The 288,358-nt window shown below is 42.6% G+C and overlaps 2 protein-coding genes and 1 long non-coding RNA gene across 3 annotated transcripts; 1 reads left to right on the forward strand and 2 right to left on the reverse strand.

Moving 5' to 3' along the window:
* Nucleotides 1-12,192: 12,192 nt before the first annotated feature.
* Nucleotides 12,193-41,329, reverse strand: LOC132871187 (HERV-H LTR-associating protein 1). Its single transcript, XM_060905294.1, has 13 exons — nt 41,248-41,329; nt 38,716-38,760; nt 32,347-32,427; nt 30,036-30,119; nt 29,816-29,899; nt 29,616-29,699; nt 28,459-28,515; nt 28,234-28,311; nt 26,953-27,315; nt 26,228-26,236; nt 19,994-20,186; nt 19,752-19,834; nt 12,193-12,257 (listed from the first exon to the last, which is right to left on the reverse strand). The coding sequence occupies exons 1-13, from the start codon at nt 41,327-41,329 to the stop codon at nt 12,214-12,216; spliced, it is 1,287 nt and encodes a 428-aa protein (XP_060761277.1). The 3' UTR covers nt 12,193-12,213.
* A 7,320-nt stretch (nt 41,330-48,649) lies between these two features.
* Nucleotides 48,650-194,692, reverse strand: kcnq3 (potassium voltage-gated channel, KQT-like subfamily, member 3). The gene is made up of 15 exons (XM_060905948.1): nt 194,385-194,692; nt 93,277-93,367; nt 91,989-92,115; nt 90,595-90,767; nt 89,243-89,413; nt 78,230-78,340; nt 75,244-75,339; nt 73,666-73,760; nt 71,226-71,252; nt 62,964-63,199; nt 53,999-54,104; nt 52,722-52,853; nt 52,534-52,629; nt 49,366-49,450; nt 48,650-49,210 (listed from the first exon to the last, which is right to left on the reverse strand). Exons 1-15 carry the CDS (start codon nt 194,690-194,692, stop codon nt 48,650-48,652), a joined length of 2,415 nt encoding a protein of 804 aa, XP_060761931.1.
* Nucleotides 146,299-242,787, forward strand: LOC132871628 (uncharacterized). Its single transcript, XR_009651307.1, has 3 exons — nt 146,299-146,337; nt 234,402-234,525; nt 242,376-242,787. It is a non-coding gene; the product is annotated as an uncharacterized LOC132871628 (long non-coding RNA).
* Nucleotides 242,788-288,358: the final 45,571 nt, after the last annotated feature.

The following is a 288,358-nucleotide window of genomic DNA, read 5'->3' on the forward strand; positions in this document are numbered from 1 at the left end:
TTCTTACAAAGACATAGTGTGTTTTACTTATCACATGGATATTTTTAACTTTAACATGCAACCAGGAGCCAGTTTTCTTGCTTATTTGAGAGAGGAGCTGCTGGCCCTGAAAACAATGGGATGAGCCGGAATATGACACCCCATCACAGCGGAGCTGAGGAGGAAATCCAGGGGCTGCAAAGCCGGAGCTAAGCTAAAGGCTAGTCAAGCGGACAACCGGCGGCACTACAAACCATCCATTCCCTCCATTATCATGGGGAATGTGAACTCGCTGCCGAATAAGGTCAACGAGCTATCTGCACTGAACAACCAGTGGATTTATCGGGAGAGCAGCTTATTTATCTTTACGGAGACATGGCTAACACACCTTGTACCGGATGCTAGCGTGGACCTGCTGTGAGAGCCGACAGAGACACTAAAGCATGTGGGAAAGGCAAAGGTGGGGGACTCATCATTTACATGAACAACTGCTGGTGTAACCCGGGACATATCTCCATAAAGACAGTTTTATGTTGCCCGGACTTGGAGCTGCTAGCTGTTAGCCTGCGGCCATATTATCTGCTGAGGGAGTTCAGTCACGTGATCACCATCTGTGTTTATATCCCTCCGAGGGCAGACACAGCCACTGCATGTGAGAGGATTCACTCTGTCACAGCAAGGCTGCAGACACAGCACCCTGAGGCATTTATCATCATTTCTGGGGACTTTAATCACGCTACTTTGGACTCTACTTTGGCTGCTTTTTTACCAGGTTGTGGACTGTCCAATAAGGAACAACAGGACAATTGACTTGCTGTATGCTAATGTGAGAGATGCATACAGAGTCACACCCCTCCCCCCACTAGGGAAGTCTAACCATAACCTGGTTCGTTTACAGCTGAAGTACACCCCCTTGGTTCAAAGGCAGCCTGCAAAAACTAGCTCCATCAGGAGGTGGTCCCCTGAAATGGAAGATGCCCTCAGAGACTGCTATGACATCACGGACTGGGATGTGCTGCTTAGCCCACACTGTGAGGACATAGAGGGGCTGACACGCTGTCTGACGGATTATCTCAACTTCTGTGCAGACATGGTTTCCCCCGCTAAGACTGTACGGTGTTACCCTAATAACAAGCCATGGGTAACACAGGAAGTGAAAGCTGTCCTCAACAGGAAGAAGGCCGCCTTCAGGAGCAGGGACAGGGAGGCGATGAAAGCAGCACAGCAGGAGGTGAAACGCTGCGTGAGGGAAGCTGAGGACAGCTACAGGAGAAAGGTGGAGCAGAAGCTGAAGGAGAACAGCATGAGGGAGGTCTGGGAAGGTGTGAAAACCATCACAGGCCACTGTAACACTTCCTGATGTGGGTGGAGCACAGAAGCATATGGCAGGCGAGAGTTGATGTTTATATAAATACTTTTTATTTGGGCTTTTCAGCTTGCTTGCTTGCTTGCTTGCTTACTTTCATCGCTCACTCACTCACACATGCATTGGGGTTGGGGAGAGAGCCCCCTTTCTCTGCTCTCACTCTCCTTTTATGCTCCATCCCTGTAACACACACACACACACACACACACACACACACACACACACACACACACACACACAGATTAATTGACAGCAGGTGGAATGACTTAGCCACTTACCTTTCCCAACCCCACCCTCCATTCACAGACTGCTGCTTGGCCATGCCCCCGCTGCCACATACCCCCACCACCTGACTCAGGCCTGGGAGCCATCCGGCCTGAAGCTGACTCCCCCCCCCCGATGGGACTGGAAGTCCGCCACCACCATCTGTGCCCCCGGCCTGTGGATCACCTTGAACTTAAATGGCTGGAGGGCGAGATACCAACGGGTGATCCGTGCATTGGCATCCTTCATGTGGTGGAGCCAATGGAGGGGCGCGTGGTCCAAACAGAGAGTGAAAGGGCACCCTAGCAGGTAGTATCAGAGAGCAAGGACCACCCACTTGATGGCAAGACACTCCTTCTCGATTGTGCTGTACCTGCTTTCATGCATCGAGAGTTTTCAGCTGATGTACAGCACAGGGCGCTCCTTGCCCTCCACCTCCTGGGACAAAACGGCCCCCAGCCCTCTGTCCAATGCATCAGTCTGCAAAATAAAGGGGAGAGAGAAGTCAGGGGAGTGCAAAAGTGGTCCCCCACACAGTGCAGCTTTTACCACAAGAGAAGGCCTGTTGGCATTGCTCTGTCCACTGGATCTGGAGCCCCTTTTTTAGTGAGATCAGTTAGTGGGCTGGTGACATCCGAATAATTAGGTAGAAACATACGATAATAGCCAGCCAGCCCCAAGAACCATCTCACCTCCTTTTTGGTCTTGGACCTCGGGCAGGCCGCAATTGCTGCAGTCTTGTTAAGTTGGGGACGCACCTGCCCATGGCCCAAGTGGAACCCCAGATACCGTACTTCCACCCACCCAATCTCATACTTTTTTGGGTTAGCTGTGAGGTCCGCTCGCCTCAGTGACTTTAGAACAGCCCTCAGGTGTTCCAAGTGCCGCGGCCAATCATTACTGTAGATTACAATGTCGTCTAGATAGGTGGCCGCATAGGCAGCGTGAGGGCGGAGGACCCTGTCCATAAGCCGCTGGAATGTAATGGGCACCCCAAACAACCCAAAAGGGAGTGTGACAAATTGGCATAATCCAAATGGTGTGGAAAAGGCCGTTTTCTCTCAGGATAGAGGAGTCAAGGGGATCTGCCAATATCCCTTTGTTAGATCCAGTGTCAAATAAAAGCGAACAGCGCCTAACCGATCAAGCAACTCATCAATGTGAGGCATTGGGTATGCATCAAATTTAGACACCGCGTTGACCTTTCTGTAGTCCACACAGAACCGGACCAACCCGTCGGTCTTGGGAACCAGGACCACTGGGCTGCTCCAGTCACTGTGGGACTCCTCGACTATGTCCATTTCGAGCATGGCCTTGAGTTCGTCCTGAATCACCTTTTTCTTGTGTTCGGGCAATCGGTAAGGGCAGCTACGCACTACCACCCCTGGGGTCGTTTTGATGTGGTGTTCTCTGAGGTGGGTACAACCAGGAAGGGGCAAGAACACATCGGAAAATTCCTTCTGCAACTTGGCTACCTCCATGAGTTGGGCCGGTGAGAGGTGGTCTCCACAAGGGACCGGAGTGGTCCAAGATGTTATCTTTTTTACCTCAGGCCCCAGCTCTGTCTTCTCTGGGACTACCAATGCCAATGCCATGGGGACCCCCTCATTCCAGCATTTTAAAAGGTTGAGGTGGTAGATTTGCAGTGCCCCACCCCTATCCGTTCGCTTCACTTCATAGTCGACGTCTCCGACTCGCCGTGTGACCTCAAAGGGCCCTTGCCACTTGGCGACTAATTTAGAACTCGACGTGGGTAATAATACAAGCACTTTGTCTCCTGGCGTGAACTCTCTAAGGTGCGTGCCCCTGTCATACAGCCGGCTTTGACGTTCTTGTGCCTGCCGTAAATTCTCCTGGGTTAGGTGCGTGAGGGTGTGGAGTACTGTGCGCAGGTCAAGAACATACGGGATTTCATTTTTACTTGGTGAAGGTCCCTCCTCTCAATTTTCCCGTAGCACGTCCAGAATGCCACACAGCTTACGCCCATGTAATAATTCGAAGGGAGAAAACCCCGTGGAGGCTTGCGGGACCTTCAATCCCCATGCACACACAACACTTTCACCGCTTGTGCTCCTCCCAATGCCTCACCTTGCACCAGGTGTTGGTGAATTGAGGTCTGATTACAACCGGAATCCACCAAAGTGTGATATGTAGCCCCCTGAATACTCACCGGTATGCAATACATTCCAGCTCGATCGGGGGCGGTTTCTGGCACGTCGGGGATCCAGATTACAGCACCCACCTCCCTTGTGGAGCTCTGACCTTGGAGATGCTCCAATTCCCCACTGCACCAGCACACCGGCCCAGGCTTTCCCTCTGCACTGGTGTTATGGGTGTCACTCACCTGAGGGGGAGACAACACAGACACGGGAGAGGGGAGGACACCACAGGTGTGACGGGCTGGCTGGGGAGGAGCCAGCCACCGTCTCCGTGGCATAGGAGGGGGTGAGAGACAGGGGGAGAAAAGAGAGAGAAGAGAAGTGAGGGGAGACGCCTCCAGATGGTCCTCCGCCAGCTCAGTGGCTCGCTCCAGCACTGCCGGGTGATGAGACTGGACCCATTCTGCCATTCCTTCTGGAAGTCGAAAGACAAAATGCTCCAGTGCCACCAGATCGATGATCTTATTGGCATTGTGGTTTTCCGCCCTCAGCCACCGCCGGCAGGCGTCCCGGAGCTGCTGGCCGAATGCAAATGGCCGGCTGACCTCCTCCAATGCCAGCGTCTGGAAGCGCTGGCGATGCTGCTCTGGGGAGCAGCCGAGCTGCTGCATGATGTCTTTCGTTAGGTCCGTGTAGACCAGCCAGCTGTCAGCAGGGAGCTGCTGTGCTGCGAGCTGCGCCTCACCAGTCAGGAGCAGGAGAAGGCGTACCCTGTGCTGCTCCAGCGGCCACCCCCACACCTCGGCTGCTTGCTTGAAAAGATGAAGGAATGCTTCTGGATCATCCTGCGGCCCCATCTTCATGAGGGTGGCGGCAGTGGTGATCGACACCCTTGCTGATGCGAGCAGGTGCCAGAACGCCTGGCGATCTTCCTACTGGGCCAGTATTAAGGCTTCGAAGTGTTGCTCCTGCTCCTTTCAGAGGGTGATCAGCGCTTGATGCTGGTTCTGCTGGGTGGTAGCGAGGGCAAGGATGAGCTCTTCGAATGGCGGGGACTCCATGGGGTGGTTCTCTTCTGTGCTCCCGGGTTTCAGCACCACTGTAACACTTCCTGATGTGGGTGGAGCACAGAAGCATGGCAGGTGAGAGTTGATGTTTATATAAATACTTTTTATTTGGGCTTTTCAGCTTGCTTGCTTGCTTGCTTGCTTTCTTTCATCGCTCGCTCACTCACTCGCTTGCTCACTCGCTTACACATGCATTGTGGTTGGGGAGAGAGCCCCCTTTCTCTACTCTTTCTGTCTCCTTTTATGCTCCATCCCTGTAACAGACAGACAGATATACACACATGCGTGCGCGTGCGCGCACACACACACACACACACACACACACACACACACACATTAATTGACAGCAGGTGGAATGACTTAGCCACTTACCTTCCCCGACCCTGCCCTCCATTCACAGACTGCTGCTTGGCCACGCCCCCACTGCCACAGCCATGATACAAAGACCAGAGTTGTTGAGGGGACAGTGGAGAGGGCGAACGAGTTGAATGACTTTTTCAACCAGTTCAACCAGCCCACATCCCCCCACCCTCCCCCTCACTGCAGCCATCTTTCCTTCCCTCAACACACCTCCCCCAGTCATCATAGCAGCCCCCTCCTCCCCCACCTCAACACACCTCCCCCCAGTCATCATAGCAGCCCCCTCCTCCCCCACCTCAACACAGACTCCTCCATGCATTACTGCAGACCAGGTCAGAGGTCAATTGAGGGAGCTTCACCACAGGGAAGCAGCAGGCCTGGACAAGGTGTGTCCCTGACTACTGAAGACCTGTGCTGCTGAACTGGGTGAACCACTGCAATGCATCTTCAACCTCAGCCTGCAGCTGGGGAGAGTGCCCACCCTCTGGAAGACATCATGCATCGTTCCAGTTCCCAAAAAGAATCGGCCCAGTGAGCTGAACGACTTCCAACTGGTGGCACTCATTTCAGATCTGATGAAGACGTTGCAGTGGCTCTTTCTCAGCCTCCTCAGACCCCAGGTACAACATGCCCAGGACTGTCTGCAGTTTGCGTACTGGGCAGGTGTTGGTGTGGAAGACGCCATCCTCTACCTGCTACACCGAGCCCACTCGCATCTGGATAAGGGAAACGGCACAATGAGGATCCTCTTCTTGGACTTCTCGAGTGCCTTCAACACCATCCAGCCCCTATTGCTTCAGGACAAACTGAACAGGATGCGAGTGGACCCCTGCCTGATCACCTGGATCTCCAGCTACCTCACCGACAGGCCGCAGTATGTCAGGCTGAAGGACATCACATCTGACACTGTGATTAACAGCACCGGAGCACTCCAAGGCATGGTGCTGGCTCCTCTTCTCTTCACCCTGTACCCCGTGGACTTCTGCTACAACTCGGAGCTGTGTCATGTTCAGAAGTTTGCCGATGACACAGCCATCATTGGGTGTATCAGTGATGACAGAGAGGAGGAGTATAGGAGCCTGGTGAGGGACTTTGCTGTGTGGTGCAACAGGAACCATCTGCAGCTCAACACCTTGAAAACCAAGGAGCTGGTCATTGACTTTGGGAGGTCCAGACCAGTTCTGATCGAGGGAGTCAAGGTGGAGGCTGTGGATTCCTACAAATACCTCGGGCTGTGGCTGGACAGCAAGCTGGACTGGACTTGCAACACCAATCACTTATATAGGAAGGGACAGAGCAGGCTATACTTCCTTAGGAGGCTGCGGTCCTTTAACATCTGCAGGAAACTCCTGTGGATGTTCTATCAGTCTGTGGTCACCAGTGTCTTGTTTTACACCGTGGTGTGCTGGGGGGGCAGCACATCCAAGAAGGACACATCCAGGCTGGACAAACTGATCAGGAGGGCCGGCTCTGTGGTCGGCATGAAGCTGGACTCTCTAGTGACGGTGGCAGAGAAGAGGACTATGGACAAACTATTGAACATCATGAACTATGCCAGTCACCCTCTGCACACCATCATCAGCAACCAGAGGAGCCTGTTCAGTGACAGAATGCTCCTTCCCAAGTGCAGGACGAACAGACTGAAAAACTCCTTTGTCCCTCATGCCATCAGACTGTACAACTCCTCTCTGGGGGGGGGGGGGGGTAACAGGAGGACAGAGGATGGGAAGGAGCAGTAGCCTAGCCTAACAATAATAAGCAATATTGGACAATGTGCAATATAAAGTGCAATATCTCTCCTGTTGGCCCTTCCTCTCTTCCCCATATCTTATTCTTTTTATATTTGTATATGTAAATACTTAATTTAATTTAATTTATCTAGAAGTTTTTTCTCTATTTTCTATTCTCTGTTTATCCTGTAATGATGCTGCTGGAATCTTAATTTCCCTGAGGGAACCCGCCCAAAGGAATCAATAAAGTTCTATCTAATCTAATCTAATTGACAGACATAGTTGCAATTTGGAAGCTCATGTTCTTTCACACAGCCTTCCTTATAGCCCAGTAATGGTCATTCTCCCTACTGCTTATCGAAAGAATGTGAGCATGCTACTGTACACTATATAGCCAAAAGTATGGAGACATGTGACCATCACACCTATATGTGGTTCTTCTTCAAACTGTTGCCACAAAATTGGAAGCACACAATTGTAGCATCACAGTTTACTTTCACTGGAACTAAGGGGTCCAAAACTGTTCCAGCATGACACTGCCCCTGTGCACAAAATGAGCCCCATGAAGTCATAGTTTGCCAAGTTTGGTGTGAAAGAACTTACTGTAAGTGGTCTGCACATAGCCCTGACCTCAACCCCACTGAACACTTTTGGGATTAACTCAAATGCTAAATTTGAAATGGGATGTACAACAAGCACATAGGTGTCCATATACTTTTGGCAATATAATGTGTTTTTCCATGCTGATAATGACCTAGAACTTGAACAACCATATTCTACTATAGTCTCAGCAACTTCCAAAAACTTGTACAAAAACTACATACCCTCCCTTTGCCAGTAAAACAGCACTAAGTCTTCTCTTATAACATTTTATAAGGTTGGAGAATACAAAGCATTTGAGACCATTCCTCTTTACAGAATCTCTCCAGATCATCCAGGGTTTGAGGCCCTCTCTTGTGCACTCCCCTCTTCAGCTCACCACACAGGTTTTCAATAGGGTTTAACTCAGGGTACTGAGATGGCCATGGCAAAAGCTTGATTCTGTGGTCATTGAACCATTTTCATGTTGATTTGGGTATATGCTTCAGATCATTGTCCTGCTGGAAGATCCAGTGACAACCCAGTTTTAGTTTCCTGGAAGAGGCAGCCAGATTTTGAGTTAAAATGTCCTGGTATTTCATGGAGTCCATGATGCCATGTACCCTAACAAGGTTTACAGGGACTTTGAAAAACAGCCCAAAACTTCACAGAACTCCCACCTGTCAGGAATGCAGGCAAGAGATGGATGTAAAATCAGCAGAAAGTTTAATGAGGCAAAGCTGGCAGACAAATCCAAAACACTAGGCAAAGAAAGAGTCAACAAACAGGTGAGGCACAAACAGAATATCAGAGGCAGACACAAAGAGCAAAAAAACCAAACTAAATTGGTAACCAGAATATCAGCACAAAAGAACAAGGCATTATAAAGTCAGGCAAGAGAACACTGAGCATTTACTTTGCAAAGTAGCTGAGAACTGAGAGTCCTCAAATACCATGGCTGTAACTGAGGCTGTGATCAAGAACAGGTGTGTGATTAGAACTCAGAAGACTTAGAGCAGTGAGGTTCAGGATGGTTGTTGTTGTCCTTTATCACCAAGATCTTAGAAAAAGCTGTGGCAGAAAAAGCATGAGCAGTTATGCTCATATCTACATAGGAATAATATCCATGAAACGTATCAGTCAGGATATTGCTAAGATAAGGAAATATAATGTACATGATACAAAAAAACTAGTTCATACTTTTGTTACCTCTAGGTTGGATTATTGTAATGCCTTACTGTCTGGGTGTTCCAATAAGTGCATAAACAAGCTCCAGTTAGTTCAAAATACAGCAGTAAGAAGAAGCCGCCTTTATTTGTCACATGCACACTCAAGCAGAGTGAAATTTGTCCTCTGTATTTAACCTATCTGAAGCAGTGAACACACACATGCACAAACACAAGTGAGCACACACACACACCCAGAGCAGTGGGCAGCCCTACTACAGTGCCCAGGGAGCAGTTAGGGGTTAGGTGCCTTGCTCAAGGGTACTTCAGCCCAAGGCTGCCCCATGTTAACCTAACCTGCATGTCTTTGGGGGAAACCAGAGCACCTGGAGGAAACCCACGCAGACATGGGGAGAACATGCAAACTTCACACAGAAAGGCCCCCGTCAGACATGAGATTTGAATCCGGAACCTTCTTGCTGTGAGGTGACGGTGCTAACCACTGCACCACCATGCCACCCGTGCCAAGAATCCTTACTAGAACTAGAAGATATGACCACATCACCCTTGTCTTATCCACACTGCATTAGTTCCCAATCAAATTTCGTAATGATTATGAAATACTACTATTGACCTTTAAAGCACTGAATGGACTCACGCCACAGTACCCGAGCAAACTTCTGGTTCTTTATAACCCACCACACCTACTTAAATTAAAAGGTGCAGGCTATCTGCTGGTATCTCCTATAGTGAAGGCTGCATCAGGGGGCAGAGCCTTTTCTTACAAAGCCCCACAGTTATGGAACAGCCTTCCAAGTAGTGTTTGGGACTCAGACACAATCTCAGTGTCGAGGCTGAAAACACATCTGTTTAGTCAAGCCTGTTAGGACTGGGACTGTTTTGGCCTCTAGAGGCCGCTGTTATTTCCTTTTCTTGTCATGTTTGTTTTGGCCTCTAGAGGCCGCCACTGTTCCTGTGTTTTGTGTTTGTGTTGATTGCCTGTTTGTCTTCATTATCGTCACCTGTGTTCAATTTATTTTGTGTATAAATACTCCTCTGTTTGTTCCCTAGTCACGGAGTCTTTATGCTATGCTGTTAGTGCTAGTTCCCTCTGTCCCATGTACCTTGCCTGTGTCTTAGTATTCTTGGTTTTTGTTGCTTTCTTTTGGACTTTGTGGATTTTGTTTTGACCTTTGGATCTTCTGAGTGTTTGAGTTTTTGCCTCTTCTTTTCTGAGTTGGATTTTGGACATTGAACCTTGGGATATTTTTATTTTTGTATATCTTCTGAGCTTTTGGATTATTCTTTTTGTTTTTCCCTTGGATTGTATATATTGTAAATAAACTGTTTTTGATACTCTACTTTCGCCTCACGCCTCTGCACTTGAGTCATCCCCCTGGTGGCTTAGTGGGGGTTTGCTGGATTATCACACCAGTGACCTGGGTTCGAATCCCAGCAAAACCCTAACAAAGCCTTTTTGTTAATAGTTGTATTTGGTAAAGGAATAGATCTGGAGGGTCCTCAGGCATAGAATGTTTTGGTAAACTGGGATGTATGGATGCTGTCAGCCCCCCACTCACTTGCTCACTCAGGTTTGCTGACAGTGTAGTGGCTGGCTGCTTTATATACCGGGGCGACCTCGTGTCTTTGTTACCTTCTGGCTCTCCCCTTTTAGTTATACTCTCAGTTTTGTCAGAGTCCCTGCTTGCACTCAGCATAAAACATATACTGTTCTTACTCATTAGGTGACACTGGGCATACCTAACAACCTGGGTTTTCTCTCTTTTTCTCCCCTCCCCCTTTCACTCTGTCTGTCCCTTTGAGTTACATGTCGATCCTGAGACTGAGATGCTGACTACTTCTGCTCTTCTGACCTGCCTGATCCATCCTGATGCCCTACGTCTAGCTGGAGCCTCATCACATTGCTCCTGTGGAGGACGGCCCCATATGGACAGTCAAAAGTCATACTTGGAAGATGGCTCTGGACACTTACAGTAATACTTTTATGTCTGAGAGCTTCAGTTTTGAAGAACAGTTTTGCACTCAAGTTTCCATCAATAAACAGTTTATAACTTCAACAAAGCAGACTTCATGTTAAAACTATAATGAATTTCCTGGTTTCACAGTTATACTTTGTAACTATATAGGACACTGTTATAGAAGCAAGTTATTTATAATCACATTATCTGTTATGACCCAAATGAGGACGGGTTCCCTTCTGAGTCTGGTTCCTCTCAAGGTTTCTTCCTCATGTCATCTGAGGGAGTTTTTCCTTGCCACTGTTGCCACAGGCTTGCTCATTGGGGATAAATTAGGATAAAATTAGCTCATCTTTAAAGTCTTTAATTTTCTGTAAAGCTGTTTTGCGGCAATGTCTATTGTTAAAAGCACTATAAAATTAAACTTGACTTGATGTGACATGGCATCCACATTAAAAGCTGCTGCAAATTCTGGGAAGTGGAGTCTAGAGGGCAAGCAGGTGCAGATGTAACACCACCATATTTTACAGTTGGTTCTTTTCATTATAGCCATCTTCCATTTTATGCCAAACCCACCTTGAGTGTTTATTGCCAAAAAAGCTCCATTTTTGTTAAATTAGACCATAGAACACGGTTCCAGTCAAAGTTGTAGTAGCATTTTGCAAACTTCGGGCCCTTATGTTTGTGGTTAACTGACAGAAAAGGCTTTTTTCTGGCATACCTTCCAAATAATCTGTTGGCATAGAGGTGGCATCTGATGGTGCTTCTGGAGACCTGGAAACCCCAAGATTTAACTGTTTCTCGTAATTCACTAACAGTGATCCTTGGGGATACTTTTTTTTTTTGACTCTCTTACAATCCTCCTCACTGTACATGGGGCAAAAATAAAACTGGGTCCCCTTCCAGGCAAGTTTGTAACAGTTCCAGTTGGTGTCCACTTTTTTGTTATTGCCCTAACAGTAGAAATGGACATTTTCAGGTGAGTAGCTATTTTTATAACCATTCCCTGACTTATGGTCAGCACACTTCTCCCTCATTTGGTTTGTGTGTTTTCTTATCTTTCCCATGTTGAAGGGTTAGTAAGGGAATTTGGCCTCTGTGTCATCTTATATTTGTCCCCCAGTTAATCAGGAAGTCATGGATTACAGCTTAAAAGTTCCTACACACTCCAGTCAACTAAAAAATGTACAATTTAAATGGGAAACATGCTTCAGTTACATTGTGTTCACTATATTTTCACAGAGGTGCCCATGTGCTTTTGTTGAAAATAATTACAGTAGTTCTTGTTTTTGTTTGAAGGATTTGTTTTTCTCTGAATAAATGTATTTCAATTAAAGGTTGGATTTTTCTCATGTTTTTCAGTGTGAAATGAAGCTACTTTACCAAAAGTTAGATATTTTTCTAATCAAATTACAATTTATTTAAGTATATTGGGCAAGAAGTGACATATAAAAGCAGTATAACTAAAATTGCAGTGGTGATTTTAATGGTAATATTCTGCTACAGTATCAATACAATTTTGCACCTCTCTCTCTCTCTCTCTCTCTCTCATTCTCAGAGGTGAAAGGGTTCAGGGATTTGGTCTGTTGCTCAGAAACAGTCTTGCAAGGACATCATGTTCTTCTCACATTTTAACACACATCTTCGCCAGGCACTTCTGCTTCAGACCTGTGCAAGCGCATGTGTTTGAGAAAGAGAGACATTAATTAAATTAAATCCACCAATTAAAATGGTTTTGAAGCTGTGGCTTCCTGTATTACACACTGTAATATGTCATCCTCAAAGCACACATTCACATAATCATGTTCTATCTTATTGAGTTCCAGTTATACGTACGTACACACACACAGAGTGTGAGTGAGTGTGTACCTAAACTGACCTTAGACATCATTAGTCATGCCTGGTGTTGTTTAATGAAGAACTCCCTGTGGCTCTCTCAGACATACACTTGTATGTGCTCAGTTTCCTACACATCTTAAAAAACTCAAATACACACACACACCTCTAATTTTCTTTTACAAGGTATGTGACTTTTGTGCATGTGTGTCTGGCTGATGAAGTGAATTTTGAGTTGTATTCTTAGTAGTCAAGGGAATTAATTCAAGCAGAGGGCAAAAAAGAAGAGAGGCTTAATTACCTTTGTCTCATAATCTGTCGCAATGCAACTATGCTGCAATGCCCAAACTATTGCTGATTTCTCTCCAAACTATTGATGATTACCTATTGTTTGTGACACTCTGCCTGTGTTTTTAGTATCAAGACAAATATATCTTATTCAGACAATAAATATTTTCATTGTAATGAATGTTTTTAAAAACAGTGTATGTGTCACTTCATTTTGCAGAAGCTGTGTGTTTCTAAATATGGCTTAAAATTCTCATAGAGCACTATAGTAAGTTGCATTTTTGAACCTGCAGGAATCTGCAAAATTTGTGTTTTGTTTTATGTTGAGATGAATGGGCAAAATGTATTATGTCATAAGTGATCTAAATTTAATAACTGGCTTATCTAAAAGCTGTTCAAAGCATATGAAAGTGATTGGAGGCAGTTATCAGTGTTGGGCACGTTACTTTCAAAAAGTAATTAGTTATAGTTACTAGTTACTTTTCCCAAAAAGTAACTGAGTTAGTAACGGAGTTACTTTGTCATAAAAGTAACTAATTACCAGGGAAAGTAATTATTCCGTTACATTTTGTTCCCCCTCAAAAAAAATCAAATTCAATTAGTGTAATCATAATAAAAGTGAATGTTAAATGTGTTTAATGACTGAAATGGACACTTAACAGAACCAATTAGTAATGTTATCTACACTATATTAATATGTTTGTGGGACAATGTGAGATAAGACATATATCAAATGTAATATATTTTTGTAGTTATTAAAATTATGTTACTAATTACTGGCCACTGACGAGGACAAACGCTTTGTTCCTCGACATAATGTGCATTGCACGTAAACACTCTTGCCTTTTATTTCAAGTAATGAAAAGTAATGGCTGTATTTCCAATGCGAAAGCGCAGTGCTGGGCTGACCGCTCGCCATCGCTGGGTCTTCCGATTGAAAGAGCGCGCAGTAGTGCAGTAGGCGTGGCCTACCTACGTCTGTTGTCCAAATCTACTCTGATTGGCTTACTGTGCCGTTGTCTCGTGTCTCCCCGCCCCACACTAAAGCAGAGTAAAGAAAGGCTGAACGAGCAGCGTGCCAGATGAGAACAGCTTTAATAAAGTAACGCATAGTATTTTATTGTAAGTAACGTGAACGGCGTTATAACGATATAAAAAGTAATTAGTTAGATTACTCGTTACTAAAAAAAGTAACGCCGTTAGTAACGCCGTTATTTCTAACGCCGTTATTCCCATCACTGGCAGTTATACAGCCAAACACTGGGCTTTAAAATTATTAGAGAACATTAATATTACACTGTAACAACAGCGAGCCAGCAACCCTAGTGCACAACCACTCAAGCACTCCTAACCATGCTGCCACAATGGTGCTGAATGGACAGCCCCAAACCTGGATTCTGTGGTATGGCACCTCCTCAAGATCACTCTTCAGTAGTCCCAGCTTTCCCACAAGATGGCACCATTCCATTCCAGCACACCCACTGTCACTATTCTGGCTGACTGGAGCTCTTGTGCTAGCCCTGCCAGACTCAGGAAGCAACATCACCCTGGCTCATTTGTTGGCCTTACTTGTAGCTCTCCAACCTTGTGGAAACCTGGAAGTGACCTGCATATATGGGGATGTGAGGGAGGTCCCTGCCATGGAGGTCCAGGCAGGAAGTCAAAGCTACTAACCACTGGGCTCATCCCAGATCTGTCTGTGGCCCTGCTCTGAGGGAGAGACTGGCTAGGGTTTTCCAAACCTGCACTGGATAAGAGATTATGAACCCCAAGGTGGAGAAGACAGCCACAATGTGCTCTAGCCCCAGAAGGTGAGTCCAACCATCCTGTTAACCCTCTCTCTGTTGTGTCTAATCTAATGGCCAGAGAAGGGAAATTTGTGAGGGAGCAAAAGGTGGATGGCAGGCTGAAGCATTGTTGGGCTCTGGTACTACAAAACAAAAGGGAGAGCTAAAACTCCAGCCAGGCACTTCCCATGGCCTACTTCCTTGTAAATAATGGGTTCTACTACCACTGCAGCTGCCATGGCAAATCCTGTGATCTCTTTTTTTTTGTGCCCTGAACAAAAATTGACACCATCATGCACTCCACACTCACCTGTTAGGAGGCCCCTGCAACCCCATTACACCCAGGACTGATTTCACTAGCCAGGCATGGAACCCAAAAGGCATGACTTCTGCCAGCAGTGTCCCCAATGCCAAAGAACATCTCCATATAAGCTAGCCATGGCTCCACACATGCCCCTACCCATCATCAGGAGCCCTTTCAAGTGGGTGAGCTGGTAGGAACTGGTAAGGCCACTCCTAAAGTCCACCTGTGGCCATGAGTATCTTCTGGTAATAGAGGACTACATCACCAGGTATCCTGAGGCCATCCTCCTCTGTAATGCCACATATAGGAACATTGCCCATGAGCTGGTAGTCCTCTTCAGCTGAGGAGAAATCCTGAATGACTTACTCACTGACCAAGGCACTCCTTTTATGTCCCAACTAATGGTGGACCTGTGTCTGCTGCTGCAGGTCAAACATCTCTGGAACTCTGTCTACACTCCAGACTGATGGACTCATTGGAAGATATAACCACACCCTGAAAAGCATGCTGTGGCAAGTGGTGGATGAAGAGAGCTGCAGCTATGACCTGCTCTTACCCTACATGCTCTTTGCCATTTGGGAGACTCTATAAGCCTCCACTGGTCCACATGGTTCAAGTTCCTGTTCAGACAAAGACCCAAGGGCCTTCTAGGCAAGGCCAATGAAGCCTGAGAAGAATAATCCTCTCCCTTCCACATCATTATTGAATTTGTGCAGGGCATGCAGGAGTGGACAGAGTGAGTGGCCCCCATCATGAAGGAGCACATGCAGGCAGCCCAGAAGGAACAACAGTGGGCCTATAAACCATCCTTCCCATCCCTGAGAGATCCAGCCAGGGGATTGTGTGATGCTGCTCCTCTCCAGTAGCAACTGCAAGTTCCTCACCCACTGGCAAGGCCCCTACAGTATATCATCATTGAGAAAGTGGGTCCCTTAAACTACCACCTGCAGCAGCCAGATAAGAGAGCAACAGAAAAACTTTATCATGTAAAGCTCTTAAGAATTAATTGAACCAGCACCAGCACTCTCAGCCTCCTTTGTCCCACTCATAGGTGCTTTGGAAGGAGAGCAAGTTCACAAGCCTACTGTTGGCTTCTGATCAGGGCTGTGTCTCGCTGCTTGTGTTGCTTGACCTTAGTGCAGCATTTGAGACCACTGATCATTCCATTCTTCTGGATAGGCTAGGAAATGTTGTGGGAGTTAAGGAAACGGCCCTCTTCTGGCTCAGGTCTTATTTAACTGATTGCTATTAGTATGTTGATGTAAATGGTAATTTTTCTAGACATACTGAGGTTAAGTTTGGTGTTCCACAAGGTTCTGTCTTGGGTCCACTGCTTTTTTCTTTATATATGTTACCTCTGGGTGATATTATTCATAAACATTGTATTGGTTTCCACTGTTATGCTGATGAGACACAGTTGTATGTTTCTGCAAAACCAGATGAGAGACACCAGCTTAATAGAATTGAGGAATGTGTAAAGGACATTAGACACTGGATGCTTATTAACTTCCTTCTGCTTAACTCTGACAAGACTGAAGTACTTGTACTCAGACCACATGCAGCTAGAAGTAAGTTTTCTGATTACATAGCAACTCTGGATGGTCTTTCTGTTTCTTCACTTGCATCAGTAAAAGACCGGGGTGATTATTGACCCCAGTCTTTCATTTGAAACTCACATTGATAACATTACCTGGATAGCTTTCTTTCATCTCAGAAATATTGCTAAGATAAGAAATTTAATGTCACTACACGACGCAAAAAAACTAGTTCATGCTTTTGTTACCTCCAGGTTGGATTATTGTAATGCCTTACTGTCTGGATGTTCCAATAAGTGCATAAACAAGCTCCAGTTAGTTCAAAATGCAGCAGCAAGAGTCCTTACTAGAACTAGAAAATATGACCACATCACCCGTCTTATCCACACTGCATTGGCTCCCAATCAAATTTTGTATTGATTATAAAATACTACTATTGGCCTTTAAAGCACTGAATGGTCTCGCACCACAGTACTTGAGTGAACTTCTGGTCCTTCATGACCCACCAAGCCAACTTAGATCAAAAGGTGCAGGCTATCTGCCGGTACCTCATATAGTGAAGACTACATCAGGGGGCAGAGCCTTTTCTTACAAAGCCCCACAGTTATGGAACAGCCTTCCAAGTAGTGTTCGGGAATCAGACACAGTCTCAGCGTTTAAGTCTAGGCTGAAAACATATCTGTTTAGTCAAGCCTTTTGTTAATAGTGTTTATGAGGTAAAGGAGTAGATCTGGGGGTTCCTCAGACATAGAATGTTGTGGTAAACTGGGATGTATGGATGCTGTCAGTCCCCCACTTGCTTGCTCACTCGAGTTTGTTGACAGTGTAGTGGCTGGCTGCTTTATGTCCCAGGGCTCACTCATGCCTGTGTTACCTTCTGGCTCTCCCCTTTTAGTTATGCTGTCATAATTAGTTTTGCCAGAGTCCCTGCTTGTACTCAGCGCAAAATGTATACTGTTGCTACTTATTCAGGTGACATTGGGCATACCTAACAACCTGTGTTTTCTCTCCCCCCCCCAATCTGTCCCTTTGAGTTACATTTCAATCCTGAGATCGAGATGCTGACCTCTTCTGCTCCTCGGACCTGCCTGATCCATCCTGATGCCCTGTGTCTGGTTGGTGTCTCATCACATCGCTCCTGTGGAGGACAGCCCCATATGGACAGTTGAAAGTCACACTTGGAAGACGCTCTGGACACTTACAGTAATGCTTTTATGGCTGTGGACTCCAGTTGACTTGCTAACTTTAGGACTGCAGTTGTCATGAACAGTTTTGCCCTCAAGTTTCCATCAATGAAGAGTTATAACATCAATGGAACTGACTTTATGTTAAAACTGTTAATGTTATAGTCATGTTGTCTGTTGTTGCCCAAATGAGGATGGGTTCCCTTTTGAGTCTGGTTCCTCTCGAGGTTTCTTCCTCATGTCATCTGAGGGAGTTTTTCCTTGCCACCATTGCCACAGGCTTGCTCATTGGGGATAGATTAAGGATAAAATTAGCTCATGTTTTAAGTCATTCAAATTCTGTAAAGCTGCTTTGCAACAATGTCTATTGTTAAAAGTGCTATACAAATAAACTTGACTTGACAAGGGAGAGGAACTCATGCCAGCTCAGAAACAAGAGCTCAAGGAGCTAGAGGACCAGTCTGGGGATATGTTCTCAGTGGAGCCCAGTTGGATGCACATCCTCCAACATGACATCAAAACACCTCTAGGACTGGTAATCTGGCAGTGGCCCTACTGGGACCTGGAAACCAAACATCAAGCAATAGAGGCAGAAGTAGCCCACATTGCTCCACGGTGGCATAATTGAGGAGTCCACCAGCCCCTTTGTCCAACCCCTTTGTCATTGTCCCCAAGCCCAGCAGAAGCCTATGTCTTTGTAACAAGTTTAGGAAGCTGAACCAGGTGTTGGAGTTAGACAGCTATCCCATGCCCCAAGTGGATGACCTCATCAATAGCATAGAGTGAGCTCAATTCATACCCACACTGGACCTCACCAAAGGCTACTGGCAGGTCTTCCTCACTCCCACCTTCAGACCACTGGTAGTACATGATTCTCCCCTTCAGCCTCCATGGGGCCCCGGCAACCTTCTAGCATCTAATGGATGTCATCCTGTGGCCCCACTGACACTACACTGCTACATACCTCGATAATGTGGTCATCCACTCTTACACCTGGCAGGACCACATGCACCATCTCAGAGAGGTACAGAATGAACTCTGCAGGGCTGGGCTAACAGCAGACCCCCATAAATACCATCTGCGGCTAACAGAGGCACAGTACCTGGTCTACCATAATGGCCAGGGACTTCTAAAACTGCAAAAGAAGATTGAGGCAATCAAAAACTATCCCCAACCCAAATATAAAACAGGTATGTGCCTTTTTGGGATTGGCTGTATATAACAGGTGATTCGTGCATAACTTCTCCTCTATAGCCTCTCCCTTTAAGCCTTGACCAGGAAGGGAGAAGCAGACAAGCTCCGTTAGACACCTGAAACTGGGGAAGCATTCCAGGCTCTCAAGACAGTCCTCACCAGCTACACATTGCTAAGGGACCCAGACATCACCCAACTCTTCTTGGTACACACTGATGCCTCTGGGACAGGCCTGGGTGCAATGGTCTCTCAACAGTTTATTGGAGAAGAATATCCCATAATCTTTTTGAAAAGAAAACTGACCCCCATCAAATGGCGCTATGCCACTGCAGAATGAGAAGCCCTCACCCTTAAGTGGACCATCAACGAACTGCAATATTATCTAACCAGACATAATTTTATTCTTGTAACTGCTCACGCTCCTCGACAGTGGATGGCCAAGGCTAAGGACTCTAATAGCGAATAAGCCAATGGTTTCTCTATTGGCAGGACTTCTTGCTCTGGGCCCAGTCTCCAAGGACAGCAGTCAAAGGACAGCTGGCTCAGAGCTGACATTCAGAATGCGAAGATTTCAAACAGACACCCTTTTTATGTTCTCACAATATTTTAACATATATTATTTGATAATGTGTTACTTATGGTAAAGGAATATATATGTAAAACCTAATACTAAATGTCCCATGAGTATAAATTTACTTTTTTTGTCCCCTTCATTTAGTCATGAGTATGTAAACTTTTGCATTTTTTAAAATTATTATTGATGAATTTTCTTTGAAATAAAAGCACTCTAAATTAAACCTATAAGTCACTGAAGTATCTTGTTCTTTTGTGGGACAGCAGTGAGATTTTAGTTTTCTTAAATCTTAGCCTTCTGTAATCTTCAGGTGTTTTGCCTGATTGAGTCTGCTGTTTGTCTCTTCGTTGGCATTTTCTTTTCAGTCTGCTGTTAATTCATTTTATGCTGTTGTTAGTTTGAAAATTTTTTAGAACTTTTAGCTTTTTTTTTTTTACTTTACTTTTTTTTTAGCACTTACTCTTGGAGTAGGTGACTCTTTTCACACGACTACAGATCTCCACTGTATGCCTTTCATACCAAAAATGACTGTCTGTGCAATACCTAGAGAGAAAAAGAGAGAAATTATCAACATTCTCAGGTGTACGGTAAAAATTGTTTGTGTTTGTGGCTGTACCCTTGAGGCTGTATGAGTGTATGATGGAGAAGTTTTGCAGTGTGCTTTGTGTATACATGTGTGAGAGGTATGTATATGAATGTTACCTCTGCAGACTAGTTTTCTGGCTGAAACCTCTGCAAACGCACTGGGAGAAAAACTTGCACAGCTCAAACACACATGGCTGCAGCTTTTTTGTGCTGATTGTCGGACTGTTCGCACTCGGTTCTTCATCCAGAGTTTCTTTCTGGTCCTCTCTCTGAACTCGTCTGTACATAAGCTCAGATCGCCATGGGCAACCTGCCAGAACAGCACAGAATCTCCCATAGCAACAGAAATGTCAATCATGTGCATATATTTAATCTCTTGCTCTTGGCATGGACAAAGACATAAACAGTATAAAACAGAATTTCATTTCCTGCTTCAGGGGCTAATCTCACCTATATATTGTAAAGACCTGCAGTTCCAAGAGCTGCAGCTGCAAACACAAAGACTGTTCTGTGCTCATCACAGGGCCCCTATTTACAATAAAAATCATTCCAAACATTTAATTCCTTTAAAAGTCTTGACTTATTCTATTTGGTGTCACCATGAGGAGGATGGGTTCTGGCTCAAGGTTTCACTCTCAGAAGTTTTCCCTTGCTACTGTCACCTCTGACTTGCTCATTAAGGAGCTACAAGTCCCATTTCCAGAAAAGTTGGGATATTTTCCAAAATGCAATAAAAACATAAATGTAGGATCTGTTAATTCATATAAACCTTAATTTAAATGACAAAAGTTTTATTGACCAACTTAATTGTATTTTGTAAATATAAATGAAGTTAGAACCTGATGCTTGCAACACACTCAAAACAAGAGTTAAGCCAGTATCTCACTGGGCTGTGACAGCCTGCGACTAGTTGAAGACACAACAATTGCAATAAAATATGCAAATTAGCATCAATTTTCACTTGGAATCACACTGACTTGATATTTGCATATTTTATCGCAATTGTTGTGTCTCCAACTAGTCGCAGGCTGTTGCAGCCCAATGAGATACTGGCTGAACTCACACTTCCTGTCTCACAGAAACTGACTTGAGAAGGGTTTGTGACAGCTTTGCGACACCAGCGACGCATTTGTGGCTATTTTGAGAGAAATTTTGTCACACAAATTTTTTGAACATGTTCAAAATTTCAGCGACGAAGGAGCGACATTTTGCGATTCATGTGAGAAAATTGAGAAGCCCCGCGAACGTTTCAAGACACTTTTGAAACTCTCTCACAAATGACGTTCGCAATTTGTTGCAAGCTGTTGCAGCCCAGTGAGATACTGGCTTTATCAGGAGATGACATACCCACCCCCCACCCCCCTGAAACCCCACTCCAAATTTTCCTAAGTTGAATTGATTGCCATGGAATCAAAAAAAAATTAAAATCACAGAAATCCCAAAATGTCAAAAGGCACAGCTGCTCTAGTTACTTGACATAACTGTCAGCCTTCATAAAAAAAATTCCTAATAATTTCTGAGTTATGCTCTGGAAACTAAAAATGTTTACAGACAGACAGAGCGATAGCTACATCCCCCGCATTATATGCTGGGAGGATAAAAAGTTGGGACGGGGTAAAACAAGACTGAAAAGTTTATAGGATATTCAAGTAACACCATTTTTGAAGATTCCACAATAAACAGATTAATTGGTAATAGGTGAAGTTATCATTATTGAGTTTAAAAGGATCCACCAAAGGCTCAGTCTTTGCAAGCAAGGATGGGTTGTGGCTCACTCCTTTGTGCTAAAATTCGTGAGAGAATTGTTAGTCAATTCAAAAAGAACAGTTCTCAACGCAAGATTGTAGAGAATTTAGGTCTTTCAAAATCTACAATATATAATATTGTGAAAAGATTCATAACGATGACCATGGACTGTTGAGCAGCTGAAGTCTTGTTTCAAGCATGAATGGACAAAAATTCCAATTTACAAACGGCAACATTTAGTATCCTCATTTCCCATACGATTAAAAAGTGTTATTAAAAGGAAATGTGATGTAACACAATGGTAATAATGCCTCTGTCCCAACTTTTTTTGAGTGTGTTGCAGGCATCAAATTCTAACTTCATTTATATTTGCAAAATACAATTAAGTTGGTCAGTAAAACTGTTGAAAATCTTTTCTTTGTGCAATTTTCAGTTAAATAAATCTTCACATGAATTAACAAATCACAGATTTTTGTTTTTATTGCATTTTGGAAAATATCCCCACTTTTCTGGAAATGGGGTCAGTATAGACTGCATGTTGTAACTAAAATGTCCATGGAAAGACAACACTGTGATGGCCCCTGCTTTTATCTCACTAGTGTAACTAGAAGAGTCTATGCTTTTAACTAGCAGACGTGTCTAATTCCCGCACTGTAAAAAAAGAGGCTATCAATGAGCAGCACTCTTATGAATTGGGATTAAACTCATTATTTCACCAGAAACGAGGTAAGTGACTGCATGTGTATAATATACACTATAACCTGCTGAATTTAAGCCATGCCAGTGGAAATGTACTCTTTGTGCTTCAGAAGTTATTTTCAGTGTTATTTTTTTTTTTTTAGTGCATGACTGGAAAAGCTATGAAGTACTTGTGCCCCCTTGTGGGCTCCCGAAAAAATATTAGTCTATTTCTCATTGCTGACCATCACACAGATATACACATACAAACAAGCAACTGGGTTGTGAAAGAAAGAGAAAGAGATAGACTGATGTATGTATGTGTGCATTTTTAATGTGCTTTTACACTTTTCTGACCCTGCCACTTAAACTTCTCTCCAGGGGTGTCTGACAGCACTGCCATGGGCACTATCACTACCAACATCCTGTTTCCACTCAAATCAGACTAGCACTATAGAAGCAACCACATTCACCCCACCTGGGCACCACCAAACTGTCACAGCTGTTGCTTTGAATTGGAGACCAAAGATAAGTTCCAGACATATAATTCAGCTGAGCTGATCTTACTGAGATTAGCTAACATTTGTTTTTGTCTCAACCAATAATAAACTAAGTTTGGTTTAGTTGCAAATTACACTCAGAGTTCAGGTTAGGTCCAGGTCTATAAGTCTCATCTCATTATCTCTAGCCACTTTATCCTGTTCTACAGGGTCGCAGGCAAGCTGGAGCCTATCCCAGCTGACTACGGGCGAAAGGCAGGGTACACCCTGGACAAGTCGCCAGGTCATCACAGGGCTCACACATAGACAACCATTCACACTCACATTCACACCTATGGTCAATTTAGAGTCACCAGTTAACTTAACCTGCATGTCTTTGGACTGTGGGGGAAACCGGAGCACCCGGAGGAAACCCACGTGGACACGGGGAGAACATGCAAACTCCGCACAGAAAGGCCCTCGCCGGCCACGGGGCTCGAACCCAGACCTTCTTGCTGTGAGGCGACAGCGCTAACCACTACACCACCGTGCCGCCCCAGGTCTATAAGTGATACAGAAATTTAGTTATACTAATACTTTGGCCAAAATTCAAAATATATTTTTGCACTGTTGACCTGTCTCAGATGGTACTCTTCTGGTCCTCATTTGGACAAGACCATAGGGCATCCCATTTCTCCATTTGGGGAACAAAAACAGATTATCTCTGATGCTCATGGGTGCTCTCTGTACCCTCTTAAAGTCTTCTTTAAGAATGGTCTCTGACCACACACCTCCTGCAATTATTAGGAAGGACCATTAACAGGATGGATTTATTAAAATCCCCATGAAATGGCCTGAGAGCCATAATTTGAATCCACATTTTGACATATTTCCTGAAACAGAGAGTCAGAGTGATGGTGTGGTGAAATGATTGACTAATCTACAAAATGGCCAATCGCCATCAAGATATTACACCTCTGTTGAATAATAAACTTGGCAATAGCTTATCAAACAAGCTAAATATGAAGAACAGTGAAAGGTTTAAAAAAGGCCTTTTTCCAACTATGGAGGATTTCAAAACACCCATTCTTGTTGACTTTAATGAAGGCAATGTTCTAATCTAGATAATAAGACACCATGTGTTTTTGGAGTTACAGGTTTGATCTGAGGTCTACTGACAGCCATGGTGACAGTCATCACCAGGGTGCATCTGATGTCTGAATGGTACAACATCAAATCAGAAAAAGTTGGGATGGTATGTTGAACTTGAAATTAAAACTAAAAGCAATGATTTGCAAATAATCTTTGACCTATATTATATTCAAAACAACACAGCAGCACATTATTTGATGTTTTACCTCATGCATTTTATTGTTCTTTTTTTTCAAAATAAACACATACATTTTGATTCTTGCAACACATTAAAAAAATTGGGACAGTAAAGCATTCACCACTTTGTAATGTTGCCATTCCTTCTCATAACACTTACAAGATGTTTAGGGACTGAAGACACCAAGTGATAAACTGTTTGAGGTGTTATTTTGTCCCATTCTTTCTGCAAATAGTTCTTAAGATCTGCAACAGTATCGGGTTGCCATCATATTTTTCGTTTCAAAATTCACCACACATTCCCTATTGGAGACAGAGGAGACAGACACCCTCTCCTTCTACAGCTATGCCTTTGTAATGTGTGCAGAATGTGGTTTTGCATTATCTTGTGGAAATATCCCGGGAAAAGATGTCATCTTTAAGGCAACATATGTTGCTCCAAAATCTCAATGTACTTTTCTGCATTAATGCTGCTGTCATTGCTGCCATGACGGACCCTGGCTTTTGGGCTTGTTGCTTGTAACAGTTTGGATGGTCCTTTTTGTCTTTGGGCCAGTATACACATCACCCATTTCTTCCAAAAAAGCCTGGAATACTGATTCATCTGACCGCAATACGTGTTTCCACTGTGTGATGGTGAGATGCCTGTGAGATGGCTCCAAGCACAGGGAAGTCAACAGTGCTTCTGGACACAATTAACATAAGGCTTCTGTTCTGCACATTAAAGTTTTAACTGGCATTTGTGGCCATATTGTAAGGCCATATTGTAGTACTTGACGAAGGTTTGCCAAAGTAATCCTGAGCCCATGTGGTTATATCAGCTATAGATGAATGATGGTTCTTGATGCAGTGCTGTCTGAGGGATTGGAGATCATGGGTGTTCAGCTTAGGTTTGTGCCTTTGCTCTTTATGCACTAAAATTCCTCCAGATTCCTTGAAGCATTTAATAGTATTATGCACCAAAGAAGATATCTTCAAATTCCTTCCTCTTCGTTGAGGAACATTTTTTAAACATTTCAATAATTTTCTCATTCATTTGTTAACAAACTGGAGATCCTCAGTCCATCTTTGCTCCTCAAAGACTTAGCTTTTCCTGAATACTGATTTTGTACCAAATCATGATTAAACTCATCTGTTGACATGACCTGTTTCATATCACATCATTATTTAATTGTTTTACCTCATTACTAGCCCTAAATTGCCCCTGTCCCAACTTTTTTTGGAATGTGTTGAATACCTGAAATGCAGGAAAGTATGAGGGTAAGTCAAAAAGTTCTAAAACAGATGTTATAATTTCAAAAGGAATTCAAAAGAATTCAAAAAAGGAATACAAAGAAGGAATTCTCTGATGGAAACATCGCTTGCAGAAGCGTTTAGACTTACATGGAAGATATGTAGAGAAATAGCTTTGTTATTTTCATAAATAAAGATTTTTTTCATTTGTCTTAGAACTTTTTGACTTACCCTTATATGTATATTAACAAATTAAATGAAGTTGACCAGACAAATACATGAAATATCTTGGGTTTATACTGTCTGCGATGAAATACAATTCAAAGTAAATTTAGAAATCAGTTTTCTTTTTTTATTAATTTGCATTTTCCACTTTTTTTAATTTGCTTTTTCCATACCATCCCACCATTTTTCTGGTTTGAATAATGACACATTGTCTTTAGATGTGAGAGGGTGTCAGACCTTGGTCTTTTAAAAGTCTTGTCAGAATCTTTTCGAAGTCGACTAGTGTATGGTTAGCTTTACTTTTACGCTGCCCTAGCAGTATATGAAGACAGAATCATGTTCTTGATCAGTCTGAGCAAGATGTTACAATATTGAATGGCCCCAAGTTGGTAAAACACATCTTTGAAAATGTGCCAGTCGCATTACTCAAAATTAACTTGCTCGAAATGAATAAACACCAACCATATTGACTCAACCAAGGGATAGTTGAAAAAGGTAATAGTGGGCAGGAAGAAGCACAACCAAAAATGCACCATGTTTGACAGCAACTGGTTGCTACTGTAGAACAAGACTTCAGTCCTGGGGGCAGGGCAGAAAGCTCTAAACACAAGACTAGTACAGCATGACTCATAAGAAAATCTAACAAACTATAAAATGAAACCATGAATATCTACAAAACTATTTTTAGGAATACTATTGTACTTGTGTCCATAACACTAAAGAACAGGTATAAAAAGCTTTACAACACCCATTTTGATTTGAGCAACACTTTCAGAGCAGACAGAAACAAGGCGGGTGCAGCACCATCAAAGCCAAAAACTGGGGGGACAAATAAATAAAATAAAGTGTCTTTCATTATGTTTTGTCATTAAAAAAATTGTCTTTGGGCAGCATTAAGGTTATGAGTTATGCAGAAAAAAAATTATGATTAACTTGCTGCTTCCATCATTTGATATATTTACTATTACATACAAGTACCTTATTTTAACATGCATCCTTTGTCTGCATAAGCTTTCTGTTTTGTTGAACTGATAAAGTAACTATAAACTGCATTAATTTCCAAGTGCAAAACAACAAAAGCTTAAATTTCATTGATCAATGGAAGAAACTGACTGCCACTGACTTCATTAATTCTCCACTCATATTGCTGAAATGTAAGACACTCTGAAAGCAATGATCTGAAAACAACAGTAGACACCATTCTGAATGGTTCTAAGGACTATCCCAAATGCTCACTATTACACCATCAAGCCAGTGAGTACTTGAAAACCTTAATAAATTCATCCAAGTTGTGTACTTTGAGGAGGAACACATGCCAGGACCTTAGGACATCATTTGGAACAGGGCCTATAATAGATCAAATATGCTTGCCTGGTTTGTCTATGCGAGGGGGTTTGCTAGTAGCTGGACTGGTTTTTGTTGCAGCAGGTTTGACAGGAATTGTTGTTGATATTTCTGTTGCTGTATCAGCTGTTGTTGGAAGCACTGAAGATGTGGTTGTCATGGAAACAGTGGAGTGTGAAGGTTGGGTGGTAGTTGTGGCTGGTGGTTCAGGTGGAACTGAAGTGCTTCTGACTGGCGATGTTTGAGTTGCTGTTGGAACAGTGTCTGATGTTGGGAGGAGAACACTAACAGGCACTGTTATTGTCAGAACAGTTGTAAGAGCAATACTAGTAGTATTCAACCCAGCTATCGTGTGAACAGTGGTTGGCACAGTTAAAGTGGTATAAGGTGTAGCTTCAGTGGTGGGGGTCATGGTTGAAGAAGTCACAGAACCAGCAGGGTGTATGGTAGAGGATGATGGGAAATCTGCTGATATAGCTGTAGAATTTAGAGAACACTGAAATTTTAGCATTAGTCCCTTTTGTCTTAAAAGGCCTTGCACTGCTACACTAAGACCTAGAAACCTAATCTCACATAAATTATAGAAATTGCCAAATGACAAAAAGCAATTTAATTATATTTCAAATAAATTAAAAGAAAGGTTACAAATTAATTCCTTTTATTAACTATGAATATTCATGCAGATTCGTGATGAGGGCAATACTGACAGACAAACATGTTTAAGAGAGGTTTAAATTGTTAAATATGAATCAGAGCTGTATGTATTTAAGACAGTTATGGAATACAGAAGCAGTTCTGGATATAATATATGGCCTTAAAGTGCAGGGGACAGAAACCACTAAGACTTATACTTCAAATTAAATATCAGATTTTTTTTTCATTTTTATATAAATTATCAGCTTTCTTTCATTTATTGCAGCAATGTTTGTGAAACACATTTTGCAAAATACACACAGATATGAAGGGATTATTACTTATGATGTGCACTTGTATATAATGAGGTGTCATACTCAAAATAAATATGTACCTTAAGTGGCCATTTTATTAAGTATACCTTCTTTGTACTGACATTCATTAGCTAATTTGTTAATAAACCTAACAAATTGGTGCATTTAAATGTATAAAATAACTGACTGTAGCCCATTTGTTGCTAGTTTGTCAGGCCCCCCTCTACCCCATCCATCAGTGGAAAGGGAACATAAATAGGGCCACTAGATATTATTTGACTGGTGGGGCATTCTAAGTAGAGTAGTAATACTTACGTTTTTGTTTGTTTGTTTGTTTGTGTGTGTGTGTGTGTGTGTGTGTCCGTGTCCACTTCTGTACCTGTGTGTGTATGCTCTATGATGGTCTGGTTGAAAAGTGGAGGAACAGAATCCCACAGCTCAGGCTGATCTCTGTCTAAACGCACACCCAGAGAGAGAGAGAGAGAGAGATGATGATGATACTAAAATATCCCACACTGAACTGGACACTGATCTGTAGAGCTATACACAGAAATGGATGTGTGTTGAATGTGTCGGTATTTAAGTGGGTGGTATAGCTGACCTGTTTTTCCAGCCATTACACACATGTAGATACAGTCTGAGCTCCCCATCTGGCTAACTGCATCAACAACAGGAAGGACTCAATGCAAGTACAGTAAATAAAACAAAACCACAAGCGGCAAACTGCTGGCTCCAAGCAAATATTGCCTCCAGTGACCAGTTCTTGAAAAATTACATAGAAAAATAAAGAGACCATTGATGAAAATACTTCTCAAGCTCTGTCATGATAGCTCAATTCTAATTATGTGAAATGTCTGCTTAAAGCTCATTGGTTGGTGGCAGGCATGTTTTTTTGAAGTAACCCAGTAATAATTAAAAATCCTCTTATGCTCTACATTAGCACACCAATGTAGTACACCAAACTTCAGCTTGATCTGACTTTTGGTTCCTTAGAAACAGCTATTTGAACTAGCACATATTATTTCAAAATCTAAGTGGGCAGAGCTTAATAGTAATAGTCAAATTTCAGATTGGTTTCGAATTATCCAAGGAATTAGATGCAAGAAAATTTTTGTCTCTAGGGCTCAGGGTTCCTGAGATATGACCGAAACACACACAATGTTGTGCCATAGCACCACCATTAGGGCAATTGGGTCCAGCTTGCCTGACTGAGTAGTTTGAGGGAATACTGCATATTGACCACATAACATGTTTCTATGAATTATTGCATGATTTTAGGAGAGAAAAATAAGAATAAAAAGAGGGTAAGAATAAGAATGACTTGAGCAAAAACAACAGGTTTTGAAAGCTTTTGGTGCTTGGGTACCTGTACAGGGCTACATGTTTACACACACGCACGCACAGAGAGAGAGAGAGAGAGAGAGAGAGAGAAAGAAAAAAAGAACACAAACTGACATACTTTAAACTTCTAGAGATTAAAACACATTCACTGTTCACAGACAAACTGGATTCCTAAACATTTAAAGTACAATAAAAAGAAAGGGGTTTCTTTTCAAAGTGAAAATTTGCAAACACAAAAACCAGACATCAATATATTGTCAGGATTGTGAAGTAAGCATAAAGTAAGAAGTTTTGCTAATGCACAGTTGTGCTGATTCATTCATTACAAAGCTTTCTTACATCTTTTACAGGTGCTGGAAACTGATTACTGGTGTGTGTGTGTGTGTGTGTGTGTGTGTGTGTGTGTTTCTACCTAACCTGAGAGAATAGAGCTAGATTTAAACAGCTCCTGCAGGTAGCTAGTTGAGTTCCCCAACACGTCCAGCAGTATGGCTGTAAAACCTAACACACACACACACACACAGAAAGAGAGAGAGACGTAAAACCAACCCAGTCATATCAAGCAAATTGTATAATGGATCTTAATGTGATACAGTATGTTTCATAACAATATTAACCTGTGAGGTCATTGGTTTTGTTTGTCACACAGTAGCAGTATCTCAGAGGAAACACACTGGTCTCAATGTCCTGATAACCGGAGACTACACACAGAGAGAGAGAGAGAGAGAGAGAGAGAGAGAGAGAGAGAAATCAAGCATGTCATGCAATAACTACACAGAAGCCTATTCCTTTTTCACCTCAGGATGAATACAAGCAGCCAGAGATGATTGCATTTACTGTTGTAGACCAGCAGGGTGATTTTGTGCAGTTCAAGAGAGCTGTGTGATGTCACACTCACAACAGAGAACAAATGCTCAGAACCTGAAAGAAAGCACGCGCGCGCGCGCACAAACACACACACACACACACACACACACACAGAGGTAGAATTTACTAAATCGTGAATTTCTGTCCAAGTTCAAAGTGTTTATTGTCATATGCACAGTAAGGACATGTCCTCTTGCACAATGAAATTGTTAGTTTGCTGTCCACCATGAATGCCAATTACAAATAAATAAATAGGCGGAAGAAGTAATACAAAGTAAAGGCAATATAGTGCAAAAATAAAAGAAAAGAAAAGCAAAAGCAACAAAAACAAAGAAACACCCAGTATAGTACAAAATAGGTAGCGTAATACAAAAATAAGGCAATGATCAGACATAGCAGCAGAAGGGCAGTAATGTGAGAATGTGCAAACAATGTAACCAGGTGTAAACAGTCAAGGAAACAGCAGCAAAATGGCAGTAATATGCAAATATGTGCAAACAATGTAACCAGATATAAACAGTCAAGGAACAGCAGCAAGAGGGGCAGTAATGTGCAAATGTGCAAACAATGTAACCAGATGTAAACAGTCAAGGAACAGCACCAAAAAGGGCAGTAATGTGCAAACAAATGTATACAGATATAAACAATTAAAGGACAGTTTACAGGGAGGTAGTCCATGCTTATAGACTCCTGTCAGCTGTTTAGGAGTCTGATGGCGGTGGGAAAGAAAGAGTTCTTTAGTCTGACAGTTTTACATTTCACACTTCTGTACCGCCGGCCTGAGGGTAGAAGTGTGAACAGTCCGTGCTGGTGGTGGGTGGGGTCTTTGAGGGCCCCACTAGCAGGTTACCCAGGCATTGCCTGGGTTTTGCAAAATACTGGGTTGCCCCCAGACTTCCATGTCAAATTTGGAGAAGATCCATCGAGAAATGGTGATGTTAACCCAAGACAAACAAAAATCCAAACATCCATCACCCAGAGGCCCACTGGGGATCCCCTGGGGCCCAAATATGGAATTTCTGAGTTCTGTCAAATTGTGGCTAGTGAAGATCTGTTGAGAGTTTGTGTTGATAAATGAAACATGAAAGGCATGGAGGGAGGGGGTGGGTGGATGTTGTGCCCCCCTGAGACCTCCCTGGGGCCCGTACATGAATTTTGTTTATATCTGCAAAATTCCGGGTCATCCCCGGACCTACTTGCCAAATTTCGTGAAAATCCGTCGAGAAATGGTGATGTTAGCTCAAGGCAAACAAATAAACAAACTTTGCCGCTTATAGATAGATAGATAGATAGATAGATAGATAGATAGATAGATAGATAGATAGATAGATAGATAGATAGATAGATAGCCATATAACTGGCTGAAATTGGGTTACTTATTTTTCCAGCAGCAACTAGTAGTATAAAGTGCTCTTTCATTTTCACTGTATGTGAAGATGAAAATATCAATCTTACTGATGTTCCCAAAATATCATTAATGCTTGTTGTTGGACTGCCTTGGAATGTTAGCATTTTTGCTCATTTTCTTTCTTCTTGGCTATGAGAACAACATTACAACAATGTAGGCTGACTAAAATACCCAACCCTATTGGTATGAGCCTGGAGGTATAGTGATGTGTGTGTGTGTGTGTGTGTGTGTGTGTGTGTGTGTGTGTGTGTGTGTGTGTGTTTCCATGAGTTTACAATAATGTTGTGCTATTTTGGAATGTCTTTGTCTGCTTTAGCATTACAATTTCCCTTGCAACTAAGGGGCCCAAATCTGTTCCTCCATGACAATGCTCCTGTGCACAAAGTGAGGTCCAAAAAGACATGGTGTACCCAGGTTGGTGAAGAAGAATTTGAGTGGCCTGCAGAGAGCCCTGACCTCAACTCCACTGAACACCTTTGGGTTGAACTGGAATGCTGACTGACCCCAGGCCTCCTCACCTGACCTCAGTGCCTGAACTCACTAATGTCTGTGTGGCTGAATGTCAAATTCCCACAGCCATGCTCCAAAATCTAATGGAAAGCTTTCCCTGAAGAGTGGATGCTGTTATAACAGAAAAGGGGAACTAAATCTGAAATGGAATGTGTAACAAGCACATATGTGATGTGTGATGGTGAGGATGTTGTCCACATATTTTGGCCATATAGTATAATTCATTGATCATATGAATTATTTATTTTGGGCTGTAAGCTGACAACAAATCTCTCTCTGTCTCTCTCTCTCTCTCTCTGTGTGTGTGTGTGTGTGTGTGTGTGTGTGTGTGGGTGGGTGGGTAGAGGGTGGTGGTGTTATTACCTGCATGTGAAGCATTAAGGATTGTGTTTATTAATGGAGTCAGGTCAATGGAACCAGGGTTGATGTGTTCTACAGGAATTTCTGTCAGAAACAATACAGCAATGATTATTATAATGCAGGCATTCAGTTTTATAATATCAGCAATTTGCTGTTTATTTATCCAATTATTGTAAATGTATTGTAATTTTAATGAATTATGTATTTCATAAAGGTATTACATACATATAACCCCGATTCCAAAAAAGTTGGGATAAAGTACAAATTGTAAATAAAAACGGAATGCAAAGATGTGGAAGTTTCAAAATTCTATATTTTATTCAGAATAGAACATAGATGACATATCAAATGTTTAAACTGAGAAAATGATTTATTTAAAGAGAAAAATTAGGTGATTTTAAATTTCATTACAACACCACATCTCAAAAAAGTTGGGACAAGGCCATGTTTACCACTGTGAGACATCCCCGTTTCTCTTTACAACAGTCTGTAAACGTCTGGGGACTGAGGAGACAAGTTGCTCAAGTTTAGGGATAGGAACATTAACCCATTCTTGTCTAATGTAGGATTCTAGTTGTTCAGTTGTCTTAGGTCTTTTTTGTCGTATCTTCCGTTTTATGATGCGCCAAATGTTTTCTATGGGTGAAAGATCTGGACTGCAGGCTGGCCAGTTCAGTACCCAGACCCTTCTTCTATGCAGCCACGATGCTGTAATTGATGCAGTATGTGGTTTGGCATTGTCATGTTGGAAAATGCAAGGTCTTCCCTGAAAGAGACATCGTTTGGATGGAAGAATATGTTGCTCTAGAACCTGGATATACCTTTCAGCATTGATGGTGTCTTTCCAGATGTGTAAGCTGCCCATGCCACACACACTAATGCAACCCCATACCATCAAAGATGCAGGCTTCTGAACTGAGCGCTGATAACAACTTGGGTCGTCCTTCTCCTCTTTAGTCCGAATGACACGGCGTCCCTGATTTCCATAAAGAACTTCAAATTTTGATTCGTCTGACCACAGAACAGTTTTCCACTTTGCCACAGTCCATTTTAAATGAGCCTTGGCCCAGAGAAGACGTCTGCGCTTCTGGATCATGTTTAGATACAGCTTCTTCTGTGAACTATAGGCAAGGCAAGTTTATTTGTATAGCGCATTTCATACACACAGGCAATTCAGTGTGCTTCACAAAAAATAAAAGCATAAGAACAGTAACAAAGAATTAAAGTAAAAGTGAAATCATTAAAATCCAAAATTAAAAAGAAATTAAAATAAAGAATTAAAGTAAAATAATTATAATCAAAATTAAAAGAAATTATGTTAAAGGAAATTAATTACACTTTAGGTAAAAATTAATCAAGTGAAAGCATCTGAAAACAGCTTTGTCTTGAGCCTGGATTTAAAACTAACAACAGTAGGAGCATTTTTGATATCATCTGGAAGTTGGTTCCAAAGCTTAGCAGCATAGCAACTAAAGGCTGCTTCACCACACTTCGTTTTGACAGCTGGTATTACTAGCAAGTTTTTCTCCTGTGATCTTAGAGACCTAGTTGGTGCATATAATTGAAACATATCCAGTAGGTAGCTGGGTCCCATCCCATTTAATGTTTTAAATAGAAGAAGTAATGCCTTAAAGTAAATTCTATAGCTCACTGGGAGCCAGTGCAGAGACCTTAGGATTGGAGTGATATGGACTACCCTTTTTGTTCTTGTAAGAACCCTTGCTGCTGCATTTTGGATTAGTTGAAGCTCTTTTATGGTCTTTTTTGGAAGACCTGTGAAAAGGCTATTGCAGTAATCAACCCTACTGGAGATGAAAGCATGAATAAGTTTTTCTAGATCATGCTTTGACATGAGACCCCTGAGTTTAGAAATGTTTTTTAGGTGATAGAATGCAGACTTTTTTTTACCACTTTCATATGACTGTTGAAGTTAAGTTCACTGTCAATAAGGACACCAAGGTTTTTGACAGTATCCTTTGCTTTAAGCCCCTTAGTTTCAAGAACAGTGGCAATCCTAAGCCTTTCCTCCTTTTTGCCAAATATAATTACTTCAGTTTTATCTGCGTTCAGCTGAAGAAAATTATGAGACATCCATTTGTTAATTTGGTCAATGCATCTATGAAGAGACTCAAGAGGCGCATAGTCATTAGGTGACATAGCTTAGTAAAGCTGAGTGTCATCTGCATAGCTATGGAAGTTTATTGAGTTATTCTTAATAATTTGTCCAAGTGGGAGCATATAAAGGTTGAATAGTAATGGTCCCAGGATTGAGCCCTGGGGAACCCCACAGTTCAAGGACACGGGTGATGAACTGTGGCCTCCAATGGCCACATAAAAAAATCTTTGTTGTAGGTAAGAGTTTAACCAGTTGATCACTATACCAGTAAATCCAACCCAATGCTCCAGTCGATGTAACAGTATGAAATGATCTACCGTGTCAAATGCAGCACTTAAGTCTAAAAGCACCAAGACTGATGTTTTACCAGCATCAGAATTAAGACGTAGGTCATTCATGACTTTAGTAAGAGCTGTTTCAGTGCTATGATTGGCACGAAAACCTGACTGAAACTTATCAAAACATCAGTTTGATGTCAGGAAGGCAGTTAATTGATTAAAAACAATTTTTTCAATTATTTTACCAACGACTGGCAAATTGGATATGGGCCTGTAGTTGTTGAGTACTGAGACATCCAGGTTATTCTTTTTCAGTAGGGGTTTTACAACCGCTTTTTTCAGAGATGAAGGAAACATGCCAGTTCGTAAGGAGGTGTTGATAATCTGAAGTACCTTGTCTGATATTAGATGAAGAACAGATTTGAAAAAGACTGTAGGTAAAATGTCCAGTTCAGATGTGGAGGAGCTGAGACTTTGTACTGTTTTTCTCAGAGTCTCAACATCAATTAAACTAAATGTTGACATTGTATTACGACCCCCTCTCTCTTTATCCAATGGTTCCAGATTTTGAAGTGTTTGCACCTGTGTGGCTATATTCATACATATTTTATCAATCTTTCCTTTGAAAAAAGATGCAAAGTCGTTGCATGTATTAACTGAGAGAAATTCAGAAGGCATTTGTCTTGATGGGTTTGTTAGCTTTTCAACTGTAGAAAATAGCACACGGGCATTGTTGATATTCCTATTAATAATGTCAGCAAAAAAAGACTGTCTTGCTTTAGAAATTTCTAAGTTGTATTTACATAACATCCCTTTGTAGATTTGATAATGAATCTGGAGTTTAGATTTACGCCATTTTCTTTCAGACTTTCTACATTCCCTCTTTAACATTTTAACTGCTGGATTTAATTTCCAGGGTGCTTTTCCTTTGTCTATGACTCTTTTGGTTTTTAAAGGAGCAATAGCATCCATAATATGATTCATTCTTGAATTAAAAATTTCCATTAGATCATCTGCACAATCTAAAGATTGACATGGGAGTTCTGAGAGTGCCTGCTCAAAAAGAGCTGCTGTGCCATTGGTAATTACCCTCTTTTTTACAGTCACAGACTTGTTTTGAAAGAGAGGGGAAATGGAAACATCAAAGAAAACACAGAAATAATAATAATAATAATAATAATAATAATAATACTTTCGTTTTATATAGCGCCTTTCAAAACACCCAAGGTCGCTTAACAAGGTATCTGTGTAAGTGTGTGTAAGTGCGTATGTAGGTGTATGTGCTTGTGGAAACTAGCAGCCAAAGGCCTCCAAGAAAAGATGTGTTTTGAGATGTTGCTTAAACACTGCCAGTGAAGGGGCATGCTGAATGGTGTTGGGTAGTTTGTTCCACAGAAATGGAGCAGCTACATGAAATGCTCTGTCACTGGTGGCCTTAAGTCTGGAACGAGGAATGACCAGCTGGCCCTTGGATGAGGACCGCAGGGATCTTGAGGTAATATAGAGGTGGAGGAGCTCAGAGAGGTAATGGGGGGCCAGGCCATGAAGGGACTTGAAAGTGAGGAGGAGGACTTTGTAGATGATGCGAGATTTGATGGGGAGCCAGTGAAGCTGTTTGAGAATGGGGGTGATGTGCTGCCAGGGCCTAGTGCCTGTAAGGATCCTGGCAGCAGCGTTCTGGACATATTGCAGTCTGTCTATGGCCTTGTTGGGTAGACCAAGCAGAATAGCATTGCAATAGTCTAGACGGGAGGAGATAAAGGCATGAGTGAGAGTCTCAGTAACTGTGTTTGAAAGTAAGGGCCTGAGTCTGGAGATGTTTCGGAGATGGAAGAAAGCAGATTTACTGACTTTTTTGATATGAGACTGGAATGATAGTGATGAATCCAAGATGACACCCAGGTTACGGACTTCATGGGATGGGGTGATGGAGCAGCCATCAATGTCCAGGTGGAAATCTCCAACCTTCCTGAGCAGTGGTGCTGGTGCCACCACCATGAGCTCAGTTTTATTGCTGTTCAGCTTGAGAAGATTGTTGGTCATCCATGTTTTGATGTCTTGCAGACATAGAATGAGAGGTGTGGGGGGGAGCTGAGCAGAGGGTTTGGTACTGATGTATAGTTGTATGTCGTCGGCGTAGCAATGGAAGCTGAGACCATGGGAGCGAATAATGCGTCCAAGAGGGAGCATGTATATGGTGAAGAGAAGAGGGCCAAGCACCGAACCTTGCGGAACGCCGTGGGTGATGGTTGCTGTGGTGGAACGGGAGTCTTTGAGTGTGATGAATTGTTGCCAGTTGGATAGGTATGAGTGAAACCAGAGAAGTGCTGTGCCTGATAGTCCAGTGAACTCAGAGAGCCGCTGCAAGAGGATGGAGTGAGAGACTGTGTCAAAAGCTGCTGAGAGGTCCAGGAGGATGAGGATGGTGATATAGCCATTATCTACAGCAGTGAGAAGGTCGTTGGTGATTTTGACAAGAGCAGTCTCTGTACTGTGGTGCACTCTGAAGCCAGATTGTAAAGGTTCAAAGAGCTCATGGTGGGACATGTGCTGCTGGAGTTGGGCCACCACTGCTCTTTCCAGGATTTTACTAAGGAAAGGAAGGTTGGAGATAGGACGGTAGAAATGATCAGATATACCCAGGTCCATGACGCTAGTAGATACATTAAGACCCTTAGTAATGACAAGGTCGAGGGTGTGGCCATGGGAGTGTGTTGGCCCTTGTACATGTTGTGTTAGGTTGAAGGCATCAATCAGTGTAAGAAATTAATTTGCATACGTGTTATCTAGATTATCAACATGGAAGTTAAAATCCCCAGAAATAATGATTGTCAAACTCTAAACAAATATTTGACAACAGTTCCCCAAACTCCTCTAGGAACAGTGGTGCAGAAAGTCTTGATGGTCTGTAAATAGTCAACACTAATATGTGAGAAGAACATTTTAGGATTGCACTTAGGTATTCAAAAGATGTAAAGTCACCAAGAGTTGTCTGTTTGTACTGAAAACATGCCTTGTATATATTTGCTATTCCTCCTCCCCGTTTACTGGCTCTTCCAACACTCATAAAATAAAAGAGTGGGAGAGTTGCTTCAATAAGAGTAATAGAGCTGCTTGATTGTTCAAGCCAAGTTTCAGTAAGAAACATAAAATCCAGTTTGTGTGTACCAATGAAACTATAAAACTATAAAACTATAGAGTTTTAGCTGGCAACGGCGGATGGCACGGTGAATTGTGTTCACAGATTATGTTCTCTGGAAACATTCCTGAGCCCATTTTGTGATTTCCAATACAGAAGCATGCCTGTATGTGATGCAGTGCCATCTAAGGGCCCGAAGATCACGGGCACCCAGTATGGTTTTCCGGCCTTGACCCTTACGCACAGAGATTCTTCCAGATTCTCTGAATCTTTTGATGATATTATGCACTGTAGATGATGATCTGTTCATACTCTTTGCAATTTTACACTGTCGAACTCCTTTCTGATATTGCTCCACTATTTGTCGGCGCAGAATTAGGGGGATTGGTGATCCTCTTCCCATCTTTACTTCTGAGAGCCGCTGCCACTCCAAGATGCTCTTTTTATACCCAGTCATGTTTATGCCCAGACCTATTGCCAATTGACCTAATGAATTGCAATTTGGTCCTCCAGCTGTTCCTTTTTTGTACCTTTAACTTTTCCAGCCTCTTATTGCCCCTGTCCCAACTTTTTTGAGATGTGTTGCTGTCATGAAATTTCAAATGAGCCAATATTTGGCATGAAATTTCAAAATGTCTCACTTTCGACATTTGATATGTTGTCTATGTTCTATTGTGAATACAATATCAGTTTTTGAGATTTGTAAATTATTGCATTTCGTTTTTATTTACAATTTGTACTTTGTCCCAACTTTTTTGGAATCGGGGTTGTACTGTACATACATACATACATACATACATACATACATATAACTGTAATTTATTTCTGTAATCACATACCTGTTGAAGCTAGAATTTCTTGTTCCCACTGACTGTACTTTGGTACTGGAAAAATATTTCAATTAAAAATTAGGTAAATCAGTGTGAATCTTTTATCTTGTTTCTCGGATTTTGGCTAATGTATGAGTATAATAATAATAAAACAGTGATAACATACAAACAACACTTGACCAGTTGAGATGAAATAGAAATTCTTTTCAAGTCAAGTCAGTTTACAACCCCGATTCCAAAAAAGTTGGGACAAAGTACAAATTGTAAATAAAAACAGAATGCAATGATGTGGAAGTTTCAAAATTCCATATTTTATTCAGAATAGAACATAGATGACATATCAAATGTTTAAACTGAGAAAATGTATCATTTAAAGAGAAAGATTAGGTTATTTTAAATTTTATTAAATTTTAAATTAGGTGATTTTTTAAATTTTAAATGTGTTGTGATAACAACACATCTCAAAAAAGTTGGGACAAGGCCATGTTTACCACTGTGAGACATCCCCTTTTCTCTTTACAACAGTCTGTAAACGTCTGGGGACTGAGGAGACATGTTGCTCAAGTTTGGGGATAGGAATGCTAACCCATTCTTGTCTAATGTAGGATTCTAGTTGCTCAACTGTCTTAGGTCTTTTTTGTCGTATCTTCTGTTTTATGATGCGCCAAATGTTTTCTATGGGTAAAAGATCTGGACTGCAGGCTGGCCAGTTCAGTACCCAGACCCTTCTTCTACGCAGCCATGATGCTGTAATTGATGCAGTATGTGGTTTGGCATTGTAATGTTGGAAAATGCAAGGTCTTCCCTGAAAGAGACGTCGTCTGGATGGGAGCGTATGTTGCTCTAGAACCTGGATATACCTTTCAGCATTGATGGTGTCTTTCCAGATGTGTAAGCTGCCCATGCCACACGCACTAATGCAACCCCATACCATCAGAGATGCAGACTTCTGAACTGAGCGCTGATAACAACTTGGGTCATCCTTCTCCTCTTTAGTCCGAATGACACGGCGTCCCTGATTTCCATGAAGAACTTCAAATTTTGATTCGTCTGACCACAGAACAGTTTTCCACTTTGCCACAGTCCATTTTAAATGAGCCTTGGCCCAGAGAAGACGTCTGCGCTTCTGGATCATGTTCAGATACGGCTTCTTCTTTGAACTATAGAGTTTTAGCTGGCAACGGCGGATGGCACGGTGAATTGTGTTCACAGATAATGTTCTCTGGAAATATTCCTGAGCCCATTTTGTGATTTCCAATACAGAAGCATGCCTGTATGTGATGCAGTGCCGTCTAAGGGCCCGAAGATCATGGGCACCCAGTATGGTTTTCCGGCCTTGACCCTTACGCACAGAGATTCTTCCAGATTCTCTGAATCTTTTGATGATATTATGCACTGTAGATGATGATCTGTTCAAACTCTTTGCAATTTTATACTGTCGAACTCCTTTCTGATATTGCTCCACTATTTGTCGGCACAGAATTAGGGGGATTGGTGATCCTCTTCCCATCTTTACTTCTGAGAGCCGCTGCCACTCCAAGATGCTCTTTTTATACCCAGTCATGTTAATGACCTATTGCCAGTTGACCTAATGAGTTGCAATTTGGTCCTCCAGCTGTTCCTTTTTTGTACCTTTAACTTTTCCAGCCTCTTATTGCCCCTGTCCCAACTTTTTTGAGATGTGTTGCTGTCATGAAATTTCAAATGAGCCAATATTTGGCATGAAATTTCAAAATGTCTCACTTTCGACATTTGATATGTTGTCTATGTTCTATTGTGAATACAATATCAGTTTTTGAGATTTGTAAATTATTGCATTCTGTTTTTATTTACAATTTGTACTTTGTCCCAAGTTTTTTGGAATCGGGGTTGTATTTATAGAGCGCTTTTAACAACATACATTCTCGCAAAGCAGCTTTACAGAAAAATAAAGACTTTAAACATATGACCTACTTTTATCCCTAGTAAATTTATACATCCCTGATGAGCAAGCTTGTGGTGACAATGGTGAGGAAAAATGATAGCTTTCCACAATATTGAGATCCCATAATAGACCATAATTCTCTGCATACCACTTATCCATTAGGGTTGTGGGGAAGCTGGAACCAATCCTAGCTGACTTTGAGCAAGAGGTAGGGTACACTCTGGGCAGGTCACCAGTCTATCACAGGACTAACACAGACACGAACAACCATTCACATTCACACCTATGGGCACTCTAGAGTCACCAGTTGACCTCATCTACATGTCTTTGGACTGTGGGAGGAAACCTACACAGGCACAGGGAGAACATGCAAACTCCACACAGAAAGGCCCCAGTCAGCCACAAGGTTCAAACCTAGAACCTTCTTGCTGTGAAGCGACACTGCACCACCACACTGCACCACCTCACTGCCCCAAAAAATAATTTAATATGAAACTCTACAGTTCAGCACAATAATTGCAATACATTATGATAGTATGTTAGTTGATCAAATAGTTATATAATAATGTAGATAATAACTAGTCATTATTAACTGGTCACTGCCTTTAGTTCCTTACCTGTTGTGCAAATAGGCAGCAGAGTTACTATGGCAAAGCTGATTCTCATGGTGACCCAATGATTTAGTTTAAATTTAGTCATCACTGCAAAATAAACATTAAGCACATTATATTTAAATAAAAAAAAAGGGGGGTTCATGTGACACCTCAAAGTGCTCTTTTATTCGTCTCTCTGGGAAGAATTTTAAAGGTTGTTGTGTAGTGTTTAGAACTCTACAACAGAGGCATTTTTCTTGTTTTGGAAAAAGTTCCAAGTGAAAGCCCTTCAGAATGCTAGAATTATAACTATATTTAGAAAGGAAAAAAAACCCTTGAGAAATTATTTTCCCATAAATGCAAAGCACAGGTCCTACTACATGTTAATCAAAAATGTGACATTAAAATGCAATCTAGTCATAGTCAAACCACATAGACAGAAATCTATTTACTTTAAGACCTTTAATGTGAGGGGAAAGTTGACTAATTAAAAGTCAATACCACCTGCATGTCTTGCAAGCAAATTTTCGAGCAAGCAAATTTTCTCTTGATGAGCTCTAGTCTGTTTTCACAGTTGACACTGTGAAAAGGCCATCCTGATAAACCTGTATTATTTATTCCAGAGATGCTAATGTATATGTATAATTAAGCCCTGTAATTAATCTTACAAAAGAAAAATGACAGAGTGATTCAAAATGACAACCCAATTATTTGATATGAAGAAATCTTATTAAAAAATTACAAAGGATTGTGTTAGATAATGCAATTAGAATTTGACTAATAAAGACTGTTAATGTTAATATATTACTAAAACTAAGTTAAATTAACTTTATATAATTAGTGAGGAAAAAGCATGTTTCTTGCACTCAGTTGCTATATATTCTGTCATACATTATTAACAATATTTCTTTAATAGTCAATGTCCTGCTCCTTATATGTACCACTGCTTTAGTCTGCTGCAGTGAAACTCATATTAAACAAATATAATGTACTTCTGTTACGAACAAGCTATCATTTTTAATTTGCATTCGTGAGAAAAATTTGTACGAAAATATTTCATTAAAATACTTTTCATGTCATTTCTTTCAGCTCCTTTTTTTTTTACTTGTTTCCAGTGTGTGTGCATTTAATACTTTTTTTTTAATGTTTTAAAATAAGACACTGTGTTATTAAGATAGTGAAAGCTAACAGTGTGTGGGAATAAGAATTTAGTCTTGGCTTTTGCTTTCTTTGTACATTTTTCTGCTCACAAACATACCATCCTGTGTTAATGCTGACCTCTAAGCTGAACTGCTTAGTTGTTGATACTATTATTGATATTGATAATATTAATCTTTAATTACTTATTTTTCATTATTCTTGTTATTTATTCATTGTTAGGCTTCTTCTTTTTACACAAATGTGTTGTTTAAATTCACCAACAAATCATAAGTAAAACAATTAATTGAACATGACAGATTAAACAATCTTAAACAATAAATGAATCATTTGAAAGCATGAAGGTTAGATGGACATCTATTAAGCAATAATAAAGTAAATATTAAATAAGGATTAAAACAACTCACCTACAGGAAAAAGATGCAGAAACTCAGAAAGACAGACTCTCTCTCTCTCTCTCTCTCTCTCTCTCTCTCTCTCGCACACACACACACACACACAGTCGCTAGAGAGTGTAACAAGCCATAATAATCCTCTAGTGTGTCACCTGAGATCAAGTGGCACAGAAAGTAAACCAGCTCTCACACTGCACACACCTGCCAACAGTCACAGATTTGATCAAATCATGCACTCATACATTCAAACATACACCACCAAGTACTGTGTATATTAAATAATTGTCAAATTAGTCAAAAAATAATGATATATGATTTGTGGTAACTTTTATATCTTACAACTTTTGAAGATATTTGTGAGAATCATACGCATGCACGCACACACCTACATGTGCTCATATATTTAGAAAACCAATTTCAATGAAACTTGACCTGCACATGCACATTGTATCTTCTTTCTCTCATTTCCACTTATCTATCTGTAAGTAAGCTGCCAGCATTAATGTTAGCCAGGGCCTGAAACAGTTCCAAGGGCCTGGGAAAACTCATTACCATGGAGACTAGAGAAACTGACCATTCTCACAGCAACCTTGGTCCAAATCTGTACTTACAATACCAGTACTCTTTCCTATTTTCTTTCATATTCAAAATTATTTATTTTGCATGTATTTTTATTCAAAAGGAGCTATGAAATAAGACAGATTATAAACCAAGCATAAATATGTTAAGGTATTTGACAATAATACAAGTGAATTGAACAGAAACAAGGGTGAGATAATTGTAGGAAAAACGAAAACAGCCACAAGCATTGGAACAAGTGCTAGTCAGAAGCTACATGGAAGAGAAAGCAGTCAGTCAAACTACAAATGATATAGTCTTGTTAGTTCAAGAATACAAGTTGAATAAAGCTAACTTGCAATAATAATATTCATTCATTCATTCACCTCAAAAGTAACCTCATAGAAGAAAAAAGTGCTGTCTTTATTCTGTATATATACAGTTGCTAAATATTTGGACAGTGACACAATTTCACAATTTTCATAATTTTGCCTCTGTACTTCACCACAATGGATTTGAAATTAAGCAATGATTGTAGACTTTCAGCTTTAATTCAAGGGGTTTAACAAAAATATTTCATGAACTAATTAGGAATTACAGCCATTTTTGATTGTAATTAGCAGTAAAACCCACAATACCATACCATACCATACCATACCATACCATACCATACCTCTACTCTCTGGATCTGCCTGCTCCATCTATCCCGATGCCCTACTTCTGGTTGGAGTTCTCATCATTTTGCTCCTGCTGAGAATGGACAGTCTAAAGATGGACTTAGAAACCATAAAGATGGCCTTGGACCACAATTGTCACAAACAGTTTTGCTAAGATGGCTTAGGTTTACAACTGCCATGATTACTTTAGGACTTCAATTGCCACAAGCAGTCTTTGCACTCAATCTCCATCAGTGAACAGTTGATAACGTCATCAAAATAGACTTTATTTTAAAACTATAATGAATTTCCTGATTGCACGATTGCACCTTTTGACTAAACAGCACACAGTTATAGAAATGAGTTATTTATAATGACACAATCCATTGTCATCCAGATGAGGATGGGTTCCCTTTTGAGTCTGGTTCTTCTCAGTTTTCTTCCTCATGTCATCTCAGGGAGTTTTTCCTTGCCACCTTTGCCTTCTGGCTTGCTCATTAAGGATCAATTTTATGAATTCATATGCTGTATGTAAAATTTATATCTGGAAGTTATATTTTTCTGTAAAGCTACTTTACAACGTCCATTGTCCATCCATGTATAATGTTATGGATAGCCATTTTACAGGAGTCATTAGCTCTGATTATTTCTTTGTATCTTTGTATAATAGAAAAGATGGGCTTTAGAAGTACATCAACATTTTGGAACAGCCCAATCAAAGTCCAGATCTAAATCTTATTGAAAACCTGAAGACAGCTATGCCCAGGAGATTGCCTCATGATATGATTGATCTAGAGTGTTTTTGTAAGGAAGCATTGAATAAAATTGTGAAAGCAAGATATGTACAGTTTTCTTACCCAAAAAAGAATGAGTGCTGTATATTAAAAAAGGTGCTTTAAGAAAGTATTAGTTAAGGATGTATGCACTTATGCAACAGATTATTGTACCTTTTGTCTTCCCCCCCCAAATCATTTCTATTTATTTTTCATTTTAATTTTGTTGGTTGATTTACATTAAATGTGGACAAATATCTGACATTTTTTTTATTGGTTTTATATACAACAGAAGATATTAATTTTTTTCCTGTTATTCATATAAATGATCATATTTTAAATTGGTCCCAAATCATCTCTGTTATGTAAAGATCCAAAGAAATCACCAGACCTAATGACTCCTGCAAAATGGCTATCCATAACATTATGGATATTGTTAAACTTGACCATACATGTATGGTCAAGTTTAACAATATGACTATAGACACTGGGATTTTATTCAGACATTTATAACTGTGAGCACATGTAACTGTTTCCTACATATGACCATTTTGTTGAGATACATTGTGTACAAAGTGGATATCAAAAGTCTACCCAGCCCTGTTAGATACAATGTATCTAAACAAAATGGTCATATGTAGACCCTGCAATTTTAACAGGGCTGGGTAGACTTTTGATATCCACTTTGTATACAATGTATCTAAACAAAATGGTCATATGTAGGAAACAGTTACATGTGCTCACAGTTATAAATGTCTGAATAAAATCCCAGTGTCTATAGTCATATTGTTAAACTTGACCATACATGTATAATGTTATGGGTAGCCATTTTGCAGGAGTCATTAGGTCTGGTGATTTCTTTGGATCTTTATATAACAGAGAAGATTTGGGACCAATTTAAAATATTATCATTCATATGAATAACAGGAAAAAAATTAATATCTTCTGTTGTCCACCTTCCCAAATCTAAACACCCAGCTCCAGCTTAACTGGTTTTTGCACTCAGAATATGAGTTATATGTATTCTCTTCATTATCCAATATCCAATATCCCACTACTCTTGTTATGCTCCTTCATTTCACATACACTCTTTTAAACAAATTGAAACCTGGTTAACACCAAAGATAGAAGCCTCAGCTTCCACAAATGAAATTACATTGAACTTTTATGGGATACTGATGGTGGTATGCAGGATACATCTGCAGCTTATATATGACAATTCCTTCACAAGTCTTTCCTAATTTCCCCATTCCCAGGATTTTGTGAAGGTTGTTAGACTTTGAATGACTGTGCATTTTTGGAAAATAACTTCAACCAAAGACCTAATTGGATACATTTTTTTTTATTAATAACTGGTGCAAGGTAACATAAAAAAAGTAAGACATCTGCACATTATTTTTGTAAGTCAGTCTATTAAACTGGTTAAGACCAGGATATAAATAAAAAAGTTTATTATTTAAAAACCTGGAATGAATAGTATAGAAGGCCACTAGTGTGAACTCATCTAATTGGCAAATTTAAAAAAAAAAAAGGAACAAAATGTGATTGACAGGGGCTAAGTAAAACAATTGTAATTTGTAGAACAAATGGACGACTGGCTAGTTTATTCACAAACTATATGTGGCTATAAAGAACCTGTACTCCAAAAATGCCAAGGCACAAATAATGAATAGCAGTCATTAGTCAGTGACAGCAGGCTGTTTGTGAGTTTACAGTACATACATGAGTGTGGTCAAAGTGTGAGTTAACAAAATCCATTGACGCACATGCAAACACACAAGCATACATACATAAATAAATAAATAAATAAATAAATATTTTTTAAAATATGCACACTTAAAACAATTGAGTTACTACTGCAAAAATAAATTTTTGAGTAAAGTGAAATTTGTGGAAATTAGTGACTCCAATTTTTTAAGGATTAAATTATATCAACTTTTACTAAAATGTGCTGTTAGGTTTTACAGTGTAAGAAAGAAAGAAAGAATAGTTGGAGTAAAAGAAGTACAGATATTCTGTATATCTTCTGTATTCAGAAATAAAGCTTATAACTCAAAGAAAGCATCTCTTTAAAGCTTTGATACACTGAGTGTTAGGTTGTATACATCATAAATACATCAATAACTCTATTGATTCAGATTTTTAATGTCTTTTTTTTTCCTGTACTTGACATTGTTGTTTCATGTAATTCTGCTAATAGGAGGATCAGAAGCATTGTAGCTCTTCCTGTGTATTTGTATTGGGCACCAAGAAGTTAGCAGTCCAAAAATCTTTTTATGGGGCCACATTACTGCATTATATCAGGTTCCCTGCTTTAACTATTCAGCAAGTCACCGAAATCAAGTTCAAGTATATAAAATGTAGCTCTACAGCCATATTGGACCTTCCTGGTTTTGTGTATTCAGATTTTTAGTCCTGTTAAAGATAATACATGCTTACTTACCCTAGAACTGACTTGAATGCCAAACTGATATTTTGATCACAATTATGAATGTCATAAGCAATCACATGGGGATACAACAGGTTATTCTTATTTGCATTCCATTACAAAGTCCATGAGACATGCAAAGTTGTAATAATGAGCTATTGGTGAATACTGTCTTTTTGAATTGAAAAGCTGAGAATTATACACTTTTGCATAAAAATTTCTTTCTACAAATCCTTTTACGTAATTCTTAAATAGTTCTAAATGATTGAGAGGAGCCACTTGAGGTGGTCAGATGGCCCCTGATTGGCTCCTGCTCGAGCTGGCAGAGTACCTTCGGCCCACGCAAGCGGAGCCCCATAGGCATAGAGTGTGGATATATAAAGAAACCCATCGAGTTGTTTTCTGATGGTTTCAGTCCTGTGCATGTCTGCCACCATACCAGTGTTATAGTAATTACCAGTCCTAAACACCGCTTAGTGGCCAGTGTTAGTAATTACCAGTCATACACACCGCCTAGTGACCAGTGTTAGTTGGTAAAGAAATAAAACAAAAGAGGCTGGCTATGATATATAAGAAAATTCTACAATCCAGAAACAGATCAGAGCTCCACTTTTAGGCGGTGCCTAAATCTATATATTATAAAAACATAAACCAAAACTAAGTGGCTAAAAGTGACCACACTCAGTGTCAACAACCTGAAATTACTTGTGCAGATAATAAATACTAACTGTGAATTCCTAAACTAACATTCTTTGAGTTGGCAGTTGTGAAAGCTGTAAGTCAATCAACTATGGTACAGATTCCAAGGTGAGTAGCTGGACTAAAGTCAAATGAACAAAGCAGCATTGGGGCGACTCTAGTCGAGTCACCCCAATCCACAATATGGGTAGTCTGAGACGTCCAAGGAAGTGCACTTGGTAATGATCTTGGTAATGGCATGGTAACAGACACATAAACAGCCAATTAAGTAATAACAAATACTCTGCATTTCAAAATAAACATTAAATAAGTGCAAAACAATAGGAAAATATAAATGACCATTAACTGCTCTAAAGGTGAATGTCATGCAGTTCATGCATATGAAGAAAACCAGATGGTTGTAAATATAAAAATAAGTGTACAAAAATGGCATAGCATTTAGTTTTCCTTCTTTTTTTTATGTAATCCCTTCTTGGTCTGCACTTGTGCAATGTCTACCACTAAAGACAAAAAGATAAAACGCATGCATTCCATGCAGTGCTCCTAGCTTTGCAGCGGTAAAGCATGTTGATATATACATATAAATATTCCATTAATAACAATATTGTAATTGTGTGTATGTCTGTGTATTTGTGTGCTGTACAGAGTCTGATTTTTTTTAAAAAACAACAGTCTATATACTGTTACCTTTGCATTTGTGTGTGTGTGTGTGTGTGTGTGTGTGTGTGTGTGTGTGTGTGTGTGTGAGCGAGAGAGAGATCAAGGTGGGGTGATCCACACTTCCTCTGTAGGGAACACATCTCCAGTAGAGGACAGTGGAGCCTGTCCACTCGGGGTGAAAGGTTCAGTGTCTGTATCTGTTTCACCCTCTGCTAAATATTGGCATTCATGTCCCCAGCTCAACCTTGCCATGACTCCCAACCCATTGCCTGTAATGTCCTCTTTCTCGGCAGAGATGCTGAAACCACTGGGAGATCGTTCTAGCTCCTCATGTGTGACAGACAGCAATGACAGTGGTGTGCCTGCCCTTTGGTCCAAATACAGCCGTTCAGATAGTTCAAAGTGAGAGTTAGGGGAGTGGCTTGGCAGTGGGCTGATGGGTAGGACAGTGGGACGGGGTGGGTTTGTGTGTGAGAGTGTGTGAGAGTGTATGTAGTATTGGCTGTAGGGAACAGGAGGAGCATAGGTGCAGTACACTCGGTCTCCACTGATACTGACTGTAACATCACTGCGCTCCATGGTAATGGGGGCGGGGGCTGTGAGGTCATACTGCATGTGCATGTCCACCAGAAAGTCAAGTTTCTTTTCCATGTCCGTCACCTGCAACGATAACAACAAACTGTAATTGCTTTCCTTGAAAATCAGCCTTAACGTCTTAATGGAAAACAAAAGTGTCTCATCTCAAATATGAAACACATCCATAAAATTCTGTAAGATAGGATGAGTACAAGAAGGAGTTTTGAGCAGGAAGGTACCTGTCGCTCTACCCGCACAAATCTGCCCATCAAGCTTTGGTCCTCAGTATCTGGCAGGCCTGCTTTAGCCAGATATGCTTCATGTCTGAGAAAGAGAGAGAGGGAGGCTTTCGTTGTTGTTGTTGTTATAATAATAATAATAATAATAATAATAATAATAATAATAATAATCATCATCATCATCATTCTTGACATTGTGTATATTGCTAAGTAGCAAAGCCGAGTTGGTTGCCAGCCACGGCCCTAAATCTAAGCAATTGCAGCATATATCTGCATTGCAGGGCGGCACGGTGGTGTAGTGGTTAGCATTGTCGCCTCACAGCAAGAAGGTCCGGGTTCGAGCCCCGTGGCCGACGAGGGCCTTTCTGTGTGGAGTTTGCATGTTCTCCCCGTGTCCGCGTGGGTTTCCTCCGGGTGTTCCGGTTTCCCCCACAGTCCAAAGACATGCAGGTTAGGTTAACTGGTGACTCTAAATTGACCGTAGGTGTGAATGTGAGTGTGAATGGTTGTCTATGTGTCAGCCCTGTGATGACCTGGTGATTTGTCCAGGGTGTACCCCGCCTCTCTCCTGTAGTCAGCTGGGATAGGCTCCAGCTTGCCTGCAACCCTGTAGAACAGGATAAAGTGGCTAGAGATAATGAGATGAGATGAGATCTGCATTGCAACTCCAAAATTTGTTATCTTCATAACATCTATGTGAAACTTCTTCATTAATATGACATTGCATGTCACTGAAAATTGGTGGATGATAAAAGCAGCTCTTTGCTTTTAGGAGCTAACAGCAAAGCCTAACCATCAGTTATGTTTGTGATCAAAATTGTCTCATGCTGAATGCCATTTTAACTGTGCAAGCAATAGACATCTGTGACGACAGTGTAGCACACTACCTGACATCTCATCTCATCATCTCTAGCTGCTTTATCCTGTTCTACAGGGTCGCAGGCAAGCTGGAGCCTATCCCAGCTGACTACGGGCGAAAGGCAGGGTACACCCTGGACAAGTTGCCAGGTCATCACAGGGCTGGCACATAGACACAGACAACCATTCACACTAACACCTACGGTCAATTTAGAGTCACCAGTTAACCTAACCTGCATGTCTTTGGACTGTGGGGGAAACCGGAGCACCCAGAGGAAACCCACGCGGACACGGGGAGAACATGCAAACTCCTCACAGAAAGGCCCTCGTCGGCCGTGGGGCTCGAACCCGGACCTTCTTGCTGTGAGGCGACAGCGTTACCACTACACCACCGTACCGCCCACATTGAAAATCTGCCAGTGGTATTTCCAGATCCATTTTGGCCTCAAATCCCACCTGTATTAATGCAAAAACAATAACCATATTTTTTCTCACTTCAAACAGTCCTATCCCATTTCTTATAGCCCAGGTTTATTTACTTGTTACTTTAACATAAAGAGTCTACTTTACCCAAATGCTTACTAAATACAACTCATGGGCATACTTTATCTATAACAAGTATGAACATACAACTGTCGACAATTGTGTAATTATGCACAAACTATTTTTCATCTTACATAATTTTTCATTTTACATAAACCTTTTGCCAAAAAATGCAGTTAAAGCCAAATGCTTGGTTTCATGTGGATGATCTTGATGCTATGAAAAAAAAACTGCTAAGAAAGAAAAAAGAAAGCACAACTTTATTCATTGCACACTTGTGAAATTTCGTCTCTGCATTTAACCCATCTGAAGCAGTGAACACACACATGCACACAATGAGCACACGCACATACCCAGAGCAGTGGGCAGCCATGCTAACAGCGCCCGGGGAGCAGTTGGGAGTTAGGTGCCTCGCTCAAGGGCACCTCAGCTCAAGGCCGTCCCATATTAACCTAACTGCATGTCTTTGAACTGTGGGGGAAACCGGAGCACCCAGAGGAAACCCACGCAGACACAGGGAGAACATGCAAACTCCAAACAGAAAGGCCCCCGCTGGCCGCAAACCCAGAACCTTCTTGCTGTGAGGTGACTGTGCTAACTACTTACACCACCATGCCACCCAAGAGTACTGTTCAAGAAAAACTTGTCAACTTGAACTACATACAGGTAAATTTAATAATATGAATAAGCTATCCAGTATTTTAATATCTGCATATCAGAATGCGAATATGGATAAGACTGCCAGTATTTTTGACAAATCTTTTAAAGCAGTCTTAGCAATGAGTTGCTAGATCTGGATTTTACAGCTTCGTCTATTCATTTTAGGTGGGAACAGATCATCCACTCTTTATTTTACTGATTTAGAATGTTAGGTTGCAGTGAGACAGCTTCTGTTCTAAAACATCTATCCATCCATCCATTATCTATATCACGTATCCATCAGGGTCACGGGTGAGCAGAAGCCAATCCCAGCCGACTTTGAGTGAGAGACAGGGTACACCCTGAACAGGTCACCAATCTATCACAGGACTAACACAAAGTCAAACAATCATTCACACTCAAATTCACACCTATGGGAAATTTAGAGTAGCCAGTTGACATAATCTATATGTCTTTGGACTGTGGGGGAAAACAAAGCAACCGGGGAAAATAATAAAATAATATTAATATTACTGTTGCCATGGATGTTGGATAGCCTTGTTTTTCACACTAGAAGAATTCATCCCCTCTAACTGTAATACAATGGTGTTATTTCCAGAAACCTCTGTTCAGGAATGTGCACTCATACACATTCAACGTGAACTGGAAGCTGTCACGCCTTCACGTGCTTGAGCCTGGCACAGCTTGAATGACCACTTGTATCCACAAGCATAGAGCGCGTTGCATGCGCCCTTGGGATGATTGATCATTGTACATACCTGCTGCTGATTTGGAGCACAATCAGTGCATGATTAAAAGGAGGCTGTCTTCACAAACAATTTGCTAAGTATTATCATGAGTGTCACTATTATGTTTTTTTCTAGCCACGTTTATGGAAAATGGAAAAGTATCAGTGTAGTGTAACAAAAGACTACATGCTACTTGGTTAAAAAAATATTAAGCTGCATTACTTTGAACCTGCTAAATATGTAGTTAACCACTCCTCAACACTGCTCTTCTGTGTGAAACCAGAAAGTGGTGTTCAGAATCATTCAATATTCAAAATACAGCACATGTTGGGTGCATGTAGCTTTCAGTAATTTTGTAATGTAATTTAGGAATTCTTACCTGGGAGACTGTTGAGATGGATAAGGGAAAGGTGTTTTGGGGTTTTTTTTATATTTTGGAGTGAGAGGTGGACCAGGAGAAAAAATCAAATCTATTCTGTAGAGAAAGAAATACAAAGCACAGTTAGTTTGAGGTCAATGGAATCCACACCCCACAGAGATAGTTTTGTGTGTGTGTGTGTGTGTTACCTTGACTGAAGGTATTTGATTCTGCAAAGCATGTCCAGGTGTCCTGCAGAGTACTGCTCTATCACATCCTTAACATCATATGGCCTCAGGGTTTCCTTAAAATGCTTTTTATTCAACAGGAATATCAGAATCCTAATACACACAAACAAGGGAATCACAGATGCAAAATGTATCTTTATGTATCCTTACTCTTTCGGCGACATTGGGCATACCTAACAACCTGTGTCGTGTCGCCTTCATGCTAAAAGTTCATGTTCAGACTTCATGTTAAAACTAATGATTTTCCTGTTTACACAGTAATACTTTGTGACTTTATAGGACACAGTTATAGAAGCAAGTTATTTATAATCGCGATATCTGTTATCACCCAAATGAGGATGGGTTCCCTTTTGAGTCTGGTTCTTCTCAAGGTTTCTTCCTCATGTCATCTGAGGGAGTTTTTCCTTGCCACTGGTACCACAGGCTTGCTCATTGGGGATAAATTAGGGATAAAATTAGCTCATGTTTAAAGTCCTTAATTTTCTGTAAAGCTGCTTTGCGACAATGTCTGTTGTTAAAAGTGCTATACAAATAAACTTGACTTATCTTACTTAGGCCATGCACTGTTTAATGCTTAAATATACAACAAGTTTTAAAAACACTATTGTGGTTGAACAATAAAAGAGATGACTAAATAAAAGTGGAAATGTTAGCATTTTGGACTTGGATCATCAAAAATAAGAAATTATTTAAGTAAGACCATGGACAGCTGGCTGATCCACATTTGTTTTGTTTTGGGGTTTTTTCCATAAAACTGCAGCTTTTATTTAAACAGATTACAAGAATATTCTATTTCTTCTCTTCTCTTGGCTAGTATTTAACAGTTAATGACATCGGCCTTTTAATAGAAGCCCATTTGCTATAAGAGATGATTTTAGGCTTTATAAGGGGATATTTTCGGCAGACCACACTTTCCTGTCATTAATCATTGGGAGTATTTGAGAAATTCGGATATTATTAATGTGCTCTTGCATGCTTGCAGAGTGAAGTGGCATGTTGCTGTGATGATTTGTAATGGTCAAGGTGTGGGGATGAGATATTCATGGAGCAGTTTTATTAATGCAGAAGGCACACACTATCACCTACACTGCCTCAGCTGCACTCAACTGCAAAAGGCAATGCCAGGTTAACAGAAATTGAGAAAACTTGTCCATGTGTCTGTGTGCTTTGTACTTAGGTTGGTCCACAGTTATATATGTTTGCTTTCTATGACAATTTGTGCAAAGGTATTTGCATACCGGACTGCTCTGATGACTAATTTAAGAGTAGGTATCATCTCCTCCATCAGGATGTCAGGAGGGAAGCCCTTCTCTTCAGGGGTGGGGTCTGGCAGCCCAGCTGTATCTAAAAAAAAAAATAATAATAAAAAAAAGGTCAACAGTTCATACATATGTATAAAGTATAAATACTTAATATTTCAGAATCTACATTCAGATATGATATATTTCATATTAGCTACGTGTTTATGTTTAAAAGAAAACAAGTCTGAAATACACTTTAGGATACAAAATGAAGCCTTATTCAATGCAATGCAGATGTGATTGCTGAAGTTGACACACTGCAACCCTGCTATAACAATCTCCTTAGGGGACGTCTGAATACATTTTTATACCGAAAAGTTCGTAATACTGAAATGGACCCACTTGTCACACCAAACACTCCTTCTTACATAAAACAATACCAAATGTGTTTAATTTAAATTTACACTTAATTCACTTACATATTTACAAAGTAAAGGAAATAAGTCACTTTTTTCTATGTGTCATGTAAAGGAGGTGGATGGGTGGATATAATTGCAGAAAGCTTGATTATTTACAAACAGACAGGCAAACAGATCCAAAACATAATCCAAAACAGAGTGAGGAAACAGGCAAAGATCATGCAAGGAACAAACAGAATAGCCGAGGCAAGAATGAAAGGCAAAATCCAAATATACAAAACAAAGTCAAAACAAGAAGGGCTATACAGAGACACAAGTTACAGTGCGTATACTTTGTAAAGTCTGTGTGTTTTCAGAGTCCTTATAAGCACACGCTGTGATTACACTCTGATCAGCAACAGGTGCATGGAAGTTAGTCCTCATGAGCTTGAGCGTGGCATGCATGTGAGTAGCAGTTCAAGGCAAGCTGCTACACATGCATGTGACACAACGTCATAAAAATAATACGAATATTATTTCAGTTTAGTATACTTGCCAACCCTCCCGATTTTGGCGGGAGGCTCCCGATTTTAGCCTCCATCTCCCACCTCCCAATCGTATTTGTTAAAAACTGGATAATCTCCTGCTTTTGGGAAATCCCTACTGCCAAGTTAAAAATACTCCTGATTATGTCCAGTCAGAATCGTATGAGAAACACTGCTGACGTCAACTGATTTTTAACCAATCAACAACCAGAATGACAGTCACTTCCGTAATGTAGGATTCACCCAGGCTGTCCGACATTTTTTACAAGCAGTTATTCATCATGGTCATTCATTCATGGCGCCCTGACCAGAGAAGTTCTCCAGTAGGTTTCTGAGTGCAAAGGTTTCCTGCTTCAGTATTCGTTATACTTCACGACTCTTACAGGAGCTACAGAGGAGCAGAAAATTGCACAGTTCATCAACCTCCTCACAGGCAAGGCTATGAAGTGGGCTAACACTGTTTGAGAGTGTGGTGGTGAGCACACTTCTTCCTATGATCATTTTATTTAACTTTTTAAGTGAGTATTTGATCATCAACCTGAGGGTGTTGAAGTAGGTGAAAAACTACTCACAATCCAGTAGGGGGATAGGATAGTGGCCGAGTATGCCCTGGAGTCCTGTACACTAGCGGCTGGAAGTGGGTAGAATGAACCAGCTCTGAAGGAGCTCTTCCAACAGGGACTATGTCCAGAAGTACTCACAGAGCTGGCATGCCGTGATGAGCAGCTCACTCTCAACTCCCTTACTGACCTGGCTATCTGACTAGATCATCTAATTAGCAATAGACCCTCATTACAAATTGTGGACTGAACTCCAGTCAGTCCACAATCCCCACAGTACCCGACTCCTATCGAGATCTCCCATACTTGCTTACAACACTCTGAAAGGGACAGAAGGCACCATGAGGGGTTGTGTTTCAACTGCGGCGAAACAGGCTAGCACTTCTAGCTAAGTGCCTGGACCATCCACCAAATCCCAGAAGGGAGGGTGTCCCCAGGAGAGGATCAAGTCCCGCCAGCCTGGTGAGTCCTGAACCCATTTCCACATCACACTCACTAATGCTTCAAGTATTGTGAAAGCTCCCAGATGCAACCCATGTTCTCTCTGCCCTCATAGACTTAGGGGCAGAAGGCAATTTTGTCAACCTCGAGGTCATCTAGAGGTATAACCTGCCCACAGAGGAGCTCCAATGACCTATGAATCTCAGAGCCATTGACGGGGGTCCAATTGGTGAAGGGCTTGTCACAACCCACACTACCCCACTTGAAATCCAGGTTCACTTGAACCCTTCACATAGAACACCTCACCTTATTAGTCACCTGCACATCACAGCATGCCATAGTTTTAGGTTTTCCTTGGCTTCAGCTCCATGATCCCCTCATCTCCTGGAAACACTGAGAAATTCTACAATGGTCACCCTCTTGCTTCCAGAACTGTTTACAACTTCTGCAAGTCACCTGATTGTTTTAGGGACAAAATTCCTTAAATTCACATCCGTTGAGAGTCCCTCACCTGGAGGTATCAAACAGATTCCTGCTTGGTATCATGAACTTAAGGAAGTGTTCAGTAAAGGAAGGGCCAGTGGCCTGCCCCCCCCCCCCATCGACCCTATGATAGTGCCATCAATCTTCTCCCAGGCACGACCTCTCCTTGCAATTGTATATATTCACTATCCATCGCTGAAAAAGCCACCATGGAGGAGTATGTGCAGAAAGCTCTACAACAGAGGTACATCCTACCATCTACATCCCCAGCCTCAGCGAGCTTCTTTTTGTGGAAAAGAAAGGCGGGGGGCGGCTTCACCCATGCATTGACTACAGAGGTCTCAATCAAATCACCGTAAAGTATCCTTATCTGCTTCCCAAGGTACCCTCTGCTCTAGAGCAATTAAGGACAGCTCAAGTGTTCAGCAAATTAGACCTGAGAAGTGCATATAATTTGGTAAGAATTTGTGAGGGAGACGAGTAGAAGACTGCCTTTAGCACTACGTCAGGGCACTTTGAATATTATGTAATGCCATATGGGCTTTCTTGCACTCCCAGCATCTTCAAATGCCTTGTTAACGATGTCCTCAGAGACATGCTGGGATGATACGTGATAACATACGTAGATGATATCCTGATTTACTCCCCAGATGAAACTATCCACCATGAGCATGTCTGATCAGTGCTAACCAGGCTCCTAGAGAATCACCTATATGTCAAAGCAGAAAAATGCAAATTTCACGTCACTCAGATCTCCTTCCTTGGTTATATCATCAGTTCGGAGGGTGTGAGCATGGATACCAGTAAGGTCTCCACAGTCACTTCCTGGCCCACACCTACTACAGTTAAAGAACTGCAATGTTTCCTGGGGTTCACAAATTTCTACTGTCACTTCATCAGAGGTTTCACCATGAGAGCAACACCGCTCACCACCCTGCTGAAGAAAGGTCCAAAACATCTCCAATGGAACCAAGCCACCAAAGAGGCCTTTAAGCAGCTTAAGGCAACCTTCATGTCAGCCCCCGTTCTCAAGCACCCAGATCCAACCAAACCCTTCACAGTGGAAGCTGATGCTTCAGAAACTGGAGTGGGAGAGGTCTTATCACAGCACTTTGGAAAAAAGCCCAAGTTACACCCAGTGGCCTTCTTTTCAAAGAAACTCACCCCAGCCAAGCAAAATCTGGGAACTTCTAGCCATCAAACTAGCCCTCGAAGAGTGGAGACATTGGCTTGACAGAACCACACACCCTTTCATGATCCTCACAGACCACAAGAACCTGGAGTACTTGAAAACAGTCCCCATCAGGTGAGGTGGGTGCTCCTTTTACCTGGTTCCAATTCACTATCTCATATCTTCCAGGCACCAAAAACACTAAGGCCAATGCCCTCTCCAGAATCCACACCATCTCTAGCAACAACCCAGAGCCAACTCCAATCCTGCCACCCAAATGCTTTGTTCATGCTATTACATGAGGTGGACAAGGAGATAGCACAAGCCCAGCCCTGCAATCTTCCTGAAGCCTATCCTCTTGGTCTCATGTATGTCCCTCCCCAATTCCAAGGTTGACTCATCACTTGGGTTCACACATCCCCAGCCATAGAACACCCTAGCAGTCAACGAACATATCAACTCATTCGAAATAAGTATTAGTGAGAGAACATGGTCTCAGAGGTCAATGACTTTGTTTCCTCCTGTTCCACTTTGCAGCCAAGCCAAGGTACCCCAGGCTTCACCCACTGGAAAGCTCTGCCTGCTCCAAATACCCCAAAGACCCTGGTCATACAGTGGGGCAAAAAAGTATTTAGTCAGTCACCAATTGTGCAAGTTCTCCCACTTAAAAAGATGAGAGAGGCCTGAAATTTTCATCATAGGTATACCTCAACTATGAGAGACAAAATGAGAAAAAAAAATCCAGAAAATCACATTGTCTGATTTTTAAAGAATTTATTTGCAAATTATGGTGGAAAATAAGTATTTGGTCAATAACAAAAGTTCATCTCAATACTTTGTTATATACCCTTTGTTGGCAATGACAGAGGTCAAACGTTTTCTGCAAGTCTTCACAAGGTTTTCACACACTGTTGCTGGTATTTTGTCCCATTCCTCCATGCAGATCTCCTCTAGAGCAGTGATGTTTTGGGGCTGTCGCTGGGCAACACGGACTTTCAACTCCCTCCAAAGATTTTCTATGGGGTTGAGATCTGGAGACTGGCTAGGCCACTCCAGGACCTTGAAATGCTTCTTACGAAGCCACTCCTTTGTTGCTGGGGTGGTGTGTTTGGGACCATTGTCATGCTGAAAGACCCAGCCACGTTTCATCTTCAATGCCCTTGCTGATGGAAGGAGGTTTTCACTCAAAATCTCACGATACATGGCCCCATTCATTCTTTCCTTTACACGGATCAGTCGTCCTGGTCCCTTTGCAGAAAAACAGCCCCAAAGCATGATGTTTCCACCCCCATGCTTCAGAGTAGGTATGGTGTTCTTTGGATATAACTCAGCATTCTTTCTCCTCCAAACACGACATGTTGAGTTTTTACCAAAAAGTTCTATTTTGGTTTCATCTGACCATATGACATTATCCCAATCCTCTTCTGGATCATCCAAATGCTCTCTAGCAAACTTCAGACGGGCCTGGACATGTACTGGCTTAAGCAGGGGGACACGTCTGGCACTGCAGGATTTGAGTCCCTGGCGGCATAGTGTGTTACTGATGGTAGCCTTTGTTACTTTGGTCCCAGCTCTCTGCAGGTCATTCACTAGGTCCCCCCGTGTGGTTTCTGGGATTTTTGCTCACCGTTCTTGTGATCATTTTGACCCCACGGGGTGAGATCTTGGGTGGAGCCCCAGATCGAGGGAGATTATCAGTGGTCTTGTATGTCTTCCATTTTCTAATAATTGCTCCCACAGTTGATTTCTTCACACCAAGCTGCTTACCTATTGCAGATTCAGTCTTCCCAGCCTGGTGCAGGTCTACAATTTTGTTTCTGGTGTCCTTTGACAGCTCTTTGGTCTTGGCCATAGTGGAGTTTGGAGTGTAACTGTTTGAGGTTGTGGACAGGTGTCTTTTATACTGATAAGTTCAAACGGGTGCCAATAATACAGGTAACGAGTGGAGGACAGAGGAGCCTCTTAAAGAAGAAGTTACAGGTCTGTGACAGCCAGAAATCTTGCTTGTTTGTAGGTGACCAAATACTTATTTTACTGAGGAATTTACCAATTAATTCATTAAAAATCCTACAATGTGATTTCCTGGATTCTTCCCCCCATTCTGTCTCTCATAGTTGAAGTGTACCTATGATGAAAATTACAGGCCTCTCTCATCTTTTTAAGTGGGAGAACTTGCACAATTGGTGGCTGACTAAATACTTTTTTGCCCCACTGTACATCACCATCGACTTCATCATGGACCTGCCCAAGTCTCAGGGCAACACTGTTGTCATCCTAGTACTTATTAATTGCTTGTTCAAGGCATTAAAACTCATTCTCCTGCCTGACCTGCCCACAGCCTTTAAGACTGCTGAACTCATGTTCACTCATGTTTTCAGATACTACAGAATCCCAGAGGATATTGTCAGTGACTGGGGTCCTCAGTTCACATCCAGAGTTTGGACCAAGTTTATAGATAAGCTGGGGGTCTCCATAAGCCTAACCTTGGGGTATCATCCTCAGTCTAACAGGCCAAATGGAATGAGCCAACCAGGAAATTGGGTGTTTTCTCAGAGTATACTGCATGGAAAACCAGAAGGATTGGGCGCAGCGCCTTCCCTGAGCAGAATATGCCTAGAACTCCCTAAAACAATCAGCCACTCAGCTAACACTCTTTCAGTGCATCCTTGGTTATCAACCACCTCTATTTCCATGGGACAACTCACCTACACAGATCTTGCCAGTAGATTCCTGGTTTAGGAGGAGTGAACAAGTGTGGAAGGGAGTTCACCAGAGGCTAGAACAGCAAAGATAAACAATATGTAGATAAACACAGAGGGGAAACACCCAAATATTCCCGGGTGACCAAGTATGGATGTCTACAAAGGACCTGTGAGACCCAATCTCATGCCAAAAGCTTCAGGCCTGATACACTGGCCCATTCTGAGTCCTCCATAGAATCAGTAAGGTGTCATACAATTTAGAGCTCCTACCACACTCCCAAATGTCACCCACATTCAATGTGTATGCATTAACCCTCTGGGGTCAAGAGCTTAGCCAGCAAAGCTCAACAGGTTTAGAATGAGTAGGTCATGTATTTAGATAAATATCTTCATGAGGTTTTCATCATACAAGCATGACAAACATAGTGACAGAAACTTTATACTTTACACTTTCCTATGTGCCCACTGCCAAATAGTATTATAGTTTTTAATTAAACTATCAATTGAATCAATTAAACTATCAGTGAATCAATTCAATCTTGAGATCTGCGACACCGATGAACAGTGCCTTATTTATTTATTTTTACTTTGACTTGATCCAGCCAAAGATCAACTCGAGTAAGTGTAAATATTTCTTTGATTTCTTATGAGCATATCGGTTGATATGCGTGTGCTGCAGTGCATATACAGGAAAAATGACTGAGCAATTTTTACACAGTTAAAAGTATTTTCCTCAAAAATAGTTAATCTTGTTCTATTTTGAGTGCAGAGAATAAAATTTGAAGTTTGAGTGGGAGCAAAATTACAGAGTAATTGTGTAACAGAGTCGGTTGTGGCTCTGAACTGAGTAAATTAGTACAAGAGTTAATTTCAAGACACAATGAATAGAGTCAGATACCAAAATAAAATCAAATACCAGATAAATGAAGCTATTGTAAAAAGCAGTTTTAGAACTGTGTTGGAATGCGTGAAAAAACATTGCCTTACCCATTCTGACTTGACCTGATGTGATTAAGAGTTGGCAGTGGGAGGGGTTTTCACTCTTCTTATTGAATGGAAAGAAAATTTTTACCCTTCTCATTGAATACCCCTCCCACTGCCAACCCTTTATCCCAAAACAATAGGACGTACATTTTTTGATGGCCAGTTGATTGTCCAAATCAATGGAGTGAATTTAAGTTTTTGTGCTTGATACATTCCTAAGACTGAACAGAATCACCTTAAGTGACCAAAACGGTTCGTCACAATGGGTTAGGTCATGTCCACACATTCCAACACAGTTCTAAAACTGCTTTTTACAACATCTTCACTTATGTTATTTTTTAAAAGTACAATCATGACATACCGGTACGTATTACAGACATATTATTGTAGCTGAATTTGTGCCGAATACAAAAAAGTCATACGACTTTGAAAATACTGCTTAGATTTCTTGAAATTGACAACAAAATCAGAGCATGCCAAAATCATTAGGGTGCCAGAAAATACCCTCAGACCCCAGAGGGTTAAGCCCGCCATCCAGAGTCCCTTGGCAACAAATACCAACAAACCGCCTTCCCCCTCTAGAAGTTGAGAGAGACCCAATATACCAGGTGCACAAGGTCCTCAATTCCTGATGTAAATAAGGTCAGCTGGAGTATCTGGTAGACTGGGAGGGGTATGGCCCAGCAGAACGCAGCTGGGTTAACTCTAAGGACATCTTAGACCTACTCCTCACCCAAGAGTTTCACACAGAACACCCTGACAAGCCAGCACCCAGAAGAAGAGGCCATCCCAAAAAGGAGACTGCTTGGGAGGCCATCCCAAAAAGGGGGGGGGCTTCTGTCAGTAATAGTGCCGAAAAGCCAAGTTCGGAGCAGCCTCCAAATATGCCCATTCCGGACTCCATTTCCCAAGGGCCACAGCGCCGCTCATTTCCCAAATACTGGGAAGTGCACTTGTTTCCCATTATCCCAGTAATCACCCCTCTATATAAGCTCAGCAAACACTTACTCCAGTTGCAAAGTATCGTTCTGTGTCCTTGTGTCTGATCATACCAAGCCTTGTTTATTGTTTCTGACTCCCGGTGACTTTGACCCTGCTTTCCATTGTTCATTTGACTTTGTATTCTCACCTGACCTCTGAAATACTGTTTGCACATCGACCGACCCTTGCCCGACCCTGACTACATCTTTAGTTTGCCGATTACGATTTGGTTTCCAGTTTGCAAAGCATCTGCTCTCCCCTGTGCCCGCATCTGTAAGTGCTTGCACCCTGACAAACAGAACCGTGGCTCATTGGAAATGTATAACTGGCTGTTGGTAATTTTAACTACCACTATTAACTTTTTGAAAAAAAAAAAAAGCATTATCTTAAATGTACCAAAATTCATACAAGATGAAAATGAATTTTCAATTAAATTTGTTTCACAATAAATTGAAATATGAAGCACAGTGGTTTTAAACATTGGTTTTAAACAGTATTATAAACGTTTGGCTCTAACTGATGAACTGTTGAAACTTTAAACTTATAAGCTTTTTAGGATACATTTTTTTACTAAGTTTTAAAAAGCAGTTTCTGAAGAGACATACAGTTTGTGCTGCAGGGCTGTCTACATGCTCCAGAAATTGTGTGTGTGTGTGTGTGTGTGTGTGTGTGTGTGTGTGTGTGTGTGTGTATATACCCTCTGAACTCTGTCTCAGAGAGTAGGCTTTCATTCTGAATGCAGTTCTGAATCTCTCTCTGTTGCTGAAGCCAGCAGGTTTTGCTTCTTTAGATGGACTCTCTTCAGCCACCTCTGCTGGTCCACCATTCCCTGCTCCACTTCCAGGATTCCCAGCAGGCATCATAAGCCAGCCTCTCACTGAAGATGGCCTTGGTGTGGGCAGCCGCACACGATCCAACAGAGTCAGCTTCTGACTGAGACACAGAGAGACACAGCACTGTTTAATCTCCTACTGCAGGGCCTGGTAATGTTTCCTCTGCTCTGGTATGCTCATGAAAAGAAGGTGAGACAGAGAAAGTGCAAGAGAAAAATCAGCACAGAAAGAAGTAAATATTCTGTAGTAGAGAGAATAGGGACCTGCAATCATATTTTTAAGGATTCCTACTCTTAATTGTGAAGAATGTTGAGTGATTCTCATCCTCAATAGAGGCTTTGCACTGTTATGTGACCCTATAGCAACGGTAACAAGGGCGCCATGACAGGGGGCATGCTTCAGTGCTTCATTCAGCTGAGTTAGTTGTTATTGATCAGTATGCGAAGGTTTTGCTGAATTTTTGGATAAGCAAATCGTTTCAAGTGAAACAATGACATCAGATTTTTTTTTAAACTTTCCAAAAGTAATTCATTATTGGGGAAAAATTTTTGAGAAATTTCTAAACATAGAAAGGAAAAATGGGGGAAAAACATTCAGCAGGACTCGGTGTTGAAAGGAGAGGTACCGGTATATGGTATGCTCACTTCTTTCCACAAAGGTAAGAATTTTAAAAAAAGTTATTTCACAACTGCAGCACGTTGCTCATTCTTATACAGTGATGTGAACATGAGCATCAACACAGCAGCTCTGAACAGCATAAACTTCACCAGGACTTAAGGTGCATTTACATTCAGGGATCCTTCAGCGCATGTTGTGCACGTGCTTGGGACCCAGTCTTTATGTTCCCATAATGACACCTGACGCTGATTTGAGTGCAATCAGCACACTGTTTTCACAGAGACTTTGGGAAGTATTCTGTCAGTTATATGACGGTAGATGGGTCTAAGTGAAGGGTGTTTATTAGCAGGTGTGATATTTACAAAAACAAAATACAAACGAAACCAAAAGCAGTCATAAACATGGCTAGAAACAAATGTGACAGTACTAATGATAATACTTCGCAAAGCTTCTGTGACCTTAAATGCATGTGCTGACTGCACTCAAATCATCATCAGGTGTTTCCCATAATGCCTGGGTCCCAAGCACGTGCACAACATGCACCGAAGGATTCCTGAATGTAAATGCACTTAAGTCTCCGTGAAGTTTAGGCTTTGCAGAGCTACTGTGTTGATGCTCGTGTTCACTTCACTGTATAAGAATGAGCACCACGCTGCAGTTGTGAAATATATACTGTATATTTTTAAATTCTTACCTTCGTGGAAATGAAGTGAGCATACCATCGAGCTTTTGACCTCTCCTTTCGACACTGAGTCCGGCTGAATGTTGTTTCCCCACTTTTCCTTCTACAACCCCAATTCCAAAAAAGTTGGGACGAAGTACAAATTGTAAATAAAAACGGAATGGAATGATGTGGAAGTTTCAAAATTCCATATTTTATTCAGAATAGAACATAGATGACATATCAAATGTTTAAACTGAGAAAATGTATCATTTAAAGAGAAAAATTAGGTGATTTTAAATTTCATGACAACAACACATCTCAAAAAAGTTGGGACAAGGCCATGTTTACCACTGTGAGACATCCCCTTTTCTCTTTACAACAGTCTGTAAACGTCTGGGGACTGAGGAGACAAGTTGCTCAAGTTTAGGGATAGGAACATTAACCCATTCTTGTCTAATGTAGGATTCTAGTTGCTCAACTGTCTTAGGTCTTTTTTGTCGTATCTTCCGTTTTAGGATGCGCCAAATGTTTTCTATGGGTGAAAGATCTGGACTGCAGGCTGGCCAGTTCAGTACCCGGACCCTTTTTCTATGCAGCCATGATGCTGTAATTGATGCATTATGTGGTTTGGCATTGTCATGTTGGAAAATGCAAGGTCTTCCCTGAAAGAGACGTCATCTGGATGGGAGCATATGTTGCTCTAGAACCTGGATATAACTTTCAGCATTGATGGTGTCTTTCCAGATGTGTAAGCTGCCCATGCCACACGCACTAATGCAACCCCATACCATCAGAGATGCAGGCTTCTGAACTGAGCGCTGATAACAACTTATGTCGTCCTTCTCCTCTTTAGTCCGAATGACATGGCGTCCCTGATTTCCATAAAGAACTTCAAATTTTGATGTCTGACCACAGAACAGTTTTCCACTTTGCCACAGTCCATTTTAAATGAGCCTTGGCCCAGAGAAGATGTCTGCGCTTCTGGATCATGTTTAGATATGGCTTCTTCTTTGAACTATAGAGTTTTAGCTGGCAACGGCGGATGGCACGGTGAATTGTGTTCACAGATAATGTTCTCTGGAAATATTCCTGAGCCCATTTTGTGATTTCCAATACAGAAGCATGCCTGTATGTGATGCAGTGCCGTCTAAGGGCCTGAAGATCACAGGCACCCAGTAGGGTTTTCAGGCCTTGAGCCTTACGCACAGAGATTCTTCCAGATTCTCTGAATCTTTTGATGATAATATGCACTGTAGATGATGATATGTTCAAACTCTTTGCAATTTTACACTGTCTAACTCCTTTCTGATGTTGCTCCACTATTTGTCGGCGCAGAATTAGGGGGATTGGTGATCCTCTTCCCATCTTTACTTCTGAGAGTCGCTGCCACTCCAAGATGCTCTTTTTATACCCCGTCATGTTAATGACCTATTGCCAATTGACCTACCTGTAATGAGTTGCAATTTGGTCCTCCAGCTGTTCCTTTTTTGTACCTTTAACTTTTCCAGCCTCTTATTGCCCCGTCCCAACTTTTTTGGAATCGGGGTTGTACATTAAGAAATTTCTCTAGTTTTTTCCCCTGATAACAAATTACTTTTGGTATTACTCTTGAGGTTTCTTCCTTGTGTCGTATGGGGGAGGGGGGGATTGTTCTTTGCTGCCGTCGTGTCCGAGAATCGAGAATCGTGTCCGTGCATGCACACGTGAGATGGAGCATAATTAGAGTGGAGAACTAACAGTTTGTTTCCACTGCAGCGAACTTCACTTCACACTGTATGGGGCAAAATTCATCTGGTCAGTTAATAACCGGAAGTGGCATTGCATGATGGCGTTGCAAGGCAACTCGACCTACAGCAAGTCACATCTATGAACAGTAAAGAAGATAGTGTGACCATAACAGCAAGATTTTCAGCTCATTACCCCATCATGCTAGTCATCTGAAGCTAGTTGAATCTAGTTAGTTAGTGAGCTATGTAGCTAGTTAACTAACATGAACAATCACTAGCTCACTAAATAACACACACACACACACACACACACACACACACACACACACACACACACAAAAATGCTATGCAGATTTCATTAGCTCCAACTAAGTTCCATAAACCCTATAAAGGTTTTTTAAGGTTGCTTTTTTATTAGGCCTACCTGTGAACATTTATTAAGTTGATACTCTTTTTTTTTTTAATCTAAATCCACTGCAGACAGAGTGCAAATATACCTGCAAACAATGCAGACAACATTGTTAAATAAATGTTCATTTAAATTCAGCAATTCTGTATCTCATTTGTTATTGTTATTACAACCCCGATTCCAAAAAAGTTGGGACAAAGTACAAATTGTAAATAAAAACGGAATGCAATAATTTACAAATCTCAGAAACTGATATTGTATTCACAATAGAACATAGACAACACATCAAATGTCGAAAGTGAGACATTTTGAAATTTCATGCCAAATATTGGCTCATTTGAAATTTCATGACAGCAACACATCTCAGAAAAGTTGGGACAGGGGCAATACAGTAAGAGGCTGGAAAAGTTAAAGGTACAAAAAAGGAACAGCTGGAGGACCAAATTGCAACTCATTAGGTCAATTGGCAATAGGTCATTAACATGACTGGGTATAAAAAGAGCATCTTGGAGTGGCAGCGGCTCTCAGAAGTAAAGATGGGAAGAGGATCACCAATCCCCCTAATTCTGCGCCAACAAATAGTGGAGCAATATCAGAAAGGAGTTCGACAGTGTAAAATTGCAAAGAATTTGAACGGATCATCATCTACAGTGCATAATATCATCAAAAGATTCAGAGAATCTGGAAGAATCTCTGTGCGTAAGGGTCAAGGCCGGAAAACCATACTGGGTGCCCGTGATCTTCGGGCCCTTAGACAGCACTGCATCACATACAGGCATGCTTCTGTATTGGAAATCACAAAATGGGCTCAGGAATATTTCCAGAGAACATTATCTGTGAACACAATTCACCGTGCCATCCGCTGTTGCCAGCTAAAACTCTATAGTTCAAAGAAGAAGCCGTATCTAAACATGATCCAGAAGCGCAGACATCTTCTCTGGGCCAAGGCTCATTTAAAATGGACTGTGGCAAAGTGGAAAACTGTTCTGTGGTCAGACAAATCAAAATTTGAACTTCTTTATGGAAATCAGGGACGCCGTGTCATTCGGACTAAAGAGGAGAAGGACGACCCAAGTTATCATCAGCGCTCAGTTCAGAAGCCTGCACCTCTGATGGTATGGGGTTGCATTAGTGCATGTGGCATGGGCAGCTTACACATCTGGAAAGACACCATCAATGCTGAAAGTTATATCCAGGTTCTAGAGCAACATACGCTCCCATCCAGACGACGTCTCTTTCAGGGAAGACCTTGCATTTTCCAACATGACAATGCCAAACCACATACTGCATCAATTACAGCATCATGGCTGCATAGAAGAAGGGTCCGGGTACTGAACTGGCCAGCCTGCAGTCCAGATCTTTCACCCATAGAAAACATTTGGCGCATCCTAAAACGGAAGATATGACAAAAAAGACCTAAGACAGTTGAGCAACTAGAATCCTACATTAGACAAGAATGGGTTAACATTCCTATCCCTAAACTTGAGCAACTTGTCTCCTCAGTCCCCAGACATTTACAGACTGTTGTAAAGAGAAAAGGGGATGTCTCACAGTGGTAAACATGGCCTTGTCCCAACTTTTTTGAGATGTGTTGTTGTTATGAAATTTAAAATCACCTAATTTTTCTCTTTAAATGATACATTTTCTCAGTTTAAACATTTGATATGTCATCTATGTTCTATTCTGAATAAAATATGGAATTTTGAAACTTCCACATCATTGCATTCCGTTTTTATTTACAATTTGTACTTTGTCCCAACTTTTTTGGAATCGGGGTTGTATTAAAAAGGTGTATCATATGCAAAAGCGAACAACATATTTAGTTATTATCTCCGCCCATCGACTGTATAATTATTTATACATTTATACAGTCGATGTCTCTGCCGGGTTGTTTTCACTGATTTATCAAGCCACTGCTTGATATGATATCACACTCACTAGACCAATAGAAGCAAATTTGCAGAGGTAAGTGAAATTAAGATGGTGAATTCTCAATTTTATGCAAATATGAACCACACAAGAACCAATCAGTTCAGCATGTGATATGTTTGGTATGTGTCATTTTCTAGAGAGGTGGGAGCAAAAAAAAAAATCTGACCAATATGGCGGAGGCTAAAGGCTTCATGTAGCAAGAAAACATGTTGTGCTATGCTGCATATCAATTTAAGTGGTGCACCTAAATTTTGTGCTGGTAATCCTAAAGTTTTTAGTACGGAGCACCACTGCTACTAATGTAAAAAGTTGGCCTGGCGCGTTCTTGTCTATTCTTTAATCTCGCCTTTTCTCTGGGTATCTCATTCATCTCATCATCTCTAGCCGCTTTATCCTGTTCTACAGGTCGCAAGCTGGAGCCTATCCCAATTGACTATGGGCGAAAGGCAGGGTACACCCTGGACAAGTCGCCAGGTCATCACAGGCCTGACACATAGACACAGACAACCATTCACACTCACATCTACGGTCAATTTAGAGTCACCAGTTAACCTAACTTGTATGTCTTTGGACTGTTGGGGAAACCGGAGCACCCGGAGGAAACCCACGCGGACACGGGGAGAACATGGAAACTCCACACAGAAAGGCCCTCGCCGGCCACAGGGCTCGAACCCAGACCTTCTTGTTGTGAGGCGACAGCGCTAACCACTACACCACCGTGCTGTCCCCATTGTAATGTTTATTCATTTATATACATGTATTGATATTCATTTCTGTACAGTGATGCCATGTATTTAAAGGTGGCATAATCCTTTTAATTAAGAAAAGTTTAACAATGTTTTGTCACCAGTTGTAATGTTAAATGTTTCTGTGATTTGAGCATTCCCGCTTTTACTGAGTCCCCATTACTCACAGCTCTGGTTCCACATCATGTCCTCCCTGCATCCTTTGTTTATTCTCATTTCTTATGTCTGTCAGCACTTCATATGTAATGTGTGCAAGTCCAGTAGCAATGTTATTTCCTCTCACTCTTTACTGAACATTGTATATGGTTGATATAACAGTAAACATCTACTTGGTTTGACTGAGTTGGCTTTGGAAATTCTTGCAGCTGCCAATAAAATATCGCCTCAGGATCCTCCTTCAGGGGGTTAGGGTGTGACTTTCAAGGAAACACTAAAGGGAGGGGCTGTATTTGTATGAATTAATCAAATGATCCAAAACAGCTTCACCTAAATCACTGACGATATCTTTCATTTAAATGTAGACTCATACTATTACTGTACAGATATTTCTATACACGAGAGAGAGAGAGAGAGAGAGAGAGAGAGAGAGAGAGATATTCTTTTTAAATGTCAAAATGATCACATGGACTACAACTGTTAGGAAAAATCTGGGTATTAGTTGGCCTTGATCATTTCACAGACCTTTAAAAATTGGTTAATCCTTCAGCACAACTCTCTCACACAAGAACATTTATACACATGGCCTGCAGGAGAAACCAGACACTCTTCTCAGAGAAAATACCCTGAAACAACTCACACATGCGTGCGCGCGCACACACACACACACACACACACACACACACACACACACACACACACACACACACATTGATCTCTCCTGAGTGCTGTGAAAGGCAGAAGATTGCACTGGTGAGAGAAGCTTTAAGGAGACACAGATTGTCTTCTGAGACAGATCAGACAGAATTACAACTGATTACCATGCAGTTTGCGAAGACACTTTCCCACACACACCCCCGTGCGCTCGCTCACACACACACACACACACACACACACACACACACACACACACACACACACACACCCCACACAATCACTTCTCACGGAGCTTGAATCATCTATAGACAAATGGTGGACTTTGATGTGTGTGTGTGTGGAGTGGGTATATAAGAGAACTGCCACTGAAAGAAGAATGAAGAAAAACAGGAAGAGAATAAACAGAAAGCAGTCACCTGTAACTCATTCACACTGAATGAATAAATGTAGGAATGAAAGAATAAATTATCAAATGGACATTAATAAATAATGACAAAGTAAATGTGACATTCAAAAGTGTGTGTGTGTGTGTGTGTGTGTGTGTGTTGCTCTAGTTTCTCCATTAGTGGACAGTGATAATGTCAGACTACAAGTTCCCAGACTTCCCAGGTTCCGTGTGTGTGAGAGAGAGAGAGAGAGAGAGAGAGGAGTAACTTGATCATTAAGAGAACATGGATTACAACACAAAGGTGAGGCAATTCGACCATGCAGAACTCTACACACTCCTCCCATGTCTCTGTCTCTCTCTCTCTTCCACACACTTCACACAATCCACTGCACATAATCTATATGCAGGTGTAAGTCAGTATCTGTGTCAAGGACATCTACTATATGAAATCTCTTCCCCGCAGTGCAACACACACACTCCTTACATTGACACTTTACTTCTCAGATCATTTATCATCCACTTTATACTACTCCTGAGATTTCTCATCAATCCATGACTAAAATAGACACACCCTCCGTCTCTCTGCACCATCATTTTTCAGTGGACCACAATTCATATATGTCATATATTGCAATGGCCTGCACACCCTAATGACTGTACTAATTACACAGAAGGATGGGCTCTTCACTACAGCACACATATAACACTGCAGTTGCAGAATAATGGTATCAGTTATTGGGAGTTATTTAAAGAAACACATTATAGAGGTACATTAATCTCATGCTTCATACCAGCTATAAGGAGCCAAGGAAAGAGAAATTAATCTTACCTTGCAATCACTTCCAAATTTTCTTTCCTTTGGATGAAAGAAAACATTATCGGAGTTAGCAAGCAAGCCACTTTCTGCTTATAGTTCAACACACACACAAGCACATAAAGGAATTTATATATAAGCATAATCAGAAAAGTGCTTTATCACAGTGGATACCTGGTACAGAAGTAACATCCTTGTTTCTCTAAATGCATGCATGCAAATATGACTTCATTACATAAATATACAAGCATATCACTTTCTCTGTCTGCTTGAAAAAAACAGCAGAGAATCACTCTTGCTGAAGATATTTGTGACAATAAAATATAAAATGATTTTTAAAAAAATCACAAAATCAGTTTGCGCTCATTTTGTTTTGGCATAGTTTTCACAGAGTGTACATGCTGCTTCTGTTTGCAAGGCTATGAGAAATCATAAGTGCGACCTACATTACAACTTCAATTACAACATCTGTTAGTCTTATAAATTACAGCACGTTTCAGTGGGTCTCAGACTGTTAAGGGTAGCAAAAGGTGGCGCACTGAGAAAGAAAAGATATGCACACACTTGTAAGGATGAACTGCAATTGATGCAGAGCTCATAAAATCATTACCATTTTTTAATATCTTACAAGTATAGTTGAACAATAGTAACCATATACCATACCATAGTCATCATTATCACGGCTACTATGACGAATTGAAAAATAAAAAAAAGGGAAAAAGAAAAAAAAATGGCTGATTGTTTTGTGTGCACTTCTCTGTGTGCATAATCGACATCCAACGATCGGTTGTAGTTCTGTACTATTTTCCACACTACCCTTAATGGTACGGCATGCTCAGTAATGAATGTATGATGGAGTTTTGATCTGCACAATGTTACAATTGTGCCACTTGTAATTAATACATATTTACCTATTAAATACTGTAAAATAAAGCACTACTAAAGTACATTGTTGGTGCTGGGATTTGAACTCATGACCAGAATTCTAACATCTTAACCATTGAGGTACCACCACCCTCTGTAATTATTTGCATTATTTCTCATTATATACTTAAATAATATTGGCTGACTTTGAGTGTTCTATCAGATATATTCCATTCAGCTAGCATGATACTGAACTGATCTTCAACTTGTTCAATATCATGCTAGCTGAATGGAATATATCTGATAGACCATGAAAGCAAGCCATTATTATTATTATTATTATTATTATTATTATTATTATACATACACACTCTTCATATCAGCATTCTCAAAGGCCAATGCTAGCTTACCCGCGACTCGGTGCTGTTAGCACGGCAGTCCCGTTAGCTTCCACCCGGTATAGCAGTAGCGTTAGCAAAGGCCGACGCTAGCTTGCCTGTGACTCGGTGCTGTTAGCATGGCAGTCCAGTTAGCTTCCACCCAGTGTAGCAGTAGCATTAGTGAAAGCCGATGCTAGCTTACCCACAACTCTGTGCTGTTAGTGCGGCAGTCCAGTTAGTGTCCACCCAGCGTAGCAGTAGCATTAGTGAAGGCCAACGCTAGTTTACCCGCGACTTGGTGCTGTTACCATGGCAGTCCAATTAGCTTCCAGCTGGCATAGCAAAAGCATTAGTGAAGGCCAACACTAGCTTACCCACGACTCGGTGCTGTTAGTGTGGCAGTCTAATTACCTTCCAGCTGGTGTAGTGTTAGCAAAGGCCAACGCTAGTGCAGTCAAACCAAATATTTTATTATTATTATTTTCCCTGTGTAATTTAATTACTTCCCAGTGTAATTTACTTTTAAAATCAACAATGGAGCTACCTGGCAGCCAAAATTCTCTCAAAATCTTCTGTTTTTAATGAAGCAACCCTGGAGGCCATGTTTGTTTACAAATTGTCATTGTCACTCGCTAACACGGAAGTTTTACGTCTCCGACGCGTGACGTTGTGTTCTCTTGACAACATGCAATATTGTAACAATATTGCATGCTCATTCTCCATTGGGTAGAGTGCCGTAATACACAGAGAATAAGCGATATGATAATATTGCATGTTATCAATAAACCCACTAGAAGGGAATAGAATACATGTTTTTATTCCATCGAAAAAGTGTCCTGTATGTATAATAATTACCAATATTATGACCTGTCTATATTTAAAAAGGAAAATATTTCCACTCAAATAAAACACGGTAACTGCAGATACTAAATAGTAGTACAAATATTCTATATCTATATGAACCCTTTAGTCCAAACACTTTCAGTACCTTATTGTAAACTCCTGGGAGAGCTGCAGATGGAACTTCAAATGCAAAATGACTATAAAACAAATAAGCAAATTCAACATAAATCATAAAATGGCAAACAGAAATAATGGAAAAACAAAAAAGTATAGCAAAACATAAAGGAAGCTACAGTAAGTGATGCATGTTACATGGGCATGAAAATAAGTGTGTGCGTGTGCACGTGTTCAGAGCTTACTGTATGTACCTGAAACATGGCAGAGAGATCACTGTTTCGTAGAATCTCCATGTTGCTGTAAGGTCTTCTCGGACTGGATTAGTAGCATAGTATCGCCAGGCTGACTGTGATCAAAAAGAGTGATGTAACATCTCAAACATTACAATTCAAGTCCAAATACATATTTATTTCTACAAGACATTCAAAATTAAACTGATGACTGAAAAAGTTCAGAAATGCATTCTATAAATCAATGGCGTAGGTTTCATTTCGGTTGATCGCCCCTAATTTAATCCATCATGTGTTTCAAGTTTTGTACTAAACATACATTCTTGTCTTCAGGAAGTAAATGATTGGACACACATTACAGTGCCAGTCAAACGTTTGGACACACCTACTCATTCATAGGTTTTTCTGTATTTTTACTATTTTCTACATCAAAACTATGAAATAACATATGGACTTATGTGGTAAACAAAATAGTGTATAAAAAGATATATGAAGCTAAAATATTTCATATTTTAGCTTCTTCAAAGTAGCCACTGTTTACCTTGATGATGCTTTACACACTATTGGTATTATCTTAACCAGCTTCATGAGGTAGTCACCCGGAATGCTTTTCAATTAACAGGTGTGTTTCATCAAAAGTTAATTAGTGCAATTTCTTGCCTTTTTAATGGATCTGAGATCAAACAGTGAATAATAAAAATACAGTAAACAGCCCTATTCCACAACTGTAGTAATCCATATTATGTCAAGAACTGCTCAACTAAGGAAAGAGAAATGACAGTCCATTATTACTTTAAGACATGAAGTGTCTTTTAATTATAAAAATTAAGAAAATGATTTAATTAGAAACTGTGTCCAAACCTTTTTACTGGTACTCTATATTAAACAAATACAAGTTTCTCCCCTTTCAAACACTGAGTGGTGGCACCCATCTCCCCGCCAATCCAACAGACTGCTGTCTCACAATTATGACATAAAGGATACAGTCTGATAATGCGTATGACTGTGTTCATACTGCTGTTGCACACACTTCCACCTTATTCAATTGTATTACTGTACATTTAAATAACTGTACGTGTTCAATACTGCTAACTGTACATACAACCTTACATACTCTCTAATCCTGTACACTTCCCCTCCATAAATATGCCTTTAAATATTTACAAACATAATATTTGTATATTGTAACTCCCCACTGTCCATCACTGTACATACTGTAACATATACTGTAGCATCACTATGCTGCAGTACTTACCTCTGATACTTATCTGTAAATAATACTGTACTATATTTTGCACTTTAGTTAGATGCTAACTGGATTTCATTGTCTTGGTACCTGTACTCCGCACAATGACAATAAAATTGAATCTAATCTAATCTAATCTAATCTAATCTAATCTAATCTAATCTAATCTAATCTAATCTAATCTAATCTAATCTAACAATTAGTTGACAGAGTTCCTGTGTAGTGGATAACTGGTTCCAAGGTTTACACTGTGATTTGTGTGACTGCTAATAGCTTTATAGTGTGGTGTGTAACAGTGCAGTGCATGATTAGCTGGTACTGTGTGTTCTGTACGTTGCTAGATGAAAACTTACTTGTATGAGTCCAGCTGCAGGGTGCCTGCGTTTCTCAAAATGTTTCTGTCTGTGCTGCTCCTGAACTTTAAGAGCCAAACCAGAACCCAAAATACCCTGCAGAGAAAACCAAACATAAATATTTCTGTATTCAGGAATCTCTAGACATTAAATAATGAGATATTTGAGCACAAAGGAAAGTGCTTTTCTTGAGCTGTAAACATTTTTGGAAAAAAAAACCATCTCAGATGTATTTGAAAACTACATTTCAAGATTGGAAAAGGGACAGTATTTTCTACTGAATTTAGTTGGTTTTATTTCCCAGAACTCTACTGTCTCAACCAAATACCATGTGAACCTGTATGACAAGCTTTCTAACAAATAATCAGTATCCGTATTTGTATATCCATACCTATTTAGAACACCATATATGTTCATTCCAACCAATATATTCATATCAGGTTGCATTCCTAAGATACATTTTCCCCCCTTTGTTGCTCTGTACAGGTCAGTGTTTCTGCTCTTTTTGTTGCATTTTATCTACTGTATCTGGAAATGCAGGCACAGGCAATTAAAAAAAATAATAAAAATAAAAGTTTAGGCAGGGAAACCAGTACCAGTTAAATCAGATAAATGGTCATTTTTCAGTAAAATTATATTACAGTGAAGCTGGGAGTACTTTACGGTAATGTGAAGTCATAACTTGGGTCTCATCCAGTGCATTAATTCATGTACAACCAAAGAGAGATTGTGTTACTAATGACGTTATACAAGCACCATTGGTTCGGGATCATATCTAAAGTGAGATGCGATGGAACCAATTACAACCCCGATTCCAAAAAAGTTGGGACAAAGTACAAATTGTAAATAAAAACGGAATGCAATAATTTACAAATCTCAAAAACTGATATTGTATTCACAATAGAACATAGACAACATATCAAATGTCGAAAGTGAGACATTTTGAAATTTCATGCCAAATATTGGCTCATTTGAAATTTCATGACAGCAACACATCTCAAAAAAGTTGGGACAGGGGCAATAAGAGGCTGGAAAAGTTAAAGGTACAAAAAAGGAACAGCTGGAGGACCAAAGTGCAATTCATTAGGTCAACTGGCAATAGGTCATTAACATGACTGGGTATAAAAAGAGCATCTTGGAGTGGCAGCGGCTCTCAGAATTAAAGATGGGAAGAGGATCACCAATCCCCCTAATTCTGCGCCGACAAATAGTGGAGCAATATCAGAAAGGAGTTTGACAGTGTAAAATTGCAAAGAGTTTGAACATATCATCATCTACAGTGCATAATATCATCAAAAGATTCAGAGAATCTGGAAGAATCTCTGTGCTTAAGGGTCAAGGCCAGAAAACCATACTGGGTGGGTGCCCGTGATCTTCGGGCCCTTAGACGGCACTGCATCACATACAGGCATGCTTCTGTATTGGAAATCACAAAATGGGCTCAGGAATATTTCCAGAGAACATTATCTGTGAACACAATTCACCGTGCCATCCGCTGTTGCCAGCTAACACTCTATAGTTCAAAGAAGAAGCCGTATCTAAACATGATCCAGAAGCGCAGACGTCTTCTCTGGGCCAAGGCTCATTTAAAATGGACTGTGGCAAAGTGGAAAACTGTTCTGTGGTCAGACAAATCAAAATTTGAACTTCTTTATGGAAATCAGGGACGCCGTGTCATTCGGACTAAAGAGGAGAAGGACGACCCAAGTTGTTATCAGCGCTCAGTTCAGAAGCCTGCATCTCTGATGGCATGGGGTTGCATTAGTGCGTGTGGCATGGGCAGCTTACACATCTGGAAAGACACCATCAATGCTGAAAGGTATATCCAGGTTCTAGAGCAACATATGCTCCCATCCAGACGACGTCTCTTTCAGGGAAGACCTTGCATTTTCCAACATGACAATGCCAAACCACATACTGCATCAATTACAGCATCATGGCTGCGTAGAAGAAGGGTCCGGGTACTGAACTGGCCAGCCTGCAGTCCAGATCTTTCACCCATAGAAAACATTTGGTGGTAAACATGGCCTTGTCCCAACTTTTTTGAGATATGTTGTTGTCATGAAATTTAAAATCACCTAATTTTTCTCTTTAAATGCTACATTTTCTCAGTTTAAACATTTGACATGTCATCTATGTTCCATTCTGAATAAAATATGAAATTTTGTAATTTCCACATCATTGCATTCCGTTTTTATTTACAATTTGTACTTTGTTCCAACTTTTTTGGAATCGGGGTTGTACAATGATTGTTTGACTAAACTATAATTGTTATTATATAAAGTATTGGTCTGTTTAATACCTGGCATCTCATTTATGAAACCATGCATAGAACAAGTTGTAAATGTATTCACAATAAGAGAAAATTGGTATTTATTACAAGTGCATACACACAGCTGTCCACAGTGGATATTGATAAATCTGAAAAATTTGAAATTGATGTACTTGTGCATGCACATACTCATTTGCATCAAGAAATGCCCCCAAATCACCATATATGGTTAATAACTTCCCTTTAAAAAGACCAGTAGCCTGCTCAAGGTGCTGCTTGTTATGGATGACATGGAGCATATCAAAACGTCTAAGACGATAAACTTCACTAACAATGAAGTAAAGATACTGTTGCATGTATTAGAGCGAAACAATAAATGATTTATCTACCACTTTTATGTGATTTTTTTAAAGTGTATGAGTACATCTATATATTATATTGCCACACTTGCATTTAGAAAATTTGCGACGGTGTGAAATATTTTGCTGTTATTTTGGCTGTTTTCAAAACGCAATGTACTACAGTGTGAGCAACATGAATGCAGGTAAGACATGTCATTATTCGACTCATACTTGGTTGAGAAATGCCAGTCTCCAATTTCTTTTTGAAATGTACTCATATGTAATATTTGTAAATGTATTTTCCCGAGCAAGCTAAAGAGACTGGCATGATAAGAAACTGCATGTAGAGATGGCTAAGAGGAGTAATACTTACTGCTGGCAATGCAAAAAAAGAAACACCAATCAAAGTGAAGGTCCCAGCAAGTAGACGTCCTGGCCACGTCTTTGGTGTCTTATCACCATACCCAATGGTTGTCAAAGTTATCTGAGACAGGGATGAATTATTATTGAGTCATGTGTAACAGGTAATTCTCCCACTTTTCTGTCTTTGTCACATAAGCCATCAGCTTCCTATTTTGTACACTGACATCCTTAGGCACATTTCTAGTGTTAGAACCAACTAGCCAAACAAAATGCTCAAATGATTTCAAATTGAATTGAGCTAGTCGAAAAACTTAGAATAGTTTATCTCAGATGTTTTGTGCATGCTATGGTTAATATGTTGTCTATTTGGGATAGATATCCGAAATAGAAACATGATATAGAAATAGAACCATGAAACAACAAAAGAACACTTAGAACCTTTAGGACTCTCAAGTTCAGATTGGACTTTTCATGCAGAAATACGGTTCTTGAATATGGAGAAAATTCTGTGCCAGATTGAAAAACAATTGCCACACTGAAATAACGTGACATGCAAAAGACAAATAGTACAGCTTTTCATTAGTGTACCACATATAAAAACAAAACCTTCTTATGTTACGGAGGGAATGCATTTTAAATATTGAATGTTGAATCATGTAAGAAGTCAATGTTATCTGCATTACAAGCAAGCATTCCACTGCATTTTCGTTGAATTGCAATTTCACTGTGTGATTCCGTTTAAGCTAGAAAAACCACCACAGCATTGAAGAAAAGATGAAAGGCACTACACAAAAATTACTTTGATGAGTGACAAGCTTGAAATGGTAGACACTGAAAAGCAAACTCTTATTTGCATTGTTCTTAAATCACTTGATTTCTTCAGTGAAAAACAGTTTACAGGGTATTACTGTCACAGTCTGGTCCAGTCCATCCATGCCTGAGTTTGTGGGACTTCCATGCCGGCTCCAGGCCAGATCTGGGACAGGAATTCAGTCCTGCCCTGCTGTAGGCCATTTTCTCTGAAGCGGCACTCCCACACCTGCCACCATTCCTCTCCCATTAGCCAGGGCCTTCTTAAGAGCTGTTTGGAGCTACTCCAGTTGCCAGACTGTCTCTTGCAGACTTTCCTTGCCTCGCGTTTTTTTTTGTCTAATTTTCTGTCCAGTTTTTGCCCCTGTTTACCTGCCTGTTCTTCTGGATTGTGTTTTTTTGCTTCCTCTGCCTGGGTTTCCCTTGTCCCTGTTTTCTTCAGTTTTTGTGAAGATTTCTGTCCTGTTTTTGTCCCTGACCATGCCTGCCTGCTCTTCTGTGTTTTGACCTCTTGGCCCGTTCTTTGACCACTGATTTTTGCCTGAGCCCTATTGTACCTCTGCCCTCAACTTCATTAAAGAAGTTCTTTTCTGTACACTGCCTGTTTTGAGTCTGCTCTTGGGTCCTCACTTCACCTCAGCTCGCCATTTCTGACAGCAGAACCTGGCCAACATGGACCCAGCAGATTTCACCCAGCTAAGAGCAGCAGTGCAAAAACAGGGAGCTCTCCTTGGGACCCACCAACAGGACATCCAACAGGTGAACCAAAACCTTGTCACCATCTCTAACACTCTTGATCTTCTTGTCACCCAGCTACAACAGCTTCAAGTAACATCTGCTCCTACACAACCCCTTCCGCCTACCGCTCCTCCAGCTCCTGCTCCAGCCCTCTTCAGAGAGCCAAGACTTCTCACCCCACAGCTATACAATGGAGAACCAGGTACCTGCCGATCATTTTTATCTCAATGTTCACTAACCCTTGAGCTTCAACTACTGGCCTTCCCTACAGAGCATTCCCGAGTGGCCTACACCATCACTCTCCTCACTGGCAAAGCTAGGGAGTGGGGAACAGCTATGCAGGACGCCAATGCACCATGCTGTGCCAGCTTCAAGAATTTCACAGAGGAAATGAGGCGAACCTTTGATTGCTCTCTGTCTGGCAGAGAGGCAGCAAGAGAAATCATGGGACTGCGGCAGGGTACCCGGTCCACGTTTGATTATGCGATTGAGTTTCACACTTTGGCGGCATCTTGTGGCTGGAATGAGTGCCTTGTTTGATGCATTTTTGAACAGGCTGTCAGACTCCATCAAGGATGAACTGGTCTCATGAGAACTGCCACCTGATCTTCCCTGTCTCATGGACCTCGCCAGCCGTATTGACTCCCAGATCAGACAGTGGGTGAAAGAAAGAACTCGGACTAGTCTTGCACCCCCTCAGCCTCCCATCCCTTCCGCTGAGCCAATGGAGGTAGACCGAGTCCACATCTCACCTGAGGAATGACAGCACCGTCAGGATATGAGGGTATGTTTTTATTGCAGACAGTTGGGGCATTTCTGCCAATCTTGCCCTTTAAAAGGAAGAGCCCACCAGTGAGAGTAGAGGCCCTGGTGGGCAATGTCCAGAATCAGCCCCCTACCGATCGACTGCTACTCCCAGTGGTCATCATCCATGCCAATCAGCCCCACGACCTCCAGGCACTCATTGATTCAGGGGCTGACAGAAACCTGATCTGCTCGACCACCACCAAGTGCCTGGGGATTCCACTACTGGCCCTGAACCCGTCCCTCACTGTCCTGACCTTTAACGATACTGGTCTGACCACTATCGCCCATAAAACAACCCCGGTCACTTTTTAAGAATTTCAGGCAACCACTCTGAATCCATCCAGTTTTTTGTCATGAGCAATCCCCATGTGCCCATTGTTCTTGGTCTGCCCTGGCTAACTCTACATAACCCCCATGTCAACTGGACTAACAACACCATTTTAAGATGGAGTCAATTCTGTTTATTGCCATGCCTGAGATCTGCCCTCCTTCACGCCAAGCTGCTCCAGCCCACCATTGGTGAATATCCTGACCTCTCTAACGTGCCTCCCTAGTATAATGACTTAAAACCTGTGTTCAGCAAGTCTCAAGCTGTTTCCCTTCCTCCTCATAGGCCCTATGACTGTGGAATTGACCTTCTCCCTGGCACTGTACCACCTAAGGGGCGACTTTACTCTCTCTCTCCGTCTGAAAGGCAAGCCATGGATAAATACATCACCAAGTCCTTAGCAGCTGGAATCACTCGTCGCTCCTCTTCTCCTGCAGGGGCAGGATTCTTTTTTGTGGAGAAGAAGGACAAATCCTTGCGCCCTTGCATCAATTACTGGGGGCTAAATGACCTCACCATCAAAAACCGTTACCACCTACCTCTCATGACTACAGCATTTGAGTTACTCCAGGGAGCCCAGATTTTCACCAAGCTAGACCTGCACAATGCTTACCACCTTGTGAGGCTCAGGGAAGGGGATGAATGGAAGATGGCGTTCAACACCCCCGTGGGCCACTACGAATATCTCGTGGTCCCGTTCGGCCTGACTAACGCTCCTGCGGTTTTCCAGGCCCTTGTTAATGATGTCCTGAGGGACTACCTTAACCTTTTTGTTTATCTGGACAAATTTTATAATTTTATATATATATATATATATATATATACAGTGGTGCTTGAAAGTTTGTGAACCCTTTAGAATTTTCTGTATTTCTGCCTAAATATGGCCTAAAACATCAGATTTTTACACAAGTCCTAAAAGTAAATAAAGAGAACCCAGTTAAACAAATGAGACAAATATTATACTTGGTCATTTATTTATTGAAGAAAATGATCCAACATTACACATCTATGAATGGCAAAAGTATGTGAACCTTTGCTTTCAGTATCTGGTGTGACCCCTTTGTGCAGCAATAACTGCAAATAAATGTTTCTGGTAACTGTTGATCAGTCCTGCACACCAGCTTGGAGGAATTTTAGCCCATTCCTCCATACAGAACAGCTTCAACTCTGGGATGTTGGTGGGTTTCCTCACATGAACTGCTCGCTTCAGGTCCTTCTACAACATTTTGATTGGATTAAGGTCAGGACTTTGACTTGGCCATTCCAAAACATTAACTTTATTCTTCTTTAACCATTCTTTGGTAGAACGACTTGTGTGCTTAGGGTCGTTGTCTTGCTGCATGATCCACCTTCTCTCGAGATTCAGTACACGGACAGATGTCCTGACGTTTTCCTTTAGGATTCGTTGGTATAATTCAGAATTCATTGTTCCATCAATGACGGCGAGCCGTCCTGGCCCAGATGCAGCAAAACAGGCCCAAACCATGATACTACCACCACCATGTTTCATAGATGGGATAAGGTTCTTATGCTGGAATGCAGTGTTTTCCTTCCTCCAAACATAACACTTCTCATTTAAACCAAAAAGTTCTATTTTGGTCTCATCTGTCCACAAAACATTTTTCTAATAGCCTTCTGGCTTGTCCACATGATCTTTAGCAAACTGCAGACAAGCAGCAATGTTCTTTTTGGAGAGCCGTGGCTTTCTCCTTGCAACCCTGACATGCACGCCATTGTTGTTCAGTGTTCTCCTGATGGTGGACTCATGAACATTAACATTAGCCAGTGTGAGAGAGGCCTTCAGTTGCTTAGAAGTTACCCTGGTGTCCTTTTTGACCTCGCTGACTATTACACGCCTTGCTCTTGGAGTGATCTTTGTTGGTCAACCACTCCTGGGGAGGGTAACAATGGTCTTGAATTTCCTCCATTTGTACACAATCTGTCTGACTGTGGATTGGTGGAGTCCAAACTCTTTAGAGATGGTTTTGTAACCTTTTCCAGCCTGATGAGCATCAACAACGCTTTTTCTGAGGTCCTCAGAAATCTCCTTTGTTCGTGCCATGATGCACTTCCACAAACATGTGTTGTGAAGATCAGACTTTGATAGATCCCTGTTCTTTAAATAAAACAGGGTGCCCACTCACACCTGATTGTCATCCCATTGATTGAAAACACCTGACTCTAATTTCACCTTCAAATTACCTGCTAATCCTGGAGGTTCACATACTTTTGCCACTCACAGATATGTAATATTGGATCATTTTCCTCAATAAATAAATGACTAAGTACAATATTTTTGTCTCATTTGTTTAACTGGGTTCTCTTTATCTACTTTTAGGACTTGTGGGAAAATCTAATGATGTTTTAGGTCATATTTATGCAGAAATATAGAAAATTCTAAAGGGTTCACAAACTTTCAAGCACCACTGTGTATATATATCCTCTGCTCCCTTGATGAACACCGCATCCATGTCAGCCAGGTCCTTCAATGACTCCTGGAAAATAAACTCTTTTTGTTAAGGCCAAAAAATGTGAGTTCCATTAAAGCTCTGTCTCCTTTCTGGGTTTCATTATCTCCACTGCACAGATTCAGATGGACCCCCTGAAACTCAAGGCAGTTGCTGACTGGCCCATCCCATCCTCTCGGCGAGAACTCCAGCAGTTTCTTGGGTTTGCAAATTTCTACAAGCGATTCATCAGGAACTTTAATACGGTAGCTGGGCCCCTCATGGCTCTAACTTCCACAAAGGTCCCTTTCAACTGGGGGGAAGGGGCTGAGAAGGCATTCTCTGAGCTCAAACAAAGGTTCACGTCAGCACCCTTACTCACCATTCCAGATCCATCCCAGCAGTTCGTGGTTGAGGTCAATGCTTCAGTCAGGGGTCGGAGCCATATTGTCCCAAAGATTGGCTAGTGACAACAAGCTTCATCCTTGCTCCTTCTTCTCTCATCAGCTTTCCCCCTCTGAGAGAAACTACGACGTTGGCAATAGGGAACTGTTGGCCGTGAAACTGGCCTTGGAAGAATGGAGACATTGGTTGGAGGGGTTAGACCTTCCCTTCATCATATGGACACATCACAAGAACCTCGAATACCTCAGGACTGCCAAGCACCTCAATTCCCGCCAGGCCCGATGGTCTCTTTTCTCACTTCAAGTTCACACTTTCCTTCCACCCAGGCTCTAAGAATGGTAAGCCTGATGCCTTGTCCAGAATGTTCTCTCCCCTCCAGCAGGAATTGACCTCCCCTGAGACCATCCTTCCTCCACAGTGCCTGGTGGGGGCTGCTCTGTTAGAGGTGGAAACCCTGGTCCAGAAGGCCCATGAGCAGGACCCAGGGCCCAGTAATGCACCTCCTAACCATCTTTTTGTTTCTGTGCAGGCACAGGTGTTGCAGTGGGGTCATGGTTCCAGAATGGAGCACCACCCAGGAGTAGCCCGGACTCTGGCACTCACCCGGCAACATTTTTGGTGGCCATCCATCAAGGAGGATGTCCAGAGGTTTGTGGCAGTTTGCGACATCTGCGCCAGGAACAAGACTGGCAACAGACTCCCCGCTGGCCTGCTGAGACCCCTTCCTGTTCCCCACCAGCCCTGGTCACACACAGCCCTGGATTTCATCACAGGACTCCCTAATTCAGGTGGCAATACTTGTATCCTCACTGTTGTCGACTTTTTTCTAAAGCTGTTCATTTTATCCCTCTGCCCAAGCTTCCCATCGCCAAAGAGACCACCGAATTGCTGATACTCCATATTTTTCATCTACACAGACTCCCCTCAGACATTGTGTCAGACCGTGGACCCCAGTTCTCCGCCCAATTCTGGAAAGCTTTCTGTAAACTAGTCTGTCTTCAGGTTTCCAGCCTCAGACCAATGGACAGATGGAATGGGCCAACCAGGAGCTGGAAGTGGCCCTCAGGTGCATGGTGTCCAGGGATGCTGCCTCCTGGAGCAAGACCCTTCCTTGGATAGAGTACGCTCAACTCCTTACCCACCTCTGCTACAGGTATTTCCCCCTTCCAGTGCTCTCTGGGTTACCAGCCACCACTCTTCCCCATCCAAGAAGAATATTCGCCGTGCCCTCTGCCCAGGTGTTTGTGTGCCGCTGCAGGGGAACGTGGGCGTTGACCAGGAAAAAGCTCCTACGTTCTGTCAAGATGTTTAAAGAGCAAGCCAACAAACACCGCTTGGCAGCTCCCATCTATCGGGTGGGGCAGCGGGTAATGCTCTCCACTCACCACCTGCCCCTCAAGATGGTCTCCCCCAGGTTCATAGGGCCCTTCCCCATCTCCAAGGTAATTAATCCCTGCTCTGTAAGACTGTTTCTGCCCATAACCATGCGCCGTATTCACCCAACCTTCCATGTCTCCCAAGTCAAACACCTTGTCTCCAGTTCCCTCTTCTGTGTTTTGACCTCTTGGCCCATTCTTTGACCACTGATTTTTGTCTGAACTCTATTGTACCTCTGCCCAGAACTTCATTAAAGAAGTTATTTTCTGTACACTGCCTGTTTTGAGTCTGCTCTTGGGTCCTCACTTCACCTCAGCTCGCCATTTCTGACAATTACCTTTTAAAAGGGTATAATGAGCTACACCAATCAGCCATAATATTTATAAATACCTGCCTAAAACTGTGTAGGTTTCCCTTGTTCCATTAAAACAGCTCTGCCCCATAAAGGCATGGACTCTACAAGACCTCTGAAGGTGTGTTGTGGTAAAACCTTAGCAGCAGATCCTTTAAGTCCTGTAAGTTGTGAGGTGGGGCCATGGATCAGACTTGTTTGTCTAGCAAATACCACAGATGCTTGATCAGCTTGAGATCTGGGGAATTTGGAGGCCAATTCAACACCTTTAACTCTGTCATTTTCCTCAAACAATTCCTGAACAATTTTTTGCAATGTGGCAGGGAGCATTATTCTGCTGAAAGAGGCCACTGCCATTAGGGAATACTGTTGCCATGAAGGGGTATCCTTAAAGTATGGTGTATGTATGTAAAGGTGTATGTTAACATACCAGCCACATGAATGCCAGGACCCAACATTTCCCAGCAGAACATTGCCCAAAGCATCACACTGCCTACCCACAGCTTAACTTCCTCCCATAGTGCATCCTGGTGTCATCTCTTTCCCTGGTAAGTGACGCACACAGCCATCCACATGATGTAAAAGAAAACATGATTGTTCAAACCAGGCCACCTTCTTCCATTGCTCTATGGTCCAGTTCACGTGCCCAATGTAGGTGCTTTCAGTGGTAGACAGGGATCAGCATAGGGCTCTGACTGGTCTCTGACTATGCAGCCCCATATACAGCAAGCTGCAATGCACTGTGTTTTCTGACACTTTTCTATCATAGCCAGCATTAACTTTTTCAGCAGTTAGTGCTCTAGTAGTTCTTCTGTGGGATCGCAACAGACAGAGCAAAGACTAGCCTATCATGTAGGGATGTTAACCGATGACTGTTTGACCGGTGGTTGACCGAATCAATGTCAACTGGTTAAATTTTTTTTTTTTGGTTGTCGGTTAAAAAAAAAAAAATCAGTCATTTTGAAGCTGCCAATTTTGGAGTGGAGAACCTGGAATTCTGTGTTGTAAACGCTTGGGGCATGCCATGCGGTGTAAGGATGACAGCTGACAAATCAGAAACACCCATTCAGTCATGTCCCGCCCTCCCGCCCCAGTTGAAGACAGCTGCCACTCGGCGAGAGAAAAGTGTAGACACAGGCTTTTTAGCTTACAAATTACTATTGTGTTTTTTTTTTTTTTTTAAATTATTATTAGAAGGCACATCGAGTTTAGTCCTGCCTTGGCCAGTGCATTCTGAAAGTATGTTTTGGTCTGTACCCAACAATGCATGTTATTGCAGATCATATCTCTCCACACGAACTTTTTGGCGCAGATGCCAACTTTTTCACGGCTGAATCGTGAAGATCCGATTATTTTATTTATTTATTTTTTTAGGGGGGGCGTTGGAGTGTCTGAATAATTTCATCAGAGTAAATTCTGTATTAAAATTACTAAATAAGCAAATGCCTCTGAAATTATTCAGACACTCCAACGCCCCCCCCCCCCCAAAAAAAATTGGATCTGCACGATTCAGCCGTGAAAAAGGCGGCATCCGCCAAAAGGCGCGCCATTTGCATCCCTGTTAAACTCATAGGTTAACCGACTTTAACCGGCTAATGAGGCTTGGTGGTCGGTCAAGATTTTTTTTTTTTTTTTTTTTTTTTTTAAGTTTTCGCCATACCTACTATCATGCACATCAGTCAGGGCTCTACATTAACTTTGAGACATGGTTGCCCATTTGCCCGAACTCAGAACATGGTTGCCCAAATATTACATACTTTTTTCTTTGAATATGCCACAAACACATATGCTTACAACACAATGTTCACTCACATGCTCTACTAATGCCTCTTAAAAGCTTATTTTGTTTTTCAATCTATATTTATGATATGCTAGAACAAAGTTGCTAATAATAGAAATCATCATCACCACCACCACCCATCATTTTATTTCTTATTCTATTTTTAGTATTTTATTTTAGTTGGCTTTTATTTTGTTGTTGTACCTGGTATGTGTAACTGACTGCCAGTGTTTCTTTAAGGAATCCTTCCTAAATGTGGAACAGCCTTTCACTAGGGATGAGCCACTATCAGCCAGGGCAGGGTACTTCAGGCATATGGAGCAAATCAGTTTCCCTTGGTCAGCAGTGTCATTATTATTCCTATCAGCATGATCAGTTGAATGGCTGGTACTAGCTCTGGGCTCATCTGATTCAACATCCAAATTGGGATCATCTTTGGAGAGTTTGCTGAGTGGCCCAGGTTCATTCTCAGGTTTGACCAACTTCAATCCAGGAAACTCTGAATACCAGCTGGGAATAACAGTTCTTTGCCTTTTCACCTCATACAGTTTCTTTGAATCCACTGATGAGCTTGATTGAGTTTTCTTTTTCTTCTCTTCCTTGTCTTGGTTTATTTTAAAACCAAATTTCTCCAAACCAGACATAATGCCAAAGTTTGTGACTTTAATGTTTATTTTATTTTTTTAATTTATTATTCAACCTTCTCAGACGCTGTCTGTATCAACAAGCATTGACACTAGTGCCCCGTGCGAGTAATGCGGTAATTAGTCATGTAGTGAAGGGCATACCAATAGAACACTGAATATGCACTACACGATAATTATTAGCAATGGGAAACTGCATTGCGAGCCCGCGATGTGCAAATGTGAATTCCGCTAGTTGTTGAACATCCCGTAATGATAACATGGACGCGGTCTTTCCGAGTCAAACAATCGCAAATCGTGATGGAATTTCATCATAATATGAATGAATAAACATTGTTTTTCACGCAAGTTGACACATTTGGGTAGTTGCCTGATCGGGCAAGCATTTGTGAGAGTCTGGTTGTCCGAATCTATTGAATGGTTGCCCCGGGCAATCGGGCTACTGTTAATGTCGAGCCCTGTCAGTGAGCTAAAGGAGCCCCTGACTCTGTCGCCGGTTCACTGGTTGTCATTCCTTGGACCACTTTTGGTAGGTACTAAGTACTGCATGCTGAGAACACACTAAGAACTGCTTTTTTTTTTTTTTTTTTTTTGGAGATGCTCTGACACAGTCTAGCTATCACAATTTGTATTCATCAAGTGGTTATTGAGTGGATGTATTCACGTTTGTTGTCTTCTTCTAGAGTTCATTCACAGTGTATTCCTTCCTGCCAGTGTTGCTGGGATAGACTCTGGATGCACTACAACTCCAACCAGGATAAAGTGATTATTGAAGATAAAGGAGTGTAATCCCAACCTTCAATAATATTTGGGCACATTAAAACTTTTTTGAAGTGTACTTTTTCAGTAAAACCATTTGATGCCATCCACTTTCTATAGTACACGAGTCATTTTTCCAGGAAAACACCACTGCTTCCACATGCATGCTTCATAGTTGAGATTGTGTTCTTTGGATTAAAAGCCTCACCCTTTTCCCTCCATACATAACAGTAATCAATGTAGCCAAACAGTGAATATTTTGTTTCATCTGACCAGAGAACTCTCCTCCAAAAACCTGCTGATCACCTGCAAACTTCAGTCTGACTTTTAATGCCAGTTTTGGAGTAGGGGTTTCTTCCTTATGCTACAGAATTTCAGGTCATAGAGAATGAATCCTGAACAATGCAGGGTTCCAAGATTTTTTTCTATTTGCATGCAGGTGTTTGTACAGATGTTCATAGCACCTAAGGTTGTTTGAAAATTGCTCCTAAGGAGTAAGTGGATTTGTGGAGGGTCACAATTTAATAAGTTTAATAAAGCATGTGTGTGCTTATAAAGTTTGCTTTCCAATCTTACCAGTCCCCACCACAGTGCATCAGCATAGGTATCAAAGTCCTGGCTGGGTGCTGGGGTACCATCTTCATCATTGGGTAGAGTCATCAAGACAACATCTTTCTCCACCAGGTAGACCAGGAAGGAGGACAGGATAAGAGACAGGAAGCCAATATACCATGCAGTGATCAGTTCCTGACAGACACATATGTAGAGCCAGTCAATAGTCTCCTGATCTTTTTTCTTTTCTTTTTAAGGGGAAAATATGTGAAGCAATGTACACTGTATGTCATAATTCGCATTAACCTTGTACCGTAATTGTAATCTGTAACCTTAAATTGTATTCTGCACATTTACTAATGTTTTTACAATGAGCCTCTGTCAATGCTACAATTCACCACTACTGCATGAATAATATGATCCAGTGAACAAAGTCACAGTTGCTGTGGCAAGAGTATATCAACAAATTGTAGCCAAACTGAAAGTTGACTATGTGCCACGTCAGTACTGGAGTCTGTTCCAGAATCCAGTTCCCAGAACACACTACAGCCAACAGACATGGCTGTCATGGACTACAGTTCCCAACTGCTATCACTCTGTCGTACTCACTCTCTCCATCATACTGATGACACACACCTGAACACAATTCATTCATTACACACAGTATATAAAGACTCAAGTTTCCACAGCCAAGTTGCGAAGTTCTTGCAAACGCTCTGCATTGCTTAATTGCTTAAGCTACAGTACATTACCAGGCCTGTTTACTGTCACAATTATCCTAATTTTGATTCTTGTTCTGGTTTCCTGGTTTTTGCTTACTGCTTTGCCTAGTTCACATTGCCTGATTACTGCCTGCTTACTGACTATGATTCTGGATCATGTTTTTGATTTGTTGAGCTGTTTAATAAAGAACTGTTAAACTGCACTTACATCTTCCTCCAGCATCTGCCTGACACTATGCAGCTGTGAGACTGATAACTGATATCCTAGCTCTGGCTAAGCAAGCTAAGTACCTACAGTTGAAATGTATTCACTGTAATTTTTTTTTTATTTTACAAGGTGCTGTTTCTTGACTTATAACTTCTCCCATAGACATCAACCCAACAGGGAAAGATAAATGTCACAAATCCTGTCAGACAATAGCATTAATTTAGTGTGGGGGACTGTACAAACAATGATTACTTATAAAATTAATTACAAGGTGTTAGTGTTAAACATTTCCATGTAATGATTTCTGCAAGGATGTATTTATAGACATGTACATTCCAGGCTTCACAGGAAGATAAACACTTGACTGTAGCAATGAAAACAAGTGACACTACAGTACATTCTCTAAATTGCCAATTTAGAAGCTGTGTGTGTGTGTGTTTGTTTACCTTGCTGTGAGCATATATTGCAGACCCCAGCAGTTTCCAGGTGCCACCTCGCCGGTCCATGCGCAGCATACGCAGAATCTGCAGAAAGCGCAGACTCCGAAGAGATGTAGCCAAAACATTTCCCTGGTTACCCAAAGCAACAACTGGCACTGATGCTATCAGCACAAAGATATCTGTCCAAACACACACCTATTTTTCATTAATGAGGGAAAGTGCAAGCATGTGTTTTTGCATTAGGGGTTAAATGACTAATGACTAAACATTCATTAAAATAATTGTGAACCAGTCATCTTTTCTGGTGATTATGATTAATTCTATGATTGAAGACATCGATATATTTATGCAGTTTTATTTCGGCCGTTTTAACAGCAAAGAACACATCAAACCACACTTCAATTAGCAGCTATAAACAAGCAACAAATTAGACTTCCAGCGTCAACATTTTAAATCACATTACACCATATGGGCGTGCCTGTTCTTAAACTTCACATGCGTAGATGACACGGCAGCTCAGCTGAAATCATTGGTTGCAAAACTGAGAATGCACAGCATGGAAGCTCATTTATGATATTAGTTTTCTTTATAGCTCAATAACTGGCCTTCTTTGGATGGAGGATGCTATGCCTCCAGCTGCATCTGGGAGGTTTTTCCAGACCAGTGGAACATGGTGGTTCAACTCTGGCCTCAGTAGCAGCTGAAACTGGGCCTATAAATTGGGGTCTAAATTAGCTGAATAGGATTTGATAGTGATGAGCAACCTGGAATAATGAATGCACACTTTCACACAGTGCTGATCACGATGGAAAATACAACAAAACTAACTGTAGGAGTGGGTGGGATTTTTCATAATTCTATAAGAAGCAGGCAGGAAGGGGATTAAAAATCATGTGGACACATCTACACTTAATCATAAGCAGGATATGAAATTGACAACATTCCATTAAAGTAAAATAAAAGCTTAAAAAATAAAATTAATAAATACTCTAAAATATTTTCAGATTACCAAAGTACATGTCTGTTTTTTTGCGGTCTGCCTTCTAGGATTTTTTTTTTCACCCTGACTACTCAAACAGCTCCTCACAGCAGTTACTAATAAATGTATTAGTTGACTAGTCAAATGTTGCATAGTCGTCTATGCAACCCCTAAAATGTACAGTAAGAATAGTGGCATGCAAAGTTATTTATTTCTCAGGTCATTTTGATAGTCCTCACATGTATAATGTTAATTTTCATGATGTAAAAAACTAAAGAGTAAAAATATGCCATTTTCCTTGATGTGCTCACAATCATAGATTTCTTTGTACATCATTTTGCTACAGTATTACTGTAGACCTAAGTACAGCATTACATAATGTATGTGTCAGTGTGTATCAGTGTGTATCTGTGACACTTGCCCAGTATACACAGTGGTTTGCGAGCGAATTTGAGACGTCCTCTCCAACCTTTATATCTACAACGGCATCCTGCTGCCCAGATCCTCAGCACATATTCACTTCCAAAAATAAAAATAGTGAATGTCTCCTACAGGGAGAGTGAGAGAGATGAGAGAGGTGAGATAGAGAGAAGAAAAAACAGAAAATATTTAATAAATGTGCCAATTTTTCCAACATTTTTTTACCCTGCACCCCACATGCATAACTGTATTTCTCAACTCCGTGTGTGTCTCATATGAAGTCATGTCCTGCACTAACCTTTCCTCTCCAGAGGTGAATTATCAGTCAATCAGAATGTTTACATGCACACAAATATTCAACTATCATTATGACTATGACAATCATATAAACAGCATATTCTGTTTGACTATTACAAATTTGGCCTTATTGCAAATTTAGCATTTTCTGATTAACACGTGAGATATGTTGATATTATTCGGGTTTTAAGAGCATTCTTTGGACATGTATACAGTGCATTCAGAATATGCATCTCAATTGGGGGTTTTCATGGCAATTTGCAATACACAGCCTCTTGCTTGTTTACCCTCCGTAACGCAATAAATTTAGAATATTCATTTTCAATAGACATGTAAACAGCTTAGTAGGAATATTCAATTTTTCTGGAAGAAAGACAAAAACCAGAATATTTTGTATACTCACTACATTTGTAAATGTAGTGATAGTCTCATCTCATCTCCTCTAGCCACTTTATCCTGTTCTACAGGGTTGCAGGCAAGCTGGAGCCTATCCCAGCTGACTACAGGTGAAAGGCAGGGTACACCCTGGACAAGTCACCAGGTCATCACAGGGCTGACACATAGACACAGACAACCATTCACACTCACACCTATGGTCAATTTAGAGTCACCAGTTAACCTAACCTGCATGTCTTTGGACTGTGGGGGAAACCGGAGCACCCAGAGGAAACCCACGCGGACAGAACATGCAAACTCCGCACAGAAAGGCCCTCACCGGCCACGAAGCTTGAACCCGGACCTTCTTGCTGTGAGGCGACAGCGCTAACCACTACACCACCGTGCCGCCCTGTAGTGATAGTAACAATCTATAATTTAGCTTGGGTATATCTTCAATATATAAACACTGTTGACCACAGAGTTGCCTTCTCTGTTACTGAACACACAGGGTACTGTATATACACACACACACACACACACACACACACACACACACTCATATATACACACAAACACATACATACATACATACAAGTTCACATGCACACACTTACCAGAACCACCAGCCAGTGACCCGAGTCATCCTCATACTCTTTAAACGTTGTTAGAATCGCCAAAATAAGACATGCCAGGACTATCAAAAACCTAGAAACAAGGAATAAAATGTGCAATAGGTTAATTATTTTGATTTCAATAAGAAACACAACAAAAATTAACCATCTGGCTCACAAGGACTCACTCTGTAGAATCAACTATTTTGGTAGAAGTTTTTTGGATTTAATTGTTATGAAATGCAAAATTAAAAAAAAAAACTACAGCCTTCCCTTTAGTTTTCCCTCCAGCATCTAACCCACAAAACAGATGAATGCTTACTACCAAGCCAACACCATTTAAAAAAAAAAAAGCAAACCCTATAAACTTTCTGGCAGCAGATTGGAATAAAGTATAAAGCTATTTTACAGGACAAGATATTGCTAACTGTAATGCTATAAAATAAAAAAGGAAGTGGAATTTTCCACTTCTACTACTGTTTTGGCTCTTTTGTTAAAATGAAACTTCTTTTGGTTTCAGTGAAAACATACAGTACTGGCTGATTATATGGGTAAAATGGCACATGATCAAATATGCATGATATTATGTGGGAAGTATGAGGTCATTTAAATCATTGTTGAGTAACTGAGACCAAACTCAGACCAAAAAAACTGTACCAGTTCTCCCCTACTTCAACGACTATTATACTCAAACCAAACAGCGTTGGCACTTGAGAGATACTTATTCTCAAATAATAATTTTATAAGCACTTGAATGGATCTCTCCCTGAATAAGGATCAGCAGCACACTTAAATGACTATTATCCTCAAGAGGGAATAATATTGGCATGTTGATCATTATTCCCCATGCACAGTCTGGGGGTATGCATCAGGGAATGTTACAGACTATCTCCACTAGTTCTGGAGGAAAACCCTGGCAGTCAAGAATGAAAGGAAGTATAAATAAGCTCTATAAATAAGGTTTTATAAATAAGTGGAAGCCACCTGGGTCCCTTGAGTTAACGAGAATGACCAAGCAAGGACAGGCATGACAAAGCAGGGATAGGCTTCACACGTCATATCATGGTTCATGGTTTCAACTTGACAAATGCTATAAATTCTCAGCCAGACCACATGGGAAAACACTCAGAAGGAAACCACTGTGGATGTCCTAAACTAAGTTGTAAAACCACAATTCCATATCTACATGGTCACAGTCCTTTATCAAAAAAAAAGTATTGGTCATCTATTAAAAGTATTGGACTAGCTAGCAAATATTAGCTACCTAACTACCTAACAAGTTATACTTACTCTTCACTAAAATATTTGAAGTTATACACTTTCATTGCAACTTGATAAATTAATGAAATGAAATGAATCAAATAAATGATAAATGGAAATATTAGTCAGAAGCAGTTATTTGCTGTTTCAGGTTTACTTTTACTGTATAGTCAAAGATGCTGTACATTTTACTGTGTTATTACAATATAGTCAGAGTAAGGTTCTTGGACACAGAACTGTTAATATTTTCCCAGAATACCAGGCAAGCTACAATATCCAACTGAAAAACAAAGTATCACACTGTTCTTGATTGACTGCATGTTAATGGCCCACATCATTTGCTTTTCTCCTATTTTCAGAGCCTGGGATATATGGGAAATTCACCCAATATTACAAAAAGAAAGACTTAAAAATAGCCAAACTTACCTTTAAGTATAACTTTAAAACTTTCTTCATATTCCCTCAGAACTAACTAACTTTGCTGCTTCCAATATGTGATTAATTTGCATGGGAAATACTAATACAGTACTGATAAATCCCAAAGAGAAACTATATAAGACTGAACCAGATGGGGGAGCTGTTCTGTCAAACTGAAATGAGTAAGAAACACTAATTTCTTCTTTTTACATCAGTTTCAGTAACTCACACTTCATCCCCCTTCTTCTTCTCTGAATCAGCCTGTCTTCCAGTCTTTCATAAGTCATAGTTGTGTTCAGCACAACTGGGTAAAAGAGCTGCAGTTCCTGAGAGATATGCTAACAAGCAATTTGCACAAGAGATCCAATAAAGAAATGAAGCATCAGCATATCAGAGCAACACACACACACACACACACACACTTTCCAGGCATATAATGCTCATGTGACTAGAGACTGAATGTAAATCATATCATTCTGCAGTGATCCAGTACAGGTGAAGGACTTTTATAACTTACACAGTGACACAAACAGGCAAATCTTGCTCATGTGACTGGACAAATATGTAACAGAACATCAAATAACTTGCCAAAAAAATGGAACACAGCAGCACTTACTTAAGGAACTTAACACGTTTGAAAAACAAAGTGTGCATCATATTTAGTGCACTCACATACCACAGGGAAAGACAGAAAACAGTCATGGCATTCATAAGTGTGGATGACTCTACTATGGCTATGTCCGCTGGTCCTTGTTTTCATGTGGGTCTGATTAGTCCACCTTCTTCTGATTTCACCAGGTCTGTGTAACAAAAGCACACCAGTGTCCATTCCAAACCAGAGCAAAATTAGCCCAATAATCAATAAAACCAACCAAAAGCTAGCCCAATACTCAAAATAAAAACCCTTAACAACCCTGTGAACTTTTAAAGTTCAGCATCATATCTATCATTGTCAGCGTATTGTATTGCTTGTCTTACTTGTCTTACATTTTTAACAAAACTGTATTAAACAGTTTTCCTAGAATTATTATTATTATTATTATTATTATTATATACTATAATCAATAAAGGATAACTAGAAGAAGGAACAAACCAATTCACTGAGGGGAAACACAGTGCCTTGTACAGTACCATACAGAGGTATGCTGAGAATGAAAATAATCTAATGCCTGCACAAATTCCCAACTCCTGGGGGACAAAAACTAAAATAAAAATCCTGTGGTTTCAGTTCAAATGCATGTGTCTTACCAGAGAGTTCCACTGACCTCTAAACAGAACTTCAGCAAGTGTAAAACAAGGGCATTGCAATATGCAGGCTCAAATTGTAAAGTCTGGACATGGCTGTGAATGAGTTTTTTTTTTTCTTTTCTTTCTTTTTTCCATGCACCCATTTACACTTCCATTTTAACAAGTCAAGACATTAGGCTCTGGATCCACTACACCCTTGACAAGGACAAATTCTGAATGAATTAAGAATTAGCATTAATGAATAAATTATATTTTCCTTTACTTACAGCCTTTATTTACTTTAAAGTCAACAATTTAGTAACTCTTTGTATATTTGTACAGTACTTACAAATGAAGAAGTCACATTCAGATGTAATTGGGTGAAATGTTAACATACTATCTCAAACAGTGATTTCTAACTACTGGTGTTGCTTTTGCATTCATCTGCTAAATACACATTAGCTCTAACAGCTAATTAATGTGATTACGTGATTGTGCGTTAGGGCAGTAGAATGCAACCACAGTTGCTACAGTATCCACTCTAAGTTTCATGTGCAAAAACAAACAGGAAAATGCAGAAGAAGAAGATGTACAAACAATGAGGAAAAAGAAATATTCACTTCTAGAAACATGTTGCATCTGAATTACAAAAGGGCACTGTCATTTGTGTCTTGGGATGTAATCAATATGAATACATCAGGACTGAATCGATCATGTGTTCTAAATGAATACAAATACAGGTGTGATTTTTTTTTTTAAAAGAAAGCTCCACATTGAGATTATTGCATTAGGGGATCCCACAGGATGAAACAAAAGTCATAGAAAAATTGTGCCTACTCCAAAAATTCCAACTATATTTGTCAGTAATGGCATTGTGAGTCAAAACTCTAACCAAACTACAAACATGGCTTCCCAAGACTACAACACCCAAAGTTCACAGTGCCTCCGTCTCCCTCTTATTAAGTTCAGCTGACTGTTATTAACTGTTAATCAGCAGTGCTACTTAAGCCTCTCCCTTGCACACCTTCAGTGCAAAGTATTGTTCTGTTTACCCAGTCGTACTGAGCCTTTCTTGTCTGCCTACCTCTAGTTTCCTGAACCTTTGCTATGTTTACCCATTTAACTCTTTAGTCTGCTCTCTACTATTCTGTTTGACGATTGACCAACCCCTACATGCTTTCTGACTATAAGTTTGCTTACTGATTTGACCATGCTTCCTGTTTGCATCCCCACTCTCCCCTGCAATTACATCCATGAGTGCCTGCATTCTGACAGGATACGTCACCTTGTTATAGATGTAGCGGAGGAGGCGAAGCAAACAGCTTTAAACACTCAGGGACGCCTCTTAGGAGAACATCAGCAGATGCTCGCCGACCTCTACACCAGGATGACACAGTTAACTGCTGTGATGTCGCAAGCTGTCCTAATACACTCTGATGCCTCTTCAACTCCCGTGCAGCTTCTCCCAACTCCTGAGAAATATGCCGGTGACACCCTTAACTGTAGGGGATTTCTGCTTCAGTGCTCCATGTACTTCGTTACCATGCCAAACTTCTCTGACGAACGTATGATTGCAAAGTTTCTCTCTTTTCTCACTAGTAAGGCGCTACAGTGGGCTAGCGCGGTATGGAAGACTAGAGAGGAGCATAACACCTCTAGTGTTTTCTAGAACTATTCAAATGAGTGTTCGATCACAAACCTGAAGGGATAGAAGTCAGTGAAAGTCTGCTCACCATCACCCAAGGGGCAGGAGGAGTAGCTGAGTATGAGCTGGATTTCCAAACTCTTGCAGCTGCTAGTGGATGGAATGAGCGGGCTCTGAAAGCAGGGTTTCACCAAGGTCTTCGTCCCGAAATATTGAGTGAACTGGCTTGTAGAGATGAACAGCTCACTTTGGACTCCCTCATAAACCTCACTATTTGGCTGGATCATCTACTTTCCAGCCAACCCTTCCTCAAGGAGGTGCACCAGACCAGCTCAGTCAGCTGAAGCATCCACACCCATGGAGGTTTCTCAATCTAGGCTGAAATACTCTGAACAACAGAGAAGGCGACACGAGGGGCTATGGTTCTATTGTGAGAGTTCCGACCATCATATAACACAGTGTCCAGTCCACCCTACTCGCAATAACAACTCTGAGCCTGCTCCTGATGTGGTGAGTCCAGTGAGAAAATTTAATTCACAATCATTGAAAGTACCTGTGTTGTTGAAACTGCCAGCCTTGACCCACGTGTTATCTGCATTTGTTGACTCAGGGGCGGAGGGGAACTTCATTGACAGTTCAATCATCCAGGAGTTCAACCTGTCCACAACCCCTCTGAAGAGTCCACTCAGCATCAGGACCACTGACGGAGGACCTATAGGAGATGGTCTCTTCACAAGTAGAACCACTCCCATTCGCATCCAAGTAGGACCTCTCCATTTTGAACTCATTTCACTTTTTGTGACTTCTACGGTTAACTACGACATCATCCTGGGTTACCCTTGGTTACAGCTCCACGACCCTCTGATATCTTGGCAAAACAAGGAAATTCTCTAATGGTCCCCTACATGCTTTCAGAACTGTTTGTTGCACCCCCAACCTATACATTTCGTCTACTGCTGTTGAAAGTCCTCAACCAGATACACTAGACAATGTACCAGAATGTTGTTATGACCTGAAGGAGGTTTTTAGTAAGGGTAAGGCTTGTGGCCTACCACCACATCGCCCTTACGATTGCGCCATTGATCTCCTCCCAGGCACGTTACCTCCATGCAGCTGCATCTACCTGCTTTCCCAGAAGGAACAGGCTGCAATGGAGAAGTACATTCAGGAAGTGCTCAAACAGGGTTACATTCATCCCTCCATCACCTTCCTTTGTAGGATTCTTCTTTGTGGAGAAGAAGGGGGGAGGCCTTTGACCTTGTATAGACTTCAGAGGACTAAACCAAATATCTGTAAAGTACCCATATCCACTTCCACTGCCGGCCAATTTGAGTACCGGGTCATGCCATATGGCCTTTCTTCAGTGCCAAGCATTTTCCAATGTCTCATAAATGATGTGCTCTGGGACATGCTGGAGAAGTTTGTAATCACATACATCGACAACATTCTGATCTACTCCCCTGATGAAGCAAGTCACCTGGAACACATAAGGTCAGTTCTGAAGTGTCTATTCAAGAATCACCTCTATGTTAAAGCTGAGAAGTGTGAATTCCATTTACGTCAGATTTTGTTTCTGGGTTACATCATCAGTGCAGAAGGAGTCAGCATAGATTCCTCCAGCGTGTTTGCTGTCATGTCTTGGCTGGTACCCACGTCTGTGAAGGAGCTTCAATGTTTTCTAGGTTTCACTAACTTCTACTGACGCTTTATCAGGGGTTTCAGCACCATCATGGCTTCTTTAACCACCCTGCTAAAGAAAGGTCCCAAACGTCTTCTCTGGAACCCTGCAGCTGAGGAAGCCTTTGGCTGACTCAAGACTGCATTCACCTCAGCCCCCATCCTGCAGCATTCTGACCCAACCAAGCCTTTCACAGTCGAGGTGGCTGCCTCAGAGACTGGAGTGTGAAGGGTGCTATCCCAGCACTTCGGCGAGAAACCAAAGCTTCACCCTGTGGCTTTCTTTTCTAAGAAGCTCTCATCAGCTGAGAGGAACTATGACATTGGGAATCATGAACTACTAGCCATTAAGCTCACCCTTCGGGAACGGAGGCACTGGTTAGAGGGAGCTACACACCCCTTCATGATACTAACTGACCACAAAAACTTAGAGTATCTCAAAAAAGCAAAGAGATTGAACCTACATCAGGCCCAATGGGCTCTCTTCTTCATGAGGTTCGATTTCACGATCTCCTTTCATCCTGGGCATAAGAACACTAAGGCTGATGCTCTGGCCCAAACCTTCAGTCCAGCACCTCGCAACCCTGAACCTCATCCCATTCTTGCACCAGAATGCTTCATTCAGTCAATCACTTGGGAATTGGATGAGGAGATAAGAGCCTCCCAACCCCGTAGGCACCCAGAGGAGTGCCCACCTGACTTGCTATATGTCCCCAAGCCCCTTCGAAGTAAACTCATCACATGGGCATATGCATCTCCTGCCACAGGTCACCCTAGTAGTCAAAGAACTTACCAAATGCTAAGGAGTAAGTACTGGTGGGAGAAGATCTCATCTCATTATCTCAAGCCGCTTTATCCTGTTACACAGGGTCGCAGGCAAGCTGGAGCCTATCCCAGCTGACAATGGGCGAAAGGCAGGGTACACCCTGGACAAGTCGCCAGGTCATCACAGGGCTGACACATAGACACAGACAACCATTCACACCTACGATCAATTTAGAGTCACCAGTTAACCTAGCCTGAATGTCTTTGGACTGTGGGGGAAACCAGAGCACCCGGAGGAAACCCACGTGGAGAACATGCAAACTCCGCACAGAAAGGCCCTCACCAGCCACAGGGCTCGAACCTGGACCTTCTTGCTGTGAGGCGACAGCGCTAACCACTACACCACCGTGCCGCCCCAGTGGGAGAAGATGCGGACCAAAATTAATTACTTCATCACTTCCTGCTCTGAATGTGCCCAAGCAAAGGTTCCATGAATCCCTCCCTCTGGTAAGCTGTGTCCCCTCCCTGTACCTCAGAAACCATGGTCCCACCTGGCCATTGACTTCATCACAGACCTACCACCATCTCAGGGTAACACAGCCATCATGGTTACTGTGGACCTATTTTCGAAGGCTCTGAGACTTATTCCCTTACCTGGCATTCGTACTGCATTTCAGACAGCAGAACTGCTGTTTCAAAAGGTATTCAGGTACTTTGGTATCCCTGAGGATAATGTCAGTGACCATGGGCCCCAATTCATATCACGGCTATGGACTTGTTTCATGGAACATTTTGGAGTCTCAGTAAGCCTCACGTCTGGATATCATCCACAGTCCAATGGCCAGTTGGAACGGGCCAACCAGAAGATTGGTTGTTTTTTGAGAATCTTCTGCATGAGGAATCAGGGGGACTGGTCTCATTTCATCCCGTGGGCTGAGTATGCACAAAATTCACTCAAGCACTCACCGACACAGTTAACACCTTTCCAGTGCATACTCGGCTACCAACCACCCTTGTTCCCATGGGATGACTCACCAGCACAGGTACAGGCAGTGGAGGACTGGTTCTCCAGAAGCCAAGCAGTATGGGAGGAGGTTCACCAGCATATTGAGGCTGTGAATGCCAAGTACAAGGAGTATGCCGACAAACACCGAGGTAACAATCCAGAATTTTCACCAGATGACAGAGTATGGGTGTCCACACGTGACCTAAGGGAACCCAATTCATGCAAAAAACTTCAGGCACGTTACATCAGCCCATACAGGGTGCAATGTCGCATTAACGAGGTCTCCTACAGACTAGAGCTCCCACCGTAGTCGCATTGCTTCTACATTCCACGTGTTATGTCTGAAACCCACTATTCAAGGTCCACTTGCTGAGAATGCCCTCATCCAGGAACACCAGCCTCTGAGTCTTGAGGGAGAACCCATCTACCAGGTAAACAGAATCCTTGATTCCAGAAGGAGAAGAGGACAGTTGGAATACCTGGTAGAGTGTGAAGGCTATGGACCAGAGGAACATAGCTGGGTAGAAGCCAAGGACATTCTAGACCCCCTGTTGACACAGGAATTCCACACCCATCACCCTGACAAACCTGCACCAAGGGGGAGAGGACGTCCCAAGAAGAGTATAGCTCCCAGAGAGAGCTCCTCGGGTGGGGGGGAGGGTTCTGTCATTAATGGCATTGTGAGTTGAAACTCTAACCAAACTACAAACATGGCTTCCCAAGACTACAACGCCCAAATTTCACAGTGCCCCCGTCTCCCTCTTATTAGTTCAGCTGACTGTCGTTAACTGTTAATCAGCAGTGCTACTTAAGCCTCTCCCTCACATACCTTCAGTGCGAAGTATTATTCTGTGTTTATCCAGTCATACCGAGCCTTTCTTGTCTGCCTGCCTCTAGGTTCCTGAACCTTTGCAACGTTTAGTCGTTTAACTCTTTACTCTCTACTATTCTGTTTGCCAATTGACTGACCCCTGCATGCTTTCTGACTACGAGTTTGCTTACTGATTTGACTACGTTTTCTGTTTGCATCCCCACTCTCCCCTGCACTTACATCCATGAGTGCCTGCATTCTGACAATATCTCAAAAACTCCTGAAACATGCTCAGCTCACTAAGTTCAGGTTTTGGATGAGGGAGAGGAATTTTTCTCAGTCTTTCCTTTATCTTAGTGTTTGTGCAGTGCATATGAATTGCTGATTGCTGAGGTGTTCTGTTTAGCCCATGCAGACTTCACACTTTGCACAGGGCAGCATATGTTTATTAATAAACTGTCATCTGGACAGAGTAAGTACTCTTCTCTATTTGATGATGATATGAGAGAGCAGGTGCATTGCAAACATTCTGACCAGTATCTGATTATAAACTGAATGACTTCTGCTTTGTCTCAATATGTAGTTTTCCAAAAAACTTGATCAAATTGTGAGGAAAGCACACTTACATAGCAAGGCTTTAGACATCTTTAGGCAGACTGCTTTTACTGCTGTGTTTGTTAAAATACCCAATGTGACATTTTCAGACAAATGCCAAGGCAAGGTTAGGTAACCTAACTAAAAGAATTTTCCCATCATTCTGGATAAATGATATGCTGTCTTAAAGTAGAAGTTAATTAATGGCACAAAATTTGATTTTGATCACAACCTGATTTTTCATTATTTTGGCTGTTTTCCAGAATTCAGCCACAGCAACTTCCAGACAGTTTTCCCCCCTCCATACTATTACAAAAATAACAGTTTTCCTGATTTGTGAAAAATATTGTTGTCTTGAATCAATTTCTACTTACTCAGTCACATAATAGAAGACAGAAACAACCACAGGGCATCTGATTCAAGAGTTAAAGTTATGTTCTGCAGATGTAAACCACGCATACTTCCAGTTTTAATATGAATACATTGACAAATATTTGGAGCACCAAACAAATGAATACAAATATAGAACATTTTTCATTTTAAATGTCAAAAGGGAAAAAAGACATGACAAGGATAAAACTGATTTTTGGTTCAGCCTTTGGCTGAAGCCTATAGAGACACCTGTCTGTATGTTTAACAGAGTTTGAGCATGTTTAAGAATGTAATCAGCATGCCAGCCTCAGGTAGTGAGTCCACAGCTGTGGTGTGGTGACACTGTGTACTGACTGACTATGTAAGTGCCATGTTACATAACCCCAATTCATAGTGTAATCCTCCATGGCTGAGCAGTCTAGAGTGCTGGCCAGGAATAGAGCAGATTTTGCAATGTTGGTTTGAATCCTGGCCTCAACATATTTCTAAGCGGGGTATTTTTTTCTATTTATGTACCGTAGCTTCTATCTCCCAATCAGACAAAGGCTGAGTTCAGACCTGCACAGGTCTCTACTCTTCATTATCCAGTGTACTACTTTTCAAATTGTATTTGTACTTGCAGCAAGCATTCTTAAAAGCAACAATATAAAACATGTAAAAATTAACCAGGCATTATCACTTTTTTCATTCATTCATTTTCTCCCCAGTTTGCCAATTCCCACCTGCTAGCCAGCCCTCCCCTATCATATGACAGTTATCAGCTGGGAAGGGTGAAGGCTAACGAGCTTCCTCCAAAACACATAAAGCCAGAAGTATTCTCTCTGAATGGGATGCCAGTCCATTGCAGGGCACCATGTACACACACACACACACACACACACACACCTACCTCAGACAATTTTTTTTTTTTAAAAGTGGGAGCAAACCAGAAAACCTGGAGTAAACCCTCATGAACACAGGGAGAACATGTGAAGCTCCACATAGCTAGTAACCCAGGCTCAGAAGCAATCCCAGGCCCCTGAAGCTGTGAGGCAACACTACCTACTACACCACTGTGCTGCCCTTCATTGCTTGTGCTTTTTTAACACAGTGAGAATTACTAGAAAATAAAACACACAGGCTTTGCCAACCATCCTTGCCAACCACCTTGTGGCCAGAAGTAGGACACTAGGTGTGGCCTCACTGCTGAATTCTTTGAAATATAGGAAAAATCAGTGTAGATTTGGAAAGGCAGACAGTAGTGAAGCTGTTGGCCAGCACACCCTGTCCCAACAGGCTATCCAGTTCCACAAAGAAGAACCACAATCAGCAATGAGTTGTCTAATGTTGGGGAAGAGGTTGACTTGCACTTTGCCAAACTTCTCTCAGATCTGGGAAAATGCCTGTGGTACACTATCATATGTTTCTGTTAGGTGTGTTGCTCTCATTGAGGCAAAGAATGGATGGGCCTACCTAAAGAGCTTCAGTGCAAATAAAACTGTCACAGCATTATCTGAGTGGACTGTCATTTAATGAGTTCTTGGAACTGGTCAGTTCTAGCTGGTTGATATGTTCTGATCTCACACCACCCCCTATGCCCCTGTGGCACCACATTACTCCCAGCCAGTGAGGGAGATGTCTGTGGTGACTATCACCAATGAAGCACCACTTCCAAGTAGCCCCTTGTATTAAGGAAGTCATGTGTCTCCAGCAAGCTTACAGCCTAAGACCCTCTAGCTGAAGCAAGGACATTTCTCTGCCTGTGGTATTTGTGGTCTATCCATAGGCTGATAAACCTTCTGAAAGCCTCTACCACCACACCAATGAATTGTATCTCCTGTTTCATGCCTGGCAGCTCTTCTCGGGCTTCAATGTAAGATTGAGTGCCATTCGAATGCACATGCATGCAAGGTAAATCTCCAAAAGCATCTGTGCTCTGGGGTGATGGGAACTTGGAAATATGTTCCCATAGAAATTCATCTAAACAAGAATGTGCATGGAGTTTCACTCAATTCCCTTTGTTCTTAATAGTGAAGTCTACATTTTAAATCCTGCCTCTGTACAAGAGGGAAAAAACTTATTGGGTCTGGGTAGCCAATTTATTGAGATCTTATATAAATGAGGCCTTGATCACAGAGAATGGAGGCTGATGACAGAAAAATATCATAAGAACCCGCTGATGTGAAGTAGTTGTTGCCTAAATGAGCAATGTTTTGACTGTAAAGTTTCATGTGGCTTCACTCAAACATGCTAGCAGTATATAGCCAAATAGCTACTGTACTAGTCAGCTGAATGCAGGTGTGTGTGTGTGTGTATATATATATATATATATATATATATATATATATATATATATATATATATATATGGGACATTCCACCGAATGGGTGCCATTTGCTTGTTGTAGTACTCCCAAATTAAACTTAATTTGTTATATCTTTTCAACACTGATTATAATAACACACATATTTAGCTATTCAAAATGTGTATTGGTCAACCTCAGGCTACATTATTTTTTTTTTTACAAGGTTTGGAAGTCAAGATGGCTGCATTTTTTTCAGTCCTGTTACCAAAACTCAAGTGACATCTGAAAGTAACAGGACTGAGTTTTTAGCCTAGGATTAGCTAATACATGGAATTAAGCCACATGGCGTCATCGCTAATTGCATGACCACATTTAGGACATTCTAGTGATTTACCAAAATCTGTATTTTTAAAATAAACAAATATCATCTAAGAAATAATTTAAGTAACAAGACAGTATGTTGACATTGACCTTATCAGTCAAAGTTAAGAAATCATCAAATATACAGAAAAGTAAATGAGAGAACTAACTTTTGGTCTTCCCACGGCCTTCAGAAGATACAACTGATGTAACTTCCTGTTGAGCACGTGATTTATGGAATGTTCCAAATTTGTCAGATGGGGTAATATGTTTGGGTAACAGGACTGAGTGAAAACCCAGGGACACAACTAAAATGTGTATTTTAACTACGATATTGTGGATTTCTTATGAAAAAAATATATATTTAAACCATGGATAGGATATGGAGTCACACAACAGTGCAAAAGAAATACTGTTTCTGAAGGATTTTAATCATAATATTTTATAGTTAAGTATAAAGTTAGAGTGCGGGGACAGGTAACACATATGCTATTTTTCAGTGTTTTAGGTAGTTTTTATTAATCCTTACAATTATATATCTTAAATTTGAAATCAGATCAATGTGCAGGACATTCTGCATAATAAGGAAATGCATTTTAAAGTACATTTTTATGTGCATTTATACATATAATTTTCTAGGGACGGAAATGGCACCGATTCGGTGGAATGGCTCATATATATATATACAAGAGACAGTGAGAGAGCAAATAATGACAGAGCAAGAGGGTAGCCAACTCTAACCCCAGTTTGTATGTGAACAGATAACTTACTAAGCTCCCACTAACGTAGGAAGAAAGCAAGAAAGCATCCAGGTAATTCTTACTGTCCCTAAGAATTAGGTCAACTGGCTACTCTAAATTGCCCATAAGTGTGAAAGTTTTTCCTGTGTTTTCCTGGTTTTACCACTGGTTTTGAGCCTAGGCAGAATGTTTTGTGAAGAATAACTATGGATTTGTTTGTGATGATGATAAATGCCTGTATGCTAATGCTGCCCATGAAAAGTTAAAATTTACATTACACTGTCTCAGACTTCCATCCATTTGCTGAATGCAATTTATTTATTTATAACTGTTTAACTTGAACACATTTGCAAAACACCCAGGAATTCAAAAACATTCTCTTTGATAATCAGCAACAGCATAACTGTACACTCACTGGCCACTTTATTAGGTACATTCATACACCTGCTGTTTGATCTAATTAGCCAATCCCTTGACAGCAGCACAGTGCATAAAATCATGCAGATACAAATCAAGAGCTTCCATTAATGTTCACTTCAAACATCAGAATGGGAAAAATTGTGATCTCTGTGACTTTCACTATGGCATGAGTGTTGGTGCCAGATGGACTGGTTTGAGTATTTCAGAAACTGCTGATCTACTGGGGTTTTCACACACAAAAGTCTCTAGAGCAGGGATGTCAAACATATGGCCCACGGGCCGGATCCGGCCCGCTAGATGGTTTAATCCGGCCCCAGACTTGTAGAGAAAAAATTTCTAAGGATGTCAAAAAAAAAGTAAATCTCTAGCCCATTCCTGTGACGACTTATGAATTTTTAAAGAAATAACCGAAATGCTCAATTCAGCCGCTAGGGGCAGCCCAAAAAAAGCAGCACTGACATAACAAGAGATCAGGAAACAAACAGCACATTTTAGCAACGTGCCCAGATAAGCTGTCTGATTCCATGAATGGCAGTCTTGCCTCACCACTATTAAGTTGCTATCAAAATTATCAAGAGTGATACCCCCATTACCAAAATGTCTTTGTCAAAAAGAAGAAAAGTTGACGTAGAGTGCAGAGTTTTCCAGGAAAAATGGACTGAGTATTATTTATACACAGAGGTGAATACAAAACCAGTGTGCTTGGTATGTAATCAACAGGTTGCAGTGCTCAAAGAATATAATATTCGGCGCCACTATGAGACTCATCATAAAGAAAATTTTCACAATTTGTATGGACAATTAAGAAAAGAGAAGATAAACGAATTGTTAGCTGGTCTGAAGAAACAGCAGTCTGCATTTACTCGCAGCCATGACGTCAGTGATGGAGCAGTGAAAGCTAGCTATCTTATTGCAAACGAGTTGGTGCAAGTATCCATGCCATTTTCTGATGGTGAACTCGTGAAAAAATGCATGCTGAAGGCTGCAGACGTTGTGTGCCCTGAAAAACTATCTGCCTTTGCCAACATTAGTCTATCGAGGAACACTATTGCAGATAGGGTTGAAGAGCTCTCACAAGACTTGGGCAGCCAAATAAATGACAAAATCAAGTCATTTATTGCATTTTCGGTTGCAACTGATGAGAGCACCGATGTCACAGATGTTGCACAACTGTGCATATTTATTCGTGGTGTTGATGAGATTTTGACCGTCACTGAGGAGTTCCTTGAGTTGGTGCCTATGAAGGACACTACAACAGTGAATGACATATTCAGCTCTCTCGTTAGAGCACTGGACAAGGTCGGAGTGGACTGGTCCCATGCTGTCAGTTTGGCTACAGATGGCGCCCCATCAATGGTCGGGAGAAAGGCAGGCGTTGCGACAAAATTCAGAGAGAAAGTGCAGGCCGCAAACGGAGGACAAGATGTTTGGGCATTTCACTGTATTTTGCACCAGGAGGCGTTGTGTTGTAAAACACTAAAAATGGATCATGTTATGAGTGTGGTTGTGCAAACTGTAAATTTCATTACAGCGCGAGGTCTGAATCACCGTCAGTTTGACTGTTTTCTCAGTGATAATTACATTCCGGCTGGCTTACCATACCACACTGAAGTATGGTGGTTAAGCCGAGGTGCTGTACTCAAGCGTTTCTTTGAACTACGAGAGGAAATTGGACAGTTCATGGAAAAAAAGGGCAGACCAGTAGAGGAATTTAAATGCCCAGAATGGGTGCGGGATCTGGCCTTTATGGTGGATATTACACAGCACCTGAATAATCTTAACAAAATGTTGCAAGGCCGCAGAAAAGTTGTCACTCAGTTTTATGATAGCGTACATGCATTCAAGTTGAAACTGTCACTCTGGGAGACACAGCTATCTAATGGTGACACCTCTCATTTCCCATTGCTCACAGCTATGCGTGCGACCGAACATAATGCTGATTTGGATCAATACAAAGACAAGAAACAGAATTGCTGCAGGAGTTCAAGCGGAGATTTCAGGTTTTCAGTGAACTTGAGGACAAATTTGCCTTTTTTCGCTCGCCATTTACAGTCAATGCTTCTGATATGCTCGCTGACATCCAACTCGAGATAATTGACTTGCAATGTGATTCCGATATGAAGCAGAAATTTGCGTCGGTGGGCTTAGACACGTTTTATCAATATCTCTTGCCAGGGTACCCCAAATTAACATCCCTGGCTGCAAAGGTTTTATCCATGTTTGGGACTACCTATCTTTGTGAACAGGCGTTCTCTGTTATGAACCTCAACAAAACAAAGCACCGCTCAAGGTTATCAAACATACACTTGAATGACATTGTGAAATGTGCTGCTACTCAGGATTTGAAACCTGATATTGATGCCCTCATGAAAGCTAAAAGATGCCAAGTGTCAGGAGCCAGCAGCAGCCGATAGACTTGGTGAGAGAAAGCGGGGAGGGAGGTTAATCAGCATTAAGGCCTGGGCCTAATTCTTGTAATGTTCACAAATGTTTGCAGTCTGAAGAATGCAGTTCTTTGAAAATAAGATTACTCTGCTTTCACTTTAAAAGACAATGAATATTGTGCAGTATATCATTCTCAGCTTCAGTAGGCCTAGCCTACAAAATAGTTTGATCTGATGTAGCCTAATCGTATTGCTCATGCACTGGTATAACTTTTTTATGTTTGTTTAATTTAATTTTATTTTTCATAAATTTGCACATTTACATTTTTAGGCGGGATGTTTAGGCTACTTTCTTCATAGCTCCCACTTGAGTTTAGTGTGGGGAGTTGGTTCAGGTTGTCAGATGTAAAAAATGTATTCACTCAACTGTATAAAAATAAACCAGTTGTTTGAGAGTGAAATGCATTTTATTTCAAATCCATTGGCCTCTCTGTGAATAAATGTGTAATAATCTAGATCCCTTGTGATCAGTGATTATGTAGGCTACAAATGTAGGCTGAAGCATAAAGCATAGCCTACTGAAAAAACAATGTTAAAGATTTGGAATTGACAAAGGTTATTTTGCAATTATTTTACTGGTCTGGCCCACTTGAGATCAGATGGGCTGAATGTGGCCCCTGAACCAAAATGAGTTTGACACCCCTGCTCTAGAGTTTACACAGAATGGTGTGAGGAAAAAAACAACAACCATTGAGTGAGCGACAGTTCTGTAGGTGGAAATGCCTTTGTGGCAGCGGGGGCGTGGCCAAGCGTCGGTCTGTGACCGGAGGGCAGAGTCGGGGAAGGTAAGTGGCAGAATCACTGCACCTGAGGTTGATTAATGTGTTTGTGTGTCTTCCCCAGTGACCGCGCCCTATTTAAGGAAGAGGGCGAGAGCAGAGAGGGCTCTCTCCCCAACCAGATGACTGGAGTGTGTGTGTATATGTGTATAGTTAAGGCTGAAAAGCTAAAATAAACGGGTTTTGTGAACTCAGTTCTGGCCTGCCGTCCTTCTGTGCTCCACCCACCCATCCGAACTGCTACAGTGGTGCCGAAACCCGGGGCTTGGAGCGCCGAAGCAGAAGAGCCCCATGGAGTCCTCCCCTTTCACCGAGCTGGTCCACGCCCTCACCACGGCCCAGCAAAGCCAGCACCAGGCACTAGTCGCCCTCCAGAAGGAACAGAAACAGCGGTTCAAGGCCCTGGTGCTGGCTCAGCAGGAAGAACGACAGGCGTTCCGGCACCTCCTCGCGTCGGGGCCATCCCCCTTCACCCTGGCGAAGATGGGCCCGCAGGACGACCCCGAGGCCTTCCTCACACTCTTTGAGCAGGTACCAGAGACCTCGGGGTGGCCGGTGTAACAGCGCGTGGCACGCCTCCTCCCCCTGCTAACGGGAGAGGTGCAGCTGGCCGCACTACAGCTCCCCGCCGACCGCCGGCTGGCCTACGCAGACTTTCGCCGGGCCATCCTCCAGCATGTGGAGAGCACGCCTGAGCAACAACGGCAGTGCTTCCGCACTTTGCGCTTGGAGGAAGTCGGCCGGCCGTTCGCGTTTGGCCAGCAACTCCGGGACGCCTGCGGGCGGTGGTTGAGGGCCGACAACCGCGACGCCGAGGGGATCATCGACCAGGTGGCGCTGGAGCAGTTCATCGCACGTCTACCAGCCGGAGCTGCAGAGTGGGTCCAGTGCCATCACCCGGCGTCGCTGGATCAGGCAATCGAGCTAACGGAGGACCATTTGGCGGCTGTCCTGATGGCAGGACAGCAGACAACCTCGTCTCCCCTCCCCTCTCCTCTCTCTCCCTCTCCTCCTGTGTCTCATCCTCACCCCGTTCCCCCACCGCAGAGGCGGGGGCCAGCCCCACCCCAGCCGGCCTGCAGCGCCCTCCCGTTTCTCCCTTCTGTGTCTGTCTCTCCCCCCCCTCACGTGAGTGAGCCCCAGAGCACCAGTGCAGAGAGGAAGCCCGGGCCAGTTTGCTGGCGCTGCGGGGAGCCGGGCCACCTCCAACAGCAGTGCTCGGTAATGGAGGTGGGCACGGTGGTTCGGATCCCCGACGCGCCAGGAGCCGCCCTCGATCGGGCCGGAGCGTATCGCATACCGGTGAGTATCCAAGGGGATACACATCAGGCGTTGGTGGATTCTGGTTGTAATCAGACCTCAATCCACCAAAACCTGGTGCAAGACGAGGCATTGGGGGGAGCACAATTGGTGAAGGTGTTGTGTGTGCACGGGGATGTTCACAACTACCCTTTAGTGTCAGTCCACATTTTTTTTCGAGGGGAAAAATTTATAGTGAAGGCGGCGGTTAATCCTCGCCTTACCCACTCGATAATTTTGGGGAGGGATTGGCCGGGATTTGGGGAATTAATGACTCACCTAGTGAAGAGTGGGTCCTGCCATAGTTTAATAAGGGGAGGTCCCGGTGTCGCGTTGGCGGGAGCAGCTGTCACAGAGCCGTCTACGTCAGCTCCGTGTCAGAGTGAGGAGCAGCAGGCTCCTCCTCTCTCTATCGGGGAATCCCTCACGGATTTTCCATTAGAGCAGTCATGAGACGAGACTCTGCGGCATGCATTTGACCAAGTGAGAGTAATCGATGGTCAAATGCTCCAGCCAAACGCCACCCCGTCCTTCCCCTACTTTGCAATTATGAAGGCTAGATTATACTGAGTGACGCAGGACACTCAAACTAAAGAGCAAGCTTTTGATTCCGAAGAGCCGCCAGGAATTGGTATTCCAGGCGGCTCAATTTAATCCCATGGCTGGACACTTAGGGCAGGATAAAACACTAGCCCGAATAATGGCCCGGTTCTATTGGCCAGGGATTTGCGTCGATGTCCGTAGGTGGTGTATGGCGTGCCGCGAATGCCAGTTAGTAAATCCAGCAGCCATTCCAAAAGCGCCTTTGCGCCCTCTCCCATTAATCGAGACCCCGTTCGAAAGAATTGGGATGGATCTCGTCGGGCCATTAGATCGGTCAACACGAGGGTACCACTTTATATTAGTTCTAGTGGACTATGCAACGCGATACCCGGAAGCGGTGCCTCTTCGCAATATCTCAGCACGCAGTACTGCGGAGGCGCTCTTCTGCGTTATCTTCCTAGTTGGAATCCTGAAAGAGATTCTGACTGACCAAGGCACAGCATTTATGTCACGTACACTAAATGAACTGTATAGGTTGCTGGGTATTAAGCCAATCCGCACCAGCGTGTATCACCCACAAACAGACGGTTTAGTTGAACGGTTCAATCGCACCCTCAAGAATATAATTAAAAAATTCGTGACGACACACGTAATTGGGATAAGTGGCTCGAACCCTTGTTGTTTTCAGTGCGAGAGGTCCCCCCAGGCTTCCACGGGGTTCTCCCCATTTGAATTGTTATACGGGCGTAAGCCGCGCAGCATTCTAGATGTGCTGCGAGAAAATTGGGAGGAGGGACCTTCACCAAGTAAAAATGAAATCCAATACGTTATTGACCTGCGCGCAAAACTCCACACACTCACCCACCTAACCCAGGAGAATTTGTGGCAGGCCCAAGAACGACAAACCCACCTGTACGACAAGGGTACGCGCCTCAGGGAGTTCGCACCGGGAGATAAAGTACTCGTACTGTTGCCCACATCGAGCTCCAAATTAGTCGCTAAGTAGCAAAGACCCTTTGAGGTCACACGGCGAGTCGGGGACATTGACTATGAGGTGAGGTGAACAGACAGGGGTGGGGCGTTACAGGTTTACCACCTCAATCTGCTCAAACTCTGGAACAAGGAGGTCCCCGTGGCGTTGGTGTCGGTGGTTCCGGAGAAGGCGGAGCGGGGGCCGGAGGTTCAAAAGGGAACATTGGCATCACGTACCTCCCCGGTCCCCTGTGGAGACCACCTCTCCCCGACCCAACTCGCGGAGGTTGCCCAGTTGCAGACCGAGTTTTCGGACGTATTCTCGCCCCTGCCCGGCCGCACCAACCTCATAGAGCACCACATTGAAATGCCCCTGGGGGTGGTAGTGCGTAGCCGCCCTTACAGGCTACCCGAACACAACAAAAAAGTGGTTCGGGAAGAACTCGAGGCCATGCTCGAAATGGGCATCATCGAGGAGTCCCACAGTGACTGGAGCAGCCCGGTGGTCTTGGTACCCAAGGCCGACGGGTCGGTCCGGTTCTGTGTAGACTATAGGAAAGTCAACGCGGTGTCTAAATTTGACGCGTACCCAATGCCTCATATTGATGAGTTGCTCGATCGACTAGGCACAGCTCACTTTTACTCGACACTGGATTTAACAAAGGGTTATCGGCAGATCCCCTTGACTCCATTATCCCGAGAAAAAACGGCCTTATCCACACCGTTCGGCTTACACCAGTTTGTCACACTTCCTTTTGGGCTGTTTGGGGTGCCCGCTACGTTTCAGCAGCTGATGGATAGGGTCCTCCGCCCCCACGCCACCTCTGCGGCCGCATACCTCGACGATATCATTATCTATAGTAATGACTGGCCGAGGCACCTCCAACATCTGAGGGCCGTCCTTAGGTCGCTGAGGCGAGCGGGTCTCACAGCCAACCCGAAGAAGTGTGCGTTTGGGCGGGTGGAAGTACGGTATCTGGGCTTCCACTTGGGCAACGGGCAGGTGCGTCCCCAAATTAACAAGACAGCGGCAATTGCGGCCTGCCCGAGGCCCAAGACCAAAAAGGGGGTGAGACAGTTCCTGGAGCTGGCTGGCTATTATCGTAGGTTTATATCTAACTATTCAGACGTCACCAGCCCGCTGACTGATCTGATTAAAAAGGGGGCACCAGATCCGGTTCAGTGGACGGAGCAATGCCAGCGGGCTTTTTCTGAGGTAAAGGCTGCACTGTGTGGGGGGCCACTTTTACACTCCCCTGACTTTTCTCTCCCCTTTATGTTATAGACGGATGTGTTGGACAGAGGGCTGGGGGCTGTTTTGTCCCAGGAGGTGGAGGGGGAGGACCGCCCAGGTGTTGTATATCAGTAGGAAGCTGTCGGTGCATGAGGGGCGCTACAGCACCATTGAAAAGGAGTGCCTAGCGATCAAGTGGGCGGTCCTCGCCCTCCATTACTACCTGCTGGGACGCCCTTTCACCCTCTGTTCGGACCACGCGCCCCTCCAGTGGCTCCACCGCATGAAGGATGCCAATGCGCGGATCACCCGTTGGTATCTGGCACTCCAACCCTTCAATTTCAAGGTGATCCACGGGTCAGGGGCGCAGATGGCTGTTGCGGACTTCCTCTCCCATCGGGGGCGGAATCGGCTGCAGACCGGACGGCTGCCCGGCCTGAGTCGGGCGGTGGGGGTATGTGGCAGCGGGGGCGTGGCCAAGCGTAGTCTGTGACCGGAGGGCGGAGTCAGGGAAGGTAAGTGGCAGAATCACTGCACCTGAGGTTGATTAATGTGTTTGTGTGTCTTCCCCAGTGACCGCGCCCTATTTAAGGAAGAGGGCGAGAGCAGAGAGGGCTCTCTCCCCAACCAGACGACTGGAGTGTGTGTGTATATGTGTATAGTTAAGGCTGAAAAGCTAAAATAAACGGGTTTTGTGAACTCAGTTCTGGCCTGCCGTCCTTCTGTGCTCCACCCACCCATCCGAACTGCTACAGCCTTGTTGATAAGAGGTCAGAGGAAAATGGCCAGGTTGGTTTGAGCTGCCAGGAAGGACATAGTAACTCACACAATCACTCTTTACAACTGAGGTGAGCAGAAAAGCATCTCAGCATGCAACAGCAGAAGACCATATTGGGTTCTACTCCTGCCAGCCAAGAATAGGAATCTTAGAGTCAAGAACAAGTTCCTGTTAAAGTGGCCGGTGAGTATATGTGTGATATGTTGAGGACAATAATATAAGGTCATGGCTGTATATAAACTGTCAATATGTAACAGTGACACTATAAGCTGCTTCACATCCTCATAGGACAGGTTTGCTTTATGCACACCTTGATTTGACCTTCCAAAGTAAGGTCAAATCAACAAGTCACTCTGTGAACTCTGTGAATGTTGAGTTGTGATGAATTCTTCTCTGAACTGGTAACAAATTAGAGGTCAAATAGAATCCAGTTTTACAAAAGCCAGACCCAGTGTGCACGTGCACACACACACACACACACACACACACACACACACACACAATTCATGAAATGGATTTGTTTGTCTGATTTAAACTGTGGCCATTGGCTTTTATGATTCATACAACATGCACAAACCTTTAACACCAAAAGTGCTGCAACACTGCAAATTCTTGACACAAAACAAACGAGCAAACATTCATTCTAAGCACATTTAGTTCGGAGACAAAGAGTGAGCTGCTCTTAAGCACTTAAGGCACCATTAGAGGTTATTAAGGAGGTGAAAGCTAAAAGCACCTGCATATGTTTCAGCTGATTTCCAGGAACTGCAACTTACAAGTGTGTGAGATTGTGTGTGCATAAATTCTTAAATATTTGCTACCATATAACTGTATGCAAATGCATGTGAATGTACATTTTTTAAAGTAGAATGTGAATTAATCAATGTGACTCGGGCCTTTCTGTGTGGAGTTAGCATGTTCTCCCTGTGCCTGCAAGGCTTTCTTCCAGATGCTTTGGTTTTCTTCCTCTGTCCAAAGACATGCAAATTCGATAAAACGCATTAGGGGTTGCACAAGCTAGTGCATTCTTAGTACCATTCCCAACCTTGAATATGTCAAAAAAGCAAAAGCACCTCAACCCACGTCAAGCCAGATGGGCTCTGTTTTTTTACTCATTTTAAATTCACGATATCATATCATCCAGGCACCAAGAACACCAGGGCTGATGCACTTTCCAGAATCCACAGCTCCTCACCACACCACACCCCATCCTATCACCTGAGTGTTTTGTTCAGGCAATTACCTGGGACTTAGATGAAGAAATCAAAAGATCTCAACCGCAGACACCTCCAGAGAATTGCCACCCCGGCCTCCTGTATGTCCCGCACAACTTCAGAGCCAGACTCATCACTTGGGCTCATGCATCCCCTGCCACAGGCCATCCCAGTAGAATTGAATTTTTAATTGATTAAATTTATAGAGTGCATAATTTATAAAAAAAAATATTCTTATGCGCTTTACAAGATATAAAAGTATTTTAAAAAATCCGATTTACGTTTATAATAAATAATGTTCTTTAAATAAAAAAGTCTTTAATTTAGATTTGAAAATGTTCACGTCGCCTGAATTCCTTATATCAAGGGGAAGGCTATTCCACACTTTTGGGCCAGCAACCGCAAAAGATCTATCACCAAATATTTTGCATTTGGTTCAAGGAACAGTGAGGAGATGTTGTCCATCACTCCGCAGTTCATAGCGGTTAGCTCGCTTCCTTTCCAACATTCCACATATGTAGGATGGAGCAGAGACTTGAAGAGCTTTGAAAACAATCAGTGCAATCTTGAACTTGATCCGTGAAACCACAGGGAGCAAGTGGAGTTGGAAGAGCGCCGGGGTTATGTGGGCATACCGTGGGAGAAGACAAGTCACCTGCGCTGCAGCATTTAGGACATGCTGTAAGCTGGTTAGTAGCCAGCATACACACCAGCTATTTTGGAATAAATATTGGTGGGAGGATATGGTGACTGAAATCAACCACTTTTTCTCCTCATGCTCAGAGTGTGCACAATCCAAGGTACCATGAACCCCACCTGCCGGAAGATTATGCCCCCTCCCTATACCTCGAAGACCCTGGTCACACCTGGCCATTGACTTAATCACTGATCTTCCACCTTCCCAAGGCAACACAGTTATCATGGTCATCATCAATAGGTTTTCCAAGGCTCTCAGACTCATCCCGTTATCTGGTCTACCCATGGCGTTCCAAACTGCCAAACTTATCTTCCACCATGTTTTTAGATATTTTGGCATTCTGGAGGACATTGTCAACAACTGGGGTCCCCAGTTCATCTCCAGACTCTAGTCATACTTCATGGAAAGATTGGAAATTTCAGTAAGTCTTACCTCTGGCTACCACCTGCAATCCAATGGCCAAGTCAAATGGGCCAACCAGGAAATAGGGTGCTTCCTGCAAATCTTCTGCATGTGGAACCAGGGGGATTGGGCACAATTCCTTCCATGGGTCGAGTATGCACAGAATTCACTCAAACACTCTGCCACTCAACTAACCCCATTCCAGTGCACACTCAGCTACCAACCCCCCCCCCCCCATTCCCATGGGATGATGGACCCATCCAGGTACAAGCAGTCGACACCTGGTTCAAGTGGAGCCAACAGGTATGGGAGGAGGTACACCTTAGAATAGAAACAGTCAATGCTACCATAAATGCAAGCAATACGCTGATAAACACAGGAGCAAGAACCCAGAATACGCTCCAGGAGATCAGGTATGGGTCTCCACAAGGGATCTGAAAGTACCCAACACATGTAAGAAGCTACAGGCTCGCTATATTGGTCCATACAAGGTTCTTTGTCGCATCAATGAAGTCCCATATAAACTAGACCTCCAACCTCACAGCCGAGTTGCACCCACTTTTCACATCTCCTGTTTGAAACCAGCAATCCAAGGCCCACTATCAGCTAGCACTCCCACCCAAGTGCCCCCCAACCCCCCCTTAAACTTTGAGGGGGAACCCATCTACCTGGTAAACAAGATCCTGAACTCCTGATGTAGACAAGGACAACTAGAGTAGCTGGTAGACTGGAAGGGCTATGGACCTGAGGAGCGAAGTTGGGTAGGCACAAGGGACGTACTGGACCCTCTCCTGATACAGGAATTTCATAGCCAACACCCCAGCAAACCGGCACCAAGAGGGCGAGGACGTCCAAGGAAGAATGTTGCTTCCAGAGGGAGCTCTTCGGGGGGTTCTGTCAGTAACAGCATTGAGAGCAGAAGTTCGAAACAGCCTTCAAACATGGCTGCCATGAACTACAACTCCCAAGAACCACAGCACCCTCTGTCTCCAGCTTATTAAATGCACCTCTATCTCATTATCGTCATTATCAACAACCCTACCGGTATATAAACACCACTCTCACTCACTGCGAAGTATCATTCAGTGTTTCCTTCCTGTCGTTACCAAGCCGTTTACTTTCTGCCTGCATTCTAGTATTCAGCCTTTGTTTGTTTATCTTGACTACATCTCTTAGTCTCATATACAGTACGTTATCCAATTTGCCAATCGACCAACCTCCACCCGTTTCTTTGACTACACTTCTTGTCTACTGTTTTGGCTCTGTCTACAGCTTGCTTCTCCCACTCTCCCCTGCGCCTGCATCCGTAAGTGCCTGCACCCTGACAGTGGAAAACTGGGAAAGATGTTTAAAAACATGGGAGTTTTTATCAGTCACTGTGTGCTCTTTTATCCTTGTTGAAAAATGGCGAGTGGTTTCACCTACATAACGGGAGTTACATCCCACACAAGTAAACTGATAAACAACAAGGTGTTTTAGAGCTTCGGGAGTGTGATCTTTAAAGCTAAAAATATTTTTGATTTCGTAAGAAGCCCCCAGCCGCCAGCTCTCTGTCCAACATGTTGATCTGCAAAGCAAAAGTGAGAGAAAAGTCAGGAGAATGCAACAGCAGGCTCCCACACAAAACTGCTTTAACCTGAGCAAAAGCCTGTTTGTACAGCTCCGTCCACTGGATCAGATCTGGAGCCCCCATTTTAGTGAGGTCAGTCAGCGGGCTGGTGCCATCCAAAAAGTTATGCATGAGCCACCTATAATAGCCCCAGGAACCAGCCCCAGGAACTGCCTCGCCCCCTTTTTGGTGTTAGGTCTTGGACAGGCTGCAATTGCTGCAGTCTTATCAATTTGGGGATGCACCCATCTATGACCAAGTGGAAGCCCAGATACCGTACTTTCATCCACCCAACTGCACACTTTTTTGGGTTTCCTGTGAGCTCCCTCAGGACAGCCCTTAGATGCTGTAAATGCTGCTGCCAATCATTTCTATAAATAACAAGGTCTTCTAAATAGGCAGTGGCATATGCATTGAGGGGACGGAGAATTTGGTCCATGAGATGCTGAAATGTTGCTGGGGCCCCAAACAACCCAAAAGGAGGGGTGACAAATTGGTGTAAACCAAACAGAGTGGAAAAGGCCATTTCTCACAGGATAATGGAGTCAAGGGGATCTGCCAATATCCCTTTGTTAAATCCAGTGTTGAATAAAAGTGAGCCGCACCTAACCAATCGAGCAGTTCATCAATGCAAGGCATCAGGTATGTGTCAAATTTAGACACCGCATTGACTTTTCTATAGTCCACACAAAACCAGACTGACCTGTCAGTCTTGGGAACCAAGACCGCTGGGCTGCTCCAGTCGCTGTGCTACTCCTCAATCACATATGTTGTATATGTCACCTCAATTGCATATGTTGTTCCAAAATCTCAGTGTACAAATGTACATTAATGCTGCCATCATAGAAGTGTAAGTGACCTTTACCAAGGGCCTGACACAACTCATACCATGACAGACCCTGACTTTTGGACTTGTTGCTGGTAACAGTCTCAATGGTCCTTTTCATATTTGGTCCAGAGCACATGACATCCATTTCTTCCAAAAAAGACTTGGAATACTGATTTGTCTGACTGCAATACATGTTTCCACTGTGTGATGGTCCATCCCAGATGTCTCCAAGTCCAGAGGAGTCAGCAGTGCTTCTGGACACAGTGAACATAATGCTTCCTTTTTGCGCAGGAAAGTTTTAAGTGCCGTTTGTGAATGTAACTACATATTGTCGTGCTTGACAAAGGTTTGCCAAAATAATCCAGAGCCCATGTATCAGCTATAGATGAATGACGGTTCTTGATGCAGTGCCATCTGAAGGATCAGAGATCACAGGTGTTCAGCTTAGGCTTACACCCTTGCCCTTTACACACAAAAATGCTTTGAGATTCCTTAAGACTTTGAATGATATTATTATGCACTGTAGAGGGTGAAATATCCAAATCACTTCATATCTTTCTTTGAGGAACATTTGGTTTTAAACATTTCAATAATTTTCTTACATATTTGTTGACAACCGGAGATCTTCAGCCCATCTTTGCTACTCAGACTATGCCTTCCCTGGAAGCTGCTTTTGTACCAAATCATGATTATAATCACCTATTGACATCACTTGTTTCAAATTACCTCATTATTTAATCAATTTACCTCATTACTAGCCCTAAATTGCCCCCTCCCAACTTTTTTTTGGAATATGTTGCAGGCCTGAAACACAGGAAGGTGTGTATATTAATAAATGAAATTAAGATGACCAGACAAAACATGAACTTAACAGTGGTGCTTGAAAGTTTGTGAACCCTTTAGAATTTTCTATATTTCTACATAAATATGACCTAAAACATCATCAGATTTTCACACAAGTCCTAAAAGTAGATAAAGAGAACCCAGTTAAACAAATGAGACAAAAATAGCATACTTGGTCATTTATTTATTGAAGAAAATTATCCAATATTATATATGTGAGTGGCAAAAATATGTGAACCTTTGCTTTCAGTATTTGGTGTGACCCCCTTGTGCAGCAATAACTGCAACTAAATGTTTCCGGTAACTGTTGATAAGTCCTGCACACTGGCTTGGAGGAATTTTAGCCCATTCCTCTGTACAGAACAGCTTCAACTCTGGGATGTTGGTGGGTTTCCTCACATAAACTGTTCACTTCAGGTCCTTCTGCAACATTTCAATTGGATGAAGGTCAGGACTTTGACTTAGCCATTCCAAAACATTAACTTTATTCTTCTTTAACCATTCCTTGGTAGAACGACTTGTGTGCTTAGGGTCGTTGTCTTGCTGCATGACCCACTTTCTCTTGAGATTCAGTTCATGGACAGACGTCCTGATATTTTCCTTTAGAATTTGCTGGTATAATCCAGAATTTATTGTTCCATCAATAATGGCCCAGCCGTCAAGCCGTCCTGGCCCAGATGCAGCAAAACAGGCCCAAACCATGATACTACCACCACCATACAGATGGGAGAAGGTTCTTATGCTGGAATGCAGTGTTTTCCTTTCTCCAAACATAACGCTTCTCATTTAAACCAAAAATTTCTATTTTGGTCTCATCCATCCACAAAGCATTTTTCCAAAAGCCTTCTGGCTTGGCCATATGACCTATAGCAAACTGCAGACGAGGAGCAATGTTCTTTTTGGAGAGCAGTGGCTTTCTCCTTGCAACCCTGCCATGCACACCATTGTTGTTCAGTGTTCTCCTCATGGTGGACTCATGAACATTAACCAATGTGAGAGAGGCCTTCAGTTGCTTAGACGTTACCATGGGGTCCTTTGTGACCTCAGCAACTATTACACGCTTTGCTCTTGAAGTGATCTTTGTTGGTCGACCACTCCTGGGGAGGGTAATAATGGTCTTGAATTTCCTCCATTTGTACACAATCTGTCTGACTGTGGATTGGTGGAGTCCAAACTCTTTAGAGATTGTTTTGTAACCTTTTCCAGCCAGATGAGCATCAACAACACTTTTTCAGAGGTCCTCAGAAATCTCATTTGTTTGTGCCATGATATATTTCCACAAACATGTGTTGTGATGATCAGACTTTGATAGATCCTTGTTCTTTAAATAAAACAGGGTGCCCACTCACACCTGATTGTCTTCCTATTGATTGAAAACACCTGACTCTAATTTCACCTTCAAATTAACTGCTAATCCTAGAGGTTCACATATTTTTGCCACTCACAGATATGCAGTATTGGGTCATTTTCCTCAATTAAATAAATGACCGAGTATAATATTTTTGTCTGATTTGTTTAACTGGGTTCTCTTTATCTACTTTAAGGACTTGTGTGAAAATCTGATGATGTTTTAGGTCATATTTATGCAGAAATATAGAAAATTCTAAAGGGTTCACAAACTTTCAAGCACCACTGTATATACACTGATATACTGTATATTCCAAGCTTAAATTTGCTGATAAGTGTTTTTGGACTGATTAACAGCTTATTAAACAAGTACATGTGTATATATACACGTGTATAGGGCCGGTATGTCTTCTGGTATGTATGGGGTTAATTGATTAGGCACCTCTGCCTGTCATGCTGACAAGTGACGAATGAAATCTGGTATTTTTATTCACAACAGTCTGACTACTTGACCACTTCCAAAACTACTTTTTGGAATTTCACATTGCTTTGACAGGGCCCGCAAGTTTACAAGCCTACAGACATATGACAGCTGCTGTCATTGCACGCATGTACATATGTAAGTTAATTTTTATAATTATTGATCTCTACCATAGGTAATTTATATCTCACATGCATGATCAGTCTTTTGTGAAATCATGTCAGATTATGATGGACCAAGTACAAGGACACCAAAGAAAAGAAAGCAAGTGCATTCTAAAATTAAGTTCAATAAAGAGTGGTCTTTTGCATTTCCGTGTATACAGCCTGTGAAAGATCAGCCAGGCAAACCTTTCTGCACAGTGAATATATATTATTTTAAATAACTTATTTACTAGAAACCCCTGCATGTCTGCTGTGCCAGGAAAGAGGATCCCTGGAACACATCCTCAGCAGTTGCCCAAAAGCCCTGGGAGAGGGGCATTATGGGTGGCACCACAACCAGGTGCTGAGGGTTATTGCAGAGGCCATCAGTGCAGAAATCTCTCTCAGTAGGCAGCAACAACCAGCAAAGTGCTCCATTGTTTTTCTTAAGGCTGGAGAGAAGCCACAACAGCATACCCAACAGGGGGGCTTCTGGCAATAGCCTGGGACTGGCAGTTGAAGGTTGACTTGAGGAGACAGCTCAAATTCACAAACAGCATAGCTGTGACCATGCTTAGGCCTGACATGGTTCTTGTGTCAGAATCATCAAGGTAGGTGGTCCTACTGGAACTGACTGTGCCCTGGGAAGATTGAATGGGAGAGGCATTTGAGAGAAAGAGGGCCAAGTAAGAGGAGCTTGCAGGTGAATGTGAAAGCATGAGATGGAAGACCTGTTGCTACCCCATCGAGGTCAGCTACCAAGGATTTGCCAGCCAGTCGCTCTGCAGGGCCCTCAAGTTGTTGAGGATTAGGGGACTGCACAGCAAGAGAACCATCAGGAACATCATTGATACTGCAGAGAAGGTATCAAGATGCAATCAAAAGGGGTGACCCATGGACCACACAAGCTACCTAGACACAAGTTGGGGACTGATCACCCCTGGCTGGGTCACCTGGGTGAGGGTGTATGATGTTGAAAGACCCCAAAACACCCAGTGACCCCAGGTTACATTACTGATGATGTATCTAGGGTGCACCGTAAGGTGTGTAAAATCAGTTTACAAGATCTAGGCCTAATACTTAAATTTCCCTTTACATTACTGGTTTGTAAAGAGATCCATATGTTGGAAATATACCAGTGTTTTAATGTATCTAAAATCTAGATCTGCATCTGATAGACTCTAGTGTCTGCCTATAATAGCCCAATGTCTGTAATGATCTAAAACTAATGTGTGATTTTATCAAATGTCAAGATCAGTGCCCCATCAAAATAAACACTGCTCGGTGCTGTCAGACGCTAAACATGTGCTGTTATTAACTGTCAGCAAATACACAATCAATTTGCAAGTTTTGATGCGAATATACACATCATAAAAATAAGCTGAAATGCTTGGAAATTGCATATTTCAGTACCATTTAAAAAAATGTGTGGCCTCAGCCTTTGGCATCACTTCAGAAATGGATGAGCATTTGGAAGTTGGAAACTTGGGACCTATGATAGCATTCCAAATTTTTCTGAATTGGGGTTGTACATCAAGTCAGCCAAGAGACTAAATTCCCGTCAGGCATACTGGGCCCTGTTCTCTGTCCACTTTGAGTTCACCCTCTCATATCATCTAGGGTCCAAGAACACCAAAACAGACTCCCTTTCCCCTAATGAATACTCAGAAGAGTGCATCCTACCCAAATCACACTTAATAGGAGCTCTCAGAGGTGAGAATCCCCACACAGTTCCCAGTGGGAAAAGAGTTTGTGCCCTCTCCCCTCCAAAAGAAGTTAATCACATGGACCTACACCAGCCCTGGAATGGGACACACCAGCCCTCACAGAACACACCAACTAGTGCAAGGAAAATACTGGTGGCCTCGCATGCTTCAAGTATTTATAGATTTGTCTCCTCCTGCTCAGGCTGTGCCCAAGTCAAAGAACCTTGCACTTTGCTGGCAAACAAACTCCTTACACTGCAAACACCTCAAAGAACCTGATCATACATAGCCATTGACTTCATCACAGATTTCCCCAATCACAAAGCAGAATAGTCATCATGGTGATCGCTGACTGTTTTTCCAAGTTACTGCTGCTAATACCTCTCCCAAGCTTGTCATCAGTCTTTCAAACAGCCAAACTAGTGTTCAATCACATGTTTAGGTATTTTGGCATCACTGGAAACATAGTGAGTGACCAGGGAGTTCAAGTCACATCTCGAAGTTTGGTGAGGATTCATGTAAAAACTGAGTGTTTCAGTGAGCCTGATACTACCATTCTCAAGTGAATGGCGAAGTGGAGAGGTCAATCCATGAGATACACTGCAAAAAACTGAAAACTGAATTTAAGGAGAAAATTACGTAATACTAGTGAAATTATCTTGCTGCATGGACAGATATTTTTACTTGATAATACATCTTAGAATAAGTTGGTTGCAATCTAGAACTAGGTTTAATAATCTCAGAATTGGTGCCTTGTATTCTTATAATAGGAAATGCTATATTGTTTCAACTATTTTCAAGATATTTTCACTTGCTAAGATATAATTTTTTGCAGTGTAGGGCACCTTCTGCATACCTTCTGTAAGAAAAAATAAGAAGAAATGAATAGAAGCTCTTATTTAACCTCCATTTCTTCTTATTTAGAAGGATGTTCCACAATGCACATTTTGTTGATTGATTTCTTTGCGATAACCTCTCCCTCTGCAATTGCTCTCTTTTCTCTCCACATGTGTATGTTTGTTTGTGTCATATATGTTTGTTCTTATCTAGTAGACTTATCAAGTGGGTTATGGAATTCAATAACATGTCCCATTCAGTGTCAAAACTTCTATTGCAGCTCATACTAAACACATTTAATGCAGATATTGTACTGCACAGTTTCTATGGTAACAATGAAAATGGACAGGAATGGACAGAAATGGCATACCTCACTTAAACACATACATTAAAAAATTACTGAATTATTAGACATTTTCTTGGATACATCCAAACAGTATCCATTCTATCCCTAGGGTACATCACTACACACACATACACAATCTCTTTGTGTAGGTTGAATGATTTTGCTCTCTTTTAGTGGTAGATCTAATTTGGAACAGTTACTCAGCAACAGACAACTGTTTAGTGCACTGTACTATCCTTCCAAAGCAAAAAATAAAAAATAAATAAATAAATCTCACACACACACACACACACACACACACTCTCTCTCTCTCTCTCTCTCTCTCTCTCTTTAGCATACAGCACACAGTGCAGAGACACAAATTCATAAACATCTCAATTTTATGTATCCTCATGATCATGCATGTTTGTCAGAGAGCACTGGAGCAGCTCTCGTCCATTCAAAATGGAAATGTTACCATGGCAACATGTCACATGACTTGGCTTCAGAAGCCTGAAAAACTAGAGCGAGAGAGAGAGAGAGAGAGAGAGAAAGAAAATGAAAGAACAAGAGAGAGAGGTCAAAGTGGAAGGCTCTTAGAGTTAGTCTGGTGAACTGTATCACATTTCTGATTAAAAACAAGTCCTTTAGAACTGACCATGAGTAACTTTAAACATACAGACACTTGTACATCTCTAGCAGTTTTTGGGTGCATGCTGTGCATTTATCATTTCACTAATGCTCTGACTGTTAGGATTAATGGTGTGTGTGTGTGTGTGTGTGTGTGAGAGAGAGAGAGAGAGAGAGAGAGAGAGAGAGAGATTGATTGATTAGCCCATTTAACAATGCAATTTTATTACTAATGTTATACAAAAAAGAATCATGTGCTCCTGTTTGCAGGTTTGCATGCATGGTTTGCATGCATGGAAATTATCATACACTATCCTTCCAATGACCTCTCACACACCACAGGGTTTAGAATGCCCCACAACTGATTTCCACACATGGATTTTAGCAGTTGTCTGTAACATTAGAGAAATCTCAGATCCTTTGCAGTGACAATTCTTTACACTAAAAGCAGACACAAGAAGCTGCATGTTGGATCTATTGTAACTGGTAATCGTTATACTGTAGCCACAGCAAATACTTGTTTCTGACTGACTGGTAGATATCCTTTAATTTCTACCTTATCTAGTCAAAAACTGAATAACTTCTAAATCAATGTATCATCTCATCTCATTATCTCTAACCGCTTTATCCTGTTCTACAGGGTCGCAGGCAAGCTGGAGCCTATCCCAGCTGACTACAGGCGAAAGGCAGGGTACACCCTGGACAAGTCGCCAGGTCATCACAGGGCTGACACATAGACACAGACAACCATTCACACTCACATTCACACCTACGGTCAATTAAGGCCAAGTTTACATTAGACCGTATCTGTCTCGTTTTCTTCGCGGATGCACTGTCCGTTTACATTAAACCGCCTGGAAACGCCGGGAAACGGGAATCCGCCAGCGTCCACGTATTCAATCCAGATCGTGTCAGCTCTGGTGCTGTGTAAACATTGAGATACGCGGATACGCTGTGCTGAGCTCTAGCTGGCGTCGTCATTGGACAACGTCACTGTGACATCCACCTTCCTGATTCGCTGGCGTTGGTCATGTGACGCGACTGCTGAAAAACGGCGTGGACTTCCGCCTTGTACCACCTTTCATTAAAGAGTATAAAAGTATGAAAATACTGCAAATACTGATGCAAATACTGCCCATTGTGTAGTTATGATTGTCTTTAGGCTTGCCATCCTTCCACTTGCAAGTGGTAAGTGATATGCGCTGGGATCACACACACAGCAGCTCAGTCCCGAATCACAGCTTGTGCACTTCACTCGCGTGCTCTGTGAGCTGCGCAAGGCCGGAGTGCGCACCCTCCAGAGGGCACTCGCTGTTCAGGGCGGAGTGATTTGGAGCGCAGGATGCCTGCGGAGCCGAGCGTATCCATGTATTGGTGTTGCTGTGTGCACGCAAATCGTGTCTTGGTGTTGCTGTGTGCACACTAATCGTTTTAAAAACGTTAATCTGATTATCCGCTGATATGGTCTAATGTAAACATGGGCTAAGAGTCACCAGTTAACCTAACCTGCATGTCTTTGGACTGTGGGGGAAACCGGAGCACCCGGAGGAAACCCTGAATATGCAAACTCCGCACAGTTTCAGCAGTGAAGCAAGCAAAATACTGTGAGGGTGATCTGACATCTTCAGCTAAACTCATACACCTTTGGTTTGTTAATGAGAAGACTGTGCATGTGTGTGTAAAGGGAGCTGAGAGAATTTATTATACAAATGCTGACATATTGGCTGACCTTTAACAGAATTTCAAGTTATGGAATCAAACAATTATGAAAGCATTCATCCAATCAATCTGTGCTAATGCTCTGTATGCCAGTCATATTCACAGCTTCTCTGTTGATCAGTACTATCACTACAGTAACTGTATGACTTACCTGTCTCACATTGGCCCTGTTTATACTTGATTATAAAATGCATCTTGGGTGACTGGACACATCAGTATACATTAGCATTTACAAGACAAAAGATATGTGGTCACATGTCTCAGATCACCTCGGAAAGTGGTTTATGTGACTGCGTCTGGAATGTATCTTGGTGGTCACTTACACTGGTATTTAGCGCTGTCCACTTGTGATCCAATTACCCAAGATGCATTTTAAAACCAAGCGTAAACAGGGTCCTGCTTCAAACACAAATGTATTAATTATTACTTCATTCATGCATTCCTCTTGAGTAACCATTTTATCCTGGTCAGAGTCACAGTGGATCTGGAGTCTATCCCAGGAACACTGGGCGCAAGGCAGGGATACACCCTAGATGTCTACCCATTGCTAGGCATGATGCACACCACGGGCGATTGCTCTAAGACAATGAGGGAGGCTCAGCCTCCTCTAAAAATGACGAACATCGTGTCGGATGAATTGCGCTAGGCTTATGTTATACCCGACCTTATAACATTGCTATTTCAGATCCAGAATCATAGAAATATACAACCCCGATTCCAAAAAAGTTGGGACAAAGTACAAATTGTAAATAAAAACGGAATGCAATGATGTGGAAGTTTCAAAATTCCATATTTTATTCAGAACAGAACATAGATGACATATCAAATGTTTAAACTGAGAAAATGTATCATTTAAAGAGAAAAATTAGGTGATTTTAAATTTCATGACAACACCACATCTCAAAAAAGTTGGGACAAGGCCATGTTTACCACTGTGAGACACCCCCTTTTCTCTTTACAACAGTCTGTAAACGTCTGGGGACTGAAGAGACAAGTTGCTCAAGTTTAGGGATAGGAATGTTAACCCATTCTTGTCTAATGTAGAATTCTAGTTGCTCAACTGTCTTAGGTCTTTTTTGTCGTATCTTCCGTTTTATGATGCGCCAAATGTTTTCTATGGGTGAAAGATCTGGACTGCAGGCTGGCCAGTTCAGTACCCAGACCCTTCTTCTACGCAGCCATGATGCTGTAATTGATGCAGTATGTGGTTTGGCATTGTCATGTTGGAAAATGCAAGGTCTTCCCTGAAAGAGACGTCGTCTGGATGGGAGCATATGTTGCTCTAGAACCTGGATATACATTTCGGCATTGATGGTGTCTTTCCAGATGTGTAAGCTGCCCATGCCACACGCACTAATGCAACCCCATACCATCAAAGATGCAGGCTTCTGAACTGAGCGCTGATAACAACTTGGGTCGTCCTTCTCCTCTTTAGTCCGAATGACACGGCGTCCCTGATTTCCATAAAGAACTTCAAATTTTGATTCGTCTGACCACAGAACAGTTTTCCACTTTGCCACAGTCCATTTTAAATGAGTCTTGGCCCAGAGAAGACGTCTGTGCTTCTGGATCATGTTTAGATACGGCTTCTTCTTTGAACTATAGAGTTTTAGCTGGCAACGGCGGATGGCACGGTGAATTGTGTTCACAGATAATGTTCTCTGGAAATATTCCTGAGCCCATTTTATGATTTCCAATACAGAAGCATGCCTGTATGTGATGCAGTGCCGTCTAAGAGCCTGAAGATCACGGGCGCCCAGTATGGTTTTCCAGCCTTGACCCTTACGCACAGAGATTCTTCCAGATTCTCTGAATCTTTTGATGATATTATGCACTGTAGATGATGATATGTTCAAACTCTTTGCAATTTTACACTGTTGAACTTCTTTCTGATATTGCTCCACTACTTGTCGGTGCAGAATTAGGGGGATTGGTGATCCTCTTCCCATCTTTACTTCTGAGAGCCGCTGCCACTCCAAGATGCTCTTTTTATACCCAGTCATGTTAATGACCTATTGCCAATTGACCTAATGAGTTGCAATTTGGTCCTCCAGCTGTTCCTTTTTTGTACCTTTAACTTTTCCAGCCTCTTATTGCCCCTGTCCCAACTTTTTTGAGATGTGTTGCTGTCATGAAATTTCAAATGAGCCAATATTTGGCATGAAATTTCAAAATGTCTCACTTTCGACATTTGATATGTTGTCTATGTTCTATTGTGAATACAATATCAGTTTTTGAGATTTGTAAATTATTGCATTCTGTTTTTATTTACAATTTGTACTTTGTCCCAACTTTTTTGGAATCGGGGTTGTATGTGCTCAACCGAACTACAGTGCGAAATCATTCCGTTATAACTTTCCCCAGTTCGCCTAATGTGTGCGTGAGTTTTTCCCCCTCGTGACAGCGCGATGCAGCCCAGCCTCAGTGGACTTCAATGGCATTTGGGAGCTATGCGCTTGTCAATATCAAAATGCAAGACGGTTATTGGACAAATACTGCGAAAACGCCCACCCACCGGACTCCCAGCCTCACAGTGGGAGGGACATGGCAAAGCTTTCCGCGAGGAGACTGGTGATTGGTGAAAGCGGCTGGATATTTTCTTTGATTGACAGCTCGTTTCAAATATAGACAGGCAGCAGTGAATTTCAGTTCAGCCCCATGCGGATTCGCAAGTGCTGTGGTGTATTGTAAGAGATCAGCTTACATTTCGATTTCATTCATTACATACAGTTTCTACCAGCTTTTTTAGTTTGTATATATTTTCATTGTAAATAAAGTGTAAATATAGTGTTGTCAAGTTTGCTATCTTAGTTCCAGAAATTTCGTTTATTTGAGTGACTGAACTTGAACTTGAGGGGGCTAGTCAGCTAGCAAGAAAGCTGCACACGGAGGCCAAGCATTGCTGATTTAATTTTAGCGAAGCCATTTGCCAGTCTTCCTTTCGAGGAAAAAATTAAAATTAAAGAGTAGGGTAGACCAATGCCTCAAATTGACTTGGTGAAAAAGGTAGGGAATAATACTCGTTCCTTTCAGCTCTCCTGGTACGAGAAAGTGAATTGGCTAACAGCAAGTGACCCACATCAACAACAGTAAATAGGCTACTTTAGTAATATGTCATGGATGGACCAAAAATATAGAATCTATTTAAAATGTTTATGCTGAGTATATTATATTGGAATATATATTTCTCTGGATATGAATTAAACACAGCTACAATTTGGAAAACATTTTTAAACAAAAACACAGCCGAGAACATTTCACACTACAGACCTGGATTAAAAGTGAAGGGTTATCAAAATTGTCAATAAAACATTTCTCAGTCAAAATAAGTAAAATATAGGGAAAGTGTCATTGAATGAAATGTGTGGCACCCAGCTCTATGTTTGGCTCCCCAAGGTCAGTGCTTGTGCCTATTCCAGAACACTCTGCTGTTACTGCTGAGGTTCCTGACAAAGAGCTGCTTACAATAATGATCAATTTTAAACAACATGCCACAATTTTAAAATATAAAATGTTAAAATATACCCCCCCCCAAACACCACCATCATGTATATTGGACAGTAGGCTAATGGGCCAAAAGAACCTGTTATTTCACAGTTTGTGACCCTGCCAACAATCAACCAGATCAGAGGCAAGAGTATGGGCAAAATTGATGTTTTTTCTTTTTTCTTTTAAAATCTGGAAATATTGTAACCGACCAGCCTCCCCTGTTTGAAAGACTACCAGCTGCCACTGATGCACACACATATTCACACAGCCATTCATAGCTAGGGCCAGCATAGAATAGCCAAGTCACCTACTGGTATATTTATGGACATGGACAGTGAGAGAACATGCAAAATGTTACTGAATGTAACTTATCAAAAATCCAGTTGCTCTGATTCTGAGGTTGCCTTTGTGCTTCATATTCAAGAAAAAACACAACACTGACACTCCCACATTCCAGGATAAGAATTGTAGGGTACATAGGGCCAAATCGAGCATGATGGAACACGGTAAAATTTTCACTGGCAGGAAAAATCAACAGACCTCAAGCCCATAAAAAACTTCTGGGAAACAGCAAGAGAAACACCAAAATAGGCACTCACAAACTAGCGGAACTGGCCACCCAGTCAGTGAAAGAGTGGGCTAAAACTGGAATGCACTCAAGACACTGGTGGTGTCCTAACCTGCCAAGACTGGTGCTGTTAGGAAAGGGTTAGGGGAAAAAATAAAATGTTTGAAATTATTTAAAGAATATTTGTCAAGAGTGTATAAATCACAATAAAAACATACTAAATTCATCTCATTGTCTCTAGCCACTTTATCCTGTTCTACAGGGCCGCAGGCAAACTGGAGCCTATCCCAGCTGACTACAGGAGAAAGGCAGGGTACACCCTGGACAAGTCACCAGGTCATCACAGGGCTGACACATAGACACAGACAACCATTCACACTCACAGCCAATTTCAAGTCACCAGTTAACCTAGCCTGCATGTCTTTGGGGAAAACCAGGGGAAACCCACATGGAGAACATGCAAACTCCACACAGAAAGGTCCTCGCCAGCCATGGGGCTTGAACCCAGACCTTCTTGCTGTGAGGCAACAGCACTAACCACTACACCACTGTGCCGCCCCACATACTAAATTCTTTCTTTAAAATGAACTATATATAAATATTACAAACCCAAATTAAAAAAATGGATGGTGTGTTGAAATTGAAATTAAAACTGAAAACAATGATTTCTAAATAATCTTTGACCTGTGTTGAACTCAAAACAATACACCAGCACATTATTTGATGTTTCACTTTACCGTATGGATTTAATTTTTGCTGTTTTTCCCCCCAAATAAACACATTCCAAAAAAGTTGGACTGGTAAAGCATTAACCACTTTGTAATGTTGCCATTCTTTCTCACAACACTTAAAAGATGTTTAGGGACTGAAGACACCAAGTGGTGAAGTGTTTCAGGTGTCATTTTGTCCCATTCTTCCTGCAAGCAGGTCTTAAGATGTGCAGCAGTACAGGGTCACCGTTGTCATATTTTTCGTTTCAAAATTCACCACACATTCTCTGTTAGGGACAGAGGGAACAGGCACACTCTTCTTCTGCATCCATGCATTTATGTGTGCAGAATTTGGTTTTGTATAGATAGTTTTCACTGATGTCACGGCATTCCGGGGAACGCCCTCCAGCCGCCATATTGTGGGGCAAACAAAGGACCATCGCCATTACCGGCTACGTTATCTCGGACAAGTTTATAAAGTTATATAGTCAGTTTTCTAAAATAAAGATCAATGTTGGCAAAATCAAGCAAACGGAAGTATATGGATACATTGGACGACATCTCACGACAACGGTATGCAGCCAAACTGGCCTTGATTGGGGGAATTGACCCCTACGAAGTGGACAAAGATGCATTTTCAAGTGACTATGCAGGGCTGCCATCCATATCGTACCCTGATATTGTGAACTATTTTGTGAATAGTAAAAGTGCCTACACACTTGACGACCTCAAAGCATACAAGTCGCTGGAGTCATACAATTATTTTGTCTGTGGCTGGGTCCCTGAAGTCCACCATATAAAAACAAGTGACAGTCGTGTCCTAATTACAGCCAAGGTATGTAAACATTGGAATTTTAGAGCTCTCAACACTGCATATAAATATGTGTGTGTATAATATCGAGTTGATTTAAGACTATTATGAATACCGTGCAATATTACTTTGCATCGGAAAGCTGCGCACATTTTGCGCGAAGCTGCGCAAATGTGTGCAGCTTTCCGATTCACTGTTTTTTTCTCATCCTTATACTTCCTATGTTTCATGGACTGTAACAGATTTGCTTATTTAGTAATTTTAATACAGAATTTACTTTAAAATTATAATCAGGCACTCCAACGCCCCCCCCCCCCCCAAAAAAAAATCGGATCTGCGCGATTCAGCCGTGAAAAAGGCCTCATCCGCCAAAAGGCGTGATGTTTGCATCCCTGCATACAGAATAGACCTAAAATGTAGTTAGTTTTTTTTTCTTTTTTATCAGACATCTAGTTTTTAGGTTTGTTTACCTGACATGTTTCGACGTACGACTGTCGTCTTCCTCAGAGTGTCACCGGATGTTATGGGTGATGCATCTTTTATCAGCTGATGTTTCCGAAGGCGTGGCCTTCCTGTCTGGTTTGACAGGTTGGTCACGCCTTCTACTGTCTGTTCGTCCCCTGCAAGATGGCACTCCAGGTATGGGAGAGCATGTATGCTCCCTCATCCCGGTTGATGGTCCTCGGGCTTCGCTTACGGATCTCCATGGCCTCCCTGATCCAGCGCTGATGTTTATTATCTTCTGTGCGGATGACTCTGGCATTCCCCCAGTCCATAATATGATTTTCCCTTTTGCAGTGATCTGTTATGGCTGACTTATAATTTTCGTTGTGCCTTTTCTTTTATTGTTCGGGTTTGTCTTGTAGCTGTCTCCTTTTCGCACTCTTTCTTATGTTCATTTTTTCTTGTGTTGAAACTCCTTCCTGTCTCCCCGATGTAAGTTTTATTGCATAATTGGCATGGAATCTCATATATGGTGTTGCATTTGTTTTCCGGATGTATTCTGTCTTTGGGATGAACCAGGATCTGACAGAGTGTTGTGTATGGTTTGACAGGTGTGTTAATGTTGTATTTCCTCATTGCTCTTTGAATGCGTTCCGTTATTCCCCTGATGTATGGTAATGTCACTACTCCCCTGTTTTCTTGTTTGTTGGTTTGTTTTTTCTCTTTCTTCTGTGTTTTATTGTTCTTAACCTGTTCCGCCCCTTTTGATATTGCCCATTGTGGATATTGACATGCCTTCAGTGCGTGTTGTTGCTCCTGTTCTTTGTCCTGTGGATCTGTAATTATTGCCGCGCGTTCATGTAAAGTTCTAACTACAGATATTTTGTGCATTATGGGGTGTTCAGAAGTCCAGTTTAAATATTGGTCGGTGTGTGTGGGTTTCCTGTGTACTTTTATTTTGATGTCCCCATCTTCTGTGTGATGTATTTTTAAGTCCAAAAATGTTATTGACTGCTCCGTTTCCTCTTCATGTGTGAATTTTATATTACCAGTATTGTCTATGGTGTTGAGATGGTCGGTAAGTTGTTGAGTGTGTCCCCTCTTCACTTTTTCCAGTATGTCATCCACGTAACATTTCCAGAGTGTTGGCCTGTATTCTGCTGGTATTGTAGTGAGTGCTTTCTGCTCCAGATCTTCCATGAAAAAGCTGCACATGATGGCTGATAGTGGGTCTCCCATGGCAAAACCTTCCTTTTGTCTGTAAATTGTGTTCCTGAACTGAAAGTATGTGGATGTGGCGATGAATTGAAGGAGCTGAGTGATGTCTTGTACAGTGAGGTTTGTGCGTTTCTTGAGCGTCCTATCTGTTTTTAATTTGTCTTGTACTACCTGTATGATGGCTTCCATGGGTGTTCTGGTGAAAAGAGATATGACGTCGTGTGATATGAAAACTTCGTCTTGCTGCATTTTGATGTTTTTTAGTTCTTCTGTCAGTTGTTTTGAGTTTTTGCAGTGTTGGTCTGTGAGTCCTAGTAATGGTTTAATTATTTCGGTAAGTGCTTTTGATAGGTTGTATGTCACTGAACCAATGCTATCTACTATGGGGCGTAATGGTGTTCCTGGTTTGTGTATCTTTGGTGTGCTGTAAATCCTGGGGATGACGTTGGCTGTGGGTACTAAATGATTGTATGCCTGTTTATCTATTTTATTTTCATCGAGTAGCGGTTTGAGTAGTGTTTTAAGTTTCTTTTTCTTGTCTTCGGTTGGGTCTTTTCTTAATATCTCAAATGCGTTGTCACTGAGTAATTCAATCATTTTCTGTTCATATTCATCAGTGTCCATAATAACTGTTGTCCTGCCTTTATCTGCTGGGAGAATTGTGATGTCATTATTTTTTGCTAATGTTTTCATAGCTTTCGCTTCCTGTTTTGTGATGTTACTAGGTGGTGGTTTGGCCGTTTTCAATATACCAGCTATTGCGTTTCTTAGTGCTGCTTTTTGTCCCTGATCCTGTATTTTCTCACATGCTAATTCAGTTGCCAGAATGAATTCATCGTGTGGTATGTTGTTCGGTGTGACAGCGTAGTCGAGTCCTTTTGCTAATATACTGCGTTCTGCTTGTAAGAGTTTGTACCTTGATATGTTATGAATCCATTTTTCGTTGATGTGTGCATGCTCCGGTTCTGCCTTCTTTTTCTGTGCAATGAGTCTGTCCAGTTTTCGGATTTGTCGGGTTTTTGTCTTGGTGAATTCCTGCTCGTGTATGTCTGCCAAGTGTCCGTGTATTGCTATTTCCATGTCCTTGTTTTGGGGAAACCGGCGTTTGAAAGTTTCCATCTCCCTATGTAATTCGCTATTGATATTATTACGTTTGTCAGTTGTGCACCGTATCCGTTCTTTTACCAGAGTCATCCGCACTTTCCTGATCATCTTCTCCGCGTTTGTGGTTGGAATCGGGTTCTTGATATTCAGGCTGGCCAGTATGACTTCTTCATCCCGGCAGCGCAGATTGAATCTCGGGTGGTTTCTGTAGCGTGCCCGTTTCCATGTCAATCTTTCTAGGTGGCGAAACTCCTTGATGCTTTTATCTCCGTAACTTATTCTTAATCTTTCAATTACGTTCATTATGTCATAACAGACAGTAGAAGGCGTGACCGACCTGTCAAACCAGACAGGAAGGCCACACCTTCGGAAACATCAGCTGATAAAAGATGCATCACCAATAACATCCGGTGACACTCTGAGGAAGACGACAGTCGTACGTCGAAACATGTCAGGTAAACAAACCTAAAAACTAGATGCCTGATAAAAAAGAAAAAAAAACTAACTATATTTAATATATGACATAATGAACGTAATTGAAAGACCTAAAATGTTTTTCAAAAATGACCCTTGCGTGGGGTGTCGTGGCTCAGGTGGCTAAGGCGCCATACCATAAATCCGGGGACCCGGGTTCGATTCCGACCCGAGGTCATTTCCCGATCCCTCCCTGTCTCTCTCTCCTGCTCATTTCCTGTCCTGTCTCTACACTGTCCTATCCAATAAAGGTGAAAAAAGCCCAAAAAAAATCTTAAAAAAAAAAATGACCCTTGCGTAAGTGAAGTGACAAGTGTCAAATAGAAACGTGACAAACAAACGAGCGATATTAAGTGTACATTACAATGTAAACGTACACTCAGCGGTTCCAGTTAGGCATTCTCAAGAGATTGTTTACACAATGTTTTGGTTTCCAAAAACAAACTTAAACACAATTGATTGTTTATTTAAACAACTTACCACTTATAAAATGATCGGAGCAGACTTTGCTGTGTTTGGAAGGCTGATAATCCTTGCGGTTGATTCTCGCAAGCCATAGATTTCTCCTTTGTATGCTGAGTTTCTTTGTTTGCTCGCCTTCGTGCTCCCATACAGTGGGAATTCCATAAAAGCTCCGCTTGACGTCATCATCTGACCTATTACGACAGCCGTGAATACAACAGGTGTGCACCACTGCTAGCTTTAAATAGCCTGCTTGGGTTCTTTTGAAGACTTTGTACTCGCGCGTTACAATGTGTGCTCAGTGACCCGTACGGTAAGCTTGACCCGCAAGATGGCCGCCACTAGGGAATCCCCGACTCTGTGACGTCATGTGAAAACTATCTATTGCCTTGTTAAAAGGTCCTTGGAAAAGATGTCATCTTGAAGGCAGCATACCGTACGTTGCTCCAAAATCTCAGTGTATTTTTCTGCATTAAAGGAGATACGCAGAACCTTTATTTTTAAATAAAATTCTGAGTGGATAGTATCTCCATCCTTGACTCTTGTATGCTGTATAAAAGGGAATAAAAAAAAAAAATAAAAAAAATAAAAAAAAAAATATATATATATATATATATATATATATATATATATATAATTTTTTTTTTTTTTTGAGAGTTAAAATCAACCGCAAAGTTGGCATTTGAGCTGCCCCGCTGAGCTAGCTATGCCTGAGTGCATGACGTCACTGCAGGAACCAGGGCCTTTTACAGCTATAGACCAAAGTCATATAAATAAAAATTTATGGTGAAAGTAAGAAATGCCGTTACCGACTTGCTCAACTAAGACTGATTTGATTGTGACTTGACTCTCATTAAAACAGGATAGGTGTTATAACTTACACTATGCAAGATACATGTACATACATGCATTTTCACTGATAAAACGTAGAAGGCTAATTAAATAATCAGATGAACTGAGACAATCACATTCTGAAGCAAATTAAATAATCTTATATCGGTAACTTAAACACACAATACAAGTTACATGTATTAATCTAAATGCAGGTAAACAACGTGTTATTTTTTTTATCCAAATGAGGATCGGAGCTTACCCGTCTGTGTTCTCGCTTTTTGAAGGCCGATCTTGTGGCTGATTGTTTTGAAACAGTCTGACTTTCAATTGTTCGTTCAGTTCTCTGTTCATTCACTTCTTCCACATAAGGGTGAGATGGCAGCAATATCCAGTTTAGAAATAAGACGGCTGCTCCACTCATTCACTGTTTTCTTCATACTGTGTATTCCGCCACTACTGCTCGGCTCAGGCAATTATTAAAACCAGGGACGGAAACGGGATGTCACCGGTTTTAGCAACAACTGCAGGGAGGTCACTGCCTGAGCAATATGTCTCATCCCATTCCGTCCAGGGTTTTAGCAACAACCCTCGGCTCACCCCAGGAGGACTGGTGCAACTGAACTCACTTTCCTTAAAAAAAATAAATAAATAAAATACTTTCCTTTTCTTGTAGTTTTCTTTTTCTTTAATTGTCGGTACTGCATCCTCTTTCAGTACAGGCTTATAGCCAACGCTCCTCAACAGATCAGAGGTCTCGTATGAGTCTTAAGTAAAATGTGCAGAGCAGAGGAGAGACCACTTCATAGGCGCCCAATGTGCCCGTGAACTACTCACAAAACGCGTCCAAATCTTTGCAGTTTGAACATTCTTGGGTCATGAATGCAATGTAAATCCAGCTTCTGTCATGTTGCTGCACTGGCCAGCAACACATCTATGTAGCATGGCGATAAATTAGTTCAAAATGGAGGATCAGAGTTGCAGTCAGCTCTGTGTTTCAGTATAGCGGAAATGGCGATAAGACCGATAGACTTCCTGCTATGATGTTACGGACATCAAGGTCATTCACTCAGACCGCTACCTATATAAATCACTTTAATTGTAAAAATTACTATATTAGATTTATTGTTAATGCTTAAAACTATTCCTATGCCATTCTTGAGGTCACAAGGCATTTATAAACAAAAGTGAGGTCATGGCTCTGCATAAACTGCTTTAATGCTGCCATCACAGAAGTGTAAGTTACCTTTGCCAAGGGCACTGACGCAACTCATACCATGACAGACCTTGGCTTTTGGACTTGTTGCTGGGAACAGTCTGGATGGTCCTTTTCGTCTTTGGCCTAGAGTACACAGCATCCATTTCTTCCAAAAAAAAAAAGGCCTAGAATACTGATTCGTCTGACTACAATACACGTTTCCACTGTGCGATGGTCCATCCCAGGTGCCTCCAAGTACAGAGGAGTCGACAGCGCTTCTGGATACAGTTAACATAATGCCTCCTTCTTGCACAGTAAAGCTTTAACTGCCATTTGTGGATGCAACTCTATACTATAGTGCTTGACAAAGGTTTGCCAAAGTAATGCCAAGCCCATGTGGTTATATCAGTTATAGGTGAATGATGGTTCTTGATGCAGTGCCATGTGAGGGATCAGAGATCATGGGTTTTCAGCTTCGGCTTGCACCCTTGCCCTTTACACACCAAAATTCATCCAGAATCCTTGATTCTGCGTCTTTGTTTTTAAATATTTCAATAATTTTCTCATGCATTTGTTAGCAAACTAGAGATCCTTGGCCCATCTTTGCTTCAAATCACATCATTATTTAATTGTTTTACCTCATTACGAGCCCTAAACTGCCCCCATCTGTCACATTTGCGCTTGGAGCATGCAGCGGTGTGCCGCAGACTGCAACTCACATGCAGTGCCATGCTCAAGCTCAGGATTAATTGCCATGCACCTGTTCTTGATCGCAGCACAATCTAAGCTCATACATATAAGGACTCTCAGTTCACACAGACTTTGTGAAGTATACAATCTGTTCTTTGTATCTGATGTTACCAAGCAGTTTTGTTATTGTGTTACTACTCTGGTTTCGACTTTGCCTACCATTTTCCTGACCACGTTTTGCCTTACCTCAAAAGAGAGCAGGCATGCTGAGCAATGCCAAACTTTAGGGAAGGGAAATCCCCTAGAAATATTTTTTTGGGGGGAGTTGGTACTCCAGAGGCTGACATGGTGGTAGACGAGGAAGACTTCACTCCAGAGCCCCTTCAAGAGGCTGACAGGGCAGACTCCACTCCAGGGCACCTTCCAGAAGATATCAGAGCAACCTGCAATCCTATACTCATTCCTTCACCTGGCTTCTAAGATGATGTCATCTCTCTGCTTACTGAGTGTGAGGACAAGATCTTCACTCTGCCACCAGGCTCCAGGGAGGACAGCATCGCTCTGCTGCCAGACTTCAGGAAGGATGCTGTTGCTCAAACCATGACAGACCACATCCCTACCAACTGCCCTGTTCCCCCACATATGTTTCCCCACACCTCAGGGACCATCAAATCACATGGGCTCACACCTCACCTGCCACAGGCCACTCAAGTATCATGGGCACATATCATCTCCTCAGGACCAAATACTGGTGGCCCTATGGGCTCACTGACATTCATAATTATGACTCATCATATGCTGAATGTGCTAGTTCAAAAATGCCAGAGCTCATGCTTATGCTCAAAACCAAGCCCATACCTGTCTGAGTCTATATCTGAGCAAGAATTCCTGCCTAAGTCTATGCCTAAGCCAGAGCCTAGGCCCATTCTCATGCCAGAGCACTTGCTCATGTTCAAGTCTATGCCAATGCCAGAGTCCAAGCCAGTGTCCATGCCTGATTCCATGCCCATGTCTGAGTCCATGCCCATGTTGATATGAGTCCATGCCAATGTTCAAGTCCATGTTTGAGTCCACACTGATGCCAGAGTCCATGCCCATGCTGACACCAGGGTCCATGCCCATGCTCAAGGCCATGCCCATGCTCAAGCCCATGTCCATGCCCATATTGATGCCAGGGTCCATATTCATGCTTAAGTCCATGACCATGCTCATGTCTGAGTCCAAGCCTGAGTCTGAACTCTTGTCAAAATCCATGCCAGATTCCACGTTCTTGACAAAACCCATGCCCTTGTATGAATCCAAGCCTCCACCTACATGGATGCTTAGGTTCAGGCTTAGCTTGGCATGGGGCATGGATGCCCCATGCCAAGCTAAGCCCGAACCTCAGCATCCACCTGTATCCATGCTCATGTAACAAGCTAAGCCTGAACCCAAGCCTCCACCTGCATCTATGCTCCCATACCAAGCCCAACCTGAACCCAAACCTCTGCCTTAGCCCATGTTCTAGTGCCACGTCAGAGTGCAGGCCCAAGAGGAACTGGGAGTCCATACAGACTTTGTGAAGTATACAATCTGTTCCTTGTATCTGACATTACCAAGCCATTGTATTACTGTGATGATACTCTGGTTTCAACTTTACTTACTGTTTTCCTGACTAAGTTTTGCCTTCCTTGGCATCCTGTTTGTGCCTCACCTGATCATTGCCTGTCCCTGTTTATGCTCTTTGCCTCATGCTTCAGTATTGTTTGCCAGCTTGCTTTTGATAAATTCTTCCTGCACTTGCATCCATCCTTTGCCCATTCATGTGACATTATACTTCACCTACAAAATGGATGTAGTGGAAGAGAGCAGGCACACTGAGCAATGCAAAGCTCTAAGGAAGGGAAAACCTCCAGAAATTTATTTGGGGGGGAGGCTGGGACTCCAGAGGCTGACAGGGCAGCAGATGAGGAATCCTTTGCTCCAGAGCCCCTTCAAGAGGCTGACAGGGCAGACTCCGTTCCAGAGCACCTTCCGGAAAATGACAGAGCAACCCGCCCTCCTGTACTTGTTCCTCTGCCTGGCTTTGAAGGTGACACTGTCTCTCTGCTTACTGAGTGTGAGAACAAGATCTTTGCTCCACCGCCAGGCTCCAGGGAGGACGTCATCGCTCCACCGCCAGGCTTTAGGGACGATGCTTTCATTCAAACAATCTGTTCCTTGTATCTGACATTACCAAGCCATTTTATTACCGTGTTGCCACTCTGGTTTCAACTTTGCTTTCTGTTTTCCTGGCCACATTTTGCCTTACCTCTGATGTCCTCTTTGTGTCTCGCCTGATCATTACCTGTCCCTGTTTATGCTCTTTGCCTCACATTTCTGTATTGTTTGCCAGCTTACTTTTAATTCTTCCTGCACTTGCATCTTCGCCCATTCATGTGTAGCATGTAGGAATGAGAACAGAGTAGTTCTGTCATTCGTTTCCCTTTTTCTATTTTTTCCCCTCCTCCTGTGTATGTGCTGTCTTTAGCATGGACGTGATTGGTCCATAATTAGGCATTGGCATCTGTATAGACACCTGGGGTCCTTGTCAGCTAGCTTTCCTCTTATGTTAGCTCTGAGCTGTGTGGCTGGCGGCGTTTTAGCTCTGAGTTGTGTTGGCTCTGAGCTGAGTTAGCTGTGGCGTTTGGGTGGCGTTTTCACAAGTCAGCTTAGGGAGGAGTACTCGGGAGCTTTCTCCCCATGCTTGCGGCATTATCCACTACCTGGTGCAGGAATGTTGTTTGTGTTCGATAAGCCAGCGTTTGCCTGAGTAGTGCGATTGTCGACGGAGGCACGACTGCCTACGCGTGTTTATGGTGTGCAACAAGTGGCGGCCTGAGTAGTGGGGTTGTCTCTGGAGCCTTTTAGACTATGTGTGTGTGTAACGTAATATAGCCACAGATTCCTTTGCTGCGCTGTTCAGCTGCTGTTCTCTTTTAAGTTATTTTTTTACTGAATGTATGAAGCATGTGTGAGTGTATGGTGCTAGCTGCTGCTGCTGCTGCATTTTGATTTTCTGTCTCTGTAGTGGTCCCCCCCCCCCCCCCCCCCCCGTCCTGGTGGCCAGAGGGATGAGTAACTGATTTGAACAGTGATCCACAGGCTGAGGGGGGTTATTTCTTTTCTTGTTTGTTTTTGTTTGTTTGTTCCCTTTATTTGTCTGTTTCCCCCTTACCATATCTCCTTAGCACCCGGTTCTGGCCCAGCCCTGCTAGCTATTAGCGTTTGATATGGGCATGCAGTCTCCTCTTGTTACCAGTCACTTGAGTGTTACAGTGTGTGTGTGTGTGAGCTCTATCTGATTAAGTGTGCTTAACTCTTCACTGTGTGCTATCTCAAGGGTTTGTTTCCCCCTCTCGTGTGTAACAGGGGTTGCAGTGTGTGAATACTCTGGACTATTTGTGTGCTGCTCTAGGGGTTTGTTTCCCTTCACGTGTGTATATGGAGACTGGCCCTTAGTGTGGCCACCGTTCTGTTAAGTAGGCTGGTAACCTGGCCGGGTAGTGTAGGAGTTCTTCCCCCCTCAGCATATTTGTTTATTTGTGTTTTAACCTCTTGCAACACTTTGCATGAGTTTTAATGTATATTTAATAAAAATTGTATTTTTTTTATACTTTTTCTAAACTTCTTGTCTTGTGGATTCTTGGGACAGAGTTCCCCTTGCTCTAAGGGTGTAAAGTCAAGGGGTGGCGTAGTCTACTGTAGGGGGGCGCTACACATGTGTCACCATCCCAACTTTTTTTGGAATGTTTTGCAGGCCTGAAATGCAGGAATAGATGTATATTAATAAACAAAATGAAGTCGACCAGACACAAAATGAAATATCTTGGGTTCATACGGTCTGCAATGAAATAAAAGTCAAAATAAATATAGAAATCAGTTTTTTTGGGTTTTTTTTTTGCACTTTTCATCCCATCCCAAATTTTTCTGATGTGGGGTTGTACATGCTACAAACCATGCATTTGGATCATTTGCCTGTATTTTTTTTTCCAATTTGCCTTACATGAAAACAATGAGCACTACAGACTCCCTAAGGTGATTTAATATTGTAACTTATTGTTTTTATCTTTAGACTGTATGGCACTCATTTTTAGCATACCAGTAGTGTACACATACGACTATTTATTAAAAATGAACATGTACAGAATTCAAGAATTTCTGCCTCCTAGACTGTAAGAAACTGCAGTTCAGAATTCCATGGAATATGTACAGTGGTGATCCAGTATATTACATATCTGTGAGTGGCAAAAGTATGTGAACCTTTGCTTTCAGTATCTGGTGTGATCCCCTTGTGCAGCAATAACTGCAACTAAATGTTTCCAGTAACTGTTAATCAGTCCTGCACACCAGCTTGGAGGAATTTTAGCCCATTCCTCCGTACAGAACAGCTTCAACTCTGGGATGTTGGTGGCTTTCCTCACATGAACTGCTCGCTTCAGGTCCTTCCACAACATTTTGATTGGATTAAGGTCAGGACTTTGACTTGGCCATTCCAAAACATTAACTTTATTCTTCTTTAACCATTTTTTGGTAAAACGATTTGTGTGCTTAGGGTCATTGTCTTGCTGCATGACCCACCTTCTCTTGAGATTCAGTTCATGGACAGATGTCCTGACATTTTCCTTTAGAATTCGCTGGGAAATTCAGAATGCATTGTTCCATCAATGATGGCAAGCCATCCTGGTCCAGATGCAGCAAAATAGGCCCAAACCATGATACTACCACCACCATGTTTCACAGATGGGAGAAGGTTCTTATGCTGGAATGCAGTGTTTTCCTCTCTCCAAACATAACGCTTCTCATTTAAACCAAAAAGTTCTATTTTGGTCTCATCCATCCACAAAACATTTTTCCAATAGCCTTCTGGCTTGTCCACATGATCTTTAGCAAACTGCAGACAATCAATAATGTTCTTTTTGGAGAGCAGTGGCTTTCTCCTTGCAACCCTGTTATGCACACCATTGTTGTTCAGTGTTCTCCTGATGGTGGACTCATACCCCTTTTCCACCAAATCAGTTCCAGGGCTGGTTCGGGGCCAGTGCTGGTGCTGGTTCACAACTCGTTCAACTTGCAAGCCAGCTGAGAACCAGTTTGCTTTTCCATAGCTCGCGGTGCTAAGGGAAGCCACGTCATTATGTTGCTGTATATGTCGCTGTATACGTCAGTTAAGTTGTTGTATACATCAGTTACGTCGCTACGTTTGCATAAACCTTGGCGCGAATATCGAAGCAAAAACAACACGGAAGAAGCAGCAGCAGCAACAACAACAACAATAATAATGGATGACTTCGCGTTTGTACAGCTGCTGCTTCTCATCGCTTAAAAATGGCGATCTTTCACGGTCTTGTTATTGTTGTTGGTCTTAACAACTCCGCCCCCCACTGACGTAAGTGGTTCTTTCCTCTGGCCCAGCAGAGAGTTGGTGCTAGCCTGGAACCAGTTTTTCTGGCCCCAGAGCCAGTTCTTTGTCAGTGGAAACAGAAAACCCGGTTCCAAACTAAGCACTGGCCCCGAACCAGCCCTGGAACTGCTTTGGTGGAAAAGGGGCATCATGAACATTAACATTAGCCAATGTGAGGCTTCAGTTGCTTAGAAGTTACCCTGGGATCCTTTGTAACCTCGCCAACTATTACACGCCTTGCTCTTGGAGTGATCTTTGCTGGTCGACCACTCCTGGGGAGGGTAACAATGGTCTTGAATTTCCTCCATTTGTACACAATCTGTCTGACTGTGGATTGGTGGAGTCCACTCTTTAGAGATGGTTTTGTAACCTTTTCCAGCCTGATGAGCATCAACAATGCTTTTTCAGAGGTCCTCAGAAATCTCCTTTGTTCGTGCCATGATGCACTTCCACAAACGTGTTGTGAAGATCAGACTTTGATAGATCCCTGTTCTTTAAATAAAACAGGGTGCCCACTCACACCTGATTGTCATCCCACTGATTGAAAACACCTGACTCTAATTTCACCTTCAAATGAACTGCTAATCCTAGAGGTTCACATACTTTTGCCACTCACAGATATGTAATATTGGATCATTTTCTTCAAAAATAAATGACCAAGTATAATTTTTTTGTCTCATTTATTTAACTGGGTTCTTTTTATCTACTTTTAGGACTTGTGTGAAAATCTGATGATGTTTTAGGTCATATTTATGCAGAAATATAGAAAATTCTAAAGGGTTCACAAACTTTCAAGCACCATTATAGTATACAGAAAATATTGGAATGTTATTTATTTTTATGTTGTTATATAATTAATTCGTCGCTTATAGTGGCCACAACCAATATGGGATGTGGGGTGGGATAGCATACATGTCAACCTATACGGAATGTCCGTATTTTATACGGATTTGATTCAATAAACGTAGTATACGGGCATACAAATAAAGTTATACGGATTCTTTAAAAAACTTCAATATTTATTTAGAGCTATAATCAATTCCCACAATGATAAAAGAGCGCATAACATTTACAAACATACTGTACACCACAGAAAGCACAGACAGCCTGTCACGGAGTGAGCCGTGACGCTCGCGCACACACACCTTCACACACACACCTCTCTCACGCAAGCGCACAGCGCACAGGCAGCAATCTGCCGGCAACGTTCAAACATGTTGGCTGACCTGTCGCTGTGAGTTGCACTTCATTTCCATTACTGTTTTCTGTATGGATATTACTGGTTTTCAAGCATTTCATACTCCACCGTTTGCCATAGTTTCTAACGAGAGCAGCATTTGTTGCGAGTGCAGGGAAAGGCCTACTGGCATTCTAGTAACATTTGTTTGGCTCCACTCATATGTAAAACGCATCACACATTTCTAAGCATTTTCATCTCCCATCTGTTAAGCATTGTCTATGGTCTAGGAAACACACGTACAAACCAGTTATTTCTAACGTCAAGTTTATTTAGTTCTAGCATTTTTATAACACAAAATAGTTTTTAGTAACTCATCACATGAGCTCCACATACTTCCTGTTTGTTGCGAGAAACCGAGGGACTGTACCATTGGCTTGTTATGGAGGGGTTTCACGGGTGTTTGGTAGAACGGACTATTTTAACGGGGGTGTTTTACTGGTGTTGGGGAAACATGTATTTTACTATGCACTGAAGGGTTTTTGGGTAAAGAAAATTATTTTGGATGTTTGTATATTTTGTGTTTGTTTCTTTAAATTGTTATTTTGTATTTAGGATATTATTATTTAGTTGATGGATTAATTTTGCAATTTGGGCTCAACTGTGGGCGGGGCTGCGGGTATGTAAGCTCTGCAGTAGCTCCAGAGCCTCAGTTGTGGTTGGAACGTCTTGTTTGAAGGTACTGTGGTTTGGATGACTAATAGTTTTGTTCAGGGTCTTTTTAATTTAGTCTGGCAAACTTGAAGCCTCTTTATTTTTGTGTTTTCTTATTTTGTTTGTATAGTTTTCTTTTTGGCAATTTGAACCTTTGGTTGTTGCACTGAAAAATATTTGCACTATTTTAAGAAAAGTTTTGAAAATAGAAAAATAAAAAATATATTTTTGGAGGAAGAAGTTTTCCGGCTCTCTGTCTGCTCCACCGCCGTCCATCCTTGCAACACAGCCAGTAAAGAGTCTTATGAAATTGCGCGTTATCTTGTGGTAGCGAGACTTCGTTCTGCTTCTGATCATGCGCACACTGCATTGCGAGAATCCCGCCAACCGTGAAGTAACATTTTGTTTGAAAAGCGTATTTCCACCTGAGCGACTTTCAGTAGCGACTGAAAAGATTCTGAATGGGCACTCCGGCAAAGAAATTCAAAACACAATACAGCGCTAGGTTTCTCCCTGAATGGAAGGACCTTTTCAATGGCATAATCCAACCGGCAGCCTCCAAAAACGAAGAATACGCACACTGCACACTGTGTGTGCGTGTGACATCAAAGTTGCAGCATCGGGAGTGTATGATGTGAAAGAACATTTCAAATCGAAACTACATCAGCGGAATGCAAGCCAAAGGCAAAATCAGCCACTGATGACAGTATTTGCATGCTCAAAAACTGATATGCCAACAACTGGAAAAGACAGAAAACACAAGGTAGTGGGCGTTTTAGTTCAAGTTAGGCAGTGCTCTGTTTACCCCACAGTAATGCTGACTGTGAGAGTTTTCTCTCAAGTCAGGAAGATACACACAGAGAGCAGAAAGAACCTGAATGCAGACACACTGACCTGGCCTGCTGCAGTGTAAGATCAACACAGACACTTGCTGTGACATGCAGCCTAGTGAGGTATTGGTGCAGAGTGCTAAAAAAGCTGTCATGGAGTACAATTCAGAACATTAGAGTGACACTTTGTGTTTTTGTCAAACATTGGAGCTTTGTATTCATTCTGAAGGTTTATTGTTATTAATATTGAATAAAAAGTAACGGATATATCATTGTTAATTATCAGTCAAATTTTAGGTAAATTGTCTTAATGTGCATCTTATAAGGATTTTATAAGGGAAATAAGGATTTTGGAGGTTGGTTATACAGGTTTGATTGACCAAAGGTTGGCATGTATGGGATAGTGGGATTTATGCTAGGGTTTTCTTTCCCTCTAATGCGGACGCTTTGATGTAACGTAAAGTTGATTTACTATTCTTTACTGTCTGCAAAAACTGAATAAAAATTTTTTGAAAAAAAAAGAAAATATTGGAATAGCAGGGCCATTTTTTTTCCTTATGCACTGAAGATATTTGGGTTTAAGTTGAAAAGACGAATGTCATGATAAATCAGAATTTCAGCTTTCATTTCCTGAAATTTATATATAGATGAGTTAAACAACTTAGAACATTGCACCTTTGGTGGCAGAGACCCCAATTTTCAGGTGAGCAAAAGTACAGATAGTCTGAAAGTTAATAATGTTTGGTTGTATTTCCTTTGCTTGTAATAATTGCATCAAGCGGTGACAGACTGATACGAAAAATTTGTTGAATTCTTCTTTTGTGATACTTTTTCAGGCTTGTACCACAGCTTCTTTCAGTTGTTGTTTGTTTTGAGGTGTTTCTCCCTTTAGTCTCCTCTTCAGGAGGTGAAATGCATGCTCAATTAAGGGTTAAGGTCTGATGAGTGAATTGGCCAGTCTAAAACTATCAACTTTTTAACCCTGGTGAAGTGCTTTGTTGTGTTGGCAGTGTGTTTTGTTTCAGTGTCTTGTTGCATGAGAAAGTTCCTCCCAATTAGATTGGTTTTCTCTGTGAATTGGCCGTGCTTCTCTAGACTTCTGAATTCATTCTTCTGCTACCTTCATATGTTACATCATCAGTAAAGATTAGTGAGCTTGTTCCAGAAGCAGCCATGCAAGCCCAAGCCATGACACTACCTCCACCTTGCTTGACCGATGAGCTTATATGTTTTGGATCATGAACAGATCCTTTCTTTCCCCACACTTTGGTCTTCCCATTACTTTGGGAGTAGTTAATCTTGGTTCCAGACAATGGTGACTCTGGGGGCCCCAGGGAAAAAAGCCAGAGATGTCCACAAGCACCAGCGACCGGTGTTTTTCTCCAATCCCAGAAAAAAAAAAAACCTTGCCTTTCAATTTTCAAGTGATTTTATATTGTCTCTGCTGCCCATAATTTGCTGTAAATCCAATTATTTCACCACAAAATTGTCTTCAATTCAGGTCTAGCATGACCAGAAACAAAGCCATATTTGTTGATCGATTCTCGCGCTCTGATTGGCTGAGCCAGACCACATGACCACGCCGTAGCATATGTAGTTATATTATACCATGCAGTTATGTTACAGAGCCAGGCAGCATACAACAGAGGGTAACTGAGAAAGCCAAGCACACATACATCTGGGAGAGAAATTTCATACATATTTTGCAAGTATTTTACAGGGAAATGGTTAGTAATTTATTAGCTGAGAATGCACCAGAAGGCATGTAAATTTCAAAATTTTCTGGAGGGGTATGTCCCCAGACCTGCCAAGCATTCGCCGCTGCAAATTCCAGAGCTGCCTACTACTTTTGTTTAGCCAGCTACTTCTGATTTTCTGGAAAATACTGGAAGCCTATCAAGGTCACCCAACACAGCATCCCCCTGCGCATGCCCCACTCACCATCCACTTCCAGCCTCAGCATTTAACCTCATTGGTGAGGCTATGCTTATAAACCTAATACTGTATAGAAATGTATTTGCTCAGTATGTAAGGTGTCTTGTTTGTCAGCGTTTCACCTGCTGCCTGATAGTACCTGCAGAACATAAACATATTGGCTTGGTCATAAAAACAGCCAAGGTGAATATTTAACAAAATGTGTGTTAAATTGTTAGATTTTTCTCTCAGCTGAGACACTGGGTGTGCGAACACTGGAGCTAACACTAGCTGCAACTGATGAAACATTATATGCTGACCGGAACTCATCATCCTCTAAACAGGGTCTTTTCTCTGTGGATGATGTGCCAAGTTGTTGGCTTACTGAGATAAAATTTAGAGCAGAAATTATGTGTTGCATATTGTTTTGCTGTACTGCAGTTAAAACAACCACTCTTCCAGAATCCACAGTTATCCACCGCACACAGATTTAGGGGCTCAGATTTTAGATGCGGCGGCACGGTGGTGTAGTGGTTGGCGCTGTCACCTCACAGCAAGAAGGTCCGGGTTCGAGCCCCGTGGCCGGCGAGGGCCTTTCTGTGCGGAGTTTGCATGTTCTCCCCGTGTCCACATGGGTTTCCTCCGGGTGCTCCGGTTTCCCCCCCAGTCCAAAGACATGCAGGTTAGGTTAACTGGTGACTCTAAATTGACTGTAGGTGTGAATGGTTGTCTGTGTCTATGTGTGAGCCCTGTGATGACCTGGCGACTTGTCCAGGGTGTACCCCGCCTTTCGCCCGTAGTCAGCTGGGATAGGCTCCAGCTTGCCTGCGACCCTGTAGAACAGGATAAAGCGGCTAGAGATGATGAGATGAGATTTTAGATGCTTCGTATTAACAGCACTGAAACTGGAAAGCGAGTGTCTGTGAACTCCTGCACAACCAAAGCAAATTAACCTTCTAAAAAAATGATCAGTTCAAATAAAATATAATGAAACAAATATACAACAATTCACAGAATCTGAGTAAACAGGCTAAAAGTTTTTATATTTAGTGTCATTGTGCTGAAGGCAGGGCTCTACACTAACTTTTTTTTCAGGAGCACACGTGCTCCTAAGTTAAAAATTTTAGGAGCACAGGGAAAAAAATGGGGGCACAAGCAGATTTTCATTTTAAAGGTTTATTGCAGCGCAAACCTTAGACACACCAACACATAAAACGCAAAATTCAATTGAGAATGAATGAATGAACGAATGAATGAATGAACAAACAAATGAATAACGAACAACTGAATGAATGAACAAACAGTAGCTAAACAGAGAGCAGAGCTCAGCAGAGCTAACAACATCATCAAGGACAGCTCCCACCCTGGCTCTGAGTTCTTTGACTTGCTGCCCTCAGGCAGGCGTTACAGGTGCATCAAAGCAAGGACCAACAGACTCAAAAACAGTTTTTTTTTTCCCCACAGGCCATAACCACCTTGAACAATTAGCCTTTTTCACATTACGTCACTTGCAGGGGAACTCATATCCGTTTTCAGCCTTTTGAATGGAAGAAGAGGTATACGGCGGCAACATATGTTAACAAAACTGTGTCATTCACAGATAAGACTGATAATAATATTGTGCATTGTTGTTTATCATTACGTATTGTTAGCGACCATTCCAGTCACCTATCTGCCTTGTTTTGGAAAGGAAGTTTACTGACTTTCTATGGTTGCTACTTGTTAGCCAGCAGATTAGCATGCCGCCTCTTCTTCCATTCAAAAGGCTGAAAACGGATGTGAGGTTCTTCTGCAAGTGACGTAATGTGAAAAAGGCTAATTACAGTGGTGCTTGAAAGTTTGTGAACCCTTTAGAATTTTCTATATTTCTGCATAAATATGACCTAAAACATCATCAGATTTTCACACAAGTCCTAAAAGTAGATAAAGAGAACCCAATTAAACAAATGAGACAAAAATATTATACTTGGTCATTTATTTATTGAAGAAAATGATCCAATATTACATATCTGAGAGTGGCAAAAGTATGTGAACCTTTGCTTTCAGTATTTGGTGTGACCCCCAGTTATTGTGCAGCAATAACTGCAACTAAACGTTTCCGGTAACTGTTGATCAGTCCTGCACACCGGCTTGGAGGAATTTTAGCCCATTCCTCCGTACAGAACAGCTTCAACTCTGGGATGTTGGTGGGTTTCCTCACATGAACTGCTTGCTTCAGGTCCTTCCACAACATTTCGATTGGATTAAGGTCAGGACTTTGACTTGGCCATTCCAAAAGATTAACTTTATTCTTCTTTAACCATTCTTTGGTAGAACAACTTGTGTGCTTAGGGTCATTGTCTTGCTGCATGACCCACCTTCTCTTGAGATTCAGTTCATGGACAGATGTACTGACATTTTCCTTTAGAATTTGCTGGTATAATTCAGAATTCAATGTTCCATCAATGATGGCAAGCCGTCCTGGCCCAGATGCAGCAAAACAGGCCCAAACCATGATACTACCACCACCATGTTTCACAGATGGGATAAGGTTCTTATGCTGGAATGCAGTGTTTTCCTTTCTCCAAACATAACGCTTCTCATTTAAACCAAAAAGTTCTATTTTGGTCTCATCCATCCACAAAACATTTTTCTAATAGCCTTCTGGCTTGTCCATGTGATCTTTAGCAAACTGCAGATGAGCAGCAATGTTCTTTTTGGAGAGCAGTGGCTTTCTCCTTGCAACCCTGCCATGCACACCATTGTTGTTCAGTGTTCTCCTCATGGTGGACTCATGAACATTAACATTAGCCAATGTGAGAGAGACCTTCAATTGCTTAGAAGTTACCCTGGGGTCCTTTGTGATCTCGCCAACTATTACATGCCTTGCTCTTGGAGTGATCTTTGTTGGTCGACCACTCGTGGGGAGGGTAACAATGGTCTTGAATTTCCTCCATTTGTACACAGTCTGTCTGACTGTGGATTGGTGGAGTCCAAACTTTTTAGAGATGGTTTTGTAACTTTTTCCAGCCTGATGAGCATCAACAACACTTTTTCTGAGGTCCTCAGAAATCTCCTTTGTTCGTGCCATGATACACTTCCACAAACATGTGTTGTGAAGATCAGACTTTGATAGATCCCTGTTCTTTAAATAAAACAGGGTGCCCACTCACACCTGATTGTCATCCCACTGATTGAAAACACCTGACTCTAATTTCACCTTCAAATGAACTGCTAATCCTAGAGGTTCACATACTTTTGCCACTCACAGATATGTAATATTGGCTCATTTTCCTCAATAAATAAATGACCAAGTGTAATATTTTTGTCTCATTTGTTTAACTGGGTTCTCTTTATCTACTTTTAGGACTTGTGTGAAAATCTGATGATGTTTTAGATAATATTTATGCAGAAATATAGAAAATTCTAAAGGGTTCACAAACTTTCAAGCACCACTGTACATGCACTGACTGATGCCACTTCTGGCAGGTGCAACAATGCACCAACAAGGACCTAAAAGGACAATATTCTCACACTTACCTGATACAGTGCAATACTTATTACAGTGCAACCTCACAGAGCAACTTTAGTTTTTATAGCTTTTGTATATTTTATATTTATATTTCTACACTTTTACATCCATACCCAATACAATGCAATACCAAATACAGTGCAATATCCTGAGTTTTGTAGCTGAACTGAGTTTCTATAACTAATGTGCAATTAACATCTGCAACTCAACATGCCCAGTTGTGTATATATTCTTTGTTTTTCTGTTGTGTTGTGACATTGACCATTTGTATATACTGTATATTATTTGTTTTTCTGCTGTGTTGTATGTTCCCATCTAAATGTTTGCACTGGGGCGTGTGCTTTCCATCTCATTATATAATTTTCCCGCACCTTCTCCCATCGTTCTAGCTTTCTTCACTACACTTTCTTCCTCGTCCGTTCTTTTATTCTTGTTTCCACCATCATTGCTTTTAAAAAACGCCGTTATTCTCTGCATAGTGAATATATTTCTCAGCTCGGTCCGAACCAGCTCTCAGTTATCTCTTAGTTGAATGATCTGATGAATCCCTAAAAAGCACTTTTCCCACCTAATGCCACACCCACAACATACAACCGTGGGAAAGAGGGGCAATCACAGAAAGATGTGGCAGAACGGCTAAAAAAATGTAACTTTTTCACACACACACACACACACACACACACCCCGGCTGCCATGGGAACCACCGCAGGTGCAAGACAGAGGCAATGCACGCAACTACAGACAGGGAGCAAGGCGCAGGCACAACACACACACACATACAACACTGAACACACACACTTGCAACAATACAGGCCGTTACTCGTTACACTATATTAGGTAGGCTATCCAGCGCTGGATTTACATACTTTGCAGTTTAACGTTTGATACATTTTAGAATGTTAAACTCGTCGCGTCTGTGCTCAGTGCTTTCCTAAATTGTCGGCCGCAAGAAGCCCTCGCACGAATGCGCATGCTTTTTTTCGTCGTTCGCATGCTGAAAAATTCGCTCGCAAATGCAAGTGAAACGTGCGCACTGTAGAGCCCTGGCTGAAGATTACACCTAATGTTGTATTTATGATAGCAACAGGTAGCTAGCTGACTGTCCTAATTAATGGTATCCAGCTGTCATACATGTAGTTATAAAGGGTCCCACTTAGGAGTTTTTTGGGGCCGTGCCATTCCACTGTATCATGTTTTATAGGAAACTTTTGGCCCTTTTCCACTACCCTTTTTCAGCTCACTTCAGCTCGCTTCAGCTCACTTCAGCCCGACACGGCTCGCGTTTCGACTACCAAAAACCAGCACGACTCGGCTCGTTTCAGCCCTGCTTAGCCCCTAAAACTCGCACCGTTTTGGAGTGGGGCTGAAGCGAGCCAAACCGTGCTGACTGAGGTTGGGGGCGTGAGCAGACACTCCCCTGTGCACTGATTGGTGAGGAGGCGTGTCCTCACATGCCCACACACGCCCCGCGAGCGCGCTGGGATCTGTAAACACCGCAAACCCGGAAGGAGAATAATTATGAATTACGAGAATTTCTGAAGCCTTATGCGCCTCGCCTCATCTATACGCTCTTGCCAGTATCTGTCCGCGTTGTCGGTGACAACAAGCCACAGCACCAAGACCAGCAACACTAACGACTCCATGTCCTCCATGTTTATTGTTTACTATCCGGGTCGTGAGACTACCGCTTAAAAGCTCACTGAATCAGTGACATACAGAGCATCGTGGACGAGTTCGCAGAGCGCAAGGCTCGTCGTATGTCCTTCAAATAATGCGCGCAGTAGGCTATTGATGTTTTATTATGAGCCATGTACAGTATCCTAATGTTTTTTGTTTCTGAGTTACATGTTCGTTTGAAGGGCTTGATGTACTAAATAACATAGTTGCACCCGGTAGTGTTGAAATTGGTAAACACCGCAGTTGCGGACATTTTGTAGCCTAAAATGATGTTATGATAAGCTTTAATAAAGGGCCCGGTCATTTGCCCCGCCCCCGGCCCGGCTCTGACTTGTTCCGCCACTGTCACTGATGTCACTGTTTGCGCTGCTTAACGACATCACGTGACGTCCACCCACTTTCGCTAACTCCACCCAATGTGTCCACCCACTTCCAGCCAGCACGGTTCAGCGCGGTTGTAGTCGAAATGCAACTCCAACAGCCCCACTCAGCCCGACTCAGCTCGACTCGGCACGGCACGGCTCAGCCGCGTTTGTAGTGGAAAAGCGGCATTTAAGGGAGTTTAGAGCTGTCATTGCAAAATGTGCTATTATGAGTGGTCATTATGGGCCACTTTTCCAAAATTTTTGGAGGGACCCCAAGCATTTGCCTGGTTTGCGTGCCCTGATGGTGCGCTCCTGGTTTCAGAGCTTTTGTGGCTCATCTCTTTATTTCTTTCTGGATTCCAATCTGGCTCCTGGTTCTTACTGTTGATGAGCTGTTTTCAATCTTGTGATATGGCCTGTATATTTCTGCTCAAAGTCTTTTTTGAATTGTGATACCATCACACTCACACACAACATACACTCATTCTGAATTTGATACTGTCAGTAATAGCACCAAAAATTTGAGTTCGGAGCAGCATCCAAAAACAGCTGCTCCAAACTACATTTCCCAAGCGCCACAGTGCCCCTGCTCTCCCGAATATTAGGAAGTGCACCTCTTTCCCATTTTCCCAGTAATCACCCCTCTATATAAGCTCAGCAAACACTCACTCCAGTTGCGAAGTATTGTTCTGTGTCCTCATGTCTGATTGTACCAAGCCTTTGATTGTAGTTCCTGACTTCCAGTGACTTTGACCTTGCTTTCCGTTGATAATCTGACTTTGAACTCTCGCCTGACCTCTGAAATACTGTTAGTACATTGACCGACCCTTGCCCGACCCTGACTACATCTTCTCTTTGCTGATTTGGATTTGGTTTCCAGTTTGTGATGCACCCACTCTCTCCCGTGCCTGCATCCGTGAGTGCCTGCACCCTGATAGGATACTTTACCATTATGGATGCAGCAGAGGAGGTGACGCAAACTGCTCTCAATGCTCAGGGATGATTGTTGGGAGGACACCAACAGATGTTATGCGAATTAAACACCAGAATGTCACAACTAACAGCTGTTGTCTCGCAGGCGCTCCTGACATGCCCCTCGTCCTCCAGGAGTGTAGCCATGATGGTGTCTTGACCAGAGAAGTACTCCGGGGAGGTTTCTGGGCACAAGGGTTTTCTTCTCCAGTGTTCTTTATACTTCATGACCCTCATGGGAGCTACAGAGGAACAGAAAATAGGCTATGAAGTGGGCTAGCACTGTTTGGGAGTGTGGTCATGAGCACACTTCTTCCTAAGATCATTTTACTGAACTGTTCAAATGAGTATTTGACCATCAACCTGAGGGTGTTGAAGTAGGTGAGAGACTACTTACAATCCAGCAGGGAGATAAGAGAGTAGCCAAGTACACCCTGGAGTTCCGCAGAGTAGCAGCAGGAAGTGGGTAGAATGAACCAGCTTTGAAGGCGACCTTCCAACAGGGATCTCACTGAGCTGGCATGCCATGATGAGCAACTCACTCTCGACTCCCTCATTGACTTAGTAATCTGACTGGATCATCTGCTTCATAACAGACCCTCCGTACAGCATTCTCCAGCCCTTCCACAACCTCCACAGTCCCGAATACCGATGGAGATCTCCCATACTCAAACACAACACTCTGAGAAGATAGGAAGTGTCATAAGGAGTTGTGCTTCTACTGCGGTGAACAAGGTCATCTTCTAGCTAAGTGCCCAGTCCGACCACCTAATCCAGTGGTTTTCAAAGTGTGGGCCACGGCCCCCTGGGGGGCCACCAGGGGGTGCTAGGAGGGCCTCAGAAAGTTGGAGGGACGATAACAAAAAAATTGCGAAAAAAATCTCATCTCATCTCATTATCTCTAGCCGCTTTATCCTTCTACAGGGTCACAGGCAAGCTGGAGCCTATCCCAGCTGACTACGGGCGAAAGGCGGGGTACACCCTGGACAAGTCGCCAGGTCATCACAGGGCTGCGAAAAAAATATATTTTTTTAATAATTATTATTAAATATATTGTAATTAGTTTAATCATTATTATAAAATATAATTATTAATAATAATACATCATATCGAAACGTTGTTTGCCATGCTCATCTCTCCGATTGCCTGTGACGTTGCGGTTTGCGCCATTCATCAAGCTACTTTGCTCCTCAAGCTAGCGTATTGCTAGCGCAAAATCGACAGGTTTTTGAAGAAGAGACCGAAGGAACAAACCAACAGCCCTGCTGTGGAGGACATTGCTGCGAAAAAAAACTAAGAAGTCCTGGCTAACTAAAATCCGAAAATATGAGGCAGCATACATTAAGTATGGCTTTACAGCCTTACAGAAAAATGGCCATGATTGCCCGAAATGCGTCCTCTGTCTGGAGACCCTGTCAAACGAGTGCTTAAAACCTTCGAAACTTCAGCGTCACTTGGTACAAAAACATCCAACAGATGCCGAAAAAACAGTAGATTTCTTCAGACGCAAAGAAGAGCATCTGGTCAGGCAATCTGCTGCATTCACCCAGCAAGCTGCTGTCCCCGAGCGGGCCCTGAAGGCATCATTTTTAGCCTCGTACCATATTGCTTGTGCTAAAAAAACCTCACTCAATTGGAGAAGATTTGATTTTACCAACCACCAAAGACATTGTCCAAAAATTGCTTGGTAAGGATGCTGCCAAAAAAAATTGATGCTGTCCCACTCTCTGATAACACCGTGAGCCGACGGATTGGTGACATGGCTCAAGACGTATCTGCTCAGCTGTTGGAGCAGGTGAGAGCCAGCGAATACTCCACACTTCAGCCGGATGAGAGCACAGATTTATCCAATGAGGCCCAACTGCTTGTGTACATCAGATTTATTTCACAGGAAAAATTTGTGGAGGAAATACTATTTTGTAAAGCACTTGAAAGAAGAACTACTGGGAAAGACATTTTTCAAGTTTTGGATGATTACATCGAGTCTAACGGATTGGACTGGACCCGTTGTGTGGGGGTGAGTTCGGACGGAGCCGCGGCAATGACCGGGAAGATCAGTGGAGTGACCGCTCTCATTAAGCAGAAGGCCCCACATGTAGTGGCCACACACTGCATGCTCCATCGCGAGGCACTGGTCGCAAAAAGGATGGATAACAAGTTGAATCAGGTACTACAGGAGGTTATACAAGTAGTGAATTTTATTAAAGCCCGTCCCATGAAACACAGACTGTTTACCCTGCTTTGTAATAAGATGGGCGCTCGTTTTGAGGGGCTGCTGCTGCTTCACTCGAACATGCGCTGGCTGTCACGGGGCGCAGTTTTGAACCGTGTCTATGAGCTGTGGAGGGAGGTTGCAGAGTTCCTCTCATCTGAAAAGCATCAGCTGGCAGATCGGTTCACCGATGCAACCTGGATCCGCAAACTTGCATACATGTCAGACATTTTCCAGCATCTAAATGTACTGAATCAAAGCATGCAAGGACGTGACACGTACATACTCCAGGTGCAAGACAAAGTGCGTGCTTTTTCCAAAAAGATCATGCTGTGGTCAAACAAGCTCCAGGAGGGAGTTACAGAAATGTTCCCACTACTTCACCAGGAGCTGCTGTCATGTGGTGATTTGGGCTCCGTCTCTCCATTGATCCAGTCCCACCTGGAGCACCTCCAAGGATATTTCAAATACTATTTCCCTGACCTCGAAAACACACATTTAAACTGGGTTAGGAACCCCTTTGTCCCCGGTGTCGGTTCTAGTCTGGACTTAAAGTCACAGGAGGAGCTGACTGAGATGACAAACTCAGGAGATTTAAAAATGGACTTTGAGGCTCTTCCCCTGTCTAACTACTGGTTACATGTAAGAAAGGACTATCCCAGCTTGGCTGACAGGGCATTGAAATGCCTTCTCCCTTTTGCAACAACCTACTTGTGTGAGTCTGGCTTTTCAACTTTAAAGGTACTCAAAACCAAACATAGAGCATGTCTACATGTGGACAATGACATGCGTATGGCACTGACAGAGATTAAGCCCAGGGTTGACAAACTATGTAGGAGCCACCAAGCCCATCCCTCCCACTAGTGTAAACCGTCTGTCACTCCCAGACACACACACACACACACACAATTGAGAGTGGTTTGATTTCTTTTGTGCTGTTCTTATCAACAGTTTGTTGAAAAGTTTGTTGAAATGTTTATTGTTCAGTGCGAAAATATTTGTGTTGAAAACATCTCATTATCTCTATCCACTTCATCCTGTTCTACAGGGTCGCAGGCAAGCTGGAGCCTATCCCAGCTGACTACGGGCAAAAGGCGGGGTACACCCTGGACAAGTCACCAGGTCATCACAGAGCTGACACATGGACACAGACAACCATTCACACTCACACCTACGGTCAATTTAGAGCCACCAGTTAACCTAACCTGCATGTCTTTGGACTTTGGGGGAAACCAGAGCACCCAGAGGAAACCCACGTGGACAACATGCAAACTCTGCACAGAAAGGCCCTCGCCGGCCACGGGGCTCGAACCCGGACCTTCTTGCAGTGAGGTGACAGTGCTAACCACTACACCACCGTGCCGCCCTGTTGAAAACATGTTAGTTAATAATATTCTTATGCTAAACAAATGTAACAATTATTGAATGTTGAATAAAAGTAAGAGAAAACATTCTAAAAGTTGATGTTTCTTTACATATTTTGTAGCATTGTCTGTGGGTTTGCAAAGGGGGTCCCCGGCCAGAAGCTAATGCTCTTTGGGGGGCCTTGGCATGGAAAAGTTTGGGAACCCCTGACCTAATCCCAGAAAGGAGGGTCCCTCCAGTAATGAATCCAGCCCCACCAGCCTGGGGAGTCATGAACCCACTTCCACACTAGTCACTAAAAATTCAAGTACTGTTAAAGCTCCCAGACTCGACCCATGTTCTCTCTGCCCTCATGGACTCAAGGGCAGAAGGCAATTTCATCAATCTCGAGGTTGTCCAGAGGTTCAACCTGCCCACAGAGGAGCTCCAACAACCAGTAAACCTCAAGGCCATTGTTGGCGGTCCCATTGGGGAGGGGCTCGTCACTATCCACACATTGCCACTTGAAATTCAGTTTGGAACCCTTCATGTAGAAAACATCACCCTGTTTGTCACCCGCACAGCACATCATGTCATAGTTTTAGGTTTCCCTTAGCTTCAACTCCATGAACCTCTCATGCTTTCAGAACTCTTTACAATTCCCACAAGACACCTTGGCATCCACGTCTGTAGAAAGTCCCTCACCCGGAGGTATTGAACATATTCCTGCCTGCTATCATGAACTTAAAGAAGTATTCAGTAAAGGAAGGGCCAGTGGCCTGCCCCCTCATCGACCCTATGATTGCTCCACTGCTCTCCTCCCAGGCACGACACCTCCTTGCAACCACATATATCCACTGTCTATTGCCGAACAATCTGCCATGGAGGAATATGTTCAGGAAGCGTTACAACAGGGATACAGCTGACCATCTACAGCCACGACAAGCTTCTTTTTTGTGGAATGGAAAGGGGGGCCTTGAGCCTACATCGATAACAGAGGTATAAATCATCTCATCTCATTATCTCTAGCCGCTTTATCCTTCTACAGGGTCGCAGGCAAGCTGGAGCCTATCCCAGCTGACTACGGGCGAAAGGCGGGGTACACCCTGGACAAGTCGCCAGGTCATCACAGGGCTGACACATAGACACAGACAACCATTCACACTCACATTCACACCTACGGTCAATTTAGAGTCACCAGTTAACCTAACCTGCATGTCTTTGGACTGTGGGGGAAAACGGAGCACCCGGAGGAAACCCACGCGGACACGGGGAGAACATGCAAACTCCGCACAGAAAGGCCCTCGCCGGCCCCGGGGCTCGAACCCAGGACCTTCTTGCTGTGAGGCAACAGCGCTAACCACTACACCACCGTGCCGCCCACAGGTATAAATCAGATCACAGTAAAGTATCCTTATCCACTTCCCCTGGTACCTCCTGCTCTTGAACAGCTAAGGACAGCTCGAGTGTTCACTAAACTGGATCTTAGAAGTGCATATAATCTGGTAAGAATTTGTGAGGGAGACGAATGGAAAACAGCATTTAGCACTACTTCAGGGCACTTCAAATACTGTGCAATGCCATATGGACTTTCTTGTACTCCCATTGTCTTCCAGTGTCTCATTAACAACATCCTCAGAGACATGCTGGGACATTGTTATACCCTACATAGATGATATCCTGGCTTACTCCCCAGAAGAAACCACCCACAATGAGCATGTTAGATCAGTGCTAACCCAGGTCCAAGTGAACTACCGATATATCAAGGCAGAGAAATGTGAATTTCACGTCCGTCAGATTTTGTTCCTTGGATGCATCATCAGTGTGGAGGGAGGAAGCATGGACATCAGTAAGGTCTTGTAGAAATCGTTGAAGGTGGGTGGAGCACAGAAGCACGGCAGGCCAGAACTGAGTTCTCTTAAACTCTTTATTTGCACTTTTCAGTGTCTATTTTACTCTCCCAGTCATACGCACACACACAAGCATTCTAGTTGGGGAGAGAGCTCCCTTCCTCTGCTCTCCCTCTCCTCTTATAGGGCGCGGTCACTGGGGAAGACACACAAACATAGGTTAATTCCCGTCAGGTGCAGCGATTCTGCCACTTACCTTCCCTGACTTCACCCTCCATTCATAGACTGACACTTGACCACGCCCCCACTGCCACAGTCTCCACAGCCACCACTTGACCCACACCCACTACAGTTAAAAACTGCAATGCTTCCTGGGGTTTGCCAATTTCTATCATCGCTTCATCAGAGGTTTCAGCACTATCGCATCACCTGTCACTGCCCTACTTAAAAAAGGTCCTAAACATCTCCAATGGAATAAAGCCATGAAAAAAGGCCTTTGAACAGTTTAAGACAGCTTTCACATCAGCTCCCATTCTCAGACACCCAGATTCGACCAAACCCTTCATAGTGGAAGTCGATGCTTCAGAAACAGGAGTAGGAGGGGTGTTACCATAGCACTTTGGGGAAAAGCCCAAGTTACACCCTGTGGCCTTTTTCTCCAAGAAACTCACCCCAGCTGAGCAAAATTATGACATCGGAAATCAGGAACTTCTAGCCATCAAACTAGCCCTCAAAGAGTGGAGACATTGGCTACAGGGGGCAACACATCTGTTTATAATCCTCACAGGGCATAAGAATCTTCAGTGCCTAAAAACAGCAAAATGGCTGAATCCCTGTCAGGCAACGTGGGTGCTCTTCTTCACCTAGTTCCGACACTCTATTTCATATCGTCCAGGCTCCAGAAACACTAAGGCTGATGCCCTCTCCAGAATCCACACTGTCTTTAACCACAACCCAGAGCCCACTCCTATCCTGCCATCCAAATGCTTTGTCCATACTATTACATGGGAAATTGATAAGGAAATAGCACAGGCCCAGCCCCACAATCCTCCAGAAGCCTGGTCTCATGTATGTGCCTCCACAGTTTCAAGGTCGACTCATCACCTGGCCTCACATATCCCCAGCTACAGGACACCTGAACAGCTCATCTGAAATAAGTATTTGTGGAAGAACATGGTCTCTGAGATCAATGAATTTGTTTCCTCCTGTTCCACTTGCACCCAAGCCAAGGTACCCCAGGCTCCGCCCGCAGGTAAACTCTGCCCACTACCTATACCCCAAAGACCCTGGTCACATATTGCCATTGACTTCATCATGGATCTACCCAAGTCTCAAGGTAATAGTCATTCTGGTAATGATCAATCGCTTCTCCAAAGCATTAAAGCTCATTCCCCTGCCCAGCCTGCCCACAGCATTTGAGACTGCTGAACTCCTATTTACTCATGTTTTCAGATCCTATGGAATCCCAGAGGACATTGTTAGTGACTGGGGTTCTCAGTTCACATCCAGGGATTGGACCAAGTTTATGCACAAACTGGGGGTTTCCATAAACTTAACCTTGGGGTCTCATCCTCAGTCCAATGGCCAACTGGGAGATCCGGTGTCTCCTCAGAGTGTTCTGCATGGAAAACCAGAAGGATTGGGTGCAATACTTTCCCTAGGCAGAATATGCTCAGAACTCCCTGAAGCACTCAGACAACCAGTTAACACCCTTTCAGTGCATTCTTGGTTATCAACCACATCTATTTCCTTGGGACGACTCACCTTCTCAGATCTTGGCAGTAGACTCCTGGTTTAAAAAGAGTGAACAAGTATGGAAACGAGTTCATCAGAGGTTAGAACTGGTAGCCGGCAAATATAAGCGATATGCAGACAAACACAGAGGAGAAACACCCATATACGCTCCAGGCAACCAAGTATGGGTGTCTACAAGGGACCTACGAGCGCCAAACTCATGGTGAAAACTTCATGCCTGATACATTGGGTTCAGGGTCCTCCGCAGAATCAATGAGGTATCATACAAACTAGAACTCCCACCACAGTGCTGGATGTCACCCACATTCCATGTGTCATACCTTAAGCCTGCCATTCAAGGACCCCTTGCAACTAAAACACCCACCAGTAAACCTCCATCTCCCCTAGAAGTTGAGGGAGACCCAATATACCAGGGTCACAAGAGCCTCAACTCCCAGCATCGACAAGGTCAATTAGAGTATCTGGTGGACTGGGAAGGATACGGCCTGGAGGAACACAGCTGGATAAACACTAAGGACATCTTAAACCCATTCTTCATCCAAGAGTTCAACACAGAACACCCTGATAAGCCAGCACTCAGAAGAAGAGGTCGCCCCAGAAAGGAGGTCACATCAGAAAGGAGATCACTCCCAGAGTGAGCACCTCGGGGCTGTGTTCTGTCAGTAAAAGTGCTGAAAATCTGAGTTTGGAGTAGCATCCAAACATGGCTACTCCAGACTACATTTCCCAAGTGCTACAGTACCCCTCCTCTCCCAAATATTAGGAGGTGTACCTCCTTCCCATTTTCTCAGTAATCACCCCTCTATATAAGCTCAGCAAACACTCACTCTAGTTGCAAAGTACCATGCTGTGTCCTCATGCCTGATCATACCAAGCCTTTGTTTATAGTTCCTAAACTTTGGTTACTTTGACCCTGCTTTCCGTTGATTCTCTGACTTTGAACTCTCGCCTGACCTCTGAAATACTGTTAGTACATCGACCGACCCTTGCCCAACCCTGACTATGTCTTCTGTTTGCCAATTTGGATTTGGTTTCCAATTCGCGATGCACCCACTCTCCCCTGAACCTGCATCCATAAGTGCCTGCACCCTGACAGATGCCTGCAATATGTTCCAAAAAAGTTGGGAAGGGGCAACAAAAGACTGGGAAGGTTGTGGAATGCTCAAAGAAATACCAGTTTGGAACTTTCTACAGGTAAAGAGGTTAATTGCTAATAGGAAAGGTTCAGGTCATTCAAAAGCAAGGATTGGCTGAGGCTCACCACTTTGTGAGAAAAACTGCATGGGCAAATAGACCAACAATTTAAGAAAAAATGTTTCTCAATGTATACCTGCAAGGAATTTAGGGATTTCACCATAATATCATCAAAAGATTCAGATAATCCAGGGAAATGTCCGAACATGAGCATGGCCAAAAACAAACACTGAAGCCTGTGACCTTCAATCCCTCAGGTGGCAGTGCATTAAAACCAACATGATTGTATAAAGGATATTACTACATGGGCTTGGGAACACTTCAGAAAACCAATGTCAATAAAAACAGTTCATTGCTGCATCTACAATGCAAAGTAGAAGCCATATATTAACAACATCCAGAAATGCCGCTGAATTCTCTGGGCCCAAGCACATCATGTTCCAAAAGTTCTTAAGGTTTAAGTCAGGTGAGGAAGGGGGCCAGGCCATCATTCTGTTATCTCTGATGCCTTTGCTGGCTCGCCAAGCAGTGGTGTACATTGATATATGTCATGGAGCATTGTCCTATATGATCATGGTCTTCTAAATGTTGCTTTTTCCTGTACCACCGCTTGAATAAAGTGTCTTCTAGAAACTGATAGTTTCAGAGTTGCTTTTCAGTCAACCCAAAATTGTCCACCTGTTCATCATTAATCATACCAGCCCACAGCAATACCCCTCCTTCACTTTGCTGGTGCCTCACTCAAATTGGTAATTTGTGCCCATTAGTGGCCCATCAATCTAGAGTCACTCTCATTTCATCTGTCCATAAAACCTTTGAGAAATTGGGTCTTCATTTATTTCTTGGCCAAGTCATGACATTTCAGTTTGCAAGTCTTATTCAGTGGTGGTTAGCCTTCCTTACTTTAGCAGTGTCTCTGAGCACTTGACACCTTGCACTTCTGGACAGTCCTGGAAGGTTGCAGAAATAAACTACAGTTTCTGAAATATGGTGGCACTGAAGGCTAATGGTTTCCTGGTAACCTCATGTTTTATTCTTCATAAGCCTTTTGACATCAATTTGTGCCTTTTCTTCATTATACATGTTTTTTATGACCCTGTTATGAATATTCATAACAAAGCATTTGATTGTCCAGTGGTCACGCCTCAATAGTTTTACAGTCTGCAGTGTGTTGTATCCCTCTGATAGGCATTTTACATTTTTGACTTTTCAGTCTCAGTTAAATCTATTTTTTTGGCTTATTTTCCTGAAGTAGAGAAGCTGCCTCATAAGTATGCATATCTTATATAGAGTGTCATATTAAGCCACACCTTCCTTCATTAAACAATTAAACTTCACATGAAAATATTTTATAACCAGTTAGCATTCAGCTTTACAGATTCTTGTCACATGAAGAGTGTAACTAGTACTTGTCAGATATTACTGCATCTCCTTTAATGGTCTCTTGGCATCCTCCCTGGTAAGTTGGTCTTGTTGTTTTGTAAATTTTGGAGGGAAGTCCTGTTCTTGATGTCACTATCATACTCCATTTTCTCCTTTTGTTGTTGATGGCCTTCATGGTATTCTGTGGTACATCTAATGTTTTGGAAATTATTTTACACCCCTCTCCTGATTGATACTTTTCAACAAGTGAGATACCATGCTTTGTAAGCTCTTTGAGGACCATGGTTTCAGTATTTGGATTAAACCAAGAAGATGTTAAGAAAATCCTACAGAAGCAACTGATCTTTTTTGGGGTTCAATCAGAATAATTTCATTGATGACAGCTGTATGATATTGTTGAAAATGAGATTGAATTTGATTGGTTCCTTCTGAATACAGTCACATCCCCAATAATAAAAGGGTATGCTTACTTATGCAACCAAATCATTGTAACATTTTTATTATTCTTATTTTCCCTAAAATGTTTCTGATTGTTTTCCACTTTATTTTTCAAGAAGTTTATTGTCATATGCATAGTAAAAACACAGAGGTTCAGACAATGCAATGAAATTATTAATTATTTTATACGCTGTAATTTTACATTGAGTGTGGAAAAAAGTTCTGACATGATTTATCTTGGTTTAATTTTTTTATCCAATCACAAAAACCTTCCATTTTAACATGGGTGTGTAGACTTTTAATATCCAGTATATATATGGTTAAGAGTTGGATAATCTCATCTCATTATCTCTAGCCACTTTATCCTGTTCTACAGGGTCGCAGGCAAGCTGGAGCCTATCCCAGCTGACTACGGGCAAAAGGCGGGGTACACCCTGGACAAGTCGCCAGGTCATCACAGGGCTGGAGTTGGATAATATGCATAGAAATAATGATAAGCTCATAATACTGCCTAATAATTGTGCACGCAATGTAAAGAGAGAAATGGACAACAATAGGCCTTGTAACCTACAAAAGTAGGTTTTGTAGGCCTTGTAACCTACAAAAGTACAAGGCTGTAATGTAGCAATGAGTAATGAATATTTTACATTGAGGTACCTATACTACATATAGAAACCTGTTGTGGTTTTTGTTTTTTGTCAGCTGAGGTTATTTGTTTGTTTATACAAGTTGGGGAGGACCACACAATTGTTATTTAGGCCCAAATTGTTATTTGTTATTGAGACGAACAACAGTTCATATTCACACCAATGGACAATTTAGCATAGCCAGTTGACCTAATCTGCATATCTTTGTACTATGGAATGACACTGAAGCACCCAGAGAAAACCCACACAGGCACAGGGAGGACATACAAAGGACATGCCAACAGGTTCAAACCTAGACCCTTCTTCCTGTGAGGCAATAGTGCCAACCACACCACCAACACAATAATAATGATGATGATCCAGCCATTATCCATAACCGCTTGTCCTGTGCAGGGTCGCAGGCAAACTGGAGCCTATCCCAGCTGACTATGGGTAAGATGCAGGGTACACCCTGGACAAGTCGCCAGGTCATCACAGGGCTAACACATAGAGACAAACAACCATTCACACTCACACCTTTTGTCAATTTAGAGCCACCAATTAGCCTAACCTGCATGACTTTGGACTGTGGGGGGAAACCAGAGCACCCAAAGGAAACCCACACAGACACGGGGAGAACATGCAAACTCCACACATACCCCTTTTCCACCAAATCAGTTCCAGGGCTGGTTCGGGGCCAGTGCTTAGTTTGGAACCGGGTTTTCTGTTTCCACTGACAAAGAACTGGCTCTGGGCCAGAAAAACCGGTTCCAGGGTAGCACCAGCTCTTTGCTGGGCTAGAGGAAAGAACTGCTTACGTCAGTGGGGGTGGGGTGGGGGGGGGTGGAGTTGTTAAGCCCAACAACAATAGCAAGATCGCGAGAGGGCGGTGTTTTTAAATAAGTGACGAGATATCATGGATGCAGTAAAGCAACAGTCATCCATTATTGTTGTTGTTGTTGCTGCTTCTTCTTCTTCTTCTCCCTGTTGTTGTTGCTTCGATGTTTGTGCCAAGGTTTATGCAAACGCAGCGACGTAACTGATGCATACAGTGACGTAATGATGTGGGTCCCCTTAGCACCCCGAGCTATGGAAAAGCAAACTGGTTCTCAGCTGGTTCGCAAGTTGAACGAGTTGTGAACCAGCACCAGCACTGGCCCCAAACCAGCCCTGGAACTGATTTGGTGGAAAAGGGGTACAGAAAGGCCCCCGTCAGCCACTGGGTTCGAACTCATAACCTTCTTGATGTAAGGCGACAGTGCTAACCACTACACCACCATGCCATCTGATGATGATGATGAGTGAATTGTTTTAAGTAATTAGAATGTTAATCTTAAATTAGTTTGTAACCCCTATTTTGTACCATAATGTATGTATGGATATTTAAAGAAGAACAACAATTTTATTCATCACATGTGAAATTCCTCTCTGCATTTAACCCAGTGAACACACATAAGCAACGAGTACACAAACATACCCAGAACAGCCATGCTACAGCACCCAAGGAGCAGTTGGGGGTTAGGTGCCTCACTCAAGAGCACCTCAGCCTATGGCTGCCCCATGTTAATCTAACCACATCTTTGAACTGTGGGGGAAACCAGAGCATACCCCACACAGGCACAGGGAAAACATGCAAATTCTGCACAGAAAGGCCCCCGTCTGCCACTGGACTTGAACCCAGAACCTTCTTGCTGTGAGGTGACAGTACTAACCACTACACCGCCATGCTGCTCATGTAGTGTGCATGTATTTTAACTATATGGATATAAGTTTAAACAATAAAGTGAAACTCATTAGCAATGATTGGAGTGTTACTGTGTTGTTCTTCAGTAGTTAATGTAGATGTGGAACTGTACTATAGATAGATATTACAGGTAATTCATTGTTGATTTTTTTTATTATTTAAAATAATTTATTACAAACAAACTTGAAAATATGCTAATGGAGAATATGTTACTTATTGGTACATTACAGCCTTTTACTTTTTTTGGTTATAGTTGTCCATTTTCTCTTTAGACCTTGACTTGTTAAAAAAAAAAAACAACTCCAACCCTATCCTCCTCTGAGGGGGCCTAAATAACTCGTAAATATTTGCATTTGTTGGTATTGGAATGGGTTGAGGTACAACCCCGATTCCAAAAAAGTTGGGACAAAGTACAAATTGTAAATAAAAACAGAATGCAATAATTTACAAATCTCAAAAACTGATATTGTATTCACAATAGAACATAGACAACATATCAAATGTCAAAAGTGAGATATTTTGAAATTTCATGCCAAATATTGGCTCATTTGAAATTTCATGACAGCAACACATCTCAAAAAAGTTTGGACAGGGGCAATAAGAGGCTGGAAAAGTTAAAGGTACAAAAAAGGAACAGCTGGAGGACCAAATTGCAACTCATTAGGTCAATTGGCAATAGGTCATTAATATGACTGGGTATAAAAAGAGCATCTTGGAGTGGCAGCGGCTCTCAGAAGTAAAGATGGGAAGAGGATCACCAATCCCCCTAATTCTGCACCGACAAATAGTGGAGCAATATCAGAAAGGAGTTCGACAGTGTAAAATTGCAAAGAGTTTGAACATATCATCATCTACAGTGCATAATATCATCAAAAGATTCAGAGAATCTGGAAGAATCTCTGTGCGTAAGGGTCAAGGCTGGAAAACCATACTGGGTGCCTAGCCTGGCTAACGAGACTTCAAAGCTCTCCGAGCATTTGGTCTGGCCAAGCTATTAAGCCAAACCGTTTCCCAGAGCCCGTGGTTGACCCGCCTCCCTGAAATGCCTCAGTTTGCTACTGGTCGAAGCCAGAAAAGGCTGTGACGAAGCTTAAACCAATCACATCACTCTTTCCTGTGACGTATGTGACGCGACGGGGCTAACTGGTAGATTAAACTCTTACCGAAGCTGGTCGGGAGCAAGGCAAAAACGTCCTTCCTTTCAATAAATACCTCCAGGGCTGCTCTTTGCTCCGTTTTCAATGAGAACTTCCCGTTGAATGCTTTCAATACAGCATCTACCGCTGTGTTAAAGGCTTGCTGCTGCTCCATGTTTGTGATGTGAATGAAGCGTTTCCGGCATAGATTCTGTAAACAATCTATGGCTTCCGGTCGCAGTTCTACTACGTCACTGCCTTGAACACGCCTCTACCCAGGGCCGTTGGAGATGCTCAAAGTTGATTGGTTCCCGATTTTTCGGGAGCTTGGAAATGCTGTAGATAGCCTGCCTGGCCAGACTAAGCTCGGAACAGGCCCTCGTGTTGCGTCACGCTTAGGATGGGCGGGCCCAGGCTACTGGGTGCCCGTGATCTTCGGGCCCTTAGACGGCACTGCATCACATACAGGCATGCTTCTGTATTGGAAATCACAAAATGGGCTCAGGAATATTTCCAGAGAACATTATCTGTGAACACAATTCACCGTGCCATCCGCTGTTGCCAGCTAAAACTCTATAGTTCAAAGAAGAAGCCGTATCTAAACATGATCCAGAAGCACAGACGTCTTCTCTGGGCCAAGGCTCATTTAAAATGGACTGTGGCAAAGTGGAAAACTGTTCTGTGGTCAGACAAATCAAAATTTGAACTTCTTTATGGAAATCAGGGACGCCGTGTCATTCGGACCAGAGAGGAGAAGGACAACCCAAGTTGTTATCAGCGCTCAGTTCAGAAGCCTGCATCTCTGATGGTATGGGGTTGCATTAGTGCGTGTGGCATGGGCAGCTTACACATCTGGAAAGACACCATCAATGCTGAAAGGTATATCCAGGTTCTAGAGCAACATATGCTCCCATCCAGACGACGTCTCTTTCAGGGAAGACCTTGCATTTTCCAACATGACAATGCCAAACCACATACTGCATCGATTACAGCATCATCGCTGTGTAGAAGAAGGGTCCAGGTACTGAACTGGCCAGCCTGCAGCCCAGATCTTTCACCCATAGAAAACATTTGGCGCATCATAAAATGTAAGATATGACAAAAAAGACCCAAGACAGTTGAGCAACTAGAATCCTACATTAGACAAGAATGGGTTAACATTCCTATCCCTAAACTTGAGCAACTTGTCTCCTCAGTCCCCAGACATTTACAGACTGTTGTGAAGAGAAAAGGGGATGTCTCACAGTGGTAAACATGACCTTGTCCCAACTTTTTTGAGATGTGTTGTTGTCATGAAATTTAAAATCACCTAATTTTTCTCTTTAAATGATACATTTTCTCAGTTTAATTATTTGATATGTCATCTACAGTTAGGTCCATAAATATTTGGACAGAGACAACATTTTTCTAATTTTGGTTCTGTACATTACCACAATGAATTTTGAACAAAACAATTCAGATGCAGCTGAAGTTCAGACTTTCAGCTTTAATTCAGTGGGTTGAACAAAATGATTGCATAAAAATGTGAGGAACTAAAGCATTTTTTAAACACAATCCCTTCATTTCAGGGGCTCAAAAGTAATTGGACAAATTAAATAATTGTAAATAAAATGTTCATTTCTAATACTTGGTTGAAAACCCTTTGTTGGCAATGACTGCCTGAAGTCTTGAACTCATGGACATCACCAGACGCTGTGTTTCCTCCTTTTTAATGCTCTGCCAGGCCTTTACTGCAGCGGTTTTCAGTTGCTGTTTGTTTGTGGGCCTTTCTGTCTGAAGTTTAGTCTTTAACAAGTGAAATGCATGCTCAATTGGGTTGAGATCAGGTGACTGACTTGGCCATTCAAGAATATTCCACTTCTTTGCTTTAATAAACTCCTGGGTTGCTTTGGCTTTATGTTTTGGGTCATTGTCCATCTGTATTATGAAATGCTGACCAATCAGTTTGGCTGCATTTGGCTGGATTTGAGCACACAGTATGTCTCTGAATACCTCAGAATTCATCCGGCTGCTTCTGTCCTGTGTCACATCATCAATAAACACTAGTGACCCAGTGCCACTGGTAGCCATGCATGCCCAAGCCATCACACTGCCTCTGCCATGTTTTACAGATGATGTGGTATGCTTTGGATCATGAGCTGTACCACGCCTTCGCCATACTTTTTTCTTTCCATCATTCTGGTAGAGGTTGATCTTGGTTTCATCTGTCCAAAGAATGTTCTTCCAGAAGTGTGCTGGCTTTTTTAGATGTTTTTTAGCAAAGTCCAATCTAGCCTTTTTATTCTTGAGGCTTATGAGTGGCTTGCACCGTGCAGTGAACCCTCTGTATTTACTTTCATGCAGTCTTCTCTTTATGGTAGATTTGGATATTGATACGCCTACCTCCTGGAGAGTGTTGTTCACTTGGTTGGCTGTTGTGAAGGGGTTTCTCTTCACCATGGAAATTATTCTGCAATCATCCACCACTGTTGTCTTCTGTGGGCATCCAGGTCTTTTTGCACTGATGAGTTCACCAGTGCTTTCTTTCTTTCTCAGGATGTACCAAACTGTAGATTTTGCCACTCCTAATATTGTAGCAATTTCTCGGATGGGTTTTTTCTGTTTTCGCAGCTTAAAGATGGCTTGTTTCACCTGCATGGAGAGCTCCTTTGACCGCATGTTTTCTTCACAGCAAAATCTTCCAAATGCAAGCACCTCACCTCAAATCAACTCCAGGCCTTTTATCTGCTTAATTGAGAATGACATAACGAAGGAATTGCCCACACCTGCCCATGAAATAGCCTTTGAGTCAATTGTCCAATTACTTTTGGTCCCTTTAAAAACAGGGTGGCACATGTTAAGGAGCTGAAACTCCTAAACCCTTCATCCAATCTTAATGTGGATACCCTCAAATGAAAGCTGAAAGTCTGGACTTTATGTCCATGTCCATTATATAACTATAACCTGAATATGTTTCAGTAAACAGGTAAAAAAACTAAATTTGTGTCAGTGTCCAAATATATATGGACCTAACTGTATGTTCTATTCTGAATAAAATATGGAATTTTGAAACTTCCAAATCATTGCATTCTGTTTTTATTTACAATTTGTACTTTGCCCAACTTTTTTGGAATCGGGGTTGTATATTAGGTAGTAGATCCCCAGGAGGAACTTTGCTACTGGGAGTTAATGTTGGTGTGATCACTAATTTATGGAATCATACTGTAGGACTGCAAAAAAAAAGTATAAACCTGGAAAAGAATAAGAAAATAAATGTTGAAAAAGAATAAGAGAATAAATTAAAGCCGCAAGCGGCCTCGACGGGCCCTCGCGCCAGCGGCCAAGGGGGGCGGGGGCATGCGTCCCCGCGAAAGACCTTCCACAGCTTCCTCGGCAAGAGACATTACTCCCACAATGGCGACAAAGCACAGAATTGGACACATGGCAACAATAGGGTCTCGCACTGTACGGTGCTCGGGGCCTAATAATAAAAATAATAATAATAATCCTTCAAAAACAATAGGGTCTTGCACTGGACGGTGCTCGGGCCCTAATAATAATAATAATAACTAGAAACTATATGCCAAGCAGGCACCTTAATGCGAGAGGCAAAAATCACAACACGTTAGGGGGCGCTATAGAGGCCCTGAGGCCCGCCTGGATCTGGGCTTCTGGTTCTCAGTAGCGGTGGCAGTCTAAGAAAAAGGAGCCAAATCTCGTGCGTTGTCGACCATGGCAAGCGCCCCAATAAGGGTCTTGTAAAGAGTTTGCTTGCCAAGTTTGACAAATCAGAAGCTGCAATATCATTTTTGCCATAACCAGCACCCCCAGGGGCGAAAGTGCACAAAATTTGGCGTATATGTCAGGTGAGCTATGAAGAGTTTGCGTATGAAGTTTGATTACAAGTGAGTAAATAGAAGATGAGATATAGATTTTTCAAGAATAAATATTTTGGTTTTTCCCATGTCAGTAGGTGGCGCTATGCTGTACATGAGTGATTATGAGTTGGAAAAATAAGTGTCTACAACAGCAACGTACTATCACAAGGTAGTGGTGTGAAGGAAAAGAGGAAAGATTGGATTTTTTGCCCAAAAATAGCGCCCCCAGTGGCGAAATATCACAGAAATTGGGTAACATGTCAGAAGCCCAATGAGGGATTTGCGTGTGAAGTATGAGCAGTTTTGAGCAATTAGAAGATTTGTTATGAATTGTTAGGCATGTAAAATTTTGCATTGAAAATTGATTGACGTATAACTTCTGAACGGTTTATGCTACGTGAAACGTATTAAGAACCTTTTGGCAGCCATGTCTGTAGATGATGTGTATCAATTTTGGTGACATTCCTATGAACGGTCTAGGAGGAGTTGCGCCGTCTTCGTGGCCATGCATTTCGCACAAAAGTGAAATTACCTCACTTCCTGTTGGGCGTGGCTAATGCATTGGCATTACATTTTTGTCCGGCTTAGTGAGATACATATGCGTACCAAATGGCATGCCACTACTACAAACTACATGGCAACCAGGCACCTTAATGCGGGAGGCCAAAATCACAACGAGTTAGGGGGCGCAATAGAGGCCCTGAGGCCCGCCTGGATCTGGGCTTCTGGTTCTCAGTAGCGGTGGCAGTCTAAGAAAAAGGAGCCAAATTTCGTGCGTTGTCGACCATGGCAAGCGCCCCAATAAGGGTCTTGTAAAGAGTTTGCTTGCCAAGTTTGACAAATCAGAAGCTGCAATATCATTTTTGCCATAACCAGCACCCCCAGGGGCGAAAGTGCACAAAATTAGGCGTACATGTCAGGTGAGCTATGAAGAGTTTGCGTATGAAGTTTGATGACAATTGAGTAAATAGAAGATGAGATATAGATTTTTGAAGAATAAATTTTTTGGTTTTTCCCATGTCAGAAGGTGGCGCTATGCTGTACATGAGCGATTATGAGTTGGAAAAATAAGCGTCTACAACAGCAACGTACTATCACAAGGAAGTGGTGTGAAGGAAAAGCATTATGGAAATATTTACCAAAAACACGTATTGGAGCAATTGCGTCGGCCAAAAACAGCGCCCCCCATGGACGAAAATTCCCAAAATGTGGTATACATGACATGGGAGGTAGTAAGAGGGTGGCCGTGAAGTTTGACCAAATTTGAGGAAAGATTGGATTTTTTGCCCAAAAATAGCACCCCCAGTGGCGAAATATCACAGATATTGGGTAACATGTCAGAAGCCCAATGAGTGATTTGCGTGTGAAGTATGAGCAGTTTTGAGCAATCAGAAGATTTGTTATGAATTTTTAAGCATGTAAAATTTTGCATCAAAAATTGATTGACGTATAACTTCTGAACGGTTTATCCTACGTGAAACGTATTTAGTAACTTTTGTCAGCCATGTCTGTAGATGATGTGTATCAATTTTGGTGACATACCTATGAACGGTCTAGGAGGAGTTGCGCCGTCTTCGTGGCCATGCATTTCGCACAAAAGTGAAATTACCTCACTTCCTGTTGGGCGTGGCTAATGCATTGGCATTACATTTTTGTCCGGCTTAGTGAGATACATATGCATACCAAATGGCATGCCACTACTACTAACTACATGGCAACCAGGCACCTTAATGCGGGAGACCAAAATCACAACGACTTAGGGGGGGCTATAGAGGCCCTGAGCCCCGGCTAAGTTTGCGCTTTTGGGTCTGAGTAGCGGTGGCAATTCTCGGAACTGGTGCCAAATTTCGTGCGTTTTCGCCCATGGCAAGTGCCCCGAAAATGGCCCAACAGCGGAGAAAAATAAAGAAGACGGAAGAATAATTAAAGCCGCAAGCGGCCTCGACGGGCCCTCGCGCCAGCGGCCAAGGGGGGCGGGGGCATGCGTCCCTGCGAAAAACCATCCACAGCTTCTGCGGCAAGAGACATTACTCCCACAATGGCGACGAAGCACAGAATTGGACACATGGCAACAATAGGGTCTCGCACTTCGTGCGTTGTCGACCATGGCAAGTGCCTCAATAAGGGTCTTGAAAAGAGTTTGCTTGCCAAGTTTGACAAATCAGAAGCTGCAATATCATTTTTGCCATAATCAGCACCCCCAGGGGCGAAAGTGCACAAAATTTGGCGTATATGTCAGGTGAGCTATGAAGAGTTTGCGTATGAATTTCGATGACAATTGAGTAAATAGAAGATGAGATATAGATTTTTGAAGAATAAATTTTTTGGTTTTTCCCATGTCAGTAGGTGGCGCTATGCTGTACATGAGTGATTATGAGTTGGAAAAATAAGTGTCTACAACAGCAACGTACAATCACAAGGTAGTGGTGTGAAGGAAAAGCATTATGGAGTGATTTACAAAAAAACCCGTTTTGGAGCAATTGCGTGGGCCAAAAAGAGCGCCCCCCAATGGACAAAAATTCCCAAAATGTGGTATACATGAAATGGGAGGTAGAAAGAGGGTGGCCGTGAAGTTTGACCAAATTTGAGGAAAGATTGGATTTTTTGCCCAAAAACAGCGCCCCCAGTGGCGAAACATCACAGAAATTGGGTCACATGTCAGAAGCCCAATGAGTGATTTGCGTGTGAAGTATGAGCAGTGTTGAGCAATTAGAAGATTTGTTATGAATTTTTAAGCATGTAAAATTCTGCATTGAAAAATGATTGACGTATAACTTCTGAACGGTTTACCCTACGTGAAACGTATTTAGCAACTTTTGTCAGCCATGTCTGTAGATGATGTGTATCAATTTTGGTGACGTTCCTGTGAACGGTCTAGGAGGAGTTGCGCCGTCTTCGTGGCCATGCATTTCGCACAAAAGTGAAATTACCTCACGTCCTGTAGGGCGTGGCTAATGCATTGGCATTACATTTTTGTCCGGCTTGGTGAGATACAAATGCCTACCAAAGGGCATGCCACTACTACAAACTACATGGCAACCAGGCACCTTAATGCGAGAGGCAAAAATCACAACACGTTAGGGGGCGCTATAGAGGCCCTGAGGCCCGCCTGGATCTGGGCTTCTGGTTCTCAGTAGCGGTGGCAGTCTAAGAAAAAGGAGCCAAATTTCGAGCGTTGTCGACCATGGCAAGCGCCCCAATGAGGGTCTTGTAAAGAGTTTGCTTGCCAAGGTTGACAAATCAGAAGCTGCAATATCATTTCTGCCATAACCAGCACCCCCAGGGGCGAAAGTGCACAAAATTTGGCGTATATGTCAGGTGAGCTATGAAGAGTTTGCGTATGAAGTGTGATGAAAATTGAGTAAATAGAAGATGAGATATAGATTTTTGAAGAATAAATTTTTTGGTTTTTCCCATGTCAGTAGGTGGCGCTATGCTGTACATGAGCGATTATGAGTTGGAAAAATAAGTGTCTACAACAGCAACGTACTATCACAAGGTAGTGGTGTGAAGGAAAAGCATGATGGAATTATTAACCAAAAACCCATTTTGGAGAAATTGCGTCGGCCAAAAACAGCGCCCCCCATGGACGAAAATTCCCAAAATGTGGTATACATGACATGGGAGGTAGTAAGAGGGTGGCCGTGAAGTTTGACCAATTTTGAGGAAAGACTGGATTTTTTGCCCAAAAATAGCGCCCCCAGTGGCGAAATATCACAGAAATTGGGTAACATGTCAGAAGCCCAATGAGTGATTTGCATGTGAAGTATGAGCAGTTTTGAGCAAGCAGAAGATTTGTTATGAATTTTCAAGCATGTAAAATTGTGCATCGAAAATTGATTGACGTATAACTTCTGAACGGTTTATGCCACGTGAAACGTATTTAGTAACTTTTGTCAGCCATGTCTCTAGATGATGTGTATCAATTTTGGTGACATTCCTATGAACGGTCTAGGAGGAGTTGCGCCGTCTTCGTGGCCATGCATTTCGCACAAAAGTGAAATTACCTCACTTCCTGTTGGGCGTGGCTAATGCATTGGCATTACATTTTTGTCCGGCGTCGTGAGATACATAAGCCTACCAAATGGCATGCCACTACTACAAACTACATGGCACCCAGGCACCTTAATGCGGGAGGCCAAAATCACAACGACTAAGGGGGCGCTATAGAGGCCCTGAACCCCCGCCAAGTTTGGGCTTTTGGTTCTGAGTAGCGGTGCCAATTCTCGGAACTGGTGCCAAATTTCGTGCGTTTTCGCCCATGGCAAGCGCCCCGAAAATGGCCCAACAGCGGAGAAAAATAAAGAAGAAGAAGAAGACGGAAGAATAATTAAAGCCGCAAGCGGCCTCGACGGGCCCTCGTGCCAGCGGCCAAGGGGGGTGGGGGCATGCGTCCCCGCGAAACACCTTCCACAGCTTCTTCGGCAAGAGACATTACTCCCGCAATGGCGACAAAGAACAGAATTGGACACATGGCAACGATAGGGTCTCGCACTGTACGGTGCACGGGCCCTAATAATAATAGCGCCCTAATAAGGGTCTTGTAAAGAGTTTGCTTGCCAAGTTTGACAAATCAGAAGCTGCAATATCATTTTTGCCATAACCAGCACCCCCAGGGGCGAAAGTGCACAAAATTAGGCGTACATGTCAGGTGAGCTATGAAGAGTTTGCGTATGAAGTTTGATGACAATTGAGTAAATAGAAGATGAGATATAGATTTTTGAAGAATAAAATTTTTGGTTTTTCCCATGTCAGTAGGTGGCGCTATGCTGTACATGAGCGATTATGAGTTGGAAAAATAAGTGTCTACAACAGCAACGCACTATCACAAGGTAGTGGTGTGAAGGAAAAGCATTATGGAATTATTTACCAAAAACCCGTTTTGGAGCAATTGCGTCGGCCAAAAACAGCGCCCCCCATGGACGAAAATTCCCAAAATGTGGTATACATGACATGGGAGGTAGGAAGAGGGTGGCCGTGAAGTTTGACCAAATTTGAGGAAAGACTGGAATTTTTGCCCAAAAATAGCGCCCCCAGTGGCGAAATATCACAGAAATTGGGTAACATGTCAGAAGCCCAATGAGTGATCTGCGTGTGAAGTATGAGCAGTTTTGAGCAAGTAGAAGATTTATGAATTTTTAAGCATGTAAAATGTTGCATTGAAAATTGATTGACGTATAACTTCTGAACGGTTTATGCTACGTGAAACCTATTTAGTAACTTTTGTCAACCATGTCTGTAGATGATGTGTATCAATTTTGGTGACATTCCTATGAACGGTCTAGGAGGAGTTGCGCCGTCTTCGTGGCCATGCATTTCGCACAAAAGTGAAATTACCTCACTTCCTGTTGGGCGTGGCTAATGCATTGGCATTACATTTTTGTCCGGCTTAGTGAGATTCATATGCGTACCAAATGGCATGCCACTACTACAAACTACATGGCAACCAGGCACCTTAATGCGGGAGGCCAAAATCACAACGAGTTAGGGGGCGCTATAGAGGCCCTGAGGCCCGCCTGGATCTGGGCTTCTGGTTCTCAGTAGCGGTGGCAGTCTAAGAAAAAGGAGCCACATTTCGTGCGTTGTCGACCATGGCAAGCGCCCCAATAAGGGTCTTGTAAAGCGTTTGCTTGGCAAGTTTGACAAATCAGAAGCTGCAATATCATTTTTGCCATAACCAGCACCCCCAGGGGCGAAAGTGCACAAAATTTGGCGTACATGTCAGGTGAGCTATGAAGAGTTTGCGTATGAAGTTTGATGACAATTGAGTAAATAGAAGATGAGATATAGATTTTTGAAGAATAAATTTTTTGGTTTTTCCCATGTCAGTAGGTGGCGCTATGCTGTACATGAGCGATTATGAGTTGGAAAAATAAGTGTCTACAACAGCAACGTACTATCACAAGGAAGTGGTGTGAAGGAAAAGCATTATGGAATTATTTACCAAAAACCCGTTTTGGAGCAATTGCGTCGGCCAAAAACAGCGCCCCCCATGGACGAAAATTTCCAAAACGTGGTATACATGACATGGGAGGTAGTAAGAGGGTGGCCGTGAAGTTTGACCAAAATTGAGGAAAGATTGGAATTTTTGCCCAAAAATAGCGCCCCCAGTGGCGAAATATCACAGAAATTGGGTAACATGTCAGAAGCCCAATGAGTGATTTGCGTGTGAAGTATGAGCAGTTTTGAGCAATCAGAAGATTTGTTATGAATTTTTAAGCATGTAAAATTTTGCATCGAAAATTGATTGACGTATAACTTCTGAACGGTTAATCCTACGTGAAACGTATTTAGTAACTTTTGTCAGCCATGTCTGTAGACGATGTGTATCAATTCTGGTGACAGTCCTATGAACGGTCTAGGAGGAGTTGCGCCGTCTTCGTGGCCATGCATTTCGCACAAAAGTGAAATTACCTCACTTCCTGATGGGCGTGGCTAATGCATTGGCATTACATTTTTGTCCGGCTTAGTGAGATACATATGCGTACCAAATTGCATGCCACTACTACAAACTATATGGCAACCAGGCACCTTAATGCGGGAGGCCAAAATCACAACGACTTAGGGGGCGCTATGGAGGCCCTGAGCCCCGGCCAAGTTTGGGCTTCTGGTTCTGAGTAGCGGTGGCAATTCTCGGAACTGGTGCCAAATTTCGTGCGTTTTGGCCCATGGCAAGCGCCCCGAAAATGGCCCAACAGCGGAGAAAAATAAAGAAGAAGAAGAAGACGGAAGAAGAAGAAGAAGACGGAAGAATAATAATAGTGAACTCTTACAAGAACAATAGGGCCTTCGCCCATAGGGCTCGGGCCCTAATAATAGTGAACTCTTACAAGAACAATAGGGCCTTCGCCCATAGGGCTCGGGCCCTAATAATAGTGAACTCTTACAAGAACAATAGGGCCTTCGCCCATAGGGCTCGGGCCCTAATAAAAAATAAGAGAATACAAATAAATGCTGAAATGAAAATGAAAATAAAAGAATAAGAAAATAAATAATCCTGCCCAGGCTGAGTCATCAGTTGCATACATGAATCCTGCTTTGCACAGTGTGAAGTGGTTTCTGTTTGAATTGGGAAGAGAAGGAAAGGATTTGTGTCCTCTATGTGTATGCTAGCCATTATCTGGTCTTATTCTTTTAGAGTTTTAGTATTTTTTATGGCACTCCTATGACAGTGTTCCATTTCCTCATATTATTTTTCCATGTAAATGACTTGAAAATTATTTATTATTTGGAAATGTAAAGAATGTGTTTCTGCATAAATAACTGGGTAGCATAGTGTGTAGTGTTGTCGCCTTAGAGATCACTGGTTTGATTCTCAGATCAGGTGAGGCCTAATAAACACTCTACTTTTATCCCAGAACTCTATCAAATGGTGACTTCCGGTTGAGGCCATGTTCGAGTAAGGCATGAGCTACAATGCTGCCGCAGCCTAAGTTTGTAAAACCTGGCTAAAACAAAATAATTGGGTCGCTAACTAATGCAAGACGCAAAATAACTTTTCACACAATCTTTTTTCACCACTATTTCTGAAAACCATGAACTACGACCATGCCAAACTGACCTTGCAAAAATACTGAGGTAGGCTCAGCGGCCACCATGGACTGCCCTGAAGGAGAGCCCTCAGGTGGAGAGGCCTCAGGCCTGGGAAACACGACAGTACTAGAGGCTATTGCTGCCCTCCAAACTGAACTATGCTCACTCAAGACTGAGATTGTGGGCATAATTGACACAAGAATCAACCAACTTTCGACCACCATCAGGGGTGAACTGGTGGCTTTCAAATGTGAAACTAACGTTGCCATCTGTGCTGTTAAAACCACAGTGAACGAGCATGTTAACAAGCTAACAGAGCTAGAGCGCACAGCGTCTAGTGCCGCTGATACTATTACAAAGCTGGACCATGAAGTCAGCCGCTTAAATAAAATAATGGACCAACTCTCTGACAAGTGCACTGAGCTTGAGGGGCACAGCAGGAGACAAAACCTAGGATTTTACATGTAAAGGAGGGAGCAGAGATGGGTAAGAAGCCGAGAGAATTTGCTGCACAACTTTTAAAGGATGCGCTGTCCCTGGAGGAGCGTCCGCTTGTTGACAGATGTCACAGATCGCTCAGGATCCATCAGGGGACAACGAACCATCTTGCCCCCTCATTCTCAAAATGCACTACACTCACAAACTGGAAGAAATATTACGAAGGGCAGCGGAGATGCAGCGGACAACTGTGAACGGACAGGGGATCCTGATATTCCTGGATTACCCTCCAGCAGTTAAGAGATTACGTGCCATGTTTAAAAGAGCAAGAGAGCTACTGAGAGATAAACCAGGAGTAAGGTTCAGCCTGCAATACCCTGCTAAACTATGGGTCACTGTCAATGGCAAAGCACATTTCTTCACCAACCCAGACAGGGCGACGGAGTTTGCAGAGCAACACTTCAGAGCAGCTTCCACTGATTGACGGTGAACTGCACAAACATTATGTTTTGAAATTGTTAGGTTTAGTTCACAAGAGCTTTATTAGCTCTCTCTGGTTGCAACCATAGCAGACTGTGCTGTGTATTTGTTCTCAGATTACAGGCCTGCTGCGGCAGGACTCGGTTTCTACTTTGTTCATCTGGCGATTTTCTGTTCTTTGTTTTGCACTTTAATACTCGATGGCCTGCCTATCGAACTTACTACTTGACTTAAAACATAAGGTACACTCTGTTTACATTTATTTACTTGTCATTATTTTCATTACTTTTTAAACAAGGCCACTTTGTTGTAAAGTTTAATTCCTATACTACGATGAGCCTGCATATTTTGCCTTTTTTTTTTTTTGAAACAAATCTTCAACTGGTCACGAATTTACAACTCATCTGCACTTTAATTCATTTGTGGGTTTACAGTGAAAATGTAGATGTAGACCATTTCAACAGGTACAGGTTATCTTGTTATACCATTCTAATGTTGAAATAGACAGGTTTACCCTATTTTATTTCTCAAAACCTGAACTAGCTGCAGAGTTACTTTTGCAGCGTATACTTGAAGGTTGATATTAGTTTGACCCTTAGATTATAGGGAGGTTCTCTTGTACTTGCTGATACTACTTTTGTGTTACTTTCTCAATCTATATTTCTATTTTTTCTTATCGTCTTTCTATTGTTTTATCGTTCCCTAGCCTCCCATTAGGGGGTTTCATGTTAATATGGGGGGGGGGGGGGGTTACTCTGCTCTGTGATAACTTATTTTTGTGTTGCAATGGAGATTTTAAGATCTTGTCAGGTTTCCTTTCCTGATACAGAACAATGGCGTAACTCATGATGACGGACAAAGGGGCCCTACTTGTGGTACCTGGAATGTGAAAGGGCTGAACCACCCAGTAAAGAAAGTACTATCCCACCTGAAATCTCTGTCCTCAGACATCATGGTTCTTCAAGAAACCCACTTAAAGAACAGTTCTCTCGTTAAGCTTAGGAGTAGGTGGACTGGGCAAACTTATCACTCATCCTTCTCCGCAAAAGCCAGAGGTATATCTCTTTTAATTCACAAAGGGGTTCCATTTAAACACCGATCCACAAAAACGGATGCGGAGGGTTGCTACCTTATTGTCACTGGGGAAATTCACTCGGTTCCAATAACTTTGGTTAATATTTATGGGCCTAATTTTGACCGTCCTGCCTTTTTTAGGAAGGTGTTTTCCATAATAACCATCAAATCTCAAACCAACCTCATTGTTGGAGGAGACTTAAATTGTGTTCTAGACCCTTATATGGATAGCTCCTTTAAGAAGCGGGCCCCGCATTCTAATTCCAGGGACTTCTTAAAAGCATATATTAACAGCTCAAACCTATCTGATGTGTAGAGATTCTTCCACCCCACAGAAAGAGACTACTCTTTTCACTCACATGTGCATAACGTTTATACCTGTATTGACTACTTCTTGGTTGACTCTAAGTTACTGCCTCACATTCATAACCCTAAATACCATGAGATATTGATTTCCGATCATAGCCTCCTTACATTTACCCTTAACTTAAGTGGTCTACATTCCTCTCGGCCATTATAGAGGATGGATCCCCAACTTATTAACAACCCCAAATTCTGTGAATATTTAAATGGGCAAATGAAAATGTTTTTGAATTCAATAACACTCCAGAGATTTCTCCTTGTTTACTGTGGGAAACTCTAAAGGCATATCTGAGGGGCTGTATTATTTCCTATCTGGGGCATAAGAACAAACTGAATGAAGCTAAGCTTCTCGAATTGGAAGAACGAATTAATCAGTTAGATAAGGAGAATGCACATCACCCCTCATTGGACAAATATAAACAAATCTTGGAGTTGAGGCTTCAGTATAATCAGATTGTTTCAGCTAAGATTTCAAAATCATCTTTATTTAAAGCAAAAGTACTTTGAATTTGGCAAGAAACACCAAAATATGCTTGCCAGACAACTGCGCAAATTAGAAAATGACTGCACAATTCATAAAATCAGGTCCAAATATGGAGCTCCTCTTACCTCAGTGAACGACATTAACAAGCACTTTAAGGAATTCTTTGAAACCCTTTATACTTCTAAAACCACTGTGGGACCCCACAATATGAAAAGTTTTATTGAAAGTATCGATGTTCCCTCCCTCTCACAGGAGGATTATGCCTTGCTAAACAAAGCCATCACTCTTCAAGAGTTGAAAGATACAGTTAAAACTCTGAAAGGAGGCAAAACTCCCGGCCCCGATGAACTGCCTTCTGAGCTGTACAAAACATTTACTGACACACTCGCACCTTATATGCTTAATATGTTCTCTCAGGCTCTTGAAAAGGGATCTCTGCCACAAACCCTTAACGAGGCTGTCATAACTCTTATTCTGAAAAGGGGCAGAGATCTGGAAGAGGTTGGAGGATACAGGCGTATTTCTCTCCTGAATGTGGATCAGAAAATACTAGCCAAACTCCTGGCAAACAGACTCAACAAATGTATTGGCACACTGGTTCACCTGGATCAGTCTGGATTTATTCCAGGTAGAAACTCTGTCTCCACCCTTAGACGTCTTTTTAATATAATGTATCACGCCAAATCTAGTCTGAGCAATCTCATGGTCATCTTTTTTGATGCTGAAAAGGCATTTGATCAGGTGGAATGGTCCTACTTATTTAAAGTGTTGGATAAATTTAATCTGGGAGATACATTTATAGCCTGGATTAAACTGCTGTACAGAAATCCTAAGGCCCAAATTTTAACAAACAGAATGCTGTCCTCCCACTTCAGCTGGTTTAGGGACACAAGACAGGGCTGTCCCCTCTCGCCCCTCCTTTTTGCGCTGGCTACTGAACCCCTCGCTGAGTCAATTCACTCAGATCTTAATATTCATGGCTTTAATATCATAGACACATCTGAGAAAATTTCTCTGTATGCGGACGAAGTTCTGTTGTTTATTACCAAACCCCAACTCTGTCTCCCTGTGATTCTAGATAAAATTAACCTATAGAGATCTTGCAGTCACGTGACCGGAAAGTACACAACCGCCATCGTGTCGGTCAAAAACACCGCTGAATACTGCTGCACTCGTGTACAGAATGGATCAATTTCAACCGACAGACTACACGGCTCATTTTTCTAATGAACAGATAACTAGATATATGTCTAAAATAAACGATCTACAGATTTGTGACCCTTATGGCTTTCCGGACGGAGTTTTCACGACCGGATTTTGAACTGCCAGCGGAATACCCGGACGTGTATGATTACCTCATCAACTTTCTCTCGCTGTTCAGTGGTGAAGCACTGCGTGCTTATAAATCTCTGCACAGTTATCTTTACAGAAATTCAGGATTTGTCAGCGACTCAGATGTGGCATCTTGTAAACAAGAAAATCCTCATTGGATGGGTAAGTCACTTAAGTATTGAGTATAGCACTGACCAGCCAATTATAGAATAAGGTAAGTCCAAATTGTCCGTGTTGTTTACATGGATCTGGCGTTGGAGAGGTAGAGGCTTGGCAGTGGAGGTTTGAGTAGCTGTTTTCTGAGCTTAGTCAACAGGCCGGCTCTGCAGCCTCGCTTTTGCTTCGGCTCCCGGCGCGCCTCCTTCGCTTTGCTTCCGATAACAATCCACGGTCTCGCAATCTGGTCTCGTCCGGAATGTTTTTTTTTTCTCATCCGGAATGTTGTGCATGCAATGGAAATCGCTACAAACCGTCATTTTCTGCTGGAAACCAATGTCCAGTAAGTCCATACGGTTGTAGTGGATATTGAAGTCCGGTACAGACGAACAACACGCAAAAATACACACAAAAAACATAAAAACCGTGCACAGGTAGGGAGAGCTTGTAGCCGCAGCCGTTGTAGTAGAATTGTATATAGTAGGGTTTTCCAGAAGAAAAGGTAGAAGTAAAAGCAGAAGTAGAACCAGAAGTAGAAGTAGAAGGCGGAATATGGCGTTTGACCGACACGATGGCGTCTGTCACAATCTGGATCGGCTGTGACGTCACATGCAAGATCTCTATTTGGAGCCTTCTCTGGTTACAGGGTTAATTGGACCAAAAGTGAGTTGATTCCTGTGGGGTTAAGGGACCTTTCCCCAATACACCACCTTCCATTTAAAATTTCTAACAAGTCGTTCACCTATCTTGGAATTCAGGTCACTAAAGAATTCTCTCTTTTTAAAGCCAATTATCCCCCTCTTTTGGCCAAACTGTAGGCTAATATTTGGTTTTGCAGATCACTTCCCATTTCACTCATTGGCAGAATTAACATGATCAAAATGATAGTCCTTCCTCAACTACTATACCGTACCTCTTCCAGTGTCTCCCAGTGTTCTTGCCCAAATCTTTTTTTTAAGATCGTATATTCTATTGTCCTCCCCTTTACTTGGAACTATAAAAGTCATTAAAAAAAATTAAAAAAAAAAGCTAATCTCTGCAAACGGAAATTATCTGGTGGGCTAGCTCTCCCTGATTTTTGTCTTTACTATTGGTCTTTAATCTTAAAATAATTTCAATGTGGTTAGATAATTCAGTTGAACCCTCCCCAATTGGCTGCAGCTGGAGTTGGAGCTGTGTCATCCATATAGTTTAGGTGTGGTAATCCTGTCTCCAGTGGCCTTAGACAAATCTGATTATGGCAGAAGCATTATTATAAATAATGCGGTAAAATTTGGAAGCAAATTAAGACACATTTTTGGAATCAGTTCACTTTCTTCCCTGATCCCTTTAGCTCGGAATCCTTATTTTCCACCATCCCAGCTTGACACTGGATTCTTACAATGGAGAATGCTGGGCATTTACAGTACACAATTGGTGACCTTTATTCGAATGGAACTTTTGCCTCTTCTGCTCAGTAGCAAGAAACATATAAACTCCTTAGGAGTAATTTTTTCAGGTTTCTTCAGATCAGAAACTATGCCTGTACCCACTTACCCTCCTTTGAAAGTGCCTCACCCTCAGCTTTAGACAGGTGTCTTTAGAATACTGGTTCTGACAGAACCAGAAATAGGGTTTGCTCTGAGGAACAGAGAGCTGCAATTTAACAAGATCTGGCTGCCCTTTGTCCATTACCTTAAAAAAAAACCAGTAGCCAATTTTCCTTGCATAAGTGATTGTCCACTATCACTTTTTATTTTTTACTTTTTGTCCTTAATTCTCCATCACTCCATGTATTGACATATATAATGTTTTGAGCAGAAGGGGGTGGGTAGGGAGGGAAAGCATACATACTTTATTTAGGTGGGATACATTTGTTGTATTTTTTTGCATTCTTTTTTCTTTTTCTTTCTTCATAATGAAAATGTATACTGTTTTTCCCGTCCTACATTATGCAATCTACCTCTAATAAAACATCTCATCTCATTATCTCTAGCCGCTTTATTCTTCTACAGGGTCGCAGGCAAGCTGGAGCCTATCCCAGCTGACTACGGGCGAAAGGCGGGGTACACCCTGGACAAGTCGCCAGGTCATCACAGGGCTGGCTCATAGACACAGACAACAATTCACACTCACATTCACACCTACGGTCAATTTAGAGTCACCAGTTAACCTAACCTGCATGTCTTTGGACTGTGGGGGAAACCGGAGCACCCGGAGGAAACCCACGCGGACACAGAGAGAACATGCAAACTCCGCACAGAAAGGCCCTCGCTGGCCACGGGGCTTGAACCCGGACCTTCTTGCTGTGAGGCGACAGCGCTAACCACTACACCACCGTGCCGCCCTAATAAAACATCTCATCTCATTATCTCTAGCCGCTTTATCCTTCTACAGGGTTGCAGGCAAGCTGGAGCCTATCCCAGCTGACTACGGGCGAGAGGCGGGGTACACCCTGGACAAGTCGCCAGGTCATCACAGGGCTGACACATAGACACAGACAACCATTCACACTCACATTCACACCTACGGTCAATTTAGAGTCACCAGTTAACCTAACCTGCATGTCTTTGGACTGTGGGGGAAACCGGAGCACCCGGAGGAAACCCACGCAGACATGGGGAGAACATGCAAACTCCACACAGAAAGGCCCTCGCCGGCCCCGGGGCTCGAACCCGGACCTTCTTGCTGTGAGGCGACAGCGCTAACCACTACACCACCGTGCTGCCCTAATAAAACATACTTGACAAAAAAAAAAGAACTCTATCATATCATGCTGGCTGTATGAAAACAACGTGTCTAAATGCCACTCAGTTGAGTGATGACATCGCAGCCCCAGAGGAGCATTCTGAATCAATATTTGCAGAATATATCTGAAAACAGAAATTACCAACTTCAGGAACACTGTAGTATCCATGACAGTATTTGCAGATTTCTGAGTCACTTTCCCAAATGATGGTCAATAATTTGGAAATTATATGGCACTGACAACCATACAGATGCAGTACATACATAGACAGATGTATGAAAATGTCAGAAAAATAAAGGTCAACTCCACACAGTCACCAGAGCACAGGCTTGAACCCATGATTTTGGCATTGAAAAAGGAAATACAGAAACACTACCACTGCACTACCTGTTATCTCCATCCATGGTTGACCATGTGGAGGTTTTACTTTCAGATATACATTACCAGTCAAAATTTTGGACATACCTACTCATTTATAGGTTTTTCTGAATTTTGACTATTTTCTACATTGTAGAACAATACTGAAGCCATCAAAACTATGAAATAACATATAGAACATACATGGAATTATGTGGTAAACAAGAAAGTATTAAGAAAATGTTTCATATTTTAGATTCTTCAAAGTAACCACCATTTAACCTATTAACTTAGCACTATTCGACAACTATAGTAATCCATATTATGTCAAATGACAGTCCATCATTACCTGAAGACATGAAATGTATTTTAATTAATAAAAATAAAGAAATAAACCTTGAATTAGAAGGTGTGTCAAAACTTTTGATTGGTACTATATATTGCAAAGATTGATTCAGGATGCTTGTTTGGGGCCATGCTATCATCACTACAACCAGTAAATCTTGAAATTAGTCTCTGTTATGAAATTATACTGACAATAATTAATTTACCTGATTTAAATGTGCACATTGGTCCTACGTGCCTATATGAATGCACTGAATTGTGTTTACACAGTTTGCTTTTGTACAGCCATCATGATTTGATAGAGTCCCGGAATAAAAGTTTTTATTAGGATGTGTATCCACATATCATTTTAATCTGAGCACCAGTATATATATTTTTTTATTTTTCCAAGGTAGAGAGAGCGTATGCTACTGCATGTGGCCACCTAGAGATAAAGTGTTGAATCCAGTGCCTTTTTGCACAGTTCTCCACAGTTTTTGTGCTGCCGCTCTGAGCACTTTGAGGTGAAATTTTTTTAACTTTTCAGAAAGACGCTGGTGTCATCACTGCTGCTCATTTTCAGTCAACCAATTGTACTGCTCATTTTCAGTCAACCAATTGTACAGCAATTAGAGTTTTGACATGTTTCAAAAATATTGTTGTCAATGAAACAAAACCGATGTGCAGTGTAGGAGCACCTTTTTTTTCCTTTTTTTTTGATGATGATGCACTGGGATGAAGCACTCCCCAGTGCCCTGCTAGTGCTTTTCTACCTGAAGGGGAAAAAAAAACCCACTAGTATATAGACACACACCCTTAGACCTCACCCAAGCTGACCATCAAACTGATACGTCTGAGCTCTGAGACGGCAACACTACAGCCATTTACACTGAAACACAATGTTTACATTTACAAATAATAAGTAATTTTCAAGTCATTTTATACAAAACAAATGTGAGGAAACGGAACACTGTCATAAGAGTACCATAAAAAAGATTAAGGCTGCATTCAAAACAGAAGGTTGTTGCCTTATTGCCTTGCTGCCATTATAGACAGGTGTCTTATAAGGAAGGACTTTCAACTGAAAGCATCTTCTAAGGGCGTTCATTTTGAATGACCTTTTAGGATCGCGTTTACAGTAACATGGGACATCAGCACACTGTGTAACTAAACCAAAGAGTTAGCTATTTGGTTAACAGATGTCTCACAAATCATATCAAACAAATTTATTTAGTTACAGGCATGGGTTACAAGATAGTACAATGTTTATTTCTCTGTAACTTTTCAAAAATGTAAGCAAAGAAAACTTATATTTTTATACAAAATCACTTTTCTGTGTCTTTGGTCTACCATCCATTTTTTTTCAATGCTTGAGGGAGCTGCTGCACAGATTTATGGGTGATAGGCATAAATGGATAATTCTTTTATTTTTATTTTGGCATTTCTTTTCATATTCCTTTATTTTCATTTTTTTCTTATTCTTTTATTTTTTCTGCATTCATTTTCCAATTTTTTTATTTTTATGTCTGCATTTATTTTTGTATTCTTTTGTGTTTATTTTCTTATTTCTTTACAGATTTATTATTTTTTATGGTATTCCTGTGATTCCATAGTAATTAATCAGTACTTATTAGAAAAGAGCCATCGTTAACTGCAGGAGAAATATAAGACTAAGTAATTGCTGCTTAAAATTCAGTTAATTACTACATAGCTTTTAGTGAACTCCCACTAACATATTTACTAAGTAATTAACTAGTATTTAGTATTTTACAGAAATAAGATAGGTGATAATGAAGAACTACTCATTCATTCCTACTTAGGTCCTACACAGTTACCTATAAGTTGTTGAACAGTATTGTATCATGTTACCAGATTATTAACAGAGAGCGAGAGAGAGAGAGAGAGAGAGCACAGGGAGGGTAAGCCATAGTACCAAGCTAATGAGAGAAAGGAAACAAACTGAGCTGGTAAAACAGTTCATATTAAGTTTGGATATTATTCATTTATCTATGTTTGATTGCTAGCTACTAACTTTCAATTGTAAAGAAACTGACAAACTGTACATTTGGATTTGGTTCATGTAAATTCACAATGCAGATATAGTCAGTCATGGCAATATTCACATTTCTGATTTTCTGTGTATTTTCTGCCTAATGTGGTGCACATGATGAACACAGCATACAGTTATATTGCTTACGAAACAGTAGCATGGACTTATGGGTCAACAAAATAGTTGCCTCCTGACTCTACCTAAAATTATGTAGTTGTCAAAATTGCCTCAAACTCAGTTTTCAGTTTCAAGAGTATAGCCACTGCAGGAGAATCAAATATTCTAGTGCGCTACATTATCCTTGGTAATAAACAGCATTAACCAACATTCTAATGAATTACATACAGTAAATATCCATTATATGCTGAGTGCACTAGCCATATAAGATACCGTATGATCTTTAGTGAGTGCTCTGATAATTCAGCTGGGTTCATTTTTCCTCAAACAGATGTTTATGCAACATCTGAGTGTATTAGTGTGCTAAACACTCCACCATAACTGACAGCAAGTTCAACTTACTAAACACAACATTCTTGGGAAAAAGGCCAATTTACATAATGGAGTCAGTTTAATATTGTGTATGTTAGCAATGTATCTACTGTAGAAATAAATATACATATGATTGTTGACTGAAATGTGTTTATATCAAGGAGCAGCTTTTTTAGCTGAAGATATTCATAGCATTACTTTAGCCACATAGCTAATACTGCTTTTGAAAAACTCACGGACACATGGTACCTCTACACAGTCAGAATGAATGCACTTTTACTATCCAATTCCATTACTTCAATTTTATACACACACACACACACACACACACACACACACACACACACACACACACAATTCCGCATTTCATTATTAATAATTTACATTAATATGGAGAGGATTAACCTCAGCCAAGATTGGTTAAAAGGATCATAGCAAATCTGGAGACCACATAAACAGTCTGTATAAAAGCCTTATTATTATCTCTGAGACCACACATGTGCACACACATTTGTTAGAAGCCACACAAATCCTAAGCAGCAGACTGAACCTCACCCTTAAGCTTTGAAAACTGTGGTGTGAAGGGTAATAGAGATACTGAACAACAGCATGTTTCCTCCTAGAGAACTTATGTCCACATGTGTAAATGGCCTGTTGTGAGAATATGTTAATATGAAATATCATTAGAAACAGGTTTCAAGGAAAAAGAGAATATTCTCCAACATGCAAGGAACTTGTTAGTAAAGAAAGAGAGAGAGTGAGTCACTGTTGTGGTCGAGTCACTAAACCCCGAGTCCAGTTTCGAGTCCCCAGTGTTCAAGTCCAAGTTATCGCATCTCATCTCATTATCTCTAGCTGCTTTATCCTGTTCTACAGGGTCGCAGGCAAGCTGCAGCCTATCCCAGCTGACTACGGACAAGTTGCCAGGTCATCACAGGGCTGACACATAGACACAGACAACCATTCACACTCACATTCACACCTACGGTCAATTTAGAGTCACCAGTTAACCTAACCTGCATGTCTTTGGACTGTGGGGGAAACCGGAGCACCCGGAGGAAACCCACGCGGAGTCCAAGTTTTTTTAAATTTCGAGCCGAGTCCACAACTGAGCCAAGTCAAGTCCGAGACCACTCCAACTGCACCATTTGACGGTGGCTGTTTTAGCACTATTAACATAAGTTTGTTCCTGAACATGACGTATGAACAGGTGAATGTGCATTCTCTTTGTCAGGGAGTGTGAAGTATTCTGTCAGAGACGGATGTAAATGCAGAAGGTGTGTTTATTAATACAGATGAAGACAGGTATATTTACAACCATCCAAAACAGCAGGCAAAATTATAAAACAGTGAAACAGGCAATAGGTCGAGCGAGGCACAAACAGGCTCGGCAGAATCAAAAACGAGAAACAGGAAATCAGGGATCAGGAAACCAAGCAAGGAAATAATGCTCGGTACTGTGTCCGCAACGCAACTCAATACTTTGCAAAGTAAGTGCATTTTCACAGTTTTTATATAGGCGCGCTGATTGCATTGTAATCCTGTGCAGGTGCGAGTCGTTTACAGCGCACGAGAGTCTATCTGATCCACGCCCCAAGGCGTGCAGGTGTGACACTCCTGCACGAAATTAATACAAAAATTAATGTAGATATAAATATCTTATGCCAAATTATTATGGCATGTTACAAAAAATAAAGAAAAAATCCGAGTCCTCATCTCCAATTTACGAGACCAAATGCAGTTAATGCACGAGTCCGAGTCCAAGTCCGAGTCATCAGTGTTCAAGTTCCAGTCAAGTCACGAGTCCTTAAAATTAGGGCGTAAGTCGGACTCGAGTCCGAGGCCTGGACTCGAGTACTACAAGCCTGGTTTGTTTGTTCGGCTCTGAATTAAGTCATCTTAAAATCATCTGCTCTCTGATCCTCTGCAATGAAGCTCTTCTAATTAACCTGAGCAAACATGCATTTAGGCCCCCTGTGTGTGTGTGCGCGCGCATTTATTAAAAGAGTCACTCACTTACATAATTTATTTTTTTATACTGTTGGCTCTTTATAGCCCATTAACTCTCTCTCTCTCTCTCTCTCTCTCTCTCGTCAGGTTTTCATTTCAGTACTATGGACAGCAATTACAGCCATTTCAGTTTCGTTAGATTTAACGAAGATATTAAGATGATATTTTCCGATGTAAGGCTCATTTTGCATTTATGTTCCATTTTAGCTTAGTATAAAGTGTTATCCCGTTTTATTATACATTAACTAGTTCAAAACACACACACACACACACACACACACACACACGGGCTCTGTCTCCCCAGTCTGCGTGCAGCAAGAGTATACAAAAGGAGACGACATCTAGAACAACGAGTTTTTCATTTTGTCCCCTTGATGGTTCAGTATAGATTCTTCCTCCAGATGTTTCCATTTTATAAGAGGTTTTTGTGTGGAATTCCTTTAGAAAGATAAAGATGTAACTTGGGTGATTACAAGAAATGAATCGTAAGTCATTAAATTGCAGGAAGGCACTTCACAACTATTTTTTTAATTGAAATACAGGTCTTTGGGAGCTCAGGAGCAGGCTAGTGCTCAGAAAACCTGGAAGTACTATACGAGACTAAGTAGCTATGAGTGTGTACGTATGGTAAAGCACTATTCCATCATCTTCTCGCTCGATCAAGTTTCAAGATGTAGTTTTGAGGTGAAACAAAAAAAGGTTTGGGCTGTGTGTGTGTGTGTGTGTGTGAGAGTGAGAGAGAGAGAGAGAGAGAGAGAGCTTACACAAACGCGTGGTACACTAGCGCCCATCCCCGTGGTCTCTCGAGTGCATCGTAGATGAGATTCTGGATGCGCCGCTTCCGGATGTTGTTCCTCTTCACGGGCCGAGTGTAGCCGATAGGCGTCTTGGCCAAAAGGCCAAAGTTCTGCGAGCCCCGTTTAAATTCTGCTTGCCTCGCCGAGGTGGCGAGCAGCAGCGCGCCGTCCCGCTCGTGGCTCGTGCATGTCTCGAGTTCCCCGACCACCGCGTCTTTCCGCTGCTCACCAGAGTCCTGAGCGCCGTTAGCGCCATTTCTCGACCTGAGCCCCATGTTCACTGCTGTCGAGCGTCGGCGGCGCGCATATGCAAGTGCATGATGAGGCGCATGCCATGATCCGAGCAGGTGGGCGCGAGCCCCTTTATTTGCGGTTGGTCATTACAGGATCTTGATGAAGGAGAGATGCGTGATGCGGATCGGCTGAGGACAGAAAGCGAACGCCTGTTAAGCACCCCCAAACACACACACACACACACACACACACAAAAGCAGAGAGGCAACGCGATGGGGGAACGTTCGCGAGACTGAAATATAACAAATATAACAAAGAAAAAGAACTCACACACGGCCACAACGAACAATGAGCCAGATGCGGAGATAAAGATCAGTGTCACGAATATTCACCATCAACACAATAATACACAAAAACGCATGCTCTACACACTACCGAGATCAAAACGTGACCGCTCCCGACGAAGCATGCCTCTTGAATTTCACCTCCGTTACGCGCCACGAGCGCTGAAACAGACGCACGACACGGAGGAAACGGTAGGAGAGGCGCGAGACACGGAAAATCACGTGACATTCTTCTGACGTACGCATTTAGTCCGAGTCGCGTACGACTACTACAGGTGGGTTGTTCGCGTTCTCTTCCGTTTATTCTGAGGCAAAGGGGCAGAGGTTAAAATCGCGGCTGCCCCTTCTTAAATTTAGAGGACTGGTATTATAATTTGAACAAGAATAATTCATAACATGGGCTAATTCTGGTACTAATAAACATGCAGTACCGTTTCACATTGATTTACTGAAAAGTAATTTCATTTAAATATTAGAAAGTGTAGTGTATTCAGGGAACTGTTAACTGCTACCAAATGATTATGAAACCAAAATGTGCTCTAGTTTAAAGCGTCAATATTTAACTAAAGTAATCAGAAAACATTGATGTAATTTTAATGCCAAACCAGACAAAGAAAGAAGAGAGAAAACGTCTGGTAACCAAATTATACTTCAATTAAGCTGCTGTATAATCACCCATTTCCATGATATTAATGTGAAGAACTCCATGTGACACATAAGAGGGACTGTTTCTACATCACTGGCGGTTATAAAATAATTGAGCCCCATCCACCACTGTGTGGGTTTTTGTTAAGATTACCAAATAAAAGCACAGTGCTTTTGTCAGTCATGTAGGTCAGGGGTTCCCAAACTTTTCCATGCCAAGGCCCCCCAAAGAGCATTAGCTTCTGGCCGGGGACCCCCTTTGCAAACCCAGAGACAATGTATGTAAAGAAACATCAACTTTTAGAATGTTTTCTCTTACTTTTATTCAATATTCAATAATTGTTACATTTGTTTAGCATAAGAATATTATTAACATGTTTTCAACAGGGCGGCACGGTGGTGTAGTGGTTAGCGCTGTCGCCTCACAGCAAGAAGGTCCGGGTTCGAGCCCCATGGCCGGCGAGGGCCTTTCTGTGTGGAGTTTGCATGTTCTCCCCATGTCCGCGTGGGTTTCCTCCGGGTGCTCCGGTTTCCCCCACAGTCCAAAGACATGCAGGTTAGGTTAACTGGTGACTCTAAATTGACCGTAGGTGTGAATGTGAGTGTGAATGGTTGTCTGTGTCTATGTGTCAGCCCTGTGATGACCTGGCAACTTGTCCAGGGTGTACCCTGCCTTTCGCCCGTAGTCAGCTGGGATAGGCTCCAGCTTGCCTGCGACCCTGTAGAACAGGATAAAGCAGCTAGAGATAATGAGATGAGATGAGATGAGATGAGAGAACATGTTTTCAACAGGGCAGCACGGTGGTGTAGTGGTTAGCACTGTCGCCTCACAGCAAGAAGGTCCAGGTTCGAGCCCCGTGGCCGGCGAGGGCCTTTCTGTGCGGAGTTTGCATGTTCTCCCCGTGTCCACGTGGGTTTCCTCCGGCTGCTCTGGTTTCCCCCACAGTCCAAAGACATGCTGGTTAGGTTAACTGGTGACTCTAAATTGACCGTAGGTGTGAATGTGAGTGTGAATGGTTGTCTGTGTCTATGTGTCAGCCCTGTGATGACCTGGCGACTTGTCCAGGGTGTACCCTGCCTTTCGCCCGTAGTCAGCTGGGATAGGCTCCAGCTTGCCTGCGACTCTGTAGAACAGGATGAAGCGGCTAGAGATAATGAGATGAGATGTTTTCAACACAAATATTTTTGCACTGAACAATAAACTTTTCAACAAACTGTTGATAAGAGCAGCACAAAAGAAATCAAACCACTCTCAATTGTGTGTGTGTGTGTGTCTGGGAGTGACAGATGGTTTACACTAGTGGGAGGGATGGGCTTGGTGGCTCCTACATAGTTTGTCAACCCTGGGTTTAATCTCCGTCAGTGCCATACGCATGTCATTGTCCATACGTAGACGTGCTCTATGTTTGGTTTTCAGTACCCTTAAAGTTGAAAAGCCAGACTCACACAAGTAGGTTGTTGCAAAAGGGAGAAGGCATTTCAGTGCCCTGTCAGCCAAGCTGGGATAGTCTTTTCTTACATGTAGCCAGTAGTTAGACTAGTCTGGTTAACACCAGACCATATCACAAGTGAAATATGGTCTGGAATCCGCCTATTGAATTTCTCGTAGGGGAGGTGTGGTTTACGATTGTCAACGGCCGTTTATTGGACGTTGCGAATGTCTATCATTTGGCATATACGTAGCCCATGGCCAATCATGGCAGTTGTACCCGGTGACGTAGTTAGAGTGACGAAGAGGCGAAGAAGAGAAGGAAAGAGTTTTTTAAAACAAACTTTCGCTCTAAACTATTCAGAACAGTGTCTAAAGCTTGATCGAAAGTTTGGTTCGTATCGCTCGCCGCCATGTTAAATGTGATCCGTAAACAGTCCCAAATAAACTTCAAGCTTCCATTTGTCGAGTAGTACGTGTCACTGTCTTTCCACCCCTCCCCACTCTCTGATTGGCTCCCTAACTCAGGCGAGCCTTTAGACCATAGTTTACATACTGTCTTTTCAGATCGGAACGGTTGTGCAAAGCAGCATGGGATTTCCCAGGCTATAGTTAGACAGGGGAAGAGCCTCAAAGTCCATTTTTAAATCCCCTGAGTTTGTCATCTCAATCAGCTCCTCCTGTGACTTTAAGTCCAGACTAGAACCGACACCGGGGGCAAAGGGGTTCCTAACCCAGTTTAAATGTGTGTTTTCGAGGTCAGGGAAATAGTCTTTGAAATATCCTTGGAGGTGCTCCAGGTGGGACTGGATCAATGGAGAGACGGAGCCCAAATCATCACATGACAGCAGCTCCTGGTGAAGTAGTGGGAACATTTCTGTAACTCCCTCCTGGAGCTTGTTTGACCACAGCATGATCTTTTTGGAAAAAGCACGCACTTTGTCTTGCACCTGGAGTATGTATGTGTCACGTCCTTGCATGCTTTGATTCAGTACATTTAGATGCTGGAAAATGTCTGACATGTATGCAAGTTTGCGGATCCAGGTTGCATCGGTGAACCGATCTGCCAGCTGATGCTTTTCAGATGAGAGGAACTCTGCAACCTCCCTCCGCAGCTCATAGACACGGTTCAAAACTGCGCCCCGTGACAGCCAGCGCATGTTCGAGTGAAGCAGCAGCCCCTCAAAACGAGCGCCCATCTCATTACAAAGCAGGGTAAACAGTCTGTGTTTCATGGGACGGGCTTTAATAAAATTCACTACTTGTATAACCTCCTGTAGTACCTGATTCAACTCGTTATCCATCCTTTTTGCGACCAGTGCCTCGCGATGGAGCATGGAGTGCAGTGGCGGCTGGTAGTCTTTCAAACAGGGGAGGCTGGTCGGTTACGATATTTCCAGATTTTAAAAGAAAAAAGAAAAAAAACATCAATTTTACCCATACTCTTGCCTCTGATCTGGCTGATTGTTGGCAGGGTCACAAACTGTGAAATAACAGGTTCTTTTGGCCCATTAGCCTACTGTCCAATATACATGACGGTGGTATTGGGGGGGGGGGGGGGGGGTTTATATTTTAAAATTGTGGCATGTTGTTTAAAAATTGATCATTATTGAAAGCAGCTCTTTGTCAGGAACCTCAGCAGTAGCAGCAGAGTGTTCCGGAAAGCACTGACCTTGGGGAACCAAACATAGAGCTGGGTGCCACACATTTCATTCAATGACACTTTCCCTATATTTTACTTATTTTGACTGAGAAATGTTTTATTGACAATTTTGATAACCCTTCACTTTTAATCCAGGTCTGTAGTGTGAAATGTTCTCGGCTGTGTTTTTGTTTAAAAATGTTTTCCAAATTGTAGCTGTGTTTAATTCATATCCAGAAAAATATATATTCCAATATAATATACTCAGCATAAACATTTTAAATAGATTCTATATTTTTGGTCCATCCATGACATATTACTAAAGTAGCCTATTTACTGTTGTTGATGTGGGTCACTTGCTGTTAGCCAATTCACTTTCTTGTACCAGGAGAGCTGAAAGGAATGGAGTATTATTCCCTACCTTTTTCACCAAGTCAATTTGAGGCGTTGGTCTACCCTGCTCTTTAATTTTAATTTTTTCCTCGAAAGGAAGACTGGCAAATGGCTTTGCCAAAATTAAATCAGCAATGCTTGGCATCCGTGCGCAGCTTTCTTGCTAGCTGACTAGCCCCCTCAAGTTCAAGTTCAGTCACTCAAATAAACGAAATTTCTGGAACTAAGATAGCAAACTTGACAACACTATATTTACACTTTATTTACAATGAAAATATATACAAACTAAAAAAGCTGGTAGAAACCGTATGTAATGAATGAAATCGAAATGTAAGCTGATCTCTTACAATACACCACAGCACTCGCGAATCCGCATGGGACTGAACTGAAATTCACCGCTGCCTGTCTATAGTTGAAACGAGCTGTCAATCAAAGAAAATATCCAGCCACTTTCACCAATCACCAGTCTCCTCGCGGAACCTGCCATGTCCCTCCCATGTAAGGCTCGGAGTCCGTGGGAGGGCATTTTCGCAGTATTTGTCCAATAACCGTCTTGCATTTTGAGATTGACAAGCGCATATCTCCCAAATGCCATTGAAGTCCACTGAGGCTGGGAGTCCGTGGGAATCCGTGGGCGGGCATTTTCGCAATATTTGTCCAATAATCGTCTTGCATTTTGATATTGAAAGCGCATAGCTCCCAAAGCCATTGAAGTGCACTGAGGCTGGGCTGCATCGCGCTGTCACGAGGGGAAACAGTGTTGCCAGATTGCGCGGTTTTAAGTGCCTTTTGGCGGGTTTTGAACATATTTTGGGCTGGTAAACGTCAGCAGTGTCTGACAACATTAGGCGAACTGGGGAAAGTTATAACGGAATGATTTCGCACTGTAGTTGGGTTGAGCACATATATTTCTATGATTCTGGATCTGAAATAGCAATGTTATAATAAGGTCGGCTATAACTAAGCCTAGCGCAATTCATCCTACACAATGTTCGTCATTTTTAGAGGAGGCTGAGCCTCCCTCGTTGTCTTAGAGCAATCGCCTGTGGTATCTAAACATGATCCAGAAGCACAGGTGTCTTCTCTGGGCCAAGGCTCATTTAAAATGGACTATGGCAAAGTGGAAAACTGTTCTGTGGTCAGACGAATCAAAATTTGAAGTTCTTTATGGAAATCAGGGACGCCATGTCATTTGGACTAAAGAGAAGAAGGACAACCCAAGTTGTTATCAGTGCTCAGTTCAGAAGCCTGCATCTCTGATGGTATGGGGTTGCATTAGTGTGTGTGGCATGGGCAGCTTACGCATCTGGAAAGACACCATTAATGCTGAAAGGTATATCCAGGTTCTAGACCAACATATGCTCCCATCCAGACGACATCTCTTTCAGGGAAGACCTTGCATTTTCCAACATGACAATGCCAAACCACATACTGCATCAATTACAGCATCATGGCTGCATAGAAGAAGGGTCCGGGTACTGAACTGGCCAGCCTGCAGTCCAGATCTTTCACCCATAGAAAACATTTGGCGGATCATAAAACAGAAGATACGACAAAAAAAGACCTAAGACAGTTGAGCAACTAGAATCCTACATTAGACAAGAATGGGTTAACATTCCTATCCCTAAACTTGAGCAACTTGTCTCCTCAGTCCCCAGACGTTTACAGACTGTTGTAAAGAGAAAAGGGGATGTCTCACAGTGGTAAACATGGCCTTGTCCCAACTTTTTTGAGATGTGTTGTTGTCATGAAATTTAAAATCACCTAATTTTTCTCTTTAAATGATACATTTTCTCAGTTTAAACATTTTTAATATGTCATCTATGTTCTATTCTGAATAAAATATGGAATTTTGAAACTTCCACATCATTGCATTCCATTTTTATTTACAATTTGTACTTTGTCCCAACTTTTTTGGAATCGGGGTTGTACACAAGTTGATTTTGATGCGGAGATTAATGAAATTAGTTTGATTTATCTAAGGGGAGTAAAGCATTCTAATTACTGATCTTATAGTTATATTGTTAACTTAATGTGTTACTTAAATTGTCTGGCCTTTAATTAGTAGTTTGAATTTTTTGTCAGATATTTTCAATTTTGTCATTGAAAAAAATTAATGAAGTCATTGCTACTACATATTGCAGGTGTGCATGTGTCTATAGTAGTCTTTTTCCTGGTTAATTTTGCTATAGTATTAAAGAGGAATCTAAGATTATTTTTGTTATCTTCTATTAGGGTGGAGAGATATGTTGATCTAGCAGCACTAAGAGCATTTCTATACTTCAGAAAACTCTCCTTCCAAGCTAATTTGAATGCTACCAATTTTGTTTGATGCCATTTATGTTCCAATTTTCAAGTGGTCTGTTTTAAAGTGTGAGTGTAATCATTATACCAGGGTGCTAATTTTTTCTCTCTAATCATTTTCCTTTTAAACAGAGCTACATTATCTAAAGTATAGTGGACCGCTGACTCTAAGCATTCAGTTGCCTGATCAAGTTCTGCGGGGGCTGACAGTGATAACAAAATCCTCAACTCATGTCGCAAATAGGGTAACATTGAGTACTTGGTGGATTAGGAAGGTTACAGCCCCGAGGAATACAGTTGGGTCCCAGCCAGGGACATCCTGGACCCACTGATCAAGCAAGAATTTCATGCCAGGCATCCTGAGACATTTGTCTGTCATGCATGATGCAGAAGCTCTGAGTTGATTAATCTAAATGCAGGTAAACAGCGTGTTTTTTTTGTTTTTAATCCAAATGAGAGTCAGAGCTTACCCATCTGTGTTGTTGCTTCTTGAAGGCCGATTGTTTTTGAAACAATCTGACTTTCAGTTGTTTTGTTCAGTTCTCCGTTCATTCACTTCTTCCATTTAAGGGAGAGATGGCAGCAGTATCCAGTTTAGAAATCAGATGGCTGCTCCACTCATTCACTTTTTTCTTCATACTGTGTAGTCTACCATTACTGCTGGGCTCAGGCAATTACTAAAACCCCGGGACAAAGCGGGATGTCACCGGTTTTAGCAATAACTGCAGGGAGGTCACTGCCTGAGCGATAATATGTCCCATCCCGTTCTGTCCCAGGTTTTAGCAACAACCCTTGGCTCACTCTGGGAGAACTGGTGCAACTGAACTTACTTTCCTTTTTAAAAAAATAAATAAATAAAATAAGTACTTTCCTTTTCTTGTAGTTTTCTTTTTCTTTAATTGTTGATACTGCACCCTCTTTCAATACAGGCTTATAGCCAACGCTCCTCAACAGATCAGAGGTCTCGTACGAGTCTTAAGTAAAATGTGCAGAGGAGAGGCCACTTCGTAGGCACCCAATGTGCCCGTGAACTTCTCACAAACTGCATCCAAATCTTTGCAGTTTGAACATTCTTGGGCCAAGAATGCAATGTAAATCCAGCTTCTGTCATGTTGCTGCCCTGGCCAAAAACACATCTACGTGGCATGGCGAATTAGCTCAAAATGGAGGATTGGCGTTAGTCAGCTCTGTGTTTTAGTATAGTGAAATGGCGATGAGACTGATAGACTTCCTGTTGTGACATAACGGACGTCAAGGTCATTCACTCAGACTGCTACCTATATAAATCACTTTAATCATAAAAATGACTATATTAGATTTATTGTTAACACTTAAAACTATTCCTGTGCCATTCTTGAGGTCTAAAGGCATTTATAAACGAAAGTGAGGCAATGGCTCTGCGTATATGCTTTAAAGACTGGTCTCATTTTTCTAGACCAGGAATAGACTTTTGACTGGGTTGAACATGAATACTTGTGGAAGGTGCTGGAAACCCTTGGGTTCAACCCAGATTTTATAGCCATTTTCAGGATTTTTTACAGTTAAATTAAGAGTATACTGAAGGTTAATGGTGGTTTATGTGCCCCTTTTAAAGTTTACAGAGGCATTAGACAAGGCTGTTCTCTTTCAGGTACATTATACACCCTGGCAATTGAACCTCTTTTATGTAAACTGAGAAATTAATTTTCTGGTTTTAACATACCTAATTCTAATGCTTCTCTCTTTCTTTCAGCATATGCAAATGACCTGGTAGTGATGGTGGACAGACAGGTATATGTGAATATTTTAATTGATGTTTTAAAGGACTGTGCTATTTTATCATCTTCTGAAGTTAACTGGGCAAAAAGTGAAGCTATTTTAGTTGGGGAGTGGGGAGGAGGGCAGCCAACACTACCAGGTGGTCTAGTATGGAAAAAGGGTGGTTTTAAGTACTTACAGTGGTGAGTTTGTGAACCCTTTAGAATTTTCTACATTTCTACATAAAGGTGATCTAAAACATCATCAGATTTTCACACAAGTCCTAAAAGTAGATAAAGAGAACCCAGTTAAACAAATGAGACAAAAATATTATACTTGGTCATTTATTTATTGAGGAAAATGATCCAATATTACATATCTGTAAGTGGCAAAAGTATGTGAACGTTTGCTTTCAGTATCTGGTGTGACCCCCTTGTGCAGCAATAACTGAAACTAAATGTTTCCGGTAACAGTTGATCAGTCCTGCACACCAGCTTGGAGGAATTTTAGCCCATTCCTCCCTACAGAACAGCTTCAACTCTGGGGTGTTGGTGGGTTTCCTCACATGAACTGCTTGCTTCAGGTCCTTCCACAACATTTCGATTGGATTAAGGTCAGGACTTTGACTTGGCCATTCCAAAACATTAACTTTATTCTTCTTTAACCATTCTTTGATAGAACGACTTGTGTGCTTAGGGTCATTGTCTTGCTGCATGACCCACCTTCTCTTGAGATTCAGTTCATGGACAGATGTCCTGACATTTTCCTTTAGAATTCGCTGGTCTAATTCAGAATTCATTGTTCCATCAATGATGGCAAGCCGTCCTGGCCCAGATGCAGCAAAACAGGCCCAAACCATGATACTACCACCACCATGTTTCACAGATGGGATAAGGTTCTTATGCTGGAATGCAGTGTTTTCCTTTCTCCAAACATAGCGCTTCTCATTTAAACCAAAAAATTCTATTTTGGTCTCATCCGTCCACAAAACATTTTTCCAATAGTCTTCTGGCTTGTCTACATGATCTTTAGCAAACTGCAGATGAACAGCAATGTTCTTTTTGGAGAACAGTGGTTTTCTCCTTGCAACCTTGTCATGCACACCATTGTTGTTCAGTGTTCTTCTGATGGTGGACTCATGAACATTAACATTAGCCAATGTGAGAGAGGCCTTCAGTTGCTTAGAAGTTACCCTGGGGTCCTTTGTGACCTCACCGACTATTACACGCCTTGCTCTTGGAGTGATCTTTGTTGGTCGACTGCTCCTGGGGAGGGTAGCAATGGTCTTGAATTTCCTCCATTTGTACACAATCTGTCTGACTGTGGATTGGTGGAGTCCAAACTCTTTAGAGATGGTTTTGTAACCTTTTCCAGCCTGATGAGCATCAACAACACTTTTTCTGAGGTCCTCAGAAATCTCCTTTGTTCGTGCTGTAATACACTTCCACAAACATGTGTTGTGAAGATCAGACTTTGATAGATCCCTGTTCTTTAAATAAAACAGGGTGCCCACTCACACCTGATTGTCATCCCATTGATTGAAAACACCTGACTCTAATTTCACCTTCAAATTAACTGCTAATCCTAGAGGTTCACATACTTTTGCCACTCACAGATATGTAATATTGGATCATTTTCCTCAGTAAATAACTGACCAAGTATAATATTTTTGTCTCACTTGTTTAACTGGATTCTCTTTATCTACTTTTCAGACTTGTGTGAAAATCTGATGATGTTTTAGGTCATATTTATGCAGAAATATAGAAAATTCTAAAGGGTTCACAAACTTTCAAGCACCACTGTAGATGTCCACCTGGGTAGCCCTGAGTTTTAAAATGAAAACTGGGATGGCATTGCTAAAAAAGTCAAGGGTAGACTCAGCAAGTGGAAGCAGCTGGTCCCAAAAATGTCCGATAGGGGGCGAACGCTGGTCATAAATAACCTAGCAGCGTCATCCCTCTGGCACAAGCTAGCATGCATGGCTCCACCGCCAAACCCACTAGCAAACATCCAGGCCCTGTTAGTGGACTTGTCTACACTAGATTCCTCAGAGTGTTCTTCATCTGCCCAAGGAGGAAGGAGGGCAAGCTGGTCCAGCTTGGCAGTAGAAATGCAGCCTTTCGACTCCAGTTCATTCAGAGACTCCTTGCTGGACCCAGGAATCTAGTGTGGAGAGCACCAGCTCACAGAGTGTTGTACACAGTGAGAGGACTGGGATTGGACAGAACCTTTTTTAAATTGACATGAGAATGCTGGACATTACTGGATTACCCATTTTTTATCATGGACTTTTTAAAATTTGGACCTTTTTTAAAAAAAAACAATACAAGGAATGTAGAACATTACCCTGGCTGCTGGAAGAGCCCCTGGTCTATGGTGGACATTTGGACATCTCTGGCAGGACTACTCCCACACTGTCCAGGTCTCTGGGCTCTTCAAGGATTGTGACACTCTGGCAGCTGGTGGAGATCGCAAGGAAAGACTTATCAAAAGCGGAGTACCTGGCAGCGCATCTGGGACTACGGTCCCTGCATGTCACCAATCAGCTCCTTCATTGCTGGAGGTCCACGCTAACACCAGAGAAGCGAGTTCAGCTGATGGACGATAAAAACAGCAAGGCTGGTCCCACAAAGGAGGAACCTTTTCCCAAGCTGAGCATCGCTCCAGACCTGGACAGGTATAGGGGTCCCCTTCTGGAATGCAAGGGTGAGAAAGAAATGGACTTTCAAACTGTGTCAGGTAAGCTGCTGTACAGGGCCTGTGTTAAAGTTTTAAATAAGAAAAAAACTGAGTGGGAGGGTGGACCCCCCATGGAGAAGTGTACTTGGTTTTACTGATGATCTTAAACTAGCGTGGAGGGTGTTGTACAAACCACCATTAGACAAGAAAGTTGCTGGCTTCCAGTAGAGGATTTTACATGGTATAGTGTCTATGAATTCTTTTATCTCCATTTTTAACCCTGAGGTCACACATCAATGTCCCTTTTGTTCTCAGAGAGAAACTGTTTTTCATGCCTTTTTACATTGCTTCAGGTTGCAGTCATTGTTTTATTTGTTGCAGAACATTTAAAGATCATTTGATGTGAATTTTTTTCAGCTTTTTATTTTTGGTTTTAAATATGTCAGGAGAAACAGATTCAGGTGTCAGCTGGTTAATTTTATCCTTGGCCAGGCCAAAATGGCAATCTACCTAAGTAGGAAAAACAGAATTGCACAAAGCATAGAATGTGACCATGAGAGAATTCTCTCCACACTGATTAAATCCAGAGTTTTGTTTGATAAATAAATCAATAAATAAATGATAAATTTGTTTGATAAATAAATCAATTTTTATAAGAGCATGGGTGACTTGGAACTGTTTGAGGCAATGTGGTGTTCTGTAGGAGGCTCTGTGTTCTGTAGTGGAAGAATAACTTTGTTTTACAAGAGACTTATATTAACAGAACCATCACAACTCACTCATACTGTGCAGTTATATTTATCCTAATTTATTTAAAATTATTTTTAAAATATTTATTTATTCGCCCTGATTTTATTGTGTAACGTGACTTTTGTAAATTAAAGGATCATAAAAGTCAAAAGTCTCTATCTATCTATCTATCTATCTATCTATCTATCTATCTATCTATCTGTCTATCTCTGCTGCATTCTACAGGGTGATTTCTGGTTGCCAGAGATTAGAACTTGACCCCAGCAAAAGCTGTGCTGTACAACTGGCCAACATTGTCCCTAAAGAAGTCCACACTACCCATGGTCCCCTGCAGCTCTCCTGGCCTTGTCAAGCTGAAGAGAAGTCTGTCTCCAAAGGCTTTGGAGATGACCCTGAAGTACTCTCTCTTGTGTGAGGAACACAAAGAAAGGAAGAATGAGAGAGAACACATGCATAAATGTGTATGTACAGTACATGATAGCAGTTATAATTTCCAGTTTTGGGGACTTCTTTCGTTATTTTGGATGCATTTGATGGTAGATATGGACTTCATAGGGTGTTCTTGGTTTTCTTCCTGTTTTACATTTACTGAATATTCATAAAATTGACATATGCCAAGTCTAGAGTGAACCACATTTCAATTTTTCTATTCAAGTTGATAATTCAGATATCTCCAGCATTGTTAGCATACATTCACACAAGGATCACAATGGGTGTGAATTGCACATGCATAGTGAATGGAAGTCTATTTGTTCACTGAATTGAATTTTTTTTTTAAATATCAAGATGCACACCACCGGATAAGTGGCTACAGATGGATGGATGGATGGATGGATGGATGGATACCAGAATTGGATATTCCTTCTCTAGTGCATTCACACTAGTGGGCAGAAGTTACTTGAACTTTGTTCACACCATAAAATGCATATTGGAATTGGACTGAGATGGTCTAGTTGCTCTGCTTTAGGTTTACACTGGGAGAATGCAGAAGTGGATTTTTAGGACTTTTTCTGGGCCAGTGAGATAAAGGTCAGATGAATAAAACATGATAATGCCACTGAGCAATTAGTCAATCTGAATTATTTACATTCATCTGCCCTGTTCCCCATTCCATGGCTGTGGAATCAGATCTAAACTGAGGTTGTTTTTTCAGTATGTATATTTTATCTCTCACAATTTCTGGATTTCGTCCCCATTTCCCACACTTCACCCAATTTCACCTTCCCTACCCTGAGACATATTGTGTAGCCCTCAGTACACAGTGGGATCTGTGTCTGCTCTGCCTAGGCCTTGTTGTGCCTAACTAAACTTCCCTTCCTCTGCCCACATACAGTACACACCCAGTTCCAGTCAGTAACCCTGTGATGAGACATACTATATACTGGTCTGTGAACTGCACAGACCAGTTAACCTTTTCTGTTTGAGTAAAGCCAGAACTCTCTCTCTCATTGTGTGTTTGTGGGGTGACCTAATCTTACCACACCCACTTTTAGAGCAGAGAGATATTCCCACAGCAGAAACTGCAGACGCTCTCTCTCTCTCTCTCTCTGTTTAGTGTGTATTTGCTAGAATACTACCATCTACCATGCTGTGTGAGATACAAACGGCATGTTACACTCAGGCAGAGTTTAAATTTTCATCAAATATTGATTAAATATTTCTCTCTCTCTCTCTCTCACACACACACACACACACACCCTATGCTGCTGCAGCCAGTCAGTCTGTAATGAAAGGCTGGTCCTATAGACATATACATGGAAAAAAAAGTGAATTGTAGAGGAAAGAACACAGACGCCACAATAATATTCATTTATCTCATTATCCCTAGCCGCTTTATCCTGTTCTACAGGGTCGCAGACAAGCTGGAGCCTATCCCAGCTGACATTCACACCTACTTTAGAGTCACCAGTTAACCTAACCTGTATGTCTTTGGGGGAAACCGGAGGACCCGGAGGAAACCCACACAGACAACATGCAAACTCCACACAGAAAGGCCCTCGCCGGCCACGGGACTTGAACCCAGACCTTCTTGCTGTGAGGCAACAGCACTAACCACTACACCACCGTGCAGCCTGTGATTGTATATTATTTGAAAAATATTAGTTACTCTTAAAATGCAAATCCAACAACTTACAAGAACGAACATGAAATAACGTGAATTATTGTGTTATTTCTGTGTATTATAATGCACTTGACTGACTTTAATTTTTCTTCAGAAATTTTTCTCTTTCTCTCTCTCTCTCTCTCTCTCTCTCTCTCTCTAAAAAAGTTGGGACAAAGTACAAATTGTAAATAAAAATGGAATGCAATAATTTACAAATCTCAAAAACTGATATTGTATTCCTAGTAGAACATAGACAACATATCAAATGTCGAAAGTGAGACATTTTGAAATTTCATGCCAAATATTGGCTCATTTGAAATTTCCTGACAGCAACACATCTCAAAAAAGTTGGGACAGGGGCAATAAGAGGCTGGAAAAGTTAAAGGTACAAAAAAGGAACAGCTGGAGGACCAAATTGCAACTCATTAGGTCAATTGGCAATAGGTCATTAACATGACTGGGTATAAAAAGAGCATCTTGGAGTGGCAGCGGCTCTCAGAAGTAAAGATGGGAAGAGGATCACCAATCCCCCTAATTCTGTGCCGACAAATAGTGGAGCAATATCAGAAAGGAGTTCGACAGTGTAAAATTGCAAAGAGTTTGAACATATCATCATCTACAGTGCATAATATCATCAAAAGATTCAGAGAATCTGGAAGAATCTCTGTGCGTAAGGGTCAAGGCCGGAAAACCATACTGGGTGCCCGTGATCTTTGGGCCCTTAGACGGCACTGCATCACATACAGGCATGCTTCTGTATTGGAAATCACAAAATGGGCTCAGGAATATTTCCAGAGAACATTATCTGTGAACACAATTCACCGTGCCATCCGCCGTTGCCAGCTAAAACTCTATAGTTCAAAGAAGAAGCCATATCTAAACATGATCCAGAAGCCCAGACGTCTTCTCTGGGCCAAGGCTCATTTAAAATGGACTGTGGCAAAGTGGAAAACTGTTCTGTGGTCAGACGAATCAAAATTTGAACTTCTTTATGGAAATCAGGGACGCCGTGTCATTCGGACTAAAGAGGAGAAGGACGACCCAAGTTGTTATCAGCGCTCAGTTCAGAAGCCTGCATCTCTGATGGTATGGGGTTACATTAGTGCATGTGGCATGGGCAGCTTACACATCTGGAAAGACACCATCAATGCTGAAAGGTTTATCCAGGCTCTAGAGCAACATATACTCCCATCCAGACGACATCTCTTTCAGGGAAGACCTTGCATTTTCCAACATGACAATGCCAAACCACATACTGCATCGATTACAGCATCATGGCTGCGTAGAAGAAGGGTCCGGGTACTGAACTGGCCAGCCTGCAGTCCAGATCTTTCACCCATAGAAAACATTTGGCGCATCATAAAACGGAAGATACGACAAAAAAGACCTAAGACAGTTGAGCAACTAGAATCCTACATTAGACAAGAATGGGTTAACATTCCTATCCCTAAACTTGAGCAACTTGTCTCCTCAGTCCCCAGACATTTACAGACTGTTGTAAAGAGAAAAGGGGATGTCTCTCAGTGGTAAACATGGCCTTGTCCCAACTTTTTTGAGATGTGTTGTTGTCATGAAATTTAAAATCACCTAATTTTTCTCTTTAAATGATACATTTTCTCAGTTTAAATATTTGATATGTCATCTATGTTCTATTCTGAATAAAATATGGAATTTTGAAACTTCCACATCATTGCATTCCATTGTTATTTACAATTTGTACTTTGTCCCAACTTTTTTGGAATTGGGGTTGTGTGTATATATATATATATATATATATATATATATATATATATATATATATATATATATATATATCACGGGCGACTGCTCTAAGACAACGAGGGAGGCTCAGCCTCCTCTAAAAATGACGAACATCGTGTAGGATGAATTGCGCTAGGCTTATGTTATAGCCGACCTTATAACATTGCTATTTCAGATCCAGAATCATAGAAATATATGTGCTCAACCCAACTACAGTGCGAAATCATTCCGTTATAACTTTCCGCAGTTCGCCTAATGTGTGCATGAGTTTTTCCCCCTCGTGACAGTGCGATGCAGCCCAGCCTCAGTGGACTTCAATGGCATTTGGGAGCTATGCGCTTTTCAATCTCAAAATGCAAGACGGTTATTGGACAAATACTGCGAAAATGCCCGCCCACGGACTCCGAGCCTCACAGTGGGAGGGACATGGCAGTTTCCGCGAGGAGACTGGTGATTGGTAGCCTGGCAAACCAGACTAAATGTGAATATTTAGTCTGGCCTCGATCCGTAGACATTTCCGACGGGGGTAGGAGGAACAAACCGCTGTCTTTCAAACTGTCTCTGTGCGTATAGGCCAACGCTCTGACCAATCAGCGCAACAGTGACTGTGATGTAGTCAGAGCGACAGAAAGCAATGGGGGAGGCCTTGAAATAAATAATTTTTCAAAATGCGTATTAATTAATAAACAGGTTCTAGATATTAAGAAGTTTGGAGATAATGACCACAAGTTTGGAGTCTATACCACATACTCTTTTTTTTCCAAGTGTTTTTCAAGGGTTTGCTTAAACTGTTTTTGAGAGTTTTTATTTAGTGGTGTTTGGTGAAATAATTTCCCTTAAATTTAAAATAACGGGAAAATAAGAAACAATCAAAAAGTAATGTTTCAAAGCTGTTTCTTCTTCTAAATTATTCTAAAACTGATTCCAAAGCGGAGTCAAACGTGCTCTGTTCACTAGCCATAGCCATCTTTCCTGTTGTGCTTTCTCCAGCGTCGCGCAGCTTTGTCGTCACTCCTGCAAAAGCCCGCCCAAAGAATCCAAACAAAAACCTTGCATTGTGATTGGCGGGCACGATTTGACGCCCGGGGTGTTTTTGTTTATATGGTGCGAGGCTAGACCCATTCGCTAGGCAAAAATATTTTTGGCCGCTAGGCGGGTGGGTCTAGTTTACTATGCTAGGTGATTGGTGAAAGCGGTCGGATATTTTCTTTGATTGACAGCTTGTTTCAAATATAGACAGGCAGCGGTGAATTTCAGTTCAGTCCCATGCGGATTCACAAGTGGTGTGATGTATTGTAAGAGATCAGCTTACATTTCGATTTCATTCATTACATATGGTTTCTACCAGCTTTTTTAGTTTGTATATATTTTCATTGTAAATAAAGTGTAAATATAGTGTTGTCAAGTTTGCTATTTTAGTTCCAGAAATTTCATTTGTTTGAGTGACTGAACTTGAACTTGAGGGGGCTAGTCAGCTAGCAAGAAAGCTGCGCACGGATGCCAAGCATTGCTGATTTAATTTTGGCGAAGCCATTTGCCAGTCTTCCTTTCGAGGAAAAAATTAAAATTAAAGAGCAGGGTAGACCAATGCCTCAAATTGACTTGGTGAAAAAGGTAGGGAATAATACTCGTTCCTTTCAGCTCTCCTGGTACGAGAAAGTGAATTGGCTAACAGCAAGTGACCCACATCAACAACAGTAAATAGGCTACTTTAGTAATATGTCATGGATGGACCAAAAATATAGAATCTATTTAAAATGTTTATGCTGAGTATATTATATTGGGGGGTGGCACGGTGGTGTAGTGGTTAGCGCTGTCGCCTCACAGCAAGAAGGTCCTGGGTTCGAGCCCCGGGGCCGGCGAGGGCCTTTCTGTGTGGAGTTTGCATGTTCTCCCCGTGTCCGCGTGGGTTTCCTCCGGGTGCTCCGGTTTCCCCCACAGTCCAAAGACATGCAGGTTAGGTTAACTGGTGACTCTAAATTGACCGTAGGTGTGAGTGTGAATGGTTGTCTGTGTCTATGTGTCAGCCTTGTGATGACCTGGCGACTTGTCCAGGGTGTACCCTGCCTTTCGCCCATAGTCAGCTGGGATAGGCTCCAGCTTGCCTGCGACCCTGTAGAAGGATAAAGCGGCTAGAGATAATGAGATGAGATATTATATTGGAATATATATTTTTCTGGATATGAATTAAACACAGCTACAATTTGGAAAACATTTTTAAACAAAAACACAGCCGAGAACATTTCACACTACAGACCTGGATTAAAAGTGAAGGGTTATCAAAATTGTCAATAAAACATTTCTCAGTCAAAATAAGTAAAATATAGGGAAAGTGTCATTGAATGAAATGTGTGGCACCCAGCTCTATGTTTGGCTCCCCAAGATCAGTGCTTGTGCCTATTCCAGAACACTCTGCTGTTACTGCTGAGGTTCCTGACAAAGAGCTGCTTTCAATAATGATCAATTTTTAAACAACATGCCACATGCCACAATTTTAAAATATAAAATGTTAAAATATACCCCCCCAACACCACCATCATATATATTGGACAGTAGGCTAATGGGCCAAAAGAACCTGTTATTTCACAGTTTGTGACCCTGCCAACAATCAGCCAGATCAGAGGCAAGAGTATGCGCAAAATTGATGTGTTTTTTCTTTTTTCTTTTAAAATCTGGAAATATCGTAACCAACCAGCCTCCCCTGTTTGAAAGACTACCAGCCACCACTGTTAGATACGGCTTCTTCTTTGAACTATGGAGTTTTAGCTGGCAACGGCGGATGGCACAGTGAATTGTGTTCACAGATAATGTTCTCTGGAAATATTCCTGAGCCCATTTTGTAATTTCCAATACAGAAGCATGCCTGTATGTGATGCAGTGCCGTCTAAGAGCCCGAAGATCACGGGCACCCAGTATGGTTTTCCGGCCTTGACCCTTACGCACAGAGTTTCTTCCAGATTCTCTGAATCTTTTGATGATATTATGCACTGTAGATGATGATCTGTTCAAATTCTTTGCAATTTTACACTGTCGAACTCCTTTCTGATATTGCTCCACTATTTGTTGGCGCAGAATTAGGGGGATTGGTGATCCTCTTCCCATCTTTAATTCTGAGAGCCGCTGCCACTCCAAGATGCTCTTTTTATACCCAGTCATGTTAATGACCTATTGCCAATTGACCTAATGAGTTGCAATTTGGCCCTCCAGCTGTTCCTTTTTTGTACCTTTAACTTTTCCAGCCTATTATTGCCTCTGTCACAACTTTTTTGAGATGTGTTGCTGTCATGAAATTTCAAATGAGCCAATATTTGGCATGAAATTTCAAAATGTCTCACTTTCGACATTTGATATGTTGTCTATGTTCTATTGTGAATACAATATCAGTTTTTGAGATTTGTAAATTATTGCATTCCGTTTTTATTTACAATTTGTACTTTGTCCCAGCTTTTTTGGAATCGGGGTTGTACTAGATCCTTTACCTACATGACACTTCAAACAGATAATACCAGAAGCAATTGAACCACTTCTAAAAATAATAAATTCTTCCCTTAGAATTGGCTATATACCCAAATCCTTTAAACTAGCAGCTATCAAACGCCTGATTAAAAAATCTGACCTAAACCCCTGCCAGCTGTCTAGTTATTGGCCAACATCAAACCTCCCCTTTATCTCCAAGATCCTAGAAAAAGCTGTGGCACAGCAGTTATGCTCATATTTAAGTAGGAATAACATCCATGAAGTGTATCAGTCAGGATTTAGACCTCATCATAGCATAGAGACAGCACTGGTTAAAGTAGTAAATGACCTACTGTTGGTGTCTGATCAGGGCTGTGTCTCTCTGCTTGTACTGCTTGACCTTAGTGCAGTGTTTGACACCACTGATCATTCCATTCTCCTGAATAGACTAGAAAATGCTGTGGGAACAGCCCTCTCCGGGCTCAGCTCTTATTTAACTGATTGCTATCAGTATGTTGATGTAAATGGTGATTTTTCTAGACATACTGAGGTAAAGTTTGCGGCTTCACAAGGTTCTGTCTTAGGCCCACTGCTTTTTTCTTTATATATGTTACTTCTGGGTGATATTATTCATAAGCATGGTATAAAAGTACCATTGCTATGTTGATGGCACACAGTTGTTTGTTTCTGCAAAACCAGATGAGAGACACCAGCTTAATAGAATTGAGGAATGTGTAAAGGGCATTAGACACTGGCCACTTATTAACTTCCTTCTGATTAATTCTGACAAAACAGAAGTACTAGGACCACATGCAGCTAGAAGTAGGCTTTCTAATTATACAGTAGCTCTGGACGGCCTTTGTTTCTTCACGTGCAGCAGTAAAAGCCCTCGGGTGATCACTGACTACAGTCTTTCATTTGATACTCATATCGATAACATTACCCGGATAGCTTTCTTTCATCTCAGAAATATTGCTAAGATAAGAAATATAATGTCACTACATGACTCAGAAAAATTAGTTAATGCTTTTGTTACCTCTAGTTTGGATTATTGTAATGCCTTACTGTCTAGATGTTCCAATAAGTGCATAAACAAGCTCCAGTTAGTTCAAAATGCAGCAACAAGAGTCCTTACTAGAACTAGAAGATATGACCACATCATCCCTGTCTTATCCACACTGCATTGGCTCCCAATTCAATTTTGTATTGATTTATAAAGTAGTACTATTGACCTTTAAAGCACTAAATGGTCTCGTGCCACAGTACTTGAGTGAACTTCTGGTCCTTTATGAGTACGCCACGCCTACTTAGATCAAAAGGTGCAAGCTATCTACTGGTACCTTGTATAGTGAAGGCTACATCAGGGGGCAGAGCCTTTTTGTACAAAATTTTACAAAAAGCAAAATTTATACATTTGAATGAAATGTAATTTCTCTGAGACCATGGTGCAACACATCACAGTACAGTACACAAGACTACATAAAGTGCAACTACACAGCAGTATGAGTTAAGTGTGAGACAATAAGTATACAGATCAAAATACACAGAACAGTGAATACACAGTACAAGAGAAACAGTGCAATAACAACAAAATGGTGCTCTGTAGGAAAGCTATTACAACAGTGGGCTGAAACTACTGAGTTGTGTAGCAGAAATATGTTCAGCAGCAATATTGGCAGCAATGTTAGCCACAAAAAAAAGTCTCATGAATAAATGTCTAATGCTTTGACTAGCCCAGGTGAGTGCTGGGAAGCAGCAAGGTGTTGAATAATCTGACTGCCTCGGGGGTGGGGGGAACTGTTGCAGAGTCTGGTGGTGGTGGCACAGATGCTCCTGTACCTTCTGTCAGATGGCAGGAGGGTGAAAAGTCCATGCGAGGGGTGGGACAGGTTGGCCACAAAGGCTGGTTGCTTTACAGATACATCAGTTACTGTGTGAGATGTTGATGGTGAGTAGAGAGACCCCAATGATCTTTTCAGCTGTTCTCATTATCCGCTGTAGCTCAGGACACTATCATTCTTCTGTAGAAGGTGATGAGGATGGGAGTGGGGGAGGTTGGCCCTTTTCACCCCCCCATAGGAAATGGTGGTGCTGCTGGGCCTTCTTGACTAGGCAGGTGGTGTTGAGAGTCCTGGAAAGCTCTTTTGTCATGTGCACAACAGAAAACTTGGAGCTTTTGACTCTCTCCGTAGTTGTTCCATTGATGTGCAGTGGTGAGTGGTCTACTCAGGTTCACCTGATGTAAACAATCATATTCTTTGTCTTATTAACTTTAAGAGATAGATTGATGTCTCGACAACGTTCTGCAAGCTGGTTCATCTCCTCCCTGTATGCTAACTCATCATTGTTGTGGGTGGCATGATGGATTGGGGCAGTTGCCTCACAGCAAGAAGGTTCTGGGTTTGAACCCCACAGCCAACGTGGGCCTGTCTGTGTGGAGTTTGCATGTTTTTCCTGTGTCTGTGTGGGTTTTCTCCAGGTGTTCTGGTTTCCCTCATGGTTCAAAGACATGCGGATCAGGTAAAATTACCCAGGCTCTGGGGTTGCACAGGACAGTACATACTTAGTGCCAGTCCCAAGCCCCAAAAGATTGGGGAGGGTTGTGTTAGAAAGGGCATCCATTGTAGAAATCTATGCTAAAGGGGTTGAAAATCAATTGGGGCTTTGCCCTGTCACAAACTATGTGACAAATAAATTAAAATTGTTGCTGATGAGGCTCACTACTATAGTACTAAGTTGTTGTAGAATGATTGTGTTGAATGCTGAATTGAAGTCTATGAATAGCATCCTTACATTGCTTTTTGTCCAAGTGAGTCAGAGCATAGGGAAGGCATATATCAAAGTTGCCACAAGGGTTTGTAACACTTCTCAATAAAACACTTGCTGGATAGCAAAATAAATGCTGATTCTGTGCTTTAATGAGGATGGAAATCACTCAAATGCTGATACTGCTCTCTACTATGGATGAGGATCAGTCAAATTCACCAGTGCACATGGGCTAAGATGATTTTAAAATTCAGTAAAATCTTTCACAGGTGGAGTGTAAGCACTAGTTTTTCATATAATTGTCCAAAATTGAGACTCCTCAGAGAGCTTCTTGAACTAAAGTACTGTATGTTCAAGTGTATGTATGGAGTCACTTCTTTTATGCGATGGGCTCACCATTCTTTAGAAAATGAATTCTCTTTTTGGTACTCCCCAAATCATACAATAGATGTTTAGTGACCTAAAGGGGTGAAGAAAGAATGGTTCATTGGGGGTCCTGTTCTGCAGAGCTGTGTAGGCTGCTGCAGCTTCTTTTGGTACCATCCTGGGTTCAGCGGTGTTCTCTGATGGGGAAGACAGCATACAGGTTCCTGTGTGCAGAAATGTGTTCCTCAGCCAATTCCATTTAATTCAATTTTATTTCTATAGCACTTTTAACAATGGACATTGTCAGCTTTACAGAAGTATATAAATTCCAGGTATAAATTTTACATATCCATTCATCCATTATCTTTACTGCATATCCGTCAGTGTCATAGGGGAAGCTGGAGCCAATGCCAGCTGATTTTGGGCGAGAGGCAAGGTACACCCTAGGCAGGTCACCAATCTATCACAGGGCTAACACAGAGATGAACAACCATTCACAAACATTCACACCTATGGGTAATTTAGAGTAGCCGGTTAACCTAATCCGCATGTATATGGACTGTGGGAGGAAACACAGGCATGCAAACTCTGCACAGCAAGCCTGCAGTTGGCATGAAGTACAAACCCAGAACCTTCTTGCTGTGAGCCTTTAGTACTAACCTCTGCATCATTGTGTCACCCAAGTTTACATATATGTATTTATAAATTTATCCCCAATGAGCAAGCCAAAGGCAAAAGTGGCAAAAAAAAAAAAAAAACTCCCTGAGATGACATGAGGAAGAAAGCTTGAGAGGAACCAGATTCAAAAAGGAACCCATCTGCATCTGGATGACACTGGATAATGTAATTATAAATAACACTTCTATAACTTTGTGCTGTTTGGTCAAAAAGTATAATTGTGTACAAGAAATCTATTTTGTTAAAGTTATTAACTGTTCACTGATGGATACTTGAGTGAAAGACTGTTGCAGCAACTGCAGTCCTGAAGTTATCATGGCAGTTGTAGGCCTAAGCTATCATAGCAAAACTGTTGTATCAATTGCAGTCTGAAGCCATCTTCAAAGTTTTAAAGTGCATCTTTAGGCTGTTCATATGGGGTCATCCTCAGCATTCAAGAGTCAAGATGTTTATTTGTCATATACAGTGGTGCTTGAAGGTTTGTGAACCCTTTAGAATTTTCTATATTTCTGCATAAATATGGCCTAAAACATCATCAGATTTTCACACAAGTCCTAAAAGTAGATAAAGAGAACCCAGTTAAACAAATGAGACAAAAATATTATACTTGGTCATTTATTTATTGAGGAAAATGATCCAATATTACATATCTGTGAGTGGCAAAAGTATGTGAACCTCCAGGATTAGCAGGTAATTTGAAGGTGAAATGAGAGTCAGGTGTTTTCAATCAATGGGATGACAATCAGGTGTGAGTGGGCACCCTGTTTTATTTAAAGAACAGGGATCTATCAAAGTCTGATCTTCACAACACATGTTTGTGGAAGTGTATCATGGCACGAAGAGAGGAGATTTCTGAGGATCTCAGAAAAAGCGTTGTTGATGCTCATCAGGCTGGAAAAGGTTACAAAACCATCTCTAAAGAGTTTGGACTCCACCAATCCACAGTCAGACAGATTGTGTACAAATGGAGGAAATTCAAGACCATTGTTACCCTCCCCAGGAGTGGTCGACCAACAAAGATCACTCCAAGAGCAAGGCGTGTAATAGTCGGCAAGGTCACAAAGGACCCCAGAGTAACTTCTAAGCAACTGAAGGCCTCTCTCACATTGGCTAATGGTCATGTTCATGAGTCCACCATCTAGGAGAACACTGAACAACAATGGTGTGCATGGCAGGGTTGCAAGGAGAAAACCACTGCTCTCCAAAAAGAACATTGCTGCTCATCTGCAGTTTGCTAAAGATCATGAGGACAAGCCAGAAGGCTAATGGAAAAATGTTTTGTGGACGAATGAGACCAAAATAGAACTTTTTGGTTTAAATGAGAAGCGTTATGTTTGGAGAAAGGAAAACACTGCATTCCAGCATAAGAACCTTATCCCATCTGTGAAACATGGTGGTGGTAGTATCATGGTTTGGGCCTGTTTTGCTGCATCTGGGCCAGGACGGCTTACCATCATTGATGGAACAATGAATTCTGAATTATACCAGTGAATTCTAAAGGAAAAGGTCAGGACATCTGTCCATGAACTGAATCTCAAGAGAAGGTGGGTCATGCAGCAAGACAACGACCCTAAGCACACAAGTCATTCTACCAAAGAATGGTTAAAGAAGAATAAAGTTAATGTTTTAGAATGGCCAAGTCAAAGTCCTGACCTTAATCCAATTGAAATGTTGTGGAAGGACCTGAAGCGAGCAGTTCATGTGAGGAAACCCACCAACATTCCAGAGTTGAAGCTGTTCTATACAGAGGGATGGGCTAAAATTCCTCCAAGCCGGTGTGCAGGACTGATCAACAGTTACAGGAAATGTTTAGTTGCAGTTATTGCTGCACAAGGGGGGTCACACCAGATACTGAAAGCAAAGGTTCACATACTTTTGCCACTCACAGATATGTAATATTGGATCATTTCCCTCATTAAATAAATGACCAAGTATAATATTTTTGTCTCATTTGTTTAACTGGGTTCTCTTTATCTACTTTTAGGACTTGTGTGAAAATCTGATGATGTTTTAGGTCATATTTATGCAGAAATATAGAAAATTCTAAAGGGTTCACAAACTTTCAAGCACCACTGTACACAATAACAGACACAGCGGTTTATTATTAGGTAATGAAATTCTTAGTTTGCAACTACCCAACCAAAACTATGCTTACTAATATACAAAGAAATATATATAAAATATGAAATATAAAATATAAAGTGCATATGCAATGCAAAATATAAAAGTAGAATGAAAATAAATGAAAATAAACAATTAAAAAAAAAAAGCAATGAGCAAAGTGATGAGTATTCCAACCAGAAGCAGAGCATCAGGATGGATCAGGCAGGTCTAGAGAGCAGAAGCAGTCAGGATCAATTCAGGCTTGGTCATCCCGGCCAGTGAGATGGCTTCATCTAGAGATATATCTGTATTATAATAATAATAATAATTATTATTATTATTATTATTATATATTTTGTATGTGTGTGTGAAGGACCTCTGTATGTATTCATGATTTAATTCACACTTTTTTTAGCATGTTTTCTTTGCTCTCTCTTCCTTTCAATTTCCTTTCTTATGCTGTACTTCAGTTTCCTTTCCATTATAAATAGGGGTTCACTGTCTTTCATGTTCTCATTTTCTCTTCTATCTTTACTAATTTCTCTTTCTTAAGCAATCTTTCTGTTTTCTGTTTAATTTCCCTGCTATTTGGTTGCCTTTAGCTCAGTCACCTTCACTTCAGTGCACAAACTATCAGTCTGTGTTTATGCAAGACAATGAAAGTGGCAAGAATATATAAAATGCAAGAAAATTTAATTTGCTCAAATGTATAAAAGAAAGCAAATGCCCTGGTTGATTTGAGCTAATGTAATCTAAGTTCTTTATATCTCTCAATTTAAATAGTAATCAAATGAATCAAGGCAGTTAGTGACTGGAAAACATTTACGTAAACTCCAATTAACAGCAATGACTTGGTATTCTTTAAGTGTATTATTAAAAATACTCTTCCGGATTATGTGCCAGATATTATTATGATTTTGTCCAACTTTTTTTTTAGCAGTCCTACTAAAAACACTCTTGAATGTGTGTATTTTGGGTTATTTTTCTTTAAAACGTTTAAAGAAAGCTTAAAGAATGAGGGATTGAATCTTTGCACACAGTAGGCAGTAAAAATTAAACAATCTTAAATAATGACATCATCTTGGAATGAATAATGCTGACCTCTGGGTAATTTTACAGAAAAACACGCCCATGCATATATGCTTCTCAAGGCTATTTTACATCTGATATAACAGCTATAGTAGCAGTAGCTGCTTCTTAATACATCAAGTTTGTGTGCATGCTCCAATGGAAGATTGGCTCAGGAAGTAAAGTAAGGTCTAACAGCAGATATAATTGAATTCTTTTTGATTTATTTCAAAAGCCAACAGCTCTGGTTTCCCCCACAGTCCAAAGACATGCAGGTTAGGTTAACTGGTGACTCTAAATTGACCGTAGATGTGAGTGTGAATGGTTGTCTATGTGCCAGCCCTGTGATGACCTGGCGACTTGTCCAGGGTGTACCCCACCGTTTGCCCGTAGTCAGCTGGGATAGGCTCCAGTTTGCCTGCGACCCTGTAGAACAGGATAAAGCGGCTAGAGATAATGAGATGAGAGACAAAGCAGAGGAGGAGCAAGGCAGAAAAAAGAGACAGACAAAGCACAATAGTTTTAATGTTACTGCTTAATGTTACCAATTTTAAAATCAAGGGTTGTTAGTATAATAAAAAAATCTCATCTCATTATCTGTAGCCGCTTTATCCTGTTCTACAGGGTCGCAGGCAAGCTGGAGCCTATCCCAGCTGACTACGGGCGAATGACGGGGTACACCCTGGACAAGTCGCCAGGTCATCACAGGGCTGACACATAGACACAGACAACCATTCACACCTATGATCAATTTAGAGTCGCCAGTTAACCTAACCTGCATGTCTTTGGACTGTGGGGGAAACCAGAGCACCCGGAGGAAACCCACGTGGACAAAATGCAAACTCCACACAGAAAGGCCCTCGCCCACAGGGCTCAAACCCGGACCTTCTTGCTGTGAGGCGACAGCGCTAACCACTACACCACCATGCCGCCTTAAGAAAAAAATCTCCAAATAAAACTTGACATCATCTGCTTTTGGCTCAGCAGCTTTTAATTAAAATATTTGGTGTATTCTGCAAATATGAACACATTTAAATTAGCCTGTTACACTCTTGTGGTTAAGGGGAAATGAAATGGGAAACAGGCTTGTGACAACTCCAAGGTCCATCTTATTTTTGGTTTGTTTTCACTTTTCAGTGATTTTATTGCACTGAAGGCGTGCGCACATAGAGCTCTGGGCCGTTCAGATCTCTCTCTGGTCACCAAACACACACAAAGGGCACACATAAATCAAGTGCTGGCAATCTGACACAGGTGAGACTTGTGTTCCATTTCAACCTGCCCTCTCTCCATCCACAGCTGAGGCCCTCACTGCCACATATCCATTTGCTGGTAATTATATAATATGGGTTTATTTTTCTGCCAGGGCAAAATTAAATGGCTGGTTAACACTGGCATGTTGTTAGTTTGGCTGGGCACAAGGCAGTATTGTCCTGTTTGCACTCTGTTGCTATTTTATTTGTAATGTATGGTCCAAAACAGGCGTTACATTCAAAATCCTCTGGTGCAGTAGATTTTCAAACCAATTTGGATTAAAAATGTGCATTTGTAAGCACCCCTGCCTGGCTGAACGTGTCTGATTCCACCCAACCATGCATGCTCTTGTTTTTGGTCACCGTTCTTAGTGGTGGTGTTGTGTAGTATATGCAGAACCTTGGCTTCTTCTGCAGACACTCTTGGCCAAATCCACCTGCTACCTCAGTTACTGTTGTATTTCTTTGAGAATTTGAATCAACTAATGAGTAATGTAGGCCATAGTGACTGGAACAAGGATAAAATATTTACTGAAGATAAAGGAATGAAAGCAGTAAATGCATTACAAAGCATCTACTACTCTCCTGTGTTTAATCAGCGTGGCCTTTCTTCATCCTGCAGGCTTCATATCTGACCAACCACTCCTGTAATTTTCATGTTGGATCATGTGGGATTCCAGTCCTGATGCTCACCTTACCTACCTCTCTCTCTCTCTCTCTCTGTGTGTGTGCGTGTGTGCACACATGCATGGCAGAGGAGTGAGCGTGACATGTAGAACGCATGAGAGCAGTTGGCATTTTGTTAGGTTTTTTTTGGCATTTAATGTTTTTTTCTCCGTATAACATCTAATTTTTTGCGTTTTTTTGCCTGAGCAAATAACTGTGTGTGTGAGAGAGCAGCGTGCTGGAGAAGCATGGCGCGTCCCAGCACGAGGCTGTGTGAGAGTTTAACTCGCTAGCACGGTGTGCAGATTGTGTGCGGGGTGAGTGTAGAGGTGTGTGTTCGCCGTTGGAAATGTAGTGGGGCATGAGATTGTCTAATGTCCCTCCCTTCATCTCTGATGCAGCAATTGCTAAAGAGCTGTTGAGATATGGGCGACTGGTTTCTTCCTTTAAGAAAATCCTCCTTGGATGTAAGTCCCCCCTGGTTAAACTGCTGTCATTTAGACAATTGGTATTCATGATACTCAAAGATGGTGTTGAAGAAATGAACTTAGTGTTTAAATTTAGAGTAGATGATTCCGACGATAGTATCTATATATCCTCTGACACGGAAATGAAATGTTTCAATTGTGGACAGACAGGTCATCTTGTCCCTGCCTGTCCAGAAAGACAGGATGACCCCAGTGTTTCTGAGCAGCCAGGGCAGGATGCAGCTGGGTCTGCTGTGGTCGTTCCCCCTGCAGCTGCAGTGTATCCAGCTGCTGAAAACTGCAGACTGGCTGCTGCACCAGAGCACGAGCAGAGTGAGCTCCAACAAGCCCATTCTGCAGCCCAGGAGTCCAGTGGAGCTGCATTGACCCTGGAGTGGCCCATCTTGGCCAAACCAGTCCCAGAAAAGCCTTGCTTGGCTGAACCTGATTAGGAAAGGCCCTGCTTGGCAGAGAAGGATATAGTGGATCTTGGTGCAGTGCTGGAGCTACCTGTGCTGGCAGAGGCAGGTACAGGGGTGCAGAGCCTTCTCTCAGAAACACCTGTCACCACACTAGTCAGGGGGGGATGGGGGAGATTTGGAGATGGAGGACAAGCCCATGTTTAAAGTACCAAACAAAAGGAAAAAAACAAGGTAAGGGACATGGGAATAAACAAGCCAAAAATGACATGAAGGTGGATGAAAGAGTCAGACAGTGATGAAATGTCAGATTCGGTTTTTAACTATGGCTCCCAAGAAGAAAGTTTACCAGTTGTTTACTCTGCTGAATATATTGAAGAGATTCTAAAGACCACTAAATGGCAGAAAAATTATATTGTAGAGGAATATTTCCCTGACTCTAAACAGCTTATCTATGATAAAGCATTTTAGAAGAGAAGGAGTTTTTACTGAGCCAGAAGGTTTTTGTCTAAGGAAACTGATTACAAAGTTGAATAGAGAAATTAGAATAGAGAAAGGGTAGTTGCGCTCATCCTTAGGGTGAGGAGTTCAGACATCCAGAGGGATCTTGGAGTAGAGCCACTGCTCCTTCATGCCTAAAGGAGTCAGCTGAGGTGGTTCGGGCATCTGATTAAGATGCCTCCTGGGCACCTTCCTTTGGAGGTTTTCCAGGCATGTCCAACTGGGAGAAGACTTTGGGGTAGCCCTAGAACACGCTGGAGAGATTATATCTCATCTGGCCTGGGAGCAACTTGGGATCCCCCAGGAGGAACTGGAAAGTGTTGCTGGGGAGAGGTACCTCTGGGATACCCTGCTGCCACCACGACCCGACATCAGATAAGTGGAAGAAAATGGATGGATGGATGATGTGTAAAGTGGTTGGTGATTTTTTTAAAATTCTAGAACAGTTTTCATTATCTGGTTGTTTTATCTACACATTTTTTATGAGAATGAGGTTTTTGTTTTTATCTGTGTTTATATTGTGAGTTTAAATATTAATGGAGCAAGACAATATGAGAAGATACTTAAACTATATGAGTTAATAAAGCAGAAGAATTTGGACATTATGATGTTACAAGAAACACAGCAATACAAGCGATGAAGCAGATTAGGTTAATGAGTGGGATGTGTTGGTGATTTTAAGTAATAATAATTTTTTTTAATGTACTTATACATAATTCCTTTACTTAAGCACAGCTCCAATGTAAATGAGGTTTATCTTTTTGGATTCTGTGTATAATAAAGTTTAAACTAAACTACATTACTTAGTGGTGCGGTTGCGCTGCTGTTTGCTCGCAATTTTATCCCCAACTCTTATACAGTAGAAGAGTTTTTAAATGGGAGGCTTTTAAAAGTAAAAGCTTTTTATGAGAATGAGGTTTTTGTTTTTATCTGTTTGTATGCTCCCACCAATGCAGTGGAGAGAATATTGTTTTTAGACAGGCTCAGTAATGTAATTGCTAACTGTAGCACCTCTGACATTTTTTTAATTCTGGGTGGATATTTTAACTGGACAACTGATAATTTGGACAGAAACCATACAGAACCTCACATGGCCTCCCATAAGTGATTATTGGAGATGATGGAGGCTCATGAATTTAGTGATATATGGAGAAATTTAAATAAAAAAACAGACAATACATGTGGGCCCATACTATAGACAACATACACTCCCTAGCAAGACTGAATCGGTTTTACTGTTTTAAACATCTCATCTCATCTCATCTCATTATCTCTAGCCGCTTTATCCTGTTCTACAGGGTCGTAGGCAAGCTGGAGCCTATCCCAGCTGACTACAGGCAAAAGGCAGGGTACACCCTGGACAAGTCGCCAGGTCATCACAGGGCTGACACATAGACAACCATTCACACCTACTTTCAATTTAGAGTCACCAGTTAACCTAACCTACATGTCTTTGGGGGAAACCAGAGCCCCGGAGGAAATCCACGCGGACACGGGGAGAACATGCAAACTCCGCACAGAAAGGCCCTCGCCAGTCACAGGGCTCGAACCCGGACCTTCTTGCTGTGAGGCGACAGCGCTAACCACTACACCACCGTGCCGCCCCTGTTTTAAACATCAACTGACTTATTTTACAAAGTGTTTTATTGTTCCAGTAGGCATCTCTGACCACAGCATTTCATAAGCTCTGACCACACTGTTTATAAGTAAAAAGAATGTAAAACCTAGGAGTGCCTACTGGCATTTTAACACTGCACTTTTAGAAGATATTAATTTTAGAGAGTATGCTCGCTGAAATATGCTCGCTGAAATAAATTTTATTTATTTTTTGGAACCATTTTAAATTAGAAAAGGCACATTTTAGCTCTCTGCAACAGTGGTGGGATGTGGCTAAAGCACAAATCAAAGTTTTTTGTCAACACTACACTCTCAATGTTATGAGAGATGTTATCAGATCACTCAAAGCCCTGGAGATAGAGATAGTGGAACTCCAGCATTTGGAGGCCACAGGAGATTGAGAGCATATTGAAGCACTCAAAAATAAAAATGCCACAATGAATGACCTGTTAGGCATTGCAGCACAGGGGGCATTGGTTCGATCACGCTTTAAAAGTGTGACTGAGATGGATGCTCTTTCAAAGTTCTTATTTGGTCTCGAGCAAAAGAATGGACAGAAAAGATTCATACATGCTGTGCGAATAGAATCATGGATCTCGTATCAGAACCCACTGAAATTCACAAGCAGGCAGTCAACTTCTACTTGAAACTTTACAGCAGTGAGCGAGCAGAGGTACAGGTGGTGGAGGAGAGCTTCCTTAATGATCTGCCAAAGCTCTCAGGGCAGGCGGCGGTGTCATACTCCACCCCGGACTTTCACTCCGGAGATTACTTATCTCCCAGGTCAGCGCTAATCCGGATCCGGGACGGGAATTCCATCTTGACTGAATTCACTTCCTGGTTTTCTCTGCTGTGTATATAAACGCCGTTCTCAGACAGGGACTTCACCAGAATGTCTCATCAGTTTTTCTTGCTGTTTCTATGCCCTTTAGGCCTTCATGGCTTTTTGCTCTCTAGCCTGCTTGTTTCTTGTCACGGTTTTTGCTCTAACATTTTGTTTTTTTCATGTTTTTTGTGCTAGCACTTTTTGTCCTTGCCTACCTTGTTTTTTGTCTCAAAGTTTTTGTTTGGACTATTTTTCATGTTCTTTGTGCTAGCGTTTTTCATCCTTGCCTGCCTTGCTTTTTGTCCCAAGTTTGTCTGGACTATTTTTGCCATTTTTTGTTTGTTTACTTTTTGTTTCAATTAAATCACCTTTTTTACTGGGATTACTTGTCACTGTTCTGCTTTTTGACACTAGGAGAACTCTTTTTTTTTTTACCTTCCCAGAGAGTTCCCTCAACTCTTCTTCCTCCTGGTTTACATACACCCCAAAGCTAACTCCACTTCAGCAACTGACCTCATCAAAAGCTCCCTGGACAAATTTGAACATTTATCCCCTGATTCCCCCAAATTAATTCTTGGAGATTTTAATCACTGCAATCCTGGAAAATCTTTGAAAGGCTTTGAACAATACATCCATTGCTCCACTCGTCTGGGAAAGACACTTGATAGATGCTATGGTTCTGTCCCAGATGCCTACAGAGCTGTCACTCTTCCTCCCCTCGGCTCTGCTGATCACCTCACCATCCTGCTCGCTCCTGCCTACATCCCAGTCATCAGGAAAATTAAGAAGGTTACCAGGACTATCAAGCAGTGGACTAACGAGAGTATAGCAATCCTCCAGGGTTGCTTCAAGTCTACTAACTGGACTAACCTCCTTTCCTCTTCTGATGACATAAACGAACAGGTGGATGTCGTCTCATCATACATCAACTTCTGTGAGGAAAACATTATACCCTCCAAGACTGTTACCATCTTCCCTAACAATAAACCCTGGGTTACCAAGGAGCTAAAAACCATTATCAATAAGAAGAAACGGATCTTCTTCTCTGGGTCAGAGATGGAGAAAAAGGAGGTTAATAAAGAGGTCAAGAGGGCTATTAAGATTGCCAAGCTGAACTACAAGAACAAAGTGGAAGAAAAGTTTTCTCATGGAAACCTCCGCTCAGCTTGGCAGGGCCTGAAGAGAATGGCGACTGTTAACCTTCCTATCAGTCAGGGGCGCAGATACGTTTTTTGAACTGGGGGGGACAAAGCTGCCAGCAAACCAACCCCACCCCCACCCTCAACATGTGTTGTGCAACTGCTCCATATTTGCTGTCTCTGCCCTTGCTTTCTCGTCTCCTGTCCATCCTTCTTCCGACCCTTCTTCTCTCTCTCCTTCTTCTTCTGACCCCCCTTCTTCTCTCTCTCTTCCTTCTGCCTCTTGCAGTTGCAGGCCTAGTGCACTACTACTACCCTCCTGTGGATCACTTATTTCACCTCCCTCACTGCCATCACCAGGAAGTACCTGCAGGCCAGGACAATGATAACATTTTAACATAGCCTATGGAAATCCAAAGTTTACACATTATCATCACGCACAGAAATTGCAAAACTGCAAAACTAGTTTTAAAACCGCTAAGTTCCAACTGTTAAACATAGCGAGAGGCTGGGCTACGTGTGTGTGTAAAGTGTAAACCAGTGCATCCTGACTTTCTAACTATGCCTGTGTGTTGCATGAGCGGCAGTCAGTCAACAACTCTTCGCAAAGTTTCCTTATGAAACAATATGCTCGCTGAAATTATGGCAGGGAACACCAGATTAAACATTAAAACTGCCTTCTGAGCACTGTATCTACAGGCTACCACTGAAAGAAGGAGGCTACCAGAAAGGCATCTCTACCCCATACGATTTTACTTTCACTACGACATTACTTTGAAAAGACTATCAAAAAATTGCAAGGTGATATGGTAAAGTAAGGCACAGTTTACTTATAGTCGTTGTTTTTTGAAAAAATGATGCAATCGTTTTCTGCCTTTTCGGTTTGGCACCCTTCATCATGCCGTGTTGGGGTCCTGAACTAGGAGCTGTCACCAATATGCCTGTCAAACTTGTTGTGGGTAACCATAGCAACCAAGCTCGAACTCACAACCTGTGCAGTCTGCGCAGCTCAACCAACCAAATATTAGTCTTTGTTTTGTTTTATGTGAGTTGTTGCAGCTATGTATGTACTGCTGTGCACCTCAATAAACCGAATGGTAATTAGTTTTTTTATTTTTCCGTGAGGTTTGCCTTATGCAAAGAAAGACAGCATAGACGTTTTTTCCTCCCTATAAGTGGGGGGACCGAACAAGGTGAATTTAAATCTGGGTGGGACAAATCCCACCTGTCCCACCCTCTATCTGCACCCATGGTATCAGTAACAACTCTGTTAACATCCCTGGCAGTACACCAGCAGATCTCCCCAGTGACCTTAATTCCTTCTTCTCCAGATTTGAGATCAACAACTCCACCCAGTTAGAGGACATCAGAGCCAACCTCATACCTGATGACCTTTGCATCTCTTTCCCCACCACTGACGTAGTGAGGGCCCTTAAGAGGTCTAAGGTTAACAGTGCACCTGGAGCCGATAATGTCAGTGGCCGGGTCCTTAGATACTGTGCGGACCAGTTAGGGAGTGTTTTCCAGAAACTGTTTCAGACCTCCATCAACACAGTAACTGTCCCCAAATGTTGGAAACACTCAACAATTGTCCCCATTCCCAAGAGAAGCCCCCCCCCCCATGGCCCTGAACGATCTGCACCAAGGGGCCCTCACCTCCCAGGTGATGAAGGCTATGGAGAGGCTTGTCAGGCAATACATTCTCACTCTGACCAATTCACAACTTGATCCGCTCCAATTTGCATATCAAAGCCATAAAGGTGTCGACGATGCCAAAGCCTTCATCATCGACACTATCCACAGACACCTGGAGCTTCCCAATACCTCCGCCAGACTCCTGTTTGCAGATTTCTCCTCGGCCTTTAATACCCTGCAACCACATATTCTGGCAGAGAGACTCCACCGGAACTTCAACATGAGCAGCCAGCTCATCCTCTGGATCCTGGACTTTTTAACCAACCAAACCCAGTGTGTCCGGATTAACAATAACCTGTCTGATCTCCTCACCACCAACACTGGCTCCCCACAAGGCTGTATGCTTACTCCGCTGCTCTTCATTCTGTACACTGATGAGTGCAGATCAGTGTACCCCAACTGTCACCTGGTTAAGTTTGCTGATGACACAGTTCTCCTGTCCCTCCTGTCTGGCCCTTCCTTCCATCATGGGACCTGCTCTTCAGCAGTTTGTAGAGTGGTGTGACTCTTCCTGCCTGGAGTTGAATGTTAGTAAAACTAAGGAGATGGTGGTAACCTTCTCCAGCAGCCAAAGGGAACTGGCGGCGGCTGTCACCACTATGGTCCACGGTTTTCCGGTCGAGAGAGTTGAGGAATATAAATACCTGGGAACCATTCTGGACTGCCAACTGAGGTTCTCTTCCAACACAGAAGGGATCCTGAGGAAGTGCCACCAGAGGATGTACCTAATAAGGAAACTGAACTCTTTTTCTGTCAGTCAGAACATCTTGTTGACATTCTATTATACATTCATTGAAAGTGTTTTAGCTTTTTCTATATGCTGTTGGTATTACTCCATTACTGTACAGGATAGGAACTGCCTGCATAATATTGTCAAGGTGTGTTCTAAGATTATTGGACTTCCTGCTTCCTGTGTACGAGCAGCAGGCTAGCGGCCTGGCTCATCGAATTCTTAAGGACTCGACTCATGCTCTGTTCCCAGCATTTGAGCAACTGCCATCTGGTTGCAGGTTCCGCTGTCTGGCCTGTAAGACCCAGAGGAGGACAGCAACCTTTGTTCCAAGTGTTATTCTCCTCCTGAACTCTAAGAAGTCTAAGACAGTTACAATAACTTAAGTCTTCTGTACAATACTCTAGTACAATATCACATGTCCTGATGTGCAATATTACAACATCACCTTGTCACTTTAACTACAATGTCACTCTAATCATATTGTCATTTTAATTTTATCCATGCGTCATTTTATTTATTTGCCATATTCTATCTGCTGCCTTTTTTATTTATTTATTTTTACTTTGTTACTGGCAACAGGCCTGCCATTGTATATTGTACATAATATGCTGTTTTTTTTTTGCCCACCCATTTTTGTGGTTTTATTCTTTTTGTGATTTTATTTTCTTGCTCTTTTAATGTACCACTCTTCACCCTTCTAATTGCCCTTCGGGGATAAATAAAGTTTTGTCTAAGTCTCCATGGGATTCTCCCCATTTGAATTATTACAACCCTGATTCCAAAAAAGTTGGGACAAAGTACAAATTGTAAATAAAAACAGAATGCAATAATTTACAAATCTCAAACACTGATATTGTATTCACAGTAGAACATAGACAACATATCAAATGTCGAAAGTGAGACATTTTGAAATTTCATGCCAAATATTGGCTCATTTGAAATTTCATGACAGCAACACATCTCAAAAAAGTTGGGACAGTGGCAATAAGACGCTGGAAAAGTTAAAGGTACAAAAAAGGAACAGCTGGAGGACCAAATTGCAACTCATTAGGTCAATTGGCAGTAGGTCATTAACATGACTGGGTATAAAAAGAGCATCTTGGAGTGGCAGCGGCTCTCAGAAGTAAAGATGGGAAGAGGATCACCAATCCCCCTAATTCTGCACCGACAAATAGTGGAGCAATATCAGAAAGGAGTTCGACAGTGTAAAATTGCAAAGAGTTTGAACATATCATCATCTACAGTGCATAATATCATCAAAACAGTCAGAGAATCTGGAAGAATCTCTGTGCGTAAGGGTCAAGGCTGGAAAACCATACTGGGTGCCCGTGATCTTCGGGCCCTTAGACGGCACTGCATCACATACAGGCACGCTTCTGTATTGGAAATCACAAAATGGGCTCAGGAATATTTCCAGAGAACATTATCTGTGAACACAATTCACCGTGCCGTCCGCCGTTGCCAGCTAAAACTCTATAGTTCAAAGAAGAAGCCGTATCTAAACATGATCCAGAAGCGCAGACGTCTTCTCTAGGCCAAGGCTCATTTAAAATGGACTGTGGCAAAGTGGAAAACTGTTCTGTGGTCAGACGAATCAAAATTTGAACTTCTTTATGGAAATCAGGGACGCCGTGTCATTCGGACTAAAGAGGAGAAGGACGACCCAAGTTGTTATCAGCGCTCAGTTTAGAAGCCTGCATCTCTGATGGTATGGGGTTGCATTAGTGCGTGTGGCATGGGCAGCTTGCACATCTGGAAAGACACCATCAATACTGAAAGGTATATCCAGGTTCTAGAGCAACATATGCTCCCATCCAGACGACGTCTCTTTCAGGGAAGACCTTGCATTTTCCAACATGACAATGCCAAACCACATACTGCATCAATTACAGCATCATGGCTGTGTAGAAGAAGGGTCCGGGTACTGAACTGGCCAGGCCCAGTGCCAGGAACAGTTTACTAAGGGGGCAATTAGAAATCGCAAGGGGGCAAATATTTTTCATATAATGTGTAGTAGTGATGGTGGTCTGACAATGTGTTTCAAACAATTAACTGCGCCAACCACAAAACCACGGCCCCGAAGGTTGCTTTAGTACGGGAAAAGCATGTGACATATTACCAGGGCAGTTGCGCTTTATCAGCACCCGTGCCCACCTGTTAACCCTCCCCTCCAATTTTCTCACAGACACGCATTACAACCGGAAAGATGCCAAACATAAAACAACACACACAAACCTACAGGCAAGTCCTTTACATTTAAAATACATACAAATAGCTCCACGGCATGAAAACAAAATGTCAATGCAAGTCTAAGGTACTTGGCTCTGCGGCCAAAATCATAATTTAAAAAAATCAACAGACCCCGCGGCTGCACCAGTAATAGCCTTCCTGACTCGCACAGAGTCAACGCTAGCCACTTAATCCGCGATCCCAGTTTAGGCGTGTAGGGGACAAAACACTCTGAAGTGATGAATTTTCACCCCCGCTGCATGGGGGGTGACATCAACGACACATATTCTTACGCTATTTGCGCACAAAGTGGACCATATATGAATACATACACCAACATAAACGGAGATAAACTTAGCCTACAAAGAAAGAATGTATTTTTGTGCAATGCGCAACCACTTAATATTTCGTATTTGAAAATGTAAATAATTAATACGTCTATAATACATTATATTTTCATAAGAAAACAATTAAGTGATCTGAGTCTCCGTTTAGGGGGCGGGGCTGTAGCCACGAGGGGGCGACGCCCCCCCACGGCGCCAGGCCTGGAACTGGCCAGCCTGCAGTCCAGATCTTTCACCCATAGAAAACATTTGGTGCATCATAAAATGGAAGATACGACAAAAAAGACCTAAGACAGTTGAGCAACTAGAATCCTACATTAGACAAGAATGGGTTAACATTCCTATCCCTAAACTTGAGCAACTTGTCTCCTCAGTCCCCAGACGTTTAAAGACTGTTGTGAAGAGAAAAGGGGATGCCTCACAGTGGTAAACATGGCCTTGTCCCAACTTTTTTGAGATGTGTTGTTGTCATGAAATTTAAAATCACCTAATTTTTCTCTTTAAATGATACATTTTCTCAGTTTAAACATTTGATATGTCATCTATGTTCTATTCTGAATAAAATATGGAATTTTGAAACTTCCACATCATTGCATTCCGTTTTTATTTACAATTTGTACTTTGTCCCAACTTTTTTGGAATCGGGGTTGTATATGAGCATAAGCCTCACAGCCTTTTGGACGCGCTGTGAGAAAACTGGGAGGAGGCATCTTCAAATAGTAAAAACAAACTTCAGTATGTTCTTGACCTGCATGCAAACTCCACACACTCACTCACTCACCCAGGAGAATTTACAGCAGGCACAAGAACGTCAGGCCCACCTGTATAACAGGGACACGTGCCTTAGAGAGTTCACACCAGGTTCCTTACATACAGTCCTGTTGTCCTGACTGCTACAACACCGATGTCCTCAGCTGAGGCCATCCCTCATTGTGTGTTTTGACCCCTAGCTTGGGGGGTCCACAGTGGTGATCTATCACTGTGTGTCGGTGGTGAGTCTCCAGCTACTAGCATCTCTCTTCATCATCCAAACCCAGCATGATGCCTTTTCTGCTGCTTGGGCCATTCTCTGTACTGCCAGCCACCTGCCCTGCTCCATCACTCCTAATGCAGAGAACATCTGCCACACTAACTGTGCAGGAAAGCCTCTGCATCCAATCTCCACTGGATAGCTCCACATTTGTCATCCTCTGTCTCGACATTCAGCCAACAGTACTTCGTACTTGGCCCTCTTCCTTTCATTGGCTTCAACACATCTTTCTTCCCATGGAACTGTCAAATCAATGATCATGATCTTAGTTCCTGGTGACCAAAGAACCATATCTGGTTTAAGATTAGTTGGTACAATCTCTGGGAATTTCAGCTTCTTATTTAGGTCAATTTCCAGCTTCCAGTCTCCAGCCTGGGTTAAGATCCCAGACTTGCACTCTTTTTTGGTTCCTATCTATCTTTCCTTAACAAACTGTATCAGTATTGGTTTCTGCATAGGGTGTTTTCCTTTTATCTTCCTCTCTTTCTCGATCACATCTGCCAGTTCCCATAGTACCTGATTGTGTCGCCATGTATACCTTCCTTGTGACAGAGCAGCATCACATGAAGAAAGGATATGTTCTAAGGTTCCTCTCTTTCCACACAGGGAACAATCTGGTGTCTCTGTCAGGCCCCATCTGTGTAAGTTTGCTGGTGTTGGTAGCATATCATACACAGATTGCAGGAGGAACTGGAGTTGAAATTGTGGATACGTCTATATCTCTGAGCAGGTGAGCAATCATTGTTCTATTTCTCACCTTGTTCATGCTCTCCAACTACCTAGTTTGGCTGCTCTGGCCTGTCTATTCTCCTCTTCTCTAGACTTTATTTTCTTCTGGACCATGTTACGCTTCTCATATGAAATCAGCATTCTTCCAGTCGCAGCTCTTAGTTGTACTTAGACCATGTCATCCTACTGCTAGTGTCCCTATAACGTCCTTGTGTCGCAGTCTGTTCTCAGCTTCACTAACTGCTTTTGTTGCTGACCACTTCCAGCCCATCTTTACTTCCACTCTAACCGTCTGCGCTTTGTCAACTTTGGAATCTTTTAATGTCATGATCGGTCATGCCTTTCCAACCTTGAACTCCTCAGCTATCAACGTTAAGGATAGCTGTAACTTGGCCATCCTACTGTAGAGTCCTATTGGGCTAAAGCATGGAGGTACACCAAACCACTTTCTGAGATGCTTGTTAATCATTTTCTCCAATTTCTCTACCGTTGACATGGTTATCTTGTAAAGCATTACGGGCCATGATAATCTTGGTAGGAGTCCATGCTGGTAAATCCAAACTTTAAACTTTCCTGGAAGCCCAGTCTTGTCAATGCTTTGCATCCCCTCAGAAATTTCTTATTCTATTTTGCTGATATTGTTCTTGTCTCCCCGTGTGTCGTCATACCATTTGCCCAAACACTTAATTGAGTTTCCAATGATAGACAGAATGCTTTCATCCTGAACTGTTAACCAGAACGGTTTTGTCTTTTTTCTTTAATAAGGGATTTTGATTTCTTGGTTTTAAAGGTCATTCTTGCTCATGCAACTGTTTCCTCAAGGGCTTTTAAAATCCATCTGGCTTGGACATGGGTTTCTGTAGTAATGGTAAGGTCATCCATAAAACCCCTATTTGGTGGTTGTCTGATGTTATTTGAGGTTTTTGGGCCCCTGGTTTCTCTTTTTCCAGCTTTTATCATCATATTCCTCTCCATAACAAAAAGGACAACTGAGATGGTACATCCAGCTACTAAGCCCTTTTGAAGCTTCTGCAAAGATGTGAAATTCCTGGTTGTAAATGGCAGATGAATTCCTTAGAATTAGCTTCTGATGAGTTCTCTGAAGTGTCCAGGTATATGATAGTGTTTAAGTGAGTCCTCTATAAGCATGTATGGGATGGTACTGTAAGCATTGGCCAGATCTAAGCATACTATGGTCAAGTCCTTCTTGTTCACTTTAGCCTCCTGGATCAGTTGGGTGATGATGCTGGTATATAAAGTGCTCATATTAATGCGCGCTTTGAGCTCAAAATTGATCGCCAAGTGGCAAGGGCCCTTTGAGGTCACACAGTGAATTGGGGACATCAACTATGAGGTGAGGCAAACAGCTACAGGTGGGGCACTACAAAGATACCACCTCAACCTGTTAAAACACTGGAATGAGGGGATCCCCTGTGGTGTTGGCATCAGTAGTTCTGGAGAGGAGCCAGAGGTAAAAATGAAAGTAACCACTCAAGTCACTCCAGTCCCCTGTGGACACCACCTCTCACTGGCCCAACCCTCAGAGGTTGCCAAGTTACAAGCAGAATTTTTGTTCTCACCCCTTCTCGGCCACACTCATCTCATAGAACACCACATTAAAAAACCCCAGGGGTAGTGGCGTACAGCCACCCATACCGCTTGACCAAACACACACAAAATAAAAAAAAAATAAATAAAAACTGCGGTTCGAGATGAACAAGGCTGTGCTCGAAATGGGAATAATCAAGGAGTCCCACAGTGACTGGAGCAGCCCAGTGGTCCTGGTCCCCAAGATGGACAGGTCAGTCTGGTTCTGTGTGGACTGATTGCTGTTTCCTTGGTCCGAGGATCGGTCAACAGGCTCTGAGATGGCTGTGCAGGCCAATCCTTGACCGGCACACTCAGAAGCAGTTGGGGCAGGTGTATCCTTCAACTGGGTTGGCTGGTTGAAGGTGAGCCGCTGTCCTGTGCTGGCACTTCTTTTCCACCGCAGCTCTCCTGGCAGCTTCAAAGGCCTTGGTGCCTTCCTTGATGGTTGACCTCCATGTGGGACAGTCTCTGGCGATCCTTTCCCAGGTGGTAGTGGGAATGTTGTCAGTACTCAGCTGGCACTTAAGCTGGTCCTTGTAGCACTTGTGTGGCCCACCAGCTTTCCTTTTCCCCCCTCACTAAGCTCTCAGAAGAAAACAGCTTTGGGGAGACGGCTGTCATCTATGCGGTACATGTGTCCTGCCCCTCTCAGCTGTCTGTTGAAGAGGATGGCTTCCACACTAGATAAGTTGGCCCGTTCCAGCATGGTGTTGTTCGTGATGTAGTCTTGCCACCTTATCCTCATGATGTTGTGGAGGCATTGTTGGTGAAATTGTTCAAGGAGTTTGATGTGTTTATAGTACAACACCCATGCTTCGCAACCGTAGACAAGGCCTTGTACACGAGGATTTTGGGGGGCATATGAAGAGAGTGGTTGTCCCAGACACGTTTCTGTAGACAGCCAAAGGAGCTGTTCGCTTTGGCGAGTCTTTTGTCGACGACCTTTGAGATTGTGGCATTGTTGGAGAGGACACTCCCTAGGTAGGTAAAATCCTGTACAGTGCTGAGTGGCTTGCCATCGATTGTGATGTGTGTTATACATGGCGTCAGGAGCTTTCTGATGGAGAATCTCCGTCTTCTTGAGACTGATCATCAGTCCAAAGGCACTTACAGCTTTTGCAAAGTTGTTGACCACTAGCTGTAGATCTTCACTGTGGGCTAGAAGGGCACAGTCATCAGCAAAGAGTAGGTCTAGTACCATCTTTTCACACATCTTGGTTCAAGCCAGGAGTTTTCTCAGGTTGAAGATACTTCCGTTTGTGCGGTACCGGATGTAGACTCCCTCTGCCAGGTCTTGTCTGGCCTCTCTGAGCATCATGCTGGAGAACACAGCAAACAGCATGGGGGCAAGGATGCATCCTTGCTTGACTCCGATGTCGATGGGGAAGGTGTTGGACATGTTTCTGCTCAGCTTGACTTGGCCTTTCTGTCCTTCATGCAATTGTTGGACAATCGTGAGAAGTTTGGGAGGGCAACCGAGTCTGCTGAGGATCTTCTACAGGCCACTCCTGCTGATAGTATCAAGCACCTTCATGAGATCAACAAATGCTGCATACCGGTATAAGCCGATGTTCTGCTCTCTGCAATTTTCTTGGATTTGTTGAAGCACGAAGATCATGTTGGTGGTTCCTCTCTTGGCTCTGAAGCCACACTGACTCTCTGAGAGGTTGTCCTCAGAAATTGTTGGAATCAGTCAGTCAAGGATAATTCGGGCCAGTATCTTTCCTGCAACGGATAGCAGAGTCACACCTCTATAGTTGGAGCAGTCTGATTTTTCTCCTTTGTTCTTGTAGAGTGAGAATTACGGCATCACGCAAGTCTTGGGGCACAGATCCTTGTTCCTAGCAGGTCCTGAAGAATTCCCTGAGTTTTGCTTGGAGAGCATCTCCACCCAGCTTGTATATTTCAGCTGGTATGCCATCCACACCTGGGGTTTTGTGGCACTTGAGCTTCTTTATCACAATCTTCACTTCTTCTTGAGTTGGTGGAGCATCAAGTTCTTCCCTGACTAGCTGTTGGGGGATTCTCATGATGGAATCTTCTTGGACTTGGCGCTTGTCTCCAAAGAGGTTTCCGTAGTGATGGATGGATTCCTTGTCAGTAAGAAGGGTGCTGCCATCTGTAGAGCAGAGCGGTGCTAACACTTGGTGGGTGGGGCCATACAATCTCTGGAGCGCATCATAGAAAGCTCTTGTGTTGCCCACATCAGCATGATGTTGAGTTTCTTCAGCAAGGTTGATCCACCATTGGTCTTGGATTTCTCTCACTCTGCGGCATGCTCTTCTGTATGCTCCTTTAGCTGCTGGATCGTTAGGTCTTGCTAGGCATCTCTCAAAGCAGGCACGCTTATCCTTTAAGAGGCCCTGGATGACATCACTTTCGTCAAACCAATCCCTGTTCTTCCTGGGGGTGAATCCAGCAATCTCCTCTGTTGTTGACTGCAGCACTGTCTTGAGTTTCTTCCACTGCATCTCTGGGTCTATCCGCACTTCATCATTAGGGCTTGTGGTTTCTGTTTTGGCTTGCAGTTTCTCTGCCACTGCCTGTTGAAACATCTTCCTCTGGCTCATGAGCCTCTCTATGTTCAGCCTCTTTGCTTTTCTTCTCCATGCTCTCATGGAAGGTGGTTGCATTTCTCTGCTCTCCTCTCCTTTTTTCCTGCTTGTGCTCTTTGTTTTGTCTTGTCTGCCTATACTTTTTTTTTGAGAGACTCTCTCTGCATTGAATTTCTAAACTAAAAAAGCATGGATTTGATAAACTGGTCTCCTAATGAAATTGACACAGTTTCTGGGTTCGGGGGAACCCACCTGTCCTGCCGGAACATCTGTGGAGGACATTGGAGATATCTACCTATTCGGAACCATGATTACCAGACTTTTGCTGATTGGATTAGGCATTGCCCTGGTATATCGAGGAAATCAGACAACGGTGACAGCTGTTCAAAGCCCCACAAAGCTGCCCGATATGATTGGAATGGTGGGCAAAGCTGTCGGCACTCAGACTGTGGCTATAGAACTTGAACCACAGCATGGTTGTCATCTTGGAGACGCTTTCAGCTTTGCAAAGAATAAGTATTTCGGAGACCAAATGGAATTTAATTGAACAGAAATGGACAGAAATGGACAAAATGGACAGATATGGACGAGTGGTGTGGATGTGTAAAGACTGTGTCTGTTTGAAAGACCAAACAATCTCTATCTTATCGACATTCGGCTCCCTGAACAGCACCGGCCTCGATCAAGGCTGTTGCTGGGAAAACATTTCCTCCAGAAGGTCACTGCTGGGAGACACTCTCGCATTCTTCGCATTCCTTCCCCAATTTTCCGCGGTCGTCGTTTTTCACCCCCAGTGTGACAAGCGGGTGCGTGACCAGTGCTGCTTGCATGGCTGCAGGAGCAGACGGCTGCTTGCTTGCGTTGGGTTACCTCTACCTCCTCCCCTCCCCTCCCCTCCCCTCCTACCCCCTTCCCCCCACCCCTGATTGCCCCCTCCTTCCCCTCTTTCCCCCCCCTCAAGTCCCATGTTTTAAAGTGTACTTGTGTTATTGTGTGCTTGTGCAGAGGTTTTTTAAATGTTCCCACACTGTACTCCTGATAGGAGCATAGTGGGGGGGTGTTCTTTTTTTCCTCATCTTTCCTCATGTTACTACTGTGTTTCTTTTTCTTTTATCCCTGTCTTCCTGTCCTGTTCTCCCTCTGTAAGGACAGGTTGATGGTCAATTTCACTGGTAACAGTGACAATAAAGGGTTCATTCATTCATTCATTCATTGTAGACCTTTCTGCTTAAATAGGTATCAAGTGGTTAGGCAAAGTTTGCTTCTGACGAGGCGGTGGTCAGTGTAGCAGTCAGCACTGGGCATGACCAGGGTGTGAAGTACATCAGACAAGTCTTTCTGGTGGACAAGGATGTAGTCCAGTAGGTGCCAGTGTTTTGAGCATGGGTGTTGCCATGTGGTCTTGAATCTGGCTTTTTGCTGAAAGACAGAGTTGGTAATGCAGAGTTCCTGTTCAGTACATAACTCCAAGAGCAGTCTGCCATTGTCAGTGCAGCACCCTAGCCCATGTTTTCCAAGTACTTTGGGCCATAACCCGTGTTCAGAGCCAACTCTTGCATTGAAGTCTCCCAACACAATGACTTTATCCTCTTTGTCCACTTCTCACAGGAGTTCTCTGAGGCTGGAGTAGAATGCATACTTGGTGGTGGGATCTGCCAATAAGGTGGGAGCATAGACACTGATCAGAGGTGCAGACTTGTTTTCAGCAAGGGGAGTCCATAAGGACATTAGTCTGTTCGAGTGACCCACTGGTAGTGTTTCAAGCTTGTTTGCAATTTTTGTCTTGATCATGAAGCCAACTCCTGACATTCTGTCCTCTTCTGGCACCCATCCAGACCAGTAGAGGGTGTAGCCTGCTCCATGTTCAGTGAGTGATCCTTGCTCGGCAAATCTGACTTCACTGAGTGCAGCTAAATCGATATTGAGTCTTTCTTCTGTTGTTGCTCGTACCACTTGAAAGGGATGCCTGTTGGTCGTGGCCAGCCAACCTGGGGTGTAATGAGAAGCTTTTTTTGAGCCAGTTTTTCCAGGCCCTTCCCCATTTGGGGCAAGCAGTGCTGTCGCTAAATAGGGCTGCTTGGACGCTCAGGGCACTGCTGAACAATGCTGTTGTCTCGGGTCAGCACTGAATGACCCATGCTTCTGAGCCACCTTCGTGTTGGGTTAAGGCTGCGGCTGCCAGTGCCATCCAGCACCTGCCATTTTGTCTCTTCCCCATCGCTGCCAGACTTCTTCCCACCTGTGCTCCATGAGTTTAAAGTGAAAAATCAGCTCGCACAAACCAATCCCACTCTTTAGGCTGCACGTCCTTCCTTGGTGGCTCAGAAGACTAAGATGGCTGAGGCGACCTTGTAGCTATAGGTTTTGGGTCAGAGTGTCCTTCTCCTAGCCTTTATGTCAAGATGCTGGCCTGCAAGGCAGCAGGTGGTTTTATTTCAGAGTGCCCTACTCCTAGCCTTTGCCTAAAGAGGCTTACCCTACAAGGCAGCAGGGGGCTGACTGGTTTGAGCCAGGGCATTTCCACGTGCCAGTGGGCCTGCACACTGCACCTCTGGGGCTCAGACCTGCTCCGAGATCCTTCACAGTTTGGCATTACCCGTGGTGTGCCAGTGAGGAGGGACTGTAAGAGTCTTGGTGTGGCAGCCATAAAACCATCAGGAGAGGGCTTACGCACTCTGCCTCTCTTTTTCACTCATGGAGCTAGATGGTGACTGCAGCTGGAAGCGGAATGACAAGCACACACACACACAACAGCACACACACACCCTGTGCATAAGCACTACACCACATGTGTGGACTATAGAAAAGTCAACATGGTGTCTAAATTCAACCCGTACCCAATGTCTCGCATTGATGAGTTGCTTGATTGATTAGGTGTTGCTTACTTTCATTTGACACTGGATTTGACAAAGGGATATTGGCAGATCCCCTTGACTCCCCTATCCCAAGAGAAAATGGCCTTTTCCACACTGTTTGGCTTAAATGAATTCGTTATGCTTCCTTTCGAGTTATTTGGCACTCCCACTATGTTCCAGTCGCTCATGGACAAAATCCTCCACCCCCATGCCACGGCCTACTTAGACAACCTCTTAATACATAGCAATGATTGGCCATGGCACCTAGAACACCTTAGGGCTGGCCTGGAGTCACTAAGGCATGTGGGCCTCATGGCTAACCTGAAAAAAAAGTGCGATTCAGTGGGTGGAAGTACGGTATCTGAGTTTCCACTTGGGTCATGGGCAGGTGCATCCCCAAATTGACAAGAGTGCAGCAATTGTGGCCTGCCCTAGGGCCAAGACCAAAAAGGGGGTGAGACAGTTCCTGAGGCTGGCTGGCTACTATCACAGGTTCATACCTAACTAATCAGACATCACCAGCCTGCTGACTGAGCTCACTAAAAAGGGAGCACCAGATCTGGTCCAGTGGATGGAGCAGTGAGAACAGGCTGTGGGTGGTAGAAATGGGCAACTGGACTTGCTTGAAAATTCTTGAAAATGTTTCACCTCTCGTCCAAAAGGCTGAAACGTTTTCAAGAATTTTCAAGCAAGTCCAGTTGCCCATTTCTACCACCCACAGTTTACTATGACCTGGATGATTGAGAATCTTCACAGACAGTGAGAACAGGCCTTCACAAAGGTAAATGCTGCACTGTGTGGGGGGGCCACTTTTACACTCCCCTGACTCCTCTCTCCCTTTTATTTTACAGATCGATGTGTTAGACAAAGGTCTGGGAGCCATTTTGTCCCAGAAGGTGGAGGGCAAGGAATGTGCAGTGCTATACATCAGTCACAAGCTCTTGATGTATGAAAGTAAGTACAGCACCATCGAGAAGGAGTGCCTGGCCATCGAGTGGGCAGTCCTCAACCTCTGGTACTACCTGCTGGAGTGCCCTTTCACCCTCTGTTCGGACCACGCATCACTCCAGTGACTCGACTGCATGAAGGATGCCAATGCACAGATCACCTGTTGGTATCTCACCCTCCAGCCTTTTAAATTTGAGGTGTTCCACAGGCCAGCAGGGCAGATGGTGGACTTTCTGTCCTGTCTGAGGGGTGTTTAGCATATTTTTTTTTTTGTTTATGGCTCATCATTGTTTAGACAATTTTGTCAATTTATTATTGTCCCTTATGTTTTATTGTTTCCTGCTGTCATTAAAAGGACCACATTGGAAATAAGTGTATTTTATACTTTGTGTTGTCCTCAGTGCTATTTATACTATATCTTTTACATGTATGAATTTTACCAAATAAATCCATACCATACCAGCAGCTCAGATGTTTCTGGCAATATTTCCACCTTTTGTTGTACAAGTGCATCTTCCTGTAATGTTCACCTGAATCGTGTATGGAGCACTTGCATGTAACGTCACAGCCGATCCAGATTGTGACAGACGCCATCGTGTCGGTCAAACGCCATATTCCGCCTTCTACTTCTACTTCTGGTTCTACTTCTGCTTTTACTTCTACCTTTTCTTCTGGAAAACCCTACTATATACAATTCTACTACAACGGCTGTGGCTACAAGCTCTCCCTACCTGTGCACGTTTTTTATGTTTTTTGTGTGTATTTTTGCATGTTGTTCGTCTGTACTGGACTTCAATATCCACTACAACCGTATGGACTTACTGGACATTGGTTTCCAGCAGAAAATGACGGTTTGTAGCGATTTCCATTGCATGCACAACATTCCGGATGAGAAAAAAAAAAAACATTCCGGGCGAGACCAGCGGGGTCTCCGTGGATTGTTATTGGAAGCAAAGCGAAGGAGGCGGCACCGGGAGCGGAAGCAAAAGCGAGGCTACAGGCAGGGCCGGCCTGTTGACTAAGCTCAGAAAACAGCTACTCAAACCTCCACTGCCAAGCCTCTACCTCTCCAACGCCAGATCCATGTAAACAAGACGGACGATTTGGAATTACCTTATTCTATTCTATAATCGGCTGGTCAGTGCTACACTCAATACTTAAGTGACTTACCCATCCAATGAGGATTATTTTCTTGTTTACAAGATGCCACATCTGAGTTGCTGACAAATCCTGAATTTCTGTAAAGAAAACTGTCCAGAGATTTATAAGCATGCAGTGCTTCACCACTGAACAGCGAGGGAAAGTTGATGAGGTAATCATACACGTCCGGGTATTCCGCTGGCAGTTCAAAATCCGGTCGTGAAAACTCCGTCCGGAAAGCCATAAGGGTTACAAATCTGTAGATCGTTTATTTTAGACATATATCTAGTTATCTGTTCAATAGAAAAATGAGCCGTGTAGTCTGTCGGTTGAAATTGATCCATTCTGTACACGAGTGCAGCAGTATTCAGCGGTGTTTTTGACCGACAAGATGGGGGTTGTGTACTTTCCGGTCACGTGACTGCAAGATCTCTATAGTAAAGCAGTGTTTGTTTACCCTCTTTCTGTGTTGCTGCGGGGGTTGGACTGCCTAATTACGATAGGCTAGCCTGGGGACGTCTTGATGAAGTTTTTCATGAATGAGTCGAGAGTATGCTAAAAAATAGTATAACGCATAGCTGGAAGTGAAAAATAAAGTCTGTGTTAACATAATTTTCTGCCTGCTGCACTTCAGTATTCCACCCACGTCAGGGACTTACGACAGACCAATTTTGTTTGACACCATTTCTGCTCATTGACGAGTGGCCTAATGGTTAGTGTGTCTGCCTCTCAAGCAGAAGAGCATGAGTTCTACTCACGGTCGGGTCATGCCAAAGACCATTATAAAAATGGTGCCTTCTGGCAAGGCACACTGCAATACTGATGTGAATGGGGAGTTAAACTCTCATGGTTACCAGACGACTAGCCCCCCACTGTGACACAAGCTATGTAATATAGGTGAGAAGCTGAGAGCTAAGAAATGGAGATTGGCGCCACCAAATGCACCATGAATGGTGTCAGAAGGACTTTGACCATTTATGCTCTAATCTTTGACTGGTCCATTTTAGAGTGCAAGTGCAATCATTATACCAGGGTGCTAATTCTTTCTCTCTAATCATTTTTCTTTTAAGTGCAGCTACATTATCTAAAGTAAAGCAGAACACTGACTCTAAGCATTCAGTTGCCTGATCAAGGTCTGTGGGGGCTGATGGTGATCCAATCAAAATTGATAACTCAGGGAGATTATTTATAAAACTTCGTTAAGTAGTTGATGTGAATGTACATTTAACACGGTAGCATAGCAAGGTGCATATATTATTGCTCAGACATATTTTGAATAAGATGATGACAATCTGAGGTAGCTTCAGACTGTGGAAGTGTGGTTATATTTTCCATATTTAACCCAAATGTTAGTATTAGATCAAGAGTGTGACTACCTGAGTAGGTCCTATGACTTTCTGATTAACCCCTACTGAATCTAGAATGGACATGAACGCCATTTTCAGAGGGTCTTCTGGGTTATCAAATTGCATATTAAAATCTCCAACAAGTAAAGCTTTGTCTAAGGAAATAACCAGATCTGAGATTAAATCTGCAAATTCAGAAAGAAACTCAGAATATGGACCCGGGTGCCTGTAAATAACAAGCAACGGAATTAACTGCGTAGAGTTATTTTTTGAGGCTACATGTTATTAGTATGTATGTATAAAGAACTTCAAACACCTTGAATTTATAATCAGGTTTTTGTATTACACCTCAATAAGCTTTATAAATAGCCACGACGTCTCCTCCTCTGCCAATTAGACAAGGCTGGTGTACATAACTGTATCCAGGAGGATTAGCCTCATTTAATGCTATATATTCATTGGGCTTAATCCATGTTTCTGTTCAACACAGTACATTAACCTTCAGATCAAAGGTGCTGACAGTGGCTGTACGGTCAGTATGATCTAAATTTATATTAATTAGGTTATTAGAAAAAAAAACTGAGTATTTGCACTTTTTTGTATCGCTCAAGGAACAGACACAGTCTCAATATAATTGAACCTGAGTGACGATTCTGGGCATTTCTGACCCAAAGATTACCTGCCATGTCCGGTTTCCTGGCTCCCAGTATACATCTGAATAAAGCTGCTGCATTACCTGCCTTAAGAGCCTTTGATTGGATAATCACTGCAGTTTCAGCTGGCAACAATTCCTTTAACCCTAAATGATGTATTGAATAGATGACAATTTCTTAAACAACATTGTCAGAAGATGTATCCCGTGGTTGAGGAGAAGATGTTACTATGTTTCTGGTTGTGGAAGAAACAACCACATGGTTGTGGATAAGTTGTATTGTGTACCATTTTACTGTGTTAACAAGGTCAAATGAATGGCCTGCATCAAGCAAAAACAACTAAGCAGATTGCTGAAAATACTGAAATTTGTTTAAGAATGGTCCAATGCATTATGAAAACCTGGAAGGATAGTAATAGGCCATGAACTTTGCAGAAGAAATGTGGTTGGAAAAAAAATCTTGAAATCACTTAACGGCTTGGTGAAGTCAAATCATCATTAAAAAAAAAACAGTACACCGTAGGTACTAAAAAAGGCAACCGGACTTGCTTGAAATTCTTGAAAATGTTTCCCATCTCATCCGAAAGGCTTCTTCAGTTCTGTCTGACTAGTGGAAGAACTCCCCACTAGTCAGACAGAACTGAACAGTCCTGACCATTTTTCAATGGGTCATTTATACAGGAACCACCAACAGCCTTTCGGGAACAAGCCTGGGCCAAAAAAAACCTCAGCCCATCTCGATTTTTTTATGTCCCGAAATGACTGAAAGCCCTGTACTGTCACACGTGAAATATAGCGCTTTCTTCCCCAAATTTTCTAACTTTCCTAGCTGTGGTGTTGTGAAGGAGAGGAGACAATCTTCTCCTTCTTGCCATTCAGCCATGTTGGTACTAACATCCAGAAGAGGAAAGGTGTATTCAGCAGCTTCATCCCAGTGATCAGGAAGGGAAGCATCCTCTGTGATGAGAGCCTTCAAACCTTCTGGTAATGATCTTAACATCTCCTCCACCACTCTGGACAGCAACCTTGGTCTGATGTTTATGGTTTGCTCCAGGACCTCCAAGGGCATCAGCAGGTGGCTGAGCTTTACACATCCAGCCTCTCTAAGAGAAGATGCCAGACTGGCAGATGACAAAACCTCTACTCTAATGAGACTGTTAAAGAACAAAAGACTACTCCAACAGCCACAGGCCCACTGTCAGAGCAGGATCCCTGGTTACCTTTAGGACTCTCCAACACTCTAAAACAGAAGAGTAGAAGGGGATAAGCCCAGTCATGTAAACCTCCTCCTGCCTCAGCAGGAACAACTGCTTACTGTAGCCCAGATGCCCAGCTTTCTGCAGGAGAGCCCTGGCTGTTTCCAACCACCTCACACCAACCTGGTACAACAGTCTCTGGGCAGTCTGCATCATGAAAGCCATCACCCAGGCAGAAATGTGTATGAGGCATTCTCCTCCCTCATCCACTGGCAGGTGCAAAGCTGACATCTGAATCCAATGTTGTCCTGTCCAGAAAAAGTCCATAATGGTTTGCTGAATGTCCTCAATCAAACCTCTAGGTGGGGAAAGAAGAGTCAGTCTGTGCCACAGCGTCAAGGCGACCAAGTTATTGACAACCAGAACTCGACCCCTGTACAACAGCTGGGGTAGCAACCATTTCCATTTAGACAACTTTGCACACACCTTCTCCCACACACCCTCCCAGTTCTGTTGTTGGTAACCTTCTGTGCCCAAGTTCACCCCAAGACCTTTAACCCCTACTTCCCCACTGTAGACCTCTAGGCAGAGCCAGTAATGTTCCCTTGTCCCACTGGCCCATCTGAAAATCTTCGCTCTTTCTCCAGTTCACTTTGGCTGAGGATGCTCTCATATAGCCCCATACAATCACTCAAGGCTTCTATGTCTCTCTAGTCTCTTATGAAAACTTTTATACAGTTCACATATGCAGAGAATCTAAAAGGAGAAAAACATGCCATGACCCTGGCAGTAGGAAACCATGAAGGCAATTCCTCATCCTACACAGTAAAGGCTCAATGGCCAGACTATATAGTAGCCCTGAGATGGGACCTGTCTAATCCCCCTCCTAACAGGAAAGGCCAACTCAACCCACCAACCCCCCCCCCCCACTTTAACTATGCATTCAGCCCCACCATACAATAAACCCACCCATGGCACAAAAGAATCACCAAACCCAAATGCACGCAATGTAGAAAATAAATTGTGATTTACTCTATCAAAAGCTTTTTCCTGGTCCAAAAAAATTACACCAAAGTTTAAATCATAAACATTGCAAACATCAACTAAATCCCAAATCAGAAACAGATTGTTCAATATAGTTTTCCCTGGAATACAATAAGTCCAACTGATGTCGCTGACGGCACCACTGTCATTGGGCTGATCACCGGCGGAGATGAGAGAGCCTACAGGGAGGATGTGGCTCAGCTGGTCTCCTGGTGCCGGGAAAATAACCTCTCCTTGAATGCTGAGAAGACCAAGGAGATGATTATTGACCCGAGGAAGAGGAGGAGAGACCAGCATGCCTCGCTGCACATCAACGGGACACAGGTGGAGAGGGTAAAACCATTTAAATTCCTCGGAACTCACATCAGTGAGGATCTCACCTGGACACACAACACACAGCAGACCATCAAGAAGGCTCAACAGAGACTCTTCTTCCTGAGGAAGCTGAGGAAATTTGGACTATCCACCAAACTCCTCAGCAACTTCTATAGGTGCACAGTGGAGAGTGTCCTGACAAATTCCATCACTGTATGGTACGGGAACTGCACAACTCAGGACAGAAAGGCTCTCCAGCATGTCTGTAAGGATTTATTTCTGATCTCAGTTTAACCAAGAAGGTATTAACCTTTTGTATCCCTTTGTTCTTATATGCTCTACTGACAGCTGGAAACAGTATTTTGCTTATGTGGAACATTCCATTGCCCTGTGCTATCTTAAGAACAGGCTGTACATCAGATATGTGTCTGAACATTTTGCTTATTATTGCATACCATTGTGATAATGTATCTTGTTCTGCTGCAGATAACTTGACCCACTTAGAGCAAGGTCTTCTTACTCACACGTAGTCTTCACACACACACACACACACACACACACACACATATATAAAGTCTCCTGTTGTCTCTTGTCTTTCGGTGAATTGTGAATAAAGACTGTGAAACTATTTTTTGGTTCCTGTCTTGTTTCACGATTCGCCCCAGAGCTCTGGGTGACACAGAGGGACCGATCTGCGAGAGGGTGATCGCTCCAGTTGGAGCAAGAGGAAGAGACGGTGAATCTCTGACCTAACAGTTTTGGGGGCTCATCCAGGATACTCCTGATCAGGTAAGAAATCTCTTTTATTTTAAGGGACTTCTGCCTGGTTGGTAGTATCCGAAAACCCATTTATCCCCGTAAGAGTTGCCACAGGTCTGTGTGAGTTACCACGGAATAATTAGTGCGTGCGCATCTGTGTGAGTTACTACGGAATAATTAGTGCTTGAGATGGTCCTTTCGTGTCACCATGGGGGGAAGTTGTGTTAAGGCACCCAGACCGGACCCCGAGGAAACCCCACGGGATTGGATGAATCGCTTTGGTTTAGCATTCCGTGGTTAGACGATTTGGCCGGCTGAACTGAATCCCAGCCTCAGTTTTTGACTTATCCTCGCGCAGGAACTTTTAAACCAGAGTATCTTGCCTCGGCACATAGACAAATATACGAGGGATTGGGTGACCCAGAATGGGATTATGATTATATGACTAAAGGCTATTTAGAATGGGTCAGAATGAAACCAATATGGGACGATTTTCACGGAATTAAAGAAACTAAGGAACAAAGAAAATCAGTACCATGCCCTAAGCCTGAAGACAAGGCAAAACCCGTTTCGTCTATGCCTCCTGTTACTACACCACCTACAGCCTCCGCCCTACCACCACTGTATGAGGGATCGAATAACGTTCCCGCTCCAGCATCCACACCGGTCCCTCAGGATCCATTACCGGTCCCAAAACTATATCCAGATTTAAGTAACCTTTCATGCCCTGCTGATAGCACTCCCAGCACGCCTGCATCTCTTGAGACAGGTGCTAAACCTGAGAAACCCAAGGCAGGTAAAAAAACCCTCTGTAAGCTCAAATATGCCAGTACTAAAAAATGAGACTGACGACTCTGATGAGGATGATAATGATGATGTGGGACCAGATAGAGGTTCCCTTCCACTGCCACCTCCCCCTGTGAATACCGCTTGTGTATGGGTTCAGAAGGGCAGAGGGCTGAAAATCACTCCGCCTTCTGCATCAGACCTGAAAGATATTATTAAAATGTTGCCTCTCTTAGACAAACCACTTAACTTCAAAGACATGCTCATAAAAATGTCACAACACTGCCAGCTGGTAGGAGCAGATTACCGTTTTATCCTTCATGCCGTCCTAGGCGACAGCTATGATGAAACTGCATTGATAGTTGCAGTGCCATGTCTCTGCAGTGTCATGCAGTAAGTAGTTTATGCTACTTACTCTTACTTATACTTACAGTAGAAGAGTAAGTATAGTTTAGGCAATGTTTTAATTCAGCAAGAAACAGAGTTAACAAACGTTTACTTGAAGAATGTTGAAAAAAAAATTGTCTTTCCAGTGTTTATAAATCCGAGACTTGGGTTTATCTTTATTTAACCATTACAAAAAATGTCATAAATTATCATGAAATCACAATTTATTATGATACATTGGCCTGTATAAGTATTCATTGTCCTTGAACCTTTCCGCATTTTGTTGCACTGCAACCTGGAACTGAAATGGAATTGACATGAAACTACACAAAATATGATTCAATATTCATGTGCATTCTGTTTATGTTAAACAGTACCCTCTTTCTGAAGCTAAGGCTCAGGGCATTGATGGCATCCTACAGTCTCTCCTCGAGCAAGGCGTGGTGAGACCGTGTACCAGTTCATACAATACACATGTCAATCCAGTACCTAAACCTGATGGTACCTGATGCTTTACGCAGGATTTACGTAAGATTAATGAACTGATTGTCCCTGTTGCACCCATTGTACCTGATGTTTCCTCTGTAATGTCACAGGTTCCTGCTCATCATTGCTGTTTTTCCATTATTGATCTCTGTTCTGCCTTTTTTAGTGTTCCTGTTGAAGAGCAGACACAGCCTTTGTTTGCCTTCATGCACAGGGGAAGACAGTATACTTGGACACGTTTGCCTCAAGGTTTCATTGACTCTCCTGCTGTTTTCTCAGCCATAGTTCAGGACGCACTCCGTGACCTCTTCCTCCCCCAGGGCTCTGTGGTCCTGCAGTATGCAGACGATCTTCTGGTATCTGCTGAATCACCAGAAATCTGCCAGGATGCCTCCTTACGCCTGCTCCAACATCTGGCGCGCAAGGACTTTAAGGTTTCCAGGACCAAGCTGCAATATTGCATGGATACTGTTAAGTATTTGGGGTTTGAACTTTCACAAGGATGTTGTAAGCTGTCATCTGACTGGGTGCGGGTGATTCTAGACACAAAGCGCCCTGCAACTAAACATGCACTGATGGCTTTCCTGGGTCTTATCAATTACTGCAGACAATGGATCTCTGACTGCTCTTTATATAAGATTCTCCATTCTGCAATCTCTCATCATGATCCACTGCAGCACCCTTTGACCTGGACTGCCGCTATGATGGACGCTTACCACTCCCTCAAAAGCACCCTTTGTTCAGCCCCGGCCCTGGGTCTACCCGACTACTCCAAGCCCTTCCACCTCTATGCCTGTGAACACCATGGCACAGCCTCTGCGGTGTTGGCCCAGGAACATGGGGGGGATGCATCCTTGTGCGTTTTTATCTAAAACGTTAGACACTGTTGCCCAAGGCTTACCTGCATGTCTAAGGGCTGTCGCCGCATGTGCTCTGATGGTTTTAGACACTTAAAAATTGGTTTTGTCTCATCCACTGATCTTGCACTCATCCCATCAAGTTAAACAGGTGTTGCAAAATTTATAGACTCAACATATGACTGTGCAGCGCCACTCCGGATACAAAACCATTCTCTGTTCTACTAACAATCTCGAAATTCATGCCACATCCTCTTTCGATACTGTAGGTCACGCTCTCGCATGCCTCCTTAATTCTCAGGATGACACTCTGGATGACATTGATCATGATTGCCTGTCTGAAATCGTACATACTACAAATTCTCCAAATGGGTAGAAGCCTTTCCCTGTTTTCAAGAGAACACGAAGGTAGTTACTCGTATTCTGGCAAAAGAAATAATACCTCTGTTGGGGTCAAATTTTATTATATGTAGATTATGATCAGAATATGAATCAGAATCAGTAGGTTGAATAAGGATACAGATATATGTAGGTATATGTAAGTTTAGTGAAATAGTAATTCTTAGCTTATTCTGTGTCAAAATTTAGTTTGAAATGACCTTAGGTCCGGCTGGACATTGTTTGGGAACATTTTGTTTATGAATGTGTATTTTGAACAGAGAAGTGTCTGAAGGTCTGTTTTAGTGTCAGATTGACTCATACCCACTTTGAAATAGTAGAATTAAAGTTCATGATCATGCTTATTCATTCAGTTGAATCTTAGGTCATGGCTTCATAAAGGCTATGAAATATACTGAAATATATTGAAATATACCATGGTAATGATTAATGTTAGTTTTATAGATCCCGTAATTAATGAATGCATTCTGTGATTAATGTTAGTTTCATAGTTCTAGATTAGTTTCATAATGACATTATAATTATAATTAAGATCTTATGATTCTAAGGATTTTTAGTTTAAGAGCATTAACCTAATTTAGTTATAAGTTTAATCCTGTTAGTGGTTTAATTGTTCTCTCTCTTTCAGACATATTCTCATTGTTCTTGTGGTTAAGTTGTTCTTATTTTTTATGTTTATTCTCTTATAACATTCATTATTAAGAGCATACTGTTATTTGTTATTTTACTTATGTTGATGGAATCAAGATAATCAAGATGTAATTTACTGACTGACCACACATTCATGTGTTAAGAATTATTCATGTTAATTATTAAGAATTAGTAAGATCCTTTCTGTGCAAACTAGTGTTTTTTGACCTTCTTCGTAGGCAAGACATTATCTATGTTTAACATTCCAAACTATTCCACGAAGAATCAGACATAATATTGATTATAAGCCAAAATTCTGATATCTATCTGTACCTTACTGTCAGCAAAAATATGTTATTATATTATTATGATTGATTCAAGATCATTACACACTTCTACATAGACACACACCCATAGACACGAAGACAAAACATAAACATAGCAACACTATAAGACATTCCCACAAATGTTTTCATTCTGACGAAGCGAGCGAATAAACTGGCATGTGAACAACCCACACGTGTTCTCCTGTCCGTTTCTGAGCGATTGACTCGTCCTCGGGCCCAAAGGGAAGGCATCAGCACGAAGGAATCAGGGTCTCTTTCTGGGTGAACCCAACAATTTGGTGTCAGAAGTGGGATACTGCCAACCAGGTGAGTAAATTTAATTTTAATTTATAATTTGATTGGTTATTGATTGGTTGACCGCCTGGTTGGTAGTAATTTAAAAAAAATAGAGACCCATAATTCAGGTTGGTAATCCTCGTGTGGAGGCACGGGACGTAAGGACCCTCGTAGACTTTTTAGAGATTAGATTAGACCTTTTAGACTCTTGTTTACGGGACGAGACGGGGCTAGTAGAGCCACGGGATTGGGCTGGTAAACCTTGTAATTTTTTATTTACGGGACGGTGAGCCTCGTGAAGACGCTCCAAGGGGGAGAACTGTCACGAGAAGAGCGCGCTTTTAATCTTTGATTCCTTCGTGCGGCCATGGGGGGTAGTTGTGGTAGTAAAGAGGTACTCAGACCCGATTCTGAAGACACTCCACGGGATTGGATGAATCAATGTGATTTGTGATTCTATACTGCTCCTTGGCTGGACCTTTTAGCCGATTGGTCCACGAAACAATTTCAGTCTCGGTTAATTTATCCTCGTGCAGGGACTTTTAGACCAGAATTATCTCGTTTCGGCACACAAACAGATATATGAAGGATTTGGCAACCCAGAATGGGATTATGATTACATGACCAAAGGTTATTTAGAGTGGATTAGAATGAAGCCAATTTGGGATCATTTTCATAGAATTAAAGAGACGAAAGAACAAAAGAATTCAATACCACATCCCAAGCGTAATGCAGAGGTGAAACCTGCTTTATTTAGATCCCTAGCCTCTGCTCCTCCGCTGGTACTCGAGGAAACAAGAAACATTCCTGTAGATACACCGGCGAACGCTTCATGTCCCGCTGATAACATTCCTAGCGTATCTCATAACACAGGCGCTAGAAGAAAAACTGTAATGAGCAGAAGAAACGAGACAAACGAATCTAATACGGATTCTGATGATGAAATAAACACAGCTTGTGTGTGGGCGCGAAGAGGAAGAGGATTTAAGATCAATCCGCCTTCAGCATCAGAATTAAAAGACATTATCAAGTTATTGCCTTCGATAAACAACCCAATCAATTTCGTAGACATGCTCGTAAGAATGTGCAGGCACAAACAAATGGTTGGTGCAGATTATCGTTTTCTCATGCATGCTGTTCTCGGTGATAAATATGATGAAGATGCATTACTAGCCGCGGTGCCTTGCTTGAAGCCGGAGAATGACGAATATGCCGTGATGGAGGTGAAAGAGGAAGAAAACGGTCAGACCACGACCAAACAAGTAATGAAGTTTTACTGAAAAGATACTGATAGAGCTATGAGAGAATTAAGGGAACAATTGACGCGTTATCTGCTCTCACGAAGACAGGCTAGCCGTGATCTTTCACAGGTTACTAATTGTAAACAGGAGAAGGCTGAACTCACTTCCAAGTTTTTGACACGCTTTAGCGAGACGTGAACTTGTTTGGGAAATATGCCACTGAACCAGCAGCAAAGCAATCCTCTCTTTATCTCGACATTTCTGAATAATTGTCATCCTGATGTACAGAAGGTGTTGAAACATCATTTGAGTGACCGGAGTAATATGGTAGTGAGAGCTCTAGGGGAGAAGATTAGAGTTTTGGAGGGAGATGATCTTTTGGATACTAAGCAGGTGGCCTGTCTTTCCGTTGCTAGTGGTTACTCACAACAGAATTGGGGTGATCCACAAGGCAGGGCGGGGAATAAGGGATTCCCCGGTGATAGATTGTGCTATTATTGTGGTAAAGAAGGACATTGGAAGCGCGAGTGTAGAAAGAAACGGATAGATGAGGATAGGGCACGTCAAAGAGCTGCTTCTGCTTCTTCTTCTAATCTTCAGCGTGGTGTGTCTCTTCCTTCTCCTCCCCCTCCTCCTCTTGCTTTGCCTACGGCAAGCGTAGGCCCATATCGAGCATAGAGCTGCCTACAGAGCTGTGACCCCATGATGTTACATTGTTCTTTCGACTCTTATCTAGCTAGTGATTTGCCTGTTGTAGAATTGGTTGTGGATGGAAAGGTGCTCCCTTTCTTAATTGACACTGGTGCTACAATGTCCTCGGTGGGAAAGTCATACGAGGGTCCAATGTCTAACAAAACCGTTCGCTCTATGGGAATTGATGGGGTCCCTTTTTCTTCCCCTTGCACTCCTCCGTTACTGGTAACCTGTCCCGCTGACCCAGCACTTCGTAAACATCACTCTTTTGTGTTGATGTCACAGTGTCCTTTTAACTTAATGGGACGGGATCTAATGAGTCTGTTACATTTATCCATTTCGTTTCAGGGATCCAAGATGACTATTTGCACTCCTGACTCGCTGCCTCCTGCTTTATCTTATCTTTCTTCACATGTGACTGTGCCAAATATTTCTGCTGTTTGCATGACTTCTGTAAACCCTGTTATTCCCTCTGCTGACCCTTCTACGGTTTTGGCTGAAATCCCCTCCTCTCTTTGGGCTGAACAGAAGGATGAGGTAGGCCTGGTTAATTGTGTTCCTTATGAAGCTAAGCTGAAACATCTGCTCCCTGTATATGTTAACCAGTATCTTCTCTCTGAGGATAAAGTCAAAGGGAAGGCATCAGCACGAAGGAATCGGGGTCTCTTTCTGGGTGAACCCAACAATTTGGTGTCAGAAGTGGGATTCGAACCCAGACACCATAGACTCAGACAAGGTAAAAGAGGTACTATTTATAATAGTACTTTTGAGGTAAAAGACCCTTTTATCTCAAAAGTCACACAAAACCTTTGTAAGTATCTCTCACTAAACTGGCGTTTTCACATTCCGTACCACCCTCAATCCTCTGGTATCATAGAATGTACTAATCGAACATTGAAAGACAAACTAACTAAGGCCATGCAGGCCACAGGTTCGAATAATTGGGTAGACTTATTGCCAGCCACTCTGGCTGAAATTCATATGACACCAAGACCTAGCCTAGGGGGATACTCCCCCTACAAAATTATTTTTGGAAGACCTTTCCCTCTCCCCTGGAAGAAGGGAACTCCGGCTCTGGGTACCTCTGATTTGAAAACACATATGGACGAGTATTCTGCAGCCCTTATAGATAAGTTGCATAAAATTTGTACCAAGGTCAATAGTACAATATCGTCTCCACCAGCAGCACCCACACACCCCTTTCACGTGGAAGACAAGGTGCTGGTGCAACTTTTTAAATGATTTGGGCAATTGGGAGAACCTAGATATAGTGGGCCTGCAGAAATAGTCGCCATTACTCATACTGCTGTTCTAACTGACCTTTTTCCACAGTGGATCCATGCCACGTGATTGAAGAAGGCCCCATAACAAAGCCGTGTTACAATGACAAGTTTGCTATTTATGTTTTCTCTGTGTCCCTCTCTAGTCTCTCTCCTCTCTAAACTCTGTACAGGGACTAATTAGGAGCTGAGGATCTTCAGATCACTTCCTGCAAGAAGCCGTGAACAAAGAGGGGAAGGGATCTCGCGCTCCCATCTGGGATCAATCACCCTCACTACAACCATGAAAATCCTCATCATGAGCTTCGTGGCCACTCTACTGCTGCTCGGAGCAGGGTTACCCGCTCGAGCTGGACCTCGAGACAACATCTTTTGGCAATTCGCTAACTGGACTGCACAAGCGCACACAAATGAAAGTTGTTATGTCTGCCATCTGATGCCGCCTTCTACTATTATTACACGTCCACTTTTGCCTCTATGTTCTAATGTTACGTACTGTGCTTACCAGTCCGGTCCTAGTGGTAAGGGGGTAAACACCTGGGCTCCTTTCTGTAATACGACCCTAAGTCCCTGTTCTACTTCCTCAACCTCGATGAATACTACTTTACAAACTGGCTCTATAACTGCTTATAGGACTCTGTTCTCACTACTCTGCAGGTCGATATGCCCTCTAATTTCATTTTCCCTCAATGTTTTAGAACAAATTACTCGAAGGAAGTAGCGTGTATTTGGGACAAATTCCTAATTCTCGATGTAATCACATATATGATCAGAATTCCACCACCTCTCCATGTCCTCACTGGGTCCCAAATTCATGCCAATGTAACCCTCCACTAACTAATTGCACACACAACAGCATCGGGTATGTCAATAATATGTTTAGGGCTCATCCTGCTTGTGTTCCGCCGCACCCTAATAATTATCCTGGTGTTAAATTAGCATTAAACTGGTACTGGTACTGCGGTAATAGATCTGACCTCCTTGTTTCGTTTTCCACCAATTGGTCAGGCGTTTGTGCTCCCATACAACTCAAGAGCGCTATCACTGCTCTCCATCTCCGCCCTGCTCGTCGCCAGAAACGAGATGTTTATGGTACCTTCCCACCCCTGGCACATCAGCTTACTTCTAAATGGCACCGTTTCTGGATGTCGCTGTTTCCTCAGTTTGGCGTATCTGATCTGTGGACGGAAGTAGAAATAACACATTATCGCTTAGCCAGCTTTGTTAATGAAACCACTAGAGCTGTAGATGGTGTTAGGACTGAGTTAACTGCCCTGCGCCTAATGACTATTCAAAATCGTATGGCCCTTGATATTTTGTTAGCAGAAAAGGGGGGTGTTTGTGCTATGGTCGGAGAAAGCTGTTGCACCTTTGTCCCTGCTAATGACCGCCCAGATGGTGAAGTAGGTGCAGCCGTACATCAAATGAAATAGATCAGTCAATAATTGGAGCATGACGAGCATGGAGACTCAGCTGGGTGGATATGGTTTTCTAACCTGTTTGGGAAATGGACTGTGACTTTTCTATGTGTGTACCAGTTACTGTGGTTTTCCTTTTGCTTCTTCTTTTCGGACCCTGCATTTTTAGATGCTTGGAAAAGAGAATGCATAATATGATAACTGCTTTTACCTATAACCCCTTGCGCAGGGAAAATCCCAATGTATACTATCCTGCTGTTACTCAGAATACTGGGGTGTGATACTAGTTGTAATCTAGTATCAAAGAGGGGAATTGTAAGGATTTATTCTTGACCTCAGTTTAACCAAGAAGGTATTAACCTTTTGTATCCCTTTGTTCTTATATGCTCTACTGACAGCTGGAAACAGTATTTTGCTTATGTGGAACATTCCATTGCCCTGTGCTATCTTAAGAACAGGCTGTACATCAGAAATGTGTCTGAACATTTTGCTTATTATTGCATACCATTGCGATAATGTATCTTATTCTGCTGCAGATAACTTGATCCACTTAGAGCGAGGTCTTCTTACTCGCACATAGTCTTCACCCACCCACACACACACACACACACACATATAAAGTCTCCTGTTGTCTCTTGTCTTTCGGTGAATTGTGAATAAAGACTGTGAAACTATTTTTTGGTTCCTGTCTTGTTTCACGATTCGCCCCAGAGCTCTGGGTGACACAGAGGGACCAATCTGCGAGAGGGTGATTGCTCCAGTTGGAGCAAGAGGAAGAGATGGTGAATCTCTGACCTAACAGTGCCATTAAAATGGCACAGTTCATCTGTGGAGCTGTCCTTCCCCCACTACAGGACATTTACAACACCCGGGTCACAAAAAGAGCACAGAGCATCATCAAGGACCAAACACACCCACAACACAGACTATTAACACTCCTACCATCTGGCAGACACTACATGAGTGTGAAAGCAAGGACTACTAAACTGATAAACAGTTTTTACCCCCAGGCCATCAGGCTTTTGAACCACGGATTATAATCTATGTTTGCACATTGTTTGTTTGCCTCTTTTTTTAAATGTTATCTTCATTTTTCATTCTACTTTTATATTTTGCATTCCATATGCACTTTATATTTTATATTTCGTATTATATATATATATATATATATATATATATATATATATATATATATAAATTTTTTTAATATTGGTAAGCATAGTTTGGTCGGGCAGTTGCAAAATAAGAATTTCATTACCCAATAATAAACCGCTGTGTCTGTTATTGTGTATATGACAAATAACCATCTTGAATCTTGAATGTGCACAATTAAGTCCAAATAGTCACTCAGTCTATTAGCCAATGCTCTAGAAAGTATTTTATAGTCAGTACATAAAAGAGCCATTGGTCTCCAGTTCTTTAAAAGTGCCAAATCCCCTTTTTTTCAGTAGAAGGGAGAGAACTGCCCTCCAACAGGACGAAGGCAATGATCCTCCATTGAAACATTCAAGTAGCAGCTCATGTAGATCCGCATCAATGATGATGATGATGATAGTTTATTTCGAAACAATTAAACAAACAATGAATAAATAAGCAGATAACAAGAAAAGCAAAACAGCATTTGCAACAAGAACATGTAAAAAGCCACTAAATTAGAAAATAAACCTTAAATAATATACATTAGGTAATAATAATATATCAAAATCAAAACAAAAGAAAACAAGACAAAAATACAAACAAGGACACACTAAGCAGTTTTGAGTTTACATGTCCAAAAAGGAGTGGGCTGAAGTAAAAACTTATTTAATCCCACCCCTCTACTTTAGTCTACTTTATTTTATTCTCTATGACTATATCATATAATTTATTAATTATATACGTGTGGCAGCGGGGGTGTGGTCAAGCTTCGGTCTGTGACCGGAGGGTGAAGTCAGGGAAGGTAAGTGGCAGAATCACTACACCTGATGTCAATTAACCTGTGTTTGTGTGTCTTCCCAGCGACCAAGCCCTATATAAGGAGAGAGAGAGCAGAGGAAGTGAGCTCTCTCCCCAAACAGACGACTTGTGTGTGTGTGTGTGTGTGCGCGCGCGCGTGCGTGTGTGTGTGTGCGCGCGCGCGTGCGTGTGTGCATGGCTGGGAGAGTTTTTGCATCTGAAAAGAGCAAAATAAAACAGTTTGGAACTTTATTCTGGCCTGTCGTCTTTCTGTGCTCCTCCCCCTCCTACGAACTGCCACAGTGGTGCTGAAACCCGGGACGTACCAAGCACAGGAAAAGAACAGCCCCATGGAGTCCTCCCCCTTCGCAGACCTGGTCCACGCCCTCGCCATGGCCCAGCAGAGCCAGCACCGGGTGCTAGTCACACTCCAGAAGGAGCAAGAGCACCGGTTCGAGGCCCTGGTGTTGGCACAGCAGGAAGATTGACAGGCATTCCGGCACCTCCTCACTTCGGCAGGAGTCCACCACCTCTACCGCCGCGGGCCCTTCTCCCTTCACCCTAGCTAAGATGGGCCCGCATGATGACCTCGAGGCCTTCCTCACACTCTTCAAGCAGGCAGCAGAGGCCTCAGGCTGGCCGGTGGAACAGTGCATGGCGCGCCTCCTCCCCCTGCTAACAGGCGAGGCGCAGCTGGCCGCGCTACAGCTCCCCACCAACCGCCGGCTGGCCTACGTGGACCTTTGCCGGGCCGTCCTCCAGCGGGTGGGGTGCACCCCCGAACAGCAGCGACAGCGCTTTTGCGCTCTGCGTCTGGAGGAAGTTGGCCGGCCGTTCAAGTTTGGCCAGCAGCTCCGGGATGCCAGCTGGCGGTGGTTGAGGGCCAACAACCGCGACGCCGAGGGAATCATCGATCAGGTGGTGCTGGAGCAGTTCATTGCCTGCCTACCAGAGGAGACCGCGGAGTGGGTCCAGTGCCACCGCCCGGCATCGCTGGATCAGGCCATCGAGTTGGCAGAGGACCAGCTGGTGGCTGTTCCGATGGCAGGACAGCGGACATCCTCTTCTTCCCCCTCCTCTCTCTCTCTCTCCTCCTATGTCTTGTCCTCGCCCCGTTCCCCCACTGCGGAGGCGGGGGCCGGCCCCACCCCAGCTGGCCCATCACACCCGCGGTGCCCTGCCATTTTTCCCTTCTGTGTCTGTCTCTTCCCCCTCCCAGGTGAGTGAGCCCCAGAGCACCTGTTGCGCTCGCTGTCACGGGTGATAATTAGTCCGCGAAATCACGGGTGATGGCGTAATGCAGCACAGCTGCTTAGGTAGGAGGGAGTACTTACCTGGCTGGTGGTTGGTTGCATGCCCTGTCAGTATTCCAAATATATGGTGACAAACGAGCACTGATCCAACGTGCATGCCTCGAGAGAGTACACCAGTGGTAAGGTGCTGTTTAAATTCCTTTCGCTGGTTGCTTTAACTACTTGGTCTGCGGTTGTTGTTTTGTGTAAACTAGATCGGATGTTTGCTAACTTTGTCATGCTGATCGCTTGGCGAGAACATTGTTTTAACCCGGTGTTTACTGTTTAAGTTTATTGGTTTGCTTGTTAGTGCAAACATTTGAAACTCTGCGCTTCGCTTGTACGAGCCCATTTCCTGATTCGCGGTGAATGCTGGGTGATGTAGTCGCGCTGTAGTAGACTGCTTCCTGAAGTGCATGCTGGGTCACGTAGTTCACTTGGTACTGGGGATGAGTTGTCATGTCTGTTATTTAGAGCTGCTACTTGCTATTTGCTCTGCAATGGTGTTTTGTGTATGCAATGCAATGGCTGTGGAATGTTGCCTGTATTTTAGCTATGTGGTGATTTTGAGTTGTTGCTTATTTAAATTAGTTGCATATGCATTTCCATTGTTTTGTATTTGTGGGTGTGTAGTTGGTTGTGGTTTTAAAGGGCTAAATATATTTATGTGAATTATTTATGTAATCTATATAATATTATTATGATATTTATATATTACATGCTGCTGGTTTTACAATACATATTTAAATGAATGCATAGCTTATAGATAGTGTATTTATATGGATGTATATTTATTCATGTTTGTATTTTAATCTAGCACTTGCATATTATGTATTTATATTTATTCAAACAATTATAGCACAACTTGGTGTTTTATTTCACAGGTTAATAACCTGATGATGCTGATGCTGTTGTAAAGTGGACATATAAATAAGGAAAAATAAACAAACAACACATTGGACATTTGAGTTATACCGACATTATTTCTCTCCTGGCACCCTTTTCAGCAGGGAAATCTAAAAGAGCCGAACAGTTATTAACCAATGGCTCACTGCACTGGAAAAGTTCAGTAACCAACAAGGACACTCAAAAGCCTCACATAAACACTTTCTCAGCTCTCAGTGACCAACTGTAGCCTGCCTGGACATCAAAATCTTCATCCATCCACATTTCCTGTTGACAAAGGACAAAGGAGCTTCAAAACCCAGTATTGGAACAGTCAGCTTCCCAGTCAACTAAAAAGGAACCAAAATGGCGGATCTGGAAAAACTCAAAAATACGCGATCCAAGGCACAAGCGGCTTTCACAAAAAGAGGGCACATACTTACCAAACCAGGGCTGTTGGAGCCGTCTGAAATTCTGAGAGAGTGGAAGATGTATGAAAATGAGTTCTCCAAAGTTACCGACACAGGATATGAGTACGCTGAGGCTCTAAGGGAAACCGATGATGAGGGGGCAAAGGCGGCTGCTGTCTTAATAGACCAAAAGACGGTGGAATGCGAAGATAGGTTCCTAGAGGTGAAAGCGGCTACCCAGGAAGCCTTCTGGGCAACGTTTGCCGAGGTAGCATTTTTCACGCAGGCCAAGATGGCGGAGGTAGCAATTACTGCTGCCGAGGAAGAGGTCAACCTTCAGAAACCTCTGAGAGACCGCAGGCTCGGAATCCGAGGCCTTGACCGCGAAGTTGGTGAATTTGGAGATATGCTGTCTGATTGGAAGGAGCTCATACCTGGGGTGAAGGCATTAGACCTCAAAATGAGGTACAAGGCTCTGAAGAAAAGGGTCCTGGCTCTAGAAGATAAGCTGCAGGATGACGAAGAAGAGCTGGCAAGAGGAACGGGAAGAAATACTGGAGATGATGGTAGTGTGGTCGGTGATCCAGCTAAAGACTCTTTTCTTTCTCTCCCTGATATGCCTGCTGACCTAAAGCTGGAACCTAAACCCAGCCAAGAGGGCCCAGACTTGCATGTCCAGCCACACCCTCAGCAAAGCAGCCCGGGGCCAATGACCCAATCCTCTGTCAAACCACAGATCAGCCTTGAGCGAGCATGGCTTCCCATGTTCTCTGGTGACATGAGGGACTATTATCGCTGGAAAGCCGAGTGGGAGGACCTGGAGGAGCTTGGCAACCCACAACAATCAGACTGCATTAAAAGGTTCCACCTACTGAACAGCCTCCATGAAAATGTCAAGAAAGACCTAGTCCTAACCAGTTGTGCAACCTCCGCTGATGTGTTCAAGCTCTTGGACAATAAGTATGGGAACAGGGCAAAAATAGTGCTGTTAATCACCAATGAGGTCCAGTCACTATCCCCCATCAAAGGAAACAGTCCTAGAAAGACTATTGAACTCATTCAGGCTGTGGAGAGGGCACTGTACAACCTCCAGATTCTTGGTGAGGAAGATGCCGTAAAGAACAGAATTGTTGCTCAGTCTCTGGAAAGCAAGCTTCCCAGCTCACTCAAGAAGGACTGGATTGTGCACAAGACCGACCCAGCAAATGGGTTCTCGCCACTGAACCACTTCGATTGCCTCCTGCAATTCTTGAAGAAGCAGGAGGAGATTCTAGAAGAACTGGATCAGTTGGAGCCAAGCTCTGACAAAGGCTCTGGTGAGAAAGGCCCCTTGGAGAAAACTAAGAAATCGATCACCAAGTCCACTGCTGGCCAGAAGGATGACCCTCCCAGCTGCACTGTCTGTGGTGAAGACTCCCATGCCGGAAAGCTGTTTTCCTGCAAAGTTTTTAAAGGGCAAGATGTCTCAAACAAAAGAGCACACCTGAAGAGACTAGGCTTATGCTTCAAGTGCCTACGGTCTCACCCCAAGGATGGAAAAGGGTGCACGCCAAGATACCTTTGCCCAAAGCCAGACTGCCGGAATGGAGGAGTGTCAGACCACAACTACCTGCTGTGTCCTAAACCACCAATCCCAAAAAAGGATGGCGGTAGTGCAAGAGCTGGAGGAAAGACACCACTTGGCCTAACTGTGCTGCAAGAGGAGTTCCTGGCTGAGCTGACACCAGACCAAAGAGAGCGGTACAAGAACGCATTTTCCAACAAGGTGTCTTCAACTGCATGTGCCAAGGCTGGTGATGGACGTGAAGAGTATCCAGTGGTGATGATGCTGCTGGAAGTAACTACAAACTCTGGTGACCTCATTGGCACCTTAATTGATCTGGCATCAGATACCAACTATATCACCAACAAAGCAGCTGATCACCTTGGGCTATGCGGTGAAACCATCAAACTCGTAGTCCATGGAGTTGGGGGCATGAAGACGACCGTCATAACCATACGTTACTCCCTGCAGCTAAAGATCAAAATGCCTAAGGGGAAAATAGCCGAGCATAAGATCCTCTGCTACGGCCTGAAGAACATCGCGGAGGTCACTCAATCAGTGTCCCCTGACCAACTGCAAAAGTTCTTTCCTGAGGTCAGCAGAGATGAGCTGGTCCGCCCCAAGAAAATCGACCTTCTCATTAGCCACTGGGAGGGCCGATTGGTTCCCCAGCCAATCAAAATCATGGGAGACCTTGTCCTCTGGGACGGCCCACTGGGGAAGACCATTGGCGGGACCCATCCCGACCTCTTTGAGAAGGTTGACCTGGCTGTGCACCACTCCGAAACCCACATTGCAAGGAGCATGCGGGCAGCCTCATCGGTGTATGAAGAAGCCATCATACCCCAAGAAGAAAAAGAACACGCCCTTGCCTGGAGTGCCACAACAACCAACAAAGAGGTCTTTGAGTGGTTCAAATGGGATAGCATAGGAGCGGCCTGCAGTCCACAATGCGGTGGCTGTAGGTGCGGCAAGTGCCCCCCAGGAGGGAAGGAAATGACCCTCAAGGAGGAACGAAACCTAGAGAAGATCAAGGAATGCCTTACCTACGTGCTGGCGGATAAACACAGCAACTCCCCCCACTGGGTCGCAGCATATCCCTGGACAAGAGACCTCAAAGGACTTCCAGACAATCGTCAAGCAGTGGAGGCTACGTTCAGGAACACAGAGAAACACCTGGAGAAAGAGCCTGTGCGGAAGGCTGCATACAGAGACCAAATTCATGAGATGATCTCAAGAGGAGCTGCTGTAAAACTCACAAAGGAGGAGATCGACGCCTGGAAAGGACCTAAATGGTACATCAGCCATCTAGTCGCCCTTAATCCTCACTCCTCCTCAACCCATGTGAGAATTGTGTGGAACAGCAGCCAAGAGTTCCGAGGCATAAGCCTTAATGACCTCCTCCACAAGGGCCCAGACATCCTCAATACCATCAAAGGTGTACTTCTGAGGTTCAGGAGTGGACTCCATGCTGCATTGGGTGACGTAAGAAAGATGTATAACTCGGTGTGGCTCAAAGATGAGGAGGTCCACCTCCACTGCTTCCTCTGGAGAGACAACCCTGAGGATGACATTGAGGAGTTTGCAGTCGTCAGAGTCAACATTGGTGATAAGCCCGCAGGATGCATCGCTCAAGTAGCCATGAGAGAGACTGCCAACCTTCCCCAGTTTGCTCACATGGTGGAAGAACGACGAGCTCTGACGGAAGACAGCTATGTAGACAACATCCTAACCTCGCACAATGACCTCAGGACGCTGGAAAAGATTACCATGAGATGATTTTTTTTTTTGCTCCTCCTACTCAAGCGAGTAGGACGCTTCTTTGCTTTGCTCCTGCTTTGCTCCTGCTTGATCTTTATTTTACTTTACTTTCTCATTTAATTTCCACTACTTTTTCATTTTATTTTTCATCTTTATAAGCTTTTAATTTTAATTTAATTTCCACTATTTTTTCATTTTATTTTTCATCTTTATAAGATAAGTTAGCTTTTAAAACAAAATGCCAGGGGGCAAAAAATCCAGGAGATCCTGCAGAAAATGCACAGAACTAGAACAGAGGATTTCTATCCTGGAATCAAAGATTGATGATCTGCCAACGACTGATGAATTAAGAGCAATATCTCAGGAAAGGAGTACAGAAACAGTGGCTGAGAATGCAGAGAATGTACCCCAACAAGCCGATGACATTGCAGATCGAGTGGATGAATTCATCGATCTAATAGGGCAAAATGTGAGTACAGATGAAAATAAAAACAGAAGAGTTATTACCTCAACACCAGCTTGTTCTGATACTATGCGACCCATGCTCCACAGCCATGCTATCAGAAATAGAGCTAGGTCTACAAATTACAGTAGGATTTACAATCCTATGGAAAATCCACAGCCCATAAGGCTTCAGAACAAACTTGAATGCCTCAGGGATGTGGAAGCGGAATTTTCAGGTGGACAAACACATCGTAAAAAGAAATTGCATCACAACCGAAGAACTGTGGGAAGAGGCAAAAAGCAGCTCATAACACCACCTGATCCCACAACCCTTGTTCTTGGTGATTCCACTGTAAGACATTTTAAAGGACATGGAATGATTATTTGCTGCCTTCCAAATGCATCCATCTCTGACACCAAAGACAGCATTTTGAAACTCATGTCCGAGCATAAAACTATCAAACGTATTGTTGTGCATGTGGGAGCAAATGATGTTTTCAGAGAACAGCTGTTTGTCCAAGAGGACTTCAAAAAACTCTTTTCTCATCTCTATAAGACCAGAATACAATCTTTTATCAGTGGCCCACTTCCTGCAAGGGGAAGTTTTGCATTTAGTCGACTTTTCAGTCTTAACACCTGGCTTGGAAAAACTTGTTTTTCATCTGGTATGAACTTTATAGACAATTTTAACCTTTTCTGGAATCGCAGAGAATTCTTCAAGCCAAACAGCACTGAACTCAGCTGGATTGGGACCAAAGTTTTAGCAGATCATTATAGACTTGCAATTTTCTCTCAGTCAACATTGAAGAGAACAGTTGATAAGATGTCACAGACTGACCTAGTTACAAATATAAACAATTCCTCTGCAATGCCAAAACAATCATCTATGCAAGTCTTCACCAAGGACACACAGCCATCTGGAGCAGACTGCCAAGAACCATCTGGGGCAGACTGCCAAGGACAACAACAATCACACGGAGAATGTGAGCATGCGATTTTATCAGGCGATTCCATCCAGATTAAGGACCTGACTAAAGATAACCATGTCAAGGTTGCTTCGTCCACTTCTCGACCCCATGCAACTATTACAGAGACAATCAGTGAGACAGTCACCACAGAGACAGTCATGGAGACACTTACAAAGGCCTCACCAAAGTCTTGCTCTTCTGATTTTATCGTACTATCTCCATCTCCCCTTGCATGGATTTCCCAAATAGTATGCAAAGACTGCTGCCAATGGCTACACTCTCTTTTTCCAGCCCAAATCTGTCGAGACAAGCTGTGTACCCAGTTCATCAAAAATCAACCAACAGACTGAACTGTGTTCGCCCAGGACTTTCAGCTGGCTACCAATCTTTTTCACCATCTAAAAGATACATGACATCTCCAATCCTCTCAATCTCAAACAAAATGGAACATAAAGAAAGTCTAGTATGATGTGCTGGGGGTCCCTGCATTGGGTGTAGTTTTGAAAACAAGCTGGGACCCAGTATGCCTATGCCATTCTCTATTCCTGTGTTGATAAGAAATAGAAAACATAGAGCATATTTAACCCAGGGGGTAAACCAGTCTAGTCTCCTTCCTGTTTCAAAACAACATCAGAGTGCCCAAGTGGATATTACTTCTAGACTTTCTGTAAAGCTAGCTCTTCTGAACGTTAGATCACTTTCAAACAAGTCATTTTTAATTAATGATCTTATCTGCAAACATAATCTTGATTTTTTGCTTCTAACTGAAACTTGGCTGGATCAAGCAAATAGTGCTACCACCCTTATTGAAGCAACTCCCCCTAATTTTAATTTTATGAATGTTACCCAACAGGGGAAAGGTGGAGGGATCACAAATATATTCAAATTCTCTTTTCAATGTAAACAATCCTCACTTGGTGATTTTATATCCTTTGAACACTTATGTGCACTTGTTACATGCTCTCCTAACATATTATTATTAACTATTTACAGGCCTCCGAGACATTCAGCCAAAGTTTTTCTGGAAGAGTTTGGTGAACTGTTGTCAGTCATTTGCTTAGAGTTTGACTGTCTTATTATATCTGGGGATTTTAACTTGCATGTAGATAATCCTGAAAACACCTATGCCAATGAACTACTTGCACTTATTGACAACTTCAACCTTGTACAACATGTACAGGGGCCGACCCACTCTCATGGTCATACCCTTGACCTCGTCATCACAAAGGGTCTTACTGTTTCTACGACTGTTGTTGACCTGGCCTTATCTGATCATTTTTGTGTTTTCTCTGATGTTTCTATGTCTCCTCACATTCAGAACAGCTCAATGACTATGGGTAGGAGAGTCATAAACGACAACACATGTTCTCTTTGAGCAAGCTCTCTCTTGGATCTCAACATAAATGTCAGACTCTGTAGATGATTTACTGGAAATTTTTTATTTAAATATGACCCAAATTATGGATGATATTGCTCCATTCAAAATCAAAAGAGTCAATGATAAGCAGAAAGCACCATGGAAGCAATACCCAGCTGTTAAACTGTTAAAGAGAGAATGTAGAAAGACTGAAAGAAAATGGCGCAAAACTAAACTTCACATCCATTATCAAATCCATTAAGAGATGCTTTGTAAATATAATTATGAAATTCATAAAGCAAGACAGTCTTTCTTCTCCAACATCATCAACAGGAATATGAACAATGCCCATGTGCTATTTTCAACAGTAAAGAAGCTAACAAATCCCCCACCACAATTAGCACCTGAACTTCTCTCAGTTAATAAATGCAATGAGTTTGCATCCTTCTTTAAAGGTAAAATTGATAAAATACGACATAATATTGCTCATAATATATCTCAGTTGCAAATAATTGAAAACTGCAATCACCAGTGACACAGACAGATAACTTCAACACAATGTCAGAATTTTGTTTAATTGATTATGAGACTCTTGAAAAAAACTGTACAAAATCTCAGTTCCTCAACATCTGAATTGGACATTCTGCCCACCAACTTTTTTAAGTCTGTTCTACATCTTATAATTACAGATGTGCTTCAAATCATAAATACATCCCTAGAGACTGGCATTGTTCCTGTGTCCTTGAAAAAAGCCGTTGTAAAGCCCCTACTTAAAAAGAATAATCTGGATGCTTCAGTATTAAATAACTACAGGCCAATATCAAATCTACCATTCATTGGGAAAATCCTTGAAAAAATTGTCTTCAATCAATTAACTGCCTTCTTGATATCAAACAGCTGTTTTGATAACTTTCAATCAGGATTTCGTGCCAATCATAGCACTGAAACAGTGCTGATTAAAGTTATAAATGACATACGTCTTAATATTGATGCAGGCAAAACATCGGTCCTGGTATTACTGGACCTCAGTGCAGCTTTTGATACTGTTGATCACAACATACTGCTATATCGACTTGAACATTGGGTTGGGTTGACTGGTAAAGTTATCAATTGGTTAAAATCATACTTAGAAGCTTCTTTGTTACCATGGGAAATTGTACCTCAGCGTCAATGTCCTTGACCTGTGGTGTCCCCCAGGGGTCGATTCTTGGACCATTACTATTCAAACTTTATATACTCTCACTTGGGCAAGTTATCAAGAACAATTCAATTTTATATCACTCCTATGCAGATGATACCCAAATTTATCTTGCTCTATCACCTAATGATTATGCCCCCCTTGAATGTCTCTACCAGTGTATCGATCAAATCAACAACTGGATGTCACAAAATTTTCTTCAGCTGAACACAGATAAAACAGAAGTAATTCTATTTGGAAAAAAAGATGAAAGACTCAGGATTACCACTATTCTTGACACAAAGGGGATTAAAACAAAATAAATGGTTAAAAATCTTGGTGTTTTCATTGACAGCGAGCTAAACTTTGACAGGCACATGAAAGCAATCACTAAAACAGCATTTTATCACCTAAAAAACATTTCCAAACTAAGAGGACTTATGTCAAAAAATGATCTGGAAAAACTTATACATGCCTTCATCTCTAGTAGGGTTGATTACTGCAATGGCCTTTTCACAGGCCTGCCAAAAAACCCGTCAAACGACTTCAGCTGGTTCAAAATGCAGCAGCTAGGGTTCTCACACGAACAAAAAGAACAGAGCACATTACTCCAATTCTAAGGTCCCTTCACTGGCTTCCAGTAAGCTACAGAATTGACTTTAAAGCATTGCTGCTGGTGTACAAATCTCTAAATGGTACAGGGCCCAATTACCTCTCTGATATGTTGCAGCGGCCTAACCCAATCAGATCTACCAGATCGCAGCAGAAAAATTTACTGTTAAAACCTGTTGTTAAAACAAAGTGTGGTGAAGCAGCTTTTAGCTACTATGCAGTACAGCTATGGAACCAACTGCCAGAGGACATCAAAAATGCTCCTGCTGTTGGCAGCTTCAAATCTAGACTAAAGACCAAGCTTTTTTCAGATGCTTTCTGCTAAATTATTAATATTGCCATCTCTACATGTTTTAAACTCTTTACTTTTACAGTCTGTCCATGTTTTAAATTTTACTTAACTTTTATTCTATTTTATTCTGCTGTTTTTTTAATTGAACTTTTATCTCATTTTATTATTTTATTTCTACTATTGTTTAATTCTTATTAATTTTATTCCCCATTTATTTTATGTCATTTTATTTTCTATTGTTTACTGTTTTGCTTTTACTTCTGTAAAGCACATTGAACTGCCATTGTGTATGAAATGTGCTATACAAATAAACTTGCCTTGCCTTGCCTTGCCTTACCAAAGGAGTGGAGGAGATCTTGAAAGCAGGAGGCTTCTTCCTCAAGCCATGGGTCCTGTCTTGCCAAAGTGGGAGGAGCGAGGCACCTGAAGATGACAGTGAGAACAAGCCTGCACCCATAACACTGGTACTGCCCAATCAAATGCACGATGGGGAGAACAAAGCGCTTGGGGTAGGCTATGAACCAGAGACCGATAAGCTTCAGCTGCTGACATCTGTCAACTTCTCCAAGAAAAGAGGGAAAATGAGGACCGGACTGAATCTGTGCATGGAGGATGTTAGGGAAGAAACACCAAACCCCCTTACCTGCCGCATCCTTCTTAGCCAGATTGCCAGATTCTATGACCCAATTGGTCTTGCCTCCCCAGCCAAACAGAAAGGAGTGATGTTGGTACGAGAAGCATTCCAAGAGGCTGGAAAAGACAGTCAGTCCAAGGATACATGGGATACCCCACTCTCACACAGGCTTTGAGAAGCTGCAATAACCCTCTTTGAAGAGTATGTAAGACTTGGCTTAGTTAGATTTGAGAGGAGCCTCACACCACCTGGTGCCATAGGTCCACAAACTGGAATCACCTTCTCAGATGGAAGTGAGTCCTCCTATGGAGCAGTCCTCTACCTCCGGTGGGAGACTCAAGATGGCGTCAGAGTCAAGCTGGTGGAATCCAAGGCAAAGCTCACCCCTCTTGACCAAAAGGGAGATGTGATCAAGGCGGAACTATGTGGTGCAGTCTTCTCCACCCGCCTAAAACAGTACTTTGAGAAGCACTGTCACATAAAGGTTAAGCACTGGGTTCACTTTGTGGATAGCCAAACAATCCTGGCAGCCATCCAAAAGGACAGCTATGGATACCAGACCTTCTTCGCTAACCGAATTGGTGAAATCCAGAAAGCTGCTCAAGTGGAGGACTGGAGGTGGATTGAAGGCACCCAAAACATTGCTGACATACTTACCAGAGGTGCAACTCCCAAAGAACTCGACGAAGGGTCAGAATGGCAGCAAGATCCAGAGTTCCTGAAACTGTCCCATTCCGACTGGGCAATGAAGACTGCTAGTGAGATCACACCCTCCGCCTCTGAAGAGGTGGGAAGACTTCAGCGGAAAGCATTCTCTGCAGCAATCACTAGGGCCAAGTCACAATACAAACCTGAATCTGACACCAAGGCAGACCCAGCCAATGACTGCAAAGCAGAACTCCAAGGACCTAAAGCTGGACCCAAAGCTGGACTGGACTCACCAGGTCCATATCAGAAGGCAAGCGGAGAAGATCCTGGGGAAAAGAACTGGTGCATCTTGTGAAACCCGAGCGCTTCAGTTCCCCGTCCAAGCTGTGTGGAATCATAGCCTGGACACGACGAGCCGCAGAGACCTGGCTGAAAGCACACCAGACCACAAAGCCTTCAAAGTGGGAGGGAGATCGTTCCATATTGTCTGCTGAAGAAAGGATGCAAGCCTTCCAAGACCTGATCCTTGCAGCACAAAGTGGCAGTCAATTCCTTGACTCGACACTGAACCGCTTGGTGGTCCACAAGGACAAGAAGACCGGACTCCTTCTCTGCAGAGGCAGAATCCAGTCCTGGACTGAAGATGGAGCGGCTGTTCCCTTACTCCCCTTCAATTCATGGGCTGCCATCCTCTTGTCAAGAGAAGCTCATGAGGAGAATCATGAAGGTGTTGCTGCCACACTGCTGTGCACCCGGAAAAAGGCATGGATTGTGCAAGGTCGAAGAATAGTCAAGAAAATTGTGAATGACTGTATCCCATGTCATAAGCTGAAAGATAAAATGTGTCAGCAGTTGATGAGCGACCTGCCACCAGAACGATCTCAGAGTTCCAATCCCTTTGAATACACCACCTTTGATCTCTTTGGCCCCTTCGAAATCAAGGATGCCGATAAGAAAAGAACAGGAAAAAAGGTCTGGGGCATAGTGTTCTGCTGCATGGCATCAAGAGCAGTTCACGTGGACCTTGTCGACGGCCAGTCATCTGAGAGTTTTCTCCAAGCTTACTCTCGCTTCGTGGCTCTGAGAGGCCATCCAAGAAAACTTTGGTCAGACAAGGGGACCAACTTCATTGGGGCTAAATCTGCCCTACAAGACCTACATGACCACTTGGCTGCCTTGAGAAATGCATCCATAGAGGACAAAGCTGCCAGAAGTGGAACAGAGTGGGTGTGGAACTTCCACCCTGCTGATCCACTTCACCGCAACAGAGCCGCAGAAGCTGCAGTCAAGCTCATAAAGCGAGCGCTTACAAGCCTTGGAGGAGTAACAAGCTCACTTACCTGGGGTGAACTCCAAACTCTCTTCTACCAGGCAGCCAACTTCACCAATGAAAGGCCGATCAATGCCAGGGCACAAGTTCAAGAAGACTCCATCGAGTATCTGACTCCCAACACTCTACTCCTTGGGAGGACCCGACAAGGAGGAGATACAAGTGGAGTCGACTTGTCCATCCATCCCTGGCACCGTCTCCGGACCATCCAAATCGGTGTGGACATGTTCTGGAAAAGATGGAGTGAACTTGCGGGACCCAACCTGTTCATTCGACCAAAATGGCACCAGGCGAATAGGAACGTGGCAGTCGGAGATGTCGTATGGATTGCTGATCCGAACACCCTGCGAGGTCAATTCCGACTCGGATGGGTCCAAGCAGTGCATCCAGATAAGGAAGGAATAGTTAGGGACGTAGACTTGAAGACCTGTGCTGGCCTTCCTGCTTCTCTGGCAGTCGGACAACTCAAAAGGAACCCTGAGCAGCTGACAGCAGTCACCCTACGGAGAGACGTGAGGAGATTAGTGGTCCTAATCCCTGTGGAAAGCCAGTGACTCCATGACCACAAGAGCTAATGTGGTCTGTCATTATCCCTGATGCTGCTGCCTCGGGGCTCTGTCTCTCCCTCCCCCCCCTCTCTCTCTCTCTCTCTCTCTCTCTCTGGCCGGATGGCACGTGTCTATGCTGCCACCGCCAGCACTTGCACCATACACAAAGTAAGAAGAACACACACACTCCATGACTGAACCTGGCAGAGCACACACACACTCTGTCAGGGGAAGTACTTGAACTGTAAAATGGTATGGTATTCTTCGCGCTCAAAAAAAAAAAACTTTTGGGGAAAGGACTGAACAAAAATTGTGGAAAAAAAACTATTGTATGTATTGTGGTGCAGGTGCATTACTTGTGGTGAAATGTGATTGCTTGTGACCTCCTTAGATCAAGGATCAGTCGGTCAAGTGGGAGGTGTTGCGCTCGCTGTCACGGGTGATAATTAGTCCGCGAAACCACGGGTGATGGCGTAATGCAGCACAGCTGCTTAGGTAGGAGGGAGTACTTACCTGGCTGGTGGTTGGTTGCACACACTGTCAGTATTCCAAATATATGGCGACAAACGAGCACTGATCCAACTTGCATGTCTCGAGAGAGTACGCCACTGGTAAGGTGCTGTTTAAATTCCTTCGCTGGTTGTTTTAACTACTTGGTCTGCGGTTGTTGTTTTGTGTAAACTAGATCGGATGTTTGCTAACTTTGTCATGCTGATCGCTTGGCGAGAACATTGTTTTAACCCAGTGTTTACTGTTTAAGTTTATTGGTTTGCTTGTTAGTACAAACATTTGAAACTCTGCGCTTCGCTTGTACGAGCCCATTTCCTGATTCGCGGTGAATGCTGGGTGATGTAGTCGCGCTGTAGTAGACTGCTTCCTGAAGTGCATGCTGGGTCACGTAGTTCACTTGGTACTGGGGATGAGTTGTCGTGTCTGTTATTTAGAGCTGCTACTTGCTATTTGCTCTGCAATGGTGTTTTGTGTATGCAATGCAATGGCTGTGGAATGTTGCCTGTATTTTAGCTATGTGGTGATTTTGAGTTGTTGCTTATTTAAATTAGTTGCATATGCATTTCCATTGTTTTGTATTTGTGGGTGTGTAGTTGGTTGTGGTCTTAAAGGGCTAAATATATTTATGTGAATTATTTATGTAAGCTATATAATATTATTATGATATTTATATATTAAATGCTGCTGGTTTTATACATATTTAAATGAATGCATAGCTTATAGATGGTGTATTTATATGGATGTATATTTATTTGTTTGTATTTTAATCTAGCACTTGCATATTATGTATTTATATTTATTCAAACAATTATAGCACAACTTGGTGTTTTATTTCACAGGTTAATAACCTGATGATGCTGATGCTGTTGTAAAGTGGACATATAAATAAGGAAAAATAAACAAACAACACATTGGACATTTGAGTTATACCAATGTTATTTCTCTCCTGGCACCCTTTTCGGCAGGGAAATCTAAAAGAGCCGAACAGCGCCAGTGCAGAGAGGAAGCCCGGGCCGGTTTGCTGGCTCTGCGGGGAGCCGGGCCACCTCCAACAGCAGTGCTCGGCAATGGAAGTGGGCGCGGTGGTTCGGATCCCCGACACGCCAGGAGCCGCCCTCGATCGGGCCGGAGTGTATCGCATACCGGTGAGTATCCAAGGGGATACATATCAGGCGTTGGTGGACTCTGGCTGTAATCAGACCTCAATTCACCAAAGCCTGGTGCAAGACGAGGCATTGAGGGGAGCACAGGGGGTGAAGATGTTGTGTGTGCATGGGGATGTTCACAGCTACCTTTTAGTGTTGGTCCACATTTTTTTCAGAGGAGAAAAATTTAGAGTAAAGGCGGCGGATAATCCTCGCCTCAACCACTCAATAATTTTGGGGGATGATTGGCCGGGATTCGGGGAGTTAATGAGCCATTTAGTGAAGAGTGGGTCCTGCCGTAGTTCAGCAGGGGGAGGTCCCGGTGTCGCATTGGCAGGAGCAGCTGTCACAGAGCCGTCTACTTCATCTCCGCATCAGAGTGAGGAGCCGCCGGCTCCTCCTCCCTCTCTCGGGGAATCCCTCATGGATTTTCCGTTAGAGCAATCGTGAGACGCGACTCTGTGGCATGCGTTTGACCAAGTGAGAATAATCGATGGTCAAATGCTCCAGCCAAACGCCACCCCATCCTTCCCCTATTTTTCTATAATGAAGGATAGATTATACCGAGTGAAGCAGGACACTCAGACTAAAGAGCAAGTCACACAGCTTTTGATTCCAAAGAGCCACCGGGAATTGATATTCCAGGTGGCTCACTTTAATCCCATGGCTGGACACTTAGGGCAGGATAAGACACTAGCCCGACTAATGGCCCGGTTCTATTGGCCAGGGATTCGTGGTGATGTCCGTAGGTGGTGTACGGCATGCCGTGAATGCCAGTTAGTAAATCCAGCAGCCATCCCAAAAGCGCCTTTGCACCCTCTCCCATTAATCGAGACGCCGTTCAAAAGAATTGGGATGGATCTCGTCAGGCCATTAGATCGGTCAACACGAGGGTACCGCTTTATTTTAGTTCTGGTGGACTATGCCAGTGGTTTTCAAAGTGGGGGCCGTGGCCCCCTGGGGGGCCACCAGGGGGTGCTAGGGGGGCCTCAGAAAGTTGGAGGGATGATAAAAAAATTGTGAAAAAAAATATTTTTTAAAAATAATTATTAAATATATTGTAATTAGTTTTTTAATCATTATTATAAAATGTAATTATTAATAATAATACATCATATCGAAACGTTGTTTGCCATGCTCATCTCTCCGATTACCTGTGATGTTGCAGTTTGTGCCATTTATCAAGCTGCTTTGCTCCTCAAGCTAGCGTATTGCTAGCGCAAAATGGACAGGTTTTTGAAGAAGAGACCGAAGGAACAAACCAACAGCCCTGCTGTGGAGGACACTGCTGCGAAAAAGACTAAGAAGTCCTGGCCAACTAAAATCCGAAAATATGAGGCAGCATACATTAAGTATGGCTTTACAGCCTTACAGAAAAATGGCCATGATTGCCCAAAATGCGTCCTCTGTCTGGAGACCCTGTCAAACGAGTGCTTAAAACCTTCGAAACTTCAGCATCACTTGGTACAAAAACATCCGACAGATGCCGAAAAAAGAGTAGATTTCTTCAGATGCAAAGAAGAGCATTTGGTCAGGCAATCTGCTGCATTCACCCAGCAAGCTACTGTCCCTGAGCAGGCCCTGAAGGCATCATTTTTAGCCTCGTACCACATTGCTCGTGCTAAAAACCTCACTCAATTGGAGAAGATTTGATTTTACCAGCCACCAAAGACATTGTCCAAGAATTGCTTGGTGAGGATGCTGCCAAAAAAATCAATGCTGTGCCACTCTCTGATAACACCGTGAGCCGACGGATTGGTGACATGGCTCAAGATGTATCTGCTCAGTTGTTGGAGCAGGTGAGAGCCAGCGAATACTTCACACTTCAGCTGGATGAGAGCACAGATTTATCCAATGAGGCCCAACTGCTTGTGTACATCAGATTTATTTCACAGGAAAGATTTGTGGAGGAAATACTATTTTGTAAAGCACTTGAAAGAAGAACTACTGGGAAAGACATTTTTCAAGTTTTGGATGATTATATCGAGTCTAACGGATTGGACTGGACCCATTGTGTGGGGGTGTGTTCAGACGGAGCCGCGGCAATGACCGGGAAGATCAGTGGAGTGACCGCTCTCATTAAGCAGAAGTCCCCGCATGTAGTGGCCACACACTGCATGCTCCATCGCGAGGCACTGGTCGCAAAAAGGATGGATAGCGAGTTGAATCAGGTACTACAGGAGGTTATACAAGTAGTGAATTTTATTAAAGCCCATCCCATGAAACACAGACTGTTTACCCTGCTTTGTAATGAGATGGGCGCTCATTTTGAGGGGCTGCTGCTTCACTCGAACATGCGCTGGCTGTCACGGGACGCAGTTTTGAACTGTGTCTATGAGCTGCGGAGGGAGGTTGCAGAGTTCCTCTCATCTGAAAAGCATCAGCTGGCAGATCGGTTCACCGATGCAACCTGGATCCGCAACAACATTCTCCAGCATCTAAATGTACTGAATCAAAGCATGCAAGGACGTGACACGTACATACTCCAGGTGCAAGACAAAGTGCGTGCTTTTTCCAAAAAGATCATGCTGTGGTCAAACAAGCTCCAGGAGAGAGTTACAGAAATGTTCCCACTACTTCACCAGGAGCTGCTGTCATGTGGTGATTTGGGCTCTGTCTCTCCATTGATCCAGTCCCACCTGGAGCACCTCCAAGGATATTTCAAAGACTATTTCCCTGACCTCGAAAACACACATTTAAACTGGGTTAGGAACCCCTTTGCCCCCGGTGTCAGTTCTAGTCTGGACTTAAAGTCACAGGAGGAGCTGATTGAGATGACAAACTCAGGGGATTTAAAAATGGACTTCGAGGCTCTTCCCCTGTCTAACTACTGGCTACATGTAAGAAAGGACTATCCCAGCTTGGCTGACAGGGCATTGAAATGCCTTCTCCCTTTTGCAACAACCTACTTGTGTGAGTCTGGCTTTTCAACTTTAAAGGTACTCAAAACCAAACATAGAGCACGTCTACATGTGGCAATGACATGCATATGGCACTGACGGAGATTAAGCCCAGAGTTGACAAACTATGTAGGAGCCACCAAGCCCATCCCTCCCACTAGTGTAAACCGTCTGTCACTCCCAGACACACACACACACACACACACACACAATTGAAAGTGGTTTGATTTATTTTGTGCTGTTCTTATCAACAGTTTGTTGAAAAGTTTATTGTTCAGTGCGAAAATATTTGTGTTGAAAACATCTCATCTCATTATCTCTAGCTGCTTCATCCTGTTCTACAGGGTCGCAGGCAAGCCTATCCCAGCTGGCTATGGGCGAAAGGCGGGGTACACCCTGGACAAGTCGCCAGGTCATCACAGGGCTGACACATAGACACAGACAACCATTCACACTCACAGTCAATTTAGAGTCACTAGTTAACCTAAGCTGCATGTCTTTGGACTGTGGGGGAAACCAGAGCACCCGGAGGAAACCCACATGGACAACGTGCAAACTCCGCACAGAAAGGCCCTCGCCAGCCACGGGGCTCGAACCCAGACCTTCTTGCTGTGAGGCGACAGTGCTAACCACTACACCACCGTGCTGCCCTGTTGAAAACATGTTAGTTAATAATATTCTTATGCTAAACAAATGTAACAATTATTGAGTATTGAATAAAAGTAAGAGAAAACATTCTAAAAGTTGATGTTTCTTTACATATTTTGTAGCATTGTCTGTGGGTTTGCAAAGGGCGTCCCTGGCCAGAAGCTAATGCTCTTTGGGGGGCCTTGGCATGGAAAAGTTTGGGAACCCCTGGACTATGCAACGCGATACCCAGAAGCAGTGCCTCTTCGCAATATCTCAGCACGCAGTATTGCGGAAGCGCTCTTCTGCGTCATCTCCCGAGTTAGAATCCCGAAAGAGATTCTGACTGACCAAGGCACCTCGTTTATGTCACGAACACTGAACGAACTGTATGGGTTATTAGGTATTAAGCCGATCCGCACCAGCGTTTATCACCCACAGACGGACGGTTTAGTTGAACGGTTCAATCGCACCCTCAAAAATATTATCAAAAAATTCGTAAGTGAGGACGCACGTAACTGGGATAAGTGGCTCAAACCCTTGTTATTTGCAGTGCGAGAGGTCCCCCAAGCCTCCACGGGGTTCTCCCCGTTTGAATTATTATACGGGCATAAGCCGCGCGGCATCTTAGATGTACTGCGGGAAAATTGGGAGGAGGGACCTTCACAGAGCAAAAATGAAATTCAGTACGTTATGGACCTGCGCGCAAAACTCCACACGCTCACCCACCTAACTCAGGAGAATTTGCGGCAGGCCCAGGAACGGCAAGTCCGCCTGTACAACAAGGGCACGCGCCTTAGAGAGTTCACTCCGGGAGATAAGGTACTCGTCCTGTTGCCCACGTCGAGCTCCAAATTAATCGCCAAGTGGCAAGGACCCTTTGAGGTCACACGGCGAGTTGGGGACGTCAACTATGAGGTTAGGCGAACGGACAGGGAGGGGGCACTACAGATCTACCACCTCAATCTGCTGAAACTCTGGAACGAGGAGGTCCCCGTGGCATTGGTGTCGGTAGTTCCGGAGAAGGCAGATCTGGGGCCGGAGGTTCAAAAAGTGACATTGGCAGCACGTACCTCTCCGGTCCCCTGCGGAGACCACCTCTCCCTGACCCAACTCACGGAGGTCACCCAGTTGCAGGCTGAGTTTTCGGATGTGTTCTCGCCCCTGCCCGGTCACACTAACCTCATAGAACACCACATAGAGACGCCCCCGGGGGTGGTAGTGCGGAGCCGCCCTTACTATAGAAAAGTCAACGCGGTGTCTAAATTCGACGCGTACCCAATGCCTCGTATTGATGAGCTGCTCGATCGACTAGGCACGGCTCGCTTTTACTCGACACTGGATTTGACAAAGGGATATTGGCAGATCCCCTTGAGTCCACTATCCCAGGAGAAAATGGCCTTTTCCACACCGTTCGGCTTACACCAGTTCGTCACACTTCCGTTTGGGCTGTTTGGGGCGCCCGCTACATTTCAGCGGCTGATGGACAGGGTCCTCCGGCCCCACGCCACCTATGCGGCCGCTTATTTAGATGATATTATCATTTATAGTAATGACTGGCAGCGGCACCTGCAACACCTGAGGGCCGTCCTTAGGTCGCTGAGGCGGGCGGGACTCACTGCCAACCCGAAGAAGTGTGCGATTGGGCGGGTGGAAGTACGGTATCTGGGCTTCCACTTGGGCAACGGGCAGGTGCGTCCCCAAATTAATAAGACAGCAGCGATTGCGGCCTGCCCAAGGCCCAAGACCAAAAAGGGGGTGAGACAGTTCCTGGGGCTGGCTGGCTACTATCGTAGGTTTATACCTAATTATTCGGATGTCACCAGCCCGCTGACTGACCTCACTAAAAAGGGGGCGCCAGATCCGGTCCAGTGGACGGAGCAGTACCAGCGGGCTTTCTCTGAGGTAAAGGCTGCACTGTGTGGGGGGCCACTGTTACACTCCCCTGACTTCTCTCTCCCTTTTATGTTACAGACAGATGCATCGGACAGAGGGCTGGGGGCTGTTTTGTCCCAGCAGGTGGAGGGGGAGGATCGCCCGGTCCTTTACATCAGCCGGAAGCTGTCAGTGCGTGAGGGGCGCTACAGCACGATTGAGAAAGAGTGCCTGGCGATCAAGTGGGCGGTCCTCGCCCTCCGTTACTACCTGCTGGGGCGCCCTTTCACCCTCTGTTCGGACCACGCGCCCCTCCAGTGGCTCCACCACATGAAGGATGCCAACGTGCGGATCACCCGTTGGTATCTGGCACTCCAACCCTTCAACTTCAAGGTGGTCCACAGGCCGGGGGCGCAGATGGTCATGGCGGACTTCCTCTCCCGTCAAGGGGGGGGGAGTCGGCTGCAGGCCGGACGGGCCTGAGTCGGGCGGTGGGGGTATGTGGCAGCAGGGGCGTGGTCAAGCGCTGGTCTGTGACAGGAGGGCGGAGCCAGGGAAGGTGAGTGGCAGAATCGCTACACCTGACGGTAGTTAACCTGTGTTTTGTGTGTGTTTTCCCAGTAACCGCTCCCTATTTAAGGAGGCAGAGGGAGAGCAGAGGGAGCGCAACCTGGGACCAGATGCAGAGTGTGTGTGTGTGTGTGTATGGGCTTACTTAGACTGAAAAGTTGTGGAAATAAATAGCCTTCTCTGCCTCAAAGCGTTGTCCTGCCGTCCTCTGTGCTCCACCCACACCTTATTAGCGCTACAATGATCTAACCAGAGCTCCCTTTACTCTCTCCTCCAAAAGAGTTCTAAGCACCATCTTTTTTATCATTCAGTGAATTATTGGTAGCAGAAGCTAGTTTTAGATGTAAGCCACTCTCAATATCATGGATACTGTTTTATAGATGCTGAATTGAAACTTTGAGCTGTGTTGTAGAGAAAGAAGTGTATCGCTGACAAAACTGTATCTGATACTTTCCAACCTCCCACCACTGCTTCAGAGACAGAAAGTTGGCCTTCTCAGATCTCTACCTTATCCAGACCCTCCAGGATTTTGCGATGTTGCAATTTGCAACTTCAAGTCAAATTCAACCAATCCCCGCGAATTCAGGGCAGTGTTGCAATTATATCCAATCACCGCAACTTTCCCGCAAATTTGACCAATCGTTGGCATCGTCTTGAGGTGACATCAACAAACTACCTTCTGCCTTACTTCCGTGTATACGTTCAAGAGAAGCAGCATGTGCGCAGTGTTGCCAGATTGGGTGGTTTTAAGTGCATTTTGGTGGGTTTTGAACATATTTTGAGCTGGAAAACGTCAGCAGTATCTGGCAACACTGCATGTGTGAGTCAGTGTTTATATAGGCTTAAATTCTGTTACTTAAAGTGTGTTATGTTTACAGTGAAGGACTGTGTGCACTTTACATTATTTTTTTACTTAATACAAGAAATTAATGGATGCCAACATTTTTGCCAAAATGGTATTTTATTTTCCATTGTTTAGGCAGCTTCAGCATCATACTGTGAGATTCTGTTCAAATTGTTTTTTTTTTCTTCTATGAAGTCTGAGCCATTTATTTTATTAGTTTATAATTATTGTTTAATTTAGTCTTCAGGAGAGACTGCCTGCACACAGTACTAGTATTAATAGTTTTTTTTTTCTTACATGAAAGCTGAGGCATTTATATTATATTTTAAGGTAACTTCATATTGTGCTGTGAGGTTCTATGCACTTTAACTTTTGAACCAACAGGTGCATTTGGATAAGTAAGTAAAGCCTATTTTTCTGCATTTGTGTAGTCCTGGTAATCTTTTATATTGGTAAAGTTGTTTATAGGACCATTTCTCAGTGGCTTTGTTTTTTTTAATCAATAGTTTCAGTAATAACAATATTTAACATATCACTCAATTTTAATCACAAAAAGAGATCGCAACAATTTCTCGCAACTTTCACTTCCTCCCGCAATGTGATTGCAACAAAAACCTAAAAAACGCCACAACCTTCATTGCAATTTTTTTTTGGAAACCCCCCCCCCGCAACATCAGACATTTTAGCCCGCAACAATCACAAAAAAGGCCCGCAAAATCCTGGTGGGCTGCTTATCAGAACTGTTCAAAACTGCTGCAAAAGATATTGTCTTTCAGCAGCCTGTTGTTAAAATGCCAACACTTATATCTTATGCCAATAAGATTTGATTTTTTTTGTCCAGAGGAGGTAATTAACTCTCTGCTGATGAGGTGATGATCTGTGACACCAACCAGAATGATGGAACTGCTAACTAACTTGGACCTAAGTGATTGTAAGCTGTAGAACTGATCTAACCTGGCTGCACTTACCCTGTTGTCATTTACTTTAACCCATGTGTACTGTCTAACTGTTGGGTGTTTTGAGTCTCCAAGCATCCACCAAGTCCAAATATGAAACTATCCTGCCGAAAACAGTACAGTAGATGAATGAAAATGTGGTTCCTCACTAGTTCTGTCCAGAGTGAAATCTGTGGTGCAGTTCCAGTCCCCACCTAAGATGAGGTAATCATCACTGAAATTTTCTAATTCATCTCTCAGTCGGCTAAAAAGAGCAATTCTTTCTTGTCCTTCATTGGGTGCATATATGTTAACTAAACAAAAAATAATTCCCTCTGCTTCCACCCTAACAACCAGCAAACTTCCTTCAACAATTTCTAAAGCTGACAAAATTTTAGCATTACTACTTTTCCTGAATAACACAGCCCCCCCCCCCCCCACACACACACAGCAGTTAGTACCATGACTGAGTGTGAATTTACCCTCCCACCACAGTCCCCAGTCTCTCTCATGTTTCTTGTCACAGTTTTTTTTTTGTTTGTTTGTTTTTGCAGGAAACCCACAATGTCTAATTTTTTTTAATTGGATGACTTCAGTAATGAAAACTCTCTTCTGGCCATCCCTGCCACCATTTATATTTAAAGAGGCTACACTAAGTGGATGCATGGAAGAGTTAGAAGAGAAGAGAGAGACAGAAACAGGAGGAGACAGTAAAGAGAGGAAACACACCTGGTAATGCATGATCATAAAATAATTTGGCTAGTTTCATTCTTTTGCCAGTTTTTCCCTTTGCTATCTTCCTTAAAGCTGTGACATGTCTTAAGACAAACATTTCTTCACACCCAGTACATCAACCCCAACACGTTTTCGCCACATCATAACTGATCGAATAATCTGTTTCACTGAAATAATGCTTAATTTTATAGTTTTTCCAAAAGTTTCATTTAGAAAGTCATTAATTTCTTCCAATGAGAAAAATCATTCTGCTGTGAGCTGTCACCAATAGAACCACACTCTGACTCCGTCTCATACTCCATATTCTCCACCTCTCTTCCACACTGACTGTTTAAAACATCATCTTTCTCTGCGTCACCTCACACACACACCTGCAGGCGTGGCCTCCTGCCCATGATCAGCAGGTTCACTGGTACCGGCAGAGGGAGTCGTATCCCCAGCGGCAATAACAGGCTCACTGGTACTCATAGGGACATTCGCCTCCCCAGCGGCAATAACAGGCCCACCGGTACTCACAGGGGCATTCGCCTCTCATGCAGCAACAACAGACTCATCGGTACACGCAGAGGTATTCGCCTCCTCAGCGGCAGCAGTGGGCCCACCAGTGGCAGCAGCAGGCTCTACCGTCTGCTCCCTTCCAACATCCTCATCACGGGCTGCCACGCTAGCAACAGTGTTAGCCTCCTGCCGTTTATTCGGACATAGATACTGTTTATGGCCAACATCTCCACACTCAAAACACCTCATGTGCCCTGTGCTTGCATACACCATGTAGGAGCCATCACCATATTTCACTCTGAATGAAATCTCCAGTATCAGAGTGGGAGAGTCTAGAAACATAAAGGCCTGTCTCTTCAGAGACTGAATGTGTCTCAGCTTCAGGTCTTTACAGTCCAGACTGACCGTTTGAAACCCGCTAGCAAACTTACCAAACCTCGTCAACTCATTTTCTAACAATGCATTGGGAATAAACAGAGGAACACCCAAAACTGTTACACAAGTAGAGAGAACTGATAACAGGGAAACTTGAGTAAACAAATTGGCAATGATTACAACGCTCACTATTAAATTACTGACATGTTTCTCCTCTTTCAAAAACACCACCGCCAGATTATTCCTGGAAGCATAAAGGACGTTTTCTTGATATATCTTCTCAGCTGCAGCTAGCAAAACCTCCTCCCCTGTCACAGCGGGATCCGGTGGTATGATACGAACACTGGGAAGGATGGACGGAGAAGGTGTCTTGAGGGATGCCATTCATCCTGAAACAATCCACAAACATGGCCTGACTTACCACTCAACAAACAGCTATAAACTAAGAAAAAAATCAGACTCACCTGATCACGCATGTACAAGGGAAGAAACAAAAGTAAAAAGAAAAGGAAGAAAGGAGAGCTCATACTCTCCACCAAACTGCCACACACACCTCCACCTGCAACACGTTTCACACAGCCAACTCCAAGCGAGAGAGAGAGAGAGAGAGAGAGAGAGAGAGACCATGGAAGCTCATTTCTGCAGATGCTGAAGGAGGCTCAGCATTCTGTGTATTTTTTGGTGCTGTTTAAGACGTCCTTTAATTTGGCTATTTTTAAAACATCGTCTGGGTTTGACAATGTGGTGTACGACAGCTTTGAACACTTTAAATGTGTGGTGGATTCGGAGTTGGACAAGAGGAGAACTGTGTAAATAACTTACCTGTGTGATGCCACTTCTCCTGTGCCATCTGTAGGAGAGAGAAAGAGGCTTGTGTTTGTTTGTGTGTTTGTTTGTGTTTCAAAGTGCTTCAGCAAGTACAATCTATTTATTTATATAGTTCAAAAGTTCAAAAAAATGCACTTTACAGTTTTACTTAAGAATGTTCTTGTTTGTTTTTTATTATTATTTATGTTGCTGTTAAAATGCACTTTGTATTATCTTTTTTTTATACAAACATGTTCTGGCCTATGTTCAATATCAAGGCCAATCTAACCTCAGTCATTTTAACCTTAATCAGTTCTGATCTAACACAATCAGTTTACATACCCTTTTAGTGGTTGTTCATGTTCAGATAATCTGTGTTTTTGTCATGCGTGTTTGTTTGTCTTTGTCAGCTTCATGTCTTTGTGATGTTTGTTTGTCTTTGTCTGCTTCATGTTTAAGAAAAGTTTGCCAAAGAGAAAACACAAAAAAATGTAACAGACAGGAATGGCTTGAGCCTTTATTTGTTGATTGGTGACCTGAGTCTTTGGATAATCCTGTTCTTTATTGGGCTTTTGGCCTGTACAAACCAATTGTTAATTTTTATCTTAAGTACAAGTTTGTGTTTTTAATTGTTGTGTTTTTGATTGTTATTAATGTTTTGTGTGCGTGTCCTTGTGATGTTTGTATGTCTGTCAGCTCCATGTTTAACTAAATGTTTGCAAATGGTAGTAAATGTTTGTCTCTCGTCTTTTTTCGCGTTCTTGCTCGTAGATCTGTACCTTGTCGTGGTGAGCGAGCTTTAAACCAAACAGATCTTGTTTATTTGTGTTTTTATGCATTGCCTTTTAAATGAAACACATTCTGGGTGAAAAATAAAAGTTGTAAAAGTATTTCAAGTGTTTTGGAGTCTCTGTATACTTGGGTTTCAGAAGGGGTGGGATAGTGTAAAAAAAAACGCATCAATTAGAAGTCCTTGTGTCTTCTCCGCCACTACCAGAGGTGTGAATACACCCCACTGTGCGCTGGCAGTATGCCCTACAATCCACAAACATGGCCTGACTTACCACTCAACAAACAGCTATAAACTAAGAAAAAAATCAGACTCACCTGATCACGCATGTACAAGGGAAGAAACAAAAGTAAAAAGAAAAGGAAGAAAGGAGAGCTCATACTCTCCACCAAACTGCCACACACACCTCCACCTGCAACACGTTTCACACAGCCAACTCCAAGCGAGAGAGAGAGAGAGACCATGGAAGCTCATTTCTGCAGATGCTGAAGGAGGCTCAGCATTCTGTGTATTTTTTGGTGCTGTTTAAGACGTCCTTTAATTTGGCTATTTTTAAAACATCCCAATGAAGTTTCCAGTTCAAGCATGTATAAGTCCCTCTTAACAGATTGTTGGACTGAAAGCTGTAAATTAGGGGTGGGCATATCAATCTGAGTATCGATAGTATCGATACCAAGGTGAGTATCGGAATCGAATCGATACTAGCGTGATGAGATCGATACTTTCGTCGCAGTTTCTCTTCAATACGTCCAGTAAATTACTCGAATTTTCTCACAGAGTTCATGTGAGCGTAGTTTCTCTCTAAGGCCATGTACACACGTAGCCGGGTATTTTTAAAACCGAACATTCCCCCCCCCCCCCCTCCATTTATAAAAATGTTTTATCCACACCACCTCTTCTTCGAAAAAAATCCCTTCCACACATAACTGAACATCTGCGTTTTCAATCACATTCATAAGCATTCCAAACCTGTAGATGGCATTATTTCCCCAAATCCTACCCCCTAATCACATCAGAATAGCCCTCTGTTGGCGTCACTTCCGCCTAAACATAAAACATGGCGCCAAGCTCGTTCGTCTGGACAGACTCGGAGACAGAATTGCTTCTAAACACAATTTTGGAGTATAAACTTCAAAAGACGCAAGAAAACGTTAATTGGGAATCTTGTCAGTAGTTGGGCTTCTAAAATTAAACATGTAAATAGCACCTGCACAATAATTAACGCTTTCAAGGCACTACTCCGATCCATTACTCTTTGTCCATGCTTAATCTGGCTTCTGCAGTAAACAAAGGTCGCACGTTTGACGTCAGGGCAGATTTGTTGTCATTTTTTGGCGCAGATTGTGACGTTCTAAAACGCAAAACTCCGGTTATCTCTGTCTACACGAAAAGCCATACACGGAGTTTTCAAAAATCTTCACTTTGCCCGGAGTTTTTTTAAATATTCGTTTTTGATGTGTTTTCATGTGGATGACAGGCCAAAACGTAGAAAAATATCTTCGATTTAGCAGATACCCGGCTACGTGTGGACGGGGTCTCAATCTTTCTGTGTAAACAGCGCACCTCTCTCTCTGCCCCTCACATCTTGCCCTTCCCCCTCCCTGCTTTGTCGGAGAGCGGAGAGTCAGAACACTGACTGAGAGCAGGCTGTGATGGCAGAGAGAAAGAGAAGCACTGTATGGACATTATTCACTGCAGTTGACAAAGACGATGCCACATGTGATGTGTGCAGAAAATTTATTCGCTACTGTGGTAACACCACCAATTTATTTAAACATATTAAAGCAGTTCACCCCAGAGAGAACACTGAACTGCAAAAAAAGTTGAGGAAGGGGGAGGGGGAGATCCCCAAACCCAGGCCAGACCTCCGACACAGAGACAGAGGTCTCTGGAAGAGACTCTTCAACCCAAAACTCAGGAATATCCAGGTAATCTCCAGCATAAAGTAATATTTTCACAGCGTAATTGGTGATCAGAGATGCAATTTCAGCAGACTAATTAAACTATTATCATATATTCAGCCAATTGAAAAAAAAATAGTTGTTTTACTGAAACTAAAAAATATACACTTATATAAAGAAATATGTCTCAAAACTGAAATATGAATATGGCTGAATATAAAAACCCTTTTGTGTTAACTGTTGAAGGAAAAATAGTATTCCTATTTAGGCTACATGCAGATTACAG

Source organism: Neoarius graeffei, chromosome 23, assembly GCF_027579695.1.
Source record: "Neoarius graeffei isolate fNeoGra1 chromosome 23, fNeoGra1.pri, whole genome shotgun sequence".
NCBI lineage: Eukaryota > Metazoa > Chordata > Actinopteri > Siluriformes > Ariidae > Neoarius > Neoarius graeffei.

Excerpts from the sequence above, each read along its gene's own strand:
- LOC132871187 (XM_060905294.1), bottom strand. The coding sequence starts at position 41,329 with ATGACTAAATTTAAACTAAATCATTGGGTCACCATGAGAATCAGCTTT. Across the intron at positions 32,428-38,715 it reads AGAAATTCTAGCTTCAACAG|AAATTCCTGTAGAACACATC; the intron begins GTATGTGATTAC and ends TGTTTCTGACAG. Across the intron at positions 29,700-29,815 it reads CAAAACCAATGACCTCACAG|GTTTTACAGCCATACTGCTG; the intron begins GTTAATATTGTT and ends TGTGTGTGTTAG.
- kcnq3 (XM_060905948.1), bottom strand. The coding sequence starts at position 194,692 with ATGGGGCTCAGGTCGAGAAATGGCGCTAACGGCGCTCAGGACTCTGGT. Across the intron at positions 93,368-194,384 it reads CTAGTGTACCACGCGTTTGT|GTTTTTGATAGTCCTGGCAT; the intron begins GTAAGCTCTCTC and ends CCTTGTTTCTAG. Across the intron at positions 75,340-78,229 it reads CTTTTTTTGCATTGCCAGCA|GGTATTTTGGGTTCTGGTTT; the intron begins GTAAGTATTACT and ends TTTTCTCTGCAG.